The following is a 243,793-nucleotide window of genomic DNA, read 5'->3' on the forward strand; positions in this document are numbered from 1 at the left end:
TAACTTCAACTTCATATATAGATTATTGATTGAATTTTATTTGAATAGTGCATTTTCACAACATTAAATTATCTCAAAGTTCATTGTGCCCATCAAAAGCCCCCAATAAGCAAGCCAGAGGCAACAGTGGCAAGGAAGAGCTAGAAGGAAGAAACCTTGGGAGGAACCAGACTCAAAGGGGGAGCCCAGTCTCCTGGGGCTGGTAGAGGAAGTCGAATGAACAAGATGCTAATTGGTACAGTCCAAATTTTAAGTCTAAATGAGGAGGGCAGGCAGGTGATGGTGCTAATTATTTCCAACAAAAATACCACATGCAAGGAAAAAGGTTGGATAAACAGATGACATTTAGAAAATGGAGGACATTATAATATAAATAGGGTTGTCAAACAACTATTTTTTAATTGACATTAATCACAAAATTTTGTGTTTTTATGAAATGATCTAAGTAACAATGTTTCCTTGTCTTTCCACTCCATTAGCTACCCTGTGAGATGCAAATTAGTGTTTTGATTTTAGCTATGCTTTTCTGGGATTCTAATTTCTATGCAACATCATGATCAAATCTCTCACATTGTAAACAATCGGGAAGGAATAGTACAGGTCTTTAAAAATAAATAAATAAAATCAATGCTCATACTGTTTTCCCATTTCAGTATCAAAATACAGCATATGTGTTAATGTAATCAAAGAAATAATGCATTATGGCTTTAAAATCAACACTGTCATGTGAACTGACAGCCGTAATAGAAACTGTATACATTCCCACAAGCAGACTGCAGACGCAGTGGAGCCAATGAACTTTATTTTAAAAAAATGCATGAAATACACAGGACAGAAAATAGGGGAAAATATTCATGTTACAAGACGACAGACTGCTAACCTGGTACAGTTACAAGTGCTTTTAAGAGATTCAGCTTTCAAAATAAATTTTTATAATGGAAATATGTCATTTTCCAATTTAGAAAAATAATGCAAGATAGGTCTGGTTGTAACCTATATTTTAAAAGTATATCAAAATTGAAATTTAGTATTTTTATACGTGTACTTGTTTAGTCCACAATCCAAAATATAACTCGTACTTGACAAACTACATTTCCTGAAAATTTACTGGGGGTTGGGATAAAACAAGGAGTTACAGGGAAAATGCAAACACCAAAATAATAAAATGTAGTGATGGAAGATGTGGCTTGTTGACTCAATATTCAGCATGGAAGGGGTAGTCCTTGTGCTTCACTCCCCTGAAGGAAGGAAAATAAAGAACAAACTGAAAGTCCTAATAGTTCAAACAATCCAACTAGTACACATTATTGTAGATAACAGACCAGTGTAACATCTAGATAAGATGGCACTGTAAGAAATTATACATTAAAGGGTTACAATGGTGAGTGTGGTTCTCAGTTAGCATTACCGGTAGGATCTGTTAAGGAAATGATTCATGAAGAACACGGTGTCTAAACATGCAGAGACAATGCTTCACCAGAACCAGTGTAAAGAGGATTGGACATCCCCCATCTCTTTTAACTACACGTTAGACGCCACACCGAAGACATCACACCGCACCACACAGAGGGAAGGGGGGGGATGATTAACCACTCACCCCCCCTCATTATTTTAACTGCATTTTAGACATACATCCATGTCACACCATTCCTTCACATAGCGCCTTGGAGGGCGGGGGGAGCTGTGCAGGTCCTGGGTCGGCTGCTTCGGCTGCCCACAGCTGGACTGCGCAGCTCCCTTCCCCTCTATTTTAACTCCACTTTAGACACTTAGGGCTTGGGGGGGCCGGTGGGTGTCTTTTCCCCATATGCTCCCCCATATTTTAACGACACCTTAGTTCACACACATGTACACCATCAATGATCAAGGTGGATGGGGGGCGGACGGGGTGTGGCATCCTCGGTGTGGCGGGGGCGGCGGGCGCTGGCAGGTGGGCTCGGGGTGGGCAGCTGCCGGTCTTTCTTTCCCTGTTTTTCTCTCTCTATCTGACCCCCCCCTTTTTTTTCCTCTTCTTTTTTCTGTCTTCTCTTTCTCTCTCTTTCCCTCTCCTCTTTCTCTCCCTCCTCTCTTTATCTCTCCTATCTCAGTTAACTTTCCCTGTCGGCTCTGGCTTAATGGCGCAATAATCTAAAATGGTGAATAAAGAGTATATCTCAAGTAACGAGAGGCGCTTAATCCGAAGCTCCACTTGGCACAATAAAGCACCCAGACTGACATCCTGCTTGCTAAACTGCCTGACACGACAGGGGTAGAAAAAAAAAAAGGATTGGACAAGCTGACTCACCACTGCATGGGACAGACTCTCCAGTTTCTGTCAAATCCTTGGATGGTCTTCATCTCGTCGTCATTGAGTTCAAAATCAAAGACCTGTAGCAAAGCATAAAATTATATTTATTTTTATATTATATATATATACACACACACACACACACACACATTTCTCGAAGGGAAACCTGAAGCCACCTTCCTGTGTTAGCAAGATTTTGCTTTTAAACATTGAGGATTAGAAAAATAAATGCCAAATATTGTGACATGCTACAGAAAATAACGAACAAAAAAACAAAAAAAAAAACAAAATTACACTCACTGAAGAATAATATACTTTGTGAATGATATGAAATCTTCATGACAAAATAAATAAGGTGATATATCTTTCAATGGTCTTACGGTTATGTGGCTGCAGTATTTGATTTAATTTCACTGATTATGACTGAATAGATTTGTTTGGACCCACAGGACCACTAGCATTCAACAAGCACTTAGAGGAACAAATGCATTGATTAGGCTATCTGAAGAAAGCCATCTATTTTGAACTGGCGACAGCAAATTCCTAGTTGTGATTGAAAAAAAAAAATCATTAAATGCACAGAAACATCTGTACGATATCGTTACCTGGAAGTTTTCCTCTATGCGCTGCGGTGTGACCGATTTGGGAATAACCATCACCTTCCGCTGGATCTGGAACCGGATCAGCACCTATCCAAGTAGCAAAAAGAAAACTGTGCAGCAGCCAATGGCACCCCACAACAGAGTCTAGTACACCTTTTACTGACCTGAGCAGAGGTCTTCTTGTGCTTCTCCGCTATGGCTTTGATATTAGGGTCATCCAGCAGAGAAGGGTCCTCTGGTTTGGCCCTGAGGGCAGATAAAACCAGCATCAGGTTGATAGGCTCACAGCTGCACTACAGCTTGCATCACATCAGATTATGTCAGGGGTGGCCAGCTTTATCAAAAAGGGCCGCTGTGTATGCGGGTTTCACTGCAACTGCCTAATTAGATTACTAATTAGAGGACTGACTGGCTGAAGAGTCCTCACACCTGTGTTTGAGCAGCTGACCTGAAGGTTATCCCAAAAACCTGCATACACACCGGCCCTTTGTGGATAAGGCTGGCCTGCCCTGAATTACATAAACATCTATGGACCTGTTAAGTAGGGGTGTAACAATACATCGATTTGTATCGATATATCGATTCAACGGCAAACGATCCGATGCATCGATGTGACCCCATAAATATCGATACATGCGTTTTTATTTTCTGGCCTGCTCCAGTATTGTTTTCATGATCCACTCTGACGTATACATGGTCTACACCAGGGGTGCCCAATACGTCGATCGCGATCTACTGGTCGATTGCAAAGGTATTGTGGGTAGATTGAATGGCATAAAAAATAGAGGATGGATGACGCGTTCAACCGCGGCAGCTGCTGCAAGCTACCGAGTTGCCTAGTTAGCCTCCAATTTATTTCTACTAAACTTAAGAAAAGGTATAAAAATGAATGGGGGAGCTGGACCAAGTAAGAAGCCAAAAACCGACCAGTTCCATACGGAATGGAAGGAGGACTGTTTTATTTCACCATGTCATATTCGAAGTGCATTTGCCTCATCTGTCCGAAGAAGGGAAATGTGGAGAGGCATTTTCGGACTGTTCATAAAAACTACGACATTAACTTCCCTCCGAAAAGAAATAGAAAGGTGAAGGAACTTAAAATCCCAGTTCAATTCAAAAACACTTTATTAATCCCAAAGGGAAATTAATAATAATAATGGAAATAATTATTAAAGAATACTCAATATTTTTATACATAAATATATGTTTTACATTTTTAAAGTTAAAGTCAAAGTCAAAGTCAGCTTTATTGTCAATTTCTTCACATGTACTAGACATACAAAGAAATCAAAATTGCGTTCCTCACTGTCCCATGTGCAGATAAGACACGACAAGACATGACCGGACAGGACAAACAGTAAAGTGCAAAGGCACAACAAAAAACACATTCTAACTACAGAGTAACAGTATATAAAGTGCAGGTAGCTTAAGGCATATACTCTTAGAAATTAGAGTGTAATAATAAGTGTTTCCAGTATTATAAAGTGTTTATGTGCTGTGACATTCAATAATAGCAGCTGTAATAGTAATAATAATAATGGTAACAGATGTGTGCAATTTGCATAGTGCAGAGGTAGTTGTTCCTGTGGATCCAGAGTGTTTTCTTTTGGGAGGGGGGGGCAGATTCCTGGTCACTTGCCAGTCTGGTCGTGTGGAGGCAGTGGGGTTTTCTGTGGGCGAGTGTTGTTTTGTGCTTCAAAGCGTGCAAAGAAGTTGTTCAGGTTATTGAGCAGAGAGGTGTCGCTCTCACAGCTCGACTACTATCCCCAGTATCGAACTGAATCGAATCATATCGTATCGCAACGTGGGAATTTCTGAGGTATCAAAAAAAAATAAATCGAACCGTTAGCTTAAGGAATCGATACTGTATCGTATCACGAGGAAAGCTGTGATTTACACCCCTACTGTTAAGTCACAGATGACTAAGACCATACAGTCAGGCAGCTCCCCATCACCACATTAACTGAATTTCCTCACCATGGTCTGTCTGGGGAGCCCAGGGGACTATATGCAGTCACAGAGATTCCCTGGGAGTGGCAGTAGGCAATCAGCTTCTCCTGGGTCAGATATGGGTGGCACTCGATCTGGACGAAGAGACACACTTAAAGGAATGCCTTACTGTACACACACAGACACACACCTATTCATGTAAGGGGCGTCTCCTGATAGTCACACATATACAGAAATGCTCTCAAACATTTAATAGCTTTGGCTGTTTTCTACCACTCATCTTCCTTTATCTCCATTGAAGTGTTTTATCAAGTTATTCATCTTGTTTAGAAAGGTGGCTGAGAGAAGCTGGTAGTGATAATTATATCTATCACAGAAAACTTAATTTTGTGTTGCTACAACGCCACTGTAAACTGAGTTTAATGATGTTCAAGTTTGTTCAGAGTGTTCACTGAAAGCTTCCAAACTGCTCATTAAACAGAATTATAATTCTGTCCATATGGATTGGCATGGTAAAAATATGAATCTTAAAATACTGTATTCAGCAATATCTCCATAAACTGGGGGACCTAACTGTTAGCAGCGCATTATGCAAGTGGACAGCGCCAACAGATTACTGTGCCAACTACAAAGGGGGACAGTCTGTGATTTTTTACATTCTGGACTGCCATGTGGACAGCAGAGATATGCAATAAACTGCAGATTTTGATCATAGTAATACTTTACAAGGATGTTTTATTACTTTTTAAAAAGTTATAGGCTGTAGCTGACCTGATTTTACGTTGACCACAGCCAAATTTCTCTATTCAAAGAGATATACACTCACCTAAAGGATTATTAGGAACACCATACTAATACGGTGTTTGACCCCCTTTCGCCTTCAGAACTGCCTTAATTCTACGTGGCATTGATTCAACAAGGTGCTGAAAGCATTCTTTAGAAATGTTGGCCCATATTGATAGGATAGCATCTTGCAGTTGATGGAGATTTGTGGGATGCACATCCAGGGCACGAAGCTCCCGTTCCACCACATCCCAAAGATGCTCTATTGGGTTGAGATCTGGTGACTGTGGGGGCCATTTTAGTACAGTGAACTCATTGTCATGTTCAAGAAACCAATTTGAAATGATTCGAGCTTTGTGACATGGTGCATTATCCTACTGGAAGTAGCCATCAGAGGATGGGTACATGGTGGTCATAAAGGGATGGACATGGTCAGAAACAATGCTCAGGTAGGCCGTGGCATTTAAACGATGCCCAATTGGCACTAAGGGGCCTAAAGTGTGCCAAGAAAACATCCCCCACACCATTACACCACCACCGCCAGCCTTGCACAGTGGTAACAAGGCATGATGGATCCATGTTCTCATTCTGTTTACGCCAAATTCTGACTCTACCATTTGAATGTCTCAACAGAAATCGAGACTCATCAGACCAGGCAACATTTTTCCAGTCTTCAACCGTCCAATTTTGGTGAGCTCGTGCAAATTGTAGCCTCTTTTTCCTATTTGTAGTGGAGATGAGTGGTACCCGGTGGGGTCTTCTGCTGTTGTAGCCCATCCGCCTCAAGGTTGTGCGTGTTGTGGCTTCACAAATGCTTTGCTGCATACCTCGGTTGTAACGAGTGGTTATTTCAGTCAAAGTTGCTCTTCTATCAGCTTGAATCAGGTCGGCCCATTCTCTAGTATCAACAAGGTATTTTCGCCCACAGGACTGCCGCATACTGGATGTTTTTCCCTTTGCACACCATTCTTTGTAAACCCTAAAAATGGTTGTGCGTGAAAATCCCAGTAACTGAGCAAATTGTGAAATACTCAGAGCGGCCCATCTGGCACCAACAACCATGCCACGCTCAAAATTGCTTAAATCACCTTTCTTTCCCATTCTGACATTCAGTTTGGAGTTCAGGAGATTGTCTTGACCAGGACCACACCCCTAAATGCATTTAAGCAACTGCCATGTGATTGGTTGATTAGATAATTGCATTAATGAGAAACTGAACAGGTGTTCCTAATAATCCTTTAGGTGAGTGTATATAAACTTTATTAAATTTTTGCTTTTTTCAGTAAACCACTTATGGACAACTTTAGGGGGATTGATCAACCACGTCCACCTGAACAGGCAAGGATTTCTCCTGACAGCATTTTGAACTGCTCATTATGTGCCATTTAGGTTCACATTTTATATTTTAAACTGTTCAATAAATGTTTACTTATGGAATGCCATATGCAATATGGCAGTTAGTGCACTGAATAGAAGTGGATTGCACCTTAAAGAATTTTTTGACTCAATTTGCAAATTTGTGCCAAACAAAAAACAAAACAAGTAAACACCTGTGATGTCACTGACACTGAACAAACAGGGGTAATTTTTTCTATGTTTGAATAATTGAGCTTGTTTTTTGAAATGTCATTGTTGGTGAGCCATCCTAAATCACCACAGGGAAATTCCTTCACTGCAACAGCCCTACTATAATGTCCTATGTTTAACATGATACTGCAGAGTGAGTAAAAGAAATATTTAATTTCCACAAAACACTGATTATGCTGCATGACAGATTTTACCGATTCAGCTCATTCTCAGAATTTCAAAATACAGCGTCAGCTTGACTAAGTAATTTCAAGGAGGAAGCGCTATACCTTTAAATACTCAATTCTTGATAGACAGCGAATTGGGTTTCAGCTGTTCTATCACCACCCAGCTTGCTAGATTCCTCAATTTTACCATGTGTTCTTATGTACCATGTGAAAGGTTAAGACAATACCCATAAACTATTATAAACAACAATAATGTGAACAAATAAAATAGAACCTCAGTATCGTTGCTTATATCCCCACGGAAGACACAACAATTTACCATTTTATTTATGAATGCATGCATTTTTCTCCTAGTTTTAGCTACACCAGAGGCACTTTCACACTGCAGAAACTATTTTCAGGAACAAGAACCACGGTTGTAGTCATGGTTCGAATTACGGGGGGTACTGTACCCCCCGATCAAGACCCAGGTAAAAATCGATCATTTTCCAAGGAGAAGATCTCCCTATGTTTTCATTCTCATTTTATCACGAATAAATTGTGCCATTCCGAAATTAATTCGCCACTTAGCCATTGTGGTTTGTTAGGCTAATGTTAACGCATAAGAACGTCTAACGTTATGCTCTGAAAAAACATTACTATAAGTGAAACCTATACGGGCTGCATAAAAAAAAATAGCTAGCATATAATAAGCCCTATTTGAATTTTAGTGGTATTGAGTCTGCATTCCACAACTTCATATTTATAGACATTTTTAGAAGCTTCATCTGATGGCCCAGATACTGTTTTGTTAAATATAGATTAGATTTTATTCACAGACACACTTTGAGGAAAAGGAAAGATGGAGACATCAGACACTTTTTTGTGGTAAAAGAAGAGTAAGTAGGAAATATTAGTGTTAAGAGCTACAGAACATTACACTAAAAGTATAGGCGCAGTTTTGCAAACTTAATGTGTATGAAAGAAAGTGGTGGTCAGCAGAAGGCAGGAGAGGCACAGGAGCAGGCAGCAGGGAGATGGCAGGATGAGAACAGTGTGCAGGACAGTGAGCAGGCAGCAGGAAGATGGCAGGATGAGGACAGTGAGCAGGACAGTGAGCAGGCAGCAGGAAGATGGCAGGATGAGGACAGTGTGCAGGACAGTGAGCAGGCAGCAGGAAGATGGCAGGATGAGGACAGTGTGCAGGACAGTGAGCAGGCAGCAGGGAGATGGCAGGATCAGGACAGTGAGCAGGAAGATGGCAGGATGAGGACAGTGTGCAGGACAGTGAGCAGGCAGCAGGGAGATGGCAGGATGAGGACAGTGTGCAGGCAGCAGGGAGATGGCAGGATGAGGACAGAGCGCAGGCAGCAGGGAGATAGCAGGATGAGGACAGTGAGCAGGAAGATGGCAGGATGAGGACAGTGAGCAGGAAGATGGCAGGATGAGGACAGTGAGCAGGAAGATGGCAGGATGAGGACAGTGAGCAGGAAGATGGCAGGATGAGGACAGTGAGCAGGAAGATGGCAGGATGAGGACAGTGAGCAGGAAGATGGCAGGATGAGGACAGTGTGCAGGACAGTGAGCAGGCAGCAGGGAGATGGCAGGATGAGGACAGTGAGCAGGCAGCAGGGAGATGGCAGGATGAGGACAGTGTGCAGGCAGCAGGACGATGGCAGGATGAGGACAGTGAACAGGCAGCAGGAAGATGGCAGGATGAGGACAGTGAGCAGGCAGCAGGGAGATGGCAGGATGAGGACAGTGTGCAGGCAGCAGGGAGATGGCAGGATAAGGACAGTGTGCAGGCAGCAGGGAGATGGCAGGATGAGGACAGAGCGCAAGACCAAGAGGCGAGTTAGAAATTAGGCTGTACTTTAAGATCTACTGTATCATCAAGACAGATATTAGCCTAATAGGCAAATATTCATTTCTGAAGGCTGTTGGAGCTGGGGGAACTGAGAGGGCAGGAATAACACCAGACTGCTGAACCAGACCAGGCTGTTTGTAAATGTATAGGCTTATTACTTTTACTAGTATACTTCTCCTAGGATAATTCCTGGGAGTTATCAAAACCAAGTTCTTTTGGATAGGCATAAGGATAATGAGATCTTCTGTATTGATTCTCATTGTGTCGCATGTCCAGACCATGACCGTGTGTTACATACATGTTAGTAAACACCCCTAGCACATCTTGCACTCTTAACATTGATCCTGGTGGCGATTCGTATTGACACGGTAGCAGACCATAATGGTCATAGCAGTGTTATGAAGGCAGTACCCCCCCAATTATGGAGGGGTAATTCGCACTCTGGTTGTTAGTTCCTCATAGGTAGTCTTGGAACTTTGTTTTAGTCCCTACTCTAGCTACAGGTGTTTGTCAACATACTTGACCGTACTTGTGTTCCTGTTTATGTATTCAAGAACAGAAGTACAGAGGACGGTAAAAATGCATGGATGTCATTCTTGCCTCACCAGAAATATCAAGGATACATCTGTCGCGTCCTCACCAAATGAGACCAGTTCCATGATTCATTGCACCCCAAGTTCATTCTTGGAAGGCAAGTTAAGGGGTGCTGCTCACCATGCATACTTCACCTTACTTGTGTTCTCATGTACCCATTTTACATCATCTTCCATTGTTGAAGACGAGTTCCAACATGGCTGGGTTTTGCCAAGACGAACAAGTACGATCTTTGTACACTCTAGGTACTCTGTGCTTGAACATTAACTACTGGGAAGGTGCTTACAGCAATAACTTGCTGACTGGTTGACCATAAGCACCAGCACTAACTTGAAAGTTATGCAGAAGTCCAGGGAAAAGAATTAGAGCAAAAGCAGATGAAATTAGTTTTGTACCTCAATTACATTTAATGCATCAAGGAATATGTTTTTTTTTCCCTTGATATTTGTGCATCGGAAAATTCAATCAATAACATAATTTTCTGTAATATCATTGGTGCTGGCAGTGAAACTTGCCAGCTTTTATTAGTGGAATAACATTACATCATATCTGTATTCTGTGGAAAAGAAAGACTTATCTACCGATCAGATTTAATAATGAAATATAAACATGTCACGGGCCGTATAAATAAAATCTAAATAAAAAGCTGCATCCTGTTTTGATTGTGATTAGTATTATACTATGTGTGAAGTTTAATGAGCTTTTTGTGTCTCCCATGTTTATTTATTATCAAGGTCCCAGTTCCTGTTGTGTGGTCTAAAAGTGACACATAAAACTGGCCTAGAGCTACAAAAGTCCCTGGCTAAAATAGCCCAAGGACTTGTAACCAGGGACCATGTTACAGAACTTCGGTGTGAAAATGCCTCAAGACACTGTTCATAGCATATCTATGGACAAATGTTAGGATGAGCACAGTGACTAAGCATCGTGAGGAAGCGCCACAGTACCTGGTTGTTAGCTGGCTTGTACTTAAGTCCTGGTTTGGTCAGCAAAGCTTCAATCTGTCCTCGATTGAAGTTGGAGATTCCAATGGCTTTTACCAAACCTGCATTGACCAGCTCCTCCATTCCCTTAGAAAGGGCACAACCATGGCAAATGAGACCTCAAAAATAATCCATCAGTTAAACAAGTTGACCTTTTCTAAGCAACGGCATTGCTTCTCCATTCTCACTGACCTCCCAGGTTTCCAAATAGCTTGTGTTGTCAGAAATAGTTAACCCTTCGCTGTCCAGAGGAAAAAGTTCTTCCCCAGCCTGGAAAGCAAAAAAATTAATTAATATACAAGAGGTGATATCTTCCAGGAAACAGCCACATGCACATCCATCCATTTTATATAATAACCTATCCAGTACAGGATCAGAGAGCCTGGACCTTATCCCAAAAAGGAAACAAACTTGGGAGAACTTGGACAGGACTCCAGTCCAGCGCAGGCCACACACTCACATTTTAAGAATCATTTTTACTAGCTAGAACTACATTGTTACCTAGTTGATATCATTACAGATATTAAATCGGGCAGCACGGTGGCACAGTGGTTAGAGCTGCTGCCTCAAGGCAAGAAAGCCCTGGGTTTGGTCCCTGGGTTGGGTGTAGGACCTTTGTGTGTGGAGTTTGCATGCTCTCCCTGTGTTTGTGTGGGTTTCCTCCAACAGTACAAAAGTGTGCGCAGTAGGTTAATTGGCGACGCTAAGCTTGCCCTGTGAGTGTGACTGCTGAGGGTTGGTTCCTGTCTGCACCTGTTCCCAGGATGGGCTCTGGTCTCCCCTGTGACCCCAGTTGGGATTTAGCGGTGATTGATGGATATCAAATCATCTAGACAGATACCTGTAGCTAGACAGACATGTCATGGACTGTGAGAGAAGATTAGAGCACCAGGAGGAGTTGCTAAACTGCCTGACACGACAGGGGTAGAAAAAAAAAAAAAGGATTGGACAAGATGACTCACCACTGCATGGGACAGACTCTCCAGTTCCAGAAACTCCTCCTGGTGCTCTAATCTTCTCTCACAGTCCATGACATGTCTGTCTAGCTACAGGTATCTGTCTAGATGATTTGATATCCATCAATCACCGCTAAATCCCAACTGGGGTCACAGGGGAGACCAGAGCCTATCCTGGGAACAGGTGTGTGTGTGTATGTATGTGTATGTGTATGTATATATATATATATATATATATATATATATATATATATATATATATAAAAAATATATGCGAACTCCATGCAAAACTAGGGCAGTAATTGAACCCACGACCACCGCCTACATACAACAAAAACCTCATACTCCTGCTTTTAGCTTTATGATGCAGACAAAAAACTAAATATCGTGTGACCAAATATTAACCAACAAGAGAGTCCAGGCAGAACATCAGAACTCTCCCATATTATCTCCCAGTAAGCATTATTTCAGTTATTTCCTGAAAACTGAGAAAATTCATATGCTGATTAATATTAATTTTATCAATGAAATACAGTAAATTCCCTGGTTTCACATTTTCCATACCTGAAAACCCATGGGCCAATGCACCAGATAAAGGTCCAAGTAATCCAGCTGAAGATCACTCAGTGTCTTCTGGCAAACTTCCTTCACCATGGACTTCTCATGAAACGTGCACCACAGCTGTAAAGTAGGTCCATTGAGGAGGGGGAATTTCGATTGCGACAATTAAAATCTGACACTCATTTCACAACACAGCTACTCCTATTTGCCTGGGTACATCTCCTTTTTAAAATGAAGAATGGTACCCTTTGTTGTGAAGAAAACTGAATATGTTAATTCATGACTGAATGAAAAAGGTTGCCTTGTTTAATTCCTGCAGGTGATGAGTAGCAGGACTATAAATGGTTTAAGGGCAGTGTCAAGTTTTATGACGATGGTTTAAGTACACAAGGTGAATTCAGAATTGTGGGTCATTCACATTAAATAGAACAATATACAAATATTACATTTTGCATTTAATCTTGTGGATTACATGCCTCTTAAGAATCATTTTTACTAGGTAGAACTACATTGTCAGCTACTTATCATTATTAATAGGGTAATTTAGCAATAAACTGGCTCAGGAAAAGAGTTAAAATAGCAGGGAGAATTCTGGAGGGAATATAATAGAGTAACATGTGCAAAACCTTGCTTTTTGATTTGTAGCTGTTGAATCCTTTAAAACTGGTTATTTTAACTTTCAATTGCATTCCCTTGGTTCTACTTCACAAGTTCTCTAGCCACGGATGCGCACATCCACAGAAAGCCATACAGAGTGTGCAGGTGGGTCGGGCAAATTTCATACATCCTCACCTTACTGACCACAAAGAGGTCCTCTCTTTTCACCACCCCCTCCTTGATCATGGCATGAATTCCCTCTCCCACTTCCTTTTCGTTCTGGTAGACGTACGCCCCGTCGATGTGACGGTACCCAACTTTGATGGCAGCCTTCACCGCCTCGGTCACCTTTCCTTTTTCCGACTAACTCATACACATGAGAAAAATGTGTTCGTCAGAACCCTTCTGAAAAAACAGTGTACTAATTAAGTGTATTTACGGTGTGCTTTGATCACTAGAAGTATAATAAAAATGCATTCTCTTTACACATATTTTTTAATACACTGACATTATACTTCTGTGTACTTTTAGAAAATATATTTTGTATTTAAACATTATTAATTACACTGAATTAAGCACACGAATAAAAGTATGTCTAATCAAATACACCTTAGTACATTTGTTTAGGGATATAACACACTTAATAGACTTCGCTGAAAGTATATTTTCTGATAAGTGAATTTAAGTAAATACTTTAGTAGACTATTTTTTTCACAAGGGAAGGATTGTGGAAATACAAGGAAATGATACGTCTCTCCGAATAAATTGGTCTAGTTATTTAAAGAATACTTTTAACGCAACGTCATGTTATAAATGTTTTATTTAAAAAACATAAAAGGTATCCCGAACTGCAAACAAGAGTGTCACAACATTTAACGTTTCCCAAATTGACTTCTGCAGATACTTAGCTATCCAAGTGCTTTTTCACATATGTAGCTATTACACGTTTTGTTTTTAAATAATTTTTCTCTGAGCATAAAAAAATAACCCCACAACGTGCATATCATAGCTAATAAACTACTACAGCTAACAAACACTACACCACTGCTTCGGACAGTCGTCATTTTTCTCGGCATTAAGATACACGGATAAAGAGTTTAACTAAATAAATAAAAGCCTGTAAAGATAGTAGCTAAATAAAACATTTAAAGTTACACCAACCTTCCACGTTCCCAGACCCACAATGGGCATGTTTGCACCGGTGTTCAATTGTACGACTTTTGCCATTGTAAAATCAGTCTAAAGACAAATCGCGATCGATCCAACAACTCCTAAAAACGCTGTCAGCAAAAGCCAGCGAGATCAGATCCCTAAAATACCATTCCGGTGGCTTACGGTGGCTGGACGACAGTTTTGATTGGTAGAGTCTGATGCACTTTTCAGTAATAGGAGGCGTGGCAAAAAGAACAGTCCTTCAACAATGGTACAGTCCAAAGAAGGGGGAAATGTTGGTATAGTCCAGAAAAAAGGGCGGTGTTTCAATGCGCTTCTCGCATAGAAATAGCGAAAATAGTCAGGCCTACGGCCGCCCACGAACTAAAACAGATCAATGCAGTTATAAAAAAAAATAAAAAAATGTCTTTTCCATCAGCAGTAGGTGTTAATGAGTGACAATAATGAGTGTAATCCAAAGCAGAAACCGCTCGATTTTCCATGTGTACAGTTAATGCTTAGTACAATGGTTGCGAATAACCAAGATTTTTTAGACAATTTCTATGTTAATTAAAATACAAAAATGTAAAATATAAAAACGAATAATTAATATAACGAATTGTAATAATTATTAATGAATAATTAATATAATTATAATACTTGAATAATTAATACAATCAATTTAAATGTGGTGTGTTTTGGGCAAGTACATTTCTTTTTACATAGTTATGCTACCACTATGAAGTTCTTCCAAGGAGTACATCACTGGGACTTCAGGAAGCTTAAGAAAGGCAAACAGTCCTAAAAGTAACAAGATGGATAGATTTGGGGTGTTGTGTGCAGTTTTCATATACTGGAAATGTAAGTGTTGCCATCTGCTGGGAATAAGTCATGCTTGCACTGTTTCCCTATTGTGCTTAAGCCAGAAGCGAACAGGCCTGGACTGGACATCTGGCATACCCGAACATAATTATTTTATTTGGTTTGGTAATTTATTTATCTTAGTGCTGTACTGGGAACTTTTATATCAAATTAACTGAGACAAGTTACATTTATTCTACCTTTTTCTGTAACCATTTTTCCAGTACTCAGTTGTGGCAAGTCTGGACAGGACATCAGTCCATTGCAGGACACTTATTCACTTTGGGCAATTTTACAGACGCCAATTCAATTTACTGCATGTTTCTGGATTGCCGGAGGTAACCCAGGCTGACACTGGGTGAACATGCAAACTCCACAGACTACTGTGACGCTATAGCACTAACCATTGCATGTTCTTGATAAAGAACTTCCAGTTTCAAAAAAGTCAGAAAACACAGACCAAAATACATTAAGATAAGTATTCTCTCTGATCCCTAAACACTTGTTTTAATCACTTATTTTACAGACAATTTGTTTACAGTAGCAAATAAACATATTTGGGGAGTGATAGTATGATCAAGTATCTATGTATGCATTTTCACTGACGAAAGGCAGTATAAAAATATCCATCCATCCATATTCTAATCACTAATACTCTTATATGAAGACCATTTGGCATTTGCTCATAGTGTGTGAATGTGTGCTGGTGGGTGTTCTGCAATGGACTGGCATCTGATCTAGGGTGTGCCTCTGCTTTGTGTCGTGCAGCCTGGGATAGGCTCAAACAACCCCCCCCCCCCCAGAATAAGCGGCTGAAAATGGATGAATATCTTTTCTTAAAATTATCACCTATACCTCACTGAAAAGAGCAGCCGAAACACCAGAACCAATGTGTGTGTGTGTGTGTGTGTGTGTAAAATTTGATAAGTTGACAAAGAAAATCTTAGATATGAAATTCGCTTCGACTCCAAACATGCAGTTGCGGCGCGTTCAATACCCAGGGTATGCAACAAAAATCAGGAACAGAAATGTGAGAAGTTTCCAGCGGTACTATTTCACTGTGCCAGCTGACCTGGGGAAAAACCAACACCGTCATATGAATAGGGGAAGACGGTAATTTAAAAAAACTAATTTGATTACGGTATGATTTTAGAATTCGAGTAGTACTTCATTTTTAATATTTGTAAATGGATATTATGATTATTTTAAGTAACAGATTTTTTCTTCCTTTGAAATACTCCTTAGTTGTTGCGGATCCCCCCGCCATTAGCCGCCGTGCTCACGGCCCTCCCAGGGCAGTTTGAAAGAAGCAGACAAAGGCAGCGGCGGCAGCAGCCGTAGGCCCGTCGGCCAGGCAGTGCTAACAGAGCCCTGCTTTCCGCCTCTCGCCACAGGGATGGTAACGGGAGCCCACGCCGTCCTGACATCTTTCGGGACTACATGTATTTTAGAAACCCTTAAAAATGTACCGTGGCCAGGATCCCCGGGGCAAAAGAGAGAGGTTTTCCCGAAACGGAAGGGGCTGCGATGCCTGATATCTGCTTTATATTATGGTTTGTATCGGAGTGGATTTTTCTAGTATTTGAATCCGTCTGCGCAATCCGGGCGGTCACGTGGGGCATGGAGCTAATACGTTTGAACGGGAATAAATGAAAAGAGAAAGGAGGGGAGCTATGAAAATACGTTTTTTTGGCTGAAAGCCGAGACCTTCGACGAAAGTGACGGCGAGGACTGCGCGTTGAAGATGGAGACGCACGTTTTGTGCCTTTTCCCGGAGATCTTGGCCATGATTTTCAGTTATTTGGACGTAAGGGACAAAGGACGGGTGGCCCAAGTTTGCACGGCTTGGAGGGACGCGTCTTACCACAAGTCGGTCTGGAGAGGGGTCGAGGCGAAGCTGCATCTCCGGAGGGCTAACCCGTCCCTCTTTCCCAGCCTGCAGACCCGGGGGATCAGGAGGGTGCAGATCCTCAGCTTGCGACGCAGCCTGAGCTATGTGATCCAAGGGATGCCAAATATCGAAAGCCTGAATCTGAGTGGCTGTTATAACTTAACGGATAATGGCCTCGGGCATGCCTTTGTCCAGGATATATCTTCCTTGCGAGTGCTGAACTTAAGCCTGTGTAAGCAGATCACAGACTCCAGTCTGGGCAGAATCGCTCAGTACTTGAAAAATCTGGAGGTACTGGAGCTAGGTGGCTGCAGCAATATCACCAATACTGGCCTGTTACTCATCGCTTGGGGCTTGCACCGCCTGAACACCCTGAACCTCCGCAGCTGCCGGCATGTGTCGGATGTGGGTATCGGTCATCTGTCTGGCATGACTCGGAGCGCGGCTGAGGGCTGCCTCAACCTGGAGTACCTGACCCTGCAGGACTGCCAGAAGCTGACGGACTTATCCCTCAAGCACATTTCCAAAGGCCTGACCAAGCTGCGAGTCCTTAATCTAAGTTTTTGCGGCGGTATCTCAGACGCCGGCATGATCCACCTCTCCCACATGACCAGCCTGTGGAGCCTTAATCTGCGCTCCTGCGACAATATAAGTGACACGGGCACCATGCATCTGGCCATGGGCACTCTGCGCTTGTCGGGTCTGGACGTGTCATTCTGCGATAAGATCGGCGATCAGAGCTTGGCTTACGTGGCCCAGGGCCTATACCAGCTGAAGTCGCTGTCGCTGTGTTCCTGTCACATAAGCGACGACGGCATCAACAGAATGGTACGCCAGATGCATGAGCTGCGGACATTGAATATTGGCCAGTGTGTGCGGATCACCGACAAGGGCCTGGAGCTGATCGCAGACCACCTGAGTCAGCTGACGGGCATCGACCTCTACGGCTGCACGAAGATCACCAAACGGGGTCTGGAGCGCATAACGCAGCTGCCCTGCCTTAAAGTTTTGAACTTGGGACTCTGGCAGATGACCGAGGGTGAAAAAGTGCGATGAAACCTGCCATTTTAAAGGCTTTGCAGACGAAGGAGCGCGGGGGGGCAGTTTCAAGTATTTAAACAACACCTTTTCCTGAGTAGTAATAGCTATTGTCAAATTACTATTTTCCTAATGAAATTAAAACTGTGAGTTTTTTTAAATATAAACAGGAAAATCGTCTCATTTAACTTATGCTCCATATAACAATAGACAAAATAATGAGGTAGTTTAAATGCCTTTAAAAGCTGCAATACGGAGTTGACGGACGTTGTTATCGCGTTTTGAATATTTTGGCTACCTCGTTTTGTTTAGCTAGAAATCTTATTCCTTAAATACACGAATTGTGCCTATGAATTTCCCCTCCCCCACAGTTTCCTCTGGGGGGAAGCAAGAATGATCGGTCTCTAAGTTAATTTTTAAATGTATGCCAATCCTGCAAACAAGTCTTTTTAAAAGCATTCGTGAAGTATGTGAAAGCGAATTATTATTGTAATTATTTTTAAATTACGAAAGCCTATATTTTAAGACGTTGTAGTCGTCCAGGCCTTGATTTTCTAGCTTTGAATATGGAGTCCCTTCTGATGATGTATTTATGCTTGTCTGAGCAGATTTGTTTAAAATGAATAGTTTAAATTCATGGCATCATACTTCAAATTGAAGTGACTTCTTATTTTGGTGCCCTTACATGAATCAGTCCATTTTCCTGAGTAATTTCCCTGTGTGTTGTGTTCAGGTTTGTCTAGTATCCCTTTGAAAAATTTAACCGAAAAAGTTTTTTTTTTTCTTCATTAATGATGGAAAGTGAATGTGTTGATCTGCAACATCTAATGAGTCCTGCTGAAGAGATGCTATGTTCTAAATGTACTGTATGCATATTTGTAACAGAAGACTCCAGCCGAAATAGTTTTATATTCTTACAGTGAAATACAAATTTATTTATGTAATAAAGCAGAATATTAAGTATTTTTTGAAAAGTAGTGTCTGGGTTTACTTTGCAGTGTGTTTGTTACGTTTTACAATATAAATTGGGACCCTTTATCCCACTGACTTTAAATTCCTTTGAAAATAAACCTTACACCGTGAGAGTCTTTAGTTTTATGGCATCGCTTTGAGGACTAAATGGGGTAACTAAACAGCATAGTGTAACACTGTAAGCTGCATCTAAAATAATGCAAGTAATTTTTCGTATGTTTGTAGGACAGAGATCGCTGTATGCCATGCAGATTTTTGAACAGTAGGCCATTTACTGATTTCTAAAGTTTATATATATATTTGTTAAAATGACTAGAGTTTCACTGTTTAAAATATCAGCATAGATGAACAACCATGATTTCTGCTGTATAAATCATCCATTCATTTCCTGCAATCCCTTATCCAGTGATGGGTCTCAGTGTGTCGTTTGATGTTCTTCTTAATTTTATTGGTGTAAAATTAAAACTTTTAAATCACTGACACTTGACAGGGTTGCAGCAAAATTATTTGGAGGCTCTTGATTTTTGAAGCTATGAGTAGGCAAACTCATAGCTTCAAAAATCAAGAGCCTCCACCTAATTTTGCTGCAACCCTGTCAAGTGTCAGTGATTTAAAAGTTTTAATTTTACACCAATAAAATTCATAGTGGTCCATAGTTATTAAAATTCAGTCCATAGTTATTAAAATATAATAGATGACTCACACTGGGAGAATATTTGTTAATCTATTTTTATTTTTCAGTGACCTGTTGCAGAACTTTAGGTTTGCGCACCATAACTCCTAATCTTGAGTGAAGTTTATCTAACCAACAGATAAATTTACCATTTGATATGTTCTTTTCATTGACTGAAATACACTATATTGCCAAAAGTAAAAAAAAAAAAAAAAAAAACACACATACATGAACTTTAATGACATCCCATTTTTAATACATAGGCTTTAATATGGAGTTGTCTCACCCTTTGCAGCTATATTGCAGTTCAGCTCTTCTGGGAAGGCTGTCCACAAGGTTTAGGAGTGTGTTTATTGGAATTTTTCACCATTCTTCCAGGAGAGCATTTATGAGGTCAGGCACTGATGCTGGACTTGACAAGAAGGCCTGGCTCACAGTCTCTACTGTAATTCACCCCAAATGTGTTCTATCAGGTTGAGGTAAGGGCCCTGTGCAGACCAGTCAAGTTCCTCCACAACTTATTCGCTCATCCATGTCCTTATGGGCCTTGCTTTGTGCACTGGTGCGCAGTCATATTGGAACAGGAAGGGACCATCCCTAAACTGTTCCCACAAAGTTGGGAGCATGAAATTCTCCAAAATAACTTTGAATGTTGCAGAATTAAGAATTCCTTTCACTGGAACTAAGTAGCCAAGCCCAACCCCTGAAAAACCATAATCCCCCTCCACCAAACTTTACACTTGGCACAATGCCGTCAGGTAAGTACCGTTCCCCTGGCAACTGCCAAACCCAGACTCGTCCATCAGATTGCCAGACAGAGAAGCGTGATTCGTCACTCCAGAGAACACATCTCCACGGCCCTAGAGTTCAGTGGCAGCGTGCTTTGCACCACTGCATCCAATGCTTTGCATTGCACTTGGTGATATAAGGAGGTCCGTAGCTATTGGCTCTGCAACAGTTGGCAACTTCTATGTGATTTTACATGGCCTACCACTTTGTGGCTGAGTTTCTGTTGTTCCCAATTGCTTCCGCTTTATTATAATAACAACAGTTGACCATGGAATATTTAGTAGCGAGGAAATTTCACAAATGGACTCATTGCACAGGTGGCATCCTATCACGGTACCACACTTGAGTTCACTGAGCTCCTGAGAGCGACCCATTCTTTTGCAAATGTTTGTAGAAGCAGTCTGCATGCCTAGGCGCTTGATTTTATACACCTGTGGCTATGGAAGCGATTGGAACACCTAAATTCAATGATTTGGAGGGGTGTCCCAATACTTTTGGCAATATAGTGTACCTTAACATGGTTTTAAATTGCCTTATTATGAAACATATATGCTTATACACATACGTACAAGTAAAACTTTCATATACATGCATATCAGAGTTTTGTTATTTATTGTAATGAAAATGTAAGGTTAGCCAAAGATTAACTGGAGACGGTAACATTTCATTAGTCCCATAGCACCCTCACTCAACTGCTGTCTTTTTTTTGTATAACTTGCAGTTTAGGATTCTGTAGTTCCAGAAAATGTATGCCTTGTGTTTTGTTAATGATGCTTTACTTGCTCACTCACAATTTTGCAATAATGAAATAAGTTGTTTTAGTTTGTGAAGCTGAATTTAGTGATCCGTGTTGACACAGCACAACAACAAAATGTGTCCTCTGCATTTAACCCGTCGGATGTCATGATATAGCAGGGTTAAGCTAATTCAGCACCCAGGGAGCAGTACCTTGCTCAGGGTACCTCAGTGGTACCTTGCTGGTCAGGGATTCAAACCAGCAATCTTTTCATTATAAGTACACTTCCCTAACCATTCAGCCACCACTGCCCACAAAATAGTGTGTTACTAGATGCATCTTTCACTTTCTGTTCCACGTGTGACCTGTGTTGTGAATATTATGGTAGTTGAATAACTGAATGTGTGATAATGATATTACAGGTTTGTTTCCCTGGAGAGCATGGTGTAGCATCGAGCATGGAATTTCCGCTAAAATATCATCAACAGAATGGTAAAACTAATCCATTCATCTTATAACCACTTAAGCTGGTCAGATTCATAGGGCAAAAGCTTATTCCACGCAGCACTGACTTGTGGTGCACCACAGACAGGCATGCTTGTCTGGTACAGGACATTTGCACACAGTAATACTCTTTTGGTAGTTTAGAGTAGTGTTTCCCAACCTAGCACTCGGGGACCCCCAGACACGCCACATTTTTGCCAGCTCTCAACACATGCTTGCCAGGTATTTGGGTTTCTTGATTGAGTAAGAGCTGAGTAAGAGCTGAGAGCAAACAAAAATGTGAACTGTCATGGGTCCCTAAAGATTGGGCTGCCTCTAATCTATCCTACCCTTCTACAATTAGGCAAAAATTCTTTTTTTGGTTACCTGCCTATTAAATATGTACTGACTGACTGTCCCTAACTATGGAAGGGTTTGTATCATCCTTCATTGTGATATTTCAAACTGACAGATATCTTGAGAAACAATAAAAAATTTGAACGATACTAGTTAATTTTCTAAATATGTAAAATTCTTTAAAAATGCAACAGTAATGTTCACTATATGGGTATAGGGTTTGAGACACCTGGCCATTACAGCTACAGAAACTTTTATGACACCCCATTCTAAATCCATAAGTATCAATATGGAGTTAGTCCCCTCCCCCTCCTTTTGCAGTTATGACAGCTACCACTCTTCTGGGAAGGCTTTCCACAAGATTTGGATTGTGTCTGTGAGAAATTTTGCCCATTCATCCAGAAAAAACATTTGTGAGGTCAGGCACTGATTTTGGATGTGAAGGCCTGACTCACAATCTCCATTCTAGTTCATCCCAAAGGTGTTCGATGGGGTTGAGGTCAGAGTTCTGTGTGGGCCAGTCAAGTTCTTCCACACAGACTCATCCATCCATGTCTTTATGGACTTTGCTTTGTGTACTGGGGTATGGTCATGCTGGAACAGAAAAGGGCCTTCCCCATACTGTTCCCGCAAAGTTGGAAGCATAGAATTGTCCAAAATGTCTTGGTATGCTGAAACATTTAGAGCCCTCTTCGCTGGAACTAAGGGGCCTGGCCCAACCCCGTACCATTAACCCTCCTCCAACAAACTTTGTTGGCACAATGCAGTCAGGCAGGTAACATTCTCCTGGCATCCCCCAAAACCAGACTCATCCATCAGACTGTATGATTCGTCACTCTACAGAGTGGAGTTCAGTAGTGCTTTACACGACTCCATTCTACACTTGGCCTTATGTTTGGTGATGTGAGGCTTGCCTGCAGCTGCTCAGCCATGGAAGCCCATTCCATGAAGCTCCCAGTGCGGAGTTTTGTGCTGGGGTCAATTTCAGTTGAAGTTTGTATCTCTGCAGTTATTGAGTCGACAGAGCATTGGCAAATTTTATGCACTAAACTTGACAGCACTCACCACTCGGTGACCCTGCTCTATTACTGTATGTTTGCCACTTTGTAGCTGAGTTTCTGTTGTTCCTATATGCTTCCACTTTCCAATATCTAGCAGGGAAGAAATTTCACAAACTGACAGTACCATGCTTGATTTAATTTGCCTGTGGCAATGGGTCTAAATGAAACACCTGAATTCAATGATTAAGAGATGTGTCCCAATACTTATATCCATATATGGTAGCTCTATTAAAATCCAGTCCCACAATTGTATGTTAACATTCATAGGATCAGATGATGTGGCCTAAAACATTTAGCAGTAGACCAGTTTTTCATAAAACAATGACGTAGCCAGTGGTTGGTGGGATCATTGACTATGAGTGATGTAAATCATCAAGCATGGAACAGAGTTTTCCCAAACACACATGTGATGCAACTATATTTTTAGTTGCTCACAGAATTTCACAGATATGCACAAATTCTAGTGTGTAGGTTTGGTGATTCCATAGATGGCTTATTTAAAGTAGCAGGTAGCTTGCTAGCAGGTGAAAAAGCTGTCATAGGTCAACCCAACTCATGAAAACTTGTTGCTTTTTCATGTCATCTTTTAAATTTGTATTTTAATTAAAGGTATAATTGCATCTGAAAGATTTAGTGTACATGTATTAATGGTAATGTTTTTATTGTGTCTCTGGTAGTTGTATCCTAATGACAGTTTGATTGATCTGGTATTGTGGAATTTTAAAATTGGTCAATGAAGCGGTTGCTCTCAACAAAGACAAAGAAAGCTTTACATAATTTTGGTGACTTTTACCTTTTCTGTGAAAAAAGGAAATTAAAGCATAACATGACATTGAGTGCCTTAGATATGGAGGAGTTCATTGGACTATTTAGTAACTTACGCAGCAAGAACAGAATACAGCTGTTTTGTTTCACAGGTCATAAGTGTCTATTTTTTTTGTCAAATATGAGAGGAAAATAGAATAATATTAATAAAATTAAAGTATAATTTAGTAAAACTTCTAATAAGAATGTATTATGACCATATTCATTATATAAATTAAAAAATGTGGCATTTATTTTAAGAACATAAGAAATTTACAAACGAAAGGGGGCCATTCGGCCCATCAAGCTCGTTTGGTGAGAACTTAACTAATAGCTCAGAGTTGCTAAAATCTCATCTAGCTCTGATTTAAAGGAACCCAGGGTTTTAACTTCCGCTACACTTGCAGGAAGACTATTCAATACTCTAACTACACACTGTGTAAAGAAGTGCTTCCTCAAATTTGTTTTAAATTGTTCTCCCACTAATTTCCACTTATGGCCAAGAGTTCTAGTATTTAAACTAATATTGAAATAGCCATTTGGCTGAACAGCATCCAGACCCGTTAGAATCTTATAGACCTGGATCATGTCCCCCCATTGTCTCCTTTGCTCAAGGCTAAACAGATTCAGCTCAGCTAAGCTCTCCTCATAAGACATTCCTCTAAGACCAGGAATCATTCTCGTAGCCCTCTGTTGCACCTTTTCTAAGGCAGCAATGTCCTTCTTAAGGTATGGTGACCAAACCTGCACACAATATTCTAGGTGGGGTCTTACCAAGGAATTATATAAATGTAACATCGCCTCCCTTGACTTAAACTCCACACACCTAGAGATATAACCCAACATTCTATTGGCCTTTTTTATTGCTTCCCCACACTGGTGAGAGTGGGACATGGAAGCATCAACATACACACCGAGATCTTTCTCGTAATCAGCTACCTTTATTTCAGTGGAACCCATAAAATATCTGTACTTTATATTTCTGCTCCCTGCATGGATTACCTTACATTTATCTGTGTTAAATTTCATCTGGCAAGTATCAGCCCAGTCGCTAATTGATTCAGGGTTGTCAGTGGGGCAGCATTTCTAGGTATGGTACTGGGTTTTACACTGAGACAGTAGCTTCCTTTGGACATGTGTATCTGATTTACACTTGGCAGATTTTTTTTTAGCCCTTTTTAGCCCTCTAGGGGGTCAGTATAATTTCCTAGGGGAATATAAGGAGCAAGAGCCTACATAAGGGCAAGGGCGGCCATTGTTGTCGAGGCTCAGAATAAAGGAAGGAAGTCCTTATTTGAGGAATGGGAAGCATTCATGGCTCAATGTAGGATGTTTTTCTGAATAATATGGATGTATTGTTTGTTTAATTTAGTAACAATTATTTGAATGATATACATGTGTATTTGTTGGGTTTAGTAAAAAGCGGGATGTATGATTTGTTTATTTTCAGAAAGGACTTTCTTTTCCCTGATTTACTTGCAACTGCTAAACTTCTTTTTCCGCCTTCAAGTCCTACCATTGTTTGGACCATCCTCACCTGGCAAAGGACTTTGGTCACCACTTTGGACACCACTTTGGACTGTGCTGTTCATCTCAGTTGTATGGCTATCCATCTCAACACCAGTTTTCTTGTGTTATTGTTAATTTCTTATTTATATGTACATTTGCTGGGGTCATATGCTCACCTTGTGAAAATAGTAAATATTCTTTGGTCTGATGGTGTATTTTTCTTTACGCCACCCTGAAATCTCCCTCCCTATGTATAGTGTTTAATAGGTTGGTTCTGAGGCAGGAATCAGCAGTGTTACATAAGTGGTGCCCAAACAGGGACCAGGGTTTACCATTTCATTGTATCTTGCATTAGTATAAGTGTTGCCGTGACTAGCAGTGGCCCTCAAGCAGAGACGGCATGAGTTCCATGACCCAGACTTCACAGTTGGTCCGTTTGTGACTCGACGAGAACCTTTGCAGGATATTTTCCATTCTTTCAGTAATATTTATGTGTCTGAAGATGAGGGTGAGGGATCAGAGGAGCATGCTCAACTGTCCACTAAAGGAAAAGCACCTCTTGCCCCTTTTCCTCCAGAGTTACAGGAGATGTTAACCCGGTTGCAGGTAGTGGAATCTTTGGTGGAGAAAATCAACTCTAACTAAGGCACTTTTCGAACTTCTCTATATGCTTGCTAGGTATATGTGCAAGGAGTGGAGGACAAGGCAAAAGCAATGGAAGAATGATTTGAATACAGATTAAGTAGGGAGGTAGATAGAGTAAAACAACTTGTGGACTTACAGATGCAAGAGCTAGGTCAGTCAATTATGGATTGTTTACATAGGAGACATGGGCAGTTGAATGCCACACATTCATGATATTGTTTGAATCCTTTGACCTGGGTTTTTACTCACCCAAAACCTTCTTTTTCCGGCTTCAAGTCCTACCATTATTTGGACCATCCTCACCTGACAAAGGACTTTGCTCACCACTTTGGACACCACTTTGGACTATGCTATTCATCTCAGTTGTATGGCTATCCATCTCAACACCAGTTTTCTTGAGTTATTGTTAATTCCTTATTTGCATGTACATTTGGCTTTAATACAGACACGCGTTCTGCCATCTTCTACACCTGTCCAGGTTTCCCCGGAGATGCCTCATGTAATACATTCCTCCCCATCTTTTTGTCATTCCCATCCATCTGGCTGCCAAGGACATCATTTTAAAATGCCCATTAAGATTGAGTTTCCACATTTTGGTCAGGAACCAGATGAAGATCCAGTGGCATATATTGAGAGGTGTGAAGAATTTTTAGCTGTTTGACCAATGAGTGATGTGGAAGTACAGCTACAATGCCATCTGTTCTGTCAGGTACTACTAAAGATTGGTGGTTGGCACAGAGAAGAGCCATTGGAACCTGGAGTCAATTTAAGGATGCTTTCCTAAGTATAATTACAAACAATTATCCTTTTCCTATCCAGCATGAATCTTCATCCCTGCCTCAGATTTCACTTTTTCTAGCACAACCATTGTCTACAATTTCAGAAAATACCCTGAGTCACCTTAAGGGTCTAGTGGAACAAGCAGAAGTTGACGTTGAAACTAAGACGCAACTGGAGTATCTTCTGCTTGCTTGGCCTGACTTAAATCAAAAAAGCTCTTAATCTAAAAGCTCTTAAGTTATGCGCTTTTGAATTCTCCCCTCATCAGTGCAGTCAAGCCCACCGCGTTTAACCCGAAAAAGAAGTGTAATTAATTCAGCAAGCAAGAAAAGGGGATTACACCCTCAATGATTTTGGCAACAAGCAAAACATGGAACATGGACTATTTCATTTACATCTGAAATCTGCAGAAACCATTTTCTTTTGAAAATGAAAGCAGGACCTCCCGCCTGGAAGATTGATGGGGTCCATTGGCTACACTGAAGAAGCAGGAAGCAGCTGCATCAAGTCTGGGTCCCATGGTGTAATGGCCAGCACTCTGGGCTTTGAATCCAGTGATCCAAGTTCAAGTCTCAGTGGAGCCTTTGTCTTAAAACGTGCTAGTTTCTTGTATGATTCTGTGTGAAGGCAGCAGCCATTGTTCCCCTGTGAGCCAAGGGAGGTGTGTCTTTGCCCATTTGGTTCAATTCAATTTTATTTATATAGCGCATTATCACAACATTACATTGTCTCAATGCGCTTTACATTTCTGCCTCATAAGTACCCCCCAATGAGTAAGCCAAAGGCAACGGTGGCAAGGAAAAACTCCCTAAGAGGAAGAAACCTTGGGAGGAACCAGACCCAAAGGGGGAGCCCATCCTCCAGGGGCCGGCAGATGAGTCAAACAAAACAAGATGATATGACTAAGCTAATACAGGGGTTGAAATATCATAAATAAATAAAATATCATAAATAAATGTTCAATTATGCTCCTACTTCTTGCTCCGATCCCCACAAGCTACCATTCACTTCTGTGTGTCAGCTGTATCATACACATACTGAAGATATGTCTCAAAGGTCACAAAGGTCCAACAGGAATCTTGTGCCATCTTGGCCAGGTCTGTGGGCTACGGTGAAGCAGCAGCAAGACGGAAAGGGGAATCAAGGTCCCATGGTGTAATGGTCAGCACTCTGAATCCAGTAATCCGAGTTCAAGTCTCGGTGGGACCTCCTGCCTGGAAGATTACTTACCGCATCCTGCATGTAAGGAATAACGGGTGTCACCCTAACAGCATAGACGTATGTCTTCCTACTTCTTTGTGCAGGACTTGCTTCACTGAAGCTGTTTATGAAATCTAGAACAGGAATAGGTACAATGTCAGGACAGATGCAGCCTCTTGAAAATCTAACTGTTCTAAATATTAAGTAGCATAAATCCTTGCTATTAGGCCTATTTTGCCCTCAATGACTGAAACTATTGGTTGTAATTTGGCTGTTTATTTTCAGCTACAATTGTTTAAAAAAAAATAATAATAGGCCTCACAAGACCATAAGGGATGCCAATCAAAATGCATCATGCTCCGAATCATTAACGAACATCCTTTCCACAAGAACATTATTTCACAATTAGCAGGTATTTACATGAGCTGTAGCCAGAGCCTACTTCTATGTGGATGGTACCTAGCCTGGCAAGCCAGACTCAAGCACAATGTTCCGAAAAAAGCTCTTTCAATGTTTCAAACAGTACCCCTTTAGACATATATCTAGTCACGCAGTAATGAAAGCTTGAAAGTTTAGCTTGCCAGGATTCAAGACAACTGAGCTGTCGTTCTCATTTTGCTACTTAGCTTTAGCTTGCTAAAATGCCTACATAGCTTCAAAGTCTTCCCTTTACCCACGTATTCTTATCAGACATCTTACCAGAAAGGATGTTTTGTACAGATCGCCAAGTGTCCATGCTTATGAAATATAATTCTCCAAAACGTCTAAAGCTAGCAGACTAACATCTATTGCTAACGATAACATGTTAACCACAGTTGGCATGAGCTTTCTAAAATAGAAAGTAACGTTATGTTAATGTCTTTACTTACCTCAATGTCATTGTGGAATGCCTTGAGATGTCTTTTAAGGTTTGTGGTGTTTTTTCCCGATATTTTGTGGCCAGACATTTTTTGACCAGACATTCTGTTGTCTTTTCCACTTCACTGTACAGAAAGTGTGTCCAAAGGTCGCTTCTTCTTTTTCTCCCAGCCATCTGCTAACCCACCACTGAAATCTAAAAAATGCCGCTAATATATATTCAGGAAGTGACGCCATCTGTGCGCCCGAATGGGAGACACAGGAAACAGAAATACTGCATAATAATAATAACGTGATTAAACGAGAGGAAATAACATCTCATCTTGTTTTCGTCAACGAAAATGAAGACACATATTTAGTATAGTTTTTATTTTGTAAACCAAATTTAGTCTCGTTTTTATTTGTCAACAATATTACATATTTCGTTATAGTTATCGTCACATGACCAGCATTTACATTGCGTCTTGTCTCCGTCACGTCAAAAAGGTTAGTTGACGAAGATATTTCGTCAAAAATTTAGTTGACGAAAACAACACTAGTAGGCGCTATTACTGTGCATGCAGAAGTCGCACGTGCCCTGGGGGTGCTTCAGAATTGTTGGAATAAAAATGTAGATGTGATTTTTGCGACTGACCTGGGTTTGCTGCTTTATTATTTTTCGTCGCACTCAATCATCAGAGTACTGACAGCTGCACAAATGTGTGCCCTGATTGCCATGCATTTGCATGTGTGATTGCCTGTCCCTTCACTCCCAGTACTTCATTTCCATTGCAATAAATCAAGGGGGGCAGATTTAGAATTACACAGCGGCGCCTTCAAAGGTGCCATTTAGTCAGGTATCTAATTACAGAGGCTTTTTGGAGTACCCCGTTTTCCTGTGTGACAGCCCCGTGACAGAAAATAATGATAAAAAGCATGATCTAATAATAAAACAGTCAGTCACCATGGAACCCCAGTGAAATGTGATTACAGTGACAGTTGCCAATCACTCCCAATGTGCTTCTCCAGACATAGTAAAAGGGAATGTTTTCAAAATACAGCAGGGATCAAAAGACAGAGGCATGGCCAGCCACTGCGGTACATCAGCACATCTTAGTGAATCTTCATTTGGTGGTTTGGAGAGATGGTGAGGTGCTACTCCAGCTGGGCAGTGGCTGATCTTGTGGCTGCAGACCCAACAAATGTCTCAGAATACCTGGAGGAAGAGATAATGGAGTGTGATGGAGACACCAGAAAGTGCAGCGGAAGATAGTTAAGAAAGTGAGGAAGGGAGTCCTGTAAGTGATGACGACAGTTCGGAGAATGAAGATGTGCAGGGTCTTACACATCCAAAAACGGCTAAATTTGCCGGTGCAAACTGCATGCGCCTGCAGAATTTACAATGAAGAAAAATCTGGGACCAACACGACTGTGCTCGGCTGAGGCTGAAGACATTGTATCAACCTTCAATGTAGTTTACCCTAAATCAATGAAAACAATTATAATTAAAATGACAAATTTGGGAGGGAGTAAGAAATTCGGGACTGATTGGAGAGATACAAATGAAACTGAATTAGATGCATTTCTTGGGGTACCTCTCCTTTCTGGAGTAAAATATGTGCATTTATTTGGTCAGACTGCATGGTTGCATTTTTTTTCATCGGATGTATAAATGACGCATTTTGCATAATTCAAATGCACTGGTGGTTGATGGATTTATTCCACAGCAAATACATATTCTCGTTTTGTCATTTTGTAGGTCGCTGTGGTTTCCGGCAGTATTTGCCAAATAAGCCGGGAAAATACGGCATCAAGCTGTGGGTGACCTGCGATGTGGCGTCGAACTTCGGGTGGAAGGTGCAGGTGTACACTGGCAAGCCCACCGAGGGAGCCGAAGTTCAACAAGCCATGCGAGTTGTTCTACATATGACAGAAGATTTTCAGGGTCACTGTCACTTTAGGCAACTTCTTCACCTCCTATGACCTGGGACAGCAGCTGTTTAAAAAAAATTACCATGCTGGGCATGATTAGGAAGAATAAACCAGATCTGCCCTCTGTAATTCTGGACTGTAAAACTAGGCAGACTTATTCATCCAAATTTGTGTTCACTGATTGTGTCTTACATGGCAAAAAAAAAAAGTCATCCTGCTGAGCACCTCCCAAAAAAGTGTGTTCTTACCTAAGGCCTAAGACATAACAGACCTAATATGCCTCCCCTCCTGGGCCTACTTGTGTCCAATTTTCCTTCCACACCGACATGACAAAAAACCGGCCATGATATTACAGTACAATAGATTGAAGGCAGGGGTGGACACCCTCGACCAGCTTATAGCCAGCTACAGCTGCAAGCACAAAACTGCTTGCTGGCCCCTGGCAATCTTTTACAATATGCTAGACTTGTTGGCATACAATGTCTTTGTTCTGTGGAGGGAGTTAAATCCCTCCTGGAGGCCATACCCCCAGAAATTGGCGGAGGTACTTTTTAGAGGAGCTGGGTAAATCCCTGCTGAGCCCTGCAATGGGGCAGAGGACACGGATTCCCCAGCTCCCCTCCTCTACAGCACTGGTAAGGAGTATGAGAGCAACTGCCCCTCCCCCTTCGTCTCCATAAGCCAGGAGAAGCACACAGTCGAAAAAGCGGAGACAGTGCAAAATTTGCAGGATTAGCAAGCCACAATGACTTTCTTGAAATGCGGGAATCATGTATGTAAAGAACATTTTGTTGCTTTCTGTTTTGCATGCAAACCCTGAAAATTTGTAGGTGTGTTTGTTTGAAAAATGGTATGTCTGTTTAGCAGGTGTGCGCATTTAGAGGGTGATGTTTTTCTGTTTTTGATTTATTCATAATTGTTAAGTTATTTTTCTTCCAATTTTTCTGGTTGTTAAATGTTTGCTTGTTTAGTATATTTCAAAATACTTCACTGCCTTCAGTTCTATTTGTTCACTGTTTTCTGGTTTAATGTTAATTTCCTGTTCCTTTCCAACTACGTATAATTGGTAGTGTACCCCAGCAAAGTTAACCCACATAGCAAGTGATTCTGGGCCAGATCCGCCTGCGTCTCCTTAAATTCGGGCACCGGTGACATCTTGGCAGGAGAGTCTGCACCAGAATCTGTCCAGAGTTCTAAATGATACTGTTGGTCTGTATACGCTCCAAGGATCTGTGCACATTTGCCTAACTGTATACATATGATGCAGTCACTTAGCAGATGCGCAGCAGGTGATGCGCAAAGAATTTGAGGTGCGCGTTCGCGCTACGTTTTGCACGCCTGTATTTAAATCAGTCGCGAGATCAGTCCAAGAATTTTGCACATGGGCTGACTAAAGAGAAGAGAAACCGACAAATAAGAAAACCTAAGAACAAAGGGAAGAAGAAATGTGGAACAATTGATAAAGGTTGGTGATTTTCTTTCTTCCATGTTTTTGTTGCATTTTTTGTGAGAGTTTATGAATGATCAATGATTAAATAAATTTAGATAAAACGGTTATGTTGTATGCTAGCCTCTCTCTGTTTCACTCAAAACACAGTGGACCTTTCTGTCATTAAATCCTCGAAGAAAAATTTGAATAAGTAAGGGATAAACTACAACGAAGTGTGCGGTTACCACGGCTAACGAACGAAAAATAGTAATAGAATAAACTAATCATGATTATTTTTTTCTGAAGAAAATAACCTCACTTAGCATTTAATAATGTTCCAATGTGCTTTTAAAAATATAGTCCCTATAAGAATAGAATGTCTGGTCAGGCTGTTCACTGGAAGCGGCAAGTCCCATAACCGTTATGTAGGCCAGCATATGTCAGGTTGCGGTTCTCAGGGTATGCCACGTACTTTACTGCAGCAATTCAACAAATTTATGGCAAAATTGCCAGTTTTAGTCATTTATTTGTCAAAAAAGTACCTGATCAGTATAGCCACTCAAACACGGTAAAATGTCTATATTTTTACATGCGTTTTTTAAGTGTGGCGTTTATAAACAGCGCTGTTACAAAGACGTGCATTTTTGTTTTGTAACTTTAACCTACTGGTGTGGTCTTTTTTTTCATATTACAGCTGCCCAGTTGCATATGCTCACTCTTCTGGAGCAGGTCAAGCACCAACAAAGCCAAATCATTTTAATGCTGAACCTGAACTCAAAGGCCTTTGAAAACCAAAGTTTCAGGAGTCTCTAGAGATGTCAGAAGGGTTCTGCAAAGGCTGGAGCCAAAAAGAGTTCTCTGGTAGTAAATTTAGTATTTCATATTTGATTTTTATATGAACATTGTACTCTGTTTTAACATCTAGTAGACTTGTAGTCAAGACCACCTAAACCAAGACCAAGACACTACCAAGACCAGAATGTATCGAGACCAAGACAGGACCAAGACAGACCGAGTCAAGACCAAGACAAAGTCGAGACGAGACCAAGACCGAGACCAAAAAAAGAGACTCCCTTAACTTTTGTGTGCTGTTGAGGACTGACATGACAGGTACTGACTGGTCCCAAAGTCATCTGACAAAACAGCTAACACCTCCAGCAACTGTCTAAAGGATGGGAAATATGTAACTGATTTCAATTATACTTAATTTGTAGATGAAATTGTAACATCAAATTGAAGATACACAATTATAAACTTGAAATAGCATGATGTCCCATTGTAGTAGTACTAGCAAAATGACACTGTATGATATCAACTTCCTTGAAATGGATTAGGCCTGTTAAGTCAACACAACGTCATATGCAGATGTTAATTAAAAGTCAATGGTCACATTTATTTAGTCAAACAAAACCATTTTAAGTAAAATACTGTAATAAAACAATACAAAGACATGCGCACATGTCACATGAATCAAATGCAAACTACAAATACTATATACCAATACAAACTGCACATCAAATAGTGCATTAATAAGAATAAGGACAAGTGCTTAAAAGATTCTGACATCTTGATGTCTGCAGTGGCATGTGATTACACATTTAAATAACGTTTAACTAGCGCTACACTTATTTTGCGCGTATAATGCGGATTTTAATTTGATGAGCGCCTATGTCTGAATCACAACAAAATGCATGTATGTCATTGATTGGTTGCATTTGAAGGGCGCAAAAGGCGAAATAATAATAATGTTGCATTATGAAACGTTACGTTGTGTGTCATGGATACTTTTCGTTCCAAATCTCCCGACCACTATGTCGATCTTAGACAGCAAGACCAAAACAGCGAGACCAAGATAAGACTGAGGGATCTGAGACCAAGACCATAGACCGTCGAGACTGTGACAAGACCAAGACAGCGTAAAAGTGGTTTTGAGACCGGTCTCGAGACATCCAACTGTAGCATGACAGCATTACAAAGGAGGCCAACTGCTAGTTTTTCACATTTGATTCAATGAGAGAATGAGCCACTGACAATTGGCAGATTACGTAAAATTTCCTTTCCTGAAGGAAGCCATTGCATGTCAGTTGTTTCCATAGTGTAGTGGTTATCACGTTCACCTCACACGCGAAAGGTCCTCGGTTCGAAACCGAGTGGAAACATGTTGGTCTTCTGCTTTTGGCCCAAGCTTGAAATCCAACACACCAGTTAAACCAAGTTGCCCTCGTTCATAAGTTTCACACAATGACAAAATGCATGGTGTTCCACAAAGTGTCAGCCTTCACTTTCTTAATAGTTCTACATATAGCTCAAACGTCAACCAGCATGTGAGAAATAAAATTAGCCAAAAGACTAAATGCAAGCAAGCGGCCTGATTTTGATGTTCAATCATCAGATGCTTCTTAGCGGGTGTCCGGAGCAGAGGCCTTGCAGAAGTTGAGTGCGAAATCATTGATCCTACTGAAATGAAACGATACTTTGCCAATCCTATTATGGTAGTTAGAAGAGTCCTGTGAATTGTTACGTTAGGAACACAGCAGTTGCTTTTTGTTTCTGAATCTTGTGTAGTATGACGAAGTGACTTGATTGGTGTGAAGTCACTTTGCAGGTTCCTGATTAATGTCGTTTGAAGACAGAACTGATACTAGCATGTGGGCATGACGGCATTGCAAAGAGGCCAACTGCTGGTTTTTCACATTTGATTCAATGAGAGGATGAGCCACTGACAATTGGCAGATTACCTAAAATTTCCTTTGCTGAAGGAAGCCGTTGCATATCAGATGTTTCCATAGTATAGTGGTTATCACATTCGCCTAACACGCAAAAGGTCCTCGGTTCGAAACCGAGTGGAAACATGTTGGTCTTTTGCTTTTGGCCCAAGCTTCAAATCCAACACACCAGTTAAACCAAGTTGCCCTCGTTCATAAGTCTCACACAATGACAAAATGCATGGTGTTCCACAAAGTGTCAGCCTTCACTTTCTTAATAGTTCTACATATAGCTCAAAACTCAACCAGCATGTGAGAAATAAAATTAGCCAAAAGAGCATATGCAAGCAAGCGGCCTGATTTTGATGTTCAATCATCAGATGCTTCTTAGCGGGTGTCCGGAGCAGAGGCCTGGCAGAAGTTGAGTGCGAAATCATTGATCCTACTGAAATGAAACGATACCTTGCCAATCCTATCATGGTAGTGAGAAGAGTACTGTGAATTGTTACGTTAGGAACACAGCAGTTGCTTTCTGTTTCTGAATCTTGTGAAGTATGACGAAGTGACTTGATTGGTGTGAAGTCACTTTGCAGGTTCCTGATTAATGTCGTTTGAAGACAGAACTGATACTAGCATGTGGGCATGACGGCATTGCAAAGAGGCCAACTGCTGGTTTTTCACATTTGATTCAATGAGAGGATGAGCCACTGACAATTGGCAGATTACCTAAAATTTCCTTTGCTGAAGGAAGCCATTGCATATCAGTTGTTTCCATAGTGTAGTGGTTATCACATTCGCCTAACACGCGAAAGGTCCTCGGTTCGAAACCGAGTGGAAACATGTTGGTCTTCTGCTTTTGGCCCAAGCTTCAAATCCAACACACCAGTTAAACCAAGTTGCCCTTGTTCATAAGTCTCACACAATGACAAAATGCATGGTGTTCCACAAAGTGTCAGCCTTCACTTTCTTAATAGTTCTACATATAGCTCAAAACTCAACCAGCATGTGAGAAATAAAATTAGCCAAAAGAGCATATGCAAGCAAGCGGCCTGATTTTGATGTTCAATCATCAGATGCTTCTTAGCGGGTGTCCGGAGCAGAGGCCTTGCAGAAGTTGAGTGCGAAATCATTGATCCTACTGAAATGAAACGATACCTTGCCAATCCTATTATGGGAGTGAGAAGAGTCCTGTGAATTGTTACGTCAGGAACACAGTAGTTGCTTTTTGTTTCTGAATCTTGTGTAGTATGACGAAGTGACTTGATTGGTGTGAAGTCACTTTGCAGGTTCCTGATTAAATTCATTTGAAGACAGAACTGATACTAGCATGTGGGCATGACGGCATTGCAAAGGAGGCCAACTGCTGGTCTTTCACATTTGATTCAATGAGAGGATGAGCCGCTGACAATTGGCAGATTACGTAAAATTTCCTTTGCTGAAGGAAGCCATTGTATGTCAGTTGTTTCCATAGTGTAGTGGTTATCACGTTCGCCTCACACGCGAAAGGTCCTCGGTTCGAAACCGAGTGGAAACATGTTGGTCTTCTGCTTTTGGCCCAAGCTTCAAATCCAACACACCAGTTAAACCAAGTTGCCCTCGTTCATAAGTCTCACACAATGACAAAATGCATGGTGTTCCACAAAGTGTCAGCCTTCACTTTCTTAATAGTTCTACATATAGCTCAAAACTCAACCAGCATGTGAGAAATAAAATTAGCCAAAAGAGCATATGCAAGCAAGCGGCCTGATTTTGATGTTCAATCATCAGATGCTTCTTAGCGGGTGTCCGGAGCAGAGGCCTGGCAGAAGTTGAGTGCGAAATCATTGATCCTACTGAAATGAAACGATACCTTGCCAATCCTATCATGGTAGTGAGAAGAGTACTGTGAATTGTTACGTTAGGAACACAGCAGTTGCTTTCTGTTTCTGAATCTTGTGAAGTATGACGAAGTGACTTGATTGGTGTGAAGTCACTTTGCAGGTTCCTGATTAATGTCGTTTGAAGACAGAACTGATACTAGCATGTGGGCATGACGGCATTGCAAAGAGGCCAACTGCTGGTTTTTCACATTTGATTCAATGAGAGGATGAGCCACTGACAATTGGCAGATTACCTAAAATTTCCTTTGCTGAAGGAAGCCATTGCATATCAGTTGTTTCCATAGTGTAGTGGTTATCACATTCGCCTAACACGCGAAAGGTCCTCGGTTCGAAACCGAGTGGAAACATGTTGGTCTTCTGCTTTTGGCCCAAGCTTCAAATCCAACACACCAGTTAAACCAAGTTGCCCTTGTTCATAAGTCTCACACAATGACAAAATGCATGGTGTTCCACAAAGTGTCAGCCTTCACTTTCTTAATAGTTCTACATATAGCTCAAAACTCAACCAGCATGTGAGAAATAAAATTAGCCAAAAGAGCATATGCAAGCAAGCGGCCTGATTTTGATGTTCAATCATCAGATGCTTCTTAGCGGGTGTCCGGAGCAGAGGCCTTGCAGAAGTTGAGTGCGAAATCATTGATCCTACTGAAATGAAACGATACCTTGCCAATCCTATTATGGGAGTGAGAAGAGTCCTGTGAATTGTTACGTCAGGAACACAGTAGTTGCTTTTTGTTTCTGAATCTTGTGTAGTATGACGAAGTGACTTGATTGGTGTGAAGTCACTTTGCAGGTTCCTGATTAAATTCATTTGAAGACAGAACTGATACTAGCATGTGGGCATGACGGCATTGCAAAGGAGGCCAACTGCTGGTCTTTCACATTTGATTCAATGAGAGGATGAGCCGCTGACAATTGGCAGATTACGTAAAATTTCCTTTGCTGAAGGAAGCCATTGTATGTCAGTTGTTTCCATAGTGTAGTGGTTATCACGTTCGCCTCACACGCGAAAGGTCCTCGGTTCGAAACCGAGTGGAAACATGTTGGTCTTCTGCTTTTGGCCCAAGCTTCAAATCCAACACACCAGTTAAACCAAGTTGCCCTCGTTCATAAGTCTCACACAATGACAAAATGCATGGTGTTCCACAAAGTGTCAGCCTTCACTTTCTTAATAGTTCTACATATAGCTCAAAACTCAACCAGCATGTGAGAAATAAAATTAGCCAAAAGAGCATATGCAAGCAAGCGGCCTGATTTTGATGTTCAATCATCAGATGCTTCTTAGCGGGTGTCCGGAGCAGAGGCCTGGCAGAAGTTGAGTGCGAAATCATTGATCCTACTGAAATGAAACGATACCTTGCCAATCCTATCATGGTAGTGAGAAGAGTACTGTGAATTGTTACGTTAGGAACACAGCAGTTGCTTTCTGTTTCTGAATCTTGTGAAGTATGACGAAGTGACTTGATTGGTGTGAAGTCACTTTGCAGGTTCCTGATTAATGTCGTTTGAAGACAGAACTGATACTAGCATGTGGGCATGACGGCATTGCAAAGAGGCCAACTGCTGGTTTTTCACATTTGATTCAATGAGAGGATGAGCCACTGACAATTGGCAGATTACCTAAAATTTCCTTTGCTGAAGGAAGCCATTGCATATCAGTTGTTTCCATAGTGTAGTGGTTATCACATTCGCCTAACACGCGAAAGGTCCTCGGTTCGAAACCGAGTGGAAACATGTTGGTCTTCTGCTTTTGGCCCAAGCTTCAAATCCAACACACCAGTTAAACCAAGTTGCCCTTGTTCATAAGTCTCACACAATGACAAAATGCATGGTGTTCCACAAAGTGTCAGCCTTCACTTTCTTAATAGTTCTACATATAGCTCAAAACTCAACCAGCATGTGAGAAATAAAATTAGCCAAAAGAGCATATGCAAGCAAGCGGCCTGATTTTGATGTTCAATCATCAGATGCTTCTTAGCGGGTGTCCGGAGCAGAGGCCTTGCAGAAGTTGAGTGCGAAATCATTGATCCTACTGAAATGAAACGATACCTTGCCAATCCTATTATGGGAGTGAGAAGAGTCCTGTGAATTGTTACGTCAGGAACACAGTAGTTGCTTTTTGTTTCTGAATCTTGTGTAGTATGACGAAGTGACTTGATTGGTGTGAAGTCACTTTGCAGGTTCCTGATTAAATTCATTTGAAGACAGAACTGATACTAGCATGTGGGCATGACGGCATTGCAAAGGAGGCCAACTGCTGGTCTTTCACATTTGATTCAATGAGAGGATGAGCCGCTGACAATTGGCAGATTACGTAAAATTTCCTTTGCTGAAGGAAGCCATTGTATGTCAGTTGTTTCCATAGTGTAGTGGTTATCACGTTCGCCTCACACGCGAAAGGTCCTCGGTTCGAAACCGAGTGGAAACATGTTGGTCTTCTGCTTTTGGCCCAAGCTTCAAATCCAACACACCAGTTAAACCAAGTTGCCCTCGTTCATAAGTCTCACACAATGACAAAATGCATGGTGTTCCACAAAGTGTCAGCCTTCACTTTCTTAATAGTTCTACATATAGCTCAAAACTCAACCAGCATGTGAGAAATAAAATTAGCCAAAAGAGCATATGCAAGCAAGCGGCCTGATTTTGATGTTCAATCATCAGATGCTTCTTAGCGGGTGTCCGGAGCAGAGGCCTGGCAGAAGTTGAGTGCGAAATCATTGATCCTACTGAAATGAAACGATACCTTGCCAATCCTATCATGGTAGTGAGAAGAGTACTGTGAATTGTTACGTTAGGAACACAGCAGTTGCTTTCTGTTTCTGAATCTTGTGAAGTATGACGAAGTGACTTGATTGGTGTGAAGTCACTTTGCAGGTTCCTGATTAATGTCGTTTGAAGACAGAACTGATACTAGCATGTGGGCATGACGGCATTGCAAAGAGGCCAACTGCTGGTTTTTCACATTTGATTCAATGAGAGGATGAGCCACTGACAATTGGCAGATTACCTAAAATTTCCTTTGCTGAAGGAAGCCATTGCATATCAGTTGTTTCCATAGTGTAGTGGTTATCACATTCGCCTAACACGCGAAAGGTCCTCGGTTCGAAACCGAGTGGAAACATGTTGGTCTTCTGCTTTTGGCCCAAGCTTCAAATCCAACACACCAGTTAAACCAAGTTGCCCTTGTTCATAAGTCTCACACAATGACAAAATGCATGGTGTTCCACAAAGTGTCAGCCTTCACTTTCTTAATAGTTCTACATATAGCTCAAAACTCAACCAGCATGTGAGAAATAAAATTAGCCAAAAGAGCATATGCAAGCAAGCGGCCTGATTTTGATGTTCAATCATCAGATGCTTCTTAGCGGGTGTCCGGAGCAGAGGCCTTGCAGAAGTTGAGTGCGAAATCATTGATCCTACTGAAATGAAACGATACCTTGCCAATCCTATTATGGGAGTGAGAAGAGTCCTGTGAATTGTTACGTCAGGAACACAGTAGTTGCTTTTTGTTTCTGAATCTTGTGTAGTATGACGAAGTGACTTGATTGGTGTGAAGTCACTTTGCAGGTTCCTGATTAAATTCATTTGAAGACAGAACTGATACTAGCATGTGGGCATGACGGCATTGCAAAGGAGGCCAACTGCTGGTCTTTCACATTTGATTCAATGAGAGGATGAGCCGCTGACAATTGGCAGATTACGTAAAATTTCCTTTGCTGAAGGAAGCCATTGTATGTCAGTTGTTTCCATAGTGTAGTGGTTATCACGTTCGCCTCACACGCGAAAGGTCCTCGGTTCGAAACCGAGTGGAAACATGTTGGTCTTCTGCTTTTGGCCCAAGCTTCAAATCCAACACACCAGTTAAACCAAGTTGCCCTCGTTCATAAGTCTCACACAATGACAAAATGCATGGTGTTCCACAAAGTGTCAGCCTTCACTTTCTTAATAGTTCTACATATAGCTCAAAACTCAACCAGCATGTGAGAAATAAAATTAGCCAAAAGAGCATATGCAAGCAAGCGGCCTGATTTTGATGTTCAATCATCAGATGCTTCTTAGCGGGTGTCCGGAGCAGAGGCCTGGCAGAAGTTGAGTGCGAAATCATTGATCCTACTGAAATGAAACGATACCTTGCCAATCCTATCATGGTAGTGAGAAGAGTACTGTGAATTGTTACGTTAGGAACACAGCAGTTGCTTTCTGTTTCTGAATCTTGTGAAGTATGACGAAGTGACTTGATTGGTGTGAAGTCACTTTGCAGGTTCCTGATTAATGTCGTTTGAAGACAGAACTGATACTAGCATGTGGGCATGACGGCATTGCAAAGAGGCCAACTGCTGGTTTTTCACATTTGATTCAATGAGAGGATGAGCCACTGACAATTGGCAGATTACCTAAAATTTCCTTTGCTGAAGGAAGCCATTGCATATCAGTTGTTTCCATAGTGTAGTGGTTATCACATTCGCCTAACACGCGAAAGGTCCTCGGTTCGAAACCGAGTGGAAACATGTTGGTCTTCTGCTTTTGGCCCAAGCTTCAAATCCAACACACCAGTTAAACCAAGTTGCCCTTGTTCATAAGTCTCACACAATGACAAAATGCATGGTGTTCCACAAAGTGTCAGCCTTCACTTTCTTAATAGTTCTACATATAGCTCAAAACTCAACCAGCATGTGAGAAATAAAATTAGCCAAAAGAGCATATGCAAGCAAGCGGCCTGATTTTGATGTTCAATCATCAGATGCTTCTTAGCGGGTGTCCGGAGCAGAGGCCTTGCAGAAGTTGAGTGCGAAATCATTGATCCTACTGAAATGAAACGATACCTTGCCAATCCTATTATGGGAGTGAGAAGAGTCCTGTGAATTGTTACGTCAGGAACACAGTAGTTGCTTTTTGTTTCTGAATCTTGTGTAGTATGACGAAGTGACTTGATTGGTGTGAAGTCACTTTGCAGGTTCCTGATTAAATTCATTTGAAGACAGAACTGATACTAGCATGTGGGCATGACGGCATTGCAAAGGAGGCCAACTGCTGGTCTTTCACATTTGATTCAATGAGAGGATGAGCCGCTGACAATTGGCAGATTACGTAAAATTTCCTTTGCTGAAGGAAGCCATTGTATGTCAGTTGTTTCCATAGTGTAGTGGTTATCACGTTCGCCTCACACGCGAAAGGTCCTCGGTTCGAAACCGAGTGGAAACATGTTGGTCTTCTGCTTTTGGCCCAAGCTTCAAATCCAACACACCAGTTAAACCAAGTTGCCCTCGTTCATAAGTCTCACACAATGACAAAATGCATGGTGTTCCACAAAGTGTCAGCCTTCACTTTCTTAATAGTTCTACATATAGCTCAAAACTCAACCAGCATGTGAGAAATAAAATTAGCCAAAAGAGCATATGCAAGCAAGCGGCCTGATTTTGATGTTCAATCATCAGATGCTTCTTAGCGGGTGTCCGGAGCAGAGGCCTGGCAGAAGTTGAGTGCGAAATCATTGATCCTACTGAAATGAAACGATACCTTGCCAATCCTATCATGGTAGTGAGAAGAGTACTGTGAATTGTTACGTTAGGAACACAGCAGTTGCTTTCTGTTTCTGAATCTTGTGAAGTATGACGAAGTGACTTGATTGGTGTGAAGTCACTTTGCAGGTTCCTGATTAATGTCGTTTGAAGACAGAACTGATACTAGCATGTGGGCATGACGGCATTGCAAAGAGGCCAACTGCTGGTTTTTCACATTTGATTCAATGAGAGGATGAGCCACTGACAATTGGCAGATTACCTAAAATTTCCTTTGCTGAAGGAAGCCATTGCATATCAGTTGTTTCCATAGTGTAGTGGTTATCACATTCGCCTAACACGCGAAAGGTCCTCGGTTCGAAACCGAGTGGAAACATGTTGGTCTTCTGCTTTTGGCCCAAGCTTCAAATCCAACACACCAGTTAAACCAAGTTGCCCTTGTTCATAAGTCTCACACAATGACAAAATGCATGGTGTTCCACAAAGTTTCAGCCTTCACTTTCTTAATAGTTCTACATACTGCATACTTCAAAATTCAACCAGCATGTGAGAAATAAAATTAGCCAAAAGAGCATATGCAAGCAAGCGGCCTGATTTTGATGTTCAATCATCAGATGCTTCTTAGCGGGTGTCCGGAGCAGAGGCCTTGCAGAAGTTGAATGCGAAATCATTGATCCTACTGAAATGAAACGATACCTTGCCAATCCTATTATGGTAGTGAGAAGAGTCCTGTGAATTGTTACGTCAGGAACACAGTAGTTGCTTTTTGTTTCTGAATCTTGTGTAGTATGACGAAGTGACTTGATTGGTGTGAAGTCACTTTGCAGGTTCCTGATTAAATTCGTTTGAAGACAGAACTGATACTAGCATGTGGGCATGACGGCATTGCAAAGGAGGCCAACTGCTGGTCTTTCACATTTGATTCAATGAGAGGATGAGCCACTGACAATTGGCAGATTACCTAAAATTTCCTTTGCTGAAGGAAGCCATTGCATATCAGTTGTTTCCATAGTGTAGTGGTTATCACATTCGCCTAACACGCGAAAAGTCCTCGGCTCGAATCCGAGTGGAAACATGGTAGTCTTCTACTTTTGGCACAAGCATCAAATCCAACACACCAGTGAAACCAAGTTGCCCTTGTTCATAAGTCTCACACACTGACACAATGCATGACATTACACAAAGTGTCGGTCTTCACTGTCTTAATAGTTCTACATACTGTATACCTCAAAATTCAACCAGCATGTGAGAAATAAAATTAGCCAAAAGACTAAATGCAAGCAAGGGGCCTGATTTTGATGTTCAATCATCAGATGCTTCTTAGCGGGTGTCCGGAGCAGAGGCCTTGCAGAAGTTGAGTGCGAAATCATTGATCCTACTGAAATGAAACGATACCTTGCCAATCCTATTATGGTAGTGAGAAGAGTCCTGTGAATTGTTACGTCAGGAACACAGTAGTTGCTTTTTGTTTCTGAATCTTGTGTAGTATGACGAAGTGACTTGATTGGTGTGAAGTCACTTTGCAGGTTCCTGATTAAATTCGTTTGAAGACAGAACTGATACTAGCATGTGGGCATGACGGCATTGCAAAGGAGGCCAACTGCTGGTCTTTCACATTTGATTCAATGAGAGGATGAGCCGCTGACAATTGGCAGATTACGTAAAATTTCCTTTGCTGAAGGAAGCCATTGTATGTCAGTTGTTTCCATAGTGTAGTGGTTATCATGTTCGCCTCACACGCGAAAGGTCCTCGGTTCGAAACCGAGTGGAAACATGTTGGTCTTCTGCTTTTGGCCCAAGCTTCAAATCCAACACACCAGTTAAACCAAGTTGCCCTCGTTCATAAGTCTCACACAATGACAAAATGCATGGTGTTCCACAAAGTGTCAGCCTTCACTTTCTTAATAGTTCTACATATAGCTCAAAACTCAACCAGCATGTGAGAAATAAAATTAGCCAAAAGAGCATATGCAAGCAAGCGGCCTGATTTTGATGTTCAATCATCAGATGCTTCTTAGCGGGTGTCCGGAGCAGAGGCCTTGCAGAAGTTGAGTGCGAAGTCATTGATCCTACTGAAATGAAACGATACCTTGCCAATCCTATCATGGTAGTGAGAAGAGTACTGTGAATTGTTACGTTAGGAACACAGCAGTTGCTTTCTGTTTCTGAATCTTGTGTAGTATGACGAAGTGACTTGATTGGTGTGAAGTCACTTTGCAGGTTCCTGATTAAATTCGTTTGAAGACAGAACTGATACTAGCATGTGGGCATGACGGCATTGCAAAGGAGGCCAACTGCTGGTTTTTCACATTTGATTCAATGAGAGGATGAGCCACTGACAATTGGCAGATTACCTAAAATGTCCTTTGCTGAAGGAAGCCACTGCATGTCAGTTGTTTCCATAGTGTAGTGGTTATCACATTCGCTTTACACGCGAAAAGTCCTCGGCTCGAATCCGAGTGGAAACATGGTAGTCTTCTACTTTTGGCACAAGCATCAAATCCAACACACCAGTGAAACCAAGTTGCCCTTGTTCATAAGTCTCACACACTGACACAATGCATGACATTACACAAAGTGTCGGTCTTCACTGTCTTAATAGTTCTACATACTGTATACCTCAAAATTCAACCAGCATGTGAGAAATAAAATTAGCCAAAAGACTAAATGCAAGCAAGGGGCCTGATTTTGATGTTCAATCATCAGATGCTTCTTAGCGGGTGTCCGGAGCAGAGGCCTTGCAGAAGTTGAGTGCGAAATCATTGATCCTACTGAAATGAAACGATACCTTGCCAATCCTATTATGGTAGTGAGAAGAGTCCTGTGAATTGTTACGTCAGGAACACAGTAGTTGCTTTTTGTTTCTGAATCTTGTGTAGTATGACGAAGTGACTTGATTGGTGTGAAGTCACTTTGCAGGTTCCTGATTAAATTCGTTTGAAGACAGAACTGATACTAGCATGTGGGCATGACGGCATTGCAAAGGAGGCCAACTGCTGGTCTTTCACATTTGATTCAATGAGAGGATGAGCCGCTGACAATTGGCAGATTACGTAAAATTTCCTTTGCTGAAGGAACCCATTGTATGTCAGTTGTTTCCATAGTGTAGTGGTTATCAAGTTCGCCTCACACGCGAAAGGTCCTCGGTTCGAAACCGAGTGGAAACATGTTGGTCTTCTGCTTTTGGCCCAAGCTTCAAATCCAACACACCAGTTAAACCAAGTTGCCCTCGTTCATAAGTCTCACACAATGACAAAATGCATGGTGTTCCACAAAGTGTCAGCCTTCACTTTCTTAATAGTTCTACATATAGCTCAAAACTCAACCAGCATGTGAGAAATAAAATTAGCCAAAAGAGCATATGCAAGCAAGCGGCCTGATTTTGATGTTCAATCATCAGATGCTTCTTAGCGGGTGTCCGGAGCAGAGGCCTGGCAGAAGTTGAGTGCGAAATCATTGATCCTACTGAAATGAAACGATACCTTGCCAATCCTATCATGGTAGTGAGAAGAGTACTGTGAATTGTTACGTTAGGAACACAGCAGTTGCTTTCTGTTTCTGAATCTTGTGAAGTATGACGAAGTGACTTGATTGGTGTGAAGTCACTTTGCAGGTTCCTGATTAATGTCGTTTGAAGACAGAACTGATACTAGCATGTGGGCATGACGGCATTGCAAAGGAGGCCAACTGCTGGTTTTTCACATTTGATTCAATGAGAGGATGAGCCACTGACAATTGGCAGATTACCTAAAATGTCCTTTGCTGAAGGAAGCCACTGCATGTCAGTTGTTTCCATAGTGTAGTGGTTATCACATTCGCTTTACACGCGAAAAGTCCTCGGCTCGAATCCGAGTGGAAACATGGTAGTCTTCTACTTTTGGCACAAGCATCAAATCCAACACACCAGTGAAATCAAGTTGCCCTTGTTCATAAGTCTCACACACTGACACAATGCATGACATTACACAAAGTGTCGGTCTTCACTGTCTTAATAGTTCTACATACTGTATACCTCAAAATTCAACCAGCATGTGAGAAATAAAATTAGCCAAAAGACTAAATGCAAGCAAGGGGCCTGATTTTGATGTTCAATCATCAGATGCTTCTTAGCGGGTGTCCGGAGCAGAGGCCTTGCAGAAGTTGAGTGCGAAATCATTGATCCTACTGAAATGAAACGATACCTTGCCAATCCTATTATGGTAGTGAGAAGAGTCCTGTGAATTGTTACGTCAGGAACACAGTAGTTGCTTTTTGTTTCTGAATCTTGTGTAGTATGACGAAGTGACTTGATTGGTGTGAAGTCACTTTGCAGGTTCCTGATTAAATTCGTTTGAAGACAGAACTGATACTAGCATGTGGGCATGACGGCATTGCAAAGGAGGCCAACTGCTGGTCTTTCACATTTGATTCAATGAGAGGATGAGCCACTGACAATTGGCAGATTACCTAAAATTTCCTTTGCTGAAGGAAGCCATTGCATATCAGTTGTTTCCATAGTGTAGTGGTTATCACATTCGCCTAACACGCGAAAAGTCCTCGGCTCGAATCCGAGTGGAAACATGGTAGTCTTCTACTTTTGGCACAAGCATCAAATCCAACACACCAGTGAAACCAAGTTGCCCTTGTTCATAAGTCTCACACACTGACACAATGCATGACATTACACAAAGTGTCGGTCTTCACTGTCTTAATAGTTCTACATACTATATACCTCAAAATTCAACCAGCATGTGAGAAATAAAATTAGCCAAAAGACTAAATGCAAGCAAGGGGCCTGATTTTGATGTTCAATCATCAGATGCTTCTTAGCGGGTGTCCGGAGCAGAGGCCTTGCAGAAGTTGAGTGCGAAATCATTGATCCTACTGAAATGAAACGATACCTTGCCAATCCTATTATGGTAGTGAGAAGAGTCCTGTGAATTGTTACGTCAGGAACACAGTAGTTGCTTTTTGTTTCTGAATCTTGTGTAGTATGACGAAGTGACTTGATTGGTGTGAAGTCACTTTGCAGGTTCCTGATTAAATTCGTTTGAAGACAGAACTGATACTAGCATGTGGGCATGACGGCATTGCAAAGGAGGCCAACTGCTGGTCTTTCACATTTGATTCAATGAGAGGATGAGCCGCTGACAATTGGCAGATTACGTAAAATTTCCTTTGCTGAAGGAAGCCATTGTATGTCAGTTGTTTCCATAGTGTAGTGGTTATCACGTTCGCCTCACACGCGAAAGGTCCTCGGTTCGAAACCGAGTGGAAACATGTTGGTCTTCTGCTTTTGGCCCAAGCTTCAAATCCAACACACCAGTTAAACCAAGTTGCCCTCGTTCATAAGTCTCACACAATGACAAAATGCATGGTGTTCCACAAAGTGTCAGCCTTCACTTTCTTAATAGTTCTACATATAGCTCAAAACTCAACCAGCATGTGAGAAATAAAATTAGCCAAAAGAGCATATGCAAGCAAGCGGCCTGATTTTGATGTTCAATCATCAGATGCTTCTTAGCGGGTGTCCGGAGCAGAGGCCTTGCAGAAGTTGAGTGCGAAGTCATTGATCCTACTGAAATGAAACGATACCTTGCCAATCCTATCATGGTAGTGAGAAGAGTACTGTGAATTGTTACGTTAGGAACACAGCAGTTGCTTTCTGTTTCTGAATCTTGTGTAGTATGACGAAGTGACTTGATTGGTGTGAAGTCACTTTGCAGGTTCCTGATTAAATTCGTTTGAAGACAGAACTGATACTAGCATGTGGGCATGACGGCATTGCAAAGGAGGCCAACTGCTGGTTTTTCACATTTGATTCAATGAGAGGATGAGCCACTGACAATTGGCAGATTACCTAAAATGTCCTTTGCTGAAGGAAGCCACTGCATGTCAGTTGTTTCCATAGTGTAGTGGTTATCACATTCGCTTTACACGCGAAAAGTCCTCGGCTCGAATCCGAGTGGAAACATGGTAGTCTTCTACTTTTGGCACAAGCATCAAATCCAACACACCAGTGAAACCAAGTTGCCCTTGTTCATAAGTCTCACACACTGACACAATGCATGACATTACACAAAGTGTCGGTCTTCACTGTCTTAATAGTTCTACATACTGTATACCTCAAAATTCAACCAGCATGTGAGAAATAAAATTAGCCAAAAGACTAAATGCAAGCAAGGGGCCTGATTTTGATGTTCAATCATCAGATGCTTCTTAGCGGGTGTCCGGAGCAGAGGCCTTGCAGAAGTTGAGTGCGAAATCATTGATCCTACTGAAATGAAACGATACCTTGCCAATCCTATTATGGTAGTGAGAAGAGTCCTGTGAATTGTTACGTCAGGAACACAGTAGTTGCTTTTTGTTTCTGAATCTTGTGTAGTATGACGAAGTGACTTGATTGGTGTGAAGTCACTTTGCAGGTTCCTGATTAAATTCGTTTGAAGACAGAACTGATACTAGCATGTGGGCATGACGGCATTGCAAAGGAGGCCAACTGCTGGTCTTTCACATTTGATTCAATGAGAGGATGAGCCGCTGACAATTGGCAGATTACGTAAAATTTCCTTTGCTGAAGGAACCCATTGTATGTCAGTTGTTTCCATAGTGTAGTGGTTATCAAGTTCGCCTCACACGCGAAAGGTCCTCGGTTCGAAACCGAGTGGAAACATGTTGGTCTTCTGCTTTTGGCCCAAGCTTCAAATCCAACACACCAGTTAAACCAAGTTGCCCTCGTTCATAAGTCTCACACAATGACAAAATGCATGGTGTTCCACAAAGTGTCAGCCTTCACTTTCTTAATAGTTCTACATATAGCTCAAAACTCAACCAGCATGTGAGAAATAAAATTAGCCAAAAGAGCATATGCAAGCAAGCGGCCTGATTTTGATGTTCAATCATCAGATGCTTCTTAGCGGGTGTCCGGAGCAGAGGCCTGGCAGAAGTTGAGTGCGAAATCATTGATCCTACTGAAATGAAACGATACCTTGCCAATCCTATCATGGTAGTGAGAAGAGTACTGTGAATTGTTACGTTAGGAACACAGCAGTTGCTTTCTGTTTCTGAATCTTGTGAAGTATGACGAAGTGACTTGATTGGTGTGAAGTCACTTTGCAGGTTCCTGATTAATGTCGTTTGAAGACAGAACTGATACTAGCATGTGGGCATGACGGCATTGCAAAGGAGGCCAACTGCTGGTTTTTCACATTTGATTCAATGAGAGGATGAGCCACTGACAATTGGCAGATTACCTAAAATGTCCTTTGCTGAAGGAAGCCACTGCATGTCAGTTGTTTCCATAGTGTAGTGGTTATCACATTCGCTTTACACGCGAAAAGTCCTCGGCTCGAATCCGAGTGGAAACATGGTAGTCTTCTACTTTTGGCACAAGCATCAAATCCAACACACCAGTGAAATCAAGTTGCCCTTGTTCATAAGTCTCACACACTGACACAATGCATGACATTACACAAAGTGTCGGTCTTCACTGTCTTAATAGTTCTACATACTGTATACCTCAAAATTCAACCAGCATGTGAGAAATAAAATTAGCCAAAAGACTAAATGCAAGCAAGGGGCCTGATTTTGATGTTCAATCATCAGATGCTTCTTAGCGGGTGTCCGGAGCAGAGGCCTTGCAGAAGTTGAGTGCGAAATCATTGATCCTACTGAAATGAAACGATACCTTGCCAATCCTATTATGGTAGTGAGAAGAGTCCTGTGAATTGTTACGTCAGGAACACAGTAGTTGCTTTTTGTTTCTGAATCTTGTGTAGTATGACGAAGTGACTTGATTGGTGTGAAGTCACTTTGCAGGTTCCTGATTAAATTCGTTTGAAGACAGAACTGATACTAGCATGTGGGCATGACGGCATTGCAAAGGAGGCCAACTGCTGGTCTTTCACATTTGATTCAATGAGAGGATGAGCCGCTGACAATTGGCAGATTACGTAAAATTTCCTTTGCTGAAGGAACCCATTGTATGTCAGTTGTTTCCATAGTGTAGTGGTTATCAAGTTCGCCTCACACGCGAAAGGTCCTCGGTTCGAAACCGAGTGGAAACATGTTGGTCTTCTGCTTTTGGCCCAAGCTTCAAATCCAACACACCAGTTAAACCAAGTTGCCCTCGTTCATAAGTCTCACACAATGACAAAATGCATGGTGTTCCACAAAGTGTCAGCCTTCACTTTCTTAATAGTTCTACATATAGCTCAAAACTCAACCAGCATGTGAGAAATAAAATTAGCCAAAAGAGCATATGCAAGCAAGCGGCCTGATTTTGATGTTCAATCATCAGATGCTTCTTAGCGGGTGTCCGGAGCAGAGGCCTTGCAGAAGTTGAGTGCGAAATCATTGATCCTACTGAAATGAAACGATACCTTGCCAATCCTATTATGGTAGTGAGAAGAGTCCTGTGAATTGTTACGTCAGGAACACAGTAGTTGCTTTTTGTTTCTGAATCTTGTGTAGTATGACGAAGTGACTTGATTGGTGTGAAGTCACTTTGCAGGTTCCTGATTAAATTCGTTTGAAGACAGAACTGATACTAGCATGTGGGCATGACGGCATTGCAAAGGAGGCCAACTGCTGGTCTTTCACATTTGATTCAATGAGAGGATGAGCCGCTGACAATTGGCAGATTACGTAAAATTTCCTTTGCTGAAGGAACCCATTGTATGTCAGTTGTTTCCATAGTGTAGTGGTTATCACATTCGCCTTACACACGAAAAGTCCTCGGCTCGAATCCGAGTGGAAACATGGTAGTCTTCTGCTTTTGGCACAAGCATCAAATCCAACACACCAGTGAAACCAAGTTGCCCTTGTTCATAAGTCTCACACACTGACACAATGCATGACATTACACAAAGTGTCGGTCTTCACTGTCTTAATAGTTCTACATACTGTATACCTCAATATTCAACCAGCATGTGAGAAATAAAATTAGCCAAAAGACTAAATGCAAGCAAGCGGCCTGATCTTGATGTTCAATCATCAGATGCTTCTTAGCGGGTGTCCGGAGCAGAGGCCTGGCAGAAGTTGAGTGCGAAATCATTGATCCTACTGAAATGAAACGATACCTTGCCAATCCTATCATGGTAGTGAGAAGAGTACTGTGAATTGTTACGTCAGGAACACAGTAGTTGCTTTTTGTTTCTGAATCTTGTGTAGTATGACGAAGTGACTTGATTGGTGTGAAGTCACTTTGCAGGTTCCTGATTAAATTCGTTTGAAGACAGAACTGATACTAGCATGTGGGCATGACGGCATTGCAAAGGAGGCCAACTGCTGGTCTTTCACATTTGATTCAATGAGAGGATGAGCCGCTGACAATTGGCAGATTACGTAAAATTTCCTTTGCTGAAGGAAACCATTGTATGTCAGTTGTTTCCATAGTGTAGTGGTTATCACGTTCGCCTCACACGCGAAAGGTCCTCGGTTCGAAACCGAGTGGAAACATGTTGGTCTTCTGCTTTTGGCCCAAGCTTCAAATCCAACACACCAGTTAAACCAAGTTGCCCTTGTTCATAAGTCTCACACAATGACAAAATGCATGGTGTTCCACAAAGTGTCAGCCTTCACTTTCTTAATAGTTCTACATACTGCATACTTCAAAATTCAACCAGCATGTGAGAAATAAAATTAGCCAAAAGACTAAATGCAAGCAAGCGGCCTGATCTTGATGTTCAATCATCAGATGCTTCTTAGCGGGTGTCCGGAGCAGAGGCCTGGCAGAAGTTGAGTGCGAAATCATTGATCCTACTGAAATGAAACGATACCTTGCCAATCCTATCATGGTAGTGAGAAGAGTACTGTGAATTGTTACGTCAGGAACACAGTAGTTGCTTTTTGTTTCTGAATCTTGTGTAGTATGACGAAGTGACTTGATTGGTGTGAAGTCACTTTGCAGGTTCCTGATTAAATTCGTTTGAAGACAGAACTGATACTAGCATGTGGGCATGACGGCATTGCAAAGGAGGCCAACTGCTGGTCTTTCACATTTGATTCAATGAGAGGATGAGCCGCTGACAATTGGCAGATTACGTAAAATTTCCTTTGCTGAAGGAAACCATTGTATGTCAGTTGTTTCCATAGTGTAGTGGTTATCACGTTCGCCTCACACGCGAAAGGTCCTCGGTTCGAAACCGAGTGGAAACATGTTGGTCTTCTGCTTTTGGCCCAAGCTTCAAATCCAACACACCAGTTAAACCAAGTTGCCCTCGTTCATAAGTCTCACACAATGACAAAATGCATGGTGTTCCACAAAGTGTCAGCCTTCACTTTCTTAATAGTTCTACATATAGTTCAAAACTCAACCAGCATGTGAGAAATAAAATTAGCCAAAAGGGCATATGCAAGCAAGCGGCCTGATTTTGATGTTCAATCATCAGATGCTTCTTAGCGGGTGTCCGGAGCAGAGGCCTGGCAGAAGTTGAGTGCGAAATCATTGACCCTACTGAAATGAAACGATACCTTGCCAATCCTATCATGGTAGTGAGAAGAGTACTGTGAATTGTTACGTTAGGAACACAGCAGTTGCTTTCTGTTTCTGAATCTTGTGAAGTATGACGAAGTGACTTGATTGGTGTGAAGTCACTTTGCAGGTTCCTGATTAATGTCGTTTGAAGACAGAACTGATACTAGCATGTGGGCATGACGGCATTGCAAAGAGGCCAACTGCTGGTTTTTCACATTTGATTCAATGAGAGGATGAGCCACTGACAATTGGCAGATTACCTAAAATGTGCTTTGCTGAAGGAAGCCACTGCATGTCAGTTGTTTCCATAGTGTAGTGGTTATCACATTCGCTTCACACGCGAAAAGTCCTCGGCTCGAATCCGAGTGGAAACACGGTAGTCTTCTACTTTTGGCACAAGCATCAAATCCAACACACCAGTGAAACCAAGTTGCCCTTGTTCATAAGTCTCACACACTGACACAATGCATGACATTACACAAAGTGTCGGTCTTCACTGTCTTAATAGTTCTACATACTGTATACCTCAAAATTCAACCAGCATGTGAGAAATAAAATTAGCCAAAAGACTAAATGCAAGCAAGGGGCCTGATTTTGATGTTCAATCATCAGATGCTTCTTAGCGGGTGTCCGGAGCAGAGGCCTTGCAGAAGTTGAGTGCGAAATCATTGATCCTACTGAAATGAAACGATACCTTGCCAATCCTATTATGGTAGTGAGAAGAGTCCTGTGAATTGTTACGTCAGGAACACAGTAGTTGCTTTTTGTTTCTGAATCTTGTGTAGTATGACGAAGTGACTTGATTGGTGTGAAGTCACTTTGCAGGTTCCTGATTAAATTCGTTTGAAGACAGAACTGATACTAGCATGTGGGCATGACGGCATTGCAAAGGAGGCCAACTGCTGATCTTTCACATTTGATTCAATGAGAGGATGAGCCGCTGACAATTGGCAGATTACGTAAAATTTCCTTTGCTGAAGGAAGCCATTGTATGTCAGTTGTTTCCATAGTGTAGTGGTTATCACGTTCGCCTCACACGCGAAAGGTCCTCGGTTCGAAACCGAGTGGAAACATGTTGGTCTTCTGCTTTTGGCCCAAGCTTCAAATCCAACACACCAGTTAAACCAAGTTGCCCTCGTTCATAAGTCTCACACAATGACAAAATGCATGGTGTTCCACAAAGTGTCAGCCTTCACTTTCTTAATAGTTCTACATATAGCTCAAAACTCAACCAGCATGTGAGAAATAAAATTAGCCAAAAGAGCATATGCAAGCAAGCGGCCTGATTTTGATGTTCAATCATCAGATGCTTCTTAGCGGGTGTCCGGAGCAGAGGCCTGGCAGAAGTTGAGTGCGAAATCATTGATCCTACTGAAATGAAACGATACCTTGCCAATCCTATCATGGTAGTGAGAAGAGTACTGTGAATTGTTACGTTAGGAACACAGCAGTTGCTTTCTGTTTCTGAATCTTGTGAAGTATGACGAAGTGACTTGATTGGTGTGAAGTCACTTTGCAGGTTCCTGATTAATGTCGTTTGAAGACAGAACTGATACTAGCATGTGGGCATGACGGCATTGCAAAGAGGCCAACTGCTGGTTTTTCACATTTGATTCAATGAGAGGATGAGCCACTGACAATTGGCAGATTACCTAAAATTTCCTTTGCTGAAGGAAGCCATTGCATATCAGTTGTTTCCATAGTGTAGTGGTTATCACATTCGCCTAACACGCGAAAGGTCCTCGGTTCGAAACCGAGTGGAAACATGTTGGTCTTCTGCTTTTGGCCCAAGCTTCAAATCCAACACACCAGTTAAACCAAGTTGCCCTCGTTCATGAGTCTCACACAATGACAATATGCATGGTGTTCCACAAAGTTTCAGCCTTCACTTTCTTAATAGTTCTACATATTGCTCAAAACTCAACCAGCATGTGAGAAATAAAATTAGCCAAAAGAGCATATGCAAGCAAGCGGCCTGATTTTGATGTTCAATCATCAGATGCTTCTTAGCGGGTGTCCGGAGCAGAGGCCTTGCAGAAGTTGAATGCGAAATCATTGATCCTACTGAAATGAAACGATACCTTGCCAATCCTATTATGGTAGTGAGAAGAGTCCTGTGAATTGTTACGTCAGGAACACAGTAGTTGCTTTTTGTTTCTGAATCTTGTGTAGTATGACGAAGTGACTTGATTGGTGTGAAGTCACTTTGCAGGTTCCTGATTAAATTCGTTTGAAGACAGAACTGATACTAGCATGTGGGCATGACGGCATTGCAAAGGAGGCCAACTGCTGGTCTTTCACATTTGATTCAATGAGAGGATGAGCCACTGACAATTGGCAGATTACCTAAAATTTCCTTTGCTGAAGGAAGCCATTGCATATCAGTTGTTTCCATAGTGTAGTGGTTATCACATTCGCCTAACACGCGAAAAGTCCTCGGCTCGAATCCGAGTGGAAACATGGTAGTCTTCTACTTTTGGCACAAGCATCAAATCCAACACACCAGTGAAACCAAGTTGCCCTTGTTCATAAGTCTCACACACTGACACAATGCATGACATTACACAAAGTGTCGGTCTTCACTGTCTTAATAGTTCTACATACTGTATATGCAATTCAACCAGCATGTGAGAAATAAAATTAGCCAAAAGACTAAATGCAAGCAAGGGGCCTGATTTTGATGTTCAATCATCAGATGCTTCTTAGCGGGTGTCCGGAGCAGAGGCCTTGCAGAAGTTGAGTGCGAAATCATTGATCCTACTGAAATGAAACGATACCTTGCCAATCCTATTATGGTAGTGAGAAGAGTCCTGTGAATTGTTACGTCAGGAACACAGTAGTTGCTTTTTGTTTCTGAATCTTGTGTAGTATGACGAAGTGACTTGATTGGTGTGAAGTCACTTTGCAGGTTCCTGATTAAATTCGTTTGAAGACAGAACTGATACTAGCATGTGGGCATGACGGCATTGCAAAGGAGGCCAACTGCTGGTCTTTCACATTTGATTCAATGAGAGGATGAGCCGCTGACAATTGGCAGATTACGTAAAATTTCCTTTGCTGAAGGAACCCATTGTATGTCAGTTGTTTCCATAGTGTAGTGGTTATCAAGTTCGCCTCACACGCGAAAGGTCCTCGGTTCGAAACCGAGTGGAAACATGTTGGTCTTCTGCTTTTGGCCCAAGCTTCAAATCCAACACACCAGTTAAACCAAGTTGCCCTCGTTCATAAGTCTCACACAATGACAAAATGCATGGTGTTCCACAAAGTGTCAGCCTTCACTTTCTTAATAGTTCTACATATAGTTCAAAACTCAACCAGCATGTGAGAAATAAAATTAGCCAAAAGGGCATATGCAAGCAAGCGGCCTGATTTTGATGTTCAATCATCAGATGCTTCTTAGCGGGTGTCCGGAGCAGAGGCCTGGCAGAAGTTGAGTGCGAAATCATTGACCCTACTGAAATGAAACGATACCTTGCCAATCCTATCATGGTAGTGAGAAGAGTACTGTGAATTGTTACGTTAGGAACACAGCAGTTGCTTTCTGTTTCTGAATCTTGTGAAGTATGACGAAGTGACTTGATTGGTGTGAAGTCACTTTGCAGGTTCCTGATTAATGTCGTTTGAAGACAGAACTGATACTAGCATGTGGGCATGACGGCATTGCAAAGAGGCCAACTGCTGGTTTTTCACATTTGATTCAATGAGAGGATGAGCCACTGACAATTGGCAGATTACCTAAAATGTGCTTTGCTGAAGGAAGCCACTGCATGTCAGTTGTTTCCATAGTGTAGTGGTTATCACATTCGCTTCACACGCGAAAAGTCCTCGGCTCGAATCCGAGTGGAAACACGGTAGTCTTCTACTTTTGGCACAAGCATCAAATCCAACACACCAGTGAAACCAAGTTGCCCTTGTTCATAAGTCTCACACACTGACACAATGCATGACATTACACAAAGTGTCGGTCTTCACTGTCTTAATAGTTCTACATACTGTATACCTCAAAATTCAACCAGCATGTGAGAAATAAAATTAGCCAAAAGACTAAATGCAAGCAAGGGGCCTGATTTTGATGTTCAATCATCAGATGCTTCTTAGCGGGTGTCCGGAGCAGAGGCCTTGCAGAAGTTGAGTGCGAAATCATTGATCCTACTGAAATGAAACGATACCTTGCCAATCCTATTATGGTAGTGAGAAGAGTCCTGTGAATTGTTACGTCAGGAACACAGTAGTTGCTTTTTGTTTCTGAATCTTGTGTAGTATGACGAAGTGACTTGATTGGTGTGAAGTCACTTTGCAGGTTCCTGATTAAATTCGTTTGAAGACAGAACTGATACTAGCATGTGGGCATGACGGCATTGCAAAGGAGGCCAACTGCTGGTCTTTCACATTTGATTCAATGAGAGGATGAGCCGCTGACAATTGGCAGATTACGTAAAATTTCCTTTGCTGAAGGAAGCCATTGTATGTCAGTTGTTTCCATAGTGTAGTGGTTATCACGTTCGCCTCACACGCGAAAGGTCCTCGGTTCGAAACCGAGTGGAAACATGTTGGTCTTCTGCTTTTGGCCCAAGCTTCAAATCCAACACACCAGTTAAACCAAGTTGCCCTCGTTCATAAGTCTCACACAATGACAAAATGCATGGTGTTCCACAAAGTGTCAGCCTTCACTTTCTTAATAGTTCTACATATAGCTCAAAACTCAACCAGCATGTGAGAAATAAAATTAGCCAAAAGAGCATATGCAAGCAAGCGGCCTGATTTTGATGTTCAATCATCAGATGCTTCTTAGCGGGTGTCCGGAGCAGAGGCCTGGCAGAAGTTGAGTGCGAAATCATTGATCCTACTGAAATGAAACGATACCTTGCCAATCCTATCATGGTAGTGAGAAGAGTACTGTGAATTGTTACGTTAGGAACACAGCAGTTGCTTTCTGTTTCTGAATCTTGTGAAGTATGACGAAGTGACTTGATTGGTGTGAAGTCACTTTGCAGGTTCCTGATTAATGTCGTTTGAAGACAGAACTGATACTAGCATGTGGGCATGACGGCATTGCAAAGAGGCCAACTGCTGGTTTTTCACATTTGATTCAATGAGAGGATGAGCCACTGACAATTGGCAGATTACCTAAAATTTCCTTTGCTGAAGGAAGCCATTGCATATCAGTTGTTTCCATAGTGTAGTGGTTATCACATTCGCCTAACACGCGAAAGGTCCTCGGTTCGAAACCGAGTGGAAACATGTTGGTCTTCTGCTTTTGGCCCAAGCTTCAAATCCAACACACCAGTTAAACCAAGTTGCCCTCGTTCATGAGTCTCACACAATGACAATATGCATGGTGTTCCACAAAGTTTCAGCCTTCACTTTCTTAATAGTTCTACATATTGCTCAAAACTCAACCAGCATGTGAGAAATAAAATTAGCCAAAAGAGCATATGCAAGCAAGCGGCCTGATTTTGATGTTCAATCATCAGATGCTTCTTAGCGGGTGTCCGGAGCAGAGGCCTTGCAGAAGTTGAATGCGAAATCATTGATCCTACTGAAATGAAACGATACCTTGCCAATCCTATTATGGTAGTGAGAAGAGTCCTGTGAATTGTTACGTCAGGAACACAGTAGTTGCTTTTTGTTTCTGAATCTTGTGTAGTATGACGAAGTGACTTGATTGGTGTGAAGTCACTTTGCAGGTTCCTGATTAAATTCGTTTGAAGACAGAACTGATACTAGCATGTGGGCATGACGGCATTGCAAAGGAGGCCAACTGCTGGTCTTTCACATTTGATTCAATGAGAGGATGAGCCACTGACAATTGGCAGATTACCTAAAATTTCCTTTGCTGAAGGAAGCCATTGCATATCAGTTGTTTCCATAGTGTAGTGGTTATCACATTCGCCTAACACGCGAAAAGTCCTCGGCTCGAATCCGAGTGGAAACATGGTAGTCTTCTACTTTTGGCACAAGCATCAAATCCAACACACCAGTGAAACCAAGTTGCCCTTGTTCATAAGTCTCACACACTGACACAATGCATGACATTACACAAAGTGTCGGTCTTCACTGTCTTAATAGTTCTACATACTGTATACCTCAAAATTCAACCAGCATGTGAGAAATAAAATTAGCCAAAAGACTAAATGCAAGCAAGGGGCCTGATTTTGATGTTCAATCATCAGATGCTTCTTAGCGGGTGTCCGGAGCAGAGGCCTTGCAGAAGTTGAGTGCGAAATCATTGATCCTACTGAAATGAAACGATACCTTGCCAATCCTATTATGGTAGTGAGAAGAGTCCTGTGAATTGTTACGTCAGGAACACAGTAGTTGCTTTTTGTTTCTGAATCTTGTGTAGTATGACGAAGTGACTTGATTGGTGTGAAGTCACTTTGCAGGTTCCTGATTAAATTCGTTTGAAGACAGAACTGATACTAGCATGTGGGCATGACGGCATTGCAAAGGAGGCCAACTGCTGGTCTTTCACATTTGATTCAATGAGAGGATGAGCCGCTGACAATTGGCAGATTACGTAAAATTTCCTTTGCTGAAGGAACCCATTGTATGTCAGTTGTTTCCATAGTGTAGTGGTTATCAAGTTCGCCTCACACGCGAAAGGTCCTCGGTTCGAAACCGAGTGGAAACATGTTGGTCTTCTGCTTTTGGCCCAAGCTTCAAATCCAACACACCAGTTAAACCAAGTTGCCCTCGTTCATAAGTCTCACACAATGACAAAATGCATGGTGTTCCACAAAGTGTCAGCCTTCACTTTCTTAATAGTTCTACATATAGCTCAAAACTCAACCAGCATGTGAGAAATAAAATTAGCCAAAAGAGCATATGCAAGCAAGCGGCCTGATTTTGATGTTCAATCATCAGATGCTTCTTAGCGGGTGTCCGGAGCAGAGGCCTTGCAGAAGTTGAGTGCGAAGTCATTGATCCTACTGAAATGAAACGATACCTTGCCAATCCTATCATGGTAGTGAGAAGAGTACTGTGAATTGTTACGTTAGGAACACAGCAGTTGCTTTCTGTTTCTGAATCTTGTGTAGTATGACGAAGTGACTTGATTGGTGTGAAGTCACTTTGCAGGTTCCTGATTAAATTTGTTTGAAGACAGAACTGATACTAGCATGTGGGCATGACGGCATTGCAAAGGAGGCCAACTGCTGGTTTTTCACATTTGATTCAATGAGAGGATGAGCCACTGACAATTGGCAGATTACCTAAAATGTCCTTTGCTGAAGGAAGCCACTGCATGTCAGTTGTTTCCATAGTGTAGTGGTTATCACATTCGCTTTACACGCGAAAAGTCCTCGGCTCGAATCCGAGTGGAAACATGGTAGTCTTCTACTTTTGGCACAAGCATCAAATCCAACACACCAGTGAAACCAAGTTGCCCTTGTTCATAAGTCTCACACACTGACACAATGCATGACATTACACAAAGTGTCGGTCTTCACTGTCTTAATAGTTCTACATACTGTATACTTCAAAATTCAACCAGCATGTGAGAAATAAAATTAGCCAAAAGACTAAATGCAAGCAAGGGGCCTGATTTTGATGTTCAATCATCAGATGCTTCTTAGCGGGTGTCCGGAGCAGAGGCCTTGCAGAAGTTGAGTGCGAAATCATTGATCCTACTGAAATGAAACGATACCTTGCCAATCCTATTATGGTAGTGAGAAGAGTCCTGTGAATTGTTACGTCAGGAACACAGTAGTTGCTTTTTGTTTCTGAATCTTGTGTAGTATGACGAAGTGACTTGATTGGTGTGAAGTCACTTTGCAGGTTCCTGATTAAATTCGTTTGAAGACAGAACTGATACTAGCATGTGGGCATGACGGCATTGCAAAGGAGGCCAACTGCTGGTCTTTCACATTTGATTCAATGAGAGGATGAGCCGCTGACAATTGGCAGATTACGTAAAATTTCCTTTGCTGAAGGAAGCCATTGTGTGTCAGTTGTTTCCATAGTGTAGTGGTTATCACGTTCGCCTCACACGCGAAAGGTCCTCGGTTCGAAACCGAGTGGAAACATGTTGGTCTTCTGCTTTTGGCCCAAGCTTCAAATCCAACACACCAGTTAAACCAAGTTGCCCTCGTTCATAAGTCTCACACAATGACAAAATGCATGGTGTTCCACAAAGTGTCAGCCTTCACTTTCTTAATAGTTCTACATATAGCTCAAAACTCAACCAGCATGTGAGAAATAAAATTAGCCAAAAGAGCATATGCAAGCAAGCGGCCTGATTTTGATGTTCAATCATCAGATGCTTCTTAGCGGGTGTCCGGAGCAGAGGCCTTGCAGAAGTTGAGTGCGAAGTCATTGATCCTACTGAAATGAAACGATACCTTGCCAATCCTATCATGGTAGTGAGAAGAGTACTGTGAATTGTTACGTTAGGAACACAGCAGTTGCTTTCTGTTTCTGAATCTTGTGTAGTATGACGAAGTGACTTGATTGGTGTGAAGTCACTTTGCAGGTTCCTGATTAAATTCGTTTGAAGACAGAACTGATACTAGCATGTGGGCATGACGGCATTGCAAAGGAGGCCAACTGCTGGTTTTTCACATTTGATTCAATGAGAGGATGAGCCACTGACAATTGGCAGATTACCTAAAATGTCCTTTGCTGAAGGAAGCCACTGCATGTCAGTTGTTTCCATAGTGTAGTGGTTATCACATTCGCTTTACACGCGAAAAGTCCTCGGCTCGAATCCGAGTGGAAACATGGTAGTCTTCTACTTTTGGCACAAGCATCAAATCCAACACACCAGTGAAACCAAGTTGCCCTTGTTCATAAGTCTCACACACTGACACAATGCATGACATTACACAAAGTGTCGGTCTTCACTGTCTTAATAGTTCTACATACTGTATACCTCAAAATTCAACCAGCATGTGAGAAATAAAATTAGCCAAAAGACTAAATGCAAGCAAGGGGCCTGATTTTGATGTTCAATCATCAGATGCTTCTTAGCGGGTGTCCGGAGCAGAGGCCTGGCAGAAGTTGAGTGCGAAATCATTGATCCTACTGAAATGAAACGATACCTTGCCAATCCTATCATGGTAGTGAGAAGAGTACTGTGAATTGTTACGTCAGGAACACAGTAGTTGCTTTTTGTTTCTGAATCTTGTGTAGTATGACGAAGTGACTTGATTGGTGTGAAGTCACTTTGCAGGTTCCTGATTAAATTCGTTTGAAGACAGAACTGATACTAGCATGTGGGCATGACGGCATTGCAAAGGAGGCCAACTGCTGGTCTTTCACATTTGATTCAATGAGAGGATGAGCCGCTGACAATTGGCAGATTACGTAAAATTTCCTTTGCTGAAGGAAACCATTGTATGTCAGTTGTTTCCATAGTGTAGTGGTTATCAAGTTCGCCTCACACGCGAAAGGTCCTCGGTTCGAAACCGAGTGGAAACATGTTGGTCTTCTGCTTTTGGCCCAAGCTTCAAATCCAACACACCAGTTAAACCAAGTTGCCCTCGTTCATAAGTCTCACACAATGACAAAATGCATGGTGTTCCACAAAGTGTCAGCCTTCACTTTCTTAATAGTTCTACATATAGCTCAAAACTCAACCAGCATGTGAGAAATAAAATTAGCCAAAAGAGCATATGCAAGCAAGCGGCCTGATTTTGATGTTCAATCATCAGATGCTTCTTAGCGGGTGTCCGGAGCAGAGGCCTGGCAGAAGTTGAGTGCGAAATCATTGATCCTACTGAAATGAAACGATACCTTGCCAATCCTATCATGGTAGTGAGAAGAGTACTGTGAATTGTTACGTTAGGAACACAGCAGTTGCTTTCTGTTTCTGAATCTTGTGAAGTATGACGAAGTGACTTGATTGGTGTGAAGTCACTTTGCAGGTTCCTGATTAATGTCGTTTGAAGACAGAACTGATACTAGCATGTGGGCATGACGGCATTGCAAAGAGGCCAACTGCTGGTTTTTCACATTTGATTCAATGAGAGGATGAGCCACTGACAATTGGCAGATTACCTAAAATGTGCTTTGCTGAAGGAAGCCACTGCATGTCAGTTGTTTCCATAGTGTAGTGGTTATCACATTAGCTTCACACGCGAAAAGTCCTCGGCTCGAATCCGAGTGGAAACACGGTAGTCTTCTACTTTTGGCACAAGCATCAAATCCAACACACCAGTGAAACCAAGTTGCCCTTGTTCATAAGTCTCACACACTGACACAATGCATGACATTACACAAAGTGTCGGTCTTCACTGTCTTAATCGTTCTACATACTGTATACCTCAAAATTCAACCAGCATGTGAGAAATAAAATTAGCCAAAAGACTAAATGCAAGCAAGGGGCCTGATTTTGATGTTCAATCATCAGATGCTTCTTAGCGGGTGTCCGGAGCAGAGGCCTTGCAGAAGTTGAGTGCGAAATCATTGATCCTACTGAAATGAAACGATACCTTGCCAATCCTATTATGGTAGTGAGAAGAGTCCTGTGAATTGTTACGTCAGGAACACAGTAGTTGCTTTTTGTTTCTGAATCTTGTGTAGTATGACGAAGTGACTTGATTGGTGTGAAGTCACTTTGCAGGTTCCTGATTAAATTCGTTTGAAGACAGAACTGATACTAGCATGTGGGCATGACGGCATTGCAAAGGAGGCCAACTGCTGGTCTTTCACATTTGATTCAATGAGAGGATGAGCCGCTGACAATTGGCAGATTACGTAAAATTTCCTTTGCTGAAGGAAGCCATTGTATGTCAGTTGTTTCCATAGTGTAGTGGTTATCACGTTCGCCTCACACGCGAAAGGTCCTCGGTTCGAAACCGAGTGGAAACATGTTGGTCTTCTGCTTTTGGCCCAAGCTTCAAATCCAACACACCAGTTAAACCAAGTTGCCCTCGTTCATAAGTCTCACACAATGACAAAATGCATGGTGTTCCACAAAGTGTCAGCCTTCACTTTCTTAATAGTTCTACATATAGCTCAAAACTCAACCAGCATGTGAGAAATAAAATTAGCCAAAAGAGCATATGCAAGCAAGCGGCCTGATTTTGATGTTCAATCATCAGATGCTTCTTAGCGGGTGTCCGGAGCAGAGGCCTGGCAGAAGTTGAGTGCGAAATCATTGATCCTACTGAAATGAAACGATACCTTGCCAATCCTATCATGGTAGTGAGAAGAGTACTGTGAATTGTTACGTTAGGAACACAGCAGTTGCTTTCTGTTTCTGAATCTTGTGAAGTATGACGAAGTGACTTGATTGGTGTGAAGTCACTTTGCAGGTTCCTGATTAATGTCGTTTGAAGACAGAACTGATACTAGCATGTGGGCATGACGGCATTGCAAAGAGGCCAACTGCTGGTTTTTCACATTTGATTCAATGAGAGGATGAGCCACTGACAATTGGCAGATTACCTAAAATTTCCTTTGCTGAAGGAAGCCATTGCATATCAGTTGTTTCCATAGTGTAGTGGTTATCACATTCGCCTAACACGTGAAAGGTCCTCGGTTCGAAACCGAGTGGAAACATGTTGGTCTTCTGCTTTTGGCCCAAGCTTCAAATCCAACACACCAGTTAAACCAAGTTGCCCTCGTTCATGAGTCTCACACAATGACAATATGCATGGTGTTCCACAAAGTTTCAGCCTTCACTTTCTTAATAGTTCTACATATTGCTCAAAACTCAACCAGCATGTGAGAAATAAAATTAGCCAAAAGAGCATATGCAAGCAAGCGGCCTGATTTTGATGTTCAATCATCAGATGCTTCTTAGCGGGTGTCCGGAGCAGAGGCCTTGCAGAAGTTGAGTGCGAAGTCATTGATCCTACTGAAATGAAACGATACCTTGCCAATCCTATCATGGTAGTGAGAAGAGTACTGTGAATTGTTACGTTAGGAACACAGCAGTTGCTTTCTGTTTCTGAATCTTGTGTAGTATGACGAAGTGACTTGATTGGTGTGAAGTCACTTTGCAGGTTCCTGATTAAATTCGTTTGAAGACAGAACTGATACTAGCATGTGGGCATGACGGCATTGCAAAGGAGGCCAACTGCTGGTTTTTCACATTTGATTCAATGAGAGGATGAGCCACTGACAATTGGCAGATTACCTAAAATGTCCTTTGCTGAAGGAAGCCACTGCATGTCAGTTGTTTCCATAGTGTAGTGGTTATCACATTCGCTTTACACGCGAAAAGTCCTCGACTCGAATCCGAGTGGAAACATGGTAGTCTTCTACTTTTGGCACAAGCATCAAATCCAACACACCAGTGAAACCAAGTTGCCCTTGTTCATAAGTCTCACACACTGACACAATGCATGACATTACTCAAAGTGTCGGTCTTCACTGTCTTAATCGTTCTACATACTGTATACCTCAAAATTCAACCAGCATGTGAGAAATAAAATTAGCCAAAAGAGCATATGCAAGCAAGCGGCCTGATTTTGATGTTCAATCATCAGATGCTTCTTAGCGGGTGTCTGGAGCAGAGGCCTGGCAGAAGTTGAGTGCGAAATCATTGATCCTACTGAAATGAAACGATACCTTGCCAATCCTATCATGGTAGTGAGAAGAGTACTGTGAATTGTTACGTTAGGAACACAGCAGTTGCTTTCTGTTTCTGAATCTTGTTAAGTATGACGAAGTGACTTGATTGGTGTGAAGTCACTTTGCAGGTTCCTGATTAATGTCGTTTGAAGACAGAACTGATACTAGCATGTGGGCATGACGGCATTGCAAAGAGGCCAACTGCTGGTTTTTCACATTTGATTCAATGAGAGGATGAGCCACTGACAATTGGCAGATTACCTAAAATTTCCTTTGCTGAAGGAAGCCATTGCATATCAGCTGTTTCCATAGTGTAGTGGTTATCACATTCGCCTAACACGCGAAAGGTCCTCGGTTCGAAACCGAGTGGAAACATGTTGGTCTTCTGCTTTTGGCCCAAGCTTCAAATCCAACACACCAGTTAAACCAAGTTGCCCTCGTTCATAAGTCTCACACACTGACACAATGCATGACATTACACAAAGTGTCGGTCTTCACTGTCTTAATAGTTCTACATACTGTATACCTCAAAATTCAACCAGCATGTGAGAAATAAAATTAGCCAAAAGACTAAATGCAAGCAAGCGGCCTGATTTTGATGTTCAATCATCAGATGCTTCTTAGCGGGTGTCCGGAGCAGAGGCCTTGCAGAAGTTGAGTGCGAAATCATTGATCCTACTGAAATGAAACGATACCTTGCCAATCCTATTATGGTAGTGAGAAGAGTCCTGTGAATTGTTACGTCAGGAACACAGTAGTTGCTTTTTGTTTCTGAATCTTGTGTAGTATGACGAAGTGACTTGATTGGTGTGAAGTCACTTTGCAGGTTCCTGATTAAATTCGTTTGAAGACAGAACTGATACTAGCATGTGGGCATGACGGCATTGCAAAGGAGGCCAACTGCTGGTCTTTCACATTTGATTCAATGAGAGGATGAGCCGCTGACAATTGGCAGATTACGTAAAATTTCCTTTGCTGAAGGAACCCATTGTATGTCAGTTGTTTCCATAGTGTAGTGGTTATCACGTTCGCCTCACACGCGAAAGGTCCTCGGTTCGAAACCGAGTGGAAACATGTTGGTCTTCTGCTTTTGGCCCAAGCTTCAAATCCAACACACCAGTTAAACCAAGTTGCCCTCGTTCATAAGTCTCACACAATGACAAAATGCATGGTGTTCCACAAAGTGTCAGCCTTCACTTTCTTAATAGTTCTACATATAGCTCAAAACTCAACCAGCATGTGAGAAATAAAATTAGCCAAAAGAGCATATGCAAGCAAGCGGCCTGATTTTGATGTTCAATCATCAGATGCTTCTTAGCGGGTGTCCGGAGCAGAGGCCTTGCAGAAGTTGAGTGCGAAGTCATTGATCCTACTGAAATGAAACGATACCTTGCCAATCCTATCATGGTAGTGAGAAGAGTACTGTGAATTGTTACGTTAGGAACACAGCAGTTGCTTTCTGTTTCTGAATCTTGTGTAGTATGACGAAGTGACTTGATTGGTGTGAAGTCACTTTGCAGGTTCCTGATTAAATTCGTTTGAAGACAGAACTGATACTAGCATGTGGGCATGACGGCATTGCAAAGGAGGCCAACTGCTGGTTTTTCACATTTGATTCAATGAGAGGATGAGCCACTGACAATTGGCAGATTACCTAAAATGTCCTTTGCTGAAGGAAGCCACTGCATGTCAGTTGTTTCCATAGTGTAGTGGTTATCACATTCGCTTTACACGCGAAAAGTCCTCGGCTCGAATCCGAGTGGAAACATGGTAGTCTTCTACTTTTGGCACAAGCATCAAATCCAACACACCAGTGAAACCAAGTTGCCCTTGTTCATAAGTCTCACACACTGACACAATGCATGACATTACACAAAGTGTCGGTCTTCACTGTCTTAATAGTTCTACATACTGTATACTTCAAAATTCAACCAGCATGTGAGAAATAAAATTAGCCAAAAGACTAAATGCAAGCAAGGGGCCTGATTTTGATGTTCAATCATCAGATGCTTCTTAGCGGGTGTCCGGAGCAGAGGCCTTGCAGAAGTTGAGTGCGAAATCATTGATCCTACTGAAATGAAACGATACCTTGCCAATCCTATTATGGTAGTGAGAAGAGTCCTGTGAATTGTTACGTCAGGAACACAGTAGTTGCTTTTTGTTTCTGAATCTTGTGTAGTATGACGAAGTGACTTGATTGGTGTGAAGTCACTTTGCAGGTTCCTGATTAAATTCGTTTGAAGACAGAACTGATACTAGCATGTGGGCATGACGGCATTGCAAAGGAGGCCAACTGCTGGTCTTTCACATTTGATTCAATGAGAGGATGAGCCGCTGACAATTGGCAGATTACGTAAAATTTCCTTTGCTGAAGGAAGCCATTGTATGTCAGTTGTTTCCATAGTGTAGTGGTTATCACGTTCGCCTCACACGCGAAAGGTCCTCGGTTCGAAACCGAGTGGAAACATGTTGGTCTTCTGCTTTTGGCCCAAGCTTCAAATCCAACACACCAGTTAAACCAAGTTGCCCTCGTTCATAAGTCTCACACAATGACAAAATGCATGGTGTTCCACAAAGTGTCAGCCTTCACTTTCTTAATAGTTCTACATATAGCTCAAAACTCAACCAGCATGTGAGAAATAAAATTAGCCAAAAGAGCATATGCAAGCAAGCGGCCTGATTTTGATGTTCAATCATCAGATGCTTCTTAGCGGGTGTCCGGAGCAGAGGCCTTGCAGAAGTTGAGTGCGAAGTCATTGATCCTACTGAAATGAAACGATACCTTGCCAATCCTATCATGGTAGTGAGAAGAGTACTGTGAATTGTTACGTTAGGAACACAGCAGTTGCTTTCTGTTACTGAATCTTGTGTAGTATGACGAAGTGACTTGATTGGTGTGAAGTCACTTTGCAGGTTCCTGATTAAATTCGTTTGAAGACAGAACTGATACTAGCATGTGGGCATGACGGCATTGCAAAGGAGGCCAACTGCTGGTTTTTCACATTTGATTCAATGAGAGGATGAGCCACTGACAATTGGCAGATTACCTAAAATGTCCTTTGCTGAAGGAAGCCACTGCATGTCAGTTGTTTCCATAGTGTAGTGGTTATCACATTCGCTTTACACGCGAAAAGTCCTCGGCTCGAATCCGAGTGGAAACATGGTAGTCTTCTACTTTTGGCACAAGCATCAAATCCAACACACCAGTGAAACCAAGTTGCCCTTGTTCATAAGTCTCACACACTGACACAATGCATGACATTACACAAAGTGTCGGTCTTCACTGTCTTAATAGTTCTACATACTGTATACCTCAAAATTCAACCAGCATGTGAGAAATAAAATTAGCCAAAAGACTAAATGCAAGCAAGGGGCCTGATTTTGATGTTCAATCATCAGATGCTTCTTAGCGGGTGTCCGGAGCAGAGGCCTTGCAGAAGTTGAGTGCGAAATCATTGATCCTACTGAAATGAAACGATACCTTGCCAATCCTATTATGGTAGTGAGAAGAGTCCTGTGAATTGTTACGTCAGGAACACAGTAGTTGCTTTTTGTTTCTGAATCTTGTGTAGTATGACGAAGTGACTTGATTGGTGTGAAGTCACTTTGCAGGTTCCTGATTAAATTCGTTTGAAGACAGAACTGATACTAGCATGTGGGCATGACGGCATTGCAAAGGAGGCCAACTGCTGGTCTTTCACATTTGATTCAATGAGAGGATGAGCCGCTGACAATTGGCAGATTACGTAAAATTTCCTTTGCTGAAGGAACCCATTGTATGTCAGTTGTTTCCATAGTGTAGTGGTTATCAAGTTCGCCTCACACGCGAAAGGTCCTCGGTTCGAAACCGAGTGGAAACATGTTGGTCTTCTGCTTTTGGCCCAAGCTTCAAATCCAACACACCAGTTAAACCAAGTTGCCCTCGTTCATAAGTCTCACACAATGACAAAATGCATGGTGTTCCACAAAGTGTCAGCCTTCACTTTCTTAATAGTTCTACATATAGCTCAAAACTCAACCAGCATGTGAGAAATAAAATTAGCCAAAAGAGCATATGCAAGCAAGCGGCCTGATTTTGATGTTCAATCATCAGATGCTTCTTAGCGGGTGTCCGGAGCAGAGGCCTGGCAGAAGTTGAGTGCGAAATCATTGATCCTACTGAAATGAAACGATACCTTGCCAATCCTATCATGGTAGTGAGAAGAGTACTGTGAATTGTTACGTTAGGAACACAGCAGTTGCTTTCTGTTTCTGAATCTTGTGAAGTATGACGAAGTGACTTGATTGGTGTGAAGTCACTTTGCAGGTTCCTGATTAATGTCGTTTGAAGACAGAACTGATACTAGCATGTGGGCATGACGGCATTGCAAAGGAGGCCAACTGCTGGTTTTTCACATTTGATTCAATGAGAGGATGAGCCACTGACAATTGGCAGATTACCTAAAATGTCCTTTGCTGAAGGAAGCCACTGCATGTCAGTTGTTTCCATAGTGTAGTGGTTATCACATTCGCTTTACACGCGAAAAGTCCTCGGCTCGAATCCGAGTGGAAACATGGTAGTCTTCTACTTTTGGCACAAGCATCAAATCCAACACACCAGTGAAACCAAGTTGCCCTTGTTCATAAGTCTCACACACTGACACAATGCATGACATTACACAAAGTGTCGGTCTTCACTGTCTTAATAGTTCTACATACTGTATACCTCAAAATTCAACCAGCATGTGAGAAATAAAATTAGCCAAAAGACTAAATGCAAGCAAGGGGCCTGATTTTGATGTTCAATCATCAGATGCTTCTTAGCGGGTGTCCGGAGCAGAGGCCTTGCAGAAGTTGAGTGCGAAATCATTGATCCTACTGAAATGAAACGATACCTTGCCAATCCTATTATGGTAGTGAGAAGAGTCCTGTGAATTGTTACGTCAGGAACACAGTAGTTGCTTTTTGTTTCTGAATCTTGTGTAGTATGACGAAGTGACTTGATTGGTGTGAAGTCACTTTGCAGGTTCCTGATTAAATTCGTTTGAAGACAGAACTGATACTAGCATGTGGGCATGACGGCATTGCAAAGGAGGCCAACTGCTGGTCTTTCACATTTGATTCAATGAGAGGATGAGCCGCTGACAATTGGCAGATTACGTAAAATTTCCTTTGCTGAAGGAACCCATTGTATGTCAGTTGTTTCCATAGTGTAGTGGTTATCAAGTTCGCCTCACACGCGAAAGGTCCTCGGTTCGAAACCGAGTGGAAACATGTTGGTCTTCTGCTTTTGGCCCAAGCTTCAAATCCAACACACCAGTTAAACCAAGTTGCCCTCGTTCATAAGTCTCACACAATGACAAAATGCATGGTGTTCCACAAAGTGTCAGCCTTCACTTTCTTAATAGTTCTACATATAGCTCAAAACTCAACCAGCATGTGAGAAATAAAATTAGCCAAAAGAGCATATGCAAGCAAGCGGCCTGATTTTGATGTTCAATCATCAGATGCTTCTTAGCGGGTGTCCGGAGCAGAGGCCTTGCAGAAGTTGAGTGCGAAGTCATTGATCCTACTGAAATGAAACGATACCTTGCCAATCCTATCATGGTAGTGAGAAGAGTACTGTGAATTGTTACGTTAGGAACACAGCAGTTGCTTTCTGTTTCTGAATCTTGTGTAGTATGACGAAGTGACTTGATTGGTGTGAAGTCACTTTGCAGGTTCCTGATTAAATTCGTTTGAAGACAGAACTGATACTAGCATGTGGGCATGACGGCATTGCAAAGGAGGCCAACTGCTGGTTTTTCACATTTGATTCAATGAGAGGATGAGCCACTGACAATTGGCAGATTACCTAAAATGTCCTTTGCTGAAGGAAGCCACTGCATGTCAGTTGTTTCCATAGTGTAGTGGTTATCACATTCGCTTTACACGCGAAAAGTCCTCGGCTCGAATCCGAGTGGAAACATGGTAGTCTTCTACTTTTGGCACAAGCATCAAATCCAACACACCAGTGAAACCAAGTTGCCCTTGTTCATAAGTCTCACACACTGACACAATGCATGACATTACACAAAGTGTCGGTCTTCACTGTCTTAATCGTTCTACATACTGTATACCTCAAAATTCAACCAGCATGTGAGAAATAAAATTAGCCAAAAGACTAAATGCAAGCAAGGGGCCTGATTTTGATGTTCAATCATCAGATGCTTCTTAGCGGGTGTCCGGAGCAGAGGCCTTGCAGAAGTTGAGTGCGAAATCATTGATCCTACTGAAATGAAACGATACCTTGCCAATCCTATTATGGTAGTGAGAAGAGTCCTGTGAATTGTTACGTCAGGAACACAGTAGTTGCTTTTTGTTTCTGAATCTTGTGTAGTATGACGAAGTGACTTGATTGGTGTGAAGTCACTTTGCAGGTTCCTGATTAAATTCGTTTGAAGACAGAACTGATACTAGCATGTGGGCATGACGGCATTGCAAAGGAGGCCAACTGCTGGTCTTTCACATTTGATTCAATGAGAGGATGAGCCGCTGACAATTGGCAGATTACGTAAAATTTCCTTTGCTGAAGGAACCCATTGTATGTCAGTTGTTTCCATAGTGTAGTGGTTATCACGTTCGCCTCACACGCGAAAGGTCCTCGGTTCGAAACCGAGTGGAAACATGTTGGTCTTCTGCTTTTGGCCCAAGCTTCAAATCCAACACACCAGTTAAACCAAGTTGCCCTCGTTCATAAGTCTCACACAATGACAAAATGCATGGTGTTCCACAAAGTGTCAGCCTTCACTTTCTTAATAGTTCTACATATAGCTCAAAACTCAACCAGCATGTGAGAAATAAAATTAGCCAAAAGAGCATATGCAAGCAAGCGGCCTGATTTTGATGTTCAATCATCAGATGCTTCTTAGCGGGTGTCCGGAGCAGAGGCCTGGCAGAAGTTGAGTGCGAAATCATTGATCCTACTGAAATGAAACGATACCTTGCCAATCCTATCATGGTAGTGAGAAGAGTACTGTGAATTGTTACGTTAGGAACACAGCAGTTGCTTTCTGTTTCTGAATCTTGTGAAGTATGACGAAGTGACTTGATTGGTGTGAAGTCACTTTGCAGGTTCCTGATTAATGTCGTTTGAAGACAGAACTGATACTAGCATGTGGGCATGACGGCATTGCAAAGAGGCCAACTGCTGGTTTTTCACATTTGATTCAATGAGAGGATGAGCCACTGACAATTGGCAGATTACCTAAAATTTCCTTTGCTGAAGGAAGCCATTGCATATCAGTTGTTTCCATAGTGTAGTGGTTATCACATTCGCCTAACACGCGAAAGGTCCTCGGTTCGAAACCGAGTGGAAACATGTTGGTCTTCTGCTTTTGGCCCAAGCTTCAAATCCAACACACCAGTTAAACCAAGTTGCCCTCGTTCATGAGTCTCACACAATGACAATATGCATGGTGTTCCACAAAGTTTCAGCCTTCACTTTCTTAATAGTTCTACATATTGCTCAAAACTCAACCAGCATGTGAGAAATAAAATTAGCCAAAAGAGCATATGCAAGCAAGCGGCCTGATTTTGATGTTCTATCATCAGATGCTTCTTAGCGGGTGTCCGGAGCAGAGGCCTTGCAGAAGTTGAGTGCGAAGTCATTGATCCTACTGAAATGAAACGATACCTTGCCAATCCTATCATGGTAGTGAGAAGAGTACTGTGAATTGTTACGTTAGGAACACAGCAGTTGCTTTCTGTTTCTGAATCTTGTGTAGTATGACGAAGTGACTTGATTGGTGTGAAGTCACTTTGCAGGTTCCTGATTAAATTCGTTTGAAGACAGAACTGATACTAGCATGTGGGCATGACGGCATTGCAAAGGAGGCCAACTGCTGGTTTTTCACATTTGATTCAATGAGAGGATGAGCCACTGACAATTGGCAGATTACCTAAAATGTCCTTTGCTGAAGGAATCCACTGCATGTCAGTTGTTTCCATAGTGTAGTGGTTATCACATTCGCTTTACACGCGAAAAGTCCTTCGACTCGAATCCGAGTGGAAACATGGTAGTCTTCTACTTTTGGCACAAGCATCAAATCCAACACACCAGTGAAACCAAGTTGCCCTTGTTCATAAGTCTCACACACTGACACAATGCATGACATTACTCAAAGTGTCGGTCTTCACTGTCTTAATCGTTCTACATACTGTATACCTCAAAATTCAACCAGCATGTGAGAAATAAAATTAGCCAAAAGACTAAATGCAAGCAAGGGGCCTGATTTTGATGTTCAATCATCAGATGCTTCTTAGCGGGTGTCCGGAGCAGAGGCCTTGCAGAAGTTGAGTGCGAAATCATTGATCCTACTGAAATGAAACGATACCTTGCCAATCCTATTATGGCAGTGAGAAGAGTCCTGTGAATTGTTACGTCAGGAACACAGTAGTTGCTTTTTGTTTCTGAATCTTGTGTAGTATGACGAAGTGACTTGATTGGTGTGAAGTCACTTTGCAGGTTCCTGATTAAATTCGTTTGAAGACAGAACTGATACTAGCATGTGGGCATGACGGCATTGCAAAGGAGGCCAACTGCTGGTCTTTCACATTTGATTCAATGAGAGGATGAGCCGCTGACAATTGGCAGATTACGTAAAATTTTCTTTGCTGAAGGAAGCCATTGTATGTCAGTTGTTTCCATAGTGTAGTGGTTATCACGTTCGCCTCACACGCGAAAGGTCCTCGGTTCGAAACCGAGTGGAAACATGTTGGTCTTCTGCTTTTGGCCCAAGCTTCAAATCCAACACACCAGTTAAACCAAGTTGCCCTCGTTCATAAGTCTCACACAATGACAAAATGCATGGTGTTCCACAAAGTGTCAGCCTTCACTTTCTTAATAGTTCTACATATAGCTCAAAACTCAACCAGCATGTGAGAAATAAAATTAGCCAAAAGAGCATATGCAAGCAAGCGGCCTGATTTTGATGTTCAATCATCAGATGCTTCTTAGCGGGTGTCTGGAGCAGAGGCCTGGCAGAAGTTGAGTGCGAAATCATTGATCCTACTGAAATGAAACGATACCTTGCCAATCCTATCATGGTAGTGAGAAGAGTACTGTGAATTGTTACGTTAGGAACACAGCAGTTGCTTTCTGTTTCTGAATCTTGTTAAGTATGACGAAGTGACTTGATTGGTGTGAAGTCACTTTGCAGGTTCCTGATTAATGTCGTTTGAAGACAGAACTGATACTAGCATGTGGGCATGACGGCATTGCAAATAGGCCAACTGCTGGTTTTTCACATTTGATTCAATGAGAGGATGAGCCACTGACAATTGGCAGATTACCTAAAATTTCCTTTGCTGAAGGAAGCCATTGCATATCAGCTGTTTCCATAGTGTAGTGGTTATCACATTCGCCTAACACGCGAAAGGTCCTCGGTTCGAAACCGAGTGGAAACATGTTGGTCTTCTGCTTTTGGCCCAAGCTTCAAATCCAACACACCAGTTAAACCAAGTTGCCCTCGTTCATAAGTCTCACACAATGACAAAATGCATGGTGTTTCACAAAGTGTCAGCCTTCACTTTCTTAATAGTTCTACATACTGCATACTTCAAAATTCAACCAGCATGTGAGAAATAAAATTAGCCAAAAGACTAAATGCAAGCAAGCGGCCTGATTTTGATGTTCAATCATCAGATGCTTCTTAGCGGGTGTCCGGAGCAGAGGCCTTGCAGAAGTTGAGTGCGAAATCATTGATCCTACTGAAATGAAACGATACCTTGCCAATCCTATTATGGTAGTGAGAAGAGTCCTGTGAATTGTTACGTCAGGAACACAGTAGTTGCTTTTTGTTTCTGAATCTTGTGTAGTATGACGAAGTGACTTGATTGGTGTGAAGTCACTTTGCAGGTTCCTGATTAAATTCATTTGAAGACAGAACTGATACTAGCATGTGGGCATGACGGTATTGCAAAGGAGGCCAACTGCTGGTCTTTCACATTTGATTCAATGAGAGGATGAGCCGCTGACAATTGGCAGATTACCTAAAATTTCCTTTGCTGAAGGAAGCCATTGCATATCAGTTGTTTCCATAGTGTAGTGGTTATCACATTCGCCTAACACGCGAAAGGTCCTCGGTTCGAAACCGAGTGGAAACATGGTAGTCTTCTACTTTTGGCACAAGCATCAAATCCAACACACCAGTGAAACCAAGTTGCCCTTGTTCATAAGTCTCACACACTGACACAATGCATGACATTACACAAAGTGTCGGTCTTCACTGTCTTAATAGTTCTACATACTGTATACCTCAAAATTCAACCAGCATGTGAGAAAAAAAATTAGCCAAAAGACTAAATGCAAGCAAGGGGCCTGATTTTGATGTTCAATCATCAGATGCTTCTTAGCGGGTGTCCGGAGCAGAGGCCTTGCAGAAGTTGAGTGCGAAATCATTGATCCTACTGAAATGAAACGATACCTTGCCAATCCTATTATGGCAGTGAGAAGAGTCCTGTGAATTGTTACGTCAGGAACACAGTAGTTGCTTTTTGTTTCTAAATCTTGTGTAGTATGACGAAGTGACTTGATTGGTGTGAAGTCACTTTGCAGGTTCCTGATTAAATTCGTTTGAAGACAGAACTGATACTAGCATGTGGGCATGACGGCATTGCAAAGGAGGCCAACTGCTGGTCTTTCACATTTGATTCAATGAGAGGATGAGCCGCTGACAATTGGCAGATTACGTAAAATTTCCTTTGCTGAAGGAAGCCATTGTATGTCAGTTGTTTCCATAGTGTAGTGGTTATCACGTTCGCCTCACACGCGAAAGGTCCTCGGTTCGAAACCGAGTGGAAACATGTTGGTCTTCTGCTTTTGGCCCAAGCTTCAAATCCAACACACCAGTTAAACCAAGTTGCCCTCGTTCATAAGTCTCACACAATGACAAAATGCATGGTGTTCCACAAAGTGTCAGCCTTCACTTTCTTAATAGTTCTACATACTGCATACTTCAAAATTCAACCAGCATGTGAGAAATAAAATTAGCCAAAAGACTAAATGCAAGCAAGCGGCCTGATTTTGATGTTCAATCATCAGATGCTTCTTAGCGGGTGTCCGGAGCAGAGGCCTTGCAGAAGTTGAGTGCGAAATCATTGATCCTACTGAAATGAAACGATACCTTGCCAATCCTATTATGGTAGTGAGAAGAGTCCTGTGAATTGTTACGTCAGGAACACAGTAGTTGCTTTTTGTTTCTGAATCTTGTGTAGTATGACGAAGTGACTTGATTGGTGTGAAGTCACTTTGCAGGTTCCTGATTAAATTCATTTGAAGACAGAACTGATACTAGCATGTGGGCATGACGGCATTGCAAAGGAGGCCAACTGCTGGTCTTTCACATTTGATTCAATGAGAGGATGAGCCGCTGACAATTGGCAGATTACCTAAAATTTCCTTTGCTGAAGGAAGCCATTGCATATCAGTTGTTTCCATAGTGTAGTGGTTATCACATTCGCCTAACACGCGAAAGGTCCTCGGTTCGAAACCGAGTGGAAACATGTTGGTCTTCTGCTTTCGGCCCAAGCTTCAAATCCAACACACCAGTTAAACCAAGTTGCCCTTGTTCATAAGTCTGACACAATGACAAAATGCATGGTGTTCCACAAAGTGTCAGCCTTCACTTTCTTAATAGTTCTACATATAGTTCAAAACTCAACCAGCATGTGAGAAATAAAATTAGCCAAAAGGGCATATGCAAGCAAGCGGCCTGATTTTGATGTTCAATCATCAGATGCTTCTTAGCGGGTGTCCGGAGCAGAGGCCTGCCAGAAGTTGAGTGCGAAATCATTGATCCTACTGAAATGAAACGATACCTTGCCAATCCTATCATGGTAGTGAGAAGAGTACTGTGAATTGTTACGTTAGGAACACAGCAGTTGCTTTCTGTTTCTGAATCTTGTGAAGTATGACGAAGTGACTTGATTGGTGTGAAGTCACTTTGCAGGTTCCTGATTAATGTCGTTTGAAGACAGAACTGATACTAGCATGTGGGCATGACGGCATTGCAAAGAGGCCAACTGCTGGTTTTTCACATTTGATTCAATGAGAGGATGAGCCACTGACAATTGGCAGATTACCTAAAATTTCCTTTGCTGAAGGAAGCCATTGCATATCAGTTGTTTCCATAGTGTAGTGGTTATCACATTCGCCTAACACGCGAAAGGTCCTCGGTTCGAAACCGAGTGGAAACATGTTGGTCTTCTGCTTTTGGCCCAAGCTTCAAATCCAACACACCAGTTAAACCAAGTTGCCCTCGTTCATGAGTCTCACACAATGACAATATGCATGGTGTTCCACAAAGTTTCAGCCTTCACTTTCTTAATAGTTCTACATATTGCTCAAAACTCAACCAGCATGTGAGAAATAAAATTAGCCAAAAGAGCATATGCAAGCAAGCGGCCTGATTTTGATGTTCAATCATCAGATGCTTCTTAGCGGGTGTCCGGAGCAGAGGCCTGGCAGAAGTTGAATGCGAAATCATTGATCCTACTGAAATGAAACGATACCTTGCCAATCCTATTATGGTAGTGAGAAGAGTCCTGTGAATTGTTACGTCAGGAACACAGTAGTTGCTTTTTGTTTCTGAATCTTGTGTAGTATGACGAAGTGACTTGATTGGTGTGAAGTCACTTTGCAGGTTCCTGATTAAATTCGTTTGAAGACAGAACTGATACTAGCATGTGGGCATGACGGCATTGCAAAGGAGGCCAACTGCTGGTCTTTCACATTTGATTCAATGAGAGGATGAGCCGCTGACAATTGGCAGATTACGTAAAATTTCCTTTGCTGAAGGAACCCATTGTATGTCAGTTGTTTCCATAGTGTAGTGGTTATCAAGTTCGCCTCACACGCGAAAGGTCCTCGGTTCGAAACCGAGTGGAAACATGTTGGTCTTCTGCTTTTGGCCCAAGCTTCAAATCCAACACACCAGTTAAACCAAGTTGCCCTCGTTCATAAGTCTCACACAATGACAAAATGCATGGTGTTCCACAAAGTGTCAGCCTTCACTTTCTTAATAGTTCTACATATAGCTCAAAACTCAACCAGCATGTGAGAAATAAAATTAGCCAAAAGAGCATATGCAAGCAAGCGGCCTGATTTTGATGTTCAATCATCAGATGCTTCTTAGCGGGTGTCCGGAGCAGAGGCCTTGCAGAAGTTGAGTGCGAAGTCATTGATCCTACTGAAATGAAACGATACCTTGCCAATCCTATCATGGTAGTGAGAAGAGTACTGTGAATTGTTACGTTAGGAACACAGCAGTTGCTTTCTGTTTCTGAATCTTGTGTAGTATGACGAAGTGACTTGATTGGTGTGAAGTCACTTTGCAGGTTCCTGATTAAATTCGTTTGAAGACAGAACTGATACTAGCATGTGGGCATGACGGCATTGCAAAGGAGGCCAACTGCTGGTTTTTCACATTTGATTCAATGAGAGGATGAGCCACTGACAATTGGCAGATTACCTAAAATGTCCTTTGCTGAAGGAAGCCACTGCATGTCAGTTGTTTCCATAGTGTAGTGGTTATCACATTCGCTTTACACGCGAAAAATCCTCGGCTCGAATCCGAGTGGAAACATGGTAGTCTTCTACTTTTGGCACAAGCATCAAATCCAACACACCAGTGAAACCAAGTTGCCCTTGTTCATAAGTCTCACACACTGACACAATGCATGACATTACACAAAGTGTCGGTCTTCACTGTCTTAATAGTTCTACATACTGTATACCTCAAAATTCAACCAGCATGTGAGAAATAAAATTAGCCAAAAGACTAAATGCAAGCAAGGGGCCTGATTTTGATGTTCAATCATCAGATGCTTCTTAGCGGGTGTCCGGAGCAGAGGCCTTGCAGAAGTTGAGTGCGAAATCATTGATCCTACTGAAATGAAACGATACCTTGCCAATCCTATTATGGTAGTGAGAAGAGTCCTGTGAATTGTTACGTCAGGAACACAGTAGTTGCTTTTTGTTTCTGAATCTTGTGTAGTATGACGAAGTGACTTGATTGGTGTGAAGTCACTTTGCAGGTTCCTGATTAAATTCGTTTGAAGACAGAACTGATACTAGCATGTGGGCATGACGGCATTGCAAAGGAGGCCAACTGCTGGTCTTTCACATTTGATTCAATGAGAGGATGAGCCGCTGACAATTGGCAGATTACGTAAAATTTCCTTTGCTGAAGGAACCCATTGTATGTCAGTTGTTTCCATAGTGTAGTGGTTATCACGTTCGCCTCACACGCGAAAGGTCCTCGGTTCGAAACCGAGTGGAAACATGTTGGTCTTCTGCTTTTGGCCCAAGCTTCAAATCCAACACACCAGTTAAACCAAGTTGCCCTCGTTCATAAGTCTCACACAATGACAAAATGCATGGTGTTCCACAAAGTGTCAGCCTTCACTTTCTTAATAGTTCTACATATAGCTCAAAACTCAACCAGCATGTGAGAAATAAAATTAGCCAAAAGAGCATATGCAAGCAAGCGGCCTGATTTTGATGTTCAATCATCAGATGCTTCTTAGCGGGTGTCCGGAGCAGAGGCCTTGCAGAAGTTGAGTGCGAAGTCATTGATCCTACTGAAATGAAACGATACCTTGCCAATCCTATCATGGTAGTGAGAAGAGTACTGTGAATTGTTACGTTAGGAACACAGCAGTTGCTTTCTGTTTCTGAATCTTGTGTAGTATGACGAAGTGACTTGATTGGTGTGAAGTCACTTTGCAGGTTCCTGATTAAATTCGTTTGAAGACAGAACTGATACTAGCATGTGGGCATGACGGCATTGCAAAGGAGGCCAACTGCTGGTTTTTCACATTTGATTCAATGAGAGGATGAGCCACTGACAATTGGCAGATTACCTAAAATGTCCTTTGCTGAAGGAAGCCACTGCATGTCAGTTGTTTCCATAGTGTAGTGGTTATCACATTCGCTTTACACGCGAAAAGTCCTCGGCTCGAATCCGAGTGGAAACATGGTAGTCTTCTACTTTTGGCACAAGCATCAAATCCAACACACCAGTGAAACCAAGTTGCCCTTGTTCATAAGTCTCACACACTGACACAATGCATGACATTACACAAAGTGTCGGTCTTCACTGTCTTAATAGTTCTACATACTGTATACTTCAAAATTCAACCAGCATGTGAGAAATAAAATTAGCCAAAAGACTAAATGCAAGCAAGGGGCCTGATTTTGATGTTCAATCATCAGATGCTTCTTAGCGGGTGTCCGGAGCAGAGGCCTTGCAGAAGTTGAGTGCGAAATCATTGATCCTACTGAAATGAAACGATACCTTGCCAATCCTATTATGGTAGTGAGAAGAGTCCTGTGAATTGTTACGTCAGGAACACAGTAGTTGCTTTTTGTTTCTGAATCTTGTGTAGTATGACGAAGTGACTTGATTGGTGTGAAGTCACTTTGCAGGTTCCTGATTAAATTCGTTTGAAGACAGAACTGATACTAGCATGTGGGCATGACGGCATTGCAAAGGAGGCCAACTGCTGGTCTTTCACATTTGATTCAATGAGAGGATGAGCCGCTGACAATTGGCAGATTACGTAAAATTTCCTTTGCTGAAGGAACCCATTGTATGTCAGTTGTTTCCATAGTGTAGTGGTTATCAAGTTCGCCTCACACGCGAAAGGTCCTCGGTTCGAAACCGAGTGGAAACATGTTGGTCTTCTGCTTTTGGCCCAAGCTTCAAATCCAACACACCAGTTAAACCAAGTTGCCCTCGTTCATAAGTCTCACACAATGACAAAATGCATGGTGTTCCACAAAATGTCAGCCTTCACTTTCTTAATAGTTCTACATATAGCTCAAAACTCAACCAGCATGTGAGAAATAAAATTAGCCAAAAGAGCATATGCAAGCAAGCGGCCTGATTTTGATGTTCAATCATCAGATGCTTCTTAGCGGGTGTCCGGAGCAGAGGCCTTGCAGAAGTTGAGTGCGAAGTCATTGATCCTACTGAAATGAAACGATACCTTGCCAATCCTATCATGGTAGTGAGAAGAGTACTGTGAATTGTTACGTTAGGAACACAGCAGTTGCTTTCTGTTTCTGAATCTTGTGTAGTATGACGAAGTGACTTGATTGGTGTGAAGTCACTTTGCAGGTTCCTGATTAAATTCGTTTGAAGACAGAACTGATACTAGCATGTGGGCATGACGGCATTGCAAAGGAGGCCAACTGCTGGTTTTTCACATTTGATTCAATGAGAGGATGAGCCACTGACAATTGGCAGATTACCTAAAATGTCCTTTGCTGAAGGAAGCCACTGCATGTCAGTTGTTTCCATAGTGTAGTGGTTATCACATTCGCTTTACACGCGAAAAGTCCTCGGCTCGAATCCGAGTGGAAACATGGTAGTCTTCTACTTTTGGCACAAGCATCAAATCCAACACACCAGTGAAACCAAGTTGCCCTTGTTCATAAGTCTCACACACTGACACAATGCATGACATTACACAAAGTGTCGGTCTTCACTGTCTTAATAGTTCTACATACTGTATACCTCAAAATTCAACCAGCATGTGAGAAATAAAATTAGCCAAAAGACTAAATGCAAGCAAGGGGCCTGATTTTGATGTTCAATCATCAGATGCTTCTTAGCGGGTGTCCGGAGCAGAGGCCTTGCAGAAGTTGAGTGCGAAATCATTGATCCTACTGAAATGAAACGATACCTTGCCAATCCTATTATGGTAGTGAGAAGAGTCCTGTGAATTGTTACGTCAGGAACACAGTAGTTGCTTTTTGTTTCTGAATCTTGTGTAGTATGACGAAGTGACTTGATTGGTGTGAAGTCACTTTGCAGGTTCCTGATTAAATTCGTTTGAAGACAGAACTGATACTAGCATGTGGGCATGACGGCATTGCAAAGGAGGCCAACTGCTGGTCTTTCACATTTGATTCAATGAGAGGATGAGCCGCTGACAATTGGCAGATTACGTAAAATTTCCTTTGCTGAAGGAAGCCATTGTATGTCAGTTGTTTCCATAGTGTAGTGGTTATCACGTTCGCCTCACACGCGAAAGGTCCTTGGTTCGAAACCGAATGGAAACATGTTGGTCTTCTGCTTTTGGCCCAAGCTTCAAATCCAACACACCAGTTAAACCAAGTTGCCCTCGTTCATAAGTCTCACACAATGACAAAATGCATGGTGTTCCACAAAGTGTCAGCCTTCACTTTCTTAATAGTTCTACATATAGCTCAAAACTCAACCAGCATGTGAGAAATAAAATTAGCCAAAAGAGCATATGCAAGCAAGCGGCCTGATTTTGATGTTCAATCATCAGATGCTTCTTAGCGGGTGTCCGGAGCAGAGGCCTTGCAGAAGTTGAGTGCGAAGTCATTGATCCTACTGAAATGAAACGATACCTTGCCAATCCTATCATGGTAGTGAGAAGAGTACTGTGAATTGTTACGTTAGGAACACAGCAGTTGCTTTCTGTTTCTGAATCTTGTGTAGTATGACGAAGTGACTTGATTGGTGTGAAGTCACTTTGCAGGTTCCTGATTAAATTCGTTTGAAGACAGAACTGATACTAGCATGTGGGCATGACGGCATTGCAAAGGAGGCCAACTGCTGGTTTTTCACATTTGATTCAATGAGAGGATGAGCCACTGACAATTGGCAGATTACCTAAAATGTCCTTTGCTGAAGGAAGCCACTGCATGTCAGTTGTTTCCATAGTGTAGTGGTTATCACATTCGCTTTACACGCGAAAAGTCCTCGGCTCGAATCCGAGTGGAAACATGGTAGTCTTCTACTTTTGGCACAAGCATCAAATCCAACACACCAGTGAAACCAAGTTGCCCTTGTTCATAAGTCTCACACACTGACACAATGCATGACATTACACAAAGTGTCGGTCTTCACTGTCTTAATAGTTCTACATACTGTATACCTCAAAATTCAACCAGCATGTGAGAAATAAAATTAGCCAAAAGACTAAATGCAAGCAAGGGGCCTGATTTTGATGTTCAATCATCAGATGCTTCTTAGCGGGTGTCCGGAGCAGAGGCCTTGCAGAAGTTGAGTGCGAAATCATTGATCCTACTGAAATGAAACGATACCTTGCCAATCCTATTATGGTAGTGAGAAGAGTCCTGTGAATTGTTACGTCAGGAACACAGTAGTTGCTTTTTGTTTCTGAATCTTGTGTAGTATGACGAAGTGACTTGATTGGTGTGAAGTCACTTTGCAGGTTCCTGATTAAATTCGTTTGAAGACAGAACTGATACTAGCATGTGGGCATGACGGCATTGCAAAGGAGGCCAACTGCTGGTTTTTCACATTTGATTCAATGAGAGGATGAGCCACTGACAATTGGCAGATTACCTAAAATGTCCTTTGCTGAAGGAAGCCACTGCATGTCAGTTGTTTCCATAGTGTAGTGGTTATCACATTCGCTTTACACGCGAAAAGTCCTCGGCTCGAATCCGAGTGGAAACATGGTAGTCTTCTACTTTTGGCACAAGCATCAAATCCAACACACCAGTGAAACCAAGTTGCCCTTGTTCATAAGTCTCACACACTGACACAATGCATGACATTACACAAAGTGTCGGTCTTCACTGTCTTAATAGTTCTACATACTGTATACCTCAAAATTCAACCAGCATGTGAGAAATAAAATTAGCCAAAAGACTAAATGCAAGCAAGGGGCCTGATTTTGATGTTCAATCATCAGATGCTTCTTAGCGGGTGTCCGGAGCAGAGGCCTTGCAGAAGTTGAGTGCGAAATCATTGATCCTACTGAAATGAAACGATACCTTGCCAATCCTATTATGGTAGTGAGAAGAGTCCTGTGAATTGTTACGTCAGGAACACAGTAGTTGCTTTTTGTTTCTGAATCTTGTGTAGTATGACGAAGTGACTTGATTGGTGTGAAGTCACTTTGCAGGTTCCTGATTAAATTCGTTTGAAGACAGAACTGATACTAGCATGTGGGCATGACGGCATTGCAAAGGAGGCCAACTGCTGGTCTTTCACATTTGATTCAATGAGAGGATGAGCCGCTGACAATTGGCAGATTACGTAAAATTTCCTTTGCTGAAGGAAGCCATTGTATGTCAGTTGTTTCCATAGTGTAGTGGTTATCACGTTCGCCTCACACGCGAAAGGTCCTTGGTTCGAAACCGAATGGAAACATGTTGGTCTTCTGCTTTTGGCCCAAGCTTCAAATCCAACACACCAGTTAAACCAAGTTGCCCTCGTTCATAAGTCTCACACAATGACAAAATGCATGGTGTTCCACAAAGTGTCAGCCTTCACTTTCTTAATAGTTCTACATATAGCTCAAAACTCAACCAGCATGTGAGAAATAAAATTAGCCAAAAGAGCATATGCAAGCAAGCGGCCTGATTTTGATGTTCAATCATCAGATGCTTCTTAGCGGGTGTCCGGAGCAGAGGCCTTGCAGAAGTTGAGTGCGAAGTCATTGATCCTACTGAAATGAAACGATACCTTGCCAATCCTATCATGGTAGTGAGAAGAGTACTGTGAATTGTTACGTTAGGAACACAGCAGTTGCTTTCTGTTTCTGAATCTTGTGTAGTATGACGAAGTGACTTGATTGGTGTGAAGTCACTTTGCAGGTTCCTGATTAAATTCGTTTGAAGACAGAACTGATACTAGCATGTGGGCATGACGGCATTGCAAAGGAGGCCAACTGCTGGTTTTTCACATTTGATTCAATGAGAGGATGAGCCACTGACAATTGGCAGATTACCTAAAATGTCCTTTGCTGAAGGAAGCCACTGCATGTCAGTTGTTTCCATAGTGTAGTGGTTATCACATTCGCTTTACACGCGAAAAGTCCTCGGCTCGAATCCGAGTGGAAACATGGTAGTCTTCTACTTTTGGCACAAGCATCAAATCCAACACACCAGTGAAACCAAGTTGCCCTTGTTCATAAGTCTCACACACTGACACAATGCATGACATTACACAAAGTGTCGGTCTTCACTGTCTTAATAGTTCTACATACTGTATACCTCAAAATTCAACCAGCATGTGAGAAATAAAATTAGCCAAAAGACTAAATGCAAGCAAGGGGCCTGATTTTGATGTTCAATCATCAGATGCTTCTTAGCGGGTGTCCGGAGCAGAGGCCTTGCAGAAGTTGAGTGCGAAATCATTGATCCTACTGAAATGAAACGATACCTTGCCAATCCTATTATGGTAGTGAGAAGAGTCCTGTGAATTGTTACGTCAGGAACACAGTAGTTGCTTTTTGTTTCTGAATCTTGTGTAGTATGACGAAGTGACTTGATTGGTGTGAAGTCACTTTGCAGGTTCCTGATTAAATTCGTTTGAAGACAGAACTGATACTAGCATGTGGGCATGACGGCATTGCAAAGGAGGCCAACTGCTGGTCTTTCACATTTGATTCAATGAGAGGATGAGCCGCTGACAATTGGCAGATTACGTAAAATTTCCTTTGCTGAAGGAAGCCATTGTATGTCAGTTGTTTCCATAGTGTAGTGGTTATCACGTTCGCCTCACACGCGAAAGGTCCTTGGTTCGAAACCGAATGGAAACATGTTGGTCTTCTGCTTTTGGCCCAAGCTTCAAATCCAACACACCAGTTAAACCAAGTTGCCCTCGTTCATAAGTCTCACACAATGACAAAATGCATGGTGTTCCACAAAGTGTCAGCCTTCACTTTCTTAATAGTTCTACATATAGCTCAAAACTCAACCAGCATGTGAGAAATAAAATTAGCCAAAAGAGCATATGCAAGCAAGCGGCCTGATTTTGATGTTCAATCATCAGATGCTTCTTAGCGGGTGTCCGGAGCAGAGGCCTGGCAGAAGTTGAGTGCGAAATCATTGATCCTACTGAAATGAAACGATACCTTGCCAATCCTATCATGGTAGTGAGAAGAGTACTGTGAATTGTTACGTTAGGAACACAGCAGTTGCTTTCTGTTTCTGAATCTTGTGAAGTATGACGAAGTGACTTGATTGGTGTGAAGTCACTTTGCAGGTTCCTGATTAATGTCGTTTGAAGACAGAACTGATACTAGCATGTGGGCATGACGGCATTGCAAAGGAGGCCAACTGCTGGTTTTTCACATTTGATTCAATGAGAGGATGAGCCACTGACAATTGGCAGATTACCTAAAATGTCCTTTGCTGAAGGAAGCCACTGCATGTCAGTTGTTTCCATAGTGTAGTGGTTATCACATTCGCTTTACACGCGAAAAGTCCTCGGCTCGAATCCGAGTGGAAACATGGTAGTCTTCTACTTTTGGCACAAGCATCAAATCCAACACACCAGTGAAACCAAGTTGCCCTTGTTCATAAGTCTCACACACTGACACAATGCATGACATTACACAAAGTGTCGGTCTTCACTGTCTTAATAGTTCTACATACTGTATACCTCAAAATTCAACCAGCATGTGAGAAATAAAATTAGCCAAAAGACTAAATGCAAGCAAGGGGCCTGATTTTGATGTTCAATCATCAGATGCTTCTTAGCGGGTGTCCGGAGCAGAGGCCTTGCAGAAGTTGAGTGCGAAATCATTGATCCTACTGAAATGAAACGATACCTTGCCAATCCTATTATGGTAGTGAGAAGAGTCCTGTGAATTGTTACGTCAGGAACACAGTAGTTGCTTTTTGTTTCTGAATCTTGTGTAGTATGACGAAGTGACTTGATTGGTGTGAAGTCACTTTGCAGGTTCCTGATTAAATTCGTTTGAAGACAGAACTGATACTAGCATGTGGGCATGACGGCATTGCAAAGGAGGCCAACTGCTGGTCTTTCACATTTGATTCAATGAGAGGATGAGCCGCTGACAATTGGCAGATTACGTAAAATTTCCTTTGCTGAAGGAAGCCATTGTATGTCAGTTGTTTCCATAGTGTAGTGGTTATCACGTTCGCCTCACACGCGAAAGGTCCTCGGTTCGAAACCGAGTGGAAACATGTTGGTCTTCTGCTTTTGGCCCAAGCTTCAAATCCAACACACCAGTTAAACCAAGTTGCCCTCGTTCATAAGTCTCACACAATGACAAAATGCATGGTGTTCCACAAAGTGTCAGCCTTCACTTTCTTAATAGTTCTACATATAGCTCAAAACTCAACCAGCATGTGAGAAATAAAATTAGCCAAAAGAGCATATGCAAGCAAGCGGCCTGATTTTGATGTTCAATCATCAGATGCTTCTTAGCGGGTGTCCGGAGCAGAGGCCTTGCAGAAGTTGAGTGCGAAGTCATTGATCCTACTGAAATGAAACGATACCTTGCCAATCCTATCATGGTAGTGAGAAGAGTACTGTGAATTGTTACGTTAGGAACACAGCAGTTGCTTTCTGTTTCTGAATCTTGTGTAGTATGTAGGATCACACATGCACATATCACAGGGCTTAAATTCCAGGTGGCCTGAGACAAGGCCGAGCCTGGTACGAGAGGCACCAAAGGGGGGTTACACACACAAACACACACACACACAGATAACCAGGGAGGCTAGCACTCCAACTTTTATTGCCCAAAGATTTAGGGACCTACAGACAAGCAGAGTGGACTTCCCGGACAGGGGTCCCTCGACTTGGCACCCAACCCCCTCCACATACACTCTGCCTTACATTTCACTCACCCAACAGACAAACACCCTAAAGGAAGTTTCATTTAAGTTTGGCTTTTGTATACCCTGTATATTGATTTACTCACGACTACTAGTCTCAATATACAGATACGTTATGTTTGTATGTGTCCTAACTTTTAGAGAGTCTTCTGTGTTAAAACCCCCCCTTCTCTTCCAACATTCCTTTGTGGTCCTTATCTGATCTTGGTGGACCTCACCAAGTTTCTTTGTTTCTACCATGCTATGTTAAAAGAACTGAATTAAGGTGTATTTTATCCATTCTGGAGAAGATGAATTGGCATAAGCCACACCAAACAAATTATGTTCTTTCCAGATGTGCAACTTATATTGATATTACCACAAACTAACGGCCACGCCTATCTATGGATAAGATGTGCTGTTTGTAATATGAATATTTGATGTAATATCCGCACAAAGTGTAACATCTGTTGAGGTGCAACCCAAAACCCCTGTATCCTATACTGATATGAATCAGTCACATAGATACAATAATTAATTGTTTAATCAATTAATGCAGATGGTATGAGGTATGTACCTGTGAAGCTGGTATGGCATATTTGGTATCAAACTGATTGTTAATCACCCCTGATTCCAAATCTGGTCAGTGATTACCATAAAAGTGGATGTATCAAAAGTTATAACAGCTTAATGAAAATCATCAGTAAAGGTAGAATCTGGCGGGCCATAAATCCCAAAAGGACTGAAACAGACCCCCTTCCGAAAGCCCGCCAAATGGATGGCCAGCCATTGGGCCAGGAGTCGAATTCCTGGTCATCCCTATTCATGGACTTTAGACCATAAAAATCTAGCACCTCAGAACAAAGGCGAGCAGAACAACCGCCAACCGGAGCAGAGAACAACCAGCAGCAGAGCAGAACAACCGCCAGCCGGCGCAGAGAAAACCATCCGCCCGAAGGAGAACATCAGCCCGGGAGAAGAGAAACCCACAAGAAGCCCTCCGGTGAAGGCCCAGCTGAACAGAGAACAGCACCCAAGACAAAGCTTCACCAGGAGAGAGAATCTAAAGGGACTCCACTCCACTGCTCCAAACGCCGCGCCTTCCTGAGTGCCCTCAGCTCAGCAGCTCTGCCATCAACTGCCAAGACCCCCCCCCCCACTCTTCAACCAAGTAAACCAACTTCCTTTCATTCTAACAACTTAAGCTGTTCTGTTTAACCTGCTATAAGACTTTAGGGTCGTGTTTCCACAAACTATGCTTGCTTTGCAGAACAGTATTTCCCATTTCAGGTTACTCATTTAAATCCGGTCATTGCATTTTCATAATTACATTGTTTGTTTTATTCCGTTATTTCGTGTTTGTTGTTTGTGTTAGGTGTAATGTCTGTCTTATGTCAGTTGTAGTGTTAGCTAGGAATAAATGCATGTCTTTTACACAACTTTAGCCTCCGTCATTGTGTGTCTCATAATAAGTTCCTGCCATTGTGCGATCTTGCTACACGCTCTGAACCTCAAACTCACCGGAAACATCGCGAGACTCTCTCTCATCGGCCGTGAGGGGAGCTTCGCTACCAATTGTTTACATTACCTGATGATGCAGCTCGCTGGACGAGCCTTCTAACCCAGGTTACTAAGCGATACTGGTAATTAGTGAATCCCATTTAAGTGTCACATTAACAGACTCACAGGGATACCCCAATTGAGTTTGGAGGAGCCGACCATTCGGCATAACAATCGATTAATAATCAGCATTAAATAATAATTAATTAAGCTTTAATTAATTCAAACATATTGGTGGAGAATATTAAAATTTATTTGAGCTATTAATTCCTACATTAATGGTGGAGAATGCGGGCACAAGGTTCAAACTTTTTGTGAGCACACAATTTAAACTTTTTATGACCGAACGTGCAGTTGAATAAGCGCTACTGTGAACAGGTTGCAAAGTTGAGGATTAATTGCACTCACGGCAGTCCGAAGGCATTTAAGCGGGATTATACGGGCTTATTATTTTTATTTCTATTATTAGTAGTTATTTTCTTTTGTTTTATTTTCGGTTATTTTATTTTAGGTTTCATTCGTTTTAAACTGCAGTAAACTTAAACCCTATATCTGACGAGATTCTCAGGTATAGCGCGTTGTTTCCAGGATAGATTCGGACGAGTTTCTCCCTTTCTATAAATCCTGGCAGAGATCTCTCTTTCTATTAGCGAACAGGAATTCTTGTTAAGAGGATCTAACCTGAATTCTGTTGCTAGGACTCCCTGAGATAAGACCGATAGCTTAGCTACCTATCAGGATCTTTCTCGTATGTGTGTGCCTGCTTTAGACAAAGCAAGTTTAACAACACTTTGCGCTGTGAGCCAAGTGTGTGTGTTATTTAGAATTTGGGAGTCTCCAGTGCTTGAGACCCGCTGTGGTTAAGCACCATTTGCGACGAGATATAGTGCACTCGCTATTTAGATCCGTAACGCGAGCGCTGTCTCGTTTCAGCAATTGTTTTAAGGGGTTTTAAACTGCGCAAGACACAGAAGTTAGCCGCAAGCGGCGTGTGCATACGTTAAAAAGTGTATGTCACTCATCTAGCGTCGGCAATCGCCTAGCAACCGTCTTGGTTACGAGTGCAGTCAGCGAACGCCACTCTAACCACTTAAAGGTCAGAGCCCTGAAGGCCTGCCTGACGCCATTTGTTTTTTTTTCTCCTGGGTCACCAGTGACCCCACCCCTTAGGCTCACGTACCTGGGACCCCCCCCACAAAGGGAGCAACGTCCCATTGAGCCTCTAGTGGTCAGGCATTGAACTACCACTCCATTTCGAAATTGCGCCTCTAGTGGTCAGGCATTGAACTACCACTCCATTTCGAAATTGCGCCTCTAGTGGTCAGGCATTGGACTACCACTCCATTTCGAAATTGCGCCTCTAGTGGTCAGGCATTGAACTACCACTCCATTTCGAAATTGCGCCTCTAGTGGTCAGGCATTGGACTACCACTCCATTTCGAAATTGCGCCTCTAGTGGTCAGGCATAGAACTACCACTCCATTTCGAAATTGCGCCTCTAGTGGTCAGGCATAGAACTACCACTCCATTTCAAAAGTGCGCCTCTAGTGGTCAGGCATTGGACTACCACTCCATTTCGAAATTGCGCCTCTAGTGGTTAGGCATAGAACTACCACTCCATTTCGAAATTGCGCCTCTAGTGGTCAGCCATAGTAGTACAACAACATCTGAGTTGGGTCTCTAGTGGTCAACACCGGTAATACCAACACACATAATTGGACACACAGGTTCTTGCCTGAAAGCAGGAATCAACTTCACAGACCAAATCGATTAGATCACAACACATTAACATCTAATTAGGTTATTGCTGCATAACTAATTGATGTTTACAATTAAACAATAAGAAACAATTAATTTGGTTTGATTTCTGTTTTACCTTTTTGATTTATTTTAGGTTTTATTTCATTTTATGCTTTCATTCACTCTCTCTCCCCCAACAAGGAGACTTGCATAGAAGTTCAACCATTATTAATAACAGTAAACCAGTTACACATCAGGGAGGCATTGAGGTTTTGGACGTGATCAGTTGAGCTTTTCCTGTGCTGAGTGCTTACCATTTGCTCTCTGTTGGTTGAGCTTACCTGTAGCTCTGCTGTCACTGCTTACGATCGTACAGTTTGTCAGAACCGAAGGGGAGTTCTCAGCAATTGGACGCCCAAAAGCGTGCCAGCTGGGCTGCACCCGCTGACTCATTAAGGGCAAGGTTGGCAGGTATCTCGGGAGGTCATTACAAGTTTGAGCAGGACCTCGTCTAGGGCGAAGTTCAGGAGAACAGCCCTAGCTTGGACTCTCAATCGGTTGGGTGACACCTGAGTGCCGTTGCGCCGTCTCTTGTTCGAGTCAGGGCCCAAAGTGCGCCCGATAAGCTGAGCCCCACCTGGGTTGTTTCAGTTGTGCGTACAGAACACCCCCTTCCAAGTTGACATTGCTGGGGATCGGGGGAGTGGGAGCTGGACTTGGGCCTGCTTGGCTGGGATTGAGCTTGTGGGACGTGCCCTACTCAGGAGGGACACCTGACAGCGTTCAAGCCTCTCTAACTGCATGACTAGCTAAACACCGCAACACCTCATATAGGGACACATAAAGCAGAACCTGCTAGTGGTCCCCCGTCTGGTCAAAGCGGAGTTGTACAACAGAGCCCAACCCAGGGGTAATCTGATCTGCAACAGCAAGCTACGTTTGAATGCAGTCCCATTGGTTTGAAGCTGTTATTTCTCATTTCCTGTTCCCAACTTCTCCTGTGGTCTTCTGACACTGTCAGTAGCCACAGATCTGCAATTTCCAGGATAAGGCTTTATCCTTTCCCCCTCACTAGGGCATCTCTCAGGCCCTAGAGTAACTCACACTGTTCTAACCTGCAACAACTTCTCCCAGGGAACAATTTTTGTTTGTTTATTTTGTCGTGGGTAACTATTCCCGTGGTTCACTACACCCTTCCAGTTACCCATTGACAGGCCCCAGTTCTACTTTATTTTATTTTGTTGGTTTAATTTGTTCGCCCAGATTTAGGTGTCAAGCCACCCACCTAGGCAACACCCAGCTTGAGTAACAGATTTCTGCGGCCACCCTCCTGTTGACCGAGTCACAATGACCCACATGGAAAGCCCACTGGACCAGTGGAAAGATTTTGGTGTCTGGTCTGAAGATGTGACTCCCAACTTGCCGTCCGGTCATGTCAATCTCACATGGTCCAAAGAAGCTGACCAAATTGAGGACGACATTGCCGAACTTATGGACATGCCACCCACTCAGAAATGCGGGAGTAAAGAGCTAACCAAAATACTCGGCTCCCTCGCACACAAACTACTAGCCAGGCTGAAGATGAATGAAGAGGGAATGTCCCGTCTCCAGCAAAGGGTGCAAGCACTCCAACAGCAGGAGGAAAACACCCAACGACTACTGGCAGAGACACAGAGAGATGCCGCCCAGGCCCAACATCACATTGGGAACCTGGAGCAAGAACTCCAAAAGAGAAGCTCTCCACCCCATGAGGAGGAGGAGACAGAAGAAGGCGAAATGCCTCACACCAGCAAAAAGCTTCAACACGCCCTGGAAGAGCTCAGAGCTGAAGCTGACCAGCAAGAACAGCAAGCCAGAGCCACCAGAGAAAACCTCAAAGCCAGACTGGACCAGGCCGACACCCTGCTGGACAGAGCCCACGCGGAGCTCAAGAAAAAGGATGGTCGGATCCAGGCCCTGGAAAACCATCTGGACGAGGCACAGAGACGTCTGCACAAGATGAATCACCAACTGATCAGCTCCCAAGAACAGCTCACCGAGGCCAGAACGAAACATTGGGCTGACGCAGAAGAGATTGACCAGCTGAGACAGGAATTGAAGCAAGCATATGAGATGAAGTTGGAATTCGAGGCACCCTACGAATCAGCAATGGGACCGACGTCATCTCTAACAGTGCGGTCGCTCCCAAGGCACACGGGGATCTCTCATCGGGACAAGGTAACTCCCTGCCCATCACCAGACCTTAAGGAACCAAGAACCCAGAAGGTCTCTCTCAGAGAAGACACCACAGATGGAACAGGCCTACCAAAGCGAACGTTACACCAGCACCGTGCTACCACAAAGGAGCTTGATAAAGTAGCTCGGAATATCAACACGTTTACCCCGAATCCCAGAGGAGGCCACGACATTCATGCCTACCTCCAAGACATTGACTTCCACCTCCAAAGGCTGGACAATGTGACCAATGAGGACAGAGTCTACCTCATCAGGATCACATCTAGCCTGGAAGTCCGCAGCTTCTTGGATCGACAACCTAGTCGAATCAAAGCCGACGCCACGCTGCTACACGAAGCACTGACTCGGGAGTTTGCTGATCCTGAGTCAGAACAAGGTATCACCGTCGCCTTCGATGTTAAACAGAGCAGACAAGAAGCTCCCCAAGCCTACTACAATCGCCTTCGTCGGGCATATTTTGGGTCCAGAAATGAGCCAGACATGGAAGAAGATGCGAACTTCAAGGCTCTCTTCCTTCGGAACCTCCACCCAACCATTAACCACTACCTGGGGCTCATGGCTTGTCCCCGCACCATGACAAGTCAACAACTGCGAGACCTGGCGATCAAGGCGTACCACAAACAAAGAACAGCAGCTGAGAAGGCAACCAAGGCTCCGGCAGTGCTGAACCTTAGCACTACAGATCCCAACCTAGCGTTGGAAGGTGGCCACCCTCCTCATCAACCACCAATCCATGACCGAGGTTGGAGAGCAGCAAGCCACAGTGAGCATTACCCTGGTGTGCCCCCACAGCAGTCAAAGACTCAGCCAGACTGGTGGGAGACACGGCGCTATCCTAACAAGGGTAAGCTAAGACCAATGGAGCCATGGAACAAGTGGAGAGACCGACAGGGAAACCAGTTTCCTAAGCCAAGCTCTCCCCCAAGTTCCCGACGGAATCCACCACAGAACTGGCAAGACAGAAGGAGAGGTTACGATCCAGACTCGAGGCCTGGACGAACCAAAGAAGAAGAAGAGGCTAATCTACTACAGTTGCTGCGTGATTTCTTTACTCAGCATCCCCTCAAGGGTCAAGAGGACTTTCGGAAGAAAGATCCAAAATGACTAGGACGGAAGCACAAATCACGCAGGACCCCACAACCCTCACCTGAACCCACGCCAGACAATGCCTACAAACTCCCTCAGAGGTCAGCCCCAAATGACACTCAACAGTCATCGGCCTTCCCTACCAGAGATATTGGAACAACTGAAGAAGTCCTACCTCAATTAGAAAGTGCTACTGACTCATGCCCAGTTAGAGCACCTGATGTTGCCGTCACCAACACAGAGCTTGATCAAGGGGATGAGCCCCCGCTGGTGCCCGGCAGCACTGTCCTGGTTGTGTGCCTTGACTCAGAGCACCAATCCGACTGTGGCGACGCCTCACCAATTCCTGGCCAGGCCCCTGTGCCACAGCTTCTGGGTGACCTGATGGAAAGGGGGGTAGCCAAGAAATTCTACCTCTCCATCACCCTGGAAGATGTTCTCACCCTCGAGACCCTCATCGACACTGCAGCAGACATTACCCTCATGTCAGCCAGTCACTTCTACCAGGTGCAGCACCTAGCCGCCCAGAAGAACAAAACCCTCCAGCCGAGGAAATGCTCTTTGGATGTGCAGGCATATTCACCAGTGGGCACCAGGATGGATCACATGATCCCCCTCAATTTGTCCATCGGCCCCATGAATGTAATGCACCCTGTATACATTTCCCAACTTGAGTCCATTCCATTTCTCATTGGGAAAGATTTGCTGAACCGGTTCGAGCCATTGTTAGACTTCCAACGTCAGAAAATTTGGGCTCAAGTTAGAGAACCGCTGCCACTGTGGACACCTGACACAGCCACATGGGAATGTCAAACCTTGGCTGTCTCCTCGGACCTCACTCCACACCATGGAGAGAGCACAGCTGGAGATCAGTGTCTTGACGCAAGAGACCCATACCAGCATCATGACTCCTTCCTGTGCAGGCAGGACCCTACCCTGGGATCCTTCTGCCCCAAGATCGGGAAAGGCATGTGGCCCCAAGGCATGGAAGTCACAGATGTGGTCATGACCATGGAGGTAGAAGAGTCACCAGTGACAAAAGAGACTGTATGTCACGTGGAGCTTGCTGACGACCAACACCTGACAATCCATGCCATAACTGCCCAGCCTGACGCAGTACAGGCACCCAGCTGCCACAGCTATTCTCAGGAGGGACCAGCAGCACCCAACATTGTGGACACGCCCACACCAATGGAACTGCCGCGACACCACTACTTTGAGGAAAATATCTGTCAAGACATGATCACCATTTATGTAGATGGGTGCGTATTCAAACATCAGGGGACCCTGAAAGCTAGAACTAGCATTCCGTGGCTCAATGACGACCCTGTCCCACCACAACAGCTCAAGCTTGGTCCTCACACATCGCAGTACGCAGAGCTGGCAGCAATCTTAATCACCCTGGAGATGGCCTCCGAACGTGAAGTAAAGGACCTGCTGATCTGCAAAGACTTCAGCTATGCACGTCTCAGCTTCATGTGCCATCTCCCTCACTGGACACGAAATGGCTTCAAGACATCAGGGAACAAGCCGGTCAAACACAAAGACCTCCTGCATACGTGCGATGCTCTGATTACCGCACGAAACATGCAGATCTATTGGAAGAAGGTCAGCTGTCATTCCAGACTCCTAGGACTGGACAAGACATACGATGACCACACGGACGCACTCGCTAAAGCAGGAGCACTGCATGGTGACTGTCCCCTCCCACCCACCCATGCTGTCCAGGTCGTCACCTGCAGCCACAGCCGAGCACCTACCTCGATGCCAGAGGCCTCACTGCTAGAACTTTCCCTTCAGGTCTCCAACTCTGGCATCGTCTCTCTCCAGCCCACTGATGCTGTGTTCAATAAGGTCTGCGATCACCTCCGCGACCTCTCTGCTAACTCGATCTCCACAACTGATCAGGCATCCCTTCCTGACCTCCATCACCTGATGATGGCTTTACCCTTTCTTCATCTTGCCGAGGGCGTACCTCTTGATGTCCCTGATGCCCACACTTCACCACGGCTCGTGGTCCCTCAGGCACAAAGGGGGGTCATGCTACTGTACGCCCACGACGCACCCTGTGCAGGACACCGCAATGCCAAAACAACCTACGAGACACTTAGTCAAGTAGCCTACTGGCCTAACATGCGACAGGATGTAACAGAATATGTGAAAGGATGTCTGGTCTGCTGCCAATTTCAACCAGCAGATCCAAACCACAAGGCACCTCTGCAGCGACGGGGTATCAATTTCCCATGGTCAGATCTACAGATTGACTGGGTAGGACCCCTGACGAGATCAGCTCGCGGAAACAAATACTTCCTCACAGTCACCTGTCAGTTCACTAAGTGGGTAGAATGCCTCCCGGCACCCAACGACACAGCCCGGACAACGGCATATCTGCTCACGAACCATGTGTTCTCCAGGTTTGGCCTCCCACTGAAAGTCAACTCAGACCGAGGCACCCACTTCACAGCCGAAGTGATGCAGGACATTTGGAAACTGTTGGGGATCAAAGCCCAGTTCCACATCAGCCACCATCCTATGGCATCCGGCCAAGTAGAACGGACCAACCGAACCGTCGTCGGTATGCTCAAGAAATATGTGGCATCCAATCAGAAAGATTGGGATGTGAAATTGCCCCTGGTGCTCATGGCAATCAGAGCCACACCCCACAAGTCCACAGGAGTGTCCCCCTTCGAACTGATGACGGGACGACAAATGACACTCCCTCTCCACCTGCTCTACCAACCTGGTGACAACAATCTCATCACAGCCTACACCACACAACAATATCTGGACAGCCTGCACCAGCATTTGAGAGCTTCCTTTGCATTCGCCCAACAAAACCTGCAAAGAACCGCAGAGGGCAGGAAAGCCTACTATGACCAGAAAACCTCACAAGATGAACTCCAAGTGGGAGACAAAATCTGGACCTATAGGTTTGTGCAACAAAACTCAGCACAAAGACTTTCCAGGAAGCTTCTACCACACTGGTCGGGACCACATGAGATCGTGGACAAACTGTCACCTGTGGCTTACCGAATCCGAACCAACAAAGGCACCCACGAAACATGCCTCAAGTGGGTTCATCGGAATCAAATCAAGAAACACCAAGCCCAGAGAAAGCCTGAAACACCCACCAACCAGTCTTCTCAAGACGAAGCCAGCAGCTTGGAATAAACCACATTCCAACCAAAAGAAAGACATCTTTTCAGTCTGAAATCTCCCCAAACTCCCAAGGAGAAAGACCAAAGAGAAAGGGGAGGAAAGATGGTCACAGATAGGGTAGATTAAGGTGGTGGGCCTGACTACTGATATCTGGGTGACCTTTTCAGTTTTTGCCGTACTTATCTGTTTCTTTCTTTTGATAGCTTTTCATTTTATTTTGGTTGTTGTTTTTGGTAAGGACCTGGGGTGGCTCACGCGTGCCCGGGAAATTACTGAAGAGGATCCGGTTTTGCAATTTTCTTTGTCCTGTTTGTTTCTTTGCAATTGTTCTCTGGCCGAGAATTGTTGCCCATTATTTCTTTCTCCTTTTCCCTTTGCACCGGTGTGCACAACATTCAGAGTCTCGACTCACCCCCTCAATCCTAATCTGGTTTTTATTTTCTACCCCCTATTACTAGGATGATGCTGCCCCCGGTATTAGCATTACTCTGCCTAGGAGGCTGAGGCTCCAGTCTGACACGGCGTTCCCTGGACCTCCGCCTGGCACCGTCTTCCGGGGACAGCCCGGTCTCGTGATTACCAACTGTTGTACCCACACAGAGAGAGTATTCATCGGACGATGTCAACTGAACCATTACCTGCACAAGAGACCCCCAAACTAGTGGGACAGGTGTCCGATGGACCCAGGATGCCCTGCATCATGCTGCCGCGGACACTACCCACAGGTTGGAGCAGACCCAAGCTGAGTCCAATCGACGGCCCAAGAGGCTCCTGAGCACCCAGCTGGGAGCTGCAGCAGCTGTTGGCAACCTGTTCGACATAAGATTCACCACTCCTCGCGGTCCCAGAAGCCAGGCGCCAGCCCCTGCGCCTCCTCCCTGTCCATCCTGTCACTGTGCCACCCAGAGTGCCAAACAATGGGATGTCAACAATGCCTCGTTGCATGGTGGTGATCCTGTTTCAACTTCCGTCGCCTGAATGATGGCAATGCCATCATCAGCCGAAAGGGGGGATATGTAGGATCACACATGCACATATCACAGGGCTTAAATTCCAGGTGGCCTGAGACAAGGCCGAGCCTGGTACGAGAGGCACCAAAGGGGGGTTACACACACAAACACACACACACACAGATAACCAGGGAGGCTAGCACTCCAACTTTTATTGCCCAAAGATTTAGGGACCTACAGACAAGCAGAGTGGACTTCCCGGACAGGGGTCCCTCGACTTGGCACCCAACCCCCTCCACATACACTCTGCCTTACATTTCACTCACCCAACAGACAAACACCCTAAAGGAAGTTTCATTTAAGTTTGGCTTTTGTATACCCTGTATATTGATTTACTCACGACTACTAGTCTCAATATACAGATACGTTATGTTTGTATGTGTCCTAACTTTTAGAGAGTCTTCTGTGTTAAAACCCCCCCTTCTCTTCCAACATTCCTTTGTGGTCCTTATCTGATCTTGGTGGACCTCACCAAGTTTCTTTGTTTCTACCATGCTATGTTAAAAGAACTGAATTAAGGTGTATTTTATCCATTCTGGAGAAGATGAATTGGCATAAGCCACACCAAACAAATTATGTTCTTTCCAGATGTGCAACTTATATTGATATTACCACAAACTAACGGCCACGCCTATCTATGGATAAGATGTGCTGTTTGTAATATGAATATTTGATGTAATATCCGCACAAAGTGTAACATCTGTTGAGGTGCAACCCAAAACCCCTGTATCCTATACTGATATGAATCAGTCACATAGATACAATAATTAATTGTTTAATCAATTAATGCAGATGGTATGAGGTATGTACCTGTGAAGCTGGTATGGCATATTTGGTATCAAACTGATTGTTAATCACCCCTGATTCCAAATCTGGTCAGTGATTACCATAAAAGTGGATGTATCAAAAGTTATAACAGCTTAATGAAAATCATCAGTAAAGGTAGAATCTGGCGGGCCATAAATCCCAAAAGGACTGAAACAGACCCCCTTCCGAAAGCCCGCCAAATGGATGGCCAGCCATTGGGCCAGGAGTCGAATTCCTGGTCATCCCTATTCATGGACTTTAGACCATAAAAATCTAGCACCTCAGAACAAAGGCGAGCAGAACAACCGCCAACCGGAGCAGAGAACAACCAGCAGCAGAGCAGAACAACCGCCAGCCGGCGCAGAGAAAACCATCCGCCCGAAGGAGAACATCAGCCCGGGAGAAGAGAAACCCACAAGAAGCCCTCCGGTGAAGGCCCAGCTGAACAGAGAACAGCACCCAAGACAAAGCTTCACCAGGAGAGAGAATCTAAAGGGACTCCACTCCACTGCTCCAAACGCCGCGCCTTCCTGAGTGCCCTCAGCTCAGCAGCTCTGCCATCAACTGCCAAGACCCCCCCCCCCACTCTTCAACCAAGTAAACCAACTTCCTTTCATTCTAACAACTTAAGCTGTTCTGTTTAACCTGCTATAAGACTTTAGGGTCGTGTTTCCACAAACTATGCTTGCTTTGCAGAACAGTATTTCCCATTTCAGGTTACTCATTTAAATCCGGTCATTGCATTTTCATAATTACATTGTTTGTTTTATTCCGTTATTTCGTGTTTGTTGTTTGTGTTAGGTGTAATGTCTGTCTTATGTCAGTTGTAGTGTTAGCTAGGAATAAATGCATGTCTTTTACACAACTTTAGCCTCCGTCATTGTGTGTCTCATAATAAGTTCCTGCCATTGTGCGATCTTGCTACACGCTCTGAACCTCAAACTCACCGGAAACATCGCGAGACTCTCTCTCATCGGCCGTGAGGGGAGCTTCGCTACCAATTGTTTACATTACCTGATGATGCAGCTCGCTGGACGAGCCTTCTAACCCAGGTTACTAAGCGATACTGGTAATTAGTGAATCCCATTTAAGTGTCACATTAACAGACTCACAGGGATACCCCAATTGAGTTTGGAGGAGCCGACCATTCGGCATAACAATCGATTAATAATCAGCATTAAATAATAATTAATTAAGCTTTAATTAATTCAAACATATTGGTGGAGAATATTAAAATTTATTTGAGCTATTAATTCCTACAAGTATGACGAAGTGACTTGATTGGTGTGAAGTCACTTTGCAGGTTCCTGATTAAATTCGTTTGAAGACAGAACTGATACTAGCATGTGGGCATGACGGCATTGCAAAGGAGGCCAACTGCTGGTTTTTCACATTTGATTCAATGAGAGGATGAGCCACTGACAATTGGCAGATTACCTAAAATGTCCTTTGCTGAAGGAAGCCACTGCATGTCAGTTGTTTCCATAGTGTAGTGGTTATCACATTCGCTTTACACGCGAAAAGTCCTCGGCTCGAATCCGAGTGGAAACATGGTAGTCTTCTACTTTTGGCACAAGCATCAAATCCAACACACCAGTGAAACCAAGTTGCCCTTGTTCATAAGTCTCACACACTGACACAATGCATGACATTACACAAAGTGTCGGTCTTCACTGTCTTAATAGTTCTACATACTGTATACCTCAAAATTCAACCAGCATGTGAGAAATAAAATTAGCCAAAAGACTAAATGCAAGCAAGGGGCCTGATTTTGATGTTCAATCATCAGATGCTTCTTAGCGGGTGTCCGGAGCAGAGGCCTTGCAGAAGTTGAGTGCGAAATCATTGATCCTACTGAAATGAAACGATACCTTGCCAATCCTATTATGGCAGTGAGAAGAGTCCTGTGAATTGTTACGTCAGGAACACAGTAGTTGCTTTTTGTTTCTGAATCTTGTGTAGTATGACGAAGTGACTTGATTGGTGTGAAGTCACTTTGCAGGTTCCTGATTAAATTCGTTTGAAGACAGAACTGATACTAGCATGTGGGCATGACGGCATTGCAAAGGAGGCCAACTGCTGGTTTTTCACATTTGATTCAATGAGAGGATGAGCCACTGACAATTGGCAGATTACCTAAAATTTCCTTTGCTGAAGGAAGCCATTGCATATCAGTTGTTTCCATAGTGTAGTGGTTATCACATTCGCCTAACACGCGAAAGGTCCTTGGTTCGAAACCGAGTGGAAACATGTTGGTCTTCTGCTTTTGGCCCAAGCTTCAAATCCAACACACCAGTTAAACCAAGTTGCCCTTGTTCATAAGTCTCACACAATGACAAAATGCATGGTGTTCCACAAAGTGTCAGCCTTCACTTTCTTAATAGTTCTACATACTGCATACTTCAAAATTCAACCAGCATGTGAGAAATAAAATTAGCCAAAAGACTAAATGCAAGCAAGCGGCCTGATCTTGATGTTCAATCATCAGATGCTTCTTAGCGGGTGTCCGGAGCAGAGGCCTGGCAGAAGTTGAGTGCGAAATCATTGATCCTACTGAAATGAAACGATACCTTGCCAATCCTATCATGGTAGTGAGAAGAGTACTGTGAATTGTTACGTCAGGAACACAGTAGTTGCTTTTTGTTTCTGAATCTTGTGTAGTATGACGAAGTGACTTGATTGGTGTGAAGTCACTTTGCAGGTTCCTGATTAAATTCGTTTGAAGACAGAACTGATACTAGCATGTGGGCATGACGGCATTGCAAAGGAGGCCAACTGCTGGTTTTTCACATTTGATTCAATGAGAGGATGAGCCACTGACAATTGGCAGATTACCTAAAATGTGCTTTGCTGAAGGAAGCCATTGCATGTCAGTTGTTTCCATAGTGTAGCGGTTATCACATTCGCTTTACACGCGAAAAGTCCTCGGCTCGAATCCGAGTGGAAACACGGTAGTCTTCTACTTTTGGCACAAGCATCAAATCCAACACACCAGTGAAACCAAGTTGCCCTTGTTCATAAGTCTCACACACTGACACAATGCATGACATTACACAAAGTGTCGGTCTTCACTGTCTTAATCGTTCTACATACTTTATACCTCAAAATTCAACCAGCATGTGAGAAATAAAATTAGCCAAAAGACTAAATGCAAGCAAGGGGCCTGATTTTGATGTTCAATCATCAGATGCTTCTTAGCGGGTGTCCGGAGCAGAGGCCTTGCAGAAGTTGAGTGCGAAATCATTGATCCTACTGAAATGAAACGATACCTTGCCAATCCTATTATGGCAGTGAGAAGAGTCCTGTGAATTATTACGTCAGGAACACAGTAGTTGCTTTTTGTTTCTGAATCTTGTGTAGTATGACGAAGTGACTTGATTGGTGTGAAGTCACTTTGCAGGTTCCTGATTAAATTCGTTTGAAGACAGAACTGATACTAGCATGTGGGCATGACGGCATTGCAAAGGAGGCCAACTGCTGGTCTTTCACATTTGATTCAATGAGAGGATGAGCCGCTGACAATTGGCAGATTACGTAAAATTTCCTTTGCTGAAGGAAGCCATTGTATGTCAGTTGTTTCCATAGTGTAGTGGTTATCACGTTCGCCTCACACGCGAAAGGTCTTCGGTTTGAAACCGAGTGGAAACATGTTGGTCTTCTGCTTTTGGCCCAAGCTTCAAATCCAACACACCAGTTAAACCAAGTTGCCCTCGTTCATAAGTCTCACACAATGACAAAATGCATGGTGTTCCACAAAGTGTCAGCCTTCACTTTCTTAATAGTTCTACATATAGCTCAAAACTCAACCAGCATGTGAGAAATAAAATTAGCCAAAAGAGCATATGCAAGCAAGCGGCCTGATTTTGATGTTCAATCATCAGATGCTTCTTAGCGGGTGTCTGGAGCAGAGGCCTGGCAGAAGTTGAGTGCGAAATCATTGATCCTACTGAAATGAAACGATACCTTGCCAATCCTATCATGGTAGTGAGAAGAGTACTGTGAATTGTTACGTTAGGAACACAGCAGTTGCTTTCTGTTTCTGAATCTTGTTAAGTATGACGAAGTGACTTGATTGGTGTGAAGTCACTTTGCAGGTTCCTGATTAATGTCGTTTGAAGACAGAACTGATACTAGCATGTGGGCATGACGGCATTGCAAAGAGGCCAACTGCTGGTTTTTCACATTTGATTCAATGAGAGGATGAGCCACTGACAATTGGCAGATTACCTAAAATTTCCTTTGCTGAAGGAAGCCATTGCATATCAGCTGTTTCCATAGTGTAGTGGTTATCACATTCGCCTAACACGCGAAAGGTCCTCGGTTCGAAACCGAGTGGAAACATGTTGGTCTTCTGCTTTTGGCCCAAGCTTCAAATCCAACACACCAGATAAACCAAGTTGCCCTCGTTCATAAGTCTCACACAATGACAAAATGCATGGTGTTTCACAAAGTGTCAGCCTTCACTTTCTTAATAGTTCTACATACTGCATACTTCAAAATTCAACCAGCATGTGAGAAATAAAATTAGCCAAAAGACTAAATGCAAGCAAGCGGCCTGATTTTGATGTTCAATCATCAGATGCTTCTTAGCGGGTGTCCGGAGCAGAGGCCTTGCAGAAGTTGAGTGCGAAATCATTGATCCTACTGAAATGAAACGATACCTTGCCAATCCTATTATGGTAGTGAGAAGAGTCCTGTGAATTGTTACGTCAGGAACACAGTAGTTGCTTTTTGTTTCTGAATCTTGTGTAGTATGACGAAGTGACTTGATTGGTGTGAAGTCACTTTGCAGGTTCCTGATTAAATTCATTTGAAGACAGAACTGATACTAGCATGTGGGCATGACGGCATTGCAAAGGAGGCCAACTGCTGGTCTTTCACATTTGATTCAATGAGAGGATGAGCCGCTGACAATTGGCAGATTACCTAAAATTTCCTTTGCTGAAGGAAGCCATTGCATATCAGTTGTTTCCATAGTGTAGTGGTTATCACATTCGCCTAACACGCGAAAGGTCCTCGGTTCGAAACCGAGTGGAAACATGGTAGTCTTCTACTTTTGGCACAAGCATCAAATCCAACACACCAGTGAAACCAAGTTGCCCTTGTTCATAAGTCTCACACACTGACACAATGCATGACATTACACAAAGTGTCGGTCTTCACTGTCTTAATAGTTCTACATACTGTATACCTCAAAATTCAACCAGCATGTGAGAAATAAAATTAGCCAAAAGACTAAATGCAAGCAAGGGGCCTGATTTTGATGTTCAATCATCAGATGCTTCTTAGCGGGTGTCCGGAGCAGAGGCCTTGCAGAAGTTGAGTGCGAAATCATTGATCCTACTGAAATGAAACGATACCTTGCCAATCCTATTATGGTAGTGAGAAGAGTCCTGTGAATTGTTACGTCAGGAACACAGTAGTTGCTTTTTGTTTCTGAATCTTGTGTAGTATGACGAAGTGACTTGATTGGTGTGAAGTCACTTTGCAGGTTCCTGATTAAATTCGTTTGAAGACAGAACTGATACTAGCATGTGGGCATGACGGCATTGCAAAGGAGGCCAACTGCTGGTCTTTCACATTTGATTCAATGAGAGGATGAGCCGCTGACAATTGGCAGATTACGTAAAATTTCCTTTGCTGAAGGAACCCATTGTATCTCAGTTGTTTCCATAGTGTAGTGGTTATCACGTTCGCCTCACACGCGAAAGGTCCTCGGTTCGAAACCGAGTGGAAACATGTTGGTCTTCTGCTTTTGGCCCAAGCTTCAAATCCAACACACCAGTTAAACCAAGTTGCCCTCGTTCATAAGTCTCACACAATGACAAAATGCATGGTGTTCCACAAAGTGTCAGCCTTCACTTTCTTAATAGTTCTACATATAGCTCAAAACTCAACCAGCATGTGAGAAATAAAATTAGCCAAAAGAGCATATGCAAGCAAGCGGCCTGATTTTGATGTTCAATCATCAGATGCTTCTTAGCGGGTGTCCGGAGCAGAGGCCTGGCAGAAGTTGAGTGCGAAATCATTGATCCTACTGAAATGAAACGATACCTTGCCAATCCTATCATGGTAGTGAGAAGAGTACTGTGAATTGTTACGTTAGGAACACAGCAGTTGCTTTCTGTTTCTGAATCTTGTGAAGTATGACGAAGTGACTTGATTGGTGTGAAGTCACTTTGCAGGTTCCTGATTAATGTCGTTTGAAGACAGAACTGATACTAGCATGTGGGCATGACGGCATTGCAAAGGAGGCCAACTGCTGGTTTTTCACATTTGATTCAATGAGAGGATGAGCCACTGACAATTGGCAGATTACCTAAAATGTCCTTTGCTGAAGGAAGCCACTGCATGTCAGTTGTTTCCATAGTGTAGTGGTTATCACATTCGCCTAACACGCGAAAGGTCCTCGGTTCGAAACCGAGTGGAAACATGGTAGTCTTCTACTTTTGGCACAAGCATCAAATCCAACACACCAGTGAAACCAAGTTGCCCTTGTTCATAAGTCTCACACACTGACACAATGCATGACATTACACAAAGTGTCGGTCTTCACTGTCTTAATAGTTCTACATACTGTATACCTCAAAATTCAACCAGCATGTGAGAAATAAAATTAGCCAAAAGACTAAATGCAAGCAAGGGGCCTGATTTTGATGTTCAATCATCAGATGCTTCTTAGCGGGTGTCCGGAGCAGAGGCCTTGCAGAAGTTGAGTGCGAAATCATTGATCCTACTGAAATGAAACGATACCTTGCCAATCCTATTATGGTAGTGAGAAGAGTCCTGTGAATTGTTACGTCAGGAACACAGTAGTTGCTTTTTGTTTCTGAATCTTGTGTAGTATGACGAAGTGACTTGATTGGTGTGAAGTCACTTTGCAGGTTCCTGATTAAATTCGTTTGAAGACAGAACTGATACTAGCATGTGGGCATGACGGCATTGCAAAGGAGGCCAACTGCTGGTCTTTCACATTTGATTCAATGAGAGGATGAGCCGCTGACAATTGGCAGATTACGTAAAATTTCCTTTGCTGAAGGAACCCATTGTATCTCAGTTGTTTCCATAGTGTAGTGGTTATCACGTTCGCCTCACACGCGAAAGGTCCTCGGTTCGAAACCGAGTGGAAACATGTTGGTCTTCTGCTTTTGGCCCAAGCTTCAAATCCAACACACCAGTTAAACCAAGTTGCCCTCGTTCATAAGTCTCACACAATGACAAAATGCATGGTGTTCCACAAAGTGTCAGCCTTCACTTTCTTAATAGTTCTACATATAGCTCAAAACTCAACCAGCATGTGAGAAATAAAATTAGCCAAAAGAGCATATGCAAGCAAGCGGCCTGATTTTGATGTTCAATCATCAGATGCTTCTTAGCGGGTGTCCGGAGCAGAGGCCTGGCAGAAGTTGAGTGCGAAATCATTGATCCTACTGAAATGAAACGATACCTTGCCAATCCTATCATGGTAGTGAGAAGAGTACTGTGAATTGTTACGTTAGGAACACAGCAGTTGCTTTCTGTTTCTGAATCTTGTGAAGTATGACGAAGTGACTTGATTGGTGTGAAGTCACTTTGCAGGTTCCTGATTAATGTCGTTTGAAGACAGAACTGATACTAGCATGTGGGCATGACGGCATTGCAAAGGAGGCCAACTGCTGGTTTTTCACATTTGATTCAATGAGAGGATGAGCCACTGACAATTGGCAGATTACCTAAAATGTCCTTTGCTGAAGGAAGCCACTGCATGTCAGTTGTTTCCATAGTGTAGTGGTTATCACATTCGCTTTACACGCGAAAAGTCCTCGGCTCGAATCCGAGTGGAAACATGGTAGTCTTCTACTTTTGGCACAAGCATCAAATCCAACACACCAGTGAAACCAAGTTGCCCTTGTTCATAAGTCTCACACACTGACACAATGCATGACATTACACAAAGTGTCGGTCTTCACTGTCTTAATAGTTCTACATACTGTATACCTCAAAATTCAACCAGCATGTGAGAAATAAAATTAGCCAAAAGACTAAATGCAAGCAAGGGGCCTGATTTTGATGTTCAATCATCAGATGCTTCTTAGCGGGTGTCCGGAGCAGAGGCCTTGCAGAAGTTGAGTGCGAAATCATTGATCCTACTGAAATGAAACGATACCTTGCCAATCCTATTATGGTAGTGAGAAGAGTCCTGTGAATTGTTACGTCAGGAACACAGTAGTTGCTTTTTGTTTCTGAATCTTGTGTAGTATGACGAAGTGACTTGATTGGTGTGAAGTCACTTTGCAGGTTCCTGATTAAATTCGTTTGAAGACAGAACTGATACTAGCATGTGGGCATGACGGCATTGCAAAGGAGGCCAACTGCTGGTCTTTCACATTTGATTCAATGAGAGGATGAGCCGCTGACAATTGGCAGATTACGTAAAATTTCCTTTGCTGAAGGAACCCATTGTATGTCAGTTGTTTCCATAGTGTAGTGGTTATCAAGTTCGCCTCACACGCGAAAGGTCCTCGGTTCGAAACCGAGTGGAAACATGTTGGTCTTCTGCTTTTGGCCCAAGCTTCAAATCCAACACACCAGTTAAACCAAGTTGCCCTCGTTCATAAGTCTCACACAATGACAAAATGCATGGTGTTCCACAAAGTGTCAGCCTTCACTTTCTTAATAGTTCTACATATAGCTCAAAACTCAACCAGCATGTGAGAAATAAAATTAGCCAAAAGAGCATATGCAAGCAAGCGGCCTGATTTTGATGTTCAATCATCAGATGCTTCTTAGCGGGTGTCCGGAGCAGAGGCCTTGCAGAAGTTGAGTGCGAAGTCATTGATCCTACTGAAATGAAACGATACCTTGCCAATCCTATCATGGTAGTGAGAAGAGTACTGTGAATTGTTACGTTAGGAACACAGCAGTTGCTTTCTGTTTCTGAATCTTGTGTAGTATGACGAAGTGACTTGATTGGTGTGAAGTCACTTTGCAGGTTCCTGATTAAATTCGTTTGAAGACAGAACTGATACTAGCATGTGGGCATGACGGCATTGCAAAGGAGGCCAACTGCTGGTTTTTCACATTTGATTCAATGAGAGGATGAGCCACTGACAATTGGCAGATTACCTAAAATGTCCTTTGCTGAAGGAAGCCACTGCATGTCAGTTGTTTCCATAGTGTAGTGGTTATCACATTCGCTTTACACGCGAAAAGTCCTCGGCTCGAATCCGAGTGGAAACATGGTAGTCTTCTACTTTTGGCACAAGCATCAAATCCAACACACCAGTGAAACCAAGTTGCCCTTGTTCATAAGTCTCACACACTGACACAATGCATGACATTACACAAAGTGTCGGTCTTCACTGTCTTAATAGTTCTACATACTGTATACCTCAAAATTCAACCAGCATGTGAGAAATAAAATTAGCCAAAAGACTAAATGCAAGCAAGGGGCCTGATTTTGATGTTCAATCATCAGATGCTTCTTAGCGGGTGTCCGGAGCAGAGGCCTTGCAGAAGTTGAGTGCGAAATCATTGATCCTACTGAAATGAAACGATACCTTGCCAATCCTATTATGGTAGTGAGAAGAGTCCTGTGAATTGTTACGTCAGGAACACAGTAGTTGCTTTTTGTTTCTGAATCTTGTGTAGTATGACGAAGTGACTTGATTGGTGTGAAGTCACTTTGCAGGTTCCTGATTAAATTCGTTTGAAGACAGAACTGATACTAGCATGTGGGCATGACGGCATTGCAAAGGAGGCCAACTGCTGGTCTTTCACATTTGATTCAATGAGAGGATGAGCCGCTGACAATTGGCAGATTACGTAAAATTTCCTTTGCTGAAGGAAGCCATTGTATGTCAGTTGTTTCCATAGTGTAGTGGTTATCACGTTCGCCTCACACGCGAAAGGTCCTTGGTTCGAAACCGAATGGAAACATGTTGGTCTTCTGCTTTTGGCCCAAGCTTCAAATCCAACACACCAGTTAAACCAAGTTGCCCTCGTTCATAAGTCTCACACAATGACAAAATGCATGGTGTTCCACAAAGTGTCAGCCTTCACTTTCTTAATAGTTCTACATATAGCTCAAAACTCAACCAGCATGTGAGAAATAAAATTAGCCAAAAGAGCATATGCAAGCAAGCGGCCTGATTTTGATGTTCAATCATCAGATGCTTCTTAGCGGGTGTCCGGAGCAGAGGCCTGGCAGAAGTTGAGTGCGAAATCATTGATCCTACTGAAATGAAACGATACCTTGCCAATCCTATCATGGTAGTGAGAAGAGTACTGTGAATTGTTACGTTAGGAACACAGCAGTTGCTTTCTGTTTCTGAATCTTGTGAAGTATGACGAAGTGACTTGATTGGTGTGAAGTCACTTTGCAGGTTCCTGATTAATGTCGTTTGAAGACAGAACTGATACTAGCATGTGGGCATGACGGCATTGCAAAGGAGGCCAACTGCTGGTTTTTCACATTTGATTCAATGAGAGGATGAGCCACTGACAATTGGCAGATTACCTAAAATGTCCTTTGCTGAAGGAAGCCACTGCATGTCAGTTGTTTCCATAGTGTAGTGGTTATCACATTCGCTTTACACGCGAAAAGTCCTCGGCTCGAATCCGAGTGGAAACATGGTAGTCTTCTACTTTTGGCACAAGCATCAAATCCAACACACCAGTGAAACCAAGTTGCCCTTGTTCATAAGTCTCACACACTGACACAATGCATGACATTACACAAAGTGTCGGTCTTCACTGTCTTAATAGTTCTACATACTGTATACCTCAAAATTCAACCAGCATGTGAGAAATAAAATTAGCCAAAAGACTAAATGCAAGCAAGGGGCCTGATTTTGATGTTCAATCATCAGATGCTTCTTAGCGGGTGTCCGGAGCAGAGGCCTTGCAGAAGTTGAGTGCGAAATCATTGATCCTACTGAAATGAAACGATACCTTGCCAATCCTATTATGGTAGTGAGAAGAGTCCTGTGAATTGTTACGTCAGGAACACAGTAGTTGCTTTTTGTTTCTGAATCTTGTGTAGTATGACGAAGTGACTTGATTGGTGTGAAGTCACTTTGCAGGTTCCTGATTAAATTCGTTTGAAGACAGAACTGATACTAGCATGTGGGCATGACGGCATTGCAAAGGAGGCCAACTGCTGGTCTTTCACATTTGATTCAATGAGAGGATGAGCCGCTGACAATTGGCAGATTACGTAAAATTTCCTTTGCTGAAGGAACCCATTGTATGTCAGTTGTTTCCATAGTGTAGTGGTTATCAAGTTCGCCTCACACGCGAAAGGTCCTCGGTTCGAAACCGAGTGGAAACATGTTGGTCTTCTGCTTTTGGCCCAAGCTTCAAATCCAACACACCAGTTAAACCAAGTTGCCCTCGTTCATAAGTCTCACACAATGACAAAATGCATGGTGTTCCACAAAGTGTCAGCCTTCACTTTCTTAATAGTTCTACATATAGCTCAAAACTCAACCAGCATGTGAGAAATAAAATTAGCCAAAAGAGCATATGCAAGCAAGCGGCCTGATTTTGATGTTCAATCATCAGATGCTTCTTAGCGGGTGTCCGGAGCAGAGGCCTTGCAGAAGTTGAGTGCGAAGTCATTGATCCTACTGAAATGAAACGATACCTTGCCAATCCTATCATGGTAGTGAGAAGAGTACTGTGAATTGTTACGTTAGGAACACAGCAGTTGCTTTCTGTTTCTGAATCTTGTGTAGTATGACGAAGTGACTTGATTGGTGTGAAGTCACTTTGCAGGTTCCTGATTAAATTCGTTTGAAGACAGAACTGATACTAGCATGTGGGCATGACGGCATTGCAAAGGAGGCCAACTGCTGGTTTTTCACATTTGATTCAATGAGAGGATGAGCCACTGACAATTGGCAGATTACCTAAAATGTCCTTTGCTGAAGGAAGCCACTGCATGTCAGTTGTTTCCATAGTGTAGTGGTTATCACATTCGCTTTACACGCGAAAAGTCCTCGGCTCGAATCCGAGTGGAAACATGGTAGTCTTCTACTTTTGGCACAAGCATCAAATCCAACACACCAGTGAAACCAAGTTGCCCTTGTTCATAAGTCTCACACACTGACACAATGCATGACATTACACAAAGTGTCGGTCTTCACTGTCTTAATAGTTCTACATACTGTATACCTCAAAATTCAACCAGCATGTGAGAAATAAAATTAGCCAAAAGACTAAATGCAAGCAAGGGGCCTGATTTTGATGTTCAATCATCAGATGCTTCTTAGCGGGTGTCCGGAGCAGAGGCCTTGCAGAAGTTGAGTGCGAAATCATTGATCCTACTGAAATGAAACGATACCTTGCCAATCCTATTATGGTAGTGAGAAGAGTCCTGTGAATTGTTACGTCAGGAACACAGTAGTTGCTTTTTGTTTCTGAATCTTGTGTAGTATGACGAAGTGACTTGATTGGTGTGAAGTCACTTTGCAGGTTCCTGATTAAATTCGTTTGAAGACAGAACTGATACTAGCATGTGGGCATGACGGCATTGCAAAGGAGGCCAACTGCTGGTCTTTCACATTTGATTCAATGAGAGGATGAGCCGCTGACAATTGGCAGATTACGTAAAATTTCCTTTGCTGAAGGAACCCATTGTATGTCAGTTGTTTCCATAGTGTAGTGGTTATCAATTTCGCCTCACACGCGAAAGGTCCTCGGTTCGAAACCAAGTGGAAACATGTTGGTCTTCTGCTTTTGGCCCAAGCTTCAAATCCAACACACCAGTTAAACCAAGTTGCCCTCGTTCATAAGTCTCACACAATGACAAAATGCATGGTGTTCCACAAAGTGTCAGCCTTCACTTTCTTAATAGTTCTACATATAGCTCAAAACTCAACCAGCATGTGAGAAATAAAATTAGCCAAAAGAGCATATGCAAGCAAGCGGCCTGATTTTGATGTTCAATCATCAGATGCTTCTTAGCGGGTGTCCGGAGCAGAGGCCTTGCAGAAGTTGAGTGCGAAGTCATTGATCCTACTGAAATGAAACGATACCTTGCCAATCCTATCATGGTAGTGAGAAGAGTACTGTGAATTGTTACGTTAGGAACACAGTAGTTGCTTTTTGTTTCTGAATCTTGTGTAGTATGACGAAGTGACTTGATTGGTGTGAAGTCACTTTGCAGGTTCCTGATTAAATTCGTTTGAAGACAGAACTGATACTAGCATGTGGGCATGACGGCATTGCAAAGGAGGCCAACTGCTGGTCTTTCACATTTGATTCAATGAGAGGATGAGCCGCTGACAATTGGCAGATTACGTAAAATTTCCTTTGCTGAAGGAAACCATTGTATGTCAGTTGTTTCCATAGTGTAGTGGTTATCGCGTTCGCCTCACACGCGAAAGGTCCTCGGTTCGAAACCGAGTGGAAACATGATGGTCTTCTGCTTTTGGCCCAAGCTTCAAATCCAACACACCAGTTAAACCAAGTTGCCCTCGTTCATAAGTCTCACACAATGACAAAATGCATGGTGTTCCACAAAGTGTCAGCCTTCACTTTCTTAATAGTTCTACATACTGCATACTTCAAAATTCAACCAGCATGTGAGAAATAAAATTAGCCAAAAGACTAAATGCAAGCAAGCGGCCTGATTTTGATGTTCAATCATCAGATGCTTCTTAGCGGGTGTCCGGAGCAGAGGCCTTGCAGAAGTTGAGTGCGAAATCATTGATCCTACTGAAATGAAACGATACCTTGCCAATCCTATTATGGTAGTGAGAAGAGTCCTGTGAATTGTTACGTCAGGAACACAGCAGTTGCTTTTTGTTTCTGAATCTTGTGTAGTATGACGAAGTGACTTGATTGGTGTGAAGTCACTTTGCAGGTTCCTGATTAAATTCGTTTGAAGACAGAACTGATACTAGCATGTGGGCATGACGGCATTGCAAAGGAGGCCAACTGCTGGTTTTTCACATTTGATTCAATGAGAGGATGAGCCACTGACAATTGGCAGATTACCTAAAATGTCCTTTGCTGAAGGAAGCCACTGCATGTCAGTTGTTTCCATAGTGTAGTGGTTATCACATTCGCTTTACACGCGAAAAGTCCTCGGCTCGAATCCGAGTGGAAACATGGTAGTCTTCTACTTTTGGCACAAGCATCAAATCCAACACACCAGTGAAACCAAGTTGCCCTTGTTCATAAGTCTCACACACTGACACAATGCATGACATTACACAAAGTGTCGGTCTTCACTGTCTTAATAGTTCTACATACTGTATACCTCAAAATTCAACCAGCATGTGAGAAATAAAATTAGCCAAAAGACTAAATGCAAGCAAGGGGCCTGATTTTGATGTTCAATCATCAGATGCTTCTTAGCGGGTGTCCGGAGCAGAGGCCTTGCAGAAGTTGAGTGCGAAATCATTGATCCTACTGAAATGAAACGATACCTTGCCAATCCTATTATGGTAGTGAGAAGAGTCCTGTGAATTGTTACGTCAGGAACACAGTAGTTGCTTTTTGTTTCTGAATCTTGTGTAGTATGACGAAGTGACTTGATTGGTGTGAAGTCACTTTGCAGGTTCCTGATTAAATTCGTTTGAAGACAGAACTGATACTAGCATGTGGGCATGACGGCATTGCAAAGGAGGCCAACTGCTGGTCTTTCACATTTGATTCAATGAGAGGATGAGCCGCTGACAATTGGCAGATTACGTAAAATTTCCTTTGCTGAAGGAAGCCATTGTATGTCAGTTGTTTCCATAGTGTAGTGGTTATCACGTTCGCCTCACACGCGAAAGGTCCTCGGTTTGAAACCGAGTGGAAACATGTTGGTCTTCTGCTTTTGGCCCAAGCTTCAAATCCAACACACCAGTTAAACCAAGTTGCCCGCGTTCATAAGTCTCACACAATGACAAAATGCATGGTGTTCCACAAAGTGTCAGCCTTCGCTTTCTTAATAGTTCTACATATAGCTCAAAACTCAACCAGCATGTGAGAAATAAAATTAGCCAAAAGAGCATATGCAAGCAAGCGGCCTGATTTTGATGTTCAATCATCAGATGCTTCTTAGCGGGTGTCTGGAGCAGAGGCCTGGCAGAAGTTGAGTGCGAAATCATTGATCCTACTGAAATGAAACGATACCTTGCCAATCCTATCATGGTAGTGAGAAGAGTACTGTGAATTGTTACGTTAGGAACACAGCAGTTGCTTTCTGTTTCTGAATCTTGTTAAGTATGACGAAGTGACTTGATTGGTGTGAAGTCACTTTGCAGGTTCCTGATTAATGTCGTTTGAAGACAGAACTGATACTAGCATGTGGGCATGACGGCATTGCAAAGAGGCCAACTGCTGGTTTTTCACATTTGATTCAATGAGAGGATGAGCCACTGACAATTGGCAGATTACCTAAAATTTCCTTTGCTGAAGGAAGCCATTGCATATCAGCTGTTTCCATAGTGTAGTGGTTATCACATTCGCCTAACACGCGAAAGGTCCTCGGTTCGAAACCGAGTGGAAACATGTTGGTCTTCTGCTTTTGGCCCAAGCTTCAAATCCAACACACCAGATAAACCAAGTTGCCCTCGTTCATAAGTCTCACACAATGACAAAATGCATGGTGTTTCACAAAGTGTCAGCCTTCACTTTCTTAATAGTTCTACATACTGCATACTTCAAAATTCAACCAGCATGTGAGAAATAAAATTAGCCAAAAGACTAAATGCAAGCAAGCGGCCTGATTTTGATGTTCAATCATCAGATGCTTCTTAGCGGGTGTCCGGAGCAGAGGCCTTGCAGAAGTTGAGTGCGAAATCATTGATCCTACTGAAATGAAACGATACCTTGCCAATCCTATTATGGTAGTGAGAAGAGTCCTTTGAATTGTTACGTCAGGAACACAGTAGTTGCTTTTTGTTTCTGAATCTTGTGTAGTATGACGAAGTGACTTGATTGGTGTGAAGTCACTTTGCAGGTTCCTGATTAAATTCATTTGAAGACAGAACTGATACTAGCATGTGGGCATGACGGCATTGCAAAGGAGGCCAACTGCTGGTCTATCACATTTGATTCAATGAGAGGATGAGCCGCTGACAATTGGCAGATTACCTAAAATTTCCTTTGCTGAAGGAAGCCATTGCATATCAGTTGTTTCCATAGTGTAGTGGTTATCACATTCGCCTAACACGCGAAAGGTCCTCGGTTCGAAACCGAGTGGAAACATGGTAGTCTTCTACTTTTGGCACAAGCATCAAATCCAACACACCAGTGAAACCAAGTTGCCCTTGTTCATAAGTCTCACACACTGACACAATGCATGACATTACACAAAGTGTCGGTCTTCACTGTCTTAATAGTTCTACATACTGTATACCTCAAAATTCAACCAGCATGTGAGAAATAAAATTAGCCAAAAGACTAAATGCAAGCAAGGGGCCTGATTTTGATGTTCAATCATCAGATGCTTCTTAGCGGGTGTCCGGAGCAGAGGCCTTGCAGAAGTTGAGTGCGAAATCATTGATCCTACTGAAATGAAACGATACCTTGCCAATCCTATTATGGTAGTGAGAAGAGTCCTGTGAATTGTTACGTCAGGAACACAGTAGTTGCTTTTTGTTTCTGAATCTTGTGTAGTATGACGAAGTGACTTGATTGGTGTGAAGTCACTTTGCAGGTTCCTGATTAAATTCGTTTGAAGACAGAACTGATACTAGCATGTGGGCATGACGGCATTGCAAAGGAGGCCAACTGCTGGTCTTTCACATTTGATTCAATGAGAGGATGAGCCGCTGACAATTGGCAGATTACGTAAAATTTCCTTTGCTGAAGGAACCCATTGTATGTCAGTTGTTTCCATAGTGTAGTGGTTATCACGTTCGCCTCACACGCGAAAGGTCCTCGGTTCGAAACCGAGTGGAAACATGTTGGTCTTCTGCTTTTGGCCCAAGCTTCAAATCCAACACACCAGTTAAACCAAGTTGCCCTCGTTCATAAGTCTCACGCAATGACAAAATGCATGGTGTTCCACAAAGTGTCAGCCTTCACTTTCTTAATAGTTCTACATATAGCTCAAAACTCAACCAGCATGTGAGAAATAAAATTAGCCAAAAGAGCATATGCAAGCAAGCGGCCTGATTTTGATGTTCAATCATCAGATGCTTCTTAGCGGGTGTCCGGAGCAGAGGCCTTGCAGAAGTTGAGTGCGAAGTCATTGATCCTACTGAAATGAAACGATACCTTGCCAATCCTATCATGGTAGTGAGAAGAGTACTGTGAATTGTTACGTTAGGAACACAGCAGTTGCTTTCTGTTTCTGAATCTTGTGTAGTATGACGAAGTGACTTGATTGGTGTGAAGTCACTTTGCAGGTTCCTGATTAAATTCGTTTGAAGACAGAACTGATACTAGCATGTGGGCATGACGGCATTGCAAAGGAGGCCAACTGCTGGTTTTTCACATTTGATTCAATGAGAGGATGAGCCACTGACAATTGGCAGATTACCTAAAATGTCCTTTGCTGAAGGAAGCCACTGCATGTCAGTTGTTTCCATAGTGTAGTGGTTATCACATTCGCTTTACACGCGAAAAGTCCTCGACTCGAATCCGAGTGGAAACATGGTAGTCTTCTACTTTTGGCACAAGCATCAAATCCAACACACCAGTGAAACCAAGTTGCCCTTGTTCATAAGTCTCACACACTGACACAATGCATGACATTACACAAAGTGTCGGTCTTCACTGTCTTAATCGTTCTACATACTGTATACCTCAAAATTCAACCAGCATGTGAGAAATAAAATTAGCCAAAAGACTAAATGCAAGCAAGGGGCCTGATTTTGATGTTCAATCATCAGATGCTTCTTAGCGGGTGTCCGGAGCAGAGGCCTTGCAGAAGTTGAGTGCGAAATCATTGATCCTACTGAAATGAAACGATACCTTGCCAATCCTATTATGGTAGTGAGAAGAGTCCTGTGAATTGTTACGTCAGGAACACAGTAGTTGCTTTTTGTTTCTGAATCTTGTGTAGTATGACGAAGTGACTTGATTGGTGTGAAGTCACTTTGCAGGTTCCTGATTAAATTCGTTTGAAGACAGAACTGATACTAGCATGTGGGCATGACGGCATTGCAAAGGAGGCCAACTGCTGGTCTTTCACATTTGATTCAATGAGAGGATGAGCCGCTGACAATTGGCAGATTACCTAAAATTTCCTTTGCTGAAGGAAGCCATTGCATATCAGTTGTTTCCATAGTGTAGTGGTTATCACATTCGCCTAACACGCGAAAGGTCCTCGGTTCGAAACCGAGTGGAAACATGGTAGTCTTCTACTTTTGGCACAAGCATCAAATCCAACACACCAGTGAAACCAAGTTGCCCTTGTTCATAAGTCTCACACACTGACACAATGCATGACATTACACAAAGTGTCGGTCTTCACTGTCTTAATAGTTCTACATACTGTATACCTCAAAATTCAACCAGCATGTGAGAAATAAAATTAGCCAAAAGACTAAATGCAAGCAAGGGGCCTGATTTTGATGTTCAATCATCAGATGCTTCTTAGCGGGTGTCCGGAGCAGAGGCCTTGCAGAAGTTGAGTGCGAAATCATTGATCCTACTGAAATGAAACGATACCTTGCCAATCCTATTATGGTAGTGAGAAGAGTCCTGTGAATTGTTACGTCAGGAACACAGTAGTTGCTTTTTGTTTCTGAATCTTGTGTAGTATGACGAAGTGACTTGATTGGTGTGAAGTCACTTTGCAGGTTCCTGATTAAATTCGTTTGAAGACAGAACTGATACTAGCATGTGGGCATGACGGCATTGCAAAGGAGGCCAACTGCTGGTCTTTAACATTTGATTCAATGAGAGGATGAGCCGCTGACAATTGGCAGATTACGTAAAATTTCCTTTGCTGAAGGAACCCATTGTATGTCAGTTGTTTCCATAGTGTAGTGGTTATCACGTTCGCCTCACACGCGAAAGGTCCTCGGTTCGAAACCGAGTGGAAACATGTTGGTCTTCTGCTTTTGGCCCAAGCTTCAAATCCAACACACCAGTTAAACCAAGTTGCCCTCGTTCATAAGTCTCACACAATGACAAAATGCATGGTGTTCCACAAAGTGTCAGCCTTCACTTTCTTAATAGTTCTACATATAGCTCAAAACTCAACCAGCATGTGAGAAATAAAATTAGCCAAAAGAGCATATGCAAGCAAGCGGCCTGATTTTGATGTTCAATCATCAGATGCTTCTTAGCGGGTGTCCGGAGCAGAGGCCTTGCAGAAGTTGAGTGCGAAGTCATTGATCCTACTGAAATGAAACGATACCTTGCCAATCCTATCATGGTAGTGAGAAGAGTACTGTGAATTGTTACGTTAGGAACACAGCAGTTGCTTTCTGTTTCTGAATCTTGTGTAGTATGACGAAGTGACTTGATTGGTGTGAAGTCACTTTGCAGGTTCCTGATTAAATTCGTTTGAAGACAGAACTGATACTAGCATGTGGGCATGACGGCATTGCAAAGGAGGCCAACTGCTGGTTTTTCACATTTGATTCAATGAGAGGATGAGCCACTGACAATTGGCAGATTACCTAAAATGTCCTTTGCTGAAGGAAGCCACTGCATGTCAGTTGTTTCCATAGTGTAGTGGTTATCACATTCGCTTTACACGCGAAAAGTCCTCGGCTCGAATCCGAGTGGAAACATGGTAGTCTTCTACTTTTGGCACAAGCATCAAATCCAACACACCAGTGAAACCAAGTTGCCCTTGTTCATAAGTCTCACACACTGACACAATGCATGACATTACACAAAGTGTCGGTCTTCACTGTCTTAATAGTTCTACATACTGTATACTTCAAAATTCAACCAGCATGTGAGAAATAAAATTAGCCAAAAGACTAAATGCAAGCAAGGGGCCTGATTTTGATGTTCAATCATCAGATGCTTCTTAGCGGGTGTCCGGAGCAGAGGCCTTGCAGAAGTTGAGTGCGAAATCATTGATCCTACTGAAATGAAACGATACCTTGCCAATCCTATTATGGTAGTGAGAAGAGTCCTGTGAATTGTTACGTCAGGAACACAGTAGTTGCTTTTTGTTTCTGAATCTTGTGTAGTATGACGAAGTGACTTGATTGGTGTGAAGTCACTTTGCAGGTTCCTGATTAAATTCGTTTGAAGACAGAACTGATACTAGCATGTGGGCATGACGGCATTGCAAAGGAGGCCAACTGCTGGTCTTTCACATTTGATTCAATGAGAGGATGAGCCGCTGACAATTGGCAGATTACGTAAAATTTCCTTTGCTGAAGGAACCCATTGTATGTCAGTTGTTTCCATAGTGTAGTGGTTATCAAGTTCGCCTCACACGCGAAAGGTCCTCGGTTCGAAACCGAGTGGAAACATGTTGGTCTTCTGCTTTTGGCCCAAGCTTCAAATCCAACACACCAGTTAAACCAAGTTGCCCTCGTTCATAAGTCTCACACAATGACAAAATGCATGGTGTTCCACAAAGTGTCAGCCTTCACTTTCTTAATAGTTCTACATATAGCTCAAAACTCAACCAGCATGTGAGAAATAAAATTAGCCAAAAGAGCATATGCAAGCAAGCGGCCTGATTTTGATGTTCAATCATCAGATGCTTCTTAGCGGGTGTCCGGAGCAGAGGCCTTGCAGAAGTTGAGTGCGAAGTCATTGATCCTACTGAAATGAAACGATACCTTGCCAATCCTATCATGGTAGTGAGAAGAGTACTGTGAATTGTTACGTTAGGAACACAGCAGTTGCTTTCTGTTTCTGAATCTTGTGTAGTATGACGAAGTGACTTGATTGGTGTGAAGTCACTTTGCAGGTTCCTGATTAAATTCGTTTGAAGACAGAACTGATACTAGCATGTGGGCATGACGGCATTGCAAAGGAGGCCAACTGCTGGTCTTTCACATTTGATTCAATGAGAGGATGAGCCGCTGACAATTGGCAGATTACGTAAAATTTCCTTTGCTGAAGGAACCCATTGTATGTCAGTTGTTTCCATAGTGTAGTGGTTATCAAGTTCGCCTCACACGCGAAAGGTCCTCGGTTCGAAACCGAGTGGAAACATGTTGGTCTTCTGCTTTTGGCCCAAGCTTCAAATCCAACACACCAGTTAAACCAAGTTGCCCTCGTTCATAAGTCTCACACAATGACAAAATGCATGGTGTTCCACAAAGTGTCAGCCTTCACTTTCTTAATAGTTCTACATATAGCTCAAAACTCAACCAGCATGTGAGAAATAAAATTAGCCAAAAGAGCATATGCAAGCAAGCGGCCTGATTTTGATGTTCAATCATCAGATGCTTCTTAGCGGGTGTCCGGAGCAGAGGCCTTGCAGAAGTTGAGTGCGAAGTCATTGATCCTACTGAAATGAAACGATACCTTGCCAATCCTATCATGGTAGTGAGAAGAGTACTGTGAATTGTTACGTTAGGAACACAGCAGTTGCTTTCTGTTTCTGAATCTTGTGTAGTATGACGAAGTGACTTGATTGGTGTGAAGTCACTTTGCAGGTTCCTGATTAAATTCGTTTGAAGACAGAACTGATACTAGCATGTGGGCATGACGGCATTGCAAAGGAGGCCAACTGCTGGTTTTTCACATTTGATTCAATGAGAGGATGAGCCACTGACAATTGGCAGATTACCTAAAATGTCCTTTGCTGAAGGAAGCCACTGCATGTCAGTTGTTTCCATAGTGTAGTGGTTATCACATTCGCTTTACACGCGAAAAGTCCTCGGCTCGAATCCGAGTGGAAACATGGTAGTCTTCTACTTTTGGCACAAGCATCAAATCCAACACACCAGTGAAACCAAGTTGCCCTTGTTCATAAGTCTCACACACTGACACAATGCATGACATTACACAAAGTGTCGGTCTTCACTGTCTTAATAGTTCTACATACTGTATACCTCAAAATTCAACCAGCATGTGAGAAATAAAATTAGCCAAAAGACTAAATGCAAGCAAGGGGCCTGATTTTGATGTTCAATCATCAGATGCTTCTTAGCGGGTGTCCGGAGCAGAGGCCTTGCAGAAGTTGAGTGCGAAATCATTGATCCTACTGAAATGAAACGATACCTTGCCAATCCTATTATGGTAGTGAGAAGAGTCCTGTGAATTGTTACGTCAGGAACACAGTAGTTGCTTTTTGTTTCTGAATCTTGTGTAGTATGACGAAGTGACTTGATTGGTGTGAAGTCACTTTGCAGGTTCCTGATTAAATTCGTTTGAAGACAGAACTGATACTAGCATGTGGGCATGACGGCATTGCAAAGGAGGCCAACTGCTGGTCTTTCACATTTGATTCAATGAGAGGATGAGCCGCTGACAATTGGCAGATTACGTAAAATTTCCTTTGCTGAAGGAACCCATTGTATGTCAGTTGTTTCCATAGTGTAGTGGTTATCAATTTCGCCTCACACGCGAAAGGTCCTCGGTTCGAAACCAAGTGGAAACATGTTGGTCTTCTGCTTTTGGCCCAAGCTTCAAATCCAACACACCAGTTAAACCAAGTTGCCCTCGTTCATAAGTCTCACACAATGACAAAATGCATGGTGTTCCACAAAGTGTCAGCCTTCACTTTCTTAATAGTTCTACATATAGCTCAAAACTCAACCAGCATGTGAGAAATAAAATTAGCCAAAAGAGCATATGCAAGCAAGCGGCCTGATTTTGATGTTCAATCATCAGATGCTTCTTAGCGGGTGTCCGGAGCAGAGGCCTTGCAGAAGTTGAGTGCGAAGTCATTGATCCTACTGAAATGAAACGATACCTTGCCAATCCTATCATGGTAGTGAGAAGAGTACTGTGAATTGTTACGTTAGGAACACAGTAGTTGCTTTTTGTTTCTGAATCTTGTGTAGTATGACGAAGTGACTTGATTGGTGTGAAGTCACTTTGCAGGTTCCTGATTAAATTCGTTTGAAGACAGAACTGATACTAGCATGTGGGCATGACGGCATTGCAAAGGAGGCCAACTGCTGGTCTTTCACATTTGATTCAATGAGAGGATGAGCCGCTGACAATTGGCAGATTACGTAAAATTTCCTTTGCTGAAGGAAACCATTGTATGTCAGTTGTTTCCATAGTGTAGTGGTTATCGCGTTCGCCTCACACGCGAAAGGTCCTCGGTTCGAAACCGAGTGGAAACATGATGGTCTTCTGCTTTTGGCCCAAGCTTCAAATCCAACACACCAGTTAAACCAAGTTGCCCTCGTTCATAAGTCTCACACAATGACAAAATGCATGGTGTTCCACAAAGTGTCAGCCTTCACTTTCTTAATAGTTCTACATACTGCATACTTCAAAATTCAACCAGCATGTGAGAAATAAAATTAGCCAAAAGACTAAATGCAAGCAAGCGGCCTGATTTTGATGTTCAATCATCAGATGCTTCTTAGCGGGTGTCCGGAGCAGAGGCCTTGCAGAAGTTGAGTGCGAAATCATTGATCCTACTGAAATGAAACGATACCTTGCCAATCCTATTATGGTAGTGAGAAGAGTCCTGTGAATTGTTACGTCAGGAACACAGCAGTTGCTTTTTGTTTCTGAATCTTGTGTAGTATGACGAAGTGACTTGATTGGTGTGAAGTCACTTTGCAGGTTCCTGATTAAATTCGTTTGAAGACAGAACTGATACTAGCATGTGGGCATGACGGCATTGCAAAGGAGGCCAACTGCTGGTTTTTCACATTTGATTCAATGAGAGGATGAGCCACTGACAATTGGCAGATTACCTAAAATGTCCTTTGCTGAAGGAAGCCACTGCATGTCAGTTGTTTCCATAGTGTAGTGGTTATCACATTCGCTTTACACGCGAAAAGTCCTCGGCTCGAATCCGAGTGGAAACATGGTAGTCTTCTACTTTTGGCACAAGCATCAAATCCAACACACCAGTGAAACCAAGTTGCCCTTGTTCATAAGTCTCACACACTGACACAATGCATGACATTACACAAAGTGTCGGTCTTCACTGTCTTAATAGTTCTACATACTGTATACCTCAAAATTCAACCAGCATGTGAGAAATAAAATTAGCCAAAAGACTAAATGCAAGCAAGGGGCCTGATTTTGATGTTCAATCATCAGATGCTTCTTAGCGGGTGTCCGGAGCAGAGGCCTTGCAGAAGTTGAGTGCGAAATCATTGATCCTACTGAAATGAAACGATACCTTGCCAATCCTATTATGGTAGTGAGAAGAGTCCTGTGAATTGTTACGTCAGGAACACAGTAGTTGCTTTTTGTTTCTGAATCTTGTGTAGTATGACGAAGTGACTTGATTGGTGTGAAGTCACTTTGCAGGTTCCTGATTAAATTCGTTTGAAGACAGAACTGATACTAGCATGTGGGCATGACGGCATTGCAAAGGAGGCCAACTGCTGGTCTTTCACATTTGATTCAATGAGAGGATGAGCCGCTGACAATTGGCAGATTACGTAAAATTTCCTTTGCTGAAGGAACCCATTGTATGTCAGTTGTTTCCATAGTGTAGTGGTTATCAATTTCGCCTCACACGCGAAAGGTCCTCGGTTCGAAACCAAGTGGAAACATGTTGGTCTTCTGCTTTTGGCCCAAGCTTCAAATCCAACACACCAGTTAAACCAAGTTGCCCTCGTTCATAAGTCTCACACAATGACAAAATGCATGGTGTTCCACAAAGTGTCAGCCTTCACTTTCTTAATAGTTCTACATATAGCTCAAAACTCAACCAGCATGTGAGAAATAAAATTAGCCAAAAGAGCATATGCAAGCAAGCGGCCTGATTTTGATGTTCAATCATCAGATGCTTCTTAGCGGGTGTCCGGAGCAGAGGCCTTGCAGAAGTTGAGTGCGAAGTCATTGATCCTACTGAAATGAAACGATACCTTGCCAATCCTATCATGGTAGTGAGAAGAGTACTGTGAATTGTTACGTTAGGAACACAGTAGTTGCTTTTTGTTTCTGAATCTTGTGTAGTATGACGAAGTGACTTGATTGGTGTGAAGTCACTTTGCAGGTTCCTGATTAAATTCGTTTGAAGACAGAACTGATACTAGCATGTGGGCATGACGGCATTGCAAAGGAGGCCAACTGCTGGTCTTTCACATTTGATTCAATGAGAGGATGAGCCGCTGACAATTGGCAGATTACGTAAAATTTCCTTTGCTGAAGGAAACCATTGTATGTCAGTTGTTTCCATAGTGTAGTGGTTATCACGTTCGCCTCACACGCGAAAGGTCCTCGGTTCGAAACCGAGTGGAAACATGATGGTCTTCTGCTTTTGGCCCAAGCTTCAAATCCAACACACCAGTTAAACCAAGTTGCCCTCGTTCATAAGTCTCACACAATGACAAAATGCATGGTGTTCCACAAAGTGTCAGCCTTCACTTTCTTAATAGTTCTACATACTGCATACTTCAAAATTCAACCAGCATGTGAGAAATAAAATTAGCCAAAAGACTAAATGCAAGCAAGCGGCCTGATTTTGATGTTCAATCATCAGATGCTTCTTAGCGGGTGTCCGGAGCAGAGGCCTTGCAGAAGTTGAGTGCGAAATCATTGATCCTACTGAAATGAAACGATACCTTGCCAATCCTATTATGGTAGTGAGAAGAGTCCTGTGAATTGTTACGTCAGGAACACAGTAGTTGCTTTTTGTTTCTGAATCTTGTGTAGTATGACGAAGTGACTTGATTGGTGTGAAGTCACTTTGCAGGTTCCTGATTAAATTCATTTGAAGACAGAACTGATACTAGCATGTGGGCATGACGGCATTGCAAAGGAGGCCAACTGCTGGTCTTTCACATTTGATTCAATGAGAGGATGAGCCGCTGACAATTGGCAGATTACCTAAAATTTCCTTTGCTGAAGGAAGCCATTGCATATCAGTTGATTCCATAGTGTAGTGGTTATCACATTCGCCTAACACGCGAAAGGTCCTCGGTTCGAAACCGAGTGGAAACATGTTGGTCTTCTGCTTTCGGCCCAAGCTTCAAATCCAACACACCAGTTAAACCAAGTTGCCCTTGTTCATAAGTCTGACACAATGACAAAATGCATGGTGTTCCACAAAGTGTCAGCCTTCACTTTCTTAATAGTTCTACATATAGTTCAAAACTCAACCAGCATGTGAGAAATAAAATTAGCCAAAAGGGCATATGCAAGCAAGCGGCCTGATTTTGATGTTCAATCATCAGATGCTTCTTAGCGGGTGTCCGGAGCAGAGGCCTTGCAGAAGTTGAGTGCGAAATCATTGATCCTACTGAAATGAAACGATACCTTGCCAATCCTATTATGGTAGTGAGAAGAGTCCTGTGAATTGTTACGTCAGGAACACAGTAGTTGCTTTTTGTTTCTGAATCTTGTGTAGTATGACGAAGTGACTTGATTGGTGTGAAGTCACTTTGCAGGTTCCTGATTAAATTCGTTTGAAGACAGAACTGATACTAGCATGTGGGCATGACGGCATTGCAAAGGAGGCCAACTGCTGGTCTTTCACATTTGATTCAATGAGAGGATGAGCCGCTGACAATTGGCAGATTACGTAAAATTTCCTTTGCTGAAGGAACCCATTGTATGTCAGTTGTTTCCATAGTGTAGTGGTTATCAATTTCGCCTCACACGCGAAAGGTCCTCGGTTCGAAACCAAGTGGAAACATGTTGGTCTTCTGCTTTTGGCCCAAGCTTCAAATCCAACACACCAGTTAAACCAAGTTGCCCTCGTTCATAAGTCTCACACAATGACAAAATGCATGGTGTTCCACAAAGTGTCAGCCTTCACTTTCTTAATAGTTCTACATATAGCTCAAAACTCAACCAGCATGTGAGAAATAAAATTAGCCAAAAGAGCATATGCAAGCAAGCGGCCTGATTTTGATGTTCAATCATCAGATGCTTCTTAGCGGGTGTCCGGAGCAGAGGCCTTGCAGAAGTTGAGTGCGAAGTCATTGATCCTACTGAAATGAAACGATACCTTGCCAATCCTATCATGGTAGTGAGAAGAGTACTGTGAATTGTTACGTTAGGAACACAGTAGTTGCTTTTTGTTTCTGAATCTTGTGTAGTATGACGAAGTGACTTGATTGGTGTGAAGTCACTTTGCAGGTTCCTGATTAAATTCGTTTGAAGACAGAACTGATACTAGCATGTGGGCATGACGGCATTGCAAAGGAGGCCAACTGCTGGTTTTTCACATTTGATTCAATGAGAGGATGAGCCGCTGACAATTGGCAGATTACGTAAAATTTCCTTTGCTGAAGGAAACCATTGTATGTCAGTTGTTTCCATAGTGTAGTGGTTATCACGTTCGCCTCACACGCGAAAGGTCCTCGGTTCGAAACCGAGTGGAAACATGTTGGTCTTCTGCTTTTGGCCCAAGCTTCAAATCCAACACACCAGTTAAACCAAGTTGCCCTCGTTCATAAGTCTCACACAATGACAAAATGCATGGTGTTCCACAAAGTGTCAGCCTTCACTTTCTTAATAGTTCTACATACTGCATACTTCAAAATTCAACCAGCATGTGAGAAATAAAATTAGCCAAAAGACTAAATGCAAGCAAGCGGCCTGATTTTGATGTTCAATCATCAGATGCTTCTTAGCGGGTGTCCGGAGCAGAGGCCTTGCAGAAGTTGAGTGCGAAATCATTGATCCTACTGAAATGAAACGATACCTTGCCAATCCTATTATGGTAGTGAGAAGAGTCCTGTGAATTGTTACGTCAGGAACACAGTAGTTGCTTTTTGTTTCTGAATCTTGTGTAGTATGACGAAGTGACTTGATTGGTGTGAAGTCACTTTGCAGGTTCCTGATTAAATTCATTTGAAGACAGAACTGATACTAGCATGTGGGCATGACGGCATTGCAAAGGAGGCCAACTGCTGGTCTTTCACATTTGATTCAATGAGAGGATGAGCCGCTGACAATTGGCAGATTACCTAAAATTTCCTTTGCTGAAGGAAGCCATTGCATATCAGTTGATTCCATAGTGTAGTGGTTATCACATTCGCCTAACACGCGAAAGGTCCTCGGTTCGAAACCGAGTGGAAACATGTTGGTCTTCTGCTTTCGGCCCAAGCTTCAAATCCAACACACCAGTTAAACCAAGTTGCCCTTGTTCATAAGTCTGACACAATGACAAAATGCATGGTGTTCCACAAAGTGTCAGCCTTCACTTTCTTAATAGTTCTACATATAGTTCAAAACTCAACCAGCATGTGAGAAATAAAATTAGCCAAAAGGGCATATGCAAGCAAGCGGCCTGATTTTGATGTTCAATCATCAGATGCTTCTTAGCGGGTGTCCGGAGCAGAGGCCTGGCAGAAGTTGAGTGCGAAATCATTGATCCTACTGAAATGAAACGATACCTTGCCAATCCTATCATGGTAGTGAGAAGAGTACTGTGAATTGTTACGTTAGGAACACAGCAGTTGCTTTCTGTTTCTGAATCTTGTGAAGTATGACGAAGTGACTTGATTGGTGTGAAGTCACTTTGCAGGTTCCTGATTAATGTCGTTTGAAGACAGAACTGATACTAGCATGTGGGCATGACGGCATTGCAAAGAGGCCAACTGCTGGTTTTTCACATTTGATTCAATGAGAGGATGAGCCACTGACAATTGGCAGATTACCTAAAATGTGCTTTGCTGAAGGAAGCCACTGCATGTCAGTTGTTTCCATAGTGTAGTGGTTATCACATTCGCTTTACACGCGAAAAGTCCTCGGCTCGAATCCGAGTGGAAACACGGTAGTCTTCTACTTTTGGCACAAGCATCAAATCCAACACACCAGTGAAACCAAGTTGCCCTTGTTCATAAGTCTCACACACTGACACAATGCATGACATTACACAAAGTGTCGGTCTTCACTGTCTTAATCGTTCTACATACTGTATACCTCAAAATTCAACCAGCATGTGAGAAATAAAATTAGCCAAAAGACTAAATGCAAGCAAGGGGCCTGATTTTGATGTTCAATCATCAGATGCTTCTTAGCGGGTGTCCGGAGCAGAGGCCTTGCAGAAGTTGAGTGCGAAATCATTGATCCTACTGAAATGAAACGATACCTTGCCAATCCTATTATGGTAGTGAGAAGAGTCCTGTGAATTGTTACGTCAGGAACACAGTAGTTGCTTTTTGTTTCTGAATCTTGTGTAGTATGACGAAGTGACTTGATTGGTGTGAAGTCACTTTGCAGGTTCCTGATTAAATTCGTTTGAAGACAGAACTGATACTAGCATGTGGGCATGACGGCATTGCAAAGGAGGCCAACTGCTGGTCTTTCACATTTGATTCAATGAGAGGATGAGCCGCTGACAATTGGCAGATTACGTAAAATTTCCTTTGCTGAAGGAAGCCATTGTATGTCAGTTGTTTCCATTGTGTAGTGGTTATCACGTTCGCCTCACACGCGAAAGGTCCTCGGTTCGAAACCGAGTGGAAACATGTTGGTCTTCTGCTTTTGGCCCAAGCTTCAAATCCAACACACCAGTTAAACCAAGTTGCCCTCGTTCATAAGTCTCACACAATGACAAAATGCATGGTGTTCCACAAAGTGTCAGCCTTCACTTTCTTAATAGTTCTACATATAGCTCAAAACTCAACCAGCATGTGAGAAAAAAAATTAGCCAAAAGAGCATATGCAAGCAAGCGGCCTGATTTTGATGTTCAATCATCAGATGCTTCTTAGCGGGTGTCCGGAGCAGAGGCCTGGCAGAAGTTGAGTGCGAAATCATTGATCCTACTGAAATGAAACGATACCTTGCCAATCCTATCATGGTAGTGAGAAGAGTACTGTGAATTGTTACGTTAGGAACACAGCAGTTGCTTTCTGTTTCTGAATCTTGTGAAGTATGACGAAGTGACTTGATTGGTGTGAAGTCACTTTGCAGGTTCCTGATTAATGTCGTTTGAAGACAGAACTGATACTAGCATGTGGGCATGACGGCATTGCAAAGAGGCCAACTGCTGGTTTTTCACATTTGATTCAATGAGAGGATGAGCCACTGACAATTGGCAGATTACCTAAAATTTCCTTTGCTGAAGGAAGCCATTGCATATCAGTTGTTTCCATAGTGTAGTGGTTATCACATTCGCCTAACACGCGAAAGGTCCTCGGTTCGAAACCGAGTGGAAACATGTTGGTCTTCTGCTTTTGGCCCAAGCTTCAAATCCAACACACCAGTTAAACCAAGTTGCCCTCGTTCATGAGTCTCACACAATGACAATATGCATGGTGTTCCACAAAGTTTCAGCCTTCACTTTCTTAATAGTTCTACATATTGCTCAAAACTCAACCAGCATGTGAGAAATGAAATTAGCCAAAAGAGCATATGCAAGCAAGCGGCCTGATTTTGATGTTCAATCATCAGATGCTTCTTAGCGGGTGTCCGGAGCAAAGGCCTTGCAGAAGTTGAGTGCGAAGTCATTGATCCTACTGAAATGAAACGATACCTTGCCAATCCTATCATGGTAGTGAGAAGAGTACTGTGAATTGTTACGTTAGGAACACAGCAGTTGCTTTCTGTTTCTGAATCTTGTGTAGTATGACGAAGTGACTTGATTGGTGTGAAGTCACTTTGCAGGTTCCTGATTAAATTCGTTTGAAGACAGAACTGATACTAGCATGTGGGCATGACGGCATTGCAAAGGAGGCCAACTGCTGGTTTTTCACATTTGATTCAATGAGAGGATGAGCCACTGACAATTGGCAGATTACCTAAAATGTCCTTTGCTGAAGGAAGCCACTGCATGTCAGTTGTTTCCATAGTGTAGTGGTTATCACATTCGCTTTACACGCGAAAAGTCCTCGACTCGAATCCGAGTGGAAACATGGTAGTCTTCTACTTTTGGCACAAGCATCAAATCCAACACACCAGTGAAACCAAGTTGCCCTTGTTCATAAGTCTCACACACTGACACAATGCATGACATTACACAAAGTGTCGGTCTTCACTGTCTTAATCGTTCTACATACTGTATACCTCAAAATTCAACCAGCATGTGAGAAATAAAATTAGCCAAAAGACTAAATGCAAGCAAGGGGCCTGATTTTGATGTTCAATCATCAGATGCTTCTTAGCGGGTGTCCGGAGCAGAGGCCTTGCAGAAGTTGAGTGCGAAATCATTGATCCTACTGAAATGAAACGATACCTTGCCAATCCTATTATGGCAGTGAGAAGAGTCCTGTGAATTGTTACGTCAGGAACACAGTAGTTGCTTTTTGTTTCTGAATCTTGTGTAGTATGACGAAGTGACTTGATTGGTGTGAAGTCACTTTGCAGGTTCCTGATTAAATTCGTTTGAAGACAGAACTGATACTAGCATGTGGGCATGACGGCATTGCAAAGGAGGCCAACTGCTGGTCTTTCACATTTGATTCAATGAGAGGATGAGCCGCTGACAATTGGCAGATTACGTAAAATTTCCTTTGCTGAAGGAAGCCATTGTATGTCAGTTGTTTCCATAGTGTAGTGGTTATCACGTTCGCCTCACACGCGAAAGGTCCTCGGTTTGAAACCGAGTGGAAACATGTTGGTCTTCTGCTTTTGGCCCAAGCTTCAAATCCAACACACCAGTTAAACCAAGTTGCCCGCGTTCATAAGTCTCACACAATGACAAAATGCATGGTGTTCCACAAAGTGTCAGCCTTCGCTTTCTTAATAGTTCTACATATAGCTCAAAACTCAACCAGCATGTGAGAAATAAAATTAGCCAAAAGAGCATATGCAAGCAAGCGGCCTGATTTTGATGTTCAATCATCAGATGCTTCTTAGCGGGTGTCTGGAGCAGAGGCCTGGCAGAAGTTGAGTGCGAAATCATTGATCCTACTGAAATGAAACGATACCTTGCCAATCCTATCATGGTAGTGAGAAGAGTACTGTGAATTGTTACGTTAGGAACACAGCAGTTGCTTTCTGTTTCTGAATCTTGTTAAGTATGACGAAGTGACTTGATTGGTGTGAAGTCACTTTGCAGGTTCCTGATTAATGTCGTTTGAAGACAGAACTGATACTAGCATGTGGGCATGACGGCATTGCAAAGAGGCCAACTGCTGGTTTTTCACATTTGATTCAATGAGAGGATGAGCCACTGACAATTGGCAGATTACCTAAAATTTCCTTTGCTGAAGGAAGCCATTGCATATCAGCTGTTTCCATAGTGTAGTGGTTATCACATTCGCCTAACACGCGAAAGGTCCTCGGTTCGAAACCGAGTGGAAACATGTTGGTCTTCTGCTTTTGGCCCAAGCTTCAAATCCAACACACCAGATAAACCAAGTTGCCCTCGTTCATAAGTCTCACACAATGACAAAATGCATGGTGTTTCACAAAGTGTCAGCCTTCACTTTCTTAATAGTTCTACATACTGCATACTTCAAAATTCAACCAGCATGTGAGAAATAAAATTAGCCAAAAGACTAAATGCAAGCAAGCGGCCTGATTTTGATGTTCAATCATCAGATGCTTCTTAGCGGGTGTCCGGAGCAGAGGCCTTGCAGAAGTTGAGTGCGAAATCATTGATCCTACTGAAATGAAACGATACCTTGCCAATCCTATTATGGTAGTGAGAAGAGTCCTTTGAATTGTTACGTCAGGAACACAGTAGTTGCTTTTTGTTTCTGAATCTTGTGTAGTATGACGAAGTGACTTGATTGGTGTGAAGTCACTTTGCAGGTTCCTGATTAAATTCATTTGAAGACAGAACTGATACTAGCATGTGGGCATGACGGCATTGCAAAGGAGGCCAACTGCTGGTCTTTCACATTTGATTCAATGAGAGGATGAGCCGCTGACAATTGGCAGATTACCTAAAATTTCCTTTGCTGAAGGAAGCCATTGCATATCAGTTGTTTCCATAGTGTAGTGGTTATCACATTCGCCTAACACGCGAAAGGTCCTCGGTTCGAAACCGAGTGGAAACATGGTAGTCTTCTACTTTTGGCACAAGCATCAAATCCAACACACCAGTGAAACCAAGTTGCCCTTGTTCATAAGTCTCACACACTGACACAATGCATGACATTACACAAAGTGTCGGTCTTCACTGTCTTAATAGTTCTACATACTGTATACCTCAAAATTCAACCAGCATGTGAGAAATAAAATTAGCCAAAAGACTAAATGCAAGCAAGGGGCCTGATTTTGATGTTCAATCATCAGATGCTTCTTAGCGGGTGTCCGGAGCAGAGGCCTTGCAGAAGTTGAGTGCGAAATCATTGATCCTACTGAAATGAAACGATACCTTGCCAATCCTATTATGGTAGTGAGAAGAGTCCTGTGAATTGTTACGTCAGGAACACAGTAGTTGCTTTTTGTTTCTGAATCTTGTGTAGTATGACGAAGTGACTTGATTGGTGTGAAGTCACTTTGCAGGTTCCTGATTAAATTCGTTTGAAGACAGAACTGATACTAGCATGTGGGCATGACGGCATTGCAAAGGAGGCCAACTGCTGGTCTTTCACATTTGATTCAATGAGAGGATGAGCCGCTGACAATTGGCAGATTACGTAAAATTTCCTTTGCTGAAGGAACCCATTGTATGTCAGTTGTTTCCATAGTGTAGTGGTTATCACGTTCGCCTCACACGCGAAAGGTCCTCGGTTCGAAACCGAGTGGAAACATGTTGGTCTTCTGCTTTTGGCCCAAGCTTCAAATCCAACACACCAGTTAAACCAAGTTGCCCTCGTTCATAAGTCTCACGCAATGACAAAATGCATGGTGTTCCACAAAGTGTCAGCCTTCACTTTCTTAATAGTTCTACATATAGCTCAAAACTCAACCAGCATGTGAGAAATAAAATTAGCCAAAAGAGCATATGCAAGCAAGCGGCCTGATTTTGATGTTCAATCATCAGATGCTTCTTAGCGGGTGTCCGGAGCAGAGGCCTTGCAGAAGTTGAGTGCGAAGTCATTGATCCTACTGAAATGAAACGATACCTTGCCAATCCTATCATGGTAGTGAGAAGAGTACTGTGAATTGTTACGTTAGGAACACAGCAGTTGCTTTCTGTTTCTGAATCTTGTGTAGTATGACGAAGTGACTTGATTGGTGTGAAGTCACTTTGCAGGTTCCTGATTAAATTCGTTTGAAGACAGAACTGATACTAGCATGTGGGCATGACGGCATTGCAAAGGAGGCCAACTGCTGGTTTTTCACATTTGATTCAATGAGAGGATGAGCCACTGACAATTGGCAGATTACCTAAAATGTCCTTTGCTGAAGGAAGCCACTGCATGTCAGTTGTTTCCATAGTGTAGTGGTTATCACATTCGCTTTACACGCGAAAAGTCCTCGACTCGAATCCGAGTGGAAACATGGTAGTCTTCTACTTTTGGCACAAGCATCAAATCCAACACACCAGTGAAACCAAGTTGCCCTTGTTCATAAGTCTCACACACTGACACAATGCATGACATTACACAAAGTGTCGGTCTTCACTGTCTTAATCGTTCTACATACTGTATACCTCAAAATTCAACCAGCATGTGAGAAATAAAATTAGCCAAAAGACTAAATGCAAGCAAGGGGCCTGATTTTGATGTTCAATCATCAGATGCTTCTTAGCGGGTGTCCGGAGCAGAGGCTTTGCAGAAGTTGAGTGCGAAATCATTGATCCTACTGAAATGAAACGATACCTTGCCAATCCTATTATGGTAGTGAGAAGAGTCCTGTGAATTGTTACGTCAGGAACACAGTAGTTGCTTTTTGTTTCTGAATCTTGTGTAGTATGACGAAGTGACTTGATTGGTGTGAAGTCACTTTGCAGGTTCCTGATTAAATTCGTTTGAAGACAGAACTGATACTAGCATGTGGGCATGACGGCATTGCAAAGGAGGCCAACTGCTGGTCTTTCACATTTGATTCAATGAGAGGATGAGCCGCTGACAATTGGCAGATTACCTAAAATTTCCTTTGCTGAAGGAAGCCATTGCATATCAGTTGTTTCCATAGTGTAGTGGTTATCACATTCGCCTAACACGCGAAAGGTCCTCGGTTCGAAACCGAGTGGAAACATGGTAGTCTTCTACTTTTGGCACAAGCATCAAATCCAACACACCAGTGAAACCAAGTTGCCCTTGTTCATAAGTCTCACACACTGACACAATGCATGACATTACACAAAGTGTCGGTCTTCACTGTCTTAATAGTTCTACATACTGTATACCTCAAAATTCAACCAGCATGTGAGAAATAAAATTAGCCAAAAGACTAAATGCAAGCAAGGGGCCTGATTTTGATGTTCAATCATCAGATGCTTCTTAGCGGGTGTCCGGAGCAGAGGCCTTGCAGAAGTTGAGTGCGAAATCATTGATCCTACTGAAATGAAACGATACCTTGCCAATCCTATTATGGTAGTGAGAAGAGTCCTGTGAATTGTTACGTCAGGAACACAGTAGTTGCTTTTTGTTTCTGAATCTTGTGTAGTATGACGAAGTGACTTGATTGGTGTGAAGTCACTTTGCAGGTTCCTGATTAAATTCGTTTGAAGACAGAACTGATACTAGCATGTGGGCATGACGGCATTGCAAAGGAGGCCAACTGCTGGTCTTTAACATTTGATTCAATGAGAGGATGAGCCGCTGACAATTGGCAGATTACGTAAAATTTCCTTTGCTGAAGGAACCCATTGTATGTCAGTTGTTTCCATAGTGTAGTGGTTATCACGTTCGCCTCACACGCGAAAGGTCCTCGGTTCGAAACCGAGTGGAAACATGTTGGTCTTCTGCTTTTGGCCCAAGCTTCAAATCCAACACACCAGTTAAACCAAGTTGCCCTCGTTCATAAGTCTCACACAATGACAAAATGCATGGTGTTCCACAAAGTGTCAGCCTTCACTTTCTTAATAGTTCTACATATAGCTCAAAACTCAACCAGCATGTGAGAAATAAAATTAGCCAAAAGAGCATATGCAAGCAAGCGGCCTGATTTTGATGTTCAATCATCAGATGCTTCTTAGCGGGTGTCCGGAGCAGAGGCCTTGCAGAAGTTGAGTGCGAAGTCATTGATCCTACTGAAATGAAACGATACCTTGCCAATCCTATCATGGTAGTGAGAAGAGTACTGTGAATTGTTACGTTAGGAACACAGCAGTTGCTTTCTGTTTCTGAATCTTGTGTAGTATGACGAAGTGACTTGATTGGTGTGAAGTCACTTTGCAGGTTCCTGATTAAATTCGTTTGAAGACAGAACTGATACTAGCATGTGGGCATGACGGCATTGCAAAGGAGGCCAACTGCTGGTTTTTCACATTTGATTCAATGAGAGGATGAGCCACTGACAATTGGCAGATTACCTAAAATGTCCTTTGCTGAAGGAAGCCACTGCATGTCAGTTGTTTCCATAGTGTAGTGGTTATCACATTCGCTTTACACGCGAAAAGTCCTCGGCTCGAATCCGAGTGGAAACATGGTAGTCTTCTACTTTTGGCACAAGCATCAAATCCAACACACCAGTGAAACCAAGTTGCCCTTGTTCATAAGTCTCACACACTGACACAATGCATGACATTACACAAAGTGTCGGTCTTCACTGTCTTAATAGTTCTACATACTGTATACTTCAAAATTCAACCAGCATGTGAGAAATAAAATTAGCCAAAAGACTAAATGCAAGCAAGGGGCCTGATTTTGATGTTCAATCATCAGATGCTTCTTAGCGGGTGTCCGGAGCAGAGGCCTTGCAGAAGTTGAGTGCGAAATCATTGATCCTACTGAAATGAAACGATACCTTGCCAATCCTATTATGGTAGTGAGAAGAGTCCTGTGAATTGTTACGTCAGGAACACAGTAGTTGCTTTTTGTTTCTGAATCTTGTGTAGTATGACGAAGTGACTTGATTGGTGTGAAGTCACTTTGCAGGTTCCTGATTAAATTCGTTTGAAGACAGAACTGATACTAGCATGTGGGCATGACGGCATTGCAAAGGAGGCCAACTGCTGGTCTTTCACATTTGATTCAATGAGAGGATGAGCCGCTGACAATTGGCAGATTACGTAAAATTTCCTTTGCTGAAGGAACCCATTGTATGTCAGTTGTTTCCATAGTGTAGTGGTTATCAAGTTCGCCTCACACGCGAAAGGTCCTCGGTTCGAAACCGAGTGGAAACATGTTGGTCTTCTGCTTTTGGCCCAAGCTTCAAATCCAACACACCAGTTAAACCAAGTTGCCCTCGTTCATAAGTCTCACACAATGACAAAATGCATGGTGTTCCACAAAGTGTCAGCCTTCACTTTCTTAATAGTTCTACATATAGCTCAAAACTCAACCAGCATGTGAGAAATAAAATTAGCCAAAAGAGCATATGCAAGCAAGCGGCCTGATTTTGATGTTCAATCATCAGATGCTTCTTAGCGGGTGTCCGGAGCAGAGGCCTTGCAGAAGTTGAGTGCGAAGTCATTGATCCTACTGAAATGAAACGATACCTTGCCAATCCTATCATGGTAGTGAGAAGAGTACTGTGAATTGTTACGTTAGGAACACAGCAGTTGCTTTCTGTTTCTGAATCTTGTGTAGTATGACGAAGTGACTTGATTGGTGTGAAGTCACTTTGCAGGTTCCTGATTAAATTCGTTTGAAGACAGAACTGATACTAGCATGTGGGCATGACGGCATTGCAAAGGAGGCCAACTGCTGGTTTTTCACATTTGATTCAATGAGAGGATGAGCCACTGACAATTGGCAGATTACCTAAAATGTCCTTTGCTGAAGGAAGCCACTGCATGTCAGTTGTTTCCATAGTGTAGTGGTTATCACATTCGCTTTACACGCGAAAAGTCCTCGGCTCGAATCCGAGTGGAAACATGGTAGTCTTCTACTTTTGGCACAAGCATCAAATCCAACACACCAGTGAAACCAAGTTGCCCTTGTTCATAAGTCTCACACACTGACACAATGCATGACATTACACAAAGTGTCGGTCTTCACTGTCTTAATAGTTCTACATACTGTATACCTCAAAATTCAACCAGCATGTGAGAAATAAAATTAGCCAAAAGACTAAATGCAAGCAAGGGGCCTGATTTTGATGTTCAATCATCAGATGCTTCTTAGCGGGTGTCCGGAGCAGAGGCCTTGCAGAAGTTGAGTGCGAAATCATTGATCCTACTGAAATGAAACGATACCTTGCCAATCCTATTATGGTAGTGAGAAGAGTCCTGTGAATTGTTACGTCAGGAACACAGTAGTTGCTTTTTGTTTCTGAATCTTGTGTAGTATGACGAAGTGACTTGATTGGTGTGAAGTCACTTTGCAGGTTCCTGATTAAATTCGTTTGAAGACAGAACTGATACTAGCATGTGGGCATGACGGCATTGCAAAGGAGGCCAACTGCTGGTCTTTCACATTTGATTCAATGAGAGGATGAGCCGCTGACAATTGGCAGATTACGTAAAATTTCCTTTGCTGAAGGAACCCATTGTATGTCAGTTGTTTCCATAGTGTAGTGGTTATCAAGTTCGCCTCACACGCGAAAGGTCCTCGGTTCGAAACCGAGTGGAAACATGTTGGTCTTCTGCTTTTGGCCCAAGCTTCAAATCCAACACACCAGTTAAACCAAGTTGCCCTCGTTCATAAGTCTCACACAATGACAAAATGCATGGTGTTCCACAAAGTGTCAGCCTTCACTTTCTTAATAGTTCTACATATAGCTCAAAACTCAACCAGCATGTGAGAAATAAAATTAGCCAAAAGAGCATATGCAAGCAAGCGGCCTGATTTTGATGTTCAATCATCAGATGCTTCTTAGCGGGTGTCCGGAGCAGAGGCCTTGCAGAAGTTGAGTGCGAAGTCATTGATCCTACTGAAATGAAACGATACCTTGCCAATCCTATCATGGTAGTGAGAAGAGTACTGTGAATTGTTACGTTAGGAACACAGTAGTTGCTTTTTGTTTCTGAATCTTGTGTAGTATGACGAAGTGACTTGATTGGTGTGAAGTCACTTTGCAGGTTCCTGATTAAATTCGTTTGAAGACAGAACTGATACTAGCATGTGGGCATGACGGCATTGCAAAGGAGGCCAACTGCTGGTCTTTCACATTTGATTCAATGAGAGGATGAGCCGCTGACAATTGGCAGATTACGTAAAATTTCCTTTGCTGAAGGAAACCATTGTATGTCAGTTGTTTCCATAGTGTAGTGGTTATCACGTTCGCCTCACACGCGAAAGGTCCTCGGTTCGAAACCGAGTGGAAACATGTTGGTCTTCTGCTTTTGGCCCAAGCTTCAAATCCAACACACCAGTTAAACCAAGTTGCCCTCGTTCATAAGTCTCACACAATGACAAAATGCATGGTGTTCCACAAAGTGTCAGCCTTCACTTTCTTAATAGTTCTACATACTGCATACTTCAAAATTCAACCAGCATGTGAGAAATAAAATTAGCCAAAAGACTAAATGCAAGCAAGCGGCCTGATTTTGATGTTCAATCATCAGATGCTTCTTAGCGGGTGTCCGGAGCAGAGGCCTTGCAGAAGTTGAGTGCGAAATCATTGATCCTACTGAAATGAAACGATACCTTGCCAATCCTATTATGGTAGTGAGAAGAGTCCTGTGAATTGTTACGTCAGGAACACAGTAGTTGCTTTTTGTTTCTGAATCTTGTGTAGTATGACGAAGTGACTTGATTGATGTGAAGTCACTTTGCAGGTTCCTGATTAAATTCATTTGAAGACAGAACTGATACTAGCATGTGGGCATGACGGCATTGCAAAGGAGGCCAACTGCTGGTCTTTCACATTTGATTCAATGAGAGGATGAGCCGCTGACAATTGGCAGATTACCTAAAATTTCCTTTGCTGAAGGAAGCCATTGCATATCAGTTGATTCCATAGTGTAGTGGTTATCACATTCGCCTAACACGCGAAAGGTCCTCGGTTCGAAACCGAGTGGAAACATGTTGGTCTTCTGCTTTCGGCCCAAGCTTCAAATCCAACACACCAGTTAAACCAAGTTGCCCTTGTTCATAAGTCTGACACAATGACAAAATGCATGGTGTTCCACAAAGTGTCAGCCTTCACTTTCTTAATAGTTCTACATATAGTTCAAAACTCAACCAGCATGTGAGAAATAAAATTAGCCAAAAGGGCATATGCAAGCAAGCGGCCTGATTTTGATGTTCAATCATCAGATGCTTCTTAGCGGGTGTCCGGAGCAGAGGCCTTGCAGAAGTTGAGTGCGAAATCATTGATCCTACTGAAATGAAACGATACCTTGCCAATCCTATTATGGTAGTGAGAAGAGTCCTGTGAATTGTTACGTCAGGAACACAGTAGTTGCTTTTTGTTTCTGAATCTTGTGTAGTATGACGAAGTGACTTGATTGGTGTGAAGTCACTTTGCAGGTTCCTGATTAAATTCGTTTGAAGACAGAACTGATACTAGCATGTGGGCATGACGGCATTGCAAAGGAGGCCAACTGCTGGTCTTTCACATTTGATTCAATGAGAGGATGAGCCGCTGACAATTGGCAGATTACGTAAAATTTCCTTTGCTGAAGGAACCCATTGTATGTCAGTTGTTTCCATAGTGTAGTGGTTATCAATTTCGCCTCACACGCGAAAGGTCCTCGGTTCGAAACCAAGTGGAAACATGTTGGTCTTCTGCTTTTGGCCCAAGCTTCAAATCCAACACACCAGTTAAACCAAGTTGCCCTCGTTCATAAGTCTCACACAATGACAAAATGCATGGTGTTCCACAAAGTGTCAGCCTTCACTTTCTTAATAGTTCTACATATAGCTCAAAACTCAACCAGCATGTGAGAAATAAAATTAGCCAAAAGAGCATATGCAAGCAAGCGGCCTGATTTTGATGTTCAATCATCAGATGCTTCTTAGCGGGTGTCCGGAGCAGAGGCCTTGCAGAAGTTGAGTGCGAAGTCATTGATCCTACTGAAATGAAACGATACCTTGCCAATCCTATCATGGTAGTGAGAAGAGTACTGTGAATTGTTACGTTAGGAACACAGTAGTTGCTTTTTGTTTCTGAATCTTGTGTAGTATGACGAAGTGACTTGATTGGTGTGAAGTCACTTTGCAGGTTCCTGATTAAATTCGTTTGAAGACAGAACTGATACTAGCATGTGGGCATGACGGCATTGCAAAGGAGGCCAACTGCTGGTCTTTCACATTTGATTCAATGAGAGGATGAGCCGCTGACAATTGGCAGATTACGTAAAATTTCCTTTGCTGAAGGAAACCATTGTATGTCAGTTGTTTCCATAGTGTAGTGGTTATCACGTTCGCCTCACACGCGAAAGGTCCTCGGTTCGAAACCGAGTGGAAACATGTTGGTCTTCTGCTTTTGGCCCAAGCTTCAAATCCAACACACCAGTTAAACCAAGTTGCCCTCGTTCATAAGTCTCACACAATGACAAAATGCATGGTGTTCCACAAAGTGTCAGCCTTCACTTTCTTAATAGTTCTACATACTGCATACTTCAAAATTCAACCAGCATGTGAGAAATAAAATTAGCCAAAAGACTAAATGCAAGCAAGCGGCCTGATTTTGATGTTCAATCATCAGATGCTTCTTAGCGGGTGTCCGGAGCAGAGGCCTTGCAGAAGTTGAGTGCGAAATCATTGATCCTACTGAAATGAAACGATACCTTGCCAATCCTATTATGGTAGTGAGAAGAGTCCTGTGAATTGTTACGTCAGGAACACAGTAGTTGCTTTTTGTTTCTGAATCTTGTGTAGTATGACGAAGTGACTTGATTGGTGTGAAGTCACTTTGCAGGTTCCTGATTAAATTCATTTGAAGACAGAACTGATACTAGCATGTGGGCATGACGGCATTGCAAAGGAGGCCAACTGCTGGTCTTTCACATTTGATTCAATGAGAGGATGAGCCGCTGACAATTGGCAGATTACCTAAAATTTCCTTTGCTGAAGGAAGCCATTGCATATCAGTTGATTCAATAGTGTAGTGGTTATCACATTCGCCTAACACGCGAAAGGTCCTCGGTTCGAAACCGAGTGGAAACATGTTGGTCTTCTGCTTTCGGCCCAAGCTTCAAATCCAACACACCAGTTAAACCAAGTTGCCCTTGTTCATAAGTCTGACACAATGACAAAATGCATGGTGTTCCACAAAGTGTCAGCCTTCACTTTCTTAATAGTTCTACATATAGTTCAAAACTCAACCAGCATGTGAGAAATAAAATTAGCCAAAAGGGCATATGCAAGCAAGCGGCCTGATTTTGATGTTCAATCATCAGATGCTTCTTAGCGGGTGTCCGGAGCAGAGGCCTGGCAGAAGTTGAGTGCGAAATCATTGATCCTACTGAAATGAAACGATACCTTGCCAATCCTATCATGGTAGTGAGAAGAGTACTGTGAATTGTTACGTTAGGAACACAGCAGTTGCTTTCTGTTTCTGAATCTTGTGAAGTATGACGAAGTGACTTGATTGGTGTGAAGTCACTTTGCAGGTTCCTGATTAATGTCGTTTGAAGACAGAACTGATACTAGCATGTGGGCATGACGGCATTGCAAAGAGGCCAACTGCTGGTTTTTCACATTTGATTCAATGAGAGGATGAGCCACTGACAATTGGCAGATTACCTAAAATGTGCTTTGCTGAAGGAAGCCACTGCATGTCAGTTGTTTCCATAGTGTAGTGGTTATCACATTCGCTTTACACGCGAAAAGTCCTCGGCTCGAATCCGAGTGGAAACACGGTAGTCTTCTACTTTTGGCACAAGCATCAAATCCAACACACCAGTGAAACCAAGTTGCCCTTGTTCATAAGTCTCACACACTGACACAATGCATGACATTACACAAAGTGTCGGTCTTCACTGTCTTAATCGTTCTACATACTGTATACCTCAAAATTCAACCAGCATGTGAGAAATAAAATTAGCCAAAAGACTAAATGCAAGCAAGGGGCCTGATTTTGATGTTCAATCATCAGATGCTTCTTAGCGGGTGTCCGGAGCAGAGGCCTTGCAGAAGTTGAGTGCGAAATCATTGATCCTACTGAAATGAAACGATACCTTGCCAATCCTATTATGGTAGTGAGAAGAGTCCTGTGAATTGTTACGTCAGGAACACAGTAGTTGCTTTTTGTTTCTGAATCTTGTGTAGTATGACGAAGTGACTTGATTGGTGTGAAGTCACTTTGCAGGTTCCTGATTAAATTCGTTTGAAGACAGAACTGATACTAGCATGTGGGCATGACGGCATTGCAAAGGAGGCCAACTGCTGGTCTTTCACATTTGATTCAATGAGAGGATGAGCCGCTGACAATTGGCAGATTACGTAAAATTTCCTTTGCTGAAGGAAGCCATTGTATGTCAGTTGTTTCCATAGTGTAGTGGTTATCACGTTCGCCTCACACGCGAAAGGTCCTCGGTTCGAAACCGAGTGGAAACATGTTGGTCTTCTGCTTTTGGCCCAAGCTTCAAATCCAACACACCAGTTAAACCAAGTTGCCCTCGTTCATAAGTCTCACACAATGACAAAATGCATGGTGTTCCACAAAGTGTCAGCCTTCACTTTCTTAATAGTTCTACATATAGCTCAAAACTCAACCAGCATGTGAGAAATAAAATTAGCCAAAAGAGCATATGCAAGCAAGCGGCCTGATTTTGATGTTCAATCATCAGATGCTTCTTAGCGGGTGTCCGGAGCAGAGGCCTGGCAGAAGTTGAGTGCGAAATCATTGATCCTACTGAAATGAAACGATACCTTGCCAATCCTATCATGGTAGTGAGAAGAGTACTGTGAATTGTTACGTTAGGAACACAGCAGTTGCTTTCTGTTTCTGAATCTTGTGAAGTATGACGAAGTGACTTGATTGGTGTGAAGTCACTTTGCAGGTTCCTGATTAATGTCGTTTGAAGACAGAACTGATACTAGCATGTGGGCATGACGGCATTGCAAAGAGGCCAACTGCTGGTTTTTCACATTTGATTCAATGAGAGGATGAGCCACTGACAATTGGCAGATTACCTAAAATTTCCTTTGCTGAAGGAAGCCATTGCATATCAGTTGTTTCCATAGTGTAGTGGTTATCACATTCGCCTAACACGCGAAAGGTCCTCGGTTCGAAACCGAGTGGAAACATGTTGGTCTTCTGCTTTTGGCCCAAGCTTCAAATCCAACACACCAGTTAAACCAAGTTGCCCTCGTTCATGAGTCTCACACAATGACAATATGCATGGTGTTCCACAAAGTTTCAGCCTTCACTTTCTTAATAGTTCTACATATTGCTCAAAACTCAACCAGCATGTGAGAAATAAAATTAGCCAAAAGAGCATATGCAAGCAAGCGGCCTGATTTTGATGTTCAATCATCAGATGCTTCTTAGCGGGTGTCCGGAGCAAAGGCCTTGCAGAAGTTGAGTGCGAAGTCATTGATCCTACTGAAATGAAACGATACCTTGCCAATCCTATCATGGTAGTGAGAAGAGTACTGTGAATTGTTACGTTAGGAACACAGCAGTTGCTTTCTGTTTCTGAATCTTGTGTAGTATGACGAAGTGACTTGATTGGTGTGAAGTCACTTTGCAGGTTCCTGATTAAATTCGTTTGAAGACAGAACTGATACTAGCATGTGGGCATGACGGCATTGCAAAGGAGGCCAACTGCTGGTTTTTCACATTTGATTCAATGAGAGGATGAGCCACTGACAATTGGCAGATTACCTAAAATGTCCTTTGCTGAAGGAAGCCACTGCATGTCAGTTGTTTCCATAGTGTAGTGGTTATCACATTCGCTTTACACGCGAAAAGTCCTCGACTCGAATCCGAGTGGAAACATGGTAGTCTTCTACTTTTGGCACAAGCATCAAATCCAACACACCAGTGAAACCAAGTTGCCCTTGTTCATAAGTCTCACACACTGACACAATGCATGACATTACACAAAGTGTCGGTCTTCACTGTCTTAATCGTTCTACATACTGTATACCTCAAAATTCAACCAGCATGTGAGAAATAAAATTAGCCAAAAGACTAAATGCAAGCAAGGGGCCTGATTTTGATGTTCAATCATCAGATGCTTCTTAGCGGGTGTCCGGAGCAGAGGCCTTGCAGAAGTTGAGTGCGAAATCATTGATCCTACTGAAATGAAACGATACCTTGCCAATCCTATTATGGCAGTGAGAAGAGTCCTGTGAATTGTTACGTCAGGAACACAGTAGTTGCTTTTTGTTTCTGAATCTTGTGTAGTATGACGAAGTGACTTGATTGGTGTGAAGTCACTTTGCAGGTTCCTGATTAAATTCGTTTGAAGACAGAACTGATACTAGCATGTGGGCATGACGGCATTGCAAAGGAGGCCAACTGCTGGTCTTTCACATTTGATTCAATGAGAGGATGAGCCGCTGACAATTGGCAGATTACGTAAAATTTCCTTTGCTGAAGGAAGCCATTGTATGTCAGTTGTTTCCATAGTGTAGTGGTTATCACGTTCGCCTCACACACGAAAGGTCCTCGGTTTGAAACCGAGTGGAAACATGTTGGTCTTCTGCTTTTGGCCCAAGCTTCAAATCCAACACACCAGTTAAACCAAGTTGCCCTCGTTCATAAGTCTCACACAATGACAAAATGCATGGTGTTCCACAAAGTGTCAGCCTTCACTTTCTTAATAGTTCTACATATAGCTCAAAACTCAACCAGCATGTGAGAAATAAAATTAGCCAAAAGAGCATATGCAAGCAAGCGGCCTGATTTTGATGTTCAATCATCAGATGCTTCTTAGCGGGTGTCTGGAGCAGAGGCCTGGCAGAAGTTGAGTGCGAAATCATTGATCCTACTGAAATGAAACGATACCTTGCCAATCCTATCATGGTAGTGAGAAGAGTACTGTGAATTGTTACGTTAGGAACACAGCAGTTGCTTTCTGTTTCTGAATCTTGTTAAGTATGACGAAGTGACTTGATTGGTGTGAAGTCACTTTGCAGGTTCCTGATTAATGTCGTTTGAAGACAGAACTGATACTAGCATGTGGGCATGACGGCATTGCAAAGAGGCCAACTGCTGGTTTTTCACATTTGATTCAATGAGAGGATGAGCCACTGACAATTGGCAGATTACCTAAAATTTCCTTTGCTGAAGGAAGCCATTGCATATCAGCTGTTTCCATAGTGTAGTGGTTATCACATTCGCCTAACACGCGAAAGGTCCTCGGTTCGAAACCGAGTGGAAACATGTTGGTCTTCTGCTTTTGGCCCAAGCTTCAAATCCAACACACCAGATAAACCAAGTTGCCCTCGTTCATAAGTCTCACACAATGACAAAATGCATGGTGTTTCACAAAGTGTCAGCCTTCACTTTCTTAATAGTTCTACATACTGCATACTTCAAAATTCAACCAGCATGTGAGAAATAAAATTAGCCAAAAGACTAAATGCAAGCAAGCGGCCTGATTTTGATGTTCAATCATCAGATGCTTCTTAGCGGGTGTCCGGAGCAGAGGCCTTGCAGAAGTTGAGTGCGAAATCATTGATCCTACTGAAATGAAACGATACCTTGCCAATCCTATTATGGTAGTGAGAAGAGTCCTGTGAATTGTTACGTCAGGAACACAGTAGTTGCTTTTTGTTTCTGAATCTTGTGTAGTATGACGAAGTGACTTGATTGGTGTGAAGTCACTTTGCAGGTTCCTGATTAAATTCATTTGAAGACAGAACTGATACTAGCATGTGGGCATGACGGCATTGCAAAGGAGGCCAACTGCTGGTCTTTCACATTTGATTCAATGAGAGGATGAGCCGCTGACAATTGGCAGATTACCTAAAATTTCCTTTGCTGAAGGAAGCCATTGCATATCAGTTGTTTCCATAGTGTAGTGGTTATCACATTCGCCTAACACGCGAAAGGTCCTCGGTTCGAAACCGAGTGGAAACATGGTAGTCTTCTACTTTTGGCACAAGCATCAAATCCAACACACCAGTGAAACCAAGTTGCCCTTGTTCATAAGTCTCACACACTGACACAATGCATGACATTACACAAAGTGTCGGTCTTCACTGTCTTAATAGTTCTACATACTGTATACCTCAAAATTCAACCAGCATGTGAGAAATAAAATTAGCCAAAAGACTAAATGCAAGCAAGGGGCCTGATTTTGATGTTCAATCATCAGATGCTTCTTAGCGGGTGTCCGGAGCAGAGGCCTTGCAGAAGTTGAGTGCGAAATCATTGATCCTACTGAAATGAAACGATACCTTGCCAATCCTATTATGGTAGTGAGAAGAGTCCTGTGAATTGTTACGTCAGGAACACAGTAGTTGCTTTTTGTTTCTGAATCTTGTGTAGTATGACGAAGTGACTTGATTGGTGTGAAGTCACTTTGCAGGTTCCTGATTAAATTCGTTTGAAGACAGAACTGATACTAGCATGTGGGCATGACGGCATTGCAAAGGAGGCCAACTGCTGGTCTTTCACATTTGATTCAATGAGAGGATGAGCCGCTGACAATTGGCAGATTACCTAAAATTTCCTTTGCTGAAGGAAGCCATTGCATATCAGTTGTTTCCATAGTGTAGTGGTTATCACATTCGCCTAACACGCGAAAGGTCCTCGGTTCGAAACCGAGTGGAAACATGGTAGTCTTCTACTTTTGGCACAAGCATCAAATCCAACACACCAGTGAAACCAAGTTGCCCTTGTTCATAAGTCTCACACACTGACACAATGCATGACATTACACAAAGTGTCGGTCTTCACTGTCTTAATAGTTCTACATACTGTATACCTCAAAATTCAACCAGCATGTGAGAAATAAAATTAGCCAAAAGACTAAATGCAAGCAAGGGGCCTGATTTTGATGTTCAATCATCAGATGCTTCTTAGCGGGTGTCCGGAGCAGAGGCCTTGCAGAAGTTGAGTGCGAAATCATTGATCCTACTGAAATGAAACGATACCTTGCCAATCCTATTATGGTAGTGAGAAGAGTCCTGTGAATTGTTACGTCAGGAACACAGTAGTTGCTTTTTGTTTCTGAATCTTGTGTAGTATGACGAAGTGACTTGATTGGTGTGAAGTCACTTTGCAGGTTCCTGATTAAATTCGTTTGAAGACAGAACTGATACTAGCATGTGGGCATGACGGCATTGCAAAGGAGGCCAACTGCTGGTCTTTCACATTTGATTCAATGAGAGGATGAGCCGCTGACAATTGGCAGATTACGTAAAATTTCCTTTGCTGAAGGAACCCATTGTATGTCAGTTGTTTCCATAGTGTAGTGGTTATCACGTTCGCCTCACACGCGAAAGGTCCTCGGTTCGAAACCGAGTGGAAACATGTTGGTCTTCTGCTTTTGGCCCAAGCTTCAAATCCAACACACCAGTTAAACCAAGTTGCCCTCGTTCATAAGTCTCACACAATGACAAAATGCATGGTGTTCCACAAAGTGTCAGCCTTCACTTTCTTAATAGTTCTACATATAGCTCAAAACTCAACCAGCATGTGAGAAATAAAATTAGCCAAAAGAGCATATGCAAGCAAGCGGCCTGATTTTGATGTTCAATCATCAGATGCTTCTTAGCGGGTGTCCGGAGCAGAGGCCTTGCAGAAGTTGAGTGCGAAGTCATTGATCCTACTGAAATGAAACGATACCTTGCCAATCCTATCATGGTAGTGAGAAGAGTACTGTGAATTGTTACGTTAGGAACACAGCAGTTGCTTTCTGTTTCTGAATCTTGTGTAGTATGACGAAGTGACTTGATTGGTGTGAAGTCACTTTGCAGGTTCCTGATTAAATTCGTTTGAAGACAGAACTGATACTAGCATGTGGGCATGACGGCATTGCAAAGGAGGCCAACTGCTGGTTTTTCACATTTGATTCAATGAGAGGATGAGCCACTGACAATTGGCAGATTACCTAAAATGTCCTTTGCTGAAGGAAGCCACTGCATGTCAGTTGTTTCCATAGTGTAGTGGTTATCACATTCGCTTTACACGCGAAAAGTTCTCGGCTCGAATCCGAGTGGAAACATGGTAGTCTTCTACTTTTGGCACAAGCATCAAATCCAACACACCAGTGAAACCAAGTTGCCCTTGTTCATAAGTCTCACACACTGACACAATGCATGACATTACACAAAGTGTCGGTCTTCACTGTCTTAATAGTTCTACATACTGTATACCTCAAAATTCAACCAGCATGTGAGAAATAAAATTAGCCAAAAGACTAAATGCAAGCAAGGGGCCTGATTTTGATGTTCAATCATCAGATGCTTCTTAGCGGGTGTCCGGAGCAGAGGCCTTGCAGAAGTTGAGTGCGAAATCATTGATCCTACTGAAATGAAACGATACCTTGCCAATCCTATTATGGTAGTGAGAAGAGTCCTGTGAATTGTTACGTCAGGAACACAGCAGTTGCTTTCTGTTTCTGAATCTTGTGTAGTATGACGAAGTGACTTGATTGGTGTGAAGTCACTTTGCAGGTTCCTGATTAATGTCGTTTGAAGACAGAACTGATACTAGCATGTGGGCATGACGGCATTGCAAAGAGGCCAACTGCTGGTTTTTCACATTTGATTCAATGAGAGGATGAGCCACTGACAATTGGCAGATTACCTAAAATTTCCTTTGCTGAAGGAAGCCATTGCTTATCAGTTGTTTCCATAGTGTAGTGGTTATCACATTCGCCTAACACGCGAAAGGTCCTCGGTTCGAAACCGAGTGGAAACATGTTGGTCTTCTGCTTTTGGCCCAAGCTTCAAATCCAACACACCAGTTAAACCAAGTTGCCCTCGTTCATGAGTCTCACACAATGACAATATGCATGGTGTTCCACAAAGTTTCAGCCTTCACTTTCTTAATAGTTCTACATATTGCTCAAAACTCAACCAGCATGTGAGAAATAAAATTAGCCAAAAGAGCATATGCAAGCAAGCGGCCTGATTTTGATGTTCAATCATCAGATGCTTCTTAGCGGGTGTCCGGAGCAGAGGCCTTGCAGAAGTTGAGTGCGAAGTCATTGATCCTACTGAAATGAAACGATACCTTGCCAATCCTATCATGGTAGTGAGAAGAGTACTGTGAATTGTTACGTTAGGAACACAGCAGTTGCTTTCTGTTTCTGAATCTTGTGTAGTATGACGAAGTGACTTGATTGGTGTGAAGTCACTTTGCAGGTTCCTGATTAAATTCGTTTGAAGACAGAACTGATACTAGCATGTGGGCATGACGGCATTGCAAAGGAGGCCAACTGCTGGTTTTTCACATTTGATTCAATGAGAGGATGAGCCACTGACAATTGGCAGATTACCTAAAATGTCCTTTGCTGAAGGAAGCAACTGCATGTCAGTTGTTTCCATAGTGCGGTGGTTATCACATTCGCTTTACACGCGAAAAGTCCTCGGATCGAATCCGAGTGGAAACATGGTAGTCTTCTACTTTTGGCACAAGCATCAAAACCAACACACCAGTGAAACCAAGTTGCCCTTGTTCATAAGTCTCACACACTGACACAATGCATGACATTACACAAAGTGTCGGTCTTCACTGTCTTAATAGTTCTACATACTGTATACCTCAAAATTCAACCAGCATGTGAGAAATAAAATTAGCCAAAAGACTAAATGCAAGCAAGGGGCCTGATTTTGATGTTCAATCATCAGATGCTTCTTAGCGGGTGTCCGGAGCAGAGGCCTTGCAGAAGTTGAGTGCGAAATCATTGATCCTACTGAAATGAAACGATACCTTGCCAATCCTATTATGGCAGTGAGAAGAGTCCTGTGAATTGTTACGTCAGGAACACAGTAGTTGCTTTTTGTTTCTGAATCTTGTGTAGTATGACGAAGTGACTTGATTGGTGTGAAGTCACTTTGCAGGTTCCTGATTAAATTCGTTTGAAGACAGAACTGATACTAGCATGTGGGCATGACGGCATTGCAAAGGAGGCCAACTGCTGGTCTTTCACATTTGATTCAATGAGAGGATGAGCCGCTGACAATTGGCAGATTACGTAAAATTTCCTTTGCTGAAGGAAACCATTGTATGTCAGTTGTTTCCATAGTGTAGTGGTTATCACGTTCGCCTCACACGCGAAAGGTCCTCGGTTCGAAACCGAGTGGAAACATGTTGGTCTTCTGCTTTTGGCCCAAGCTTCAAATCCAACACACCAGTTAAACCAAGTTGCCCTCGTTCATAAGTCTCACACAATGACAAAATGCATGGTGTTCCACAAAGTGTCAGCCTTCACTTTCTTAATAGTTCTACATACTGCATACTTCAAAATTCAACCAGCATGTGAGAAATAAAATTAGCCAAAAGACTAAATGCAAGCAAGCGGCCTGATTTTGATGTTCAATCATCAGATGCTTCTTAGCGGGTGTCCGGAGCAGAGGCCTTGCAGAAGTTGAGTGCGAAATCATTGATCCTACTGAAATGAAACGATACCTTGCCAATCCTATTATGGTAGTGAGAAGAGTCCTGTGAATTGTTACGTCAGGAACACAGTAGTTGCTTTTTGTTTCTGAATCTTGTGTAGTATGACGAAGTGACTTGATTGGTGTGAAGTCACTTTGCAGGTTCCTGATTAAATTCGTTTGAAGACAGAACTGATACTAGCATGTGGGCATGACGGCATTGCAAAGGAGGCCAACTGCTGGTCTTTCACATTTGATTCAATGAGAGGATGAGCCGCTGACAATTGGCAGATTACGTAAAATTTCCTTTGCTGAAGGAAGCCATTGTATGTCAGTTGTTTCCATAGTGTAGTGGTTATCACGTTCGCCTCACACGCGAAAGGTCCTCGGTTCGAAACCGAGTGGAAACATGTTGGTCTTCTGCTTTTGGCCCAAGCTTCAAATCCAACACACCAGTTAAACCAAGTTGCCCTCGTTCATAAGTCTCACACAATGACAAAATGCATGGTGTTCCACAAAGTGTCAGCCTTCACTTTCTTAATAGTTCTACATATAGCTCAAAACTCAACCAGCATGTGAGAAATAAAATTAGCCAAAAGAGCATATGCAAGCAAGCGGCCTGATTTTGATGTTCAATCATCAGATGCTTCTTAGCGGGTGTGCGGAGCAGAGGCCTGGCAGAAGTTGAGTGCGAAATCATTGATCCTACTGAAATGAAACGATACCTTGCCAATCCTATCATGGTAGTGAGAAGAGTACTGTGAATTGTTACGTTAGGAACACAGCAGTTGCTTTCTGTTTCTGAATCTTGTGAAGTATGACGAAGTGACTTGATTGGTGTGAAGTCACTTTGCAGGTTCCTGATTAATGTCGTTTGAAGACAGAACTGATACTAGCATGTGGGCATGACGGCATTGCAAAGAGGCCAACTGCTGGTTTTTCACATTTGATTCAATGAGAGGATGAGCCACTGACAATTGGCAGATTACCTAAAATTTCCATTGCTGAAGGAAGCCATTGCATGTGAGTTGTTTCCATAGTGTAGTGGTTATCACATTCGCCTAACACGCGAAAGGTCCACGGTTTGAAACCGAGTGGAAACATGTTGGTCTTCTGCTTTTGGCCCAAGCTTCAAATCCAACACACCAGTTAAACCAAGTTGCCCTCGTTCATGAGTCTCACACAATGACAATATGCATGGTGTTCCACAAAGTTTCAGCCTTCACTTTCTTAATAGTTCTACATATTGCTCAAAACTCAACCAGCATGTGAGAAATAAAATTAGCCAAAAGAGCATATGCAAGCAAGCGGCCTGATTTTGATGTTCAATCATCAGATGCTTCTTAGCGGGTGTCCGGAGCAGAGGCCTTGCAGAAGTTGAGTGCGAAATCATTGATCCTACTGAAATGAAACGATACCTTGCCAATCCTATTATGGTAGTGAGAAGAGTCCTGTGAATTGTTACGTCAGGAACACAGCAGTTGCTTTCTGTTTCTGAATCTTGTGTAGTATGACGAAGTGACTTGATTGGTGTGAAGTCACTTTGCAGGTTCCTGATTAATGTCGTTTGAAGACAGAACTGATACTAGCATGTGGGCATGACGGCATTGCAAAGAGGCCAACTGCTGGTTTTTCACATTTGATTCAATGAGAGGATGAGCCACTGACAATTGGCAGATTACCTAAAATTTCCTTTGCTGAAGGAAGCCATTGCTTATCAGTTGTTTCCATAGTGTAGTGGTTATCACATTCGCCTAACACGCGAAAGGTCCTCGGTTCGAAACCGAGTGGAAACATGTTGGTCTTCTGCTTTTGGCCCAAGCTTCAAATCCAACACACCAGTTAAACCAAGTTGCCCTCGTTCATGAGTCTCACACAATGACAATATGCATGGTGTTCCACAAAGTTTCAGCCTTCACTTTCTTAATAGTTCTACATATTGCTCAAAACTCAACCAGCATGTGAGAAATAAAATTAGCCAAAAGAGCATATGCAAGCAAGCGGCCTGATTTTGATGTTCAATCATCAGATGCTTCTTAGCGGGTGTCCGGAGCAGAGGCCTTGCAGAAGTTGAGTGCGAAGTCATTGATCCTACTGAAATGAAACGATACCTTGCCAATCCTATCATGGTAGTGAGAAGAGTACTGTGAATTGTTACGTTAGGAACACAGCAGTTGCTTTCTGTTTCTGAATCTTGTGTAGTATGACGAAGTGACTTGATTGGTGTGAAGTCACTTTGCAGGTTCCTGATTAAATTCGTTTGAAGACAGAACTGATACTAGCATGTGGGCATGACGGCATTGCAAAGGAGGCCAACTGCTGGTTTTTCACATTTGATTCAATGAGAGGATGAGCCACTGACAATTGGCAGATTACCTAAAATGTCCTTTGCTGAAGGAAGCAACTGCATGTCAGTTGTTTCCATAGTGCGGTGGTTATCACATTCGCTTTACACGCGAAAAGTCCTCGGATCGAATCCGAGTGGAAACATGGTAGTCTTCTACTTTTGGCACAAGCATCAAAACCAACACACCAGTGAAACCAAGTTGCCCTTGTTCATAAGTCTCACACACTGACACAATGCATGACATTACACAAAGTGTCGGTCTTCACTGTCTTAATAGTTTTACATACTGTATACCTCAAAATTCAACCAGCATGTGAGAAATAAAATTAGCCAAAAGACTAAATGCAAGCAAGGGGCCTGATTTTGATGTTCAATCATCAGATGCTTCTTAGCGGGTGTCCGGAGCAGAGGCCTTGCAGAAGTTGAGTGCGAAATCATTGATCCTACTGAAATGAAACGATACCTTGCCAATCCTATTATGGCAGTGAGAAGAGTCCTGTGAATTGTTACGTCAGGAACACAGTAGTTGCTTTTTGTTTCTGAATCTTGTGTAGTATGACGAAGTGACTTGATTGGTGTGAAGTCACTTTGCAGGTTCCTGATTAAATTCGTTTGAAGACAGAACTGATACTAGCATGTGGGCATGACGGCATTGCAAAGGAGGCCAACTGCTGGTCTTTCACATTTGATTCAATGAGAGGATGAGCCGCTGACAATTGGCAGATTACGTAAAATTTCCTTTGCTGAAGGAAACCATTGTATGTCAGTTGTTTCCATAGTGTAGTGGTTATCACGTTCGCCTCACACGCGAAAGGTCCTCGGTTCGAAACCGAGTGGAAACATGTTGGTCTTCTGCTTTTGGCCCAAGCTTCAAATCCAACACACCAGTTAAACCAAGTTGCCCTCGTTCATAAGTCTCACACAATGACAAAATGCATGGTGTTCCACAAAGTGTCAGCCTTCACTTTCTTAATAGTTCTACATACTGCATACTTCAAAATTCAACCAGCATGTGAGAAATAAAATTAGCCAAAAGACTAAATGCAAGCAAGCGGCCTGATTTTGATGTTCAATCATCAGATGCTTCTTAGCGGGTGTCCGGAGCAGAGGCCTTGCAGAAGTTGAGTGCGAAATCATTGATCCTACTGAAATGAAACGATACCTTGCCAATCCTATTATGGTAGTGAGAAGAGTCCTGTGAATTGTTACGTCAGGAACACAGTAGTTGCTTTTTGTTTCTGAATCTTGTGTAGTATGACGAAGTGACTTGATTGGTGTGAAGTCACTTTGCAGGTTCCTGATTAAATTCGTTTGAAGACAGAACTGATACTAGCATGTGGGCATGACGGCATTGCAAAGGAGGCCAACTGCTGGTCTTTCACATTTGATTCAATGAGAGGATGAGCCGCTGACAATTGGCAGATTACGTAAAATTTCCTTTGCTGAAGGAAGCCATTGTATGTCAGTTGTTTCAATAGTGTAGTGGTTATCACGTTCGCCTCACACGCGAAAGGTCCTCGGTTCGAAACCGAGTGGAAACATGTTGGTCTTCTGCTTTTGGCCCAAGCTTCAAATCCAACACACCAGTTAAACCAAGTTGCCCTCGTTCATAAGTCTCACACAATGACAAAATGCATGGTGTTCCACAAAGTGTCAGCCTTCACTTTCTTAATAGTTCTACATATAGCTCAAAACTCAACCAGCATGTGAGAAATAAAATTAGCCAAAAGAGCATATGCAAGCAAGCGGCCTGATTTTGATGTTCAATCATCAGATGCTTCTTAGCGGGTGTGCGGAGCAGAGGCCTGGCAGAAGTTGAGTGCGAAATCATTGATCCTACTGAAATGAAACGATACCTTGCCAATCCTATCATGGTAGTGAGAAGAGTACTGTGAATTGTTACGTTAGGAACACAGCAGTTGCTTTCTGTTTCTGAATCTTGTGAAGTATGACGAAGTGACTTGATTGGTGTGAAGTCACTTTGCAGGTTCCTGATTAATGTCGTTTGAAGACAGAACTGATACTAGCATGTGGGCATGACGGCATTGCAAAGAGGCCAACTGCTGGTTTTTCACATTTGATTCAATGAGAGGATGAGCCACTGACAATTGGCAGATTACCTAAAATTTCCATTGCTGAAGGAAGCCATTGCATGTGAGTTGTTTCCATAGTGTAGTGGTTATCACATTCGCCTAACACGCGAAAGGTCCTCGGTTCGAAACCGAGTGGAAACATGTTGGTCTTCTGCTTTTGGCCCAAGCTTCAAATCCAACACACCAGTTAAACCAAGTTGCCCTCGTTCATGAGTCTCACACAATGACAATATGCATGGTGTTCCACAAAGTTTCAGCCTTCACTTTCTTAATAGTTCTACATATTGCTCAAAACTCAACCAGCATGTGAGAAATAAAATTAGCCAAAAGAGCATATGCAAGCAAGCGGCCTGATTTTGATGTTCAATCATCAGATGCTTCTTAGCGGGTGTCCGGAGCAGAGGCCTTGCAGAAGTTGAGTGCGAAGTCATTGATCCTACTGAAATGAAACGATACCTTGCCAATCCTATCATGGTAGTGAGAAGAGTACTGTGAATTGTTACGTTAGGAACACAGCAGTTGCTTTCTGTTTCTGAATCTTGTGTAGTATGACGAAGTGACTTGATTGGTGTGAAGTCACTTTGCAGGTTCCTGATTAAATTCGTTTGAAGACAGAACTGATACTAGCATGTGGGCATGACGGCATTGCAAAGGAGGCCAACTGCTGGTTTTTCACATTTGATTCAATGAGAGGATGAGCCACTGACAATTGGCAGATTACCTAAAATGTCCTTTGCTGAAGGAAGCCACTGCATGTCAGTTGTTTCCATAGTGTAGTGGTTATCACATTCGCTTTACACGCAAAAAGTCCTTGGCTCGAATCCGAGTGGAAACATGGTAGTCTTCTACTTTTGGAACAAGCATCAAATCCAACACACCAGTGAAACCAAGTTGCCCTTGTTCATAAGTCTCACACACTGACACAATGCATGACATTACACAAAGTGTCGGTCTTCACTGTCTTAATCGTTCTACATACTGTATACCTCAAAATTCAACCAGCATGTGAGAAATAAAATTAGCCAAAAGACTAAATGCAAGCAAGGGGCCTGATTTTGATGTTCAATCATCAGATGCTTCTTAGCGGGTGTCCGGAGCAGAGGCCTTGCAGAAGTTGAGTGCGAAATCATTGATCCTACTGAAATGAAACGATACCTTGCCAATCCTATTATGGCAGTGAGAAGAGTCCTGTGAATTGTTACGTCAGGAACACAGTAGTTGCTTTTTGTTTCTGAATCTTGTGTAGTATGACGAAGTGACTTGATTGGTGTGAAGTCACTTTGCAGGTTCCTGATTAAATTCGTTTGAAGACAGAACTGATACTAGCATGTGGGCATGACGGCATTGCAAAGGAGGCCAACTGCTGGTCTTTCACATTTGATTCAATGAGAGGATGAGCCGCTGACAATTGGCAGATTACGTAAAATTTCCTTTGCTGAAGGAAGCCATTGTATGTCAGTTGTTTCCATAGTGTAGTGGTTATCAAGTTCGCCTCACACGCGAAAGGTCCTCGGTTCGAAACCGAGTGGAAACATGTTGGTCTTCTGCTTTTGGCCCAAGCTTCAAATCCAACACACCAGTTAAACCAAGTTGCCCTCGTTCATAAGTCTCACACAATGACAAAATGCATGGTGTTCCACAAAGTGTCAGCCTTCACTTTCTTAATAGTTCTACATATAGCTCAAAACTCAACCAGCATGTGAGAAATAAAATTAGCCAAAAGAGCATATGCAAGCAAGCGGCCTGATTTTGATGTTCAATCATCAGATGCTTCTTAGCGGGTGTCTGGAGCAGAGGCCTGGCAGAAGTTGAGTGCGAAATCATTGATCCTACTGAAATGAAACGATACCTTGCCAATCCTATCATGGTAGTGAGAAGAGTACTGTGAATTGTTACGTTAGGAACACAGCAGTTGCTTTCTGTTTCTGAATCTTGTTAAGTATGACGAAGTGACTTGATTGGTGTGAAGTCACTTTGCAGGTTCCTGATTAATGTCGTTTGAAGACAGAACTGATACTAGCATGTGGGCATGACGGCATTGCAAAGAGGCCAACTGCTGGTTTTTCACATTTGATTCAATGAGAGGATGAGCCACTGACAATTGGCAGATTACCTAAAATTTCCTTTGCTGAAGGAAGCCATTGCATATCAGTTGTTTCCATAGTGTAGTGGTTATCACGTTCGCCTCACACGCGAAAGGTCCTCGGTTCGAAACCGAGTGGAAACATGTTGGTCTTCTGCTTTTGGCCCAAGCTTCAAATCCAACACACCAGTTAAACCAAGTTGCCCTCGTTCATAAGTCTCACACAATGACAAAATGCATGGTGTTCCACAAAGTGTCAGCCTTCACTTTCTAAATAGTTCTACATATAGCTCAAAACTCAACCAGCATGTGAGAAATAAAATTAGCCAAAAGAGCATATGCAAGCAAGCGGCCTGATTTTGATGTTCAATCATCAGATGCTTCTTAGCGGGTGTGCGGAGCAGAGGCCTGGCAGAAGTTGAGTGCGAAATCATTGATCCTACTGAAATGAAACGATACCTTGCCAATCCTATCATGGTAGTGAGAAGAGTACTGTGAATTGTTACGTTAGGAACACAGCAGTTGCTTTCTGTTTCTGAATCTTGTGAAGTATGACGAAGTGACTTGATTGGTGTGAAGTCACTTTGCAGGTTCCTGATTAATGTCGTTTGAAGACAGAACTGATACTAGCATGTGGGCATGACGGCATTGCAAAGAGGCCAACTGCTGGTTTTTCACATTTGATTCAATGAGAGGATGAGCCACTGACAATTGGCAGATTACCTAAAATTTCCATTGCTGAAGGAAGCCATTGCATGTGAGTTGTTTCCATAGTGTAGTGGTTATCACATTCGCCTAACACGCGAAAGGTCCTCGGTTCGAAACCGAGTGGAAACATGTTGGTCTTCTGCTTTTGGCCCAAGCTTCAAATCCAACACACCAGTTAAACCAAGTTGCCCTCGTTCATGAGTCTCACACAATGACAATATGCATGGTGTTCCACAAAGTTTCAGCCTTCACTTTCTTAATAGTTCTACATATTGCTCAAAACTCAACCAGCATGTGAGAAATAAAATTAGCCAAAAGAGCATATGCAAGCAAGCGGCCTGATTTTGATGTTCAATCATCAGATGCTTCTTAGCGGGTGTCCGGAGCAGAGGCCTTGCAGAAGTTGAGTGCGAAGTCATTGATCCTACTGAAATGAAACGATACCTTGCCAATCCTATCATGGTAGTGAGAAGAGTACTGTGAATTGTTACGTTAGGAACACAGCAGTTGCTTTCTGTTTCTGAATCTTGTGTAGTATGACGAAGTGACTTGATTGGTGTGAAGTCACTTTGCAGGTTCCTGATTAAATTCGTTTGAAGACAGAACTGATACTAGCATGTGGGCATGACGGCATTGCAAAGGAGGCCAACTGCTGGTTTTTCACATTTGATTCAATGAGAGGATGAGCCACTGACAATTGGCAGATTACCTAAAATGTCCTTTGCTGAAGGAAGCCACTGCATGTCAGTTGTTTCCATAGTGTAGTGGTTATCACATTCGCTTTACACGCAAAAAGTCCTTGGCTCGAATCCGAGTGGAAACATGGTAGTCTTCTACTTTTGGAACAAGCATCAAATCCAACACACCAGTGAAACCAAGTTGCCCTTGTTCATAAGTCTCACACACTGACACAATGCATGACATTACACAAAGTGTCGGTCTTCACTGTCTTAATCGTTCTACATACTGTATACCTCAAAATTCAACCAGCATGTGAGAAATAAAATTAGCCAAAAGACTAAATGCAAGCAAGGGGCCTGATTTTGATGTTCAATCATCAGATGCTTCTTAGCGGGTGTCCGGAGCAGAGGCCTTGCAGAAGTTGAGTGCGAAATCATTGATCCTACTGAAATGAAACGATACCTTGCCAATCCTATTATGGCAGTGAGAAGAGTCCTGTGAATTGTTACGTCAGGAACACAGTAGTTGCTTTTTGTTTCTGAATCTTGTGTAGTATGACGAAGTGACTTGATTGGTGTGAAGTCACTTTGCAGGTTCCTGATTAAATTCGTTTGAAGACAGAACTGATACTAGCATGTGGGCATGACGGCATTGCAAAGGAGGCCAACTGCTGGTCTTTCACATTTGATTCAATGAGAGGATGAGCCGCTGACAATTGGCAGATTACGTAAAATTTCCTTTGCTGAAGGAAGCCATTGTATGTCAGTTGTTTCCATAGTGTAGTGGTTATCACGTTCGCCTCACACGCGAAAGGTCCTCGGTTCGAAACCGAGTGGAAACATGTTGGTCTTCTGCTTTTGGCCCAAGCTTCAAATCCAACACACCAGTTAAACCAAGTTGCCCTCGTTCATAAGTCTCACACAATGACAAAATGCATGGTGTTCCACAAAGTGTCAGCCTTCACTTTCTTAATAGTTCTACATACTGCATACTTCAAAATTCAACCAGCATGTGAGAAATAAAATTAGCCAAAAGACTAAATGCAAGCAAGCGGCCTGATTTTGATGTTCAATCATCAGATGCTTCTTAGCGGGTGTCCGGAGCAGAGGCCTTGCAGAAGTTGAGTGCGAAATCATTGATCCTACTGAAATGAAACGATACCTTGCCAATCCTATTATGGTAGTGAGAAGAGTCCTGTGAATTGTTACGTCAGGAACACAGTAGTTGCTTTTTGTTTCTGAATCTTGTGTAGTATGACGAAGTGACTTGATTGGTGTGAAGTCACTTTGCAGGTTCCTGATTAAATTCATTTGAAGACAGAACTGATACTAGCATGTGGGCATGACGGCATTGCAAAGGAGGCCAACTGCTGGTCTTTCACATTTGATTCAATGAGAGGATGAGCCGCTGACAATTGGCAGATTACCTAAAATTTCCTTTGCTGAAGGAAGCCATTGCATATCAGTTGTTTCCATAGTGTAGTGGTTATCACATTCGCCTAACACGCGAAAGGTCCTCGGTTCGAAACCGAGTGGAAACATGTTGGTCTTCTGCTTTCGGCCCAAGCTTCAAATCCAACACACCAGTTAAACCAAGTTGCCCTTGTTCATAAGTCTGACACAATGACAAAATGCATGGTGTTCCACAAAGTGTCAGCCTTCACTTTCTTAATAGTTCTACATATAGTTCAAAACTCAACCAGCATGTGAGAAATAAAATTAGCCAAAAGGGCATATGCAAGCAAGCGGCCTGATTTTGATGTTCAATCATCAGATGCTTCTTAGCGGGTGTCCGGAGCAGAGGCCTGGCAGAAGTTGAGTGCGAAATCATTGATCCTACTGAAATGAAACGATACCTTGCCAATCCTATCATGGTAGTGAGAAGAGTACTGTGAATTGTTACGTTAGGAACACAGCAGTTGCTTTCTGTTTCTGAATCTTGTGAAGTATGACGAAGTGACTTGATTGGTGTGAAGTCACTTTGCAGGTTCCTGATTAATGTCGTTTGAAGACAGAACTGATACTAGCATGTGGGCATGACGGCATTGCAAAGAGGCCAACTGCTGGTTTTTCACATTTGATTCAATGAGAGGATGAGCCACTGACAATTGGCAGATTACCTAAAATTTCCATTGCTGAAGGAAGCCATTGCATGTTAGTTGTTTCCATAGTGTAGTGGTTATCACATTCGCCTAACATGCGAAAGGTCCTCGGTTCGAAACCGAGTGGAAACATGTTGGTCTTCTGCTTTTGGCCCAAGCTTCAAATCCAACACACCAGTTAAACCAAGTTGCCCTCGTTCATGAGTCTCACACAATGACAATATGCATGGTGTTCCACAAAGTTTCAGCCTTCACTTTCTTAATAGTTCTACATATTGCTCAAAACTCAACCAGCATGTGAGAAATAAAATTAGCCAAAAGAGCATATGCAAGCAAGCGGCCTGATTTTGATGTTCAATCATCAGATGCTTCTTAGCGGGTGTCCGGAGCAGAGGCCTTGCAGAAGTTGAGTGCGAAGTCATTGATCCTACTGAAATGAAACGATACCTTGCCAATCCTATCATGGTAGTGAGAAGAGTACTGTGAATTGTTACGTTAGGAACACAGCAGTTGCTTTCTGTTTCTGAATCTTGTGTAGTATGACGAAGTGACTTGATTGGTGTGAAGTCACTTTGCAGGTTCCTGATTAAATTCGTTTGAAGACAGAACTGATACTAGCATGTGGGCATGACGGCATTGCAAAGGAGGCCAACTGCTGGTTTTTCACATTTGATTCAATGAGAGGATGAGCCACTGACAATTGGCAGATTACCTAAAATGTGCTTTGCTGAAGGAAGCCACTGCATGTCAGTTGTTTCCATAGTGTAGTGGTTATCACATTCGCTTTACACGCGAAAAGTCCTCGGCTCGAATCCGAGTGGAAACACGGTAGTCCTCTACTTTTGGCACAAGCATCAAATCCAACACACCAGTGAAACCAAGTTGCCCTTGTTCATAAGTCTCACACACTGACACAATGCATGACATTACACAAAGTGTCGGTCTTCACTGTCTTAATCGTTCTACATACTGTATACCTCAAAATTCAACCAGCATGTGAGAAATAAAATTAGCCAAAAGACTAAATGCAAGCAAGGGGCCTGATTTTGATGTTCAATCATCAGATGCTTCTTAGCGGGTGTCCGGAGCAGAGGCCTTGCAGAAGTTGAGTGCGAAATCATTGATCCTACTGAAATGAAACGATACCTTGCCAATCCTATTATGGTAGTGAGAAGAGTCCTGTGAATTGTTACGTCAGGAACACAGTAGTTGCTTTTTCTTTCTGAATCTTGTGTAGTATGACGAAGTGACTTGATTGGTGTGAAGTCACTTTGCAGGTTCCTGATTAAATTCGTTTGAAGACAGAACTGATACTAGCATGTGGGCATGACGGCATTGCAAAGGAGGCCAACTGCTGGTCTTTCACATTTGATTCAATGAGAGGATGAGCCGCTGACAATTGGCAGATTACGTAAAATTTCCTTTGCTGAAGGAAGCCATTGTATGTCAGTTGTTTCCATAGTGTAGTGGTTATCACGTTCGCCTCACACGCGAAAGGTCCTCGGTTCGAAACCGAGTGGAAACATGTTGGTCTTCTGCTTTTGGCCCAAGCTTCAAATCCAACACACCAGTTAAACCAAGTTGCCCTCGTTCATAAGTCTCACACAATGACAAAATGCATGGTGTTCCACAAAGTGTCAGCCTTCACTTTCTTAATAGTTCTACATATTGCTCAAAACTCAACCAGCATGTGAGAAATAAAATTAGCCAAAAGAGCATATGCAAGCAAGCGGCCTGATTTTGATGTTCAATCATCAGATGCTTCTTAGCGGGTGTCCGGAGCAGAGGCCTTGCAGAAGTTGAGTGCGAAGTCATTGATCCTACTGAAATGAAACGATACCTTGCCAATCCTATCATGGTAGTGAGAAGAGTACTGTGAATTGTTACGTTAGGAACACAGCAGTTGCTTTCTGTTTCTGAATCTTGTGTAGTATGACGAAGTGACTTGATTGGTGTGAAGTCACTTTGCAGGTTCCTGATTAAATTCGTTTGAAGACAGAACTGATACTAGCATGTGGGCATGACGGCATTGCAAAGGAGGCCAACTGCTGGTTTTTCAAATTTGATTCAATGAGAGGATGAGCCACTGACAATTGGCACATTACCTAAAATGTCCTTTGCTGAAGGAAGCCACTGCATGTCAGTTGTTTCCATAGTGTAGTGGTTATCACATTCGCTTTACACGCGAAAAGTCCTCGGCTCGAATCCGAGTGGAAACATGGTAGTCTTCTACTTTTGGCACAAGCATCAAAACCAACACACCAGTGAAACCAAGTTGCCCTTGTTCATAAGTCTCACACACTGACACAATGCATGACATTACACAAAGTGTCGGTCTTCACTGTCTTAATAGTTCTACATACTGTATACCTCAAAATTCAACCAGCATGTGAGAAATAAAATTAGCCAAAAGACTAAATGCAAGCAAGGGGCCTGATTTTGATGTTCAATCATCAGATGCTTCTTAGCGGGTGTCCGGAGCAGAGGCCTTGCAGAAGTTGAGTGCGAAATCATTGATCCTACTGAAATGAAACGATACCTTGCCAATCCTATTATGGTAGTGAGAAGAGTCCTGTGAATTGTTACGTCAGGAACACAGTAGTTGCTTTTTGTTTCTGAATCTTGTGTAGTATGACGAAGTGACTTGATTGGTGTGAAGTCACTTTGCAGGTTCCTGATTAAATTCGTTTGAAGACAGAACTGATACTAGCATGTGGGCATGACGGCATTGCAAAGGAGGCCAACTGCTGGTCTTTCACATTTGATTCAATGAGAGGATGAGCCGCTGACAATTGGCAGATTACGTAAAATTTCCTTTGCTGAAGGAAGCCATTGTATGTCAGTTGTTTCCATAGTGTAGTGGTTATCACGTTCGCCTCACACGCGAAAGGTCCTCGGTTCGAAACCGAGTGGAAACATGTTGGTCTTCTGCTTTTGGCCCAAGCTTCAAATCCAACACACCAGTTAAACCAAGTTGCCCTCGTTCATAAGTCTCACACAATGACAAAAAGCATGGTGTTCCACAAAGTGTCAGCCTTCACTTTCTTAATAGTTCTACATATAGCTCAAAACTCAACCAGCATGTGAGAAATAAAATTAGCCAAAAGAGCATATGCAAGCAAGCGGCCTGATTTTGATGTTCAATCATCAGATGCTTCTTAGCGGGTGTCCGGAGCAGAGGCCTGGCAGAAGTTGAGTGCGAAATCATTGATCCTACTGAAATGAAACGATACCTTGCCAATCCTATCATGGTAGTGAGAAGAGTACTGTGAATTGTTACGTTAGGAACACAGCAGTTGCTTTCTGTTTCTGAATCTTGTGAAGTATGACGAAGTGACTTGATTGGTGTGAAGTCACTTTGCAGGTTCCTGATTAATGTCGTTTGAAGACAGAACTGATACTAGCATGTGGGCATGACGGCATTGCAAAGAGGCCAACTGCTGGTTTTTCACATTTGATTCAATGAGAGGATGAGCCACTGACAATTGGCAGATTACCTAAAATTTCCTTTGCTGAAGGAAGCCGTTGCATATCAGTTGTTTCCATAGTGTAGTGGTTATCACATTCGCCTAACACGCGAAAGGTCCTCGGTTCGAAACCGAGTGGAAACATGTTGGTCTTCTGCTTTTGGCCCAAGCTTCAAATCCAACACACCAGTTAAACCAAGTTGCCCTTGTTCATAAGTCTCACACAATGACAAAATGCATGGTGTTCCACAAAGTGTCAGCCTTCACTTTCTTAATAGTTCTACATATAGCTCAAAACTCAACCAGCATGTGAGAAATAAAATTAGCCAAAAGAGCATATGCAAGCAAGCGGCCTGATTTTGATGTTCAATCATCAGATGCTTCTTAGCGGGTGTCCGGAGCAGAGGCCTGGCAGAAGTTGAGTGCGAAATCATTGATCCTACTGAAATGAAACGATACCTTGCCAATCCTATCATGGTAGTGAGAAGAGTACTGGGAATTGTTACGTTAGGAACACAGCAGTTGCTTTCTGTTTCTGAATCTTGTGAAGTATGACGAAGTGACTTGATTGGTGTGAAGTCACTTTGCAGGTTCCTGATTAATGTCGTTTGAAGACAGAACTGATACTAGCATGTGGGCATGACGGCATTGCAAAGAGGCCAACCCCTGGTTTTTCACATTTGATTCAATGAGAGGATGAGCCACTGACAATTGGCAGATTACCTAAAATTTCCTTTGCTGAAGGAAGCCATTGCATATCAGTTGTTTCCATAGTGTAGTGGTTATCACATTCGCCTAACACGCGAAAGGTCCTCGGCTCGAAACCGAGTGGAAACATGTTGGTCTTCTGCTTTTGGCCCAAGCTTCAAATCCAACACACCAGTTAAACCAAGTTGCCCTTGTTCATAAGTCTCACACAATGACAAAATGCATGGTGTTCCACAAAGTGTCAGCCTTCACTTTCTTAATAGTTCTACATACTGCATACTTCAAAATTCAACCAGCATGTGAGAAATAAAATTAGCCAAAAGACTAAATGCAAGCAAGCGGCCTGATCTTGATGTTCAATCATCAGATGCTTCTTAGCGCGTGTCCGGAGCAGAGGCCTGGCAGAAGTTGAGTGCGAAATCATTGATCCTACTGAAATGAAACGATACCTTGCCAATCCTATTATGGTAGTGAGAAGAGTCCTGTGAATTGTTACGTCAGGACCACAGTAGTTGCTTTTTGTTTCTGAATCTTGTGTAGTATGACGAAGTGACTTGATTGGTGTGAAGTCACTTTGCAGGTTCCTGATTAAATTCGTTTGAAGACAGAACTGATACTAGCATGTGGGCATGACGGCATTGCAAAGGAGGCCAACTGCTGGTCTTTCACATTTGATTCAATGAGAGGATGAGCCACTGACAATTGGCAGATTACCTAAAATGTCCTTTGCTGAAGGAAGCCACTGCATGTCAGTTGTTTCCATAGTGTAGTGGTTATCACATTCGCTTTACACGCGAAAAGTCCTCGGCTCGAATCCGAGTGGAAACATGGTAGTCTTCTGCTTTTGGCACAAGCATCAAATCCAACACACCAGTGAAACCAAGTTGCCCTTGTTCATAAGTCTCACACACTGACACAATACATGACATTACACAAAGTGTCGGTCTTCACTGTCTTAATAGTTCTACATACTGTATACCTCAAAATTCAACCAGCATGTGAGAAATAAAATTAGCCAAAAGACTAAATGCAAGCAAGGGGCCTGATTTTGATGTTCAATCATCAGATGCTTCTTAGCGGGTGTCCAGAGCAGAGGCCTTGCAGAAGTTGAGTGCGAAATCATTGATCCTACTGAAATGAAACGATACCTTGCCAATCCTATTATGGTAGTGAGAAGAGTCCTGTGAATTGTTACGTCAGGAACACAGTAGTTGCTTTTTGTTTCTGAATCTTGTGTAGTATGACGAAGTGACTTGATTGGTGTGAAGTCACTTTGCAGGTTCCTGATTAAATTCGTTTGAAGACAGAACTGATACTAGCATGTGGGCATGACGGCATTGCAAAGGAGGCCAACTGCTGGTCTTTCACATTTGATTCAATGAGAGGATGAGCCGCTGACAATTGGCAGATTACGTAAAATTTCCTTTGCTGAAGGAAGCCATTGTATGTCAGTTGTTTCCATAATGTAGTGGTTATCACGTTCGCCTCACACGCGAAAGGTCCTCGGTTCGAAACCGAGTGGAAACATGTTGGTCTTCTGCTTTTGGCCCAAGCTTCAAATCCAACACACCAGTTAAACCAAGTTGCCCTCGTTCATAAGTCTCACACAATGACAAAATGGCATGGTGTTCCACAAAGTGTCAGCCTTCACTTTCTTAATAGTTCTACATATAGCTCAAAACTCAACCAGCATGTGAGAAATAAAATTACCCAAAAGAGCATATGCAAGCAAGCGGCCTGATTTTGATGTTCAATCATCAGATGCTTCTTAGCGGGTGTCCGGAGCAGAGGCCTGGCAGAAGTTGAGTGCGAAATCATTGATCCTACTGAAATGAAACGATACCTTGCCAATCCTATCATGGTAGTGAGAAGAGTACTGTGAATTGTTACGTTAGGAACACAGCAGTTGCTTTCTGTTTCTGAATCTTGTGAAGTATGACGAAGTGACTTGATTGGTGTGAAGTCACTTTGCAGGTTCCTGATTAATGTCGTTTGAAGACAGAACTGATACTAGCATGTGGGCATGACGGCATTGCAAAGGAGGTCAACTGCTGGTTTTTCACATTTGATTCAATGAGAGGATGAGCCACTGACAATTGGCAGATTACCTAAAATTTCCTTTGCTGAAGGAAGCCATTGCATATCAGTTGTTTCCATAGTGTAGTGGTTATCACATTCACCTAACACGCGAAAGGTCCTCGGTTCGAAACCGAGTGGAAACATGTTGGTCTTCTGCTTTTGGCCCAAGCTTCAAATCCAACACACCAGTTAAACCAAGTTGCCCTTGTTCATAAGTCTCACACAATGACAAAATGCATGGTGTTCCACAAAGTGTCAGCCTTCACTTTCTTAATAGTTCTACATACTGCATACTTCAAAATTCAACCAGCATGTGAGAAATAAAATTAGCCAAAAGACTAAATGCAAGCAAGCGGCCTGATCTTGATGTTCAATCATCAGATGCTTCTTAGCGCGTGTCCGGAGCAGAGGCCTGGCAGAAGTTGAGTGCGAAATCATTGATCCTACTGAAATGAAACGATACCTTGCCAATCCTATTATGGTAGTGAGAAGAGTCCTGTGAATTGTTACGTCAGGACCACAGTAGTTGCTTTTTGTTTCTGAATCTTGTGTAGTATGACGAAGTGACTTGATTGGTGTGAAGTCACTTTGCAGGTTCCTGATTAAATTCGTTTGAAGACAGAACTGATACTAGCATGTGGGCATGACGGCATTGCAAAGGAGGCCAACTGCTGGTCTTTCACATTTGATTCAATGAGAGGATGAGCCGCTGACAATTGGCAGATTACGTAAAATTTCCTTTGCTGAAGGAAGCCATTGTATGTCAGTTGTTTCCATAATGTAGTGGTTATCACGTTCGCCTCACACGCGAAAGGTCCTCGGTTCGAAACCGAGTGGAAACATGTTGGTCTTCTGCTTTTGGCCCAAGCTTCAAATCCAACACACCAGTTAAACCAAGTTGCCCTCGTTCATAAGTCTCACACAATGACAAAATGCATGGTGTTCCACAAAGTGTCAGCCTTCACTTTCTTAATAGTTCTACATATAGCTCAAAACTCAACCAGCATGTGAGAAATAAAATTAGCCAAAAGAGCATATGCAAGCAAGCGGCCTGATTTTGATGTTCAATCATCAGATGCTTCTTAGCGGGTGTCCGGAGCAGAGGCCTGGCAGAAGTTGAGTGCGAAATCATTGATCCTACTGAAATGAAACGATACCTTGCCAATCCTATCATGGTAGTGAGAAGAGTACTGTGAATTGTTACGTTAGGAACACAGCAGTTGCTTTCTGTTTCTGAATCTTGTGAAGTATGACGAAGTGACTTGATTGGTGTGAAGTCACTTTGCAGGTTCCTGATTAATGTCGTTTGAAGACAGAACTGATACTAGCATGTGGGCATGACGGCATTGCAAAGAGGCCAACTGCTGGTTTTTCACATTTGATTCAATGAGAGGATGAGCCACTGACAATTGGCAGATTACCTAAAATTTCCTTTGCTGAAGGAAGCCATTGCATATCAGTTGTTTCCATAGTGTAGTGGTTATCACATTCACCTAACACGCGAAAGGTCCTCGGTTCGAAACCGAGTGGAAACATGTTGGTCTTCTGCTTTTGGCCCAAGCTTCAAATCCAACACACCAGTTAAACCAAGTTGCCCTTGTTCATAAGTCTCACACAATGACAAAATGCATGGTGTTCCACAAAGTGTCAGCCTTCACTTTCTTAATAGTTCTACATACTGCATACTTCAAAATTCAACCAGCATGTGAGAAATAAAATTAGCCAAAAGACTAAATGCAAGCAAGCGGCCTGATCTTGATGTTCAATCATCAGATGCTTCTTAGCGCGTGTCCGGAGCAGAGGCCTGGCAGAAGTTGAGTGCGAAATCATTGATCCTACTGAAATGAAACGATACCTTGCCAATCCTATTATGGTAGTGAGAAGAGTCCTGTGAATTGTTACGTCAGGACCACAGTAGTTGCTTTTTGTTTCTGAATCTTGTGTAGTATGACGAAGTGACTTGATTGGTGTGAAGTCACTTTGCAGGTTCCTGATTAAATTCGTTTGAAGACAGAACTGATACTAGCATGTGGGCATGACGGCATTGCAAAGGAGGCCAACTGCTGGTCTTTCACATTTGATTCAATGAGAGGATGAGCCACTGACAATTGGCAGATTACCTAAAATGTCCTTTGCTGAAGGAAGCCACTGCATGTCAGTTGTTTCCATAGTGTAGTGGTTATCACATTTGCTTTACACGCGAAAAGTCCTCGGCTCGAATCCGAGTGGAAACATGGTAGTCTTCTGCTTTTGGCACAAGCATCAAATCCAACACACCAGTGAAACCAAGTTGCCCTTGTTCATAAGTCTCACACACTGACACAATACATGACATTACACAAAGTGTCGGTCTTCACTGTCTTAATAGTTCTACATACTGTATACCTCAAAATTCAACCAGCATGTGAGAAATAAAATTAGCCAAAAGACTAAATGCAAGCAAGGGGCCTGATTTTGATGTTCAATCATCAGATGCTTCTTAGCGGGTGTCCGGAGCAGAGGCCTGGCAGAAGTTGAGTGCGAAATCATTGATCCTACTGAAATGAAACGATACCTTGCCAATCCTATCATGGTAGTGAGAAGAGTACTGTGAATTGTTACGTTAGGAACACAGCAGTTGCTTTCTGTTTCTGAATCTTGTGAAGTATGACGAAGTGACTTGATTGGTGTGAAGTCACTTTGCAGGTTCCTGATTAATGTCGTTTGAAGACAGAACTGATTATTTCTGTATACCTTTTTTTTTTTTTTTTTTTTTTTTTTTTTTTTTTTTTTTTTTATTGCCCACCACCACCCCCCCTCTTCGGAGGACAACTTTATTTTACATTACATTCAAGAGTAAAGATTGTGGCCGCTCCGAACTCACCAGTACCGTGGAAAAGGAGAAAAACAGGGGGGGTACAAAAACAACAGCGTAACAATAACAGACATCAATCACCATGGGGAGAGGGGGAGAGAGAAAAGAGAAAAAAAAAAAAAAAAAAAAAAAAAAAAAGGTATACAGAAATAATAACACTAATAATGTAGGCGGGATGGAAAAAAGATGAAGTATAGGGGAATACAGAATACAAACAACCATAAGAAACATAACACTCATCAAACAACAAGAATTATAACAACATCAGTGATACTAATAATAATTAATACAAATCGGTATTATATATATGTAGCATACACACACGTAATCGTACCGTTATATATGTATATTTCAATTCCTAAATCTATAACATACCCTAAAAAGTAATAATAATAATGATATTGATCGCTCAACCAGTCTTGTATGCATGTGCAAGTGTAGGTGTGACCTGATTTGTCATTGGATGTGCTGGCATTTAATGCCGTCAGGGGAGGCGGCAGCACCCCCCCCCCCCCAGGCCCAAGGCGAAGGCAGGAGAACCAGGCAACCGAAGCCACCCTACTGCCCCCCCGGCACAAGGGCCCACAGCCACGCATCCCAGAGACAACCACCCGCCCAACCCGAGAGGGAGCCCGCGAGGGACTAAGGGGGCGCCAACCCCCGCACAGGGAGGCCCGCAGAGGGAGGACGGGCGGCGAGCCCCCCAGCCCCACCCGCAACCAACCCACCGGGGCAGGCGGGTCCAGGGCCGAAGGGCCCCACCCACCGGGACCACCCCCCCCACCCCCCGGCGGACGGCCCCCCACACACCGGGGGAGCCCCAGCCCCCCCAGCCCGTCCCCCGGGAGGACGGGCCGCCGCCCACCGCAGCGACCCGGCACGCCTCCCCCCCAACACTGCAGGATGATCCAAGGGGGGCCCATACAAAGAGCCCCCCCCCCACCCGGGAGCGGACCCGCGGCGACCGGGGAGCGGCAGACACCCCGCCCAGCCCAGACCGAACCCCCCAATCCGCCTAGCAGGGCCCAGAGCGTCCCAAGATTCCCCGGACCGCCCGCCAGGGCCCCACCACGGCGCAGCAGAGCCAAGCACCACCCGGCCCGCGGCCCAAGAGAGGAGGCCGCCCATACCCGCCAGGGCCACCCGAACCCCCCCATGATGGGTCTTCCCCCCGGCGGGCCACCCCACCAGCACAGGGCCAGAGACAGAGAGTTAGGGGGGGCCCCTCAGCCCCCATCCCCTCCCTGACCCATGTTGGTGTGAAGTGTGCATGTACATGTGTGAGAGAGTTGTGTGTTTATGTCTACTATGCATTAAAATTAGTGGGTGCAGTTCGGGTATGAGGGCCCCACCACTGGCAGATGGCAGAGTCCCCCATCCCCCTCCCCGCACCCCCAAGGCCCTAATGTAATATGGACTGCGTATATGACTAAGGTGCAAAAAGTGGGCGAGCAGTTGAGGCATGGGCACCCCACCGCTGGCAGACGGCAGAGCCCCACCTGCCTCAACCCACCTCCTCAGCCCTAGTGTCATGTGGTGTCTAACATGTAAGTAAAAATTGAGGGGCAGTGTCTCGGCGCACCTCCCCACCGCCCCTCAAGGCCCTAGTGTTGTGTGAAATGTGGTGTTGGACCCAGGGGAGCAATAAGGGCGTGCCAGGAGTGGGCCCCCCCCGGCACCGGGGCCAGATCCCCGACTGGCCCCGATTAGTCCCCATCCCTGACCCCGCACAGCCGGCAGGGACGGCCAACCGAGGTGTTCAGGGGCGGCACAGGCAGCCCAGCAGCAGGGAACGCCCCCCCCCCCCCAGGCGCAGACCGGGAGAGACCCACCCCACCACGCCCGATGAGACCCCAGCTAGCGGCCAAGGACGGGACAACCCCAGACCCCCCCGGCAAACGGGGAGCCGGACCAGCCAGGCGGGGTGACCCCCGCCCCCCGGCCACCCCAGGCCCCCCCCCAGGCGAGGCAGAGGCTCCCCCCACCGCCCCCCCCAAACCACCCCACAGCGCCCGAGGGCCCCGCGCCGGAATCGCCAACGGCAGACAACGACCCGTCCCCACCAGGCAACGGGCCCGGGCAGACCAGGCCCCCCAGCATGCGGGCGACCACCCGCCCGGGAGCCGGAGCAGCGGCCCCAGCAGATAGAGCCCACGCCCCCAAACCCACGCACCCCAGCGCAGCGGCCCAGGCGGAACCCAGAGGCCCCACCCCCCGATCCCCCCCCAGCGCGCCACCCACCCCGCGGGGGCAGAACCCCCCCACCCCCCGCACCGCCCCCACCAGGCCAGGCCAGCGGCCACCCAGAGACACTGACCACGCGCCCTCAGCCAAGAGAAACACCAGAGGACCCCAACAACCCAGCCCCCCCACCCCCAGCCCCCAACCCGGGACGGTGACGGCAAGGCCCCACCACCCCTGACGACATTACTTTAAAAAATTCATTATTGGAGTCCAACTGTCTTCAAAATCGATCAATTGATTTTTCTTACAGGCAGACATCCTCTCCATGGAAACATAATCCCAGAGTAGATTTTTGAACAGATTTATGTTTAAATTCTCTTTTGACTTCCAGTTCAGAAGGATTGTTTTCTTAGCAATGGTTAGTACTGTGAGAAGCATGCAAGATTTATTCATGTCCATATTAGTGTCAGTGAGGTCCCCAAGCAGGCAGAGTGAGGGGGAGGGTGGGATGGGATGCCCTAGGTGTGTCGATAAGTCTTCACAAATCCTTTGCCAGAATTCGTTGACCGGTGTGCAATACCAGAAAGCATGCAGGTAATTATCTGGTACATCCGTCTTACAAGTTAGGCATATGTCAGTATCTCTGATACCCATCTGGAACATCCTCTGCCCTGTGTAGTGTGTTCTGTGTAAAATTTTGTATTGTAAAAGCTGCAGGTTGGAGTTCCGATTCATTCGAAAGGTATTCAAGCAAATTTGCCTCCAGAAGTTAGTGTCTTGATTGATAAGTAAATCCCTTTCCCATTTGTGGGTAGGGAGTGAGAGCGTTGTATCAGATTCTGCTAGATGCACGTAAATCCTAGACAGTAGTTTTTTAGTTGGAGTTATTAAGAAGTTTGCTATTTTAGGTGAAAGCTCCAGATCTAATTGCTTACGGCACCATCTATTGTGTATTATTGATTTAAGTTGAAGATATTCTAAGTATTTGTTTTTCTCAATGTTATAAGTTTCTGTAATTTTGTCAAATGATATCATGCAATTGTCTTGGATTATATGTTCGAGGCGCTTGATTCCTTTATTATGCCAAGCCAGGAAGTTTATCACTTTTTTATTTAACAGGATGTCAGGGTTGTTCCAGATGGGTGTCAGTTTGCATGGGGCCACTGAAGTTTGGTTTATTCTAAGAAATTCCCACCAGGCTGTCAGCGATGTGCTGATGTTGATGCTCTTAAAACAGCAATGTCGTTTAAGTATATGACTGATAAATGGCAGGTCCTCGACTCGAATATCATTACAGAAAGTTTGCTCAATATCCAACCAGTTAAGGTCTAAGTTATTTTGCGTATTCCATTTTAGGACATATATCAATCTATTGGCAAGAAAGTAGTTGTAGAAATTGGGAAGCTCCAAACCCCCACAATTTTTGGATTTCTGTAAAGTTTTTAAACTTATTCGTGGTGGTTTGGATTTCCATAGATATTTTGAAACTAAGGAGTCCAATGATTTAAACCAAGTCCGCGGAGGTTGACTCGGAACCATTGAGAACATGTAGTTAATTTTTGGTAGGATCATCATTTTGATTGTAGCTACTCTTCCCAGAAGTGATGTGGGTAGATTGTTCCACCGTGCAAGGTCATCTTCTATCTTTTTAAGCAGCGGACTATAATTTAATCGCGTCAGATCTGACAGCTTGGCAGAAATGTTAATACCCAGATATCTAATGTTCCCAGATTGAAGTGGGATAGTTGGATTGGACTGGAAGTCACAAGATATTGGAAGAGTAGTCGACTTGTTCCAATTAATAGAGTAATCTGATATGGAGGAGAATTTATCTATAAGTCTTATCGTCTCCGTGAGGGAACCCTGTGTATTTTGAAGAAAAAGTAATACATCATCTGCATAAAGACTAATTGTATGGGTTATACTTGCTGTTTGAATACCTTTGATATTATTATTATTCCGAATTGCTGCTGCCAATGGTTCAATAAATATAGAAAATAGTGATGGAGAAAGTGGACAACCTTGCCTAGTGCCCCTTCTGAGAGTGAAGCTTGGGGAGATTTGATCATTCGTTTTTACACAGGCTTTAGGTGAACTGTATAAAATTTTAATCCAGGTTACGAAGTTCTCACGAAATCCAAATTTTAGTAAGGTTGCCATTAGAAATTTCCAGTTGACCCTGTCAAAAGCCTTTTCTGCGTCCAATGACATGATTATGGCTTCCTTATTTTGAATGTTGCAGTAGTCTATTACGCCAATTAGTCTCCTCATGTTGTTAGTGGACTGTCTGCCTTTAATGAAACCCGTTTGATCTGGATGTATTATATAAGGTGTCACTTTTTCAATTCTACTAGCCAGTACCTCAAAATTCAACCAGCATGTGAGAAATAAAATTAGCCAAAAGACTAAATGCAAGCAAGGGGCCTGATTTTGATGTTCAATCATCAGATGCTTCTTAGCGGGTGTCCAGAGCAGAGGCCTTGCAGAAGTTGAGTGCGAAATCATTGATCCTACTGAAATGAAACGATACCTTGCCAATCCTATTATGGTAGTGAGAAGAGTCCTGTGAATTGTTACGTCAGGAACACAGTAGTTGCTTTTTGTTTCTGAATCTTGTGTAGTATGACGAAGTGACTTGATTGGTGTGAAGTCACTTTGCAGGTTCCTGATTAAATTCGTTTGAAGACAGAACTGATACTAGCATGTGGGCATGACGGCATTGCAAAGGAGGCCAACTGCTGGTCTTTCACATTTGATTCAATGAGAGGATGAGCCGCTGACAATTGGCAGATTACGTAAAATTTCCTTTGCTGAAGGAAGCCATTGTATGTCAGTTGTTTCCATAATGTAGTGGTTATCACGTTCGCCTCACACGCGAAAGGTCCTCGGTTCGAAACCGAGTGGAAACATGTTGGTCTTCTGCTTTTGGCCCAAGCTTCAAATCCAACACACCAGTTAAACCAAGTTGCCCTCGTTCATAAGTCTCACACAATGACAAAATGCATGGTGTTCCACAAAGTGTCAGCCTTCACTTTCTTAATAGTTCTACATATAGCTCAAAACTCAACCAGCATGTGAGAAATAAAATTAGCCAAAAGAGCATATGCAAGCAAGCGGCCTGATTTTGATGTTCAATCATCAGATGCTTCTTAGCGGGTGTCCGGAGCAGAGGCCTGGCAGAAGTTGAGTGCGAAATCATTGATCCTACTGAAATGAAACGATACCTTGCCAATCCTATCATGGTAGTGAGAAGAGTACTGTGAATTGTTACGTTAGGAACACAGCAGTTGCTTTCTGTTTCTGAATCTTGTGAAGTATGACGAAGTGACTTGATTGGTGTGAAGTCACTTTGCAGGTTCCTGATTAATGTCGTTTGAAGACAGAACTGATACTAGCATGTGGGCATGACGGCATTGCAAAGAGGCCAACTGCTGGTTTTTCACATTTGATTCAATGAGAGGATGAGCCACTGACAATTGGCAGATTACCTAAAATTTCCTTTGCTGAAGGAAGCCATTGCATATTAGTTGTTTCCATAGTGTAGTGGTTATCACATTCACCTAACACGCGAAAGGTCCTCGGTTCGAAACCGAGTGGAAACATGTTGGTCTTCTGCTTTTGGCCCAAGCTTCAAATCCAACACACCAGTTAAACCAAGTTGCCCTCATTCATAAGTCTCACACAATGACAAAATGCATGGTGTTCCACAAAGTGTCAGCCTTCACTTTCTTAATAGTTCTACATATAGCTCAAAACTCAACCAGCATGTGAGAAATAAAATTAGCCAAAAGAGCATATGCAAGCAAGCGGCCTGATTTTGATGTTCAATCATCAGATGCTTCTTAGCGGGTGTCCGGAGCAGAGGCCTGGCAGAAGTTGAGTGCGAAATCATTGATCCTACTGAAATGAAACGATACCTTGCCAATCCTATCATGGTAGTGAGAAGAGTACTGTGAATTGTTACGTTAGGAACACAGCAGTTGCTTTCTGTTTCTGAATCTTGTGAAGTATGACGAAGTGACTTGATTGGTGTGAAGTCACTTTGCAGGTTCCTGATTAATGTCGTTTGAAGACAGAACTGATACTAGCATGTGGGCATGACGGCATTGCAAAGAGGCCAACTGCTGGTTTTTCACATTTGATTCAATGAGAGGATGAGCCACTGACAATTGGCAGATTACCTAAAATTTCCTTTGCTGAAGGAAGCCATTGCATATCAGTTGTTTCCATAGTGTAGTGATTATCACATTCGCCTAACACGCGAAAGGTCCTCGGTTTGAAACCGAGTGGAAACATGTTGGTCTTCTGCTTTTGGCCCAAGCTTCAAATCCAACACACCAGTTAAACCAAGTTGCCCTCGTTCATAAGTCTCACACAATGACAAAATGCATGGTGTTCCACAAAGTGTCAGCCTTCACTTTCTTAATAGTTCTACATATAGCTCAAAACTCAACCAGCATGTGAGAAATAAAATTAGCCAAAAGAGCATATGCAAGCAAGCGGCCTGATTTTGATGTTCAATCATCAGATGCTTCTTAGCGGGTGTCCGGAGCAGAGGCCTGGCAGAAGTTGAGTGCGAAATCATTGATCCTACTGAAATGAAACGATACCTTGCCAATCCTATCATGGTAGTGAGAAGAGTACTGTGAATTGTTACGTTAGGAACACAGCAGTTGCTTTCTGTTTCTGAATCTTGTGAAGTATGACGAAGTGACTTGATTGGTGTGAAGTCACTTTGCAGGTTCCTGATTAATGTCGTTTGAAGACAGAACTGATACTAGCATGTGGGCATGACGGCATTGCAAAGAGGCCAACTGCTGGTTTTTCACATTTGATTCAATGAGAGGATGAGCCACTGACAATTGGCAGATTACCTAAAATTTCCTTTGCTGAAGGAAGCCATTGCATATCAGTTGTTTCCATAGTGTAGTGGTTATCACATTCGCCTAACACGTGAAAGGTCCTCGGTTCGAAACCGAGTGGAAACATGTTGGTCTTCTGCTTTTGGCCCAAGCTTCAAATCCAACACACCAGTTAAACCAAGTTGCCCTCGTTCATAAGTCTCACACAATGACAAAATGCATGGTGTTCCACAAAGTGTCAGCCTTCACTTTCTTAATAGTTCTACATACTGCATACTTCAAAATTCAACCAGCATGTGAGAAATAAAATTAGCCAAAAGAGCATATGCAAGCAAGCGGCCTGATTTTGATGTTCAATCATCAGATGCTTCTTAGCGGGTGTCCGGAGCAGAGGCCTTGCAGAAGTTGAATGCGAAATCATTGATCCTACTGAAATGAAACGATACCTTGCCAATCCTATTATGGTAGTGAGAAGAGTCCTGTGAATTGTTACGTCAGGAACACAGTAGTTGCTTTTTGTTTCTGAATCTTGTGTAGTATGACGAAGTGACTTGATTGGTGTGAAGTCACTTTGCAGGTTCCTGATTAAATTCATTTGAAGACAGAACTGATACTAGCATGTGGGCATGACGGCATTGCAAAGGAGGCCAACTGCTGGTCTTTCACATTTGATTCAATGAGAGGATGAGCCGCTGACAATTGGCAGATTACGTAAAATTTCCTTTGCTGAAGGAAGCCGCTGCATGTCAGTTGTTTCCATAGTGTAGTGGTTATCCCAATCGCTTTACACGCGAAAAGTCCTCGGCTCGAATCCGAGTGGAAACATGGTAGTCTTCTACTTTTGGCACAAGCATCAAATCCAACACACCAGTGAAACCAAGTTGCCCTTGTTCATAAGTCTCACACACTGACACAATGCATGACATTACACAAAGTGTCGGTCTTCACTGTCTTAATAGTTCTACATACTGTATACCTCAAAATTCAACCAGCATGTGAGAAATAAAATTAGCCAAAAGACTAAATGCAAGCAAGGGGCCTGATTTTGATGTTCAATCATCAGATGCTTCTTAGCGGGTGTCCGGAGCAGAGGCCTTGCAGAAGTTGAGTGCGAAATCATTGATCCTACTGAAATGAAACGATACCTTGCCAATCCTATTATGGGAATGAGAAGAGTCCTGTGAATTGTTACGTCAGGAACACAGTAGTTGCTTTTTGTTTCTGAATCTTGTGTAGTATGACGAAGTGACTTGATTGGTGTGAAGTCACTTTGCAGGTTCCTGATTAAATTCATTTGAAGACAGAACTGATACTAGCATGTGGGCATGACGGCATTGCAAAGGAGGCCAACTGCTGGTCTTTCACATTTGATTCAATGAGAGGATGAGCCGCTGACAATTGGCAGATTACGTAAAATTTCCTTTGCTGAAGGAAGCCATTGTATGTCAGTTGTTTCCATAGTGTAGTGGTTATCACGTTCGCCTCACACGCGAAAGGTCCTCGGTTCGAAACCGAGTGGAAACATGTTGGTCTTCTGCTTTTGGCCCAAGCTTCAAATCCAACACACCAGTTAAACCAAGTTGCCCTCGTTCATAAGTCTCACACAATGACAAAAAGCATGGTGTTCCACAAAGTGTCAGCCTTCACTTTCTTAATAGTTCTACATATAGCTCAAAACTCAACCAGCATGTGAGAAATAAAATTAGCCAAAAGAGCATATGCAAGCAAGCGGCCTGATTTTGATGTTCAATCATCAGATGCTTCTTAGCGGGTGTCCGGAGCAGAGGCCTGGCAGAAGTTGAGTGCGAAATCATTGATCCTACTGAAATGAAACGATACCTTGCCAATCCTATCATGGTAGTGAGAAGAGTACTGTGAATTGTTACGTTAGGAACACAGCAGTTGCTTTCTGTTTCTGAATCTTGTGAAGTATGACGAAGTGACTTGATTGGTGTGAAGTCACTTTGCAGGTTCCTGATTAATGTCGTTTGAAGACAGAACTGATACTAGCATGTGGGCATGACGGCATTGCAAAGAGGCCAACTGCTGGTTTTTCACATTTGATTCAATGAGAGGATGAGCCACTGACAATTGGCAGATTACCTAAAATTTCCTTTGCTGAAGGAAGCTGTTGCATATCAGTTGTTTCCATAGTGTAGTGGTTATCACATTCGCCTAACACGCGAAAGGTCCTCGGTTCGAAACCGAGTGGAAACATGTTGGTCTTCTGCTTTTGGCCCAAGCTTCAAATCCAACACACCAGTTAAACCAAGTTGCCCTTGTTCAAAAGTCTCACACAATGACAAAATGCATGGTGTTCCACAAAGTGTCAGCCTTCACTTTCTTAATAGTTCTACATAGGGGCAGTGTGTGGCTTAGTGGGCTAAGCCGTGTGTCTGTAATCACAAGGTCGCCGGTTCAAGCCCAGCCTCAGCACGTCTGTGGGTCCTTGAGCAAGACCCTCAATCCCCAGCTCCCTGGGCGCTGCTACGGGTGGCTGCCCTTCACGGATAGCTTGCTCTACAAGGAGCAAGTTGAGGGAGGCGTAAAAACAATTTCCCCACGGGGATCAATAAAGTATCAATTATTATTATTATTATATAGCTCAAAACTCAACCAGCATGTGAGAAATAAAATTAGCCAAAAGAGCATAAGCAAGCGGCCTGATTTTGATGTTCAATCATCAGATGCTTCTTAGCGGGTGTCCGGAGCAGAGGCCTTGCAGAAGTTGAGTGCGAAATCATTGATCCTACTGAAATGAAACGATACCTTGCCAATCCTATTATGGGAATGAGAAGAGTCCTGTGAATTGTTACGTCAGGAACACAGTAGTTGCTTTTTGTTTCTGAATCTTGTGTAGTATGACGAAGTGACTTGATTGGTGTGAAGTCACTTTGCAGGTTCCTGATTAAATTCATTTGAAGACAGAACTGATACTAGCATGTGGGCATGACGGCATTGCAAAGGAGGCCAACTGCTGGTCTTTCACATTTGATTCAATGAGAGGATGAGCCGCTGACAATTGGCAGATTACGTAAAATTTCCTTTGCTGAAGGAAGCCATTGTATGTCAGTTGTTTCCATAGTGTAGTGGTTATCACGTTCGCCTCACACGCGAAAGGTCCTCGGTTCGAAACCGAGTGGAAACATGTTGGTCTTCTGCTTTTGGCCCAAGCTTCAAATCCAACACACCAGTTAAACCAAGTTGCCCTCGTTCATAAGTCTCACACAATGACAAAATGCATGGTGTTCCACAAAGTGTCAGCCTTCACTTTCTTAAAAGTTCTACATATAGCTCAAAACTCAACCAGCATGTGAGAAATAAAATTAGCCAAAAGAGCATATGCAAGCAAGCGGCCTGATTTTGATGTTCAATCATCAGATGCTTCTTAGCGGGTGTCCGGAGCAGAGGCCTGGCAGAAGTTGAGTGCGAAATCATTGATCCTACTGAAATGAAACGATACCTTGCCAATCCTATCATGGTAGTGAGAAGAGTACTGTGAATTGTTACGTTAGGAACACAGCAGTTGCTTTCTGTTTCTGAATCTTGTGTAGAATGACGAATTGACTTGATTGGTGTGAAGTCACTTTGCAGGTTCCTGATTAATGTCGTTTGAAGACAGAACTGATACTAGCATGTGGGCATGACGGCATTGCAAAGAGGCCAACTGCTGGTTTTTCACATTTGATTCAATGAGAGGATGAGCCACTGACAATTGGCAGATTACCTAAAATTTCCTTTGCTGAAGGAAGCCATTGCATATCAGTTGTTTCCATAGTGTAGTGGTTATCACATTCGCCTAACACGCGAAAGGTCCTCGTTTCGAAACCGAGTGGAAACATGCTGGTCTTCTGCTTTTGGCCCAAGCTTCAAATCCAACACACCAGTTAAACCAAGTTGCCCTTGTTCATAAGTCTCACACAATGACAAAATGCATGGTGTTCCACAAAGTGTCAGCCTTCACTTTCTTAATAGTTCTACATATAGCTCAAAACTCAACCAGCATGTGAGAAATAAAATTAGCCAAAAGAGCATATGCAAGCAAGCGGCCTGATTTTGATGTTCAATCATCAGATGCTTCTTAGCGGGTGTCCGGAGCAGAGGCCTTGCAGAAGTTGAGTGCGAAATCATTGATCCTACTGAAATGAAACGATACCTTGCCAATCCTATCATGGTAGTGAGAAGAGTACTGTGAATTGTTACGTTAGGAACACAGCAGTTGCTTTCTGTTTCTGAATCTTGTGAAGTATGACGAAGTGACTTGATTGGTGTGAAGTCACTTTGCAGGTTCCTGATTAATGTCGTTTGAAGACAGAACTGATACTAGCATGTGGGCATGACGGCATTGCAAAGAGGCCAACTGCTGGTTTTTCACATTTGATTCAATGAGAGGATGAGCCGCTGACAATTGGCAGATTACGTAAAATTTCCTTTGCTGAAGGAAGCCATTGTATGTCAGTTGTTTCGATAGTGTAGTGGTTATCACGTTCGCCTCACACGCGAAAGGTCCTCGGTTCGAAACCGAGTGGAAACATGTTGGTCTTCTGCTTTTGGCCCAAGCTTCAAATCCAACACACCAGTTAAACCAAGTTGCCCTCGTTCATAAGTCTCACACAATGACAAAATGCATGGTGTTCCACAAAGTGTCAGCCTTCACTTTCTTAATAGTTCTACATATAGCTCAAAACTCAACCAGCATGTGAGAAATAAAATTAGCCAAAAGAGCATATGCAAGCAAGCGGCCTGATTTTGATGTTCAATCATCAGATGCTTCTTAGCGGGTGTCCGGAGCAGAGGCCTTGCAGAAGTTGAGTGCGAAGTCATTGATCCTACTGAAATGAAACGATACCTTGCCAATCCTATCATGGTAGTGAGAAGTGTACTGTGAATTGTTACGTTAGGAACACAGCAGTTGCTTTCTGTTTCTGAATCTTGTGTAGTATGACGAAGTGACTTGATTGGTGTGAAGTCACTTTGCAGGTTCCTGATTAAATTCGTTTGAAGACAGAACTGATACTAGCATGTGGGCATGACGGCATTGCAAAGGAGGCCAACTGCTGGTTTTTCACATTTGATTCAATGAGAGGATGAGCCACTGACAATTGGCAGATTACCTAAAATGTCCTTTGCTGAAGGAAGCCACTGCATGTCAGTTGTTTCCATAGTGTAGTGGTTATCACATTCGCTTTACACGCGAAAAATCCTCGGCTCGAATCCGAGTGGAAACATGGTAGTCTTCTACTTTTGGCACAAGCATCAAATCCAACACACCAGTGAAACCAAGTTGCCCTTGTTCATAAGTCTCACACACTGACACAATGCATGACATTACACAAAGTGTCGGTCTTCACTTTCTTAATAGTTCTACATATAGCTCAAAACTCAACCAGCATGTGAGAAATAAAATTAGCCAAAAGAGCATATGCAAGCAAGCGGCCTGATTTTGATGTTAAATCATCAGATGCTTCTTAGCGGGTGTCCGGAGCAGAGGCCTGGCAGAAGTTGAGTGCGAAATCATTGATCCTACTGAAATGAAACGATACCTTGCCAATCCTATCATGGTAGTGAGAAGAGTACTGTGAATTGTTACGTTAGGAACACAGCAGTTGCTTTCTGTTTCTGAATCTTGTGAAGTATGACGAAGTGACTTGATTGGTGTGAAGTCACTTTGCAGGTTCCTGATTAATGTCGTTTGAAGACAGAACTGATACTAGCATGTGGGCATGACGGCATTGCAAAGAGGCCAACTGCTGGTTTTTCACATTTGATTCAATGAGAGGATGAGCCACTGACAATTGGCAGATTACCTAAAATTTCCTTTGCTGAAGGAAGCCATTGCATATCAGTTGTTTCCATAGTGTAGTGGATATCACGTTCGCCTAACACGCGAAAGGTCCTCGTTTCGAAACCGAGTGGAAACATGTTGGTCTTCTGCTTTTGGCCCAAGCTTCAAATCCAACACACCAGTTAAACCAAGTTGCCCTCGTTCATGAGTCTCACACAATGACAATATGCATGGTGTTCCACAAAGTTTCAGCCTTCACTTTCTTAATAGTTCTACATATTGCTCAAAACTCAACCAGCATGTGAGAAATAAAATTAGCCAAAAGAGCATATGCAAGCAAGCGGCCTGATTTTGATGTTCAATCATCAGATGCTTCTTAGCGGGTGTCCGGAGCAGAGGCCTTGCAGAAGTTGAGTGCGAAGTCATTGATCCTACTGAAATGAAACGATACCTTGCCAATCCTATCATGGTAGTGAGAAGAGTACTGTGAATTGTTACGTTAGGAACACAGCAGTTGCTTTCTGTTTCTGAATCTTGTGTAGTATGACGAAGTGACTTGATTGGTGTGAAGTCACTTTGCAGGTTCCTGATTAAATTCGTTTGAAGACAGAACTGATACTAGCATGTGGGCATGACGGCATTGCAAAGGAGGCCAACTGCTGGTTTTTCACATTTGATTCAATGAGAGGATGAGCCACTGACAATTGGCAGATTACCTAAAATGTCCTTTGCTGAAGGAAGCCACTGCATGTCAGTTGTTTCCATAGTGTAGTGGTTATCACAGTCGCTTTACACGCGAAAAGTCCTCGGCTCGAATCCGAGTGGAAACATGGTAGTCTTCTACTTTTGGCACAAGCATCAAAACCAACACACCAGTGAAACCAAGTTGCCCTTGTTCATAAGTCTCACACACTGACACAATGCATGACATTACACAAAGTGTCGGTCTTCACTGTCTTAATAGTTCTACATACTGTATACCTCAAAATTCAACCAGCATGTGAGAAATAAAATTAGCCAAAAGACTAAATGCAAGCAAGGGGCCTGATTTTGATGTTCAATCATCAGATGCTTCTTAGCGGGTGTCCGGAGCAGAGGCCTTGCAGAAGTTGAGTGCGAAATCATTGATCCTACTGAAATGAAACGATACCTTGCCAATCCTATTATGGCAGTGAGAAGAGTCCTGTGAATTGTTACGTCAGGAACACAGTAGTTGCTTTTTGTTTCTGAATCTTGTGTAGTATGACGAAGTGACTTGATTGGTGTGAAGTCACTTTGCATGTTCCTGATTAAATTCGTTTGAAGACAGAACTGATACTAGCATGTGGGCATGACGGCATTGCAAAGGAGGCCAACTGCTGGTCTTTCACATTTGATTCAATGAGAGGATGAGCCGCTGACAATTGGCAGATTACGTAAAATTTCCTTTGCTGAAGGAAGCCATTGTATGTCAGTTGTTTCCATAGTGTAGTGGTTATCACGTTCGCCTCACACGCGAAAGGTCCTCGGTTCGAAACCGAGTGGAAACATGTTGGTCTTCTGCTTTTGGCCCAAGCTTCAAATCCAACACACCAGTTAAACCAAGTTGCCCTCGTTCATAAGTCTCACACAATGACAAAAAGCATGGTGTTCCACAAAGTGTCAGCCTTCACTTTCTTAATAGTTCTACATATAGCTCAAAACTCAACCAGCATGTGAGAAATAAAATTAGCCAAAAGAGCATATGCAAGCAAGCGGCCTGATTTTGATGTTCAATCATCAGATGCTTCTTAGCGGGTGTCCGGAGCAGAGGCCTGGCAGAAGTTGAGTGCGAAATCATTGATCCTACTGAAATGAAACGATACCTTGCCAATCCTATCATGGTAGTGAGAAGAGTACTGTGAATTGTTACGTTAGGAACACAGCAGTTGCTTTCTGTTTCTGAATCTTGTGAAGTATGACGAAGTGACTTGATTGGTGTGAAGTCACTTTGCAGGTTCCTGATTAATGTCGTTTGAAGACAGAACTGATACTAGCATGTGGGCATGACGGCATTGCAAAGAGGCCAACTGCTGGTTTTTCACATTTGATTGAATGAGAGGATGAGGCACTGACAATTGGCAGATTACCTAAAATTTCCATTGCTGAAGGAAGCCGTTGCATATCAGTTGTTTCCATAGTGTATTGGTTATCACATTAGCCTAACACGCGAAAGGTCCTCGGTTCGAAACCGAGTGGAAACATGTTGGTCTTCTGCTTTTGGCCCAAGCTTCAAATCCAACACACCAGTTAAACCAAGTTGCCCTTGTTCATAAGTCTCACACAATGACAAAATGCATGGTGTTCCACAAAGTGTCAGCCTTCACTTTCTTAATAGTTCTACATATAGCTCAAAACTCAACCAGCATGTGAGAAATAAAATTAGCCAAAAGAGCATATGCAAGCAAGCGGCCTGATTTTGATGTTCAATCATCAGATGCTTCTTAGCGGGTGTCCGGAGCAGAGGCCTGGCAGAAGTTGAGTGCGAAATCATTGATCCTACTGAAATGAAACGATACCTTGCCAATCCTATCATGGTAGTGAGAAGAGTACTGTGAATTGTTACGTTAGGAACACAGCAGTTGCTTTCTGTTTCTGAATCTTGTGAAGTATGACGAAGTGACTTGATTGGTGTGAAGTCACTTTGCAGGTTCCTGATTAATGTCGTTTGAAGACAGAACTGATACTAGCATGTGGGCATGACGGCATTGCAAAGAGGCCAACTGCTGGTTTTTCACATTTGATTCAATGAGAGGATGAGCCACTGACAATTGGCAGATTACCTAAAATTTCCTTTGCTGAAGGAAGCCATTGCATATCAGTTGTTTCCATAGTGTAGTGGTTATCACATTCGCCTAACACGCGAAAGGTCCTCGGTTCGAAACCGAGTGGAAACATGTTGGTCTTCTGCTTTTGGCCCAAGCTTCAAATCCAACACACCAGTTAAACCAAGTTGCCCTTGTTCATAAGTCTCACACAATGAGAAAATGCATGGTGTTCCACAAAGTGTCAGCCTTCACTTTCTTAATAGTTCTACATACTGCATACTTCAAAATTCAACCAGCATGTGAGAAATAAAATTAGCCAAAAGACTAAATGCAAGCAAGCGGCCTGATTTTGATGTTCAATCATCAGATGCTTCTTAGCGGGTGTCCGGAGCAGAGGCCTTGCAGAAGTTGAGTGCGAAATCATTGATCCTACTGAAATGAAACGATACCTTGCCAATCCTATTATGGTAGTGAGAAGAGTCCTGTGAATTGTTACGTCAGGAACACAGTAGTTGCTTTTTGTTTCTGAATCTTGTGTAGTATGACGAAGTGACTTGATTGGTGTGAAGTCACTTTGCAGGTTCCTGATTAAATTCATTTGAAGACAGAACTGATACTAGCATGTGGGCATGACGGCATTGCAAAGGAGGCCAACTGCTGGTCTTTCACATTTGATTCAATGAGAGGATGAGCCGCTGACAATTGGCAGATTACCTAAAATTTCCTTTGCTGAAGGAAGCCATTGCATATCAGTTGTTTCCATAGTGTAGTGGTTATCACATTCGCCTAACACGCGAAAGGTCCTCGGTTTGAAACCGAGTGGAAACATGTTGGTCTTCTGCTTTCGGCCCAAGCTTCAAATCCAACACACCAGTTAAACCAAGTTGCCCTTGTTCATAAGTCTCACACAATGACAAAATGCATGGTGTTCCACAAAGTGTCAGCCTTCACTTTCTTAATAGTTCTACATATAGTTCAAAACTCAACCAGCATGTGAGAAATAAAATTAGCCAAAAGGGCATATGCAAGCAAGCGGCCTGATTTTGATGTTCAATCATCAGATGCTTCTTAGCGGGTGTCCGGAGCAGAGGCCTGGCAGAAGTTGAGTGCGAAATCATTGATCCTACTGAAATGAAACGATACCTTGCCAATCCTATCATGGTAGTGAGAAGAGTACTGTGAATTGTTACGTTAGGAACACAGCAGTTGCTTTCTGTTTCTGAATCTTGTGAAGTATGACGAAGTGACTTGATTGGTGTGAAGTCACTTTGCAGGTTCCTGATTAATGTCGTTTGAAGACAGAACTGATACTAGCATGTGGGCATGACGGCATTGCAAAGAGGCCAACTGCTGGTTTTTCACATTTGATTCAATGAGAGGATGAGCCACTGACAATTGGCAGATTACCTAAAATTTCCATTGCTGAAGGAAGCCGCTGCATATCAGTTGTTTCCATAGTGTAGTGGTTATCACATTCGCCTAACACGCGAAAGGTCCTCGGTTCGAAACCGAGTGGAAACATGTTGGTCTTCTGCTTTTGGCCCAAGCTTCAAATCCAACACACCAGTTAAACCAAGTTGCCCTTGTTCATAAGTCTCACACAATGACAAAATGCATGGTGTTCCACAAAGTGTCAGCCTTCACTTTCTTAATAGTTCTACATATAGCTCAAAACTCAACCAGCATGTGAGAAATAAAATTAGCCAAAAGAGCATATGCAAGCAAGCGGCCTGATTTTGATGTTCAATCATCAGATGCTTCTTAGCGGGTGTCCGGAGCAGAGGCCTGGCAGAAGTTGAGTGCGAAATCATTGATCCTACTGAAATGAAACGATACCTTGCCAATCCTATCATGGTAGTGAGAAGAGTACTGTGAATTGTTACGTTAGGAACACAGCAGTTGCTTTCTGTTTCTGAATCTTGTGAAGTATGACGAAGTGACTTGATTGGTGTGAAGTCACTTTGCAGGTTCCTGATTAATGTCGTTTGAAGACAGAACTGATACTAGCATGTGGGCATGACGGCATTGCAAAGAGGCCAACTGCTGGTTTTTCACATTTGATTCAATGAGAGGATGAGCCACTGACAATTGGCAGATTACCTAAAATTTCCTTTGCTGAAGGAAGCCATTGCATATCAGTTGTTTCCATAGTGTAGTGGTTATCACATTCGCCTAACACGCGAAAGGTCCTCGGTTCGAAACCGAGTGGAAACATGTTGGTCTTCTGCTTTTGGCCCAAGCTTCAAATCCAACACACCAGTTAAACCAAGTTGCCCTTGTTCATAAGTCTCACACAATGACAAAATGCATGGTGTTCCACAAAGTGTCAGCCTTCACTTTCTTAATAGTTCTACATACTGCATACTTCAAAATTCAACCAGCATGTGAGAAATAAAATTAGCCAAAAGACTAAATGCAAGCAAGCGGCCTGATTTTGATGTTCAATCATCAGATGCTTCTTAGCGGGTGTCCGGAGCAGAGGCCTTGCAGAAGTTGAGTGCGAAATCATTGATCCTACTGAAATGAAACGATACCTTGCCAATCCTATTATGGTAGTGAGAAGAGTCCTGTGAATTGTTACGTCAGGAACACAGTAGTTGCTTTTTGTTTCTGAATCTTGTGTAGTATGACGAAGTGACTTGATTGGTGTGAAGTCACTTTGCAGGTTCCTGATTAAATTCATTTGAAGACAGAACTGATACTAGCATGTGGGCATGACGGCATTGCAAAGGAGGCCAACTGCTGGTCTTTCACATTTGATTCAATGAGAGGATGAGCCGCTGACAATTGGCAGATTACCTAAAATTTCCTTTGCTGAAGGAAGCCATTGCATATCAGTTGTTTCCATAGTGTAGTGGTTATCACATTCGCCTAACACGCGAAAGGTCCTCGGTTTGAAACCGAGTGGAAACATGTTGGTCTTCTGCTTTCGGCCCAAGCTTCAAATCCAACACACCAGTTAAACCAAATTGCCCTTGTTCATAAGTCTCACACAATGACAAAATGCATGGTGTTCCACAAAGTGTCAGCCTTCACTTTCTTAATAGTTCTACATATAGTTCAAAACTCAACCAGCATGTGAGAAATAAAATTAGCCAAAAGGGCATATGCAAGCAAGCGGCCTGATTTTGATGTTCAATCATCAGATGCTTCTTAGCGGGTGTCCGGAGCAGAGGCCTGGCAGAAGTTGAGTGCGAAATCATTGATCCTACTGAAATGAAACGATACCTTGCCAATCCTATCATGGTAGTGAGAAGAGTACTGTGAATTGTTACGTTAGGAACACAGCAGTTGCTTTCTGTTTCTGAATCTTGTGAAGTATGACGAAGTGACTTGATTGGTGTGAAGTCACTTTGCAGGTTCCTGATTAATGTCGTTTGAAGACAGAACTGATACTAGCATGTGGGCATGACGGCATTGCAAAGAGGCCAACTGCTGGTTTTTCACATTTGATTCAATGAGAGGATGAGCCACTGACAATTGGCAGATTACCTAAAATTTCCTTTGCTGAAGGAAGCCATTGCATATCAGTTGTTTCCATAGTGTAGTGGTTATCACATTCGCCTAACACGCGAAAGGTCCTCGGTTGGAAACTTGTTGGTCTTCTGCTTTTGGCCCAAGCTTCAAATCCAACACACCAGTTAAACCAAGTTGCCCTTGTTCATAAGTCTCACACAATGACAAAATGCATGGTGTTCCACAAAGTGTCAGCCTTCACTTTCTTAATAGTTCTACATACTGCATACTTCAAAATTCAACCAGCATGTGAGAAATAAAATTAGCCAAAAGACTAAATGCAAGCAAGCGGCCTGATCTTGATGTTCAATCATCAGATGCTTCTTAGCGGGTGTCCGGAGCAGAGGCCTGGCAGAAGTTGAGTGCGAAATCATTGATCCTACTGAAATGAAACGATACCTTGCCAATCCTATCATGGTAGTGAGAAGAGTACTGTGAATTGTTACATTAGGAACACAGCAGTTGCTTTCTGTTTCTGAATCTTGTGAAGTATGACGAAGTGACTTGATTGGTGTGAAGTCACTTTGCAGGTTCCTGATTAGTGTCGTTTGAAGACAGAACTGATACTAGCATGTGGGCATGACGGCATTGCAAAGAGGCCAACTGCTGGTTTTTCACATTTGATTCAATGAGAGGATGAGCCACTGACAATTGGCAGATTACCTAAAATTTCCTTTGCTGAAGGAAGCCATTGCATATCAGTTGTTTCCATAGTGTAGTGGTTATCACATTCGCCTAACACGTGAAAGGTCCTCGGTTCGAAACCGAGTGGAAACATGTTGGTCTTCTGCTTTTGGCCCAAGCTTCAAATCCAACACACCAGTTAAACCAAGTTGCCCTTGTTCATAAGTCTCACACAATGACAAAATGCATGGTGTTCCACAAAGTGTCAGCCTTCACTTTCTTAATAGTTCTACATATAGCTCAAAACTCAACCAGCATGTGAGAAATAAAATTAGCCAAAAGAGCATATGGAAGCAAGCGGCCTGATTTTGATGTTCAATCATCAGATGCTTCTTAGCGGGTGTCCGGAGCAGAGGCCTTGCAGAAGTTGAATGCGAAATCATTGATCCTACTGAAATGAAACGATACCTTGCCAATCCTATTATGGTAGTGAGAAGAGTCCTGTGAATTGTTACGTCAGGAACACAGTAGTTGCTTTTTGTTTCTGAATCTTGTGTAGTATGACGAAGTGACTTGATTGGTGTGAAGTCACTTTGCAGGTTCCTGATTAAATTCATTTGAAGACAGAACTGATACTAGCATGTGGGCATGACGGCATTGCAAAGGAGGCCAACTGCTGGTCTTTCACATTTGATTCAATGAGAGGATGAGCCGCTGACAATTGGCAGATTACGTAAAATTTCCTTTGCTGAAGGAAGCCGCTGCATGTCAGTTGTTTCCATAGTGTAGTGGTTATCACATTCACTTTACACGCGAAAAGTCCTCGGCTCGAATCCGAGTGGAAACATGGTAGTCTTCTACTTTTGGCACAAGCATCAAATCCAACACACCAGTGAAACCAAGTTGCCCTTGTTCATAAGTCTCACACACTGACACAATGCATGACATTACACAAAGTGTCGGTCTTCACTGTCTTAATAGTTCTACATACTGTATACCTCAAAATTCAACCAGCATGTGAGAAATAAAATTAGCCAAAAGACTAAATGCAAGCAAGGGGCCTGATTTTGATGTTCAATCATCAGATGCTTCTTAGCGGGTGTCCAGAGCAGAGGCCTTGCAGAAGTTGAGTGCGAAATCATTGATCCTACTGAAATGAAACGATACCTTGCCAATCCTATTATGGTAGTGAGAAGAGTCCTGTGAATTGTTACGTCAGGAACACAGTAGTTGCTTTTTGTTTCTGAATCTTGTGTAGTATGACGAAGTGACTTGATTGGTGTGAAGTCACTTTGCAGGTTCCTGATTAAATTCGTTTGAAGACAGAACTGATACTAGCATGTGGGCATGACGGCATTGCAAAGGAGGCCAACTGCTGGTCTTTCACATTTGATTCAATGAGAGGATGAGCCGCTGACAATTGGCAGATTACGTAAAATTTCCTTTGCTGAAGGAAGCCATTGTATGTCAGTTGTTTCCATAGTGTAGTGGTTATCACGTTCGCCTCACACGCGAAAGGTCCTCGGTTCGAAACCAAGTGGAAACATGTTGGTCTTCTGCTTTTGGCCCAAGCTTCAAATCCAACACACCAGTTAAACCAAGTTGCCCTCGTTCATAAGTCTCACACAATGACAAAATGCATGGTGTTCCACAAAGTGTCAGACTTCACTTTCTTAATAGTTCTACATATAGCTCAAAACTCAACCAGCATGTGAGAAATAAAATTAGCCAAAAGAGCATATGCAAGCAAGCGGCCTGATTTTGATGTTCAATCATCAGATGCTTCTTAGCGGGTGTCCGGAGCAGAGGCCTGGCAGAAGTTGAGTGCGAAATCATTGATCCTACTGAAATGAAACGATACCTTGCCAATCCTATCATGGTAGTGAGAAGAGTACTGTGAATTGTTACGTTAGGAACACAGCAGTTGCTTTCTGTTTCTGAATCTTGTTAAGTATGACGAAGTGACTTGATTGGTGTGAAGTCACTTTGCAGGTTCCTGATTAATGTCGTTTGAAGACAGAACTGATACTAGCATGTGGGCATGACGGCATTGCAAAGAGGCCAACTGCTGGTTTTTCACATTTGATTCAATGAGAGGATGAGCCACTGACAATTGGCAGATTACCTAAAATTTCCTTTGCTGAAGGAAGCCATTGCATATCAGTTGTTTCCATAGTGTAGTGGTTATCACATTCGCCTAACACGCGAAAGGTCCTCGGTTCGAAACCGAGTGGAAACATGTTGGTCTTCTGCTTTTGGCCCAAGCTTCAAATCCAACACACCAGTTAAACCAAGTTGCCCTCGTTCATAAGTCTCACACAATGACAAAATGCATGGTGTTCCACAAAGTGTCAGCCTTCACTTTCTTAATAGTTCTACATACCGCATACTTCAAAATTCAACCAGCATGTGAGAAATAAAATTAGCCAAAAGACTAAATGCAAGCAAGCGGCCTGATTTTGATGTTCAATCATCAGATGCTTCTTAGCGGGTGTCCGGAGCAGAGGCCTTGCAGAAGTTGAGTGCGAAATCATTGATCCTACTGAAATGAAACGATACCTTGCCAATCCTATTATGGTAGTGAGAAGAGTCCTGTGAATTGTTACGTCAGGAACACAGTAGTTGCTTTTTGATTCTGAATCTTGTGTAGTATGACGAAGTGACTTGATTGGTGTGAAGTCACTTTGCAGGTTCCTGATTAAATTCGTTTGAAGACAGAACTGATACTAGCATGTGGGCATGACGGCATTGCAAAGGAGGCCAACTGCTGGTCTTTCACATTTGATTCAATGAGAGGATGAGCCGCTGACAATTGGCAGATTACGTAAAATTTCCATTGCTGAAGGAAGCCATTATACATCAGATGTTTCCATAGTGTAGTGGTTATCACGTTCGCCTCACACGCGAAAGGTCCTCGGTTCGAAACCGAGTGGAAACATGTTGGTCTTCTGCTTTTGGCCCAAGCTTCAAATCCAACACACCAGTTAAACCAAGTTGCCCTTGTTCATAAGTCTCACACAATGACAAAATGCATGGTGTTCCACAAAGTGTCAGCCTTCACTTTCTTAATAGTTCTACATATAGCTCAAAACTCAACCAGCATGTGAGAAATAAAATTAGCCAAAAGAGCATATGCAAGCAAGCGGCCTGATTTTGATGTTCAATCATCAGATGCTTCTTAGCGGGTGTCCGGAGCAGAGGCCTTGCAGAAGTTGAGTGCGAAATCATTGATCCTACTGAAATGAAACGATACCTTGCCAATCCTATTATGGTAGTGAGAAGAGTCCTGTGAATTGTTACGTCAGGAACACAGTAGTTGCTTTTTGTTTCTGAATCTTGTGTAGTATGACGAAGTGACTTGATTGGTGTGAAGTCACTTTGCAGGTTCCTGATTAAATTCATTTGAAGACAGAACTGATACTAGCATGTGGGCATGACGGCATTGCAAAGAGGCCAAATGCTGGTCTTTCACATTTGATTCAATGAGAGGATGAGCCACTGACAATTGGCAGATTACCTAAAATTTCCTTTGCTGAAGGAAGCCATTGTATGTCAGTTGTTTCCATAGTGTAGTGGTTATCACGTTCGCCTCACACGCGAAAGGTCCTCGGTTCGAAACCGAGTGGAAACATGTTGGTCTTCTGCTTTTGGCCCAAGCTTCAAATCCAACACACCAGTTAAACCAAGTTGCCCTCGTTCATAAGTCTCACACAATGACAAAATGCATGGTGTTCCACAAAGTGTCAGCCTTCACTTTCTTAATAGTTCTACATATAGCTCAAAACTCAACCAGCATGTGAGAAATAAAATTAGCCAAAAGACTAAATGCAAGCAAGGGGCCTGATTTTGATGTTCAATCATCAGATGCTTCTTAGCGGGTGTCCAGAGCAGAGGCCTTGCAGAAGTTGAGTGTGAAATCATTGATCCTACTGAAATGAAACGATACCTTGCCAATCCTATTATGGTAGTGAGAAGAGTCCTGTGAATTGTTACGTCAGGAACACAGTAGTTGCTTTTTGTTTCTGAATCTTGTGTAGCATGACGAAGTGACTTGATTGGTGTGAAGTCACTTTGCAGGTTCCTGATTAAATTCGTTTGAAGACAGAACTGATACTAGCATGTGGGCATGACGGCATTGCAAAGGAGGCCAACTGCTGGTCTTTCACATTTGATTCAATGAGAGGATGAGCCGCTGACAATTGGCAGATTACGTAAAATTTCCTTTGCTGAAGGAAGCCATTGTATGTCAGTTGTTTCCATAGTGTAGTGGTTATCACGTTCGCCTCACACGCGAAAGGTCCTCGGTTCGAAACCGAGTGGAAACATGTTGGTCTTCTGCTTTTGGCCCAAGCTTCAAATCCAACACACCAGTTAAACCAAGTTGCCCTCGTTCATAAGTCTCACACAATGACAAAATGCATGGTGTTCCACAAAGTGTCAGCCTTCACTTTCTTAATAGTTCTACATATAGCTCAAAACTCAACCAGCATGTGAGAAATAAAATTAGCCAAAAGACTAAATGCAAGCAAGGGGCCTGATTTTGATGTTCAATCATCAGATGCTTCTTAGCGGGTGTCCGGAGCAGAGGCCTTGCAGAAGTTGAGTGCGAAATCATTGATCCTACTGAAATGAAACGATACCTTGCCAATCCTATTATGGCAGTGAGAAGAGTCCTGTGAATTGTTACGTCAGGAACACAGTAGTTGCTTTTTGTTTCTGAATCTTGTGTAGTATGACGAAGTGACTTGATTGGTGTGAAGTCACTTTGCATGTTCCTGATTAAATTCGTTTGAAGACAGAACTGATACTAGCATGTGGGCATGACGGCATTGCAAAGGAGGCCAACTGCTGGTCTTTCACATTTGATTCAATGAGAGGATGAGCCGCTGACAATTGGCAGATTACGTAAAATTTCCTTTGCTGAAGGAAGCCATTGTATGTCAGTTGTTTCCATAGTGTAGTGGTTATCACGTTCGCCTAACACGCGAAAGGTCCTCGTTTCGAAACCGAGTGGAAACATGTTGGTCTTCTGCTTTTGGCCCAAGCTTCAAATCCAACACACCAGTTAAACCAAGTTGCCCTCGTTCATAAGTCTCACACAATGACAAAATGCATGGTGTTCCACAAAGTGTCAGCCTTCACTTTCTTAATAGTTCTACATATAGCTCAAAACTCAACCAGCATGTGAGAAATAAAATTAGCCAAAAGACTAAATGCAAGCAAGGGGCCTGATTTTGATGTTCAATCATCAGATGCTTCTTAGCGGGTGTCCGGAGCAGAGGCCTTGCAGAAGTTGAGTGCGAAATCATTGATCCTACTGAAATGAAACGATACCTTGCCAATCCTATTATGGCAGTGAGAAGAGTCCTGTGAATTGTTACGTCAGGAACACAGTAGTTGCTTTTTGTTTCTGAATCTTGTGTAGTATGACGAAGTGACTTGATTGGTGTGAAGTCACTTTGCATGTTCCTGATTAAATTCGTTTGAAGACAGAACTGATACTAGCATGTGGGCATGACGGCATTGCAAAGGAGGCCAACTGCTGGTCTTTCACATTTGATTCAATGAGAGGATGAGCCGCTGACAATTGGCAGATTACGTAAAATTTCCTTTGCTGAAGGAAGCCATTGTATTTCAGTTGTTTCCATAGTGTAGTGGTTATCACGTTCGCCTCACACGCGAAAGGTCCTCGGTTCGAAACCGAGTGGAAACATGTTGGTCTTCTGCTTTTGGCCCAAGCTTCAAATCCAACACACCAGTTAAACCAAGTTGCCCTCGTTCATAAGTCTCACACAATGACAAAAAGCATGGTGTTCCACAAAGTGTCAGCCTTCACTTTCTTAATAGTTCTACATATAGCTCAAAACTCAACCAGCATGTGAGAAATAAAATTAGCCAAAAGAGCATATGCAAGCAAGCGGCCTGATTTTGATGTTCAATCATCAGATGCTTCTTAGCGGGTGTCCGGAGCAGAGGCCTGGCAGAAGTTGAGTGCGAAATCATTGATCCTACTGAAATGAAACGATACCTTGCCAATCCTATCATGGTAGTGAGAAGAGTACTGTGAATTGTTACGTTAGGAACACAGCAGTTGCTTTCTGTTTCTGAATCTTGTGAAGTATGACGAAGTGACTTGATTGGTGTGAAGTCACTTTGCAGGTTCCTGATTAATGTCGTTTGAAGACAGAACTGATACTAGCATGTGGGCATGACGGCATTGCAAAGAGGCCAACTGCTGGTTTTTCACATTTGATTCAATGAGAGGATGAGCCACTGACAATTGGCAGATTACCTAAAATTTCCATTGCTGAAGGAAGCCGTTGCATATCAGTTGTTTCCATAGTGTAGTGGTTATCACATTCGCCTAACACGCGAAAGGTCCTCGGTTCGAAACCGAGTGGAAACATGTTGGTCTTCTGCTTTTGGCCCAAGCTTCAAATCCAACACACCAGTTAAACCAAGTTGCCCTTGTTCATAAGTCTCACACAATGACAAAATGCATGGTGTTCCACAAAGTGTCAGCCTTCACTTTCTTAATAGTTCTACATATAGCTCAAAACTCAACCAGCATGTGAGAAATAAAATTAGCCAAAAGAGCATATGCAAGCAAGCGGCCTGATTTTGATGTTCAATCATCAGATGCTTCTTAGCGGGTGTCCGGAGCAGAGGCCTGGCAGAAGTTGAGTGCGAAATCATTGATCCTACTGAAATGAAACGATACCTTGCCAATCCTATCATGGTAGTGAGAAGAGTACTGTGAATTGTTACGTTAGGAACACAGCAGTTGCTTTCTGTTTCTGAATCTTGTTAAGTATGACGAAGTGACTTGATTGGTGTGAAGTCACTTTGCAGGTTCCTGATTAATGTCGTTTGAAGACAGAACTGATACTAGCATGTGGGCATGACGGCATTGCAAAGAGGCCAACTGCTGGTTTTTCACATTTGATTCAATGAGAGGATGAGCCACTGACAATTGGCAGATTACCTAAAATGTCCTTTGCTGAAGGAAGCCACTGCATGTCAGTTGTTTCCATAGTGTAGTGGTTATCACATTCGCTTTACACGCGAAAAGTCCTCGGCTCGAATCCGAGTGGAAACATGGTAGTCTTCTGCTTTTGGCACAAGCATCAAATCCAACACACCAGTGAAACCAAGTTGCCCTTGTTCATAAGTCTCACACACTGACACAATGCATGACATTACACAAAGTGTCGGTCTTCACTGTCTTAATAGTTCTACATACTGTATACCTCAAAACTCAACCAGCATGTGAGAAATAAAATTAGCCAAAAGACTAAATGCAAGCAAGGGGCCTGATTTTGATGTTCAATCATCAGATGCTTCTTAGCGGGTGTCCAGAGCAGAGGCCTTGCAGAAGTTGAGTGTGAAATCATTGATCCTACTGAAATGAAACGATACCTTGCCAATCCTATTATGGTAGTGAGAAGAGTCCTGTGAATTGTTACGTCAGGAACACAGTAGTTGCTTTTTGTTTCTGAATCTTGTGTAGCATGACGAAGTGACTTGATTGGTGTGAAGTCACTTTGCAGGTTCCTGATTAAATTCGTTTGAAGACAGAACTGATACTAGCATGTGGGCATGACGGCATTGCAAAGGAGGCCAACTGCTGGTCTTTCACATTTGATTCAATGAGAGGATGAGCCGCTGACAATTGGCAGATTACGTAAAATTTCCTTTGCTGAAGGAAGCCATTGTATGTCAGTTGTTTCCATAGTGTAGTGGTTATCACGTTCGCCTCACACGCGAAAGGTCCTCGGTTCGAAACCGAGTGGAAACATGTTGGTCTTCTGCTTTTGGCCCAAGCTTCAAATCCAACACACCAGTTAAACCAAGTTGCCCTCGTTCATAAGTCTCACACAATGACAAAATGCATGGTGTTCCACAAAGTGTCAGCCTTCACTTTCTTAATAGTTCTACATATAGCTCAAAACTCAACCAGCATGTGAGAAATAAAATTAGCCAAAAGAGCATATGCAAGCAAGCGGCCTGATTTTGATGTTCAATCATCAGATGCTTCTTAGCGGGTGTCCGGAGCAGAGGCCTGGCAGAAGTTGAGTGCGAAATCATTGATCCTACTGAAATGAAACGATACCTTGCCAATCCTATCATGGTAGTGAGAAGAGTACTGTGAATTGTTACATTAGGACCACAGTAGTTGCTTTCTGTTTCTGAATCTTGTGTAGTATGACGAAGTGACTTGATTGGTGTGAAGTCACATTGCAGGTTCCTGATTAAATTCGTTTGAAGACAGAACTGATACTAGCATGTGGGCATGACGGCATTGCAAAGGAGGCCAACTGCTGGTCTTTCACATTTGATTCAATGAGAGGATGAGCCACTGACAATTGGCAGATTACCTAAAATGTCCTTTGCTGAAGGAAGTCACTGCATGTCAGTTGTTTCCATAGTGTAGTGGTTATCACATTCGCTTTACACGCGAAAAGTCCTCGGCTCGAATCCGAGTGGAAACATGGCAGTCTTCTGCTTTTGGCACAAGCATCAAATCCAACACACCAGTGAAACCAAGTTGCCCTTGTTCATAAGTCTCACACACTGACACAATGCATGACATTACACAAAGTGTCGGGCTTCACTGTCTTAATAGTTCTACATACTGTATACCTCAAAATTCAACCAGCATGTGAGAAATAAAATTAGCCAAAAGACTAAATGCAAGCAAGGGGCCTGATTTTGATGTTCAATCATCAGATGCTTCTTAGCGGGTGTCCGGAGCAGAGGCCTTGCAGAAGTTGAGTGCGAAATCATTGATCCTACTGAAATGAAACGATACCTTGCCAATCCTATTATGGTAGTGAGAAGAGTCCTGTGAATTGTTACGTTAGGAACACAGTAGTTGCTTTCTGTTTCTGAATCTTGTGAAGTATGACGAAGTGACTTGATTGGTGTGAAGTCACTTTGCAGGTTCCTGATTAATGTCGTTTGAAGACAGAACTGATACTAGCATGTGGGTATGACGGCATTGCAAAGAGGCCAACTGCTGGTTATTCACATTTGATTCAATGAGAGGATGAGCCGCTGACAATTGGCAGATTACGTAAAATTTCCTTTGCTGAAGGAAGCCATTGCATATCAATTGTTTCCATAGTGCAGTGATTATCACATTCGCCTAACACGCGAAAGGTCCTCGGTTCGAAACCGAGTGGAAACATGTTGGTCTTCTGCTTTTGGCCCAAGCTTCAAATCCAACACACCAGTTAAACCAAGATGCCCTCGTTCATAAGTCTCACACAATGACAAAATGCATGGTGTTCCACAAAGTGTCAGCCTTCACTTTCTTAATAGTTCTACATATAGCTCAAAAGTCAACCAGCATGTGAGAAATAAAATTAGCCAAAAGACTAAATGCAAGCAAGCGGCCTGATTTTGATGTTCAATCATCAGATGCTTCTTAGCGGGTGTCCGGAGCAGAGGCCTTGCAGAAGTTGAGTGCGAAATCATTGATCCTACTGAAATGAAACGATACCTTGCCAATCCTATCATGGTAGTGAGAAGAGTACTGTGAATTGTTACGTTAGGAACACAGCAGTTGCTTTCTGTTTCTGAATCTTGTGAAGTATGACGAAGTGACTTGATTGGTGTGAAGTCACTTTGCAGGTTCCTGATTAAAGTCGTTTGAAGACAGAACTGATACTAGCATGTGGGCATGACGGCATTGCAAAGAGGCCAACTGCTGGTTTTTCACATTTGATTCAATGAGAGGATGAGCCACTGACAATTGGCAGATTACCTAAAATTTCCTTTGCTGAAGGAAGCTGTTGCATATCAGTTGTTTCCATAGTGTAGTGGTTATCACATTCGCCTAACACGCGAAAGGTCCTCGGTTCGAAACCGAGTGGAAACATGTTGGTCTTCTGCTTTTGGCCCAAGCTTCAAATCCAACACACCAGTTAAACCAAGTTGCCCTTGTTCATAAGTCTCACACAATGACAAAATGCATGGTGTTCCACAAAGTGTCAGCCTTCACTTTCTTAATAGTTCTACATAGGGGCAGTGTGTGGCTTAGTGGGCTAAGCCGTGTGTCTGTAATCACAAGGTCGCCGGTTCAAGCCCAGCCTCAGCACGTCTGTGGGTCCTTGAGCAAGACCCTCAATCCCCAGCTCCCTGGGCGCTGCTACGGGTGGCTGCCCTTCACGGATAGCTTGCTCTACAAGGAGCAAGTTGAGGGAGGCGTAAAAACAATTTCCCCACGGGGATCAATAAAGTATCAATTATTATTATTATATAGCTCAAAACTCAACCAGCATGTGAGAAATAAAATTAGCCAAAAGAGCATATGCAAGCAAGCGGCCTGATTTTGATGTTCAATCATCAGATGCTTCTTAGCGGGTGTCCGGAGCAGAGGCCTTGCAGAAGTTGAGTGCGAAATCATTGATCCTACTGAAATGAAACGATACCTTGCCAATCCTATTATGGGAATGAGAAGAGTCCTGTGAATTGTTACGTCAGGAACACAGTAGTTGCTTTTTGTTTCTGAATCTTGTGTAGTATGACGAAGTGACTTGATTGGTGTGAAGTCACTTTGCAGGTTCCTGATTAAATTCATTTGAAGACAGAACTGATACTAGCATGTGGGCATGACGGCATTGCAAAGGAGGCCAACTGCTGGTCTTTCACATTTGATTCAATGAGAGGATGAGCCGCTGACAATTGGCAGATTACGTAAAATTTCCTTTGCTGAAGGAAGCCATTGTATGTCAGTTGTTTCCATAGTGTAGTGGTTATCACGTTCGCCTCACACGCGAAAGGTCCTCGGTTCGAAACCGAGTGGAAACATGTTGGTCTTCTGCTTTTGGCCCAAGCTTCAAATCCAACACACCAGTTAAACCAAGTTGCCCTCGTTCATAAGTCTCACACAATGACAAAATGCATGGTGTTCCACAAAGTGTCAGCCTTCACTTTCTTAATAGTTCTACATATAGCTCAAAACTCAACCAGCATGTGAGAAATAAAATTAGCCAAAAGAGCATATGCAAGCAAGCGGCCTGATTTTGATGTTCAATCATCAGATGCTTCTTAGCGGGTGTCCGGAGCAGAGGCCTGGCAGAAGTTGAGTGCGAAATCATTGATCCTACTGAAATGAAACGATACCTTGCCAATCCTATCATGGTAGTGAGAAGAGTACTGTGAATTGTTACGTTAGGAACACAGCAGTTGCTTTCTGTTTCTGAATCTTGTGTAGAATGACGAATTGACTTGATTGGTGTGAAGTCACTTTGCAGGTTCCTGATTAATGTCGTTTGAAGACAGAACTGATACTAGCATGTGGGCATGACGGCATTGCAAAGAGGCCAACTGCTGGTTTTTCACATTTGATTCAATGAGAGGATGAGCCACTGACAATTGGCAGATTACCTAAAATTTCCTTTGCTGAAGGAAGCCATTGCATATCAGTTGTTTCCATAGTGTAGTGGTTATCACATTCGCCTAACACGCGAAAGGTCCTCGTTTCGAAACCGAGTGGAAACATGCTGGTCTTCTGCTTTTGGCCCAAGCTTCAAATCCAACACACCAGTTAAACCAAGTTGCCCTTGTTCATAAGTCTCACACAATGACAAAATGCATGGTGTTCCACAAAGTGTCAGCCTTCACTTTCTTAATAGTTCTACATATAGCTCAAAACTCAACCAGCATGTGAGAAATAAAATTAGCCAAAAGAGCATATGCAAGCAAGCGGCCTGATTTTGATGTTCAATCATCAGATGCTTCTTAGCGGGTGTCCGGAGCAGAGGCCTTGCAGAAGTTGAGTGCGAAATCATTGATCCTACTGAAATGAAACGATACCTTGCCAATCCTATTATGGGAATGAGAAGAGTCCTGTGAATTGTTACGTCAGGAACACAGTAGTTGCTTTTTGTTTCTGAATCTTGTGTAGTATGACGAAGTGACTTGATTGGTGTGAAGTCACTTTGCAGGTTCCTGATTAAATTCATTTGAAGACAGAACTGATACTAGCATGTGGGCATGACGGCATTGCAAAGGAGGCCAACTGCTGGTCTTTCACATTTGATTCAATGAGAGGATGAGCCGCTGACAATTGGCAGATTACGTAAAATTTCCTTTGCTGAAGGAAGCCATTGTATGTCAGTTGTTTCCATAGTGTAGTGGTTATCACGTTCGCCTCACACGCGAAAGGTCCTCGGTTCGAAACCGAGTGGAAACATGTTGGTCTTCTGCTTTTGGCCCAAGCTTCAAATCCAACACACCAGTTAAACCAAGTTGCCCTCGTTCATAAGTCTCACACAATGACAAAATGCATGGTGTTCCACAAAGTGTCAGCCTTCACTTTCTTAATAGTTCTACATATAGCTCAAAACTCAACCAGCATGTGAGAAATAAAATTAGCCAAAAGAGCATATGCAAGCAAGCGGCCTGATTTTGATGTTCAATCATCAGATGCTTCTTAGCGGGTGTCCGGAGCAGAGGCCTGGCAGAAGTTGAGTGCGAAATCATTGATCCTACTGAAATGAAACGATACCTTGCCAATCCTATCATGGTAGTGAGAAGAGTACTGGGAATTGTTACGTTAGGAACACAGCAGTTGCTTTCTGTTTCTGAATCTTGTGAAGTATGACGAAGTGACTTGATTGGTGTGAAGTCACTTTGCAGGTTCCTGATTAATGTCGTTTGAAGACAGAACTGATACTAGCATGTGGGCATGACGGCATTGCAAAGAGGCCAACTGCTGGTTTTTCACATTTGATTCAATGAGAGGATGAGCCACTGACAATTGGCAGATTACCTAAAATTTCCTTTGCTGAAGGAAGCCATTGCATATCAGTTGTTTCCATAGTGTAGTGGTTATCACATTCGCCTAACACGCGAAAGGTCCTCGGTTCGAAACCGAGTGGAAACATGTTGGTCTTCTGCTTTTGGCCCAAGCTTCAAATCCAACACACCAGTTAAACCAAGTTGCCCTTGTTCATAAGTCTCACACAATGACAAAATGCATGGTGTTCCACAAAGTGTCAGCCTTCACTTTCTTAATAGTTCTACATACTGCATACTTCAAAATTCAACCAGCATGTGAGAAATAAAATTAGCCAAAAGAGCATATGCAAGCAAGCGGCCTGATTTTGATGTTCAATCATCAGATGCTTCTTAGCGGGTGTCCGGAGCAGAGGCCTTGCAGAAGTTGAATGCGAAATCATTGATCCTACTGAAATGAAACGATACCTTGCCAATCCTATTATGGTAGTGAGAAGAGTCCTGTGAATTGTTACGTCAGGAACACAGTAGTTGCTTTTTGTTTCTGAATCTTGTGTAGTATGACGAAGTGACTTGATTGGTGTGAAGTCACTTTGCAGGTTCCTGATTAAATTCATTTGAAGACAGAACTGATACTAGCATGTGGGCATGACGGCATTGCAAAGGAGGCCAACTGCTGGTCTTTCACATTTGATTCAATGAGAGGATGAGCCGCTGACAATTGGCAGATTACGTAAAATTTCCTTTGCTGAAGGAAGCCGCTGCATGTCAGTTGTTTCCATAGTGTAGTGGTTATCACAATCGCTTTACACGCGAAAAGTCCTCGGCTCGAATCCGAGTGGAAACATGGTAGTCTTCTACTTTTGGCACAAGCATCAAATCCAACACACCAGTGAAACCAAGTTGCCCTTGTTCATAAGTCTCACACACTGACACAATGCATGACATTACACAAAGTGTCGGTCTTCACTGTCTTAATAGTTCTACATACTGTATACCTCAAAATTCAACCAGCATGTGAGAAATAAAATTAGCCAAAAGACTAAATGCAAGCAAGGGGCCTGATTTTGATGTTCAATCATCAGATGCTTCTTAGCGGGTGTCCGGAGCAGAGGCCTTGCAGAAGTTGAGTGCTAAATCATTGATCCTACTGAAATGAAACGATACCTTGCCAATCCTATTATGGTAGTGAGAAGAGTCCTGTGAATTGTTACGTCAGGAACACAGTAGTTGCTTTTTGTTTCTGAATCTTGTGTAGTATGACGAAGTGACTTGATTGGTGTGAAGTCACTTTGCAGGTTCCTGATTAATGTCGTTTGAAGACAGAACTGATACTAGCATGTGGGCATGACGGCATTGCAAAGAGGCCAACTGCTGGTTTTTCACATTTGATTCAATGAGAGGATGAGCCGCTGACAATTGGCAGATTACGTAAAATTTCCTTTGCTGAAGGAAGCCATTGTACGTCAGTTGTTTCGATAGTGTAGTGGTTATCACATTCGCTTTACACGCGAAAAATCCTCGGCTCGAATCCGAGTGGAAACATGGTAGTCTTCTACTTTTGGCACAAGCATCAAATCCAACACACCAGTGAAACCAAGTTGCCCTTGTTCATAAGTCTCACACACTGACACAATGCATGACATTACACAAAGTGTCGGTCTTCACTGTCTTAATAGTTCTACATACTGTATACCTCAAAATTCAACCAGCATGTGAGAAATAAAATTAGCCAAAAGACTAAATGCAAGCAAGGGGCCTGATTTTGATGTTCAATCATCAGATGCTTCTTAGCGGGTGTCCGGAGCAGAGGCCTTGCAGAAGTTGAGTGCGAAATCATTGATCCTACTGAAATGAAACGATACCTTGCCAATCCTATTATGGCAGTGAGAAGAGTCCTGTGAATTGTTACGTCAGGAACACAGTAGTTGCTTTTTGTTTCTGAATCTTGTGTAGTATGACGAAGTGACTTGATTGGTGTGAAGTCACTTTGCATGTTCCTGATTAAATTCGTTTGAAGACAGAACTGATACTAGCATGTGGGCATGACGGCATTGCAAAGGAGGCCAACTGCTGGTCTTTCACATTTGATTCAATGAGAGGATGAGCCGCTGACAATTGGCAGATTACGTAAAATTTCCTTTGCTGAAGGAAGCCATTGTATGTCAGTTGTTTCCATAGTGTAGTGGTTATCACGTTCGCCTCACACGCGAAAGGTCCTCGGTTCGAAACCGAGTGGAAACATGTTGGTCTTCTGCTTTTGGCCCAAGCTTCAAATCCAACACACCAGTTAAACCAAGTTGCCCTCGTTCATAAGTCTCACACAATGACAAAAAGCATGGTGTTCCACAAAGTGTCAGCCTTCACTTTCTTAATAGTTCTACATATAGCTCAAAACTCAACCAGCATGTGAGAAATAAAATTAGCCAAAAGAGCATATGCAAGCAAGCGGCCTGATTTTGATGTTCAATCATCAGATGCTTCTTAGCGGGTGTCCGGAGCAGAGGCCTGGCAGAAGTTGAGTGCGAAATCATTGATCCTACTGAAATGAAACGATACCTTGCCAATCCTATCATGGTAGTGAGAAGAGTACTGTGAATTGTTACGTTAGGAACACAGCAGTTGCTTTCTGTTTCTGAATCTTGTGAAGTATGACGAAGTGACTTGATTGGTGTGAAGTCACTTTGCAGGTTCCTGATTAATGTCGTTTGAAGACAGAACTGATACTAGCATGTGGGCATGACGGCATTGCAAAGAGGCCAACTGCTGGTTTTTCACATTTGATTCAATGAGAGGATGAGCCACTGACAATTGGCAGATTACCTAAAATTTCCTTTGCTGAAGGAAGCCATTGCATATCAGTTGTTTCCATAGTGTAGTGGTTATCACATTCGCCTAACACGCGAAAGGTCCTCGGTTCGAAACCGAGTGGAAACATGTTGGTCTTCTGCTTTTGGCCCAAGCTTCAAATCCAACACACCAGTTAAACCAAGTTGCCCTTGTTCATAAGTCTCACACAATGAGAAAATGCATGGTGTTCCACAAAGTGTCAGCCTTCACTTTCTTAATAGTTCTACATACTGCATACTTCAAAATTCAACCAGCATGTGAGAAATAAAATTAGCCAAAAGACTAAATGCAAGCAAGCGGCCTGATTTTGATGTTCAATCATCAGATGCTTCTTAGCGGGTGTCCGGAGCAGAGGCCTTGCAGAAGTTGAGTGCGAAATCATTGATCCTACTGAAATGAAACGATACCTTGCCAATCCTATTATGGTAGTGAGAAGAGTCCTGTGAATTGTTACGTCAGGAACACAGTAGTTGCTTTTTGTTTCTGAATCTTGTGTAGTATGACGAAGTGACTTGATTGGTGTGAAGTCACTTTGCAGGTTCCTGATTAATGTCGTTTGAAGACAGAACTGATACTAGCATGTGGGCATGACGGCATTGCAAAGAGGCCAACTGCTGGTTTTTCACATTTGATTCAATGAGAGGATGAGCCACTGACAATTGGCAGATTACCTAAAATTTCCTTTGCTGAAGGAAGCCATTGCATATCAGTTGTTTCCATAGTGTAGTGGTTATCACATTCGCCTAACACGCGAAAGGTCCTCGGTTCGAAACCGAGTGGAAACATGTTGGTCTTCTGCTTTTGGCCCAAGCTTCAAATCCAACACACCAGTTAAACCAAGTTGCCCTTGTTCATAAGTCTCACACAATGACAAAATGCATGGTGTTCCACAAAGTGTCAGCCTTCACTTTCTTAATAGTTCTACATACTGCATACTTCAAAATTCAACCAGCATGTGAGAAATAAAATTAGCCAAAAGAGCATATGCAAGCAAGCGGCCTGATTTTGATGTTCAATCATCAGATGCTTCTTAGCGGGTGTCCGGAGCAGAGGCCTTGCAGAAGTTGAGTGCGAAATCATTGATCCTACTGAAATGAAACGATACCTTGCCAATCCTATTATGGTAGTGAGAAGAGTCCTGTGAATTGTTACGTCAGGAACACAGTAGTTGCTTTTTGTTTCTGAATCTTGTGTAGTATGACGAAGTGACTTGATTGGTGTGAAGTCACTTTGCAGGTTCCTGATTAAATTCATTTGAAGACAGAACTGATACTAGCATGTGGGCATGACGGCATTGCAAAGAGGCCAAATGCTGGTCTTTCACATTTGATTCAATGAGAGGATGAGCCACTGACAATTGGCAGATTACCTAAAATTTCCTTTGCTGAAGGAAGCCATTGTATGTCAGTTGTTTCCATAGTGTAGTGGTTATCACGTTCGCCTCACACGCGAAAGGTCCTCGGTTCGAAACCGAGTGGAAACATGTTGGTCTTCTGCTTTTGGCCCAAGCTTCAAATCCAACACACCAGTTAAACCAAGTTGCCCTCGTTCATAAGTCTCACACAATGACAAAATGCATGGTGTTCCACAAAGTGTCAGCCTTCACTTTCTTAATAGTTCTACATATAGCTCAAAACTCAACCAGCATGTGAGAAATAAAATTAGCCAAAAGAGCATATGCAAGCAAGCGGCCTGATTTTGATGTTCAATCATCAGATGCTTCTTAGCGGGTGTCCGGAGCAGAGGCCTGGCAGAAGTTGAGTGCGAAATCATTGATCCTACTGAAATGAAACGATACCTTGCCAATCCTATCATGGTAGTGAGAAGAGTACTGTGAATTGTTACATTAGGAACACAGCAGTTGCTTTCTGTTTCTGAATCTTGTGAAGTATGACGAAGTGACTTGATTGGTGTGAAGTCACTTTGCAGGTTCCTGATTAATGTCGTTTGAAGACAGAACTGATACTAGCATGTGGGCATGACGGCATTGCAAAGAGGCCAACTGCTGGTTTTTCACATTTGATTCAATGAGAGGATGAGCCACTGACAATTGGCAGATTACCTAAAATTTCCTTTGCTGAAGGAAGCCATTGCATATCAGTTGTTTTCATAGTGTAGTGGTTATCACATTCGCCTAACACGCGAAAGGTCCTCGGTTCGAAACCGAGTGGAAACATGTTGGTCTTCTGCTTTTGGCCCAAGCTTCAAATCCAACACACCAGTTAAACCAAGTTGCCCTTGTTCATAAGTCTCACACAATGACAAAATGCATGGTGTTCCACAAAGTGTCAGCCTTCACTTTCTTAATAGTTCTACATATAGCTCAAAACTCAACCAGCATGTGAGAAATAAAATTAGCCAAAAGAGCATATGCAAGCAAGCGGCCTGATTTTGATGTTCAATCATCAGATGCTTCTTAGCGGGTGTCCGGAGCAGAGGCCTTGCAGAAGTTGAGAGCGAAATCATTGATCCTACTGAAATGAAACGATACCTTGCCAATCCTATTATGGTAGTGAGAAGAGTCCTGTGAATTGTTACGTCAGGAACACAGTAGTTGCTTTTTGTTTCTGAATCTTGTGTAGTATGACGAAGTGACTTGATTGGTGTGAAGTCACTTTGCAGGTTCCTGATTAAATTCATTTGAAGACAGAACTGATACTAGCATGTGGGCATGACGGCATTGCAAAGGAGGCCAACTGCTGGTCTTTCACATTTGATTCAATGAGAGGATGAGCCGCTGACAATTGGCAGATTACGTAAAATTTCCTTTGCTGAAGGAAGCCATTGCATGTCAGTTGTTTCCATAGTGTAGTGGTTATCACGTTCACCTCACACGCGAAAGGTCCTCGGTTCGAAACCGAGTGGAAACATGTTGGTCTTCTGCTTTTGGCCCAAGCTTCAAATCCAACACACCAGTTAAACCAAGTTGCCCTCGTTCATAAGTCTCACACAATGACAAAATGCATGGTGTTCCACAAAGTGTCAGCCTTCACTTTCTTAATAGTTCTACATACTGTATACTTCAAAATTCAACCAGCATGTGAGAAATAAAATTAGCCAAAAGACTAAATGCAAGCAAGCGGCCTGATTTTGATGTTCAATCATCAGATGCTTCTTAGCGGGTGTCCGGAGCAGAGGCCTTGCAGAAGTTGAGTGCGAAATCATTGATCCTACTGAAATGAAACGATACCTTGCCAATCCTATTATGGTAGTGAGAAGAGTCCTGTGAATTGTTACGTCAGGACCACAGTAGTTGCTTTTTGTTTCTGAATCTTGTGTAGTATGACGAAGTGACTTGATTGGTGTGAAGTCACTTTGCAGGTTCCTGATTAAATTCGTTTGAAGACAGAACTGATACTAGCATGTGGGCATGACGGCATTGCAAAGGAGGCCAACTGCTGGTCTTTCACATTTGATTCAATGAGTGGATGAGCCACTGACAATTGGCAGATTACCTAAAATGTCCTTTGCTGAAGGAAGCCACTGCATGTCAGTTGTTTCCATAGTGTAGTGGTTATCACATTCGCTTTACACGCGAAAAGTCCTCGGCTCGAATCCGAGTGGAAACATGGTAGTCTTCTGCTTTTGGCACAAGCATCAAATCCAACACACCAGTGAAACCAAGTTGCCCTTGTTCATAAGTCTCACACACTGACACAATGCATGACATTACACAAAGTGTCGGTCTTCACTGTCTTAATAGTTCTACATACTGTATACCTCAAAACTCAACCAGCATGTGAGAAATAAAATTAGCCAAAAGACTAAATGCAAGCAAGGGGCCTGATTTTGATGTTCAATCATCAGATGCTTCTTAGCGGGTGTCCAGAGCAGAGGCCTTGCAGAAGTTGAGTGTGAAATCATTGATCCTACTGAAATGAAACGATACCTTGCCAATCCTATTATGGTAGTGAGAAGAGTCCTGTGAATTGTTACGTCAGGAACACAGTAGTTGCTTTTTGTTTCTGAATCTTGTGTAGCATGACGAAGTGACTTGATTGGTGTGAAGTCACTTTGCAGGTTCCTGATTAAATTCGTTTGAAGACAGAACTGATACTAGCATGTGGGCATGACGGCATTGCAAAGGAGGCCAACTGCTGGTCTTTCACATTTGATTCAATGAGAGGATGAGCCGCTGACAATTGGCAGATTACGTAAAATTTCCTTTGCTGAAGGAAGCCATTGTATGTCAGTTGTTTCCATAGTGTAGTGGTTATCACGTTCGCCTCACACGCGAAAGGTCCTCGGTTCGAAACCGAGTGGAAACATGTTGGTCTTCTGCTTTTGGCCCAAGCTTCAAATCCAACACACCAGTTAAACCAAGTTGCCCTCGTTCATAAGTCTCACACAATGACAAAATGCATGGTGTTCCACAAAGTGTCAGCCTTCACTTTCTTAATAGTTCTACATATAGCTCAAAACTCAACCAGCATGTGAGAAATAAAATTAGCCAAAAGACTAAATGCAAGCAAGGGGCCTGATTTTGATGTTCAATCATCAGATGCTTCTTAGCGGGTGTCCGGAGCAGAGGCCTTGCAGAAGTTGAGTGCGAAATCATTGATCCTACTGAAATGAAACGATACCTTGCCAATCCTATTATGGCAGTGAGAAGAGTCCTGTGAATTGTTACGTCAGGAACACAGTAGTTGCTTTTTGTTTCTGAATCTTGTGTAGTATGACGAAGTGACTTGATTGGTGTGAAGTCACTTTGCATGTTCCTGATTAAATTCGTTTGAAGACAGAACTGATACTAGCATGTGGGCATGACGGCATTGCAAAGGAGGCCAACTGCTGGTCTTTCACATTTGATTCAATGAGAGGATGAGCCGCTGACAATTGGCAGATTACGTAAAATTTCCTTTGCTGAAGGAAGCCATTGTATGTCAGTTGTTTCCATAGTGTAGTGGTTATCACGTTCGCCTAACACGCGAAAGGTCCTCGTTTCGAAACCGAGTGGAAACATGTTGGTCTTCTGCTTTTGGCCCAAGCTTCAAATCCAACACACCAGTTAAACCAAGTTGCCCTCGTTCATAAGTCTCACACAATGACAAAATGCATGGTGTTCCACAAAGTGTCAGCCTTCACTTTCTTAATAGTTCTACATATAGCTCAAAACTCAACCAGCATGTGAGAAATAAAATTAGCCAAAAGACTAAATGCAAGCAAGGGGCCTGATTTTGATGTTCAATCATCAGATGCTTCTTAGCGGGTGTCCGGAGCAGAGGCCTTGCAGAAGTTGAGTGCGAAATCATTGATCCTACTGAAATGAAACGATACCTTGCCAATCCTATTATGGCAGTGAGAAGAGTCCTGTGAATTGTTACGTCAGGAACACAGTAGTTGCTTTTTGTTTCTGAATCTTGTGTAGTATGACGAAGTGACTTGATTGGTGTGAAGTCACTTTGCATGTTCCTGATTAAATTCGTTTGAAGACAGAACTGATACTAGCATGTGGGCATGACGGCATTGCAAAGGAGGCCAACTGCTGGTCTTTCACATTTGATTCAATGAGAGGATGAGCCGCTGACAATTGGCAGATTACGTAAAATTTCCTTTGCTGAAGGAAGCCATTGTATGTCAGTTGTTTCCATAGTGTAGTGGTTATCACGTTCGCCTCACACGCGAAAGGTCCTCGGTTCGAAACCGAGTGGAAACATGTTGGTCTTCTGCTTTTGGCCCAAGCTTCAAATCCAACACACCAGTTAAACCAAGTTGCCCTCGTTCATAAGTCTCACACAATGACAAAAAGCATGGTGTTCCACAAAGTGTCAGCCTTCACTTTCTTAATAGTTCTACATATAGCTCAAAACTCAACCAGCATGTGAGAAATAAAATTAGCCAAAAGAGCATATGCAAGCAAGCGGCCTGATTTTGATGTTCAATCATCAGATGCTTCTTAGCGGGTGTCCGGAGCAGAGGCCTGGCAGAAGTTGAGTGCGAAATCATTGATCCTACTGAAATGAAACGATACCTTGCCAATCCTATCATGGTAGTGAGAAGAGTACTGTGAATTGTTACGTTAGGAACACAGCAGTTGCTTTCTGTTTCTGAATCTTGTGAAGTATGACGAAGTGACTTGATTGGTGTGAAGTCACTTTGCAGGTTCCTGATTAATGTCGTTTGAAGACAGAACTGATACTAGCATGTGGGCATGACGGCATTGCAAAGAGGCCAACTGCTGGTTTTTCACATTTGATTCAATGAGAGGATGAGCCACTGACAATTGGCAGATTACCTAAAATTTCCATTGCTGAAGGAAGCCGTTGCATATCAGTTGTTTCCATAGTGTAGTGGTTATCACATTCGCCTAACACGCGAAAGGTCCTCGGTTCGAAACCGAGTGGAAACATGTTGGTCTTCTGCTTTTGGCCCAAGCTTCAAATCCAACACACCAGTTAAACCAAGTTGCCCTTGTTCATAAGTCTCACACAATGACAAAATGCATGGTGTTCCACAAAGTGTCAGCCTTCACTTTCTTAATAGTTCTACATATAGCTCAAAACTCAACCAGCATGTGAGAAATAAAATTAGCCAAAAGAGCATATGCAAGCAAGCGGCCTGATTTTGATGTTCAATCATCAGATGCTTCTTAGCGGGTGTCCGGAGCAGAGGCCTGGCAGAAGTTGAGTGCGAAATCATTGATCCTACTGAAATGAAACGATACCTTGCCAATCCTATCATGGTAGTGAGAAGAGTACTGTGAATTGTTACGTTAGGAACACAGCAGTTGCTTTCTGTTTCTGAATCTTGTTAAGTATGACGAAGTGACTTGATTGGTGTGAAGTCACTTTGCAGGTTCCTGATTAATGTCGTTTGAAGACAGAACTGATACTAGCATGTGGGCATGACGGCATTGCAAAGAGGCCAACTGCTGGTTTTTCACATTTGATTCAATGAGAGGATGAGCCACTGACAATTGGCAGATTACCTAAAATTTCCTTTGCTGAAGGAAGCCATTGCATATCAGTTGTTTCCATAGTGTAGTGGTTATCACATTCGCCTAACACGCGAAAGGTCCTCGGTTCGAAACCGAGTGGAAACATGTTGGTCTTCTGCTTTTGGCCCAAGCTTCAAATCCAACACACCAGTTAAACCAAGTTGCCCTCGTTCATAAGTCTCACACAATGACAAAATGCATGGTGTTCCACAAAGTGTCAGCCTTCACTTTCTTAATAGTTCTACATACCGCATACTTCAAAATTCAACCAGCATGTGAGAAATAAAATTAGCCAAAAGACTAAATGCAAGCAAGCGGCCTGATTTTGATGTTCAATCATCAGATGCTTCTTAGCGGGTGTCCGGAGCAGAGGCCTTGCAGAAGTTGAGTGCGAAATCATTGATCCTACTGAAATGAAACGATACCTTGCCAATCCTATTATGGTAGTGAGAAGAGTCCTGTGAATTGTTACGTCAGGAACACAGTAGTTGCTTTTTGATTCTGAATCTTGTGTAGTATGACGAAGTGACTTGATTGGTGTGAAGTCACTTTGCAGGTTCCTGATTAAATTCGTTTGAAGACAGAACTGATACTAGCATGTGGGCATGACGGCATTGCAAAGGAGGCCAACTGCTGGTCTTTCACATTTGATTCAATGAGAGGATGAGCCGCTGACAATTGGCAGATTACGTAAAATTTCCATTGCTGAAGGAAGCCATTATACGTCAGATGTTTCCATAGTGTAGTGGTTATCACGTTCGCCTCACACGCGAAAGGTCCTCGGTTCGAAACCGAGTGGAAACATGTTGGTCTTCTGCTTTTGGCCCAAGCTTCAAATCCAACACACCAGTTAAACCAAGTTGCCCTTGTTCATAAGTCTCACACAATGACAAAATGCATGGTGTTCCACAAAGTGTCAGCCTTCACTTTCTTAATAGTTCTACATATAGCTCAAAACTCAACCAGCATGTGAGAAATAAAATTAGCCAAAAGAGCATATGCAAGCAAGCGGCCTGATTTTGATGTTCAATCATCAGATGCTTCTTAGCGGGTGTCCGGAGCAGAGGCCTTGCAGAAGTTGAGTGCGAAATCATTGATCCTACTGAAATGAAACGATACCTTGCCAATCCTATTATGGTAGTGAGAAGAGTCCTGTGAATTGTTACGTCAGGAACACAGTAGTTGCTTTTTGTTTCTGAATCTTGTGTAGTATGACGAAGTGACTTGATTGGTGTGAAGTCACTTTGCAGGTTCCTGATTAAATTCATTTGAAGACAGAACTGATACTAGCATGTGGGCATGACGGCATTGCAAAGAGGCCAAATGCTGGTCTTTCACATTTGATTCAATGAGAGGATGAGCCACTGACAATTGGCAGATTACCTAAAATTTCCTTTGCTGAAGGAAGCCATTGTATGTCAGTTGTTTCCATAGTGTAGTGGTTATCACGTTCGCCTCACACGCGAAAGGTCCTCGGTTCGAAACCGAGTGGAAACATGTTGGTCTTCTGCTTTTGGCCCAAGCTTCAAATCCAACACACCAGTTAAACCAAGTTGCCCTCGTTCATAAGTCTCACACAATGACAAAATGCATGGTGTTCCACAAAGTGTCAGCCTTCACTTTCTTAATAGTTCTACATATAGCTCAAAACTCAACCAGCATGTGAGAAATAAAATTAGCCAAAAGAGCATATGCAAGCAAGCGGCCTGATTTTGATGTTCAATCATCAGATGCTTCTTAGCGGGTGTCCGGAGCAGAGGCCTGGCAGAAGTTGAGTGCGAAATCATTGATCCTACTGAAATGAAACGATACCTTGCCAATCCTATCATGGTAGTGAGAAGAGTACTGTGAATTGTTACATTAGGAACACAGCAGTTGCTTTCTGTTTCTGAATCTTGTGAAGTATGACGAAGTGACTTGATTGGTGTGAAGTCACTTTGCAGGTTCCTGATTAATGTCGTTTGAAGACAGAACTGATACTAGCATGTGGGCATGACGGCATTGCAAAGAGGCCAACTGCTGGTTTTTCACATTTGATTCAATGAGAGGATGAGCCACTGACAATAGGCAGATTACCTAAAATTTCCTTTGCTGAAGGAAGCCATTGCATATCAGTTGTTTTCATAGTGTAGTGGTTATCACATTCGCCTAACACGCGAAAGGTCCTCGGTTCGAAACCGAGTGGAAACATGTTGGTCTTCTGCTTTTGGCCCAAGCTTCAAATCCAACACACCAGTTAAACCAAGTTGCCCTTGTTCATAAGTCTCACACAATGACAAAATGCATGGTGTTCCACAAAGTGTCAGCCTTCACTTTCTTAATAGTTCTACATATAGCTCAAAACTCAACCAGCATGTGAGAAATAAAATTAGCCAAAAGAGCATATGCAAGCAAGCGGCCTGATTTTGATGTTCAATCATCAGATGCTTCTTAGCGGGTGTCCGGAGCAGAGGCCTTGCAGAAGTTGAGTGCGAAATCATTGATCCTACTGAAATGAAACGATACCTTGCCAATCCTATTATGGTAGTGAGAAGAGTCCTGTGAATTGTTACGTCAGGAACACAGTAGTTGCTTTTTGTTTCTGAATCTTGTGTAGTATGACGAAGTGACTTGATTGGTGTGAAGTCACTTTGCAGGTTCCTGATTAAATTCATTTGAAGACAGAACTGATACTAGCATGTGGGCATGACGGCATTGCAAAGGAGGCCAACTGCTGGTCTTTCACATTTGATTCAATGAGAGGATGAGCCGCTGACAATTGGCAGATTACGTAAAATTTCCTTTGCTGAAGGAAGCCATTGCATGTCAGTTGTTTCCATAGTGTAGTGGTTATCACGTTCACCTCACACGCGAAAGGTCCTCGGTTCGAAACCGAGTGGAAACATGTTGGTCTTCTGCTTTTGGCCCAAGCTTCAAATCCAACACACCAGTTAAACCAAGTTGCCCTCGTTCATAAGTCTCACACAATGACAAAATGCATGGTGTTCCACAAAGTGTCAGCCTTCACTTTCTTAATAGTTCTACATACTGTATACTTCAAAATTCAACCAGCATGTGAGAAATAAAATTAGCCAAAAGACTAAATGCAAGCAAGCGGCCTGATTTTGATGTTCAATCATCAGATGCTTCTTAGCGGGTGTCCGGAGCAGAGGCCTTGCAGAAGTTGAGTGCGAAATCATTGATCCTACTGAAATGAAACGATACCTTGCCAATCCTATTATGGTAGTGAGAAGAGTCCTGTGAATTGTTACGTCAGGACCACAGTAGTTGCTTTTTGTTTCTGAATCTTGTGTAGTATGACGAAGTGACTTGATTGGTGTGAAGTCACTTTGCAGGTTCCTGATTAAATTCGTTTGAAGACAGAACTGATACTAGCATGTGGGCATGACGGCATTGCAAAGGAGGCCAACTGCTGGTCTTTCACATTTGATTCAATGAGTGGATGAGCCACTGACAATTGGCAGATTACCTAAAATGTCCTTTGCTGAAGGAAGCCACTGCATGTCAGTTGTTTCCATAGTGTAGTGGTTATCACATTCGCTTTACACGCGAAAAGTCCTCGGCTCGAATCCGAGTGGAAACATGGTAGTCTTCTGCTTTTGGCACAAGCATCAAATCCAACACACCAGTGAAACCAAGTTGCCCTTGTTCATAAGTCTCACACACTGACACAATGCATGACATTACACAAAGTGTCGGTCATCACTGTCTTAATAGTTCTACATACTGTATACCTCAAAATTCAACCAGCATGTGAGAAATAAAATTAGCCAAAAGACTAAATGCAAGCAAGGGGCCTGATTTTGATGTTCAATCATCAGATGCTTCTTAGCGGGTGTCTAGAGCAGAGGCCTTGCAGAAGTTGAGTGCGAAATCATTGATCCTACTGAAATGAAACGATACCTTGCCAATCCTATTATGGTAGTGAGAAGAGTCCTGTGAATTGTTACGTCAGGAACACAGTAGTTGCTTTTTGTTTCTGAATCTTGTGTAGTATGACGAAGTGACTTGATTGGTGTGAAGTCACTTTGCAGGTTCCTGATTAAATTCGTTTGAAGACAGAACTGATACTAGCATGTGGGCATGACGGCATTGCAAAGGAGGCCAACTGCTGGTCTTTCACATTTGATTCAATGAGAGGATGAGCCGCTGACAATTGGCAGATTACGTAAAATTTCCTTTGCTGAAGGAAGCCATTGTATGTCAGTTGTTTCCATAGTGTAGTGGTTATCACGTTCGCCTCACACGCGAAAGGTCCTCGGTTCGAAACCGAGTGGAAACATGTTGGTCTTTTGCTTTTGGCCCAAGCTTCAAATCCAACACACCAGTTAAACCAAGTTGCCCTCGTTCATAAGTCTCACACAATGACAAAATGCATGGTGTTCCACAAAGTGTCAGCCTTCACTTTCTTAATAGTTCTACATATAGCTCAAAACTCAACCAGCATGTGAGAAATAAAATTAGCCAAAAGAGCATATGCAAGCAAGCGGCCTGATTTTGATGTTCAATCATCAGATGCTTCTTAGCGGGTGTCCGGAGCAGAGGCCTGGCAGAAGTTGAGTGCGAAATCATTGATCCTACTGAAATGAAACGATACCTTGCCAATCCTATCATGGTAGTGAGAAGAGTACTGTGAATTGTTACATTAGGAACACAGCAGTTGCTTTCTGTTTCTGAATCTTGTGAAGTATGACGAAGTGACTTGATTGGTGTGAAGTGACTTTGCAGGTTCCTGATTAATGTCGTTTGAAGACAGAACTGATACTAGCATGTGGGCATGACGGCATTGCAAAGAGGCCAACTGCTGGTTTTTCACATTTGATTCAATGAGAGGATGAGCCACTGACAATTGGCAGATTACCTAAAATTTCCTTTGCTGAAGGAAGCCATTGCATATCAGTTGTTTTCATAGTGTAGTGGTTATCACATTCGCCTAACACGCGAAAAGTCCTCGGTTCGAAACCGAGTGGAAACATGTTGGTCTTCTGCTTTTGGCCCAAGCTTCAAATCCAACATACCAGTTAAACCAAGTTGCCCTTGTTCATAAGTCTCACACAATGACAAAATGCATGGTGTTCCACAAAGTGTCAGCCTTCACTTTCTTAATAGTTCTACATACTGTATACTTCAAAATTCAACCAGCATGTGAGAAATAAAATTAGCCAAAAGACTAAATGCAAGCAAGCGGCCTGATTTTGATGTTCAATCATCAGATGCTTCTTAGCGGGTGTCCGGAGCAGAGGCCTTGCAGAAGTTGAGTGCGAAATCATTGATCCTACTGAAATGAAACGATACCTTGCCAATCCTATTATGGTAGTGAGAAGAGTCCTGTGAATTGTTACGTCAGGACCACAGTAGTTGCTTTTTGTTTCTGAATCTTGTGTAGTATGACGAAGTGACTTGATTGGTGTGAAGTCACTTTGCAGGTTCCTGATTAAATTCGTTTGAAGACAGAACTGATACTAGCATGTGGGCATGACGGCATTGCAAAGGAGGCCAACTGCTGGTCTTTCACATTTGATTCAATGAGAGGATGAGCCACTGACAATTGGCAGATTACCTAAAATGTCCTTTGCTGAAGGAAGCCACTGCATGTCAGTTGTTTCCATAGTGTAGTGGTTATCACATTCGCTTTACACGCGAAAAGTCCTCGGCTCGAATCCGAGTGGAAACATGGTAGTCTTCTGCTTTTGGCACAAGCATCAAATCCAACACACCAGTGAAACCAAGTTGCCCTTGTTCATAAGTCTCACACACTGACACAATGCATGACATTACACAAAGTGTCGGTCTTCACTGTCTTAATAGTTCTACATACTGTATACCTCAAAACTCAACCAGCATGTGAGAAATAAAATTAGCCAAAAGACTAAATGCAAGCAAGGGGCCTGATTTTGATGTTCAATCATCAGATGCTTCTTAGCGGGTGTCCAGAGCAGAGGCCTTGCAGAAGTTGAGTGTGAAATCATTGATCCTACTGAAATGAAACGATACCTTGCCAATCCTATTATGGTAGTGAGAAGAGTCCTGTGAATTGTTACGTCAGGAACACAGTAGTTGCTTTTTGTTTCTGAATCTTGTGTAGCATGACGAAGTGACTTGATTGGTGTGAAGTCACTTTGCAGGTTCCTGATTAAATTCGTTTGAAGACAGAACTGATACTAGCATGTGGGCATGACGGCATTGCAAAGGAGGCCAACTGCTGGTCTTTCACATTTGATTCAATGAGAGGATGAGCCGCTGACAATTGGCAGATTACGTAAAATTTCCTTTGCTGAAGGAAGCCATTGTATGTCAGTTGTTTCCATAGTGTAGTGGTTATCACGTTCGCCTCACACGCGAAAGGTCCTCGGTTCGAAACCGAGTGGAAACATGTTGGTCTTCTGCTTTTGGCCCAAGCTTCAAATCCAACACACCAGTTAAACCAAGTTGCCCTCGTTCATAAGTCTCACACAATGACAAAATGCATGGTGTTCCACAAAGTGTCAGCCTTCACTTTCTTAATAGTTCTACATATAGCTCAAAACTCAACCAGCATGTGAGAAATAAAATTAGCCAAAAGAGCATATGCAAGCAAGCGGCCTGATTTTGATGTTCAATCATCAGATGCTTCTTAGCGGGTGTCCGGAGCAGAGGCCTGGCAGAAGTTGAGTGCGAAATCATTGATCCTACTGAAATGAAACGATACCTTGCCAATCCTATCATGGTAGTGAGAAGAGTACTGTGAATTGTTACATTAGGACCACAGTAGTTGCTTTCTGTTTCTGAATCTTGTGTAGTATGACGAAGTGACTTGATTGGTGTGAAGTCACATTGCAGGTTCCTGATTAAATTCGTTTGAAGACAGAACTGATACTAGCATGTGGGCATGACGGCATTGCAAAGGAGGCCAACTGCTGGTCTTTCACATTTGATTCAATGAGAGGATGAGCCACTGACAATTGGCAGATTACCTAAAATGTCCTTTGCTGAAGGAAGTCACTGCATGTCAGTTGTTTCCATAGTGTAGTGGTTATCACATTCGCTTTACACGCGAAAAGTCCTCGGCTCGAATCCGAGTGGAAACATGGCAGTCTTCTGCTTTTGGCACAAGCATCAAATCCAACACACCAGTGAAACCAAGTTGCCCTTGTTCATAAGTCTCACACACTGACACAATGCATGACATTACACAAAGTGTCGGGCTTCACTGTCTTAATAGTTCTACATACTGTATACCTCAAAATTCAACCAGCATGTGAGAAATAAAATTAGCCAAAAGACTAAATGCAAGCAAGGGGCCTGATTTTGATGTTCAATCATCAGATGCTTCTTAGCGGGTGTCCGGAGCAGAGGCCTTGCAGAAGTTGAGTGCGAAATCATTGATCCTACTGAAATGAAACGATACCTTGCCAATCCTATTATGGTAGTGAGAAGAGTCCTGTGAATTGTTACGTTAGGAACACAGCAGTTGCTTTCTGTTTCTGAATCTTGTGAAGTATGACGAAGTGACTTGATTGGTGTGAAGTCACTTTGCAGGTTCCTGATTAATGTCGTTTGAAGACAGAACTGATACTAGCATGTGGGCATGACGGCATTGCAAAGAGGCCAACTGCTGGTTATTCACATTTGATTCAATGAGAGGATGAGCCGCTGACAATTGGCAGATTACGTAAAATTTCCTTTGCTGAAGGAAGCCATTGCATATCAATTGTTTCCATAGTGCAGTGATTATCACATTCGCCTAACACGCGAAAGGTCCTCGGTTCGAAACCGAGTGGAAACATGTTGGTCTTCTGCTTTTGGCCCAAGCTTCAAATCCAACACACCAGTTAAACCAAGATGCCCTCGTTCATAAGTCTCACACAATGACAAAATGCATGGTGTTCCACAAAGTGTCAGCCTTCACTTTCTTAATAGTTCTACATATAGCTCAAAAGTCAACCAGCATGTGAGAAATAAAATTAGCCAAAAGACTAAATGCAAGCAAGCGGCCTGATTTTGATGTTCAATCATCAGATGCTTCTTAGCGGGTGTCCGGAGCAGAGGCCTTGCAGAAGTTGAGTGCGAAATCATTGATCCTACTGAAATGAAACGATACCTTGCCAATCCTATCATGGTAGTGAGAAGAGTACTGTGAATTGTTACGTTAGGAACACAGCAGTTGCTTTCTGTTTCTGAATCTTGTGAAGTATGACGAAGTGACTTGATTGGTGTGAAGTCACTTTGCAGGTTCCTGATTAAAGTCGTTTGAAGACAGAACTGATACTAGCATGTGGGCATGACGGCATTGCAAAGAGGCCAACTGCTGGTTTTTCACATTTGATTCAATGAGAGGATGAGCCACTGACAATTGGCAGATTACCTAAAATTTCCTTTGCTGAAGGAAGCCACTGCATGTCAGTTGTTTCCATAGTGTAGTGGTTATCACATTCGCCTTACACACGAAAAGTCCTCGGCTCGAATCCGAGTGGAAACATGGTAGTCTTCTGCTTTTGGCACAAGCATCAAATCCAACACACCAGTGAAACCAAGTTGCCCTTGTTCATAAGTCTCACACACTGACACAATGCATGACATTACACAAAGTGTCGGTCTTCACTGTCTTAATAGTTCTACATACTGTATACCTCAATATTCAACCAGCATGTGAGAAATAAAATTAGCCAAAAGAGCATATGCAAGCAAGCGGCCTGATTTTGATGTTCAATCATCAGATGCTTCTTAGCGGGTGTCCGGAGCAGAGGCCTGGCAGAAGTTGAGTGCGAAATCATTGATCCTACTGAAATGAAACGATACCTTGCCAATCCTATCATGGTAGTGAGAAGAGTACTGTGAATTGTTACGTTAGGAACACAGCAGTTGCTTTCTGTTTCTGAATCTTGTGAAGTATGACGAAGTGACTTGATTGGTGTGAAGTCACTTTGCAGGTTCCTGATTAATGTCGTTTGAAGACAGAACTGATACTAGCATGTGGGCATGACGGCATTGCAAAGGAGGCCAACTGCTGGTATTTCACATTTGATTCAATGAGAGGATGAGCCGCTGACAATTGTCAGATTACGTAAAATTTCCTTTGCTGAAGGAAGCCATTGCATGTCAGTTGTTTCCATAGTGTAGTGGTTATCACGTTCGCCTCACACGCGAAAGGTCCTCGGTTCGAAACCGAGTGGAAACATGTTGGTCTTCTGCTTTTGGCCCAAGCTTCAAATCCAACACACCAGTTAAACCAAGTTGCCCTTGTTCATAAGTCTCACACAATGACAAAATGCATGGTGTTCCACAAAGTGTCAGCCTTCACTTTCTTAATAGTTCTACATATAGCTCAAAACTCAACCAGCATGTGAGAAATAAAATTAGCCAAAAGAGCATATGCAAGCAAGTGGCCTGATTTTGATGTTCAATCATCAGATGCTTCTTAGCGGGTGTCCGGAGCAGAGGCCTTGCAGAAGTTGAGTGCGAAATCATTGATCCTACTGAAATGAAACGATACCTTGCCAATCCTATTATGGTAGTGAGAAGAGTCCTGTGAATTGTTACGTCAGGAACACAGTAGTTGCTTTTTGTTTCTGAATCTTGTGTAGTATGACGAAGTGACTTGATTGGTGTGAAGTCACTTTGCAGGTTCCTGATTAAATTCATTTGAAGACAGAACTGATACTAGCATGTGGGCATGACGGCATTGCAAAGAGGCCAAATGCTGGTCTTTCACATTTGATTCAATGAGAGGATGAGCCACTGACAATTGGCAGATTACCTAAAATTTCCTTTGCTGACGGAAGCCATTGCATATCAGTTGTTTCCATAGTGTAGTGATTATCACGTTCGCCTCACACGCGAAAGGTCCTCGGTTCGAAACCGAGTGGAAACATGTTGGTCTTCTGCTTTTGGCCCAAGCTTCAAATCCAACACACCAGTTAAACCAAGTTGCCGTCGTTCATGAGTCTCACACAATGACAAAATGCATGGTGTTCCAGAAAGATTCAGCCTTCACTTTCTTAATAGTTCTACATATTGCTCAAAACTCAACCAGCATGTGAGAAATAAAATTAGCCAAAAGAGCATATGCAAGCAAGCGGCCTGATTTTGATGTTCAATCATCAGATGCTTCTTAGCGGGTGTCCGGAGCAGAGGCCTTGCAGAAGTTGAGTGCGAAGTCATTGATCCTACTGAAATGAAACGATACCTTGCCAATCCTATCATGGTAGTGAGAAGAGTACTGTGAATTGTTACGTTAGGAACACAGCAGTTGCTTTCTGTTTCTGAATCTTGTGTAGTATGACGAAGTGACTTGATTGGTGTGAAGTCACTTTGCAGGTTCCTGATTAAATTCGTTTGAAGACAGAACTGATACTAGCATGTGGGCATGACGGCATTGCAAAGGAGGCCAACTGCTGGTTTTTCACATTTGATTCAATGAGAGGATGAGCCACTGACAATTGGCAGATTACCTAAAATGTCCTTTGCTGAAGGAAGCCACTGCATATCAGTTGTTTCCATAGTGTAGTGGTTATCACATTCGCCTTACACACGAAAAGTCCTCGGCTCGAATCCGAGTGGAAACATGGTAGTCTTCTGCTTTTGGCACAAGCATCAAATCCAACACACCAGTGAAACCAAGTTGCCCTTGTTCATAAGTCTCACACACTGACACAATGCATGACATTACACAAAGTGTCGGTCTTCACTGTCTTAATAGTTCTACATACTGTATACCTCAAAATTCAAAGAGCATGTGAGAAATAAAATTAGCCAAAAGACTAAATGCAAGCAAGGGGCCTGATTTTGATGTTCAATCATCAGATGCTTCTTAGCGGGTGTCCGGAGCAGAGGCCTTGCAGAAGTTGAGTGCGAAATCATTGATCCTACTGAAATGAAACGATACCTTGCCAATCCTATTATGGTAGTGAGAAGAGTCCTGTGAATTGTTACATCAGGAACACAGTAGTTGCTTTTTGTTTCTGAATCTTGTGTAGTATGACGAAGTGACTTGATTGGTGTGATGTCACTTTGCAGGTTCCTGATTAAATTCATTTAAAGACAGAACTGATACTAGCATGTGGGCATGACGGCATTGCAAAGGAGGCCAACTGCTGGTCTTTCACATTTGATTCAATGAGAGGATGAGCCGCTGACAATTGGCAGATTACGTAAAATTTCCTTTGCTGAAGGAAGCCATTGTATGTCAGTTGTTTCCATAGTGTAGTGGTTATCACGTTCGCCTCACACGCGAAAGGTCCTCGGTTCGAAACCGAGTGGAAACATGTTGGTCTTCTGCTTTTGGCCCAAGCTTCAAATCCAACACACCAGTTAAACCAAGTTGCCCTCGTTCATAAGTCTCACACAATGACAAAATGCATGGTGTTCCACAAAGTGTCAGCCTTCACTTTCTTAATAGTTCTACATATAGCTCAAAACTCAACCAGCATGTGAGAAATAAAATTAGCCAAAAGACTAAATGCAAGCAAGGGGCCTGATTTTGATGTTCAATCATCAGATGCTTCTTAGCGGGTGTCCGGAGCAGAGGCCTGGCAGAAGTTGAGTGCGAAATCATTGATCCTACTGAAATGAAACGATACCTTGCCAATCCTATCATGGTAGTGAGAAGAGTACTGGGAATTGTTACGTTAGGAACACAGCAGTTGCTTTCTGTTTCTGAATCTTGTGAAGTATGACGAAGTGACTTGATTGGTGTGAAGTCACTTTGCAGGTTCCTGATTAATGTCGTTTGAAGACAGAACTGATTGTAGCATGTGGGCATGACGGCATTGCAAAGAGGCCAACTGCTGGTTTTTCACATTTGATTCAATGAGAGGATGAGCCACTGACAATTGGCAGATTACCTAAAATTTCCTTTGCTGAAGGAAGCCACTGCATGTCAGTTGTTTCCATAGTGTAGTGGTTATCACATTCGCTTTACACGTGAAAAGTCCTCGGCTCGAATCCGAGTGGAAACATGGTAGTCTTCTGCTTTTGGCACAAGCATCAAATCCAACACACCAGTGAAACCAAGTTGCCCTTGTTCATAAGTCTCACACACTGACACAATGCATGACATTACACAAAGTGTCGGTCTTCACTGTCTTAATAGTTCTACATACTGTATACCTCAAAATTCAAAGAGCATGTGAGAAATAAAATTAGCCAAAAGACTAAATGCAAGCAAGGGGCCTGATTTTGATGTTCAATCATCAGATGCTTCTTAGCGGGTGTCCGGAGCAGAGGCCTTGCAGAAGTTGAGTGCGAAATCATTGATCCTACTGAAATGAAACGATACCTTGCCAATCCTATTATGGTAGTGAGAAGAGTCCTGTGAATTGTTACATCAGGAACACAGTAGTTGCTTTTTGTTTCTGAATCTTGTGTAGTATGACGAAGTGACTTGATTGGTGTGATGTCACTTTGCAGGTTCCTGATTAAATTCATTTGAAGACAGAACTGATACTAGCATGTGGGCATGACGGCATTGCAAAGGAGGCCAACTGCTGGTCTTTCACATTTGATTCAATGAGAGGATGAGCAGCTGACAATTGGCAGATTACGTAAAATTTCCTTTGCTGAAGGAAGCCATTGTATGTCAGTTGTTTCCATAGTGTAGTGGTTATCAAGTTCGCCTCACACGTGAAAGGTCCTCGGTTCGAAACCGAGTGGAAACATGTTGGTCTTCTGCTTTTGGCCCAAGCTTCAAATCCAACACACCAGTGAAACCAAGTTGCCCTTGTTCATAAGTCTCACACACTGACACAATGCATGACATTACACAAAGTGTCGGTCTTCACTGTCTTAATAGTTCTACATACTGTATACCTCAAAATTCAAAGAGCATGTGAGAAATAAAATTAGCCAAAAGACTAAATGCAAGCAAGGGGCCTGATTTTGATGTTCAATCATCAGATGCTTCTTAGCGGGTGTCCGGAGCAGAGGCCTTGCAGAAGTTGAGTGCGAAATCATTGATCCTACTGAAATGAAACGATACCTTGCCAATCCTATTATGGTAGTGAGAAGAGTCCTGTGAATTGTTACATCAGGAACACAGTAGTTGCTTTTTGTTTCTGAATCTTGTGTAGTATGACGAAGTGACTTGATTGGTGTGATGTCACTTTGCAGGTTCCTGATTAAATTCATTTGAAGACAGAACTGATACTAGCATGTGGGCATGACGGCATTGCAAAGGAGGCCAACTGCTGGTCTTTCACATTTGATTCAATGAGAGGATGAGCCGCTGACAATTGGCAGATTACGTAAAATTTCCTTTGCTGAAGGAAGCCATTGTATGTCAGTTGTTTCCATAGTGTAGTGGTTATCACGTTCGCCTCACACGCGAAAGGTCCTCGGTTCGAAACCGAGTGGAAACATGTTGGTCTTCTGCTTTTGGCCCAAGCTTCAAATCTAACACACCAGTTAAACCAAGTTGCCCTCGTTCATAAGTCTCACACAATGACAAAATGCATGGTGTTCCACAAAGTGTCAGCCTTCGCTTTCTTAATAGTTCTACATATAGCTCAAAACTCAACCAGCATGTGAGAAATAAAATTAGCCAAAAGAGCATATGCAAGCAAGCGGCCTGATTTTGATGTTCAATCATCAGATGCTTCTTAGCGGGTGTCCGGAGCAGAGGCCTGGCAGAAGTTGAGTGCGAAATCATTGATCCTACTGAAATGAAACGATACCTTGCCAATCCTATCATGGTAGTGAGAAGAGTACTGGGAATTGTTACGTTAGGAACACAGCAGTTGCTTTCTGTTTCTGAATCTTGTGAAGTATGACGAAGTGACTTGATTGGTGTGAAGTCACTTTGCAGGTTCCTGATTAATGTCGTTTGAAGACAGAACTGATTGTAGCATGTGGGCATGACGGCATTGCAAAGAGGCCAACTGCTGGTTTTTCACATTTGATTCAATGAGAGGATGAGCCACTGACAATTGGCAGATTACCTAAAATTTCCTTTGCTGAAGGAAGCCATTGCATATCAGTTGTTTCCATAGTGTAGTGGTTATCACATTCGCCTAACACGCGAAAGGTCCTCGGTTCGAAACCGAGTGGAAACATGTTGGTCTTCTGCTTTTGGCGCAAGCTTCAAATCCAACACACCAGTTAAACCAAGTTGCCCTTGTTCATAAGTCTCACACAATGACAAAATGCATGGTGTTCCACAAAGTGTCAGCCTTCACTTTCTTAATAGTTCTACATATAGCTCAAAACTCAACCAGCATGTGAGAAATAAAATTAGCCAAAAGAGCATATGCAAGCAAGCGGCCTGATTTTGATGTTCAATCATCAGATGCTTCTTAGCGGGTGTCCGGAGCAGAGGCCTTGCAGAAGTTGAGTGCGAAATCATTGATCCTACTGAAATGAAACGATACCTTGCCAATCCTATTATGGTAGTGAGAAGAGTCCTGTGAATTGTTACGTCAGGAACACAGTAGTTGCTTTTTGTTTCTGAATCTTGTGTAGTATGACGAAGTGACTTGATTGGTGTGAAGTCACTTTGCAGGTTCCTGATTAAATTCATTTGAAGACAGAACTGATACTAGCATGTGGGCATGACGGCATTGCAAAGGAGGCCAACTGCTGGTCTTTCACATTTGATTCAATGAGAGGATGAGCCGCTGACAATTGGCAGATTACGTAAAATTTCCTTTGCTGAAGGAAGCCATTGTATGTCAGTTGTTTCCATAGTGTAGTGGTTATCAAGTTCGCCTCACACGCGAAAGGTCCTCGGTTCGAAACCGAGTGGAAACATGTTGGTCTTCTGCTTTTGGCCCAAGCTTCAAATCCAACACACCAGTTAAACCAAGTTGCCCTCGTTCATAAGTCTCACACAATGACAAAATGCATGGTGTTCCACAAAGTGTCAGCCTTCGCTTTCTTAATAGTTCTACATATAGCTCAAAACTCAACCAGCATGTGAGAAATAAAATTAGCCAAAAGAGCATATGCAAGCAAGCGGCCTGATTTTGATGTTCAATCATCAGATGCTTCTTAGCGGGTGTCCGGAGCAGAGGCCTGGCAGAAGTTGAGTGCGAAATCATTGATCCTACTGAAATGAAACGATACCTTGCCAATCCTATCATGGTAGTGAGAAGAGTACTGGGAATTGTTACGTTAGGAACACAGCAGTTGCTTTCTGTTTCTGAATCTTGTGAAGTATGACGAAGTGACTTGATTGGTGTGAAGTCACTTTGCAGGTTCCTGATTAATGTCGTTTGAAGACAGAACTGATTGTAGCATGTGGGCATGACGGCATTGCAAAGAGGCCAACTGCTGGTTTTTCACATTTGATTCAATGAGAGGATGAGCCACTGACAATTGGCAGATTACCTAAAATTTCCTTTGCTGAAGGAAGCCACTGCATGTCAGTTGTTTCCATAGTGTAGTGGTTATCACATTCGCTTTACACGTGAAAAGTCCTCGGCTCGAATCCGAGTGGAAACATGGTAGTCTTCTGCTTTTGGCACAAGCATCAAATCCAACACACCAGTGAAACCAAGTTGCCCTTGTTCATAAGTCTCACACACTGACACAATGCATGACATTACACAAAGTGTCGGTCTTCACTGTCTTAATAGTTCTACATACTGTATACCTCAAAATTCAAAGAGCATGTGAGAAATAAAATTAGCCAAAAGACTAAATGCAAGCAAGGGGCCTGATTTTGATGTTCAATCATCAGATGCTTCTTAGCGGGTGTCCGGAGCAGAGGCCTTGCAGAAGTTGAGTGCGAAATCATTGATCCTACTGAAATGAAACGATACCTTGCCAATCCTATTATGGTAGTGAGAAGAGTCCTGTGAATTGTTACATCAGGAACACAGTAGTTGCTTTTTGTTTCTGAATCTTGTGTAGTATGACGAAGTGACTTGATTGGTGTGATGTCACTTTGCAGGTTCCTGATTAAATTCATTTGAAGACAGAACTGATACTAGCATGTGGGCATGACGGCATTGCAAAGGAGGCCAACTGCTGGTCTTTCACATTTGATTCAATGAGAGGATGAGCAGCTGACAATTGGCAGATTACGTAAAATTTCCTTTGCTGAAGGAAGCCATTGTATGTCAGTTGTTTCCATAGTGTAGTGGTTATCAAGTTCGCCTCACACGTGAAAGGTCCTCGGTTCGAAACCGAGTGGAAACATGTTGGTCTTCTGCTTTTGGCCCAAGCTTCAAATCCAACACACCAGTGAAACCAAGTTGCCCTTGTTCATAAGTCTCACACACTGACACAATGCATGACATTACACAAAGTGTCGGTCTTCACTGTCTTAATAGTTCTACATACTGTATACCTCAAAATTCAAAGAGCATGTGAGAAATAAAATTAGCCAAAAGACTAAATGCAAGCAAGGGGCCTGATTTTGATGTTCAATCATCAGATGCTTCTTAGCGGGTGTCCGGAGCAGAGGCCTTGCAGAAGTTGAGTGCGAAATCATTGATCCTACTGAAATGAAACGATACCTTGCCAATCCTATTATGGTAGTGAGAAGAGTCCTGTGAATTGTTACATCAGGAACACAGTAGTTGCTTTTTGTTTCTGAATCTTGTGTAGTATGACGAAGTGACTTGATTGGTGTGATGTCACTTTGCAGGTTCCTGATTAAATTCATTTGAAGACAGAACTGATACTAGCATGTGGGCATGACGGCATTGCAAAGGAGGCCAACTGCTGGTCTTTCACATTTGATTCAATGAGAGGATGAGCCGCTGACAATTGGCAGATTACGTAAAATTTCCTTTGCTGAAGGAAGCCATTGTATGTCAGTTGTTTCCATAGTGTAGTGGTTATCACGTTCGCCTCACACGCGAAAGGTCCTCGGTTCGAAACCGAGTGGAAACATGTTGGTCTTCTGCTTTTGGCCCAAGCTTCAAATCTAACACACCAGTTAAACCAAGTTGCCCTCGTTCATAAGTCTCACACAATGACAAAATGCATGGTGTTCCACAAAGTGTCAGCCTTCGCTTTCTTAATAGTTCTACATATAGCTCAAAACTCAACCAGCATGTGAGAAATAAAATTAGCCAAAAGAGCATATGCAAGCAAGCGGCCTGATTTTGATGTTCAATCATCAGATGCTTCTTAGCGGGTGTCCGGAGCAGAGGCCTGGCAGAAGTTGAGTGCGAAATCATTGATCCTACTGAAATGAAACGATACCTTGCCAATCCTATCATGGTAGTGAGAAGAGTACTGGGAATTGTTACGTTAGGAACACAGCAGTTGCTTTCTGTTTCTGAATCTTGTGAAGTATGACGAAGTGACTTGATTGGTGTGAAGTCACTTTGCAGGTTCCTGATTAATGTCGTTTGAAGACAGAACTGATTGTAGCATGTGGGCATGACGGCATTGCAAAGAGGCCAACTGCTGGTTTTTCACATTTGATTCAATGAGAGGATGAGCCACTGACAATTGGCAGATTACCTAAAATTTCCTTTGCTGAAGGAAGCCATTGCATATCAGTTGTTTCCATAGTGTAGTGGTTATCACATTCGCCTAACACGCGAAAGGTCCTCGGTTCGAAACCGAGTGGAAACATGTTGGTCTTCTGCTTTTGGCGCAAGCTTCAAATCCAACACACCAGTTAAACCAAGTTGCCCTTGTTCATAAGTCTCACACAATGACAAAATGCATGGTGTTCCACAAAGTGTCAGCCTTCACTTTCTTAATAGTTCTACATATAGCTCAAAACTCAACCAGCATGTGAGAAATAAAATTAGCCAAAAGAGCATATGCAAGCAAGCGGCCTGATTTTGATGTTCAATCATCAGATGCTTCTTAGCGGGTGTCCGGAGCAGAGGCCTGGCAGAAGTTGAGTGCGAAATCATTGATCCTACTGAAATGAAACGATACCTTGCCAATCCTATCATGGTAGTGAGAAGAGTACTGTGAATTGTTACGTTAGGAACACAGCAGTTGCTTTCTGTTTCTGAATCTTGTGTAGTATGACGAAGTGACTTGATTGGTGTGAAGTCACTTTGCAGGTTCCTGATTAAATTCGTTTGAAGACAGAACTGATACTAGCATGTGGGCATGACGGCATTGCAAAGGAGGCCAACTGCTGGTTTTTCACATTTGATTCAATGAGAGGATGAGCCACTGACAATTGGCAGATTACCTAAAATTTCCTTTGCTGAAGGAAGCCACTGCATGTCAGTTGTTTCCATAGTGTAGTGGTTATCACATTCGCCTTACACGCGAAAAGTCCTCGGCTCAAATCCGAGTGGGAACATGGTAGTCTTCTGCTTTTGGCACAAGCACTAAATCCAACACACCAGTGAAACCAAGTTGCCCTTGTTCATGAGTCTCACACACTAACACAATGCATGACATTACACAAAGTGTCGGTCTTCACTGTCTTAATAGTTCTACATACTGTATACCTCAATATTCAACCAGCATGTGAGAAATAAAATTAGCCAAAAGACAATGCAAGCAAGCGGCCTGATTTTGATGTTCAATCATCAGATGCTTCTTAGCGGGTGCCCGGAGCAGAGGCCTTGCAGAAGTTGAGTGCGAAATCATTGATCCTACTGAAATGAAACGATACCTTGCCAATCCTATCATGGTAGTGAGAAGAGTACTGTGAATTGTTACGTTAGGAACACAGCAGTTGCTTTCTGTTTCTGAATCTTGTGTAGTATGACGAAGTGACTTGATTGGTGTGAAGTCACTTTGCAGGTTCCTGATTAAATTCGTTTGAAGACAGAACTGATACTAGCATATGGGCATGACGGCATTGCAAAGGAGGCCAACTGCTGGTCTTTCACATTTGATTCAATGAGAGGATGAGCCACTGACAATTGGCAGATTACCTAAAATGTCCTTTGCTGAAGGAAGCCACTGCATGTCAGTTGTTTCCATAGTGTAGTGGTTATCACATTCGCTTTACACGCGAAAAGTCCTCGGCTCGAATCCGAATGGAAACATGGTAGTCTTCTGCTTTTGGCACAAGCATCAAATGCAACACACCAGTGAAACCAAGTTGCCCTTGTTCATAAGTCTCACACACTGACACAATGCATGACATTACACAAAGTGTCGGGCTTCACTGTCTTAATAGTTCTACATACTGTATACCTCAAAATTCAACCAGCATGTGAGAAATAAAATTAGCCAAAAGACTAAATGCAAGCAAGGGGCCTGATTTTGATGTTCAATCATCAGATGCTTCTTAGCGGGTGTCCGGAGCAGAGGCCTTGCAGAAGTTGAGTGCGAAATCATTGATCCTACTGAAATGAAACGATACCTTGCCAATCCTATTATGGTAGTGAGAAGAGTCCTGTGAATTGTTACGTCAGGAACACAGCAGTTGCTTTCTGTTTCTGAATCTTGTGTAGTATGACGAATTGACTTGATTGGTGTGAAGTCACTTTGCAGGTTCCTGATTAATGTCGTTTGAAGACAGAACTGATACTAGCATGTGGGCATGACGGCATTGCAAAGAGGCCAACTGCTGGTTTTTCACATTTGATTCAATGAGAGGATGAGCCACTGACAATTGGCAGATTACCTAAAATTTCCTTTGCTGAAGGAAGCCATTGCATATCAGTTGTTTCCATAGTGTAGTGGTTATCACGTTCGCCTCACACGCGGAAGGTCCTCGGTTCGAAACCGAGTGGAAACATGTTGGTCTTCTGCTTTTGGCCCAAGCTTCAAATCCAACACACCAGTTAAACCAAGTTGCCCTCGTTCATAAGTCTCACACAATGACAAAATGCATGGTGTTCCACAAAGTGTCAGCCTTCACTTTCTTAATAGTTCTACATATAGCTCAAAACTCAACCAGCATGTGAGAAATAAAATTAGCCAAAAGAGCATATGCAAGCAAGCGGCCTGATTTTGATGTTCAATCATCAGATGTTTCTTAGCGGGTGTCCGGAGCAGAGGCCTTGCAGAAGTTGAGTGCGAAATCATTGATCCTACTGAAATGAAACGATACCTTGCCAATCCTATTATGGTAGTGAGAAGAGTCCTGTGAATTGTTATGTCAGGAACACAGCAGTTGCTTTCTGTTTCTGAATCTTGTGTAGTATGACGAATTGACTTGATTGGTGTGAAGTCACTTTGCAGGTTCCTGATTAATGTCGTTTGAAGACAGAACTGATACTAGCATGTGGGCATGACGGCATTGCAAAGAGGCCAACTGCTGGTTTTTCACATTTGATTCAATGAGAGGATGAGCCACTGACAATTGGCAGATTACCTAAAATTTCCTTTGCTGAAGGAAGCCATTGCATATCAGTTGTTTCCATAGTGTAGTGGTTATCACATTCGCCTAACACGCGAAAGGTCCTCGGTTCGAAACCAAGTGGAAACAAGTTGGTCTTCTGCTTTTGGCCCAAGCTTCAAATCCAACACACCAGTTAAACCAAGTTGCCCTTGTTCATAAGTCTCATACAATGACAAAATGCATGGTGTTCCACAAAGTGTCAGCCTTCACTTTCTTAATAGTTCTACATATAGCTCAAAACTCAACCAGCATGTGAGAAATAAAATTAGCCAAAAGAGCATATGCAAGCAAGCGGCCTGATTTTGATGTTCAATCATCAGATGCTTCTTAGCGGGTGTCCGGAGCAGAGGCCTTGCAGAAGTTGAGTGCGAAATCATTGATCCTACTGAAATGAAACGATACCTTGCCAATCCTATCATGGTAGTGAGAAGAGTACTGTGAATTGTTACGTTAGGAACACAGCAGTTGCTTTCTGTTTCTGAATCTTGTGTAGTATGACGAATTGACTTGATTGGTGTGAAGTCACTTTGCAGGTTCCTGATTAATGTCGTTTGAAGACAGAACTGATACTAGCATGTGGGCATGACGGCATTGCAAAGAGGCCAACTGCTGGTTTTTCACATTTGATTCAATGAGAGGATGAGCCACTGACAATTGGCAGATTACCTAAAATTTCCATTGCTGAAGGAAGCCACTGCATGTCAGTTGTTTCCATAGTGTAGTGGTTATCACATTCGCCTTACACGCGAAAAGTCCTCGGCTCGAATCCGAGTGGAAACATGGTAGTCTTCTGCTTTTGGCACAAGCATCAAATCCAACACACCAGTGAAACCAAGTTGCCCTTGTTCATAAGTCTCACACACTGACACAATGCATGACATTACACAAAGTGTCGGGCTTCACTGTCTTAATAGTTCTACATACTGTATACCTCAAAATTCAACCAGCATGTGAGAAATAAAATTAGCCAAAAGACTAAATGCAAGCAAGGAGCCTGATTTTGATGTTCAATCATCAGATGCTTCTTAGCGGGTGTCCGGAGCAGAGGCCTTGCAGAAGTTGAGTGCGAAATCATTGATCCTACTGAAATGAAACGATACCTTGCCAATCCTATTATGGTAGTGAGAAGAGTCCTGTGAATTGTTATGTCAGGAACACAGCAGTTGCTTTCTGTTTCTGAATCTTGTGTAGTATGACGAATTGACTTGATTGGTGTGAAGTCACTTTGCAGGTTCCTGATTAATGTCGTTTGAAGACAGAACTGATACTAGCATGTGGGCATGACGGCATTGCAAAGAGGCCAACTGCTGGTTTTTCACATTTGATTCAATGAGAGGATGAGCCACTGACAATTGGCAGATTACCTAAAATTTCCTTTGCTGAAGGAAGCCATTGCATATCAGTTGTTTCCATAGTGTAGTGGTTATCACATTCGCCTAACACGCGAAAGGTCCTCGGTTCGAAACCGAGTGGAAACATGTTGGTCTTCTGCTTTTGGCCCAAGCTTCAAATCCAACACACCAGTTAAACCAAGTTGCCCTTGTTCATAAGTCACACACAATGACAAAATGCAAGGTGTTCCACAAAGTGTCAGCCTTCACTTTCTTAATAGTTCTACATATAGCTCAAAACTCAACCAGCATGTGAGAAATAAAATTAGCCAAAAGAGCATATGCAAGCAAGCGGCCTGATTTTGATGTTCAATCAAAGTTTGGGCGGGGCCTATTTTGTGGGCGGAGCTTAAAGCTCTCTCCCATCTATGCCGTCATAAGCGGGAGGTGGGCGTATCCTTTGTTCTGATTGGTCGAGGGAGGATTTTGGCCAAATGGTATCATACATGCTTATGCCACGTGCTGCCGATAGGGTTATGGTTTGGGGGGGGTTGTTAAACTTTAATAGAATAAAAATACATTACATGTATTTTATTAACCTGTTATTTTTAATTACGTGTTTAAGGAATAATAAAACATATAGCAGGATGAACGTAAGCTAGGGCAAAACTTTAGTGTTACATTTAAAAAGAAAGAAAGAAAAGCAGATGGAATTTAAACAAGTAGAGACATGCCCCGAGCGAAACACTGACAAGATAAAACACCGTATTTTAAGCACAAACGACACAAGTCCCAAACTTTTAACTTTTAAACAAGCACAAAAGAGCAAATGCGAAACAAGCACAAACATTTTAAACCCATTACATTTAACCAACGTGTTTAAAGAAGAAGAAGAAAAACTTTTAGCGATATTTACCAGTGTTAGGTTGAAGAAAACATTTAACCAGCAAACATTTTACCCCCGCAGCTTGCCCCGTGTGCAGCCAGTTCAAAACTAGCGCAACAAATGGTCGATCGCTGGGGGAAGGGGAGGGGCGTAAACACGGAAATTGTAATCGCTAACCCATGGCTCTTAATTGTGTGAGCACGCCACCATCCTGACAGAATGCGCATTAACGCTATTTGTTTATCTGACTTATTTGTAAATAGTATAATTAATATATTTCTAAATTAAATAAATGTCGATTTGTAATAGTATTTTTTAAATAGACAAAGGGGCTAAAAACATCAAACGTGTCTGTCAAGCATATCACAGCGGCCATGCACGGACAGTCGCTGCCATGTTATTTCAAATAAGTCCCCTTAACCGTGACGTTTTTTAAAGTATTGAAGCACTTTTCTACCAATGTGAATAATAAAGTAAAGCGCCCTAAACATTTTAGACAAAAAGAATCAACGAATAACGCTGGTAATCCTTGTTAAAATGTAGCCCAGAAGCGGTGCGGCTATTTGCATATGTCCCAGCATGCCCTACTGGGGTAATGTGAAAGCCTAGACAATAAGTTTTAGGGCTGAACCACTGTGTTCTAACACAAGGCGGCGCCGTAGAGTCAAGCGCGGGGCTGAACCACTGTGTTCTAACACAAGGCGGCGCCGAAGAGTCAAGCGCGGGGCTGAACCCCTGTGTTCTAACACAAGGCGGCGCCGAAGAGTCAAGCGAGGGCTGAATTCATGTGTTTTACCATAAGGTGGCGCCGAAGAGCAAAGCGCGGTCCGGCCTATTTGCATATGTCCCAGCATGCCCTACTGGGGTAATGTGAAAGTCTAGACAATAAGTTTTAGGGCTGAACCACTGTGTTCTAACACAAGGCGGCGCCGTAGAGTCAAGCGAGGGCTGAATTAATGTGTTTTACCATAAGGTGGCGCCGAAGAGCAAAGTGCGGTCCGGCCTATTTGCATATGTCCCAGCATGCCACACTGTCGCAATGTGAACAGCCTAAACAATAAGTTTTAGGGCAGAATTAATATGCTTTAAAATAAGGTGGCGATGAAGAGCCAAGCGCTATCGTCCCCAAGATATTAAACATTTGTCATAATATCATAAACCACGGCATCCTGGATTGCGAGAAGAACGCACCCATCCTGACAGAACGCACATTAACTCTACTTGTTAATCTGATTTATTTTGTAAAAGTATAAAGAATCTATTTCTAAATTAAACTCCTGACTGTTTAGCAACATTTAGCTAATTTCACCAACGGATGGCTAATCAAAACGAATATATAACTTAAAAGACGTATTTAGTTGTATTTTGTTATCAGGGCTTCAGAGTTTAACTTCAGGTCTGTGAAATCAGCCGTAATTATTTGTCAGGAGAACGACGTGTATGCCGACCCAAAACACGCTAATTACTTAGGCGTTCATGCAACTTATTGCGAAAAAACAGATAGAAATAGACTTGTAAAATTTAAAGAAAAGATATTAACTGATTTTGTTAATGTTTAAAGGTATAAAAAAAAACTTTAGCTGTCATTCATAAATGGGGACAAATTGGCTCGCCACATGTACATTTTAAAGGAGGCACCAAAGCGGGGCAATAGTCTTTAAAAGAATAAAATACATTACAGGTGTTTATTAACAAATCATTTTAAACGCATTTTAAGGGTAATAGCATTTATCAGCGTGCTTGTAACGGTGCTCTGGGCGCATCGATCTTTTCTAGCTAGAGACGAAAGAGGGTCTGGTGGTTTTAAATGGTAAAAATGAAAAATAGTTGTTTGTTAACGTGTCATTTTAAGCAAATGTGCTATTTTATGCTAGTAAAAACACAGCCAACATGTTTAGACATGTCAGGTGCCGAAGAGTCAAGTGGGGCTGAACTCGTGTGTTTTAACACAAGGTGGCATCGACGATGCCGCCGTACTGAAAATAGCCACAGTCTACTAACGTTTTAAACTAGAAATAATTCTCTTTAACATAAATGTACTGTTTGATATAATGTATGTGAATAGACTAGACAATAAGTTTTAGGGCCGAACTCATGTGTTTTAACAAAATGTGTCTTGCACTGTTTGTAACCAGGAAGAAATATTATTGTTTTCAATTTAAAATCTTTATTAAAGAACTGATTTTAATGCAGTTAAAGCATATTGATATAAACAATATTATCTTATATCTTATTTTGAAAAAATATCGACATACCATAAAAATTCGATATGGGCTACCAACCCACTCCAGTATTAATAATGTCACATTTTTTTCGTGTGTTTTAACATAAGGTGGCATCAACGATGCAGCCGTACTGAAAATAGCCGGTCTACTAACGTTTTAAACTAGAAATAATTTTCTTTAACATAAATGTACTGTTTGATATAATGTATGTGAATAGACTAGACAATAAGTTTTAGGGCTTAACTCATGTGTTTTAGCAAAATGTGGCGCCGACGAAATAAGCGCTGTCTGGCCTGTTTGCAAATGTCCCAGCATGCACGAGAAACATTGTGTAAAAACTTTTGCTTCAAGATCCGATATGGAAGTTAGCCGACAAAGTTTTGCAGATTTCATAAAACAAGACACTGCAATAATCGCGTTCTATCCAGCGACGGGCCCCTCTGCCTAACCCAACATGGACGCCTCGCAAGCGAGACAGCGGAAACAGCATATACTATGGGTAATTAACCGATACCCCGCAACTCAAATCTATCAGGAAAAAAATTGAAGTTTTTGAACAAACTGCTGGCGTTTTTTCTAATGGTGATGACATGGGCACAGTGCCAGCTGGCGAGACAGGGTAAGCATTGGACTCGGGGTAACATTCTCGCAACATGATTATGGCAGAGTGTACAGGCCTCGCTCCACTGTTTTGCTCGCTCGCACGGTGGTTGCGTGGGGGTTCGCCCGGACAAACACTGTTGTGTTTAATTGATGTAGAAGCTAGTGAACGGCATGTATCAACATACATCAAAAGCATTTTAAAAACTTTGATAGAATTCTTATTTTAAAGTATAAAAGGGACGGGTCAGTGGAGGCTCCTCCCCCCGGACTGTCTCTGGTGCTGTGGATTCACCCAACCCCTGGTCGCGGCTCCTCCTGGACAGAAAAACCCTGCGGCACCCTGACGCCCTAGAATGGGGTTCAACGGTCACAGCAGAAGTTGCGCCACCTGCTAAACCATGAGAAAATGCTAAGCACGTGGATCTGCCCCGGACCAGGGTTGAACGATTGCGCCCCCAGCCCAACCAAACGGCCTCGCTCCATCGACAGCAGGAGAGATCGGAGTCAGTGGCGGCAACACTAGCGTGCTGTGAGCCCGGGTAGGGACAGCAGCGACAATTCTTCTTAATTATCTATCTATTGCTGCTTTTGTTTTACTGTTCTCGCCGCTTGTCTCTTGTGTCCCGTCACGTGTTTTATCTGATATATTTCTTGGTTATTTACTATGGTCTTTTAATTTTTCTTATTTATTTATTTTATTGTAGTGTTTCATGTGTTTAATTTTAAACATCGCCTGCTCATCAGGCGGGGCGGGGGTGGTTGAGTGTCCTACTTTTAAAGAGGTTACTGATTTTTTAGCCCTGGTTTTTTTAATTGTCTCATTTGTTTTTATTATTATTATTTGTTTTAATGTCTCTTTTATTATGATTAATTTAAATGCCTTTGGCCTCCGGTCATGGCCTAAGGTGCAGGCGATTTTAATGGACTGCCAAGACACAACTGTGTTATGCCTGCAGGAGATGGGGTGGGATGGGGCTTTTTTATATGGACCGGTGATGTTTTCTTCTCCACCGCCTGTTAGGCCAGGGACCACTGATTGGGGACTTTAACATCGCCCTGGCTCGCCTGGATGTGCGGAGGAGGGCTGTCTTCAGGCTGGGTAGGGGGAGAGTTGTGCTCCTCCATCTTATGCACAGGCTTCACTTAACAGATCTGTGGAGGGATCCCAACCCTGGCGTGCGAGTCCTTCCCAGGACTCAGCATGTCAGGGGGGGTGGTGCAGGGAAGCAGGTTGGATGACGTTTTAGTATCCCCTGCTGTCACTGTCCATGTCCGTGCGCTTTTTTATCAAAAGTGCCTTTTGAGTGATCATGACTATTTCATTTGCTCGTGATTCTGGGTCAGTGCAGAGGGGGCGAGGGATGTGAATTTTAAATCCCTCCCATTTAAGTTATTTAAATGTTACTGATATGGTAGAATTGGTGCTGTGGCGGGGGGTACGGTCGCCCCTGTTTTCTTCTGATGTCCAAGCTGGGTGGGGGTAGCGGTGCGGAGTTGAAAGGGGCTGTGAGGTTGCTCTGGTCGGTGTGCTGCCTTAGGGGCACGCTGGTGACTGGCACACCCGGTGTTTTGCGTGTGGTGCGCGATTACTGGGCTGCCATGTTTACCAGCGAGCGCATTGATCTGGATGCCCTCTCCCCCCTCACAGGTCTGGTTCAGGCATGCCTCGCTCTGGAGGACGTCGTCCTGTGTGACGCCCCCTTATCCGAGAATGAGATTGGGGATGCCATAGATCGGCTTCAGCTCCACAAGTGCCCTAGCTCTGACGGTCTGACGGCAGACTTTTAAGGTTGTTTTAGTACCTATTTTTAAGGTTCTGTTTGATGACGTCATCGCCTGGGGTGACCTGCACGGCACCATTCTGCTGGGGTTGATTAGGCTTCTTTTTAAGCGCACGGGAGACTGGGAGGATCAGGTAAATTACCGACCTCTTACCATGCTCAACACTGATCATAAGGTGTTGGCATCAGTCTTAGCCTCCCGCCTCAGTCGAGTGGTGCCGTCCCTCATCTGTACCACCCAAGTGTAGAGTGAGGGGGCGCAGTATCCTGGATACCATCTGGGACGTGCGGGGGGCAGTGGGGTTCATGGAGACGGAGGCAACACCCGGTTATTTGGTGAAGCTGGACTTCACCAAGGCTTTTGACAGGGTCGAACATTCATACCTCCTGCGTGTGCTGGAGGTATTTGGTTTCAGCCCGGGCTTCCTTGCCTGGATCCACCTTTTTGCGAGTCCGCCATGTCTGCTGACACCAACACTGGCTTTGTGACGGACTCCTTCCGCATGACACGGTCAGTGCGTCAGGGCTGACCCCTATCGGCCGCCTTGTACTCCCTGGTGGTCGTGCCCCTCGGCCTCCTGCTGACCTCCACATGTGACATTGCTAGGGCCCGACATGTTCTGCTCCCCCTGTATTTCAGCATGCTGATGACACGTCCCTCCTGGTGCCTGATGTGGCCAGTGTGGGGAATGCGCTGCACATTGTCCAGCTTTACTGTGACATTACTGGGGCTAGGGTTAACCTGCATAAATCGGTCTACCTGCATATCGGCATGGCTGGGTCTCTGTCCGCTGCGCTGGGTCTGACTGAGGCTGATGGGGATGTGCCCCTCCTGGACATATTGCTCGGGAGGAGCACGGATGTTGTGATGGAGAGGATGTGGAACCACCTGACGGGTGATGTGGAGCAGCAGTTGGCCGGGTGGTCGGGCCATCTCCTCTTGCTTTTATTGCCCACGAATTTTTACATCATTATGTTTTGGGGGTGCCTTTTGTTTCTTTTGTGGGTTTGGTTTGGGATGTTTTTTGAGGGTTTTTTCATTGTGGGTGGCAGTGGCGTCATTAGGCCTATTTTAGGGTGTCTGAAGCCTCCCTAAAATATTTTTAAGCCCCCCTAAATAATTTAGTGTTTTTTTTCAAGTTTTTTTTATTTTTTATACTTATTCTATTATCTGATTATTTATGGTTTTTATTAAATGCCTTTCTTTCCTTTTTTCTTTTTATTAGCCACGCCTATGTAATGATGTCCATGCTAGCACCCTGCTTGATGGAGGGGGCATGGCTCGTGGGTTAGCCTGTGACCCACCCTAATCACTGCTGTTGTGTTGCTTTGGCAACTACTATGCGGCATGTGACTCTGAGTGGATTAATAAAAAAAAAAATACTCTGGGCTTCGGATCCAGTAATCCGAGTTCAAGTCTCGGTGGGACCTTCCTCTTAAAACGTACTAGTTTCCTGTGTGAAGGGACCAGCCGTTCCTATGAGAGCAAAGGGTGGTTTGTCTTTGCCTGTTTGGTTTGATTATATTGCTTTTTCTTGCTCTGTTCCCCTCAAGTTACCATTTTCTTCTATGTGTGAGCTGTATCCTACACAAACTGAAGACGTCTAAAAATTTCACTAAGATCCAGCAGGAAACTTATGCCATCTGAGTCAAAGTTTGCCATGTCTATGGGCTACAGTGAAGAAGCACTGACAGTAAGGGAAGATGAGGTCCCATGGTGTAATAGTCTGCACTCTGAATCCAGTATTTGGAGTTCAAATATCGGTGGTACCTCGAAGATTACTTTTTCTTACAGTATTCCACATGTAAGTAACAACTCTTGTTGCCTTCACAACATAGGCGTTCTTACGACCATTCCTGCTTCTTTGTTTGTTATTTTTTGGATTGTGCTGCTTTCTCTGGTTTTATGCATTTCAATTTACCCAACATAAGTATTCCTACAACTTGAGTTTTGCGGCTGTCTTTGGTTTACGGCTAAAAGGTGTAGCATGCTCCCTGTCAGAGAATCGAACACCGGTCTCCCATGTGACAGGCGAGAATACTCGTCACGACACACACACACACGCACGCACGCACGCACACACACACACACACACGTAGGGTAAACATATAGTTATGGGGACCGCTCATTCATTTCAATGGGAAAAATGCTAACGCTAACTATGACAACCTTGACCCCTACCCTGCCCTAACCATAACCATAAGTAACCTAACAAAATACAAGAGTTTTTGCATTTTTAGTTTTTTCATAGCAGTCACCGATTTTTATAAAATAGAGTTTTCCCTTATGGGGACCAGGAAACCGGTCCCCATAAGGGAAAAAAAACAGATATTTATCACGTTATGGGGACATTATGTCCCCATAAGGATAGGTAAACCCGCTCGCACACACACATACACACACACACACACAGTTTGTTTCCCCAGTCCGGTCACTGTATTGTCTGTCTGCGTTTTGCCTGCCTTACCTGTAATTAAACCCCGTACTCCCCGACACCCTGACGTCTGCGCCTTTGTCTCCGTTCCGTCCCTGCTAGGCACTACAATATTATTATAATTAAATATATTAATGGTTTATTATTAATGATATTAAAATAATTTATGACATCTTTATTTTTAAATGTATTTTATTATATAATAATAATTAGTGTTACTGTCTATCATTGTCTAAATGTATTTTTACTGTCTAAATATACTGTATGTATTCAGCTAATGTAAACATGTACGATGCTATCACAGCGAATGCGAGGCTGAGACTGAAACGTTTCCCACACTCCAGGCTTGGATAGTGCACAGTCAAAGGCCAGTTACTGTCCTATATGGACCCCAAGGTAGTATACAGTTTATGTCTCATTTTAAAATTGAACCAAGTAGTAAACCAAGTGTGAGACATTATTTTCCCCAGCTAGTTTACATTTTTGTCTTTGACATTTTATTGGATTGACCAACACTTACAGATTCTTGAAAGTCTTTCTTGAGCTTCATACATCATCAGTAACTTCTGCAGGTGTGCCTCACCTGAAACCAGGATTGCCCATCTCCAGGCTTTCTCATAATGAGCAAGCAGATACTTTAGCAGCCTGAAGACAGTTTTACTGAGTTGCCTTGGACATTAGCCGATCGTTTGTCCTATACATGGTTCCCTCAGAGGTCTATTAAGTTTCTTAATAATTAGTGAATGCTTTTTGGAGGAATGTGTTTATATAGTTCAGAGAGACAAACATAACCCACTATTTGGAGCAGTGAAAATAGCTAATCAAGAAGAAAAGTTGGAACTAACAGATGGCACTGCAACCACTGCAGAGAACTGTAACATTTTTTAAAACTGAAAACAGAGAGAAGATTACTGTTTGTTTGAAAGGGTTAATGCCAGTGCCTCAGGATTATAATGTATCACTTGCTGAACTCTGAGACACCAAAGACTAGTGCTGCTATTCACTGTGGTGGTAGTTTTTCAGGGCCAATATCGCCTCCTAGTGTATATCTATAATGAGCTTAAAATCAAATCTCCTCGTCTCTCTTGGGGGAGGATTCCAATATGGCATCCATACACCAACAAATGCAAACCACGTGTTGGAGGCAAGTCGAGTCAACTGTGCATCCAGCCACAAAGGTGGTCACATGTACCCAGGCGCGCAGTTAGCACCAGGGACGGATGGGATGGGTCCCTGTCAGATTCAGAGTGACCTCGATCCGTCACCCCTACTTACAGGACAAAAAAAACAGCATCTGCCGTTTTCCCTTTGCATAAGGAAAAAATATCCCGTCAATACTGCGTTTGTTGAGTTGCAGCACAGACAGTTTGCATTAGCGTTTACTGAGAAGCCTGTATACCTTGTCACGTCAGCATCAATCCACATGTGCGCAACACTGATGGACCATTCAGGGAGGGGACAGGCTAAAGCACAGAGGGATGGCTATAACTCATACTACTGTTTTAGGGAATGAAACATTTTATTTCACACATCTTAAATGAAAATCTGAACATGCTTTATTACGGCTACCTTCAAGCTCCTAGCAGCACTTCTTGTGTTTTTGTTATTGTTAAGGGGTCCTGAATCGTACGAACTGCCTCATCGGTGCCTGTAAAAGTTGTAGTGGTAACCATAGTGACCACTAGGCCCATCTGATGGATTGAATAGAAGTACGAAACCAACGAAAAGGCAAAAAACAATTACAGCATTTTTTCAAAAACTAAACGATGTAAGTAGGCTATCCCTTACTTGTTGCCTGTTTAACTTACAACAGGCTAAATATGAATGCCTTTCTAGGGTATCGATATTATGCTAATGTTAAAATTAGTGCTGTTAGCGTTAATATGTTAAGGCAGTTTTGACGCAGATTAATCTGACTCTCCGTGCATAATCGAGCAAGCATAGCAATGTTTCGTTAGGAAAATGATCAAAGGGATGTCTGTTCAGGACTACCGTTCACACACGGACAGGACGTTCACATAGCCTATCTTAGATTGGGCTTCATCTTATTATAACAGTGCCCTTTTACAGCATCAACAGTATTTCTTTCTTTGGTGATTGATTGGCACAGTAACAAATGAAAGGTTTATCCTGTATGGGTAGCATTTATCAAGTAGGACTTTGTTGACGGTGTTCATTGTTGCTCTGTGGTTTCAAATAAGTATCTCATTTTTATTGTTTTTTATTGCAAACCATTGGCCTAAATTACACAAACAGACTAATTAAGCACCAGTTAA

General features: G+C 42.8%; 2 protein-coding genes and 257 non-coding genes across 259 annotated transcripts; 258 read left to right on the forward strand and 1 right to left on the reverse strand.

The window, feature by feature from the left end:
* Nucleotides 1-782: 782 nt before the first annotated feature.
* Nucleotides 783-14,283, reverse strand: LOC111847035 (aldo-keto reductase family 1 member B1-like). The gene is made up of 10 exons (XM_023817873.2): nt 14,075-14,283; nt 13,109-13,276; nt 12,320-12,436; nt 10,992-11,069; nt 10,764-10,886; nt 4,867-4,973; nt 3,054-3,135; nt 2,893-2,976; nt 2,285-2,367; nt 783-1,238 (listed from the first exon to the last, which is right to left on the reverse strand). The coding sequence occupies exons 1-10, from the start codon at nt 14,138-14,140 to the stop codon at nt 1,196-1,198; spliced, it is 951 nt and encodes a 316-aa protein (XP_023673641.2). The 5' UTR covers nt 14,141-14,283; the 3' UTR covers nt 783-1,195.
* A 1,929-nt stretch (nt 14,284-16,212) lies between these two features.
* LOC111846983 (F-box/LRR-repeat protein 14-like) lies at nt 16,213-18,829 on the forward strand. The gene has a single exon (XM_023817760.2). The coding sequence runs from the start codon at nt 16,671-16,673 to the stop codon at nt 17,871-17,873; it is 1,203 nt and encodes a 400-aa protein (XP_023673528.1). The 5' UTR covers nt 16,213-16,670; the 3' UTR covers nt 17,874-18,829.
* Nucleotides 18,830-34,148: 15,319 nt separating this feature from the next.
* trnav-cac (transfer RNA valine (anticodon CAC)) lies at nt 34,149-34,221 on the forward strand. The gene has a single exon. It is a non-coding gene; the product is annotated as a tRNA-Val (tRNA).
* A 620-nt stretch (nt 34,222-34,841) lies between these two features.
* On the forward strand, nt 34,842-34,914 carry trnav-aac (transfer RNA valine (anticodon AAC)). The gene has a single exon. It is a non-coding gene; the product is annotated as a tRNA-Val (tRNA).
* Nucleotides 34,915-35,534: 620 nt separating this feature from the next.
* trnav-aac (transfer RNA valine (anticodon AAC)) lies at nt 35,535-35,607 on the forward strand. The gene has a single exon. It is a non-coding gene; the product is annotated as a tRNA-Val (tRNA).
* Nucleotides 35,608-36,228: 621 nt separating this feature from the next.
* On the forward strand, nt 36,229-36,301 carry trnav-cac (transfer RNA valine (anticodon CAC)). Its single transcript has one exon. It is a non-coding gene; the product is annotated as a tRNA-Val (tRNA).
* A 620-nt stretch (nt 36,302-36,921) lies between these two features.
* On the forward strand, nt 36,922-36,994 carry trnav-aac (transfer RNA valine (anticodon AAC)). The gene has a single exon. It is a non-coding gene; the product is annotated as a tRNA-Val (tRNA).
* A 621-nt stretch (nt 36,995-37,615) lies between these two features.
* On the forward strand, nt 37,616-37,688 carry trnav-cac (transfer RNA valine (anticodon CAC)). The gene has a single exon. It is a non-coding gene; the product is annotated as a tRNA-Val (tRNA).
* A 620-nt stretch (nt 37,689-38,308) lies between these two features.
* Nucleotides 38,309-38,381, forward strand: trnav-aac (transfer RNA valine (anticodon AAC)). Its single transcript has one exon. It is a non-coding gene; the product is annotated as a tRNA-Val (tRNA).
* Nucleotides 38,382-39,002: 621 nt separating this feature from the next.
* On the forward strand, nt 39,003-39,075 carry trnav-cac (transfer RNA valine (anticodon CAC)). Its single transcript has one exon. It is a non-coding gene; the product is annotated as a tRNA-Val (tRNA).
* Nucleotides 39,076-39,695: 620 nt separating this feature from the next.
* On the forward strand, nt 39,696-39,768 carry trnav-aac (transfer RNA valine (anticodon AAC)). Its single transcript has one exon. It is a non-coding gene; the product is annotated as a tRNA-Val (tRNA).
* A 621-nt stretch (nt 39,769-40,389) lies between these two features.
* trnav-cac (transfer RNA valine (anticodon CAC)) lies at nt 40,390-40,462 on the forward strand. The gene has a single exon. It is a non-coding gene; the product is annotated as a tRNA-Val (tRNA).
* Nucleotides 40,463-41,082: 620 nt separating this feature from the next.
* trnav-aac (transfer RNA valine (anticodon AAC)) lies at nt 41,083-41,155 on the forward strand. The gene has a single exon. It is a non-coding gene; the product is annotated as a tRNA-Val (tRNA).
* A 621-nt stretch (nt 41,156-41,776) lies between these two features.
* On the forward strand, nt 41,777-41,849 carry trnav-cac (transfer RNA valine (anticodon CAC)). The gene has a single exon. It is a non-coding gene; the product is annotated as a tRNA-Val (tRNA).
* Nucleotides 41,850-42,469: 620 nt separating this feature from the next.
* On the forward strand, nt 42,470-42,542 carry trnav-aac (transfer RNA valine (anticodon AAC)). Its single transcript has one exon. It is a non-coding gene; the product is annotated as a tRNA-Val (tRNA).
* A 626-nt stretch (nt 42,543-43,168) lies between these two features.
* On the forward strand, nt 43,169-43,241 carry trnav-aac (transfer RNA valine (anticodon AAC)). Its single transcript has one exon. It is a non-coding gene; the product is annotated as a tRNA-Val (tRNA).
* A 626-nt stretch (nt 43,242-43,867) lies between these two features.
* Nucleotides 43,868-43,940, forward strand: trnav-cac (transfer RNA valine (anticodon CAC)). The gene has a single exon. It is a non-coding gene; the product is annotated as a tRNA-Val (tRNA).
* Nucleotides 43,941-44,561: 621 nt separating this feature from the next.
* trnav-uac (transfer RNA valine (anticodon UAC)) lies at nt 44,562-44,634 on the forward strand. The gene has a single exon. It is a non-coding gene; the product is annotated as a tRNA-Val (tRNA).
* A 626-nt stretch (nt 44,635-45,260) lies between these two features.
* On the forward strand, nt 45,261-45,333 carry trnav-cac (transfer RNA valine (anticodon CAC)). Its single transcript has one exon. It is a non-coding gene; the product is annotated as a tRNA-Val (tRNA).
* Nucleotides 45,334-45,954: 621 nt separating this feature from the next.
* On the forward strand, nt 45,955-46,027 carry trnav-uac (transfer RNA valine (anticodon UAC)). The gene has a single exon. It is a non-coding gene; the product is annotated as a tRNA-Val (tRNA).
* A 626-nt stretch (nt 46,028-46,653) lies between these two features.
* Nucleotides 46,654-46,726, forward strand: trnav-aac (transfer RNA valine (anticodon AAC)). Its single transcript has one exon. It is a non-coding gene; the product is annotated as a tRNA-Val (tRNA).
* A 626-nt stretch (nt 46,727-47,352) lies between these two features.
* On the forward strand, nt 47,353-47,425 carry trnav-cac (transfer RNA valine (anticodon CAC)). The gene has a single exon. It is a non-coding gene; the product is annotated as a tRNA-Val (tRNA).
* A 621-nt stretch (nt 47,426-48,046) lies between these two features.
* trnav-uac (transfer RNA valine (anticodon UAC)) lies at nt 48,047-48,119 on the forward strand. The gene has a single exon. It is a non-coding gene; the product is annotated as a tRNA-Val (tRNA).
* A 626-nt stretch (nt 48,120-48,745) lies between these two features.
* On the forward strand, nt 48,746-48,818 carry trnav-cac (transfer RNA valine (anticodon CAC)). Its single transcript has one exon. It is a non-coding gene; the product is annotated as a tRNA-Val (tRNA).
* A 621-nt stretch (nt 48,819-49,439) lies between these two features.
* On the forward strand, nt 49,440-49,512 carry trnav-uac (transfer RNA valine (anticodon UAC)). Its single transcript has one exon. It is a non-coding gene; the product is annotated as a tRNA-Val (tRNA).
* Nucleotides 49,513-50,138: 626 nt separating this feature from the next.
* On the forward strand, nt 50,139-50,211 carry trnav-cac (transfer RNA valine (anticodon CAC)). The gene has a single exon. It is a non-coding gene; the product is annotated as a tRNA-Val (tRNA).
* A 621-nt stretch (nt 50,212-50,832) lies between these two features.
* Nucleotides 50,833-50,905, forward strand: trnav-uac (transfer RNA valine (anticodon UAC)). Its single transcript has one exon. It is a non-coding gene; the product is annotated as a tRNA-Val (tRNA).
* A 626-nt stretch (nt 50,906-51,531) lies between these two features.
* trnav-cac (transfer RNA valine (anticodon CAC)) lies at nt 51,532-51,604 on the forward strand. Its single transcript has one exon. It is a non-coding gene; the product is annotated as a tRNA-Val (tRNA).
* Nucleotides 51,605-52,230: 626 nt separating this feature from the next.
* On the forward strand, nt 52,231-52,303 carry trnav-cac (transfer RNA valine (anticodon CAC)). The gene has a single exon. It is a non-coding gene; the product is annotated as a tRNA-Val (tRNA).
* Nucleotides 52,304-52,923: 620 nt separating this feature from the next.
* Nucleotides 52,924-52,996, forward strand: trnav-cac (transfer RNA valine (anticodon CAC)). The gene has a single exon. It is a non-coding gene; the product is annotated as a tRNA-Val (tRNA).
* A 626-nt stretch (nt 52,997-53,622) lies between these two features.
* Nucleotides 53,623-53,695, forward strand: trnav-cac (transfer RNA valine (anticodon CAC)). Its single transcript has one exon. It is a non-coding gene; the product is annotated as a tRNA-Val (tRNA).
* Nucleotides 53,696-54,315: 620 nt separating this feature from the next.
* trnav-aac (transfer RNA valine (anticodon AAC)) lies at nt 54,316-54,388 on the forward strand. Its single transcript has one exon. It is a non-coding gene; the product is annotated as a tRNA-Val (tRNA).
* A 621-nt stretch (nt 54,389-55,009) lies between these two features.
* On the forward strand, nt 55,010-55,082 carry trnav-aac (transfer RNA valine (anticodon AAC)). The gene has a single exon. It is a non-coding gene; the product is annotated as a tRNA-Val (tRNA).
* Nucleotides 55,083-55,705: 623 nt separating this feature from the next.
* trnav-cac (transfer RNA valine (anticodon CAC)) lies at nt 55,706-55,778 on the forward strand. The gene has a single exon. It is a non-coding gene; the product is annotated as a tRNA-Val (tRNA).
* Nucleotides 55,779-56,398: 620 nt separating this feature from the next.
* Nucleotides 56,399-56,471, forward strand: trnav-cac (transfer RNA valine (anticodon CAC)). The gene has a single exon. It is a non-coding gene; the product is annotated as a tRNA-Val (tRNA).
* A 626-nt stretch (nt 56,472-57,097) lies between these two features.
* On the forward strand, nt 57,098-57,170 carry trnav-cac (transfer RNA valine (anticodon CAC)). Its single transcript has one exon. It is a non-coding gene; the product is annotated as a tRNA-Val (tRNA).
* Nucleotides 57,171-57,790: 620 nt separating this feature from the next.
* On the forward strand, nt 57,791-57,863 carry trnav-aac (transfer RNA valine (anticodon AAC)). Its single transcript has one exon. It is a non-coding gene; the product is annotated as a tRNA-Val (tRNA).
* A 621-nt stretch (nt 57,864-58,484) lies between these two features.
* On the forward strand, nt 58,485-58,557 carry trnav-aac (transfer RNA valine (anticodon AAC)). Its single transcript has one exon. It is a non-coding gene; the product is annotated as a tRNA-Val (tRNA).
* A 626-nt stretch (nt 58,558-59,183) lies between these two features.
* On the forward strand, nt 59,184-59,256 carry trnav-cac (transfer RNA valine (anticodon CAC)). Its single transcript has one exon. It is a non-coding gene; the product is annotated as a tRNA-Val (tRNA).
* Nucleotides 59,257-59,877: 621 nt separating this feature from the next.
* On the forward strand, nt 59,878-59,950 carry trnav-uac (transfer RNA valine (anticodon UAC)). Its single transcript has one exon. It is a non-coding gene; the product is annotated as a tRNA-Val (tRNA).
* Nucleotides 59,951-60,576: 626 nt separating this feature from the next.
* trnav-cac (transfer RNA valine (anticodon CAC)) lies at nt 60,577-60,649 on the forward strand. Its single transcript has one exon. It is a non-coding gene; the product is annotated as a tRNA-Val (tRNA).
* Nucleotides 60,650-61,270: 621 nt separating this feature from the next.
* trnav-uac (transfer RNA valine (anticodon UAC)) lies at nt 61,271-61,343 on the forward strand. Its single transcript has one exon. It is a non-coding gene; the product is annotated as a tRNA-Val (tRNA).
* Nucleotides 61,344-61,969: 626 nt separating this feature from the next.
* On the forward strand, nt 61,970-62,042 carry trnav-cac (transfer RNA valine (anticodon CAC)). Its single transcript has one exon. It is a non-coding gene; the product is annotated as a tRNA-Val (tRNA).
* A 620-nt stretch (nt 62,043-62,662) lies between these two features.
* trnav-cac (transfer RNA valine (anticodon CAC)) lies at nt 62,663-62,735 on the forward strand. The gene has a single exon. It is a non-coding gene; the product is annotated as a tRNA-Val (tRNA).
* Nucleotides 62,736-63,361: 626 nt separating this feature from the next.
* Nucleotides 63,362-63,434, forward strand: trnav-cac (transfer RNA valine (anticodon CAC)). The gene has a single exon. It is a non-coding gene; the product is annotated as a tRNA-Val (tRNA).
* A 620-nt stretch (nt 63,435-64,054) lies between these two features.
* trnav-aac (transfer RNA valine (anticodon AAC)) lies at nt 64,055-64,127 on the forward strand. The gene has a single exon. It is a non-coding gene; the product is annotated as a tRNA-Val (tRNA).
* Nucleotides 64,128-64,748: 621 nt separating this feature from the next.
* On the forward strand, nt 64,749-64,821 carry trnav-uac (transfer RNA valine (anticodon UAC)). Its single transcript has one exon. It is a non-coding gene; the product is annotated as a tRNA-Val (tRNA).
* A 625-nt stretch (nt 64,822-65,446) lies between these two features.
* trnav-aac (transfer RNA valine (anticodon AAC)) lies at nt 65,447-65,519 on the forward strand. Its single transcript has one exon. It is a non-coding gene; the product is annotated as a tRNA-Val (tRNA).
* A 626-nt stretch (nt 65,520-66,145) lies between these two features.
* trnav-cac (transfer RNA valine (anticodon CAC)) lies at nt 66,146-66,218 on the forward strand. The gene has a single exon. It is a non-coding gene; the product is annotated as a tRNA-Val (tRNA).
* A 621-nt stretch (nt 66,219-66,839) lies between these two features.
* On the forward strand, nt 66,840-66,912 carry trnav-uac (transfer RNA valine (anticodon UAC)). Its single transcript has one exon. It is a non-coding gene; the product is annotated as a tRNA-Val (tRNA).
* Nucleotides 66,913-67,538: 626 nt separating this feature from the next.
* On the forward strand, nt 67,539-67,611 carry trnav-cac (transfer RNA valine (anticodon CAC)). The gene has a single exon. It is a non-coding gene; the product is annotated as a tRNA-Val (tRNA).
* Nucleotides 67,612-68,232: 621 nt separating this feature from the next.
* trnav-uac (transfer RNA valine (anticodon UAC)) lies at nt 68,233-68,305 on the forward strand. The gene has a single exon. It is a non-coding gene; the product is annotated as a tRNA-Val (tRNA).
* A 626-nt stretch (nt 68,306-68,931) lies between these two features.
* On the forward strand, nt 68,932-69,004 carry trnav-cac (transfer RNA valine (anticodon CAC)). Its single transcript has one exon. It is a non-coding gene; the product is annotated as a tRNA-Val (tRNA).
* A 621-nt stretch (nt 69,005-69,625) lies between these two features.
* Nucleotides 69,626-69,698, forward strand: trnav-uac (transfer RNA valine (anticodon UAC)). The gene has a single exon. It is a non-coding gene; the product is annotated as a tRNA-Val (tRNA).
* A 626-nt stretch (nt 69,699-70,324) lies between these two features.
* On the forward strand, nt 70,325-70,397 carry trnav-cac (transfer RNA valine (anticodon CAC)). The gene has a single exon. It is a non-coding gene; the product is annotated as a tRNA-Val (tRNA).
* Nucleotides 70,398-71,018: 621 nt separating this feature from the next.
* Nucleotides 71,019-71,091, forward strand: trnav-uac (transfer RNA valine (anticodon UAC)). The gene has a single exon. It is a non-coding gene; the product is annotated as a tRNA-Val (tRNA).
* Nucleotides 71,092-71,717: 626 nt separating this feature from the next.
* On the forward strand, nt 71,718-71,790 carry trnav-cac (transfer RNA valine (anticodon CAC)). The gene has a single exon. It is a non-coding gene; the product is annotated as a tRNA-Val (tRNA).
* Nucleotides 71,791-72,410: 620 nt separating this feature from the next.
* Nucleotides 72,411-72,483, forward strand: trnav-aac (transfer RNA valine (anticodon AAC)). The gene has a single exon. It is a non-coding gene; the product is annotated as a tRNA-Val (tRNA).
* A 1,321-nt stretch (nt 72,484-73,804) lies between these two features.
* On the forward strand, nt 73,805-73,877 carry trnav-cac (transfer RNA valine (anticodon CAC)). Its single transcript has one exon. It is a non-coding gene; the product is annotated as a tRNA-Val (tRNA).
* Nucleotides 73,878-74,497: 620 nt separating this feature from the next.
* On the forward strand, nt 74,498-74,570 carry trnav-aac (transfer RNA valine (anticodon AAC)). Its single transcript has one exon. It is a non-coding gene; the product is annotated as a tRNA-Val (tRNA).
* Nucleotides 74,571-75,196: 626 nt separating this feature from the next.
* Nucleotides 75,197-75,269, forward strand: trnav-aac (transfer RNA valine (anticodon AAC)). The gene has a single exon. It is a non-coding gene; the product is annotated as a tRNA-Val (tRNA).
* A 626-nt stretch (nt 75,270-75,895) lies between these two features.
* Nucleotides 75,896-75,968, forward strand: trnav-cac (transfer RNA valine (anticodon CAC)). Its single transcript has one exon. It is a non-coding gene; the product is annotated as a tRNA-Val (tRNA).
* A 626-nt stretch (nt 75,969-76,594) lies between these two features.
* On the forward strand, nt 76,595-76,667 carry trnav-aac (transfer RNA valine (anticodon AAC)). The gene has a single exon. It is a non-coding gene; the product is annotated as a tRNA-Val (tRNA).
* Nucleotides 76,668-77,287: 620 nt separating this feature from the next.
* Nucleotides 77,288-77,360, forward strand: trnav-aac (transfer RNA valine (anticodon AAC)). The gene has a single exon. It is a non-coding gene; the product is annotated as a tRNA-Val (tRNA).
* A 621-nt stretch (nt 77,361-77,981) lies between these two features.
* Nucleotides 77,982-78,054, forward strand: trnav-cac (transfer RNA valine (anticodon CAC)). The gene has a single exon. It is a non-coding gene; the product is annotated as a tRNA-Val (tRNA).
* A 621-nt stretch (nt 78,055-78,675) lies between these two features.
* Nucleotides 78,676-78,748, forward strand: trnav-uac (transfer RNA valine (anticodon UAC)). Its single transcript has one exon. It is a non-coding gene; the product is annotated as a tRNA-Val (tRNA).
* Nucleotides 78,749-79,374: 626 nt separating this feature from the next.
* trnav-cac (transfer RNA valine (anticodon CAC)) lies at nt 79,375-79,447 on the forward strand. The gene has a single exon. It is a non-coding gene; the product is annotated as a tRNA-Val (tRNA).
* A 621-nt stretch (nt 79,448-80,068) lies between these two features.
* trnav-uac (transfer RNA valine (anticodon UAC)) lies at nt 80,069-80,141 on the forward strand. Its single transcript has one exon. It is a non-coding gene; the product is annotated as a tRNA-Val (tRNA).
* A 626-nt stretch (nt 80,142-80,767) lies between these two features.
* Nucleotides 80,768-80,840, forward strand: trnav-cac (transfer RNA valine (anticodon CAC)). The gene has a single exon. It is a non-coding gene; the product is annotated as a tRNA-Val (tRNA).
* A 621-nt stretch (nt 80,841-81,461) lies between these two features.
* On the forward strand, nt 81,462-81,534 carry trnav-uac (transfer RNA valine (anticodon UAC)). Its single transcript has one exon. It is a non-coding gene; the product is annotated as a tRNA-Val (tRNA).
* Nucleotides 81,535-82,160: 626 nt separating this feature from the next.
* Nucleotides 82,161-82,233, forward strand: trnav-cac (transfer RNA valine (anticodon CAC)). Its single transcript has one exon. It is a non-coding gene; the product is annotated as a tRNA-Val (tRNA).
* A 621-nt stretch (nt 82,234-82,854) lies between these two features.
* Nucleotides 82,855-82,927, forward strand: trnav-uac (transfer RNA valine (anticodon UAC)). The gene has a single exon. It is a non-coding gene; the product is annotated as a tRNA-Val (tRNA).
* Nucleotides 82,928-83,553: 626 nt separating this feature from the next.
* trnav-uac (transfer RNA valine (anticodon UAC)) lies at nt 83,554-83,626 on the forward strand. Its single transcript has one exon. It is a non-coding gene; the product is annotated as a tRNA-Val (tRNA).
* A 626-nt stretch (nt 83,627-84,252) lies between these two features.
* On the forward strand, nt 84,253-84,325 carry trnav-cac (transfer RNA valine (anticodon CAC)). Its single transcript has one exon. It is a non-coding gene; the product is annotated as a tRNA-Val (tRNA).
* A 621-nt stretch (nt 84,326-84,946) lies between these two features.
* On the forward strand, nt 84,947-85,019 carry trnav-uac (transfer RNA valine (anticodon UAC)). The gene has a single exon. It is a non-coding gene; the product is annotated as a tRNA-Val (tRNA).
* A 626-nt stretch (nt 85,020-85,645) lies between these two features.
* trnav-cac (transfer RNA valine (anticodon CAC)) lies at nt 85,646-85,718 on the forward strand. Its single transcript has one exon. It is a non-coding gene; the product is annotated as a tRNA-Val (tRNA).
* A 621-nt stretch (nt 85,719-86,339) lies between these two features.
* Nucleotides 86,340-86,412, forward strand: trnav-uac (transfer RNA valine (anticodon UAC)). The gene has a single exon. It is a non-coding gene; the product is annotated as a tRNA-Val (tRNA).
* Nucleotides 86,413-87,038: 626 nt separating this feature from the next.
* On the forward strand, nt 87,039-87,111 carry trnav-cac (transfer RNA valine (anticodon CAC)). The gene has a single exon. It is a non-coding gene; the product is annotated as a tRNA-Val (tRNA).
* A 13,711-nt stretch (nt 87,112-100,822) lies between these two features.
* Nucleotides 100,823-100,895, forward strand: trnav-uac (transfer RNA valine (anticodon UAC)). The gene has a single exon. It is a non-coding gene; the product is annotated as a tRNA-Val (tRNA).
* A 626-nt stretch (nt 100,896-101,521) lies between these two features.
* On the forward strand, nt 101,522-101,594 carry trnav-aac (transfer RNA valine (anticodon AAC)). The gene has a single exon. It is a non-coding gene; the product is annotated as a tRNA-Val (tRNA).
* A 626-nt stretch (nt 101,595-102,220) lies between these two features.
* Nucleotides 102,221-102,293, forward strand: trnav-uac (transfer RNA valine (anticodon UAC)). Its single transcript has one exon. It is a non-coding gene; the product is annotated as a tRNA-Val (tRNA).
* A 626-nt stretch (nt 102,294-102,919) lies between these two features.
* trnav-cac (transfer RNA valine (anticodon CAC)) lies at nt 102,920-102,992 on the forward strand. Its single transcript has one exon. It is a non-coding gene; the product is annotated as a tRNA-Val (tRNA).
* Nucleotides 102,993-103,612: 620 nt separating this feature from the next.
* On the forward strand, nt 103,613-103,685 carry trnav-aac (transfer RNA valine (anticodon AAC)). Its single transcript has one exon. It is a non-coding gene; the product is annotated as a tRNA-Val (tRNA).
* Nucleotides 103,686-104,311: 626 nt separating this feature from the next.
* Nucleotides 104,312-104,384, forward strand: trnav-aac (transfer RNA valine (anticodon AAC)). Its single transcript has one exon. It is a non-coding gene; the product is annotated as a tRNA-Val (tRNA).
* A 626-nt stretch (nt 104,385-105,010) lies between these two features.
* trnav-cac (transfer RNA valine (anticodon CAC)) lies at nt 105,011-105,083 on the forward strand. The gene has a single exon. It is a non-coding gene; the product is annotated as a tRNA-Val (tRNA).
* Nucleotides 105,084-105,704: 621 nt separating this feature from the next.
* On the forward strand, nt 105,705-105,777 carry trnav-aac (transfer RNA valine (anticodon AAC)). The gene has a single exon. It is a non-coding gene; the product is annotated as a tRNA-Val (tRNA).
* A 626-nt stretch (nt 105,778-106,403) lies between these two features.
* trnav-cac (transfer RNA valine (anticodon CAC)) lies at nt 106,404-106,476 on the forward strand. Its single transcript has one exon. It is a non-coding gene; the product is annotated as a tRNA-Val (tRNA).
* A 621-nt stretch (nt 106,477-107,097) lies between these two features.
* trnav-uac (transfer RNA valine (anticodon UAC)) lies at nt 107,098-107,170 on the forward strand. The gene has a single exon. It is a non-coding gene; the product is annotated as a tRNA-Val (tRNA).
* A 626-nt stretch (nt 107,171-107,796) lies between these two features.
* Nucleotides 107,797-107,869, forward strand: trnav-cac (transfer RNA valine (anticodon CAC)). Its single transcript has one exon. It is a non-coding gene; the product is annotated as a tRNA-Val (tRNA).
* A 621-nt stretch (nt 107,870-108,490) lies between these two features.
* On the forward strand, nt 108,491-108,563 carry trnav-uac (transfer RNA valine (anticodon UAC)). Its single transcript has one exon. It is a non-coding gene; the product is annotated as a tRNA-Val (tRNA).
* A 626-nt stretch (nt 108,564-109,189) lies between these two features.
* trnav-cac (transfer RNA valine (anticodon CAC)) lies at nt 109,190-109,262 on the forward strand. Its single transcript has one exon. It is a non-coding gene; the product is annotated as a tRNA-Val (tRNA).
* Nucleotides 109,263-109,883: 621 nt separating this feature from the next.
* trnav-uac (transfer RNA valine (anticodon UAC)) lies at nt 109,884-109,956 on the forward strand. Its single transcript has one exon. It is a non-coding gene; the product is annotated as a tRNA-Val (tRNA).
* Nucleotides 109,957-110,582: 626 nt separating this feature from the next.
* Nucleotides 110,583-110,655, forward strand: trnav-cac (transfer RNA valine (anticodon CAC)). Its single transcript has one exon. It is a non-coding gene; the product is annotated as a tRNA-Val (tRNA).
* Nucleotides 110,656-111,276: 621 nt separating this feature from the next.
* Nucleotides 111,277-111,349, forward strand: trnav-uac (transfer RNA valine (anticodon UAC)). The gene has a single exon. It is a non-coding gene; the product is annotated as a tRNA-Val (tRNA).
* Nucleotides 111,350-111,975: 626 nt separating this feature from the next.
* On the forward strand, nt 111,976-112,048 carry trnav-cac (transfer RNA valine (anticodon CAC)). The gene has a single exon. It is a non-coding gene; the product is annotated as a tRNA-Val (tRNA).
* Nucleotides 112,049-112,669: 621 nt separating this feature from the next.
* Nucleotides 112,670-112,742, forward strand: trnav-cac (transfer RNA valine (anticodon CAC)). The gene has a single exon. It is a non-coding gene; the product is annotated as a tRNA-Val (tRNA).
* Nucleotides 112,743-113,368: 626 nt separating this feature from the next.
* Nucleotides 113,369-113,441, forward strand: trnav-uac (transfer RNA valine (anticodon UAC)). Its single transcript has one exon. It is a non-coding gene; the product is annotated as a tRNA-Val (tRNA).
* A 626-nt stretch (nt 113,442-114,067) lies between these two features.
* Nucleotides 114,068-114,140, forward strand: trnav-cac (transfer RNA valine (anticodon CAC)). The gene has a single exon. It is a non-coding gene; the product is annotated as a tRNA-Val (tRNA).
* Nucleotides 114,141-114,760: 620 nt separating this feature from the next.
* trnav-aac (transfer RNA valine (anticodon AAC)) lies at nt 114,761-114,833 on the forward strand. The gene has a single exon. It is a non-coding gene; the product is annotated as a tRNA-Val (tRNA).
* A 626-nt stretch (nt 114,834-115,459) lies between these two features.
* Nucleotides 115,460-115,532, forward strand: trnav-aac (transfer RNA valine (anticodon AAC)). Its single transcript has one exon. It is a non-coding gene; the product is annotated as a tRNA-Val (tRNA).
* Nucleotides 115,533-116,158: 626 nt separating this feature from the next.
* Nucleotides 116,159-116,231, forward strand: trnav-cac (transfer RNA valine (anticodon CAC)). The gene has a single exon. It is a non-coding gene; the product is annotated as a tRNA-Val (tRNA).
* Nucleotides 116,232-116,852: 621 nt separating this feature from the next.
* Nucleotides 116,853-116,925, forward strand: trnav-uac (transfer RNA valine (anticodon UAC)). The gene has a single exon. It is a non-coding gene; the product is annotated as a tRNA-Val (tRNA).
* A 626-nt stretch (nt 116,926-117,551) lies between these two features.
* Nucleotides 117,552-117,624, forward strand: trnav-aac (transfer RNA valine (anticodon AAC)). Its single transcript has one exon. It is a non-coding gene; the product is annotated as a tRNA-Val (tRNA).
* Nucleotides 117,625-118,250: 626 nt separating this feature from the next.
* trnav-cac (transfer RNA valine (anticodon CAC)) lies at nt 118,251-118,323 on the forward strand. Its single transcript has one exon. It is a non-coding gene; the product is annotated as a tRNA-Val (tRNA).
* A 621-nt stretch (nt 118,324-118,944) lies between these two features.
* On the forward strand, nt 118,945-119,017 carry trnav-uac (transfer RNA valine (anticodon UAC)). Its single transcript has one exon. It is a non-coding gene; the product is annotated as a tRNA-Val (tRNA).
* Nucleotides 119,018-119,643: 626 nt separating this feature from the next.
* trnav-cac (transfer RNA valine (anticodon CAC)) lies at nt 119,644-119,716 on the forward strand. Its single transcript has one exon. It is a non-coding gene; the product is annotated as a tRNA-Val (tRNA).
* Nucleotides 119,717-120,337: 621 nt separating this feature from the next.
* On the forward strand, nt 120,338-120,410 carry trnav-cac (transfer RNA valine (anticodon CAC)). Its single transcript has one exon. It is a non-coding gene; the product is annotated as a tRNA-Val (tRNA).
* Nucleotides 120,411-121,031: 621 nt separating this feature from the next.
* Nucleotides 121,032-121,104, forward strand: trnav-uac (transfer RNA valine (anticodon UAC)). The gene has a single exon. It is a non-coding gene; the product is annotated as a tRNA-Val (tRNA).
* A 626-nt stretch (nt 121,105-121,730) lies between these two features.
* Nucleotides 121,731-121,803, forward strand: trnav-cac (transfer RNA valine (anticodon CAC)). Its single transcript has one exon. It is a non-coding gene; the product is annotated as a tRNA-Val (tRNA).
* A 621-nt stretch (nt 121,804-122,424) lies between these two features.
* On the forward strand, nt 122,425-122,497 carry trnav-cac (transfer RNA valine (anticodon CAC)). The gene has a single exon. It is a non-coding gene; the product is annotated as a tRNA-Val (tRNA).
* Nucleotides 122,498-123,123: 626 nt separating this feature from the next.
* On the forward strand, nt 123,124-123,196 carry trnav-uac (transfer RNA valine (anticodon UAC)). The gene has a single exon. It is a non-coding gene; the product is annotated as a tRNA-Val (tRNA).
* Nucleotides 123,197-123,822: 626 nt separating this feature from the next.
* trnav-cac (transfer RNA valine (anticodon CAC)) lies at nt 123,823-123,895 on the forward strand. The gene has a single exon. It is a non-coding gene; the product is annotated as a tRNA-Val (tRNA).
* A 621-nt stretch (nt 123,896-124,516) lies between these two features.
* Nucleotides 124,517-124,589, forward strand: trnav-cac (transfer RNA valine (anticodon CAC)). Its single transcript has one exon. It is a non-coding gene; the product is annotated as a tRNA-Val (tRNA).
* Nucleotides 124,590-125,215: 626 nt separating this feature from the next.
* trnav-aac (transfer RNA valine (anticodon AAC)) lies at nt 125,216-125,288 on the forward strand. The gene has a single exon. It is a non-coding gene; the product is annotated as a tRNA-Val (tRNA).
* Nucleotides 125,289-125,909: 621 nt separating this feature from the next.
* trnav-cac (transfer RNA valine (anticodon CAC)) lies at nt 125,910-125,982 on the forward strand. Its single transcript has one exon. It is a non-coding gene; the product is annotated as a tRNA-Val (tRNA).
* Nucleotides 125,983-126,603: 621 nt separating this feature from the next.
* trnav-cac (transfer RNA valine (anticodon CAC)) lies at nt 126,604-126,676 on the forward strand. Its single transcript has one exon. It is a non-coding gene; the product is annotated as a tRNA-Val (tRNA).
* Nucleotides 126,677-127,302: 626 nt separating this feature from the next.
* Nucleotides 127,303-127,375, forward strand: trnav-aac (transfer RNA valine (anticodon AAC)). The gene has a single exon. It is a non-coding gene; the product is annotated as a tRNA-Val (tRNA).
* Nucleotides 127,376-127,995: 620 nt separating this feature from the next.
* Nucleotides 127,996-128,068, forward strand: trnav-uac (transfer RNA valine (anticodon UAC)). The gene has a single exon. It is a non-coding gene; the product is annotated as a tRNA-Val (tRNA).
* A 626-nt stretch (nt 128,069-128,694) lies between these two features.
* trnav-cac (transfer RNA valine (anticodon CAC)) lies at nt 128,695-128,767 on the forward strand. The gene has a single exon. It is a non-coding gene; the product is annotated as a tRNA-Val (tRNA).
* Nucleotides 128,768-129,387: 620 nt separating this feature from the next.
* Nucleotides 129,388-129,460, forward strand: trnav-aac (transfer RNA valine (anticodon AAC)). The gene has a single exon. It is a non-coding gene; the product is annotated as a tRNA-Val (tRNA).
* Nucleotides 129,461-130,081: 621 nt separating this feature from the next.
* Nucleotides 130,082-130,154, forward strand: trnav-uac (transfer RNA valine (anticodon UAC)). The gene has a single exon. It is a non-coding gene; the product is annotated as a tRNA-Val (tRNA).
* A 626-nt stretch (nt 130,155-130,780) lies between these two features.
* Nucleotides 130,781-130,853, forward strand: trnav-cac (transfer RNA valine (anticodon CAC)). The gene has a single exon. It is a non-coding gene; the product is annotated as a tRNA-Val (tRNA).
* A 620-nt stretch (nt 130,854-131,473) lies between these two features.
* Nucleotides 131,474-131,546, forward strand: trnav-aac (transfer RNA valine (anticodon AAC)). The gene has a single exon. It is a non-coding gene; the product is annotated as a tRNA-Val (tRNA).
* A 626-nt stretch (nt 131,547-132,172) lies between these two features.
* On the forward strand, nt 132,173-132,245 carry trnav-aac (transfer RNA valine (anticodon AAC)). The gene has a single exon. It is a non-coding gene; the product is annotated as a tRNA-Val (tRNA).
* Nucleotides 132,246-132,871: 626 nt separating this feature from the next.
* Nucleotides 132,872-132,944, forward strand: trnav-cac (transfer RNA valine (anticodon CAC)). The gene has a single exon. It is a non-coding gene; the product is annotated as a tRNA-Val (tRNA).
* A 621-nt stretch (nt 132,945-133,565) lies between these two features.
* Nucleotides 133,566-133,638, forward strand: trnav-uac (transfer RNA valine (anticodon UAC)). The gene has a single exon. It is a non-coding gene; the product is annotated as a tRNA-Val (tRNA).
* A 626-nt stretch (nt 133,639-134,264) lies between these two features.
* trnav-aac (transfer RNA valine (anticodon AAC)) lies at nt 134,265-134,337 on the forward strand. The gene has a single exon. It is a non-coding gene; the product is annotated as a tRNA-Val (tRNA).
* A 626-nt stretch (nt 134,338-134,963) lies between these two features.
* Nucleotides 134,964-135,036, forward strand: trnav-cac (transfer RNA valine (anticodon CAC)). The gene has a single exon. It is a non-coding gene; the product is annotated as a tRNA-Val (tRNA).
* Nucleotides 135,037-135,657: 621 nt separating this feature from the next.
* Nucleotides 135,658-135,730, forward strand: trnav-uac (transfer RNA valine (anticodon UAC)). Its single transcript has one exon. It is a non-coding gene; the product is annotated as a tRNA-Val (tRNA).
* Nucleotides 135,731-136,356: 626 nt separating this feature from the next.
* trnav-cac (transfer RNA valine (anticodon CAC)) lies at nt 136,357-136,429 on the forward strand. Its single transcript has one exon. It is a non-coding gene; the product is annotated as a tRNA-Val (tRNA).
* Nucleotides 136,430-137,050: 621 nt separating this feature from the next.
* On the forward strand, nt 137,051-137,123 carry trnav-uac (transfer RNA valine (anticodon UAC)). The gene has a single exon. It is a non-coding gene; the product is annotated as a tRNA-Val (tRNA).
* A 626-nt stretch (nt 137,124-137,749) lies between these two features.
* trnav-cac (transfer RNA valine (anticodon CAC)) lies at nt 137,750-137,822 on the forward strand. Its single transcript has one exon. It is a non-coding gene; the product is annotated as a tRNA-Val (tRNA).
* A 621-nt stretch (nt 137,823-138,443) lies between these two features.
* On the forward strand, nt 138,444-138,516 carry trnav-cac (transfer RNA valine (anticodon CAC)). Its single transcript has one exon. It is a non-coding gene; the product is annotated as a tRNA-Val (tRNA).
* Nucleotides 138,517-139,142: 626 nt separating this feature from the next.
* Nucleotides 139,143-139,215, forward strand: trnav-aac (transfer RNA valine (anticodon AAC)). Its single transcript has one exon. It is a non-coding gene; the product is annotated as a tRNA-Val (tRNA).
* Nucleotides 139,216-139,836: 621 nt separating this feature from the next.
* trnav-cac (transfer RNA valine (anticodon CAC)) lies at nt 139,837-139,909 on the forward strand. Its single transcript has one exon. It is a non-coding gene; the product is annotated as a tRNA-Val (tRNA).
* A 621-nt stretch (nt 139,910-140,530) lies between these two features.
* trnav-cac (transfer RNA valine (anticodon CAC)) lies at nt 140,531-140,603 on the forward strand. The gene has a single exon. It is a non-coding gene; the product is annotated as a tRNA-Val (tRNA).
* Nucleotides 140,604-141,229: 626 nt separating this feature from the next.
* On the forward strand, nt 141,230-141,302 carry trnav-aac (transfer RNA valine (anticodon AAC)). Its single transcript has one exon. It is a non-coding gene; the product is annotated as a tRNA-Val (tRNA).
* Nucleotides 141,303-141,922: 620 nt separating this feature from the next.
* On the forward strand, nt 141,923-141,995 carry trnav-uac (transfer RNA valine (anticodon UAC)). The gene has a single exon. It is a non-coding gene; the product is annotated as a tRNA-Val (tRNA).
* Nucleotides 141,996-142,621: 626 nt separating this feature from the next.
* trnav-cac (transfer RNA valine (anticodon CAC)) lies at nt 142,622-142,694 on the forward strand. The gene has a single exon. It is a non-coding gene; the product is annotated as a tRNA-Val (tRNA).
* Nucleotides 142,695-143,314: 620 nt separating this feature from the next.
* Nucleotides 143,315-143,387, forward strand: trnav-aac (transfer RNA valine (anticodon AAC)). The gene has a single exon. It is a non-coding gene; the product is annotated as a tRNA-Val (tRNA).
* A 621-nt stretch (nt 143,388-144,008) lies between these two features.
* On the forward strand, nt 144,009-144,081 carry trnav-uac (transfer RNA valine (anticodon UAC)). Its single transcript has one exon. It is a non-coding gene; the product is annotated as a tRNA-Val (tRNA).
* A 626-nt stretch (nt 144,082-144,707) lies between these two features.
* trnav-cac (transfer RNA valine (anticodon CAC)) lies at nt 144,708-144,780 on the forward strand. The gene has a single exon. It is a non-coding gene; the product is annotated as a tRNA-Val (tRNA).
* Nucleotides 144,781-145,400: 620 nt separating this feature from the next.
* Nucleotides 145,401-145,473, forward strand: trnav-aac (transfer RNA valine (anticodon AAC)). The gene has a single exon. It is a non-coding gene; the product is annotated as a tRNA-Val (tRNA).
* Nucleotides 145,474-146,099: 626 nt separating this feature from the next.
* On the forward strand, nt 146,100-146,172 carry trnav-aac (transfer RNA valine (anticodon AAC)). The gene has a single exon. It is a non-coding gene; the product is annotated as a tRNA-Val (tRNA).
* A 626-nt stretch (nt 146,173-146,798) lies between these two features.
* trnav-aac (transfer RNA valine (anticodon AAC)) lies at nt 146,799-146,871 on the forward strand. Its single transcript has one exon. It is a non-coding gene; the product is annotated as a tRNA-Val (tRNA).
* Nucleotides 146,872-147,497: 626 nt separating this feature from the next.
* Nucleotides 147,498-147,570, forward strand: trnav-cac (transfer RNA valine (anticodon CAC)). Its single transcript has one exon. It is a non-coding gene; the product is annotated as a tRNA-Val (tRNA).
* A 621-nt stretch (nt 147,571-148,191) lies between these two features.
* Nucleotides 148,192-148,264, forward strand: trnav-uac (transfer RNA valine (anticodon UAC)). Its single transcript has one exon. It is a non-coding gene; the product is annotated as a tRNA-Val (tRNA).
* A 625-nt stretch (nt 148,265-148,889) lies between these two features.
* On the forward strand, nt 148,890-148,962 carry trnav-aac (transfer RNA valine (anticodon AAC)). Its single transcript has one exon. It is a non-coding gene; the product is annotated as a tRNA-Val (tRNA).
* A 621-nt stretch (nt 148,963-149,583) lies between these two features.
* Nucleotides 149,584-149,656, forward strand: trnav-uac (transfer RNA valine (anticodon UAC)). The gene has a single exon. It is a non-coding gene; the product is annotated as a tRNA-Val (tRNA).
* Nucleotides 149,657-150,282: 626 nt separating this feature from the next.
* trnav-cac (transfer RNA valine (anticodon CAC)) lies at nt 150,283-150,355 on the forward strand. The gene has a single exon. It is a non-coding gene; the product is annotated as a tRNA-Val (tRNA).
* A 626-nt stretch (nt 150,356-150,981) lies between these two features.
* trnav-cac (transfer RNA valine (anticodon CAC)) lies at nt 150,982-151,054 on the forward strand. Its single transcript has one exon. It is a non-coding gene; the product is annotated as a tRNA-Val (tRNA).
* A 620-nt stretch (nt 151,055-151,674) lies between these two features.
* Nucleotides 151,675-151,747, forward strand: trnav-aac (transfer RNA valine (anticodon AAC)). Its single transcript has one exon. It is a non-coding gene; the product is annotated as a tRNA-Val (tRNA).
* Nucleotides 151,748-152,367: 620 nt separating this feature from the next.
* On the forward strand, nt 152,368-152,440 carry trnav-aac (transfer RNA valine (anticodon AAC)). The gene has a single exon. It is a non-coding gene; the product is annotated as a tRNA-Val (tRNA).
* A 621-nt stretch (nt 152,441-153,061) lies between these two features.
* On the forward strand, nt 153,062-153,134 carry trnav-uac (transfer RNA valine (anticodon UAC)). Its single transcript has one exon. It is a non-coding gene; the product is annotated as a tRNA-Val (tRNA).
* A 626-nt stretch (nt 153,135-153,760) lies between these two features.
* On the forward strand, nt 153,761-153,833 carry trnav-cac (transfer RNA valine (anticodon CAC)). The gene has a single exon. It is a non-coding gene; the product is annotated as a tRNA-Val (tRNA).
* A 626-nt stretch (nt 153,834-154,459) lies between these two features.
* On the forward strand, nt 154,460-154,532 carry trnav-cac (transfer RNA valine (anticodon CAC)). Its single transcript has one exon. It is a non-coding gene; the product is annotated as a tRNA-Val (tRNA).
* A 620-nt stretch (nt 154,533-155,152) lies between these two features.
* On the forward strand, nt 155,153-155,225 carry trnav-aac (transfer RNA valine (anticodon AAC)). The gene has a single exon. It is a non-coding gene; the product is annotated as a tRNA-Val (tRNA).
* Nucleotides 155,226-155,846: 621 nt separating this feature from the next.
* trnav-uac (transfer RNA valine (anticodon UAC)) lies at nt 155,847-155,919 on the forward strand. Its single transcript has one exon. It is a non-coding gene; the product is annotated as a tRNA-Val (tRNA).
* Nucleotides 155,920-156,545: 626 nt separating this feature from the next.
* On the forward strand, nt 156,546-156,618 carry trnav-cac (transfer RNA valine (anticodon CAC)). Its single transcript has one exon. It is a non-coding gene; the product is annotated as a tRNA-Val (tRNA).
* A 620-nt stretch (nt 156,619-157,238) lies between these two features.
* Nucleotides 157,239-157,311, forward strand: trnav-cac (transfer RNA valine (anticodon CAC)). The gene has a single exon. It is a non-coding gene; the product is annotated as a tRNA-Val (tRNA).
* Nucleotides 157,312-157,931: 620 nt separating this feature from the next.
* On the forward strand, nt 157,932-158,004 carry trnav-aac (transfer RNA valine (anticodon AAC)). The gene has a single exon. It is a non-coding gene; the product is annotated as a tRNA-Val (tRNA).
* A 621-nt stretch (nt 158,005-158,625) lies between these two features.
* On the forward strand, nt 158,626-158,698 carry trnav-uac (transfer RNA valine (anticodon UAC)). Its single transcript has one exon. It is a non-coding gene; the product is annotated as a tRNA-Val (tRNA).
* A 626-nt stretch (nt 158,699-159,324) lies between these two features.
* trnav-cac (transfer RNA valine (anticodon CAC)) lies at nt 159,325-159,397 on the forward strand. The gene has a single exon. It is a non-coding gene; the product is annotated as a tRNA-Val (tRNA).
* Nucleotides 159,398-160,023: 626 nt separating this feature from the next.
* Nucleotides 160,024-160,096, forward strand: trnav-aac (transfer RNA valine (anticodon AAC)). The gene has a single exon. It is a non-coding gene; the product is annotated as a tRNA-Val (tRNA).
* Nucleotides 160,097-160,716: 620 nt separating this feature from the next.
* On the forward strand, nt 160,717-160,789 carry trnav-aac (transfer RNA valine (anticodon AAC)). Its single transcript has one exon. It is a non-coding gene; the product is annotated as a tRNA-Val (tRNA).
* Nucleotides 160,790-161,410: 621 nt separating this feature from the next.
* trnav-uac (transfer RNA valine (anticodon UAC)) lies at nt 161,411-161,483 on the forward strand. The gene has a single exon. It is a non-coding gene; the product is annotated as a tRNA-Val (tRNA).
* Nucleotides 161,484-162,109: 626 nt separating this feature from the next.
* Nucleotides 162,110-162,182, forward strand: trnav-cac (transfer RNA valine (anticodon CAC)). Its single transcript has one exon. It is a non-coding gene; the product is annotated as a tRNA-Val (tRNA).
* Nucleotides 162,183-162,803: 621 nt separating this feature from the next.
* On the forward strand, nt 162,804-162,876 carry trnav-uac (transfer RNA valine (anticodon UAC)). Its single transcript has one exon. It is a non-coding gene; the product is annotated as a tRNA-Val (tRNA).
* Nucleotides 162,877-163,502: 626 nt separating this feature from the next.
* On the forward strand, nt 163,503-163,575 carry trnav-cac (transfer RNA valine (anticodon CAC)). Its single transcript has one exon. It is a non-coding gene; the product is annotated as a tRNA-Val (tRNA).
* A 620-nt stretch (nt 163,576-164,195) lies between these two features.
* On the forward strand, nt 164,196-164,268 carry trnav-aac (transfer RNA valine (anticodon AAC)). Its single transcript has one exon. It is a non-coding gene; the product is annotated as a tRNA-Val (tRNA).
* A 620-nt stretch (nt 164,269-164,888) lies between these two features.
* On the forward strand, nt 164,889-164,961 carry trnav-aac (transfer RNA valine (anticodon AAC)). The gene has a single exon. It is a non-coding gene; the product is annotated as a tRNA-Val (tRNA).
* A 626-nt stretch (nt 164,962-165,587) lies between these two features.
* trnav-uac (transfer RNA valine (anticodon UAC)) lies at nt 165,588-165,660 on the forward strand. Its single transcript has one exon. It is a non-coding gene; the product is annotated as a tRNA-Val (tRNA).
* A 626-nt stretch (nt 165,661-166,286) lies between these two features.
* trnav-cac (transfer RNA valine (anticodon CAC)) lies at nt 166,287-166,359 on the forward strand. The gene has a single exon. It is a non-coding gene; the product is annotated as a tRNA-Val (tRNA).
* A 622-nt stretch (nt 166,360-166,981) lies between these two features.
* Nucleotides 166,982-167,054, forward strand: trnav-aac (transfer RNA valine (anticodon AAC)). The gene has a single exon. It is a non-coding gene; the product is annotated as a tRNA-Val (tRNA).
* Nucleotides 167,055-167,680: 626 nt separating this feature from the next.
* Nucleotides 167,681-167,753, forward strand: trnav-cac (transfer RNA valine (anticodon CAC)). The gene has a single exon. It is a non-coding gene; the product is annotated as a tRNA-Val (tRNA).
* A 620-nt stretch (nt 167,754-168,373) lies between these two features.
* Nucleotides 168,374-168,446, forward strand: trnav-aac (transfer RNA valine (anticodon AAC)). The gene has a single exon. It is a non-coding gene; the product is annotated as a tRNA-Val (tRNA).
* Nucleotides 168,447-169,072: 626 nt separating this feature from the next.
* trnav-uac (transfer RNA valine (anticodon UAC)) lies at nt 169,073-169,145 on the forward strand. Its single transcript has one exon. It is a non-coding gene; the product is annotated as a tRNA-Val (tRNA).
* A 5,640-nt stretch (nt 169,146-174,785) lies between these two features.
* Nucleotides 174,786-174,858, forward strand: trnav-cac (transfer RNA valine (anticodon CAC)). Its single transcript has one exon. It is a non-coding gene; the product is annotated as a tRNA-Val (tRNA).
* Nucleotides 174,859-175,478: 620 nt separating this feature from the next.
* trnav-aac (transfer RNA valine (anticodon AAC)) lies at nt 175,479-175,551 on the forward strand. Its single transcript has one exon. It is a non-coding gene; the product is annotated as a tRNA-Val (tRNA).
* A 620-nt stretch (nt 175,552-176,171) lies between these two features.
* trnav-aac (transfer RNA valine (anticodon AAC)) lies at nt 176,172-176,244 on the forward strand. The gene has a single exon. It is a non-coding gene; the product is annotated as a tRNA-Val (tRNA).
* A 620-nt stretch (nt 176,245-176,864) lies between these two features.
* trnav-aac (transfer RNA valine (anticodon AAC)) lies at nt 176,865-176,937 on the forward strand. The gene has a single exon. It is a non-coding gene; the product is annotated as a tRNA-Val (tRNA).
* Nucleotides 176,938-178,262: 1,325 nt separating this feature from the next.
* Nucleotides 178,263-178,335, forward strand: trnav-cac (transfer RNA valine (anticodon CAC)). Its single transcript has one exon. It is a non-coding gene; the product is annotated as a tRNA-Val (tRNA).
* A 620-nt stretch (nt 178,336-178,955) lies between these two features.
* Nucleotides 178,956-179,028, forward strand: trnav-aac (transfer RNA valine (anticodon AAC)). The gene has a single exon. It is a non-coding gene; the product is annotated as a tRNA-Val (tRNA).
* An 858-nt stretch (nt 179,029-179,886) lies between these two features.
* trnav-cac (transfer RNA valine (anticodon CAC)) lies at nt 179,887-179,959 on the forward strand. Its single transcript has one exon. It is a non-coding gene; the product is annotated as a tRNA-Val (tRNA).
* Nucleotides 179,960-180,579: 620 nt separating this feature from the next.
* On the forward strand, nt 180,580-180,652 carry trnav-aac (transfer RNA valine (anticodon AAC)). The gene has a single exon. It is a non-coding gene; the product is annotated as a tRNA-Val (tRNA).
* Nucleotides 180,653-181,272: 620 nt separating this feature from the next.
* trnav-cac (transfer RNA valine (anticodon CAC)) lies at nt 181,273-181,345 on the forward strand. Its single transcript has one exon. It is a non-coding gene; the product is annotated as a tRNA-Val (tRNA).
* Nucleotides 181,346-181,966: 621 nt separating this feature from the next.
* On the forward strand, nt 181,967-182,039 carry trnav-uac (transfer RNA valine (anticodon UAC)). The gene has a single exon. It is a non-coding gene; the product is annotated as a tRNA-Val (tRNA).
* A 620-nt stretch (nt 182,040-182,659) lies between these two features.
* Nucleotides 182,660-182,732, forward strand: trnav-aac (transfer RNA valine (anticodon AAC)). The gene has a single exon. It is a non-coding gene; the product is annotated as a tRNA-Val (tRNA).
* A 621-nt stretch (nt 182,733-183,353) lies between these two features.
* Nucleotides 183,354-183,426, forward strand: trnav-uac (transfer RNA valine (anticodon UAC)). Its single transcript has one exon. It is a non-coding gene; the product is annotated as a tRNA-Val (tRNA).
* A 626-nt stretch (nt 183,427-184,052) lies between these two features.
* On the forward strand, nt 184,053-184,125 carry trnav-cac (transfer RNA valine (anticodon CAC)). The gene has a single exon. It is a non-coding gene; the product is annotated as a tRNA-Val (tRNA).
* Nucleotides 184,126-184,745: 620 nt separating this feature from the next.
* Nucleotides 184,746-184,818, forward strand: trnav-aac (transfer RNA valine (anticodon AAC)). The gene has a single exon. It is a non-coding gene; the product is annotated as a tRNA-Val (tRNA).
* Nucleotides 184,819-185,438: 620 nt separating this feature from the next.
* On the forward strand, nt 185,439-185,511 carry trnav-aac (transfer RNA valine (anticodon AAC)). The gene has a single exon. It is a non-coding gene; the product is annotated as a tRNA-Val (tRNA).
* Nucleotides 185,512-186,137: 626 nt separating this feature from the next.
* On the forward strand, nt 186,138-186,210 carry trnav-aac (transfer RNA valine (anticodon AAC)). Its single transcript has one exon. It is a non-coding gene; the product is annotated as a tRNA-Val (tRNA).
* Nucleotides 186,211-186,830: 620 nt separating this feature from the next.
* On the forward strand, nt 186,831-186,903 carry trnav-aac (transfer RNA valine (anticodon AAC)). Its single transcript has one exon. It is a non-coding gene; the product is annotated as a tRNA-Val (tRNA).
* A 620-nt stretch (nt 186,904-187,523) lies between these two features.
* Nucleotides 187,524-187,596, forward strand: trnav-aac (transfer RNA valine (anticodon AAC)). Its single transcript has one exon. It is a non-coding gene; the product is annotated as a tRNA-Val (tRNA).
* A 626-nt stretch (nt 187,597-188,222) lies between these two features.
* On the forward strand, nt 188,223-188,295 carry trnav-aac (transfer RNA valine (anticodon AAC)). Its single transcript has one exon. It is a non-coding gene; the product is annotated as a tRNA-Val (tRNA).
* A 1,307-nt stretch (nt 188,296-189,602) lies between these two features.
* On the forward strand, nt 189,603-189,675 carry trnav-aac (transfer RNA valine (anticodon AAC)). Its single transcript has one exon. It is a non-coding gene; the product is annotated as a tRNA-Val (tRNA).
* A 621-nt stretch (nt 189,676-190,296) lies between these two features.
* trnav-uac (transfer RNA valine (anticodon UAC)) lies at nt 190,297-190,369 on the forward strand. Its single transcript has one exon. It is a non-coding gene; the product is annotated as a tRNA-Val (tRNA).
* A 626-nt stretch (nt 190,370-190,995) lies between these two features.
* On the forward strand, nt 190,996-191,068 carry trnav-cac (transfer RNA valine (anticodon CAC)). The gene has a single exon. It is a non-coding gene; the product is annotated as a tRNA-Val (tRNA).
* Nucleotides 191,069-191,688: 620 nt separating this feature from the next.
* Nucleotides 191,689-191,761, forward strand: trnav-aac (transfer RNA valine (anticodon AAC)). The gene has a single exon. It is a non-coding gene; the product is annotated as a tRNA-Val (tRNA).
* Nucleotides 191,762-192,387: 626 nt separating this feature from the next.
* Nucleotides 192,388-192,460, forward strand: trnav-cac (transfer RNA valine (anticodon CAC)). The gene has a single exon. It is a non-coding gene; the product is annotated as a tRNA-Val (tRNA).
* Nucleotides 192,461-193,080: 620 nt separating this feature from the next.
* trnav-cac (transfer RNA valine (anticodon CAC)) lies at nt 193,081-193,153 on the forward strand. The gene has a single exon. It is a non-coding gene; the product is annotated as a tRNA-Val (tRNA).
* A 621-nt stretch (nt 193,154-193,774) lies between these two features.
* trnav-cac (transfer RNA valine (anticodon CAC)) lies at nt 193,775-193,847 on the forward strand. Its single transcript has one exon. It is a non-coding gene; the product is annotated as a tRNA-Val (tRNA).
* Nucleotides 193,848-194,468: 621 nt separating this feature from the next.
* On the forward strand, nt 194,469-194,541 carry trnav-aac (transfer RNA valine (anticodon AAC)). The gene has a single exon. It is a non-coding gene; the product is annotated as a tRNA-Val (tRNA).
* A 621-nt stretch (nt 194,542-195,162) lies between these two features.
* trnav-cac (transfer RNA valine (anticodon CAC)) lies at nt 195,163-195,235 on the forward strand. Its single transcript has one exon. It is a non-coding gene; the product is annotated as a tRNA-Val (tRNA).
* Nucleotides 195,236-195,855: 620 nt separating this feature from the next.
* trnav-aac (transfer RNA valine (anticodon AAC)) lies at nt 195,856-195,928 on the forward strand. Its single transcript has one exon. It is a non-coding gene; the product is annotated as a tRNA-Val (tRNA).
* Nucleotides 195,929-196,548: 620 nt separating this feature from the next.
* trnav-uac (transfer RNA valine (anticodon UAC)) lies at nt 196,549-196,621 on the forward strand. Its single transcript has one exon. It is a non-coding gene; the product is annotated as a tRNA-Val (tRNA).
* Nucleotides 196,622-197,247: 626 nt separating this feature from the next.
* Nucleotides 197,248-197,320, forward strand: trnav-cac (transfer RNA valine (anticodon CAC)). The gene has a single exon. It is a non-coding gene; the product is annotated as a tRNA-Val (tRNA).
* A 621-nt stretch (nt 197,321-197,941) lies between these two features.
* trnav-uac (transfer RNA valine (anticodon UAC)) lies at nt 197,942-198,014 on the forward strand. Its single transcript has one exon. It is a non-coding gene; the product is annotated as a tRNA-Val (tRNA).
* A 625-nt stretch (nt 198,015-198,639) lies between these two features.
* On the forward strand, nt 198,640-198,712 carry trnav-aac (transfer RNA valine (anticodon AAC)). The gene has a single exon. It is a non-coding gene; the product is annotated as a tRNA-Val (tRNA).
* A 620-nt stretch (nt 198,713-199,332) lies between these two features.
* trnav-aac (transfer RNA valine (anticodon AAC)) lies at nt 199,333-199,405 on the forward strand. The gene has a single exon. It is a non-coding gene; the product is annotated as a tRNA-Val (tRNA).
* An 859-nt stretch (nt 199,406-200,264) lies between these two features.
* Nucleotides 200,265-200,337, forward strand: trnav-cac (transfer RNA valine (anticodon CAC)). The gene has a single exon. It is a non-coding gene; the product is annotated as a tRNA-Val (tRNA).
* Nucleotides 200,338-200,957: 620 nt separating this feature from the next.
* trnav-aac (transfer RNA valine (anticodon AAC)) lies at nt 200,958-201,030 on the forward strand. The gene has a single exon. It is a non-coding gene; the product is annotated as a tRNA-Val (tRNA).
* Nucleotides 201,031-201,651: 621 nt separating this feature from the next.
* On the forward strand, nt 201,652-201,724 carry trnav-cac (transfer RNA valine (anticodon CAC)). The gene has a single exon. It is a non-coding gene; the product is annotated as a tRNA-Val (tRNA).
* Nucleotides 201,725-202,344: 620 nt separating this feature from the next.
* On the forward strand, nt 202,345-202,417 carry trnav-aac (transfer RNA valine (anticodon AAC)). The gene has a single exon. It is a non-coding gene; the product is annotated as a tRNA-Val (tRNA).
* A 1,324-nt stretch (nt 202,418-203,741) lies between these two features.
* On the forward strand, nt 203,742-203,814 carry trnav-uac (transfer RNA valine (anticodon UAC)). Its single transcript has one exon. It is a non-coding gene; the product is annotated as a tRNA-Val (tRNA).
* A 626-nt stretch (nt 203,815-204,440) lies between these two features.
* On the forward strand, nt 204,441-204,513 carry trnav-cac (transfer RNA valine (anticodon CAC)). Its single transcript has one exon. It is a non-coding gene; the product is annotated as a tRNA-Val (tRNA).
* Nucleotides 204,514-205,133: 620 nt separating this feature from the next.
* On the forward strand, nt 205,134-205,206 carry trnav-aac (transfer RNA valine (anticodon AAC)). The gene has a single exon. It is a non-coding gene; the product is annotated as a tRNA-Val (tRNA).
* Nucleotides 205,207-205,831: 625 nt separating this feature from the next.
* Nucleotides 205,832-205,904, forward strand: trnav-aac (transfer RNA valine (anticodon AAC)). The gene has a single exon. It is a non-coding gene; the product is annotated as a tRNA-Val (tRNA).
* Nucleotides 205,905-206,529: 625 nt separating this feature from the next.
* Nucleotides 206,530-206,602, forward strand: trnav-cac (transfer RNA valine (anticodon CAC)). Its single transcript has one exon. It is a non-coding gene; the product is annotated as a tRNA-Val (tRNA).
* Nucleotides 206,603-207,222: 620 nt separating this feature from the next.
* trnav-aac (transfer RNA valine (anticodon AAC)) lies at nt 207,223-207,295 on the forward strand. Its single transcript has one exon. It is a non-coding gene; the product is annotated as a tRNA-Val (tRNA).
* Nucleotides 207,296-207,916: 621 nt separating this feature from the next.
* trnav-cac (transfer RNA valine (anticodon CAC)) lies at nt 207,917-207,989 on the forward strand. The gene has a single exon. It is a non-coding gene; the product is annotated as a tRNA-Val (tRNA).
* Nucleotides 207,990-208,615: 626 nt separating this feature from the next.
* Nucleotides 208,616-208,688, forward strand: trnav-uac (transfer RNA valine (anticodon UAC)). The gene has a single exon. It is a non-coding gene; the product is annotated as a tRNA-Val (tRNA).
* Nucleotides 208,689-209,314: 626 nt separating this feature from the next.
* On the forward strand, nt 209,315-209,387 carry trnav-cac (transfer RNA valine (anticodon CAC)). The gene has a single exon. It is a non-coding gene; the product is annotated as a tRNA-Val (tRNA).
* Nucleotides 209,388-210,008: 621 nt separating this feature from the next.
* Nucleotides 210,009-210,081, forward strand: trnav-aac (transfer RNA valine (anticodon AAC)). Its single transcript has one exon. It is a non-coding gene; the product is annotated as a tRNA-Val (tRNA).
* A 621-nt stretch (nt 210,082-210,702) lies between these two features.
* trnav-cac (transfer RNA valine (anticodon CAC)) lies at nt 210,703-210,775 on the forward strand. The gene has a single exon. It is a non-coding gene; the product is annotated as a tRNA-Val (tRNA).
* Nucleotides 210,776-211,395: 620 nt separating this feature from the next.
* On the forward strand, nt 211,396-211,468 carry trnav-aac (transfer RNA valine (anticodon AAC)). The gene has a single exon. It is a non-coding gene; the product is annotated as a tRNA-Val (tRNA).
* A 620-nt stretch (nt 211,469-212,088) lies between these two features.
* On the forward strand, nt 212,089-212,161 carry trnav-aac (transfer RNA valine (anticodon AAC)). The gene has a single exon. It is a non-coding gene; the product is annotated as a tRNA-Val (tRNA).
* A 626-nt stretch (nt 212,162-212,787) lies between these two features.
* On the forward strand, nt 212,788-212,860 carry trnav-cac (transfer RNA valine (anticodon CAC)). The gene has a single exon. It is a non-coding gene; the product is annotated as a tRNA-Val (tRNA).
* A 620-nt stretch (nt 212,861-213,480) lies between these two features.
* On the forward strand, nt 213,481-213,553 carry trnav-cac (transfer RNA valine (anticodon CAC)). The gene has a single exon. It is a non-coding gene; the product is annotated as a tRNA-Val (tRNA).
* Nucleotides 213,554-214,173: 620 nt separating this feature from the next.
* On the forward strand, nt 214,174-214,246 carry trnav-aac (transfer RNA valine (anticodon AAC)). The gene has a single exon. It is a non-coding gene; the product is annotated as a tRNA-Val (tRNA).
* A 621-nt stretch (nt 214,247-214,867) lies between these two features.
* trnav-cac (transfer RNA valine (anticodon CAC)) lies at nt 214,868-214,940 on the forward strand. The gene has a single exon. It is a non-coding gene; the product is annotated as a tRNA-Val (tRNA).
* A 626-nt stretch (nt 214,941-215,566) lies between these two features.
* On the forward strand, nt 215,567-215,639 carry trnav-uac (transfer RNA valine (anticodon UAC)). The gene has a single exon. It is a non-coding gene; the product is annotated as a tRNA-Val (tRNA).
* Nucleotides 215,640-216,265: 626 nt separating this feature from the next.
* On the forward strand, nt 216,266-216,338 carry trnav-cac (transfer RNA valine (anticodon CAC)). Its single transcript has one exon. It is a non-coding gene; the product is annotated as a tRNA-Val (tRNA).
* A 620-nt stretch (nt 216,339-216,958) lies between these two features.
* trnav-aac (transfer RNA valine (anticodon AAC)) lies at nt 216,959-217,031 on the forward strand. The gene has a single exon. It is a non-coding gene; the product is annotated as a tRNA-Val (tRNA).
* A 626-nt stretch (nt 217,032-217,657) lies between these two features.
* On the forward strand, nt 217,658-217,730 carry trnav-uac (transfer RNA valine (anticodon UAC)). The gene has a single exon. It is a non-coding gene; the product is annotated as a tRNA-Val (tRNA).
* Nucleotides 217,731-218,356: 626 nt separating this feature from the next.
* On the forward strand, nt 218,357-218,429 carry trnav-cac (transfer RNA valine (anticodon CAC)). Its single transcript has one exon. It is a non-coding gene; the product is annotated as a tRNA-Val (tRNA).
* Nucleotides 218,430-219,050: 621 nt separating this feature from the next.
* On the forward strand, nt 219,051-219,123 carry trnav-uac (transfer RNA valine (anticodon UAC)). Its single transcript has one exon. It is a non-coding gene; the product is annotated as a tRNA-Val (tRNA).
* Nucleotides 219,124-219,748: 625 nt separating this feature from the next.
* trnav-aac (transfer RNA valine (anticodon AAC)) lies at nt 219,749-219,821 on the forward strand. Its single transcript has one exon. It is a non-coding gene; the product is annotated as a tRNA-Val (tRNA).
* Nucleotides 219,822-220,441: 620 nt separating this feature from the next.
* On the forward strand, nt 220,442-220,514 carry trnav-uac (transfer RNA valine (anticodon UAC)). The gene has a single exon. It is a non-coding gene; the product is annotated as a tRNA-Val (tRNA).
* Nucleotides 220,515-221,140: 626 nt separating this feature from the next.
* Nucleotides 221,141-221,213, forward strand: trnav-cac (transfer RNA valine (anticodon CAC)). The gene has a single exon. It is a non-coding gene; the product is annotated as a tRNA-Val (tRNA).
* A 620-nt stretch (nt 221,214-221,833) lies between these two features.
* Nucleotides 221,834-221,906, forward strand: trnav-cac (transfer RNA valine (anticodon CAC)). Its single transcript has one exon. It is a non-coding gene; the product is annotated as a tRNA-Val (tRNA).
* A 621-nt stretch (nt 221,907-222,527) lies between these two features.
* trnav-uac (transfer RNA valine (anticodon UAC)) lies at nt 222,528-222,600 on the forward strand. The gene has a single exon. It is a non-coding gene; the product is annotated as a tRNA-Val (tRNA).
* Nucleotides 222,601-223,226: 626 nt separating this feature from the next.
* trnav-cac (transfer RNA valine (anticodon CAC)) lies at nt 223,227-223,299 on the forward strand. Its single transcript has one exon. It is a non-coding gene; the product is annotated as a tRNA-Val (tRNA).
* Nucleotides 223,300-223,919: 620 nt separating this feature from the next.
* trnav-uac (transfer RNA valine (anticodon UAC)) lies at nt 223,920-223,992 on the forward strand. Its single transcript has one exon. It is a non-coding gene; the product is annotated as a tRNA-Val (tRNA).
* Nucleotides 223,993-224,618: 626 nt separating this feature from the next.
* On the forward strand, nt 224,619-224,691 carry trnav-cac (transfer RNA valine (anticodon CAC)). Its single transcript has one exon. It is a non-coding gene; the product is annotated as a tRNA-Val (tRNA).
* A 626-nt stretch (nt 224,692-225,317) lies between these two features.
* On the forward strand, nt 225,318-225,390 carry trnav-cac (transfer RNA valine (anticodon CAC)). The gene has a single exon. It is a non-coding gene; the product is annotated as a tRNA-Val (tRNA).
* Nucleotides 225,391-226,010: 620 nt separating this feature from the next.
* trnav-aac (transfer RNA valine (anticodon AAC)) lies at nt 226,011-226,083 on the forward strand. The gene has a single exon. It is a non-coding gene; the product is annotated as a tRNA-Val (tRNA).
* A 621-nt stretch (nt 226,084-226,704) lies between these two features.
* trnav-cac (transfer RNA valine (anticodon CAC)) lies at nt 226,705-226,777 on the forward strand. The gene has a single exon. It is a non-coding gene; the product is annotated as a tRNA-Val (tRNA).
* Nucleotides 226,778-227,397: 620 nt separating this feature from the next.
* trnav-uac (transfer RNA valine (anticodon UAC)) lies at nt 227,398-227,470 on the forward strand. The gene has a single exon. It is a non-coding gene; the product is annotated as a tRNA-Val (tRNA).
* Nucleotides 227,471-228,096: 626 nt separating this feature from the next.
* Nucleotides 228,097-228,169, forward strand: trnav-cac (transfer RNA valine (anticodon CAC)). The gene has a single exon. It is a non-coding gene; the product is annotated as a tRNA-Val (tRNA).
* Nucleotides 228,170-228,795: 626 nt separating this feature from the next.
* Nucleotides 228,796-228,868, forward strand: trnav-cac (transfer RNA valine (anticodon CAC)). Its single transcript has one exon. It is a non-coding gene; the product is annotated as a tRNA-Val (tRNA).
* Nucleotides 228,869-229,488: 620 nt separating this feature from the next.
* Nucleotides 229,489-229,561, forward strand: trnav-aac (transfer RNA valine (anticodon AAC)). The gene has a single exon. It is a non-coding gene; the product is annotated as a tRNA-Val (tRNA).
* Nucleotides 229,562-230,182: 621 nt separating this feature from the next.
* trnav-uac (transfer RNA valine (anticodon UAC)) lies at nt 230,183-230,255 on the forward strand. Its single transcript has one exon. It is a non-coding gene; the product is annotated as a tRNA-Val (tRNA).
* Nucleotides 230,256-230,879: 624 nt separating this feature from the next.
* On the forward strand, nt 230,880-230,952 carry trnav-uac (transfer RNA valine (anticodon UAC)). The gene has a single exon. It is a non-coding gene; the product is annotated as a tRNA-Val (tRNA).
* A 625-nt stretch (nt 230,953-231,577) lies between these two features.
* trnav-cac (transfer RNA valine (anticodon CAC)) lies at nt 231,578-231,650 on the forward strand. Its single transcript has one exon. It is a non-coding gene; the product is annotated as a tRNA-Val (tRNA).
* A 620-nt stretch (nt 231,651-232,270) lies between these two features.
* On the forward strand, nt 232,271-232,343 carry trnav-aac (transfer RNA valine (anticodon AAC)). The gene has a single exon. It is a non-coding gene; the product is annotated as a tRNA-Val (tRNA).
* A 620-nt stretch (nt 232,344-232,963) lies between these two features.
* Nucleotides 232,964-233,036, forward strand: trnav-uac (transfer RNA valine (anticodon UAC)). Its single transcript has one exon. It is a non-coding gene; the product is annotated as a tRNA-Val (tRNA).
* Nucleotides 233,037-233,661: 625 nt separating this feature from the next.
* Nucleotides 233,662-233,734, forward strand: trnav-aac (transfer RNA valine (anticodon AAC)). The gene has a single exon. It is a non-coding gene; the product is annotated as a tRNA-Val (tRNA).
* Nucleotides 233,735-243,793: the final 10,059 nt, after the last annotated feature.

The sequence above is a fragment of the Paramormyrops kingsleyae genome, chromosome 1 (genome assembly GCF_048594095.1).
Source record: "Paramormyrops kingsleyae isolate MSU_618 chromosome 1, PKINGS_0.4, whole genome shotgun sequence".
Classification (NCBI taxonomy): domain Eukaryota; kingdom Metazoa; phylum Chordata; class Actinopteri; order Osteoglossiformes; family Mormyridae; genus Paramormyrops; species Paramormyrops kingsleyae.

What these genes read in the sequence shown, in the direction of transcription:
- LOC111847035 (XM_023817873.2), bottom strand. Translation starts at nt 14,140, where the DNA reads ATGGCAAAAGTCGTACAATTGAACACCGGTGCAAACATGCCCATTGTG. An exon ending in TGGGTCTGGGAACGTGGAAG is followed by an intron (nt 13,277 to 14,074) that starts GTTGGTGTAACT and finishes TGTATGAGTTAG; the next exon opens with TCGGAAAAAGGAAAGGTGAC. An exon ending in ACCTCTTTGTGGTCAGTAAG is followed by an intron (nt 12,437 to 13,108) that starts GTGAGGATGTAT and finishes CCTACTTTACAG; the next exon opens with CTGTGGTGCACGTTTCATGA.
- LOC111846983 (XM_023817760.2), top strand. Translation starts at nt 16,671, where the DNA reads ATGGAGACGCACGTTTTGTGCCTTTTCCCGGAGATCTTGGCCATGATT.